Source organism: Muscardinus avellanarius (genome assembly GCF_963383645.1).
Source record: "Muscardinus avellanarius genome assembly, chromosome: 14".
Lineage (NCBI taxonomy): Eukaryota > Metazoa > Chordata > Mammalia > Rodentia > Gliridae > Muscardinus > Muscardinus avellanarius.
In genome coordinates this window covers 63258042-63546399 of record NC_137800.1, presented here as the reverse complement: position 1 = coordinate 63546399, position 288358 = coordinate 63258042, and the positions used below count along the sequence as shown (strand labels likewise).

Sequence of the window (288358 nt, the reverse complement as noted above, 5' to 3'; positions counted from 1 at the left end):
CCTGGCCTCGGAGGCCCCAGTACCGGCCTTGCCTCACGGCAGGCTCCGATGCCGGCCTCGCTGGCCCCAGCACCGGCCTAACCCCTCGGCAGGCTCTTATCCTGGCCTCGAGGCCCCAGTACCGGCCTTGCCTCAAGGCAGGCTCCAATGCCGGCCACGCTGGCCCCAGCACCGGCCTAACCCCTCAACAGGCTCTTATCCTGGCCTCGGAGGCCCCAGTACCGGCCTTGCCTCACGGCAGGCTCCGATGTCGGCCTCGCTGGCCCCAGCACCGGCCTAACCCCTCGGCATGCTCCGATCCCGGCCTCGGAGGCCCCAGCACTGGTCATGCCTCACGGCAGGCTCCGCTGCCGGCCTCGTTGGCCCCAGCACCGGCCTAACCCCTCGGCAAGCTCTTATCCTGGCCTCGGAGGCCCCAGTACCGGCCTTGCCTCACGGCAGGCTCCGATGCCGGCCTCGCTGGCCCCAGCACCGGCCTAACCCCTCGGCAGGCTCTTGTCCTGGCCTCGGAGGCCCCAGTACCGGCCTTGCCTCACGGCAGGCTCCGATGCCGGCCTCACTGGCCCCAGCAGCGGCCTAACCCCTCGGCAGGCTCCGATCCCGGCATCGGAGGCCCCAGCACTGGTCATGCCTCAAGGCAGGCTCCGATGCCGGCCTCGCTGGCCCCAGCACCGGCCTAGCCCCTTGGCAGGCTCTTATCCTGGCCTCGGAGGCCCCAGTACCGGCCTTGCCTCACGGCAAGCTCCGATGCCGGCCTCGCTGGCCCCAGCACCGGCCTAACCCCTCGGCATGCTCCGATCCCGGCCTCGGAGGCCCCAGGACTGGTCATGCCTCACGGCAGGCTCCGCTGCCGGCCTCGTTGGCCCCAGCACCGGCCTAACCTCTCGGCAAGCTCTTATCCTGGCCTCGGAGGCCCCAGTACCGGCCTTGCCTCACGGCAGGCTCCGATGCCAGCCTCGCTGGCCCCAGCACCGGCCTAACCCCTCGGCAGGCTCTTATCCTGGCCTCGAGGCCCCAGTACCGGCCTTGCCTCAAGGCAGGCTCCAATGCCGGCCTCGCTGGCCCCAGCACCTGCCTAACCCCTCAACAGGCTCTTATCCTGGCCTCGGAGGCCCCAGTACCGGCCTTGCCTCACGGCAGGCTCCGATGCCGGCCTCGCTGGCCCCAGCACCGGCCTAACCCCTCGGCATGCTCCGATCCCGGCCTCGGAGGCCCCAGCACTGGTCATGCCTCACGGCAGGCTCCGCTGCCGGCCTCGTTGGCCCCAGCACCGACCTAACCCCTCGGCAAGCTCTTATCCTGGCCTCGGAGGCCCCAGTACCGGCCTTGCCTCACGGCAGGCTCCGATGCCGGCCTCGCTGGCCCCAGCACCGGCCTAACCCCTCGGCAGGCTCTTATCCTGGCCTCGAGGCCCCAGTACCGGCCTTGCCTCAAGGCAGGCTCGGATGCCGGCCTCGCTGGCCCCAGCACCGGCCTAACCCCTCAGCAGGCTCTTATCCTGGCCTCGGAGGCCCCAGTACCGGTCTTGCCTCACGGCAGGCTCCGATGCCGGCCTCACTGGCCCCAGCAGCGGCCTAACCCCTCGGCAGGCTCCGATCCCGGCCTCAGAGGCCCCAGTACCGGCCTTGCCTCAAGGCAGGCTCCGATGCCGGCCTCGCTGGCCCCAGCAGCGGCCTAACCCCTCGGCAGGCTCCGATCCCGGCCTCGGAGGCCCCAGCACTGGTCATGCCTCAAGGCAGGCTCCGATGCCGGCCTCGCTGGCCCCAGCACCGGCCTAACCCCTCGGCAGGCTCTTGTCCTGGCCTCGGAGGCCCCAGTACCGGCCTTGCCTCAAGGCAGGCTCCGATGCCGGCCTCGCTGGCCCCAGCACCGGTCTAACCCCTCAGCAGGCTCTTATCCTGGCCTCGGAGGCCCCAGCACCGGCCTAACCCCTCGGCAGGCTCTTATCCTGGCCTCGGAGGCCCAAGTACCGGCCTTGCCTCATGGCAGGCTCTGATGCCAGCCTCGCTGGCCCCAGCACCGGCCTAACCCCTCAGCAGGCTCCGGTCCCGTCCTCGGGGGCCCCAACACTGGCCTTGCCTCACGGCTGGCTCCGATGCCGGCCTCGCTGACCCCAGCACCGGCCTAACCCCTCAGCAAGTTCCGGACCCGACCTCGGAGGCCCTAGCACAAGCCTTGCATCATGGCAGGCTCCAATGCCGGCCTCGCTGGCCCCAGCATCAGTCTAAACCCTCTGCAGGTTCCAATCCCGGCCACGGAGGCCTCAGTAGTGGCCCTGCCTCACAGCAAGCTCCGATGTCGGCCACTGGCCCCGGCGCCCGCCTAACCCCTCAGCAGGTTCCGATCACTGTCTCTGTGGTTAGTATTTCAAAGGTTCCAGTTGTAATGTATCAGATCTCTGCCTCCCCCAAATATTGGCCACTGGCATTGCCACTGCCTCCACCGTTTCAAATCCTCCCCAGGCTCTTTTTCCACTCTGAATGTTGTCCAGTGTTCCTAAGCATGCGTGATGGTAGCATTCGACATTTGGTGTAATTTCTCCAAAAAAATAAAGTTGGTAAGATCCGGTTTCTGCTTCTCCTGAATACAAGTCTCTACCACCATCGCGAAGAACTCTTTCAACACCGCATTTCTCCTTGGTCTCCGCTAAACTCTCTCCTTATATGTGATGTCTGAGATTCTTAACAATATAGAGAAATAGCAGTCCTCTTTCACGGCGAATTTTTCCATAAGTTCCAGTGCATTTAGATAAGTTTTGTCTGCATCTCCAGTGTCCTGGCATCCATAACGGCTTTCTTACCACCTCTCCGATATTTTTCTTTATCTTTTTCTGTTCTGGGCCCGGTTTCTCCAGGGGTCTGGCGTGCTACTCGCAGTTCGGCCGGGACCCAGAGTCCCGCGATCAGGGCCCCAGCTGGCGTGCCCTGTGCTAGACCCCCGCCCAGAACCCAGCGTCTTACTGGGCCTTGTTTCTCCAGGGGTCTGGCGTGCTACTCGCAGTTCGGCAGGGGCCCAGAGTCCCGAGACCCGGGCCCCATTAGGCGTGCCCCGCCCGCGACCCCCGCCCAGAACCCAGCGTCTTACTGGGCCTGGTTTCTCCAGGGGTCTGGCGTGCTACGCGCAGTTCGGCCCAGGGCCCAGGGTCCCGCGACCCAGGCCCCGGCTTTTGTGCGCCGCGCGCGACCCCTGCCCAGAACCCAGCGTCTTACTGGGCCTGGTTTCTCCAGGGATCTGGCGTGCTACTCGCAGTTCTGCCTGGGGCCCAGAGTCCCGCGACCCGGGCCCCATCTGGCGTGCCCAGCCCGCGACCCCCGCCCAGAACCCAGCGTCTTACTGGGTCCGGTTTCTCCAGGGGTCTGGCGTGCTACGCGCAGTTCGGCAGGGGCCCAGAGTCCCGCGACCTGGGCCCCATTAGGCGTGCCCCGCCCGCGACCCCCGCCCAGAACTCAGCGTCTTACTGGGCCTGGTTTCTCCAGGGGTCTGGCGTGCTACTCGCAGTTCGGCCTGGGGCCCAGAGTCCTGCGACCCGGGCCCCATCTGGCGTGCCCAGCCCGCGACCCCTGCCCAGAACCCAGCGTCTTACTGGGTCTGGTTTCTCCAGGGGTCTGGCCTACTATTGTCATTTTTGAGTCTAAGAAATCTGAAAGAGACTTCCACTTTCTTTCCTCAATGAGCTCTCATTTGCCCTTAAGAACCCTAGTTTTTGCAAGTCTGAAACCTACATCCAAAGGTTAGCCAGTGATTTGTGTGAAAGATTTTCAAGACTGAAATTGTCTTAATTGTTCCAATAATCTTTAGTAGTCTATGACTAGAATTTACATCCATTCATGCTTCTATCAGAACTAAAATAAAGACAAATCCTCCGTATTTGTGTTGCACACTTTATAAGCAAGTAAGGCCAATTTAATTAAGCATCCAAAGACTAATCTAGGAAATGACCACAATTCTGTGTATTTCCATGGTATGGCAAATTTGTTTCAGTATTTTCTCCAGTATTTCATATGGGCTGGGTATTTATTGACATTTAATTTTTCTTTCCAGATGTTTTTATTATTCTAAGTATTGTATTCATTTTTTTTGAGTGTGTGTTTTGTTTGTTGGTTGGTGGTACTGGGGTTCCTAGAAACCCTTCTACCTCTGGGCTACACTCCCAGACACCTATTTTTTTAACAGGGTCTCTTAAGCCAGCAAGGCTGGCTTCGAACCTGAGCCATCCTCCTGTCTCCACCTCCCAAGCACGGGGATTACAAGTGTGCTACACCACAACTGGCTCTAAGCATTGTATTCTAATGCACTTACAAACTCTCTCTTCCCCCCTTCCCAGAAAAGTAACTGGAATAAGATATTAAATGGGTATATTTCCTGTCTCAAATTATCCAGTTAACTTGGAGCTAAGAGTTTTATAATTCTAATCTACAGATTAATATTTCTGACTCCACAGTTAGGATCTCAGCATATAATTTCTATTGGTTACTGAAGGTGAATCAATTGGTAGTACATCAGGTTTCAACAGTTCAGAAGACCAACGTGTCAACTATAATGGCCAGCGGTTCTTTTGGAGGGATCTCCAAACCACCTACATGTTTTCACTTTATGAAGATTAAATTTCTCACTCTTATAAAGGCAGCATAGGTATTTTGTGGGCGTCTTCATTATTCAGCGTATGTTCTCCTTGACTTTCTGTATATCACTTTTCTACCAAAATGAATGTTCCTGTTTCGCTCTACTTCCTAATGTTTTAGGCTTAGAAGGCATGAAGTCTTTATCAGTCACTTTTAGTTTCTAATGCAATAATGGCATAGTTTATAAAATCAAAATGAAGGTCTTGATACCTTAAACTTGTTAAGAATCAATTGTGCTTCCAAAGGACTACTTCATTGTTGAAAAATCAACTTGGTACTTAAGCGCATCCAAACTTGGGTTTCACACCTGCCTCCTACAAATTATGTGTAGCAGCCATGCTAGAAAGTAATAGTATATTTTGCCTCATGGTTTTCCTTCAGTAGGTGTTGGGCAGGAAGTAGATGCATCAAAGGAGGCATAATGGACTGTGGATATCTTCACTTCTGTCATTGAATTAGAGTGAAAAGAAGTCATAAAGAATAACTGAGTTGTTGCTACTTGATAGTTCTTTCAAAGCCTGTGTAAGTGCTGGGCATGGTGGCGCACGCTTGTAATACCCGCGCTTGGGAGGCCGGAGATAGGAGGATCGCACAGGTTCGAAGCCAGCCACACTGGCTTAAGAGACCCTGTTTCCAAGTAAAAATATAAAAATAGGTCTTGGAGTGTAGTCCGGAAGTAGAAGGGCTTTCAGGAACCCAAGTACCACCACCAAAAAAAAAAAAAAAAGCCTGTGTAAAATCGAATGGTCACACGAGTCTTGTTCCTCATGATTATACAAAGCTTGTTTGGACGTCTACAGCAGCCATGGCAGCTACATCAGCAGAGAAGCGCCCCTCCGAGCCTGTGGGAAGATTGCACACTTAGTCTGGACTACATGGTAGATGAACCCACTGGCCTATTTTTTGGAGAAAACATGTGGTCTTCTTTATTTCTCTCATCATGTGATTTGTAAAAAGACAGTTTGCTTTAAAAAGAAAGGAGTGATTTATCTCTGCATTTTATTTACTCAGGTTCTATAAAAATATGAACAGATTTTACAATTAGACCTTACATAGAAGTTGAAAACGGAGCTATTTTTCTCCCTTTTGTTTTGCCACGGAAATAAAAAATATGTCTTGGTGTGCATGTATTTTTTTTCCCAGATAAAACCACCATTAGCCTTAATGACAAGGTCCCCTATGTACCTAAAGAAACATATGATTCAGTAGAACATAGAGAGGGGTGTAAATAAAACATATACACTATAACTAAATAGTCAAATATAAAAAAAGATTCTTTTCTAGATTGGAAATATTGTCCTCAAATATCAAATAATAAGTCCCCAGATAATAAAGCACTCCCAGTCTGCTTCTCAGGATTGTCATGAAACTTAAGTGAGAGTATAAAACAACAACAACAAAAAAAAAACTTTTGAAACACAAAAAATACTTCATAAATCTAAGTTCTGAGACTTAGAATAGATTAAAAGTAAGCAGAGTCCAGAAAAAAAAATCTTACTGAAAATTTTCATACTGAAATCTCTAGGGATAAGTGGGTACAATGAATGGAACGGCCATCCTTTCAAATGAAAAGGTACTTTTAGAAAGCTTATATTTCATAATCTGAACTGCATTTAGGAGATGGTCCTAAGTTATTTGCTTATTTCTAAATTATCTACAAGATTCAGACATTGTTCACATCTAAAATATTTATTGAAAGGAGCTTTATGTACTCAAATTTGGCTTGTTGATGTATATGAATATATTATATAAAACCCATAAAAAGGGGCCGGGATGCAGCTCAGTGGCAAAGCGCCTGCTTTGCAGGTGTGGCGCTCTGGGTTCAATCCCCGGTTCCAAAAAAAGACAAAAAAAAGAACCCCTTTAAAACCCATAAAAATGCATAATAGTGCAGATGCGTGGAAAGCTATTCAGCTAAGTTATATCCCAAACAAATCTACAGTGAGTAAATTCACATGGGACCAAATGGATATACTGATATGAATTTGAAATGCATTACAATTATGAAACAAGACAATCTGAGTGGATTTTTGTCTCTCATTTTTGACAGCTAGATCCAATAATGAGCCCCTTATTCCCATCTCTTATAAACCAATTTGTTCTCACCCATGTTCTACGTCCATGGTTTAAAAGAGGTTCACACCTTCCCAAGCTAATTAAGACATGAAGGCCAAAAACTGAGAAAGTCTAAATCTTAGAATAGTTTTATGTATCTAAAGAGGACCAGATAAATAAAATTGACTAAGTCCAATATCACAACTAACAATAAGAATTTTGTAGGAATTTTTTTGCTAAGTAACAATTTTTAGGGTTGTGTAGGTATGTCTATGATTTACTTTTTTTTTTTTTTTTTTTTTTTTTTTTTTTTTTTTTTGGTGGTGCTGGGGTTCCTGGAAATCTTTCTACCTCCAGGCTACACTCCCAGACCTATTTTATACTTCTTATTTGGAAACAGGGTCTTTTAAGCCAGCACAGCTGGCTTCGAATGTGCACAATCCCCCTGTCTCCGCCTCCCAAGCACAGAGATTACAAGTGTGTGCCACCATGCCCAGCATTATGCTTTAATTTAAAAAAAAATCTTATAATCTCATACTCAGGTAAACTTTGTTGAATTAAAAAATAAATACAGGGGCCTGGGTTGATAGCTTAGCGATATAGCACTTCCCGAACATGCACAAGGCCCTAGATTTGATCCCCAACATTGGAAAAAATAAAACTAAAGATTAAAGAAGACAACCTGCACAAAACACACACACACACACACACACACACACACACGATTCAAACAAGACCCCCTCTTCGATCTCCATCTCAGTCACTTTTTTCACTTACCCTAAAACTGTTTCCAGTGATCCTTTTTGACAGTAAAGAGACCCCTGGCAACATCTATTATCATTATGTATCAGTAAAACATATCCCTTTTGATTCTTGACACACACAGGGTTATGAACCACACCTGGCTTTTCATTCAGTAATAACATGCTTTAGAACCCATTTTTTGACAGCACACACTGGACCTCCTCACTACCAACCACAAATCACAACATCCTTTGAATGTGCCACATTTTATTTACCCAATGCCTCAATGATGTATTCTGGCTGTTAACAGGATTTTGCTCTGAATTAGTGATGAAATAACTTTCCTTTTCAAATATTTTAGCAAAGCCTTTAAGTATAAAGGGTAGGTAACTTTGTAATGGAGATTACCAAAAAAAGTCATATATGTGTTATGGGGGAGGGACTGGCAAACTTCACTAAAGAAAAACTATCCAGCATATTCTACCAAGAACAATATTTTCATTCATTTATTCAAGACATGTTTATTGAGCCCTAACAGCCCTAACATGGTATTTTTAAATACCATTAGATTAAAAAAGAAAAAAGGCTCCTGTATGTGGACTTTATGTTTTGATGAATTTGTTTGCCCTAACATTCATAAACACTTGAAAAAATTTTTTCTCAATCTTGTCAAAAATGATACCTTATTAACTTACCTTCCACTAATTTTCAGTGAGGCTGCACATTTTTAGAGGCTTTTTTTAGAACATTTGTATTTTTTTATATTATTATTATTATTATTATTATTATTATTATTATTATTATTGGTACTGGGGTTCCTGGAAGCCCTTCTACCTCCGGGCTACACTCCCAGACCTATTTTTACATTTTTATTTGGAAACAGGGTCTCCTAAGCCAGTGCACGGCTGGCTTCGAACCTGCACGATCCTCCTGTCTCTGCCTCCCAAGCGCGGGGATTACAAGCGTGCGCCACCACGCCTGGCCAACATTTGTATTTTTTTAAAACTACCAATTCTACACACATACACACACACACACACACACACACACACACACACACACACACACACCAACTGAACTGATTTTACATTACTTATTTCTATGAATTATTTTCAAATTATTACTGGCAGCTCTTTCTTGGTCACATGTACTATAAATACTTGAGACTGTAGTCAATTTTTTGAATAATTCTGTAAGTTTTTCCTTTTTCTCAACCAAACTTAAATTTTATATAATAAAATTTCTCAATCATTACTTTGTGACTTTAGAGGTTTATATCCTGCTTAAAAAAATTCTCTTCACCATTCCAAAATTATAAGTTCACCCATGTTTTCTCAAAGTTTTACTTTTCATGATTTTATGCTTGTCTTTTATCTGCCTAGAATTTAATCAGGTGTAAAAAATGAAATAAAAACAATGCATTATGTTTACTCTTGTTTCCCTAAAGATTTAAATTGAAAAAAAATTGATTTTTCTAGTAGTGACTTGAAAATTGTTATTATCATAATCTAATTTGGGGTTCATTTCAGGTTAATTTCTAAACACTATTTTGTTCCATTGACCTGTTTGCCTATTTCTTCTTCTCTAGCACTAAGTTTAATTTTTCAGTTCCAATGTATAAATTAGTATAGTATCATAATGTGGCTTATATCTAATAAGTCTAGTTGCCACTCATAACTTATTTCTTATAGAATTTCACAGTATTCTCACAATCTTATTCTTCCAGATGAATTTCTATATCATTCTACCAAGCTTCTCCCCACAAAAATAGCATTAAAAATCCTATTGTTCTTTGAATTGAAACTGCATTGGTTTTATAGATTAATTTATATAGAGAAATGGCACCTTTCAATACTGAGCATTCTTGCCGGGCGTGGTGGCGCACACTTGTAATCCCCGCACTTGGGAGGCAGAGACAGGAGGATCGCGCAGGTTCAAAGCTAGCCGCGCGCGCTGGCTTAGGAGACCCTGTTTCCAAATATAAAATGTAAAAATGGGTCTGGGAGTGTAGCCCGGAGGTAGAAGGGCTTCCAGGAACCCCAGTACCACCAAAAAAAAAAAAAAAAAATACTGAGCATTCTTAAATCTCTTCCTTTTTCTGTTTCTTCAACTCTTTTATCAGAAGTTTTAAAGTTTGCATTATATATCATCCACATTTCTTATATTAAGTTTAGCCACAGATATTTTAGCATTTTGACTTTCATAAAAAACTTATTTTAAAACACATTTTGCTGAATAAGTAAAATGTACGGAAAGTACAAAATTCAAAATTCCTTCCTAACTCGTACCTCAGTCACCCAGATATCTTCCCTAGAGGGATTACAAGTGTGCACCCTTTTAAAAAGTGAAAAGAATTCAGCCAGGTATGGTAGTGGACACATGTAATCCCAGTACTCGGGAGACTGGGACAGAAGGATCACAGGTTTATGGCTAGCCTCAACAACTTAGTGAAGCCATCTGCAACTTAGTGAGGCCCTGTTTCAAAAATAAAAGAATATAATAGGTCTAGAGATGTAGCCCAGAGGTAGAACACCCTGTACTCTAGTACCACAAAAAAAAGTTTAAAAAAATTCTCACATATATGCTCCATTGTTTCGTTTTTGATAAGCATAAAAACCTAATACATTGCCTACTCTCATTAGAAACACCTTATAAATTACAAATAGTTACCAGTTTTCACAGAAGCAGTAAACAGTAAGATCAGAAATACACACTTGAGCCTATGAGTCTCATCTGCAACAATAGGAGCACTTGAGGTGCTCACCTGTCCACTCAAGACAAGATCTAGACTCCAGGATGGCCTTGCATGTGAACTCACCTGCCCCAGCCAGATTCTAACAGGTATCACGAGAATTCTAAAGCCAGCAGGAAATAATTCCTAAATCAGGAAACCAAGTAGCTGTTAAATTTAAAACTTTAATGTAATTTTTTGCCTATCAAGTTAAAGTTAATAGCAATAATAGCCAGTGTTACATACCATATTAGGTACTTATTTTGTTGTTATTGTTTGGTATTGAAAATTGAACCCACGGGCATTCTACCTCTGAGCTACACCCCCAATCCTTTCTACTTTTTATTTTAAAAAAGGATCTTGCTAAGTTGCTGAGGCTGTTCTCAAACCTATGAACCTCCTGCCTCAGCCTCCCAAGAACTAGGATTACAGGTGTGGCCTAGAAGTTCATAAATTTAACACTGGTTTTATCAACTTGTAGAAAACAATACATAAAATGTAGCACAACATAAAAATCTTTTTCTGTATATGTGCAAGTAAACTGTCAAAATGTTTGTTTTTGCCAACAATTCTACTTTGGGAAAATACCCTAAAGACCTAATCCTAAATACATACAAAGCTTTATGCCAAAAATAGTTTCACTAGAGAATCGTTTATAATCAGAAAGCACTAAGCTCAGATCAATGCCTCTCGAAGGAAAGAGGAAGGCTGGTCCCTACTGACTGAGGAGACAGCCTCCCCAGCTAGTCACAGTCACTGACAGGTAACACCACTGTCACTGAAGAAAGAGGGCTGAACCTTGAGTCCAGGTGTTGAGAGAACAGGTAAGTATTTTAATAAATGAACCTCAATGAGCAATGAGGCTGCTATAATGAAAACTGTATAACAAAATATATATTAACTTTTAAATATAAAATTTCTAAACAGTCTGATTAAATCCATATAAAACAGTCTGATTAAATCCATTATATATAGAAAAAGAATGAAAAGAAATAAAAAATGTTATAAGTGGTTTGCAAGCAGGAAGTGGTGGCACACACTTATAATCCTAGTACTTGGGAGAACCACAGGTTCTCAACCAGCCTCAGCTACTTAGTGAGGTCGTCCACACTTAGTTGAGACCTTGTTTCAAAATAAAGAATAAAAAATAGCGCTGGGGTACAGCTCGAAGGTAGACTGACCCTGAGTTCAAGCCTCACTACCACAAAAACAGCAACAACATTAATAATAATAATGAGGAGGAGGAGGAGAAGAGGAGAGAGGAGGAGGAGGAGGAGGAGGAGGAGGAGGAGGAGGAGGAGGAGGAGGAGGAGGAGGAGGAGTGGTGGTTTACATCCAGATCAAGGGGACTTAGATTCCATGTTTTCTTTCTTTAATTTTCTACATTTATACTTTTTAAAACAAGTTTATATTTTTAATCATGAAAAACAATTGTTAATGCCTTCAAAATCAAGCAAAGTCAAAAGGTGCCTACCAAACATGCAGCAGCAAAATATTTATCAATAGTAGGATAGTAAGACCACTGTTTAACTTCTTTTTTTTTTTTTTTTTTGGTGGTACTGGGGATGGAACTCAGGAGCATTCTACCTCCGAGCTCTATACCCCCAGCCCTATTTTTATTCTTTATTTTGAAACAGGGTCTCAATGATGTAAAGGGCCTCACTAAGTAGCTGAGGCTGGCCCCAAACCATGATCCTCCTGTCTCAGCCTCCTAAATGCTAGGATTACAAGCATATGCCACCATGCTCGGCTATGTTTAACTTTTTTTTTACTGAATACCTGTTACTGCACAAGACAGTATAGAGCTAGATTTTTAAGGAAGCAGAGAAAAATCATCCATCTGTCCACAAGCAGGATTAACTAGGTCTTCTGTGTGTTTTCCCAAGAAGAAAGTGCTTACATACTGGGACACACTGGAGTGTTTCAGAACTTAGACATTCTAGTAACATGCATAAAGTAAAGCTATCCAATCAAACTAAGGACAAACTTCTCTAATCCAAAGTTACAGAAACATAGTAAAAGCCCCCTGCAATATAAATACCCATAAATTCTAATCCTGATTACCCAGTGGCCATAACTACTACTGACAACTTAGAGTTAACATCAATTTTGAAGGGCCTCAGGCCACCATGGAATGAGCAGATTCCAGCCATCTACAAATCACTGAAATCCCGTGCTAGACATCACATGGGCTGTTAAAAGAGCCAGGAAACAGGTAATTCTCCATCTTGCTTTGTCTCAATTGTTTCATTTGACATTCACCAGGAATACTTCCCTCACTATTAATGTGCTTAGCCTCAGAATTTCCACTATAAAACCAAACGTGCAAGTCATATTGAGGGTGATGGGTGACAGAAAAAAAGGAAAAACCACCACAGAATGGAGGCTATACTGAAGTTAGGATTTCAGTCACAAAAGAGAAATCAAGATGCTCCAAGATAATACTCCCTTGACAACCTTACATCTCTACTCTGGGCACATGGATCAAATGAGAGTTTTATCAGGATGACAACTATGGCAAACACACCCTCAAATCATGAACTACATCTAACACTGCACACTGTCCCTTTAAAATTAAAAAGAAAGACAGTTGCTATTCAAATCCAGAAATAATGCAAAGCTATAATTCCAAATGGAATTAAATTTTGATTCCACACAGTCTCTTGGCACTCAATACTTGGCACTCAATACTTCATGCTATATGGCTCTGGACCCCAGGTGACTAGTAAATTGAAGACACAATCTCTAAACACATTTCTACTCAGCTACGAGAGGACAGTGTGGTCAGAATGTAAAGAAACATCCAAATAATATCTCTAGATATTATTTGGTAGGGAGGCAGAAGCTAAACAAGCACCCCACCTTTTCCCAATACGGCACAGTAGAGAAAGCAACTAGGGATCTGGAGACCCTGCCTCCTTAGTTCCTAGTCACCCGCATCCGTGTGGCCTAGAGGAAGTCACTTTATCCCTAATGAACTCAATTCTTCATCTGTAAAACAGGGATGCTCCATCAGATGGCTTGGGGGCTCCTGCACTATGCAGATGAGTCAGAGGTCTTTTCAGGCATTATCTTCCCTAAATTCCTGTGGGAACAAGTTTGAAATTAGTAGTTCTTAAAAGGTACAGTCCCTCCTTGAAGGCAGTTATTATTTATAATACAAATGAAAATATAATAAACCACAGAAAATTGCAATATCAAAACAAATTGCTAATTAATCATAGTATCTTCTTTCCCACAAAGCCTAGGTGTGACCTCAAAATCCTTGTCAACAAGAGCACTCCATTCACCACTCAGAACACTGTCCTTAACCAGGGGAGTTGAGGTGATCTGTCCAAACCAAATTCCAAGGAAACTGGAAACAACCTGTTTTATGCCATGTCTAGCACACTGCTCTACTAAACACTGAACTGGATAACTATTATATTGACATTTGACATCTAGTATTTCCTGTTAACAAAGACAATACATGTTGGTGTCCTAGCCAACAAGTTTCACACACACACACACACACACACACACACACAGAGTTTCTCCTCCTCTCCTGCTTTAAGAGGCTGCATCCTTAACATCGTTGGCCATCTGGAAAGCAAATGCCTTTGTGATGGCATTGTAAATTGGCTCCACTCTCTGGAAAGCAATCTGGTAATATGTTTGAGAAGCCATAAAAATGTTCATACTCTTTGACCCAATAATGCTACATCTGGGACTTGAGTAGAAAACTAATTCAAAATATAGAAATAGCTACATGCACAAAGATACACTTCATAGTGTAAGAAATAATTGTGAAAGTTGGAAACAATGTACACATCACCAGTATAGTTAAAGCTGGGTGTGGTGGTATATGCCTTGAGAGGATGACACAGGAAGATCACAGGTTCAAAGCCAGCCTCAGAAATTTAGGAAGGCTTTGAACAACTTAGCAAGACTGTTTCCAAGTTAAAAAAAAAAAAAAAATAACATAAAATAGGGCTGAGGGTGTAGCTTGCAGGAAGAATGACCCTAGGTTCAATCCCCAGCATCACATAAAAAAAGTTAAATAAGCAATACTATATTATTACAACAGAATATTATGTATGCCTCTACCATCTTGTACTTCATTAAGAAGTATGACTACAGTGCACCAATAAAAAAGAAGGACATTATGCAACCATTCTGATGGTAACTAAGGAGATTATGTAGCAATTAGGGAAAGCAAAGATAAAAGACACCAGATACAACTACGAAAACTCATTGGAAAAAATGTTAAGAATAGATGATTGTTTTATGGTAGTGAATGTTTTTCCCTACTTCTAAGCACCCTGCAATGTTTTTTTTTTTTTTTTGGGGGGGGGATGTGGTACTGGGGTTCCTGGAAACACTTCTACCTTTAGGCTACACTCCCAGACCTATTTTTTATACTTTTTTATTTGGAAACAGGGTCTCTTAAGCCAGCGCGGCTTACTTTGTTTGAACCTGCACGATCCTTCTGTCTCCGCCCCCAAGCGCAGGGATTACAGGTGTGCGCCACCATGCCCGGATGCAAAGTTGTTTTGATGCTTCTATAAATAAAAATGATTTTCTATAATTAAAGGAAGTGCATGCCTCTGATATCAAGGATAGAAAGCCAAAGTGGTCACATGCAGCCTGCTATCATGCAGGAAGGAAGGAGGACCATCAGCATTCCACAGATGCACAGGACACTGGGGGCTGTAACACACACAGCAGTTTCATGGAAAGCCACCTGGAGGTGTTGCGTATTTGACAGTGATTGCCAAAAAATGAGCAGTGTCCATCTGCTCACCCCAGTCAATTCCCTTTGTTATGAGCAGAGAATTCCCCAGGCGCACCTCACGTGCTGTCAGTGTAGTTATCCATTTAAAAAATGTATAGGGGGTCACAGGGCTATTCAATCATTTCGTTAAAGAAACAAGCCCAGATTTTCACATTTGGAACAAAGATGAATATTGGATGCAAAAAAAAAAAAGCTATAATCACAAAGATGGGCAGAGGAAAGCACAAACCACATATCCCTTCTAGTGAAAGAGAAGACTAGGGCACAAAACAAATTACTAATTAATTGCAGTACCTTCCCCACAAAGCTTAGATGTGACCTCAAAATCCTTGTCAACACAAGCAATCCATTCAGCAAGCTTTACCAGGTGACGTTAGGTGATCTTTCCAAATCCCAAATTCCACAGAAAGGAGACCAGTCTAGCAGAGTGCTTGTGTGTGTGTGTGTGTGTGTGTGTGTGTGTGTGTGTGTGTGTGTGTAAAAACAAAAGTAAAGGGAGAGGACTGATGTCTTCCAGGCTGACATAGAAAAGATACCATGACAGTGAAGACATGTCTTCAATCCTAACAAACATTAACCATCAGAGGGAAATGGACTTCAGCGTGGGACCCTTGAACTCCATATACAGATTCAGTCCCTTGCCCAATCCAGCAGCCCTCCCCTGGGAGATTTTAGGGGAGCTGCAGTCCAGCTTTAACCAATCAGGCCTGGGTGCTACTCCAACGTTCTCACCCACATCCCAGTGCCCAGGACAGTGTCTCCTGTACCTTAACTTCCCCTCTGAGCCCATGCCCAGAGAGATAGCAAAGTAAAGAAAGTTCCAACACGGCTTTTAAAAGCAGGCAGAAATTACCTAAAATTCAAGTTACGTTACACTCCTCTATGTATGGCTTTGGAAAAACTATTTAACCAAATGTGGATTTGTGCCACAGATCATTATAAAGTTTAAATGAAATAAATGTAAATCCTAGTACCTGACCATTTTTAATACTTAGTAAAAGTTCTTCCTTGGTACCTGGCACCCTGCATGTCTTCTTCCAATAGTCCTTCCCACTTAACATGAACAGCACAGCCCCACTCTATCACTAAGCACCCCTTATACCTACTGTACCCCTAAATTAAGCTTCATCCTGGAACCACTGCACTGCTGCTGTCACTTCTGAATTGTGATGCAGCACCATTTTCACATCACACCCAAGAAACACAGCAATTGTTTCAAAGCTTGGGTCCCAGACCATACTGCCTAGGTTCAAAGCCCTGCTGATTCATTAGTCCTTGTGCTCAAGCTGCTTAACCTCTCGGGAACTCAACTCCCCACTTGTAAAATAAAATAGCACTGTATCCCTCCTGAGACTGAGTAAAGATCACTGTGTTGGTAAACTTCTGAGAACTGTAATGGCACACAGGAAGCAGGCATTTTATTTTTTTAACTTCAACCCCCAAGTAAGTATTTATACTACTGGTACTTAGAGAGCCCATGTCATTCTACATCATGAGAAATCCCAAACAGCTATGCTAGTGTCGGACATCAGAATGAGGTAGGCTTTCTAAAGCACAGCCTTGTAATCTACTACACGGTCCACAGACCTGCATCAATACCACCTGAAGCCACATTAGAAATGCAGTCTTGGACCCCATCTAGCCCTACTGATGCAGAGTTTGCATCTGAAAACATTCTGCAGATATGGCCACCTGGAGTTCTAGTTAATCAACAAATGTGTGAGTGGGCAGGAGACCCTGCTGCTCAAAGGACCCCTATTGAGGAGCCAGGCTAGAGAATTACAAAAAGGTAGTGTTCCAACACGGGGGAGTGGGGGACTGTCTCCTGGAGTCTGGTAGTAACAAGGAAGGTTGATAGTTGTTAGGGTTTGGGTCTGGAATGTCACCCAAAAGGCCTGTGTTTTGAAAGCATGCAACAATATTCAGAGGTAAAATAACTGGATGAAGGCTCTAATCTCATCAGTGAACTAATTCATGAAAAGGTTACTAATTGAATGGATTCACTGGGTAATAACTGAGGCAGGTAGCGCCTAGCTGAAGGAGGCAAGTCATTAGCAGTGTGGCCTGGGGACTGTACCTGTCTCTCGTTGTTCCCTTCTCTGCTTTCCAGCTGCCACAAGATGAGGCGCCATCTTCTGCCACCTGTCATACCATCATGAGGTGTGCCTTAGCATTAGCCAACTATGAGCCCAAAGAAATCTTTACCTAAATGTTGTTTGTGGTAGGAATTTTGGTCAAGAAGACAAGAAAAAATGGACTGAAGCATTGAGATATGACTGATAACTAAAAAAGCACCTGGCTAAGTAGATAAATGTCCAGTAGCATAAAGAGCTATATGGTGAATGCTCAGAGTAGGGACCATATCATATTCAAATAGCTTTGTTTTCTACGCTAAATGCCAGACATGGAAGAGACAGTACACATAAATCATCTGACACGTTTTTGTTTTTAATTCTGTGGAGTCCATAAATTTATCCCAAATGAAACTGGAATAAAGTTCATTAGTTTTACAAAGAAAATGAATGTTTCACAAATGTTACCCCTCTGAACTCACTCCTAACACAGGTTGAGTATACAAAATCAGAAATACCAAAAGGTTTCAAAGTCTAAAATGTTTCCAGTGCTAATGTAACATCACAAATGTAAAATTCCCTACCTGATCTCATGCAACAGGTAGCAATATAAAGATGCACTAAAAATGTGCAAAATTACCTTTAGACTATGTGTATACAAAGCAAATAAATTTCATGTTTACACTTGTAAAATCTTGTTTATCAAGATTACTCATTATGTATATGTAAATATTCCAAAGCCCCCCCCCAAAAAAAAAAATTCTGAAACTCTAAAACCCAAACATTTAAAATAAGGGATAGGCAACCTACATGATATCTGACTCTACTTCCTACATGAAGTTGATCCAAACGATTCAAACTATTCTAAATTGTTTCCCTTGAAAGACAGAGGGAAAGGTGGGGTGGGACAGGAAGAGGGTCTGGTAGAACATGCCAACAAAAAATGGGCTGGGTTTTTAAACAGTTGCTGTTGCCCTGCTAACGTTTTCCTTTAAAGCTCCAAAGATGTTAAAAACTAGATTAAGGCATCAGAGAATTATATGCCTCTTTTCTCTAACCCTCAGCCTTTTCTTAGTGGCACATGTAATTAAACCAGGTCCTGGAGGTCAACAACCTGGGAAAAATTACAGACAAAGGCATAGGGGAAATAAATGAGGTTAAAAAAGTCATGCCAATGGATCTAAGAACTCCTTAAACCCCCTCCCATTCCAGAGAGCACAACCTTCATCTTCTGAAATTTAGAAATGACCAGATGCCCCTGCCTGTTAGCAATCTGTCTCTCTCATCCAACAGTCTCCTCCACACACCTGTTACCTTGGTAATTAACCAATGGAAGAAATCTGCACAAAGGTGAAAAGAAAACTATCTTCCAGGTTCCCACAACTGTTAAAACAATTACCTAAATGGGAATGTCGTATTCAACCCAGTGTGCTTCTCTTTAAAAAGACCAAGGAAGATTGGCAGCAGATGTCCCATCTAAGACATTCTTATAAATCAAAGGTAAAAAAGAATTTCCCACAGTGTCACTCTGAACCCAGCAGTTACGTATGAATATGAAAAGGTCTTATGGTTAAATTTGCTTGTAGTTTAGATATATTTATATTTGCACACATATGTGCACACACATGTAATACAGTCTGCCCTCTGTATCTGTGGGTTCTGTATTCAAGGATTCAGTCATCTATGAATAGAAAATATTTACAAAGAAAAAGTTGCTATCAATATCACTAACATTTATTGGGGGGGAATAGGAAGGGAAGCAGGTGGGATGCAGAAGAAAATACACCAAGAGCTGTGTATACATGTTTGTATTACTTTGAGCTTTACTATGATACAAAATTGTGATGCACTAATAAAAGAATAAGAAATTGTTTCACCATAAATTCATTATAGATTAATTAAAGCCTGTTTGTTGACACCTTGAAAAATTGCATATGAACAAAACACATACAGACTTTTTTTTAATCTTGTCATTATTCCTTAAACAATACAGCATAAATACTATTATAAACATTTACACTGTTAGGTATCAATCATTTAGAAATAATTTAAAGTATACTAGGGAATGTGCATAGGTTATATACAACTATGAGACCATTTCATTTAAGGGGCTCTAGCATCTGTGGAATTTGTTATTTGCAGGGATCCCCAAAACAATTTCCTGACAGACAGCAAGGGATGACTGCATTTACCTCTGCTCTAGCTATATCAAAAATAGTTTGGAGCTAGGTGTGGTATGGAATTACACCACTGCAATTCCAGTACTTGGAAGGCCGAGACAGGAGGACTGCAGGTCTATCAGCAACTTAGACCTTCTTTCAAATACCCAGAGGTATTTAAAAAAAAAAAAAAAAGCAAGCAAGCAAGCAAGCAAGAAAAGCCCTGGTTTCAATCCTTGGTACTGTTTAAAAAAAAAAAAGATGTTTGGGAGTGAATAAAGTCAGTGTCCTCCGCTACTAAAGTAACCCAGCCATTTTCTGACATTCAGTGAGTTCTCTAAGATATACACAGCACAAAGGCCACTATTTGCTCAAACTATTAACAGAGCTCTCACATACAAAAAAATATTAATGGGAAATTTTAAAATTTCAAAATCTTGTTTTTATTTTTATTTATTTATTTTTATTTATTTATTTATTTTTTGGTGGTACTGGGGGTGGAACTCAGAGGCTTTTCTACCTCCAGGCTATACTCCCAAACCTGTTTTATATTTTTATTTGGAAACAGGGTCTCACTAAGTTGCTGAGAGCCTCACTAAGTAGCTGAGGTTGGCTTCGAATGTGTGCGATCCTCCCATCTCAACCTCCCAAGCGCGGGGATTACAAGCGTGTGCCACCACGCCCGGCAGTTTTTACTTTTAACATACTTTTACTGGTGCATTATAGTTTCGCATAACTCATGTTGATAGTGACACACCTGTACACAGCACTTGGTGGGATTTCCCCCAGCTCCCCTCATCATCATTTAAAACAGAATCAAACCAAGGAGAAGACTGTTTCTCCCAAATACTAAATCTCATCTCCAGACTTTAATGAACTGTCAAACAAATAACAAAGGCAGAGTCCACCATAGCCACTTCCTTTGGAGAAGGGATACAGTGCCTGCCACATCACTGTCTCTTTAAACACACACTAGGGACCCAGAAGGGGGCTAGACAAGGCACTCCTCAAAACTGAAGGACCCTCAAATAGTGGTAGGACAGAATAAGTAAGAAAGGTGGAAATGAGAAAGAGGAAGGACAAGGAAACGATGACTTTAATCAACAAGCCTTATTTTCAAATAACTTCATTCCATAAGACAGTTTCTCTCCCAGGCCTGTCACTTCCATAAACTCTATAAATTTTAGAGTTACTATAACTCACTCCCTTATGAAAGTAACCTTGTACATGGTTAATTAGCCTAAATAACAAGTCAGGCAGAGAGGTATAATATTTTAAGAAATTTATAATCTGGAGTACTTTCCAGCACTGTCAACTGAATAGATAAGGGAGACCAAGTCAGCCCAAGGATCATGGCAATTGCTTGACCACCATAAAGCCTTGTGATCACCAAACTGATGTCATCCCTACATACCTTCCCATGGCCATCACTCACCAAGTTTCTTTTCAAAAAAGAGCTATGCCTGTATAGCTTTGCAGGTTTTAAGCCAGCCTCAGCAATTTGGCAAGGCCCTTAGCAACTTAGCAAGACCCTGTTTCAAAATTAAAAAAAATAAAATAGAGCTCAGAGTGTAGCTCAGAGGTACAATTTCCCTGAGTTCAATACCCAGTACCAAAAAAAAAAATGTATCTTTCACTCAGGATAGCCAACATTCTCGTTTGAATACATCTGCGCTTTAAGGAATAAATCTCTGTATTTTAACTGAGGCATCCCAAAATTCATTTCTGAGACACCGGTCAAGAACTCCACTATTGCCCCTCTCCAGGAACTCCTTGGGAATCCTTGTAACAAGACTGACTATAGGGTTTACTCAAACATGCACACAGTTTTCTGGTTTAATGATATAGCTAAGTGTTTATATACAAAGGAGAACAGAAAGAAACTAATATGATGACAAGAAGAGCTGAAGATTTAAATGAGCAGCCTTCAAGAAACTATCAGAACCATCACCACAAATGTCATCAGTCTTCAATTTATAAAATGAGCCATCAAAATCCAGAAAACGACCTGGTGCATGCATTAAAATCTTAGGGAACAAATCACTGCCCTTCCTCTGTATTTCGAACATAAGGCTCTGCAGAGTAAACTATATTTTTCATAGCAACAAGCATTAAGTCATATGAATATAAAAAACTCCATAAGATAGAAAAATAATTTTCTAACAAAAATAAATAAAATACAAGACAGTCCTTTCATACATGAGGAATATATTACAGCAACCTTAGCAAATAAGGACGGCCTGAAAAAAGGCAATTTTACAACGTCTGTCATAAAAATCTTAATTAGGGCCTAAAGAACAAAGTATTAAGAAAACAATGAGAGCAATGGTCCTACACCTTGACCTCAGAATCATCTCAGAAGCTTTTTATAAATCCCAGTGGTCCAGGACACATGAGATCAATCCATATGAGCAAAATCCTGGCATCGTTTCTTCTTCTGCTGTTGTTCTGTTTTGCTTTTATAGTGTAAGTACCAAACGCAGACCCTCAGAGCCTGATGCATGCTAGGCAACACTCTACCACTGAACTTCATCCAGCCTGCTAGTATTTTTTTTTTTTTTCTTGTAGTTCTGAGCACTGAACCCAGGGCAATCTTCTTCTGAGTTACACCCCCAGCCCTATTTTGTTTTTTATCTTAAAACAGGGTCTCAGCTGAGCATGGTGGCATATGCCTGTAATCCACTTGGGAGGCTGAGACAGGAGAATCAAGGGTTCACAGCCAGCCTCAGCTACTTAGTGTAGCTCTCTGCAACTTAGTGAGACCCTATTTCAAAATAAATAACAAAAAATAGGGCTGGGGGTATAGCTTGGAGATGGAATGTCCCTAAACTCAATCCCCAGTACTGCAAAAAATAAAATAAAAAATAAAAACTAGAGTCTCACTAAATTGCTAAGGCTGATCTCAAACCTGTCAGCCTCCTGGTCTCAGCCTCCCAAGTACTGGGATTATAGGCAGGTGCCATTAGGCCCAGCTGTGTCATTATTTTTAAAAGCTCCCCAAATGAACTGTGGTGGGCAACCATGACTGGGAACCACTGAATTCAAAATCATTCAGAAGGTATCATCCTGATCAGAGAATTCATCTTACCATGACTATGGATCCTTGACATACTGGGACAAGAAATCTTTGTCTTCCCTCAATCCTGAGACAGGGGTTGAGGACAATGCACAGCTAGGCTCCCCCACTTAAAACGCAGCTCTGATGGGGTAGGAGGGTCCAGGCGTCCCCTCAGACTGTTTTCTCTGGGGGCACTGCCCTGGCAGCAATGTGAGGCAAGCCACAACAGGAACTGACACACAGACCTAGCAAAGCCGGCATCTCCGAGGGATGGGCTGCTTTCAAAACACCCTGCAGCGCCCTTGCACCTCTCTTTTGGAGAAAGCTCTCTCAATATACACAGGGCAAGGATGGGTAAGTTGCTTAGCTGCTGCTGTACTGTTGATAAAACTGGAAAACTCACTTTATATGAACAAAAAGAAGTCATCAATGTTTACCACTGCTATCCTCCAGGCTCCCCAACTTAAATCCAGCTTTAGATACATTTGTTTGGTTTTATTTGAAAATAGACCTCTGATGGGGATGGACAGAACAGAGCTTTATTTGAGAATTCCACTGAAATCAATGTATACTTATTAAAAAATTTAAAACAAAGAAAATTTTACCCAAGAGAGTTAAGAAGAAAATCAAATGTATTAAAGATTTTTTTTAAAGGTAATTTTGTAAATAACAGAAAGGTTTTTTTTTTCACAGTATGAGGGATGGCTCCCAGGGCTTCACACATGCTAAGCAAGCGCTCTATCATTGAGCTGCATTTGTGCCCAACAGCAAGATTTTAAGGTATGAATCTGGAAAGACAGAAAAAAATCCATGCAAAGATATTTTAAATGACAATTTAAGAGTATGTTTATTTAATAACAATAATTTTAAAAACCTAATTCTATTAATGCCCCCCCTACATTACACTCTGAAAGCAGGCTCTGACACTCTTAGGCAGGACGCCCTTAACCATTGTCTTAGCTTTCTGAGCCTCATCTTATCTTTATCTAATAGGAGCTGAGGTTCTAGACTAGGGGTAGGATCTGCACATGTGAGCTCACTTAACCTATGCAAAGCTCATGCAACCTGTCTTTTTGTCTCCCTTTGTGCATCTCTAACACTGAAATATGAACAATACCTACCTCCTGTGTGGAGAAACTGGAACCCTTATGCACTGATAGCAGGGATGAAAAATAACGCAGCCTCTCTTGAGAACAGTATGCAGGCTCCTAAAAAATTAAATATAGAATTAATATATAGTCCAGCATTTCCATATCTAGGTATATATCCACAAGAATTAAAAAGAGAGCTCAAACCCTCTGTTGGGACACGGGCACACCTATACTCATTGCAACATTATCCGCAATAGCCAAAGGGAAAGGAAGCAGCCCAAGAGTTTATTGACAGGAATCAATAAACAAAATGTGGCGCAAACATAGAGGGGAATATTCTTCAGCCTTAATAAGGAAAGAAACCCCAACGGATGAACCTGGAGGATATTACATCACATGAAATAAACCAGTGACAAAGAGACAAATATTGTACTTTTTCACTCATAGAAGGTACTTAGAGTAGCTACATTCATAGAGATAGAAAACAGAATGACGGGAACACATGCCAGGGGTGGAAGAAGGGAAGAATAGGGAGGGAGGGTTTAATGGGTGCATAGTTTCAGTTTAGAAAGATGAAAAAATTCTAGAGATGAAAGGTGGTGATGGATACACGACAATGTGATGTACTTAATGGCAGTAAACTATACACTTACAAGTGGTGAAAATGGTGACTTTTATGTCGTGTATGTTTTACTACAAATAAAAGCATTAAAATTCAAACTAAAAACCAATAAAAAGTAGTACCTACCTCCAAGTCATAAGGATTAACCACATGTGAAGTGTGTAGCACATGCCTGGCACACAGTAACCCCCAAGATATCAGCTCCTGTCTAACTTTCCTGCCTCTTTGGCTCCCTACAGTCCATACTCCAGTGCTTTCCATGAAAAGATCCTCTCCCTTAGAGCCATATGCCTCTGCAAGGCCTGGGTTTCTCTATAGCACCAACGTTCTTTCATTGTAGCCAAGCATTTACTGCAAACAGAAAAGAAGCCATCTCATTTCTGAACTGAACTTTCACACACTACTTAGAGTCAAGATAGTTAAAATGAGAGCATTCTAAATGGTTTACTACTAATCTGGACTCAAAAGTAGGTGCATAGGTTGAAGCTATTATATGAATCTGAGAGTAAAAAGTAGAAAGTGTCCCTGCTATTTATAAATATTCCTTCACTTTTGACTGCAAGACTTCTCTTGATCCTTTTCAAAACATTATAAAATTTTTAAGCACACATAAAAGTAGGGTTCACCTAGATTCACACATAACCAGCTTCACAACAAATTTTAACTCTTAACTCAAATACCTAAGCTCTGAATTTTGAAAATAAAAAGTAGAGCCGGGCGTGGTGGCGCACGCTTGTAATCCCCGCGCTTGGGAGGCGAGACAGGAGGATCGCGCAGGCTCGAAGCCAGGCACTCTGGCTTAAGAGACCCTGTTTCAAAAATATAAAATAGGTCTGGGAGTGTAGCCCAGAGGTAGAAGGGTTTCCAGGAACCCCAGTACTACTAAGTAAATAAATAAATAAAATTTAAGAATAAAAAGTAGAATAAGAACACAAAAAATACACTGAAGCAATCTTCATCACTGACAATATTTGTGATCCTCATCATCCATATCAGCACTACTGTTCTTTAATCTCAACAGTTCTTTTGGTATTTCCTCACCTCCTTTGAGTTCTCCTTCAAAAGTATAAATAATTTCAATATCTACAATATATATGAAAGCTCATAACAAGGCTGTAATATTAGGTTTCTGAGAAATATTTGTTCTCCGTCCGCCACTGACTCACTCCACTCTCCAAAACTGAGTCACACACACACACACACACACACACACACTCTCTCTCTCTCTCTCTCTCTCTCTCTCTCTCTCTCTCTCTCTCCTCTATTCCTTGTCCCTTATTCATTCTTTCCTTTCTTAACATTGGCCATGGCTTCTTTCCTGTTCCATTTACTTCCTCAAAAGGCAATATCCTAAATTCAAATGTCTGACTTCAAAAGAAGATCCCAATTAAGCAGGCAAATATAAAAATTGGCTAAACTGAATTACTTAAGGTACCAGTCTCTAAATTAAAAATTAAAAATCTAATCTACTGCCTATATATTATTTATAAATGTAGTATACATTAGATGATAAAATATCAAACAGGTATTTCTATGCAGGTCATTCCTTCATGCAGGTGTGTGTGTGCGTGTGTGTAAATGTGTGTGTGTTGATCCAGGAAGTTTTATATGTTAATAAGATTCATTTCCTCATAGTACCACTCACCTGTGGCAAACCTGCCACCTCTAATTTGTTTTAAAAGGAATTTTAATCACCCAATCAATCAAACTCTTAACCTTCAGCCTTCACGGCCACTTCACTATGGTCAAAATTGGCACTAAAAATTCATGTTGCAACAGCTCTGCTGTCTTCAAGCTCCAAAATGTCAATGATAGATATAGAATTTCAGCAAACCCTCTAATAAATAAAAAAACAAAAAAATGGCACATGGAGTTTCTAACTTGTTTCTACCATGGCTCCTTAAATAAAAGTGAACATCTAAGATATCATGAATTACTAATTTTTCCTCCACAAAGGAGGTTCACCAAGTGCTGTGTGCATAATTTCCCTATTACTGTAAACTACATCACAATGTCAGACTTGCAATGCACCAATAAATACAAGTTTTGATATAGTGAATCTAGTCTTTACTACAAAAACTCACGTGGTTCAATTTGGAGCTTAAATAACTTATCCTTTATGCAGAGATAAAGAATGGGCAAATAATACACTTCCCAAGCCTCACTTCCTCCCTTCCTAGCACACACAGAGTCAGCTACATCAGCTTCCATCTTTCTTCCTTTGTCCTAGGTCAATGGAAGAGGGGGGCCAGAAATGGTGGCTCACACCTGTAATCCCAGTAGTTGAGAGGCTGATACAGGAGGATTACAAATTTGAAGACAGCCTCAGCAAGTAGTGAGAATCTCAGCAACCTAGCAAGACCCTGTTTCAAAATAAAAAATAAAATTGGGCTGGGGATGAAACTCGAAGGTAAAATGTCCCTGGGTTCAATCCCCAACACAACAACAAAAAAGGAAGGGGAGCTTTCTTCTGGCCAAGGCAAAAGCCTAATGGCTTGGTCAGAGCAGCACATAAACATGCCAAAATTGCTCCCACTAAAATAAAAAGCAACTGCTCTCTTAACAACTCCATCTAATCATAGCATCTTTCATGGCCTTGTCTCTTTCCCAAGAAGGCACTGAGACTGAAACAGATACTTGTTGTCTTCAATTTCTCCTTCATCTACTTCCCAACCCAATGAATGCTAGATTCTGTGTTCCACTGTTCCACTGGAGAGGTTTCCAACTCTGTCAGTAGTGGTCTCGTTTTCTCAATCCAATAGCTACTTTCCAGGGCTCATCTTACTTCAACCTCTACCATTTGACACTATCAGTTGGACCCTTTTAAAACTGTGCCTTCCCTGAGTTATTTAAGAGCCTCTCTTCCTGCCTTCCTCTCCTCTGCAGAGACATGTGGCTCAGTCTCCATTAACAACCCATAGCTTCTAATCACCAATATCGGCTAGTGACCCCAGAGTTCCATCTTTAGCCTCTTGTCTACTACATAAACTTTCTTTTATCTCATCTATTTTCAAATATAATTGGCTTCAATTTCCAAATGCACACCAAGGTCTCTTGATGCCAAGTGTATGCAGGAGTTCTAGCCTACACATGCATCTATCTTCCCAACTGAGTTTTCCTTGGACATATTAAACTCAACACACCCAAAATCTATTGCCATCTCCAGCATATACCATCTGGATGACAAATAGATACCACCACCTAATTAAACCACATAGAAAATGAGGAGGCATCCGTTAGTCTTCTTTCTCTTTTATATCTCATTTCCAACCAGCCACCAGGCCTCATTGCTTTTGATAGCATATTTCTCTGGAATTTGTTCATCCTTCTCTCTCCTCCACTGCCACTAGTTTAGACTTTCATCACTTCTCACCTAGATTACAAAATCATACTACAAATACAATTCTCTGCTGCCATGTATCATGTGCCTCTGACCAACAATCCAGGTTGCTGTCAAAATGATCTAAGTCTCATAAAGTTACTTTTCTGCTTCAAGCTCTTCAAGAAAATCTAAAGTTGTTCACTTTCATAATTTCCTGAGTATCTGACAAAGCTTGGGTCTTGCCATCAACTACCCCTCCCAAGCATCAATCAGCCACATAGAAGAACATGTCCATGCACAATCTGTATATATAACTACCACAAATTTATAAAATTAATAAATGAATATGTAGCTGGGTGTGGTGACACATGCTTGTAATCCCAGTACTTTGGAGTTAAGACAGGAGGATCATGCAAGTTTGAAGCCAGCCTCAGTTGCTTAGTGAGGCTCTCCGCAACTTAGTAAGATCCTATTTCCAAAAAAATATAAAATAGGTCTGGGAGTATAGCCCAGAGATAGCCATTACTAGTACCACAAAAAATGAAAATAAAACAAACAAAAATAAATAAATGCTCACAAGGAAGCCTGATTTCTCAAAAATACTGAATACTTAATTCTAAGGGTAAAATAGAGAGGTAAATCTCTAATCATTAGCAATACCAGAAATAATAAATGCTTATTTTTCATAAAACAGATCCCGAACTTCATTCTCCTAGAAATTATAAAAGTCAAAGGGGATTTTCTTTTCCTCTCAAACTGAATAGTTGAGGAAGTTGGGGTCCTCTTTTTTTTTTTTTAATTCAGTACTGGGGATAAAACCCAGGGACACACTACCTCCAAGCAACACTCCCAGACCTATTTTTTTATTCTTTATTTTTTGAAAGAGTCTCACTAAGTTGCAAAGGACTTCCTGCATATACCATCTGGATGACAAATACCTACCACCACCTAATTAACCCACATAGAAAATGAGGAGGCATTAAGTAGCTGAGACTGTCCACAAACTGCAATCCTCCTGCCTCAGCCTCCCAAATGCTGGGATTACAAGCATGTGCCACCATGCCCAGCATTGGGGTCCTCTTCATTTACCTCTTACCCAACCCTGTAGGACTTTCTCTTCAGAGAAGGGCTTCATGGAGAACTGGATTTTGGAACACAGATTAGAAGATGTTCAATATATTCTAAAGCAGAATCCCATTAAAATCTTAACAAATGAAAGAATCAAGAATGAGACAGTGGCTTCCTAGGCCTGATAAAACCAAGTCTCTTGTATTAGATCATATCAATAAAAATGAAACAATTAAATTAACTTGGCACCTGGCAGGTAAAGACTAATAAAGCCTTGTTCTTAAGAGTGAATGCATACCACACGATGTGAGTTCTTAGACTTATTGTGAAATGTATGATACTGAGAAAGATGAAAGTGGATTCCTATATATGTGCTTTTAGAAGCAGTAACTAGGAATGAATACCAGGGCCTCACAGAGGCTAGGCAAGCATTGTGTAGTGCTGAACTCCATCTCAGCCCTGGTATATGCTTCTAAGCAGACAATTGGAAAGATATTTTTCCTGTAAAATGAACACAGTCTCCATTCTGAACTGTTTCTTTTTCTAATTTTTTATTGGTGCACTGTACAAATACATCTTAATGAAGTATAAGATGGTGGAGACATACATGCACCCATCACCCAATTAGCCCTTTCCCAATTCCCTCCCTCTTCCTCCTGCTCATGTTTGGATTAGTGATTGACCTTGATATGTCTGTAAATGTACATCATGAACATTAGAGAATTTCCTTCTCGGCCCCCCCACTCCCGTCCCCTCAGTTAGGTCACCTATTTGCTCATCTATGTATCTCCCGCTTTGTCTAGAGTTCCTCCTATGACCCATTTTCTCCCTAGCTTCTGCATATTAGAGCATCTGATTTCTTATTTTTTGTGACTGACTAATCTCACTTAGCATAATGTTCTCCAGTTCCATCCATTTCCCTGTAAACGAAATAATTGTGTTTTTCTTTATGGCTGAATAAAATTCCATTGTGTACACATTCCATAGTTTTGTAATCCATTCATCTGTTGATGGACATCTTGGCTGGTTCCATAGATTGGCAATGGTGAATTGTTCGGCTATGAACATATATGCGCATGCATTAGTTCAGTAGTTGGATTTCCATTCTTTTGGGTAGATACCCAGAAGTGGTATTACTGGATCATACAGTAGGTTCGTTCCCATTCTCCAGAGGATCCTTCATACTGTTTTCCAAAGTGGTTGCACTAATTTGCAGTCCCACCAAAAATGTGATAGAGTCCCCATTTCTCCACATCCTCGCCAGCATTTGTTGTTGTTTGTATTTTGAATGATTGCCATTCTAGTTGGAGTTAGGTGAAATCTGAGGGTACTTTTGATTTGCATCTCTGATTGCCAATGATGTTGGGCATTTTTTCATGCATTTATTGGCCATTTAAATTTATTCTTTCGTGAAGTGTCCATTTAGTTCACTTGCCCCTTTTTTTGATTAGGTTATTTGTTTTCTTAGTGTTGAGTTTCTTGAGTTCTCTGTATATTCTAGATATTAGTCCTTTATCAGAAGAGTAGTACTATTTCAACCCACAACCACTCCAGGAGTGTGTCAGCCTAGAGCTTCTGTTCTTCAAGTAAAAAATCTGAGCTACATTCTTTTTCTTTTGTGTTGTGTGTAGGTGTGTGTGTATGTGTGTGTGTGTGTGAGAGAGAGAGAGAGAGAGAGAGAGAGAGAGAGAGAGACAGAGAGAGACAGAGACAGAGAGAGAGAGACAGAGACAGAGACAGAGACAGAAAGAGAGAGAGAAATTTGAGGAATAAGCTCCAGGCTAGTCTACCTGAGCTATAGCCCCAGTCCTATTTTATTTTAGACATTTGTTTAATTTTTTTATTTTTAAAAAAATTTTTTGCAGTACTAGAGATGGAACCCAGGGACATTCTACCTCCAAGCTAAATCTCCAGCCCTAGTTTTTATGTCTTTTTTTTTTTTTTGGTGGTACTAGAGATGGAATCCTTCTACCTCCGGGCTACAGGGTCTCTTAACCCAGTGAGGCTGGCTTCGAAGCTGCATGAGCCTCCTATCTCCGCCTCCCAAGCAGAGATTACAAGCATGTGCCACCACATCCTGCTAGTCTTTTTATTTTTGAAACAGGGTCTTACTGAGTTGCGAAGGACCTCTCTAAGTAGCTGAGGCACTAAAACCGTGAGCCTCTGGTCTCCGCCTTCCTAATGCTGGAATTACAAGCGTACACTACCACGTCAGGCCTTATTTTTTATTTTTAAATATGGTCTAAGTTGCTGAGGGCCTTGCTAACTTGCACAGGCTGACCACAAACCTTTGATGATCCTCCAGTCTCAGTATCTCAAGTTCTGTGATTTTGGGCATGTACACCATGCCCACCTTAAAAACAGAGCTACATTCTTTTTTTTTTTTTTTTTTTACTGACTAAGCTATATTCTGAATGAGCATGTGCTATTTTTTAAAAAAATCCTATCTTATTTTGTCTAGTCTGTCTTTATTTTTAATTTTTTTTATGCACAAAGAGCTAACATAGTCTTTTTCACTGAGAGGATGTCTTGGATAATCCACTTGAAAAGATTAATTCATCCAACATTATAAAAAGACTGCCTTAGTTTTAAATCTTAAAAACTAATATACTATGTGTTTTAAATTGTCCAAAAAATAGGCATCCAAATTACTTTGATGATTTTTTTTTCTTCTGTGGAATCTGCAATCCCAGTGGCAATTTAAGGCAGTCAATGAAGTCCACAAGCCAGAACTTGTCAGCTTTGTGCAGAATTATTCCTACCTAACTAAAGAAACATGTATGAGAAAACATAAGCTGTAGTGTACTACTAACCCTGATCATCTGTCATAACAGTCAATACACAACAGATAAACAGCGATTTAAAAATACCAGGCTCAGTTGGGAGTGGTGCTGCATGTTTGTAATCCCAGTACTTAGGAGGCCGAGACAGATGGATAGCAGGTTGGAGGCCAGCCTCAGCAATTTAGCAAGTTTCTCAGTAACTTTGTGAGAACCTGTTTCAAAATAAAAAATAAATGAGCTGTAGTGAATCTCAGAGGTAGAATGCCCCTGGGTTCATTCCCCACTACCAGAAAAAAAAAAAAGAATAATATATAAACGTTATTATTCATATATGTATGTGTGTATGTATGTATGTACGTATATATACATATACATATATGATGCTCTAAGACTTCTGTTCAAGATTTCAGATTACGAAATTTAAGAAAAGATATACACAAAGTCAACTTACCTGTTGTTTCAAGAAATGTAATATATAGCAATCTATTTCTTGTTATTTTCAACAATTTCACACATAAAATCATCATTTTTTAATATCAAGATTGAAAACTTTATAGTTTCTGACTAGTTTTTTTTGTTGTTTTGTTTTGTTTTGTTTTTTGTTTCGTTTTTTTGGTTTTGGGGGGGGGGTTGGTGGTACTGGGGTTCCTGGAAACCCTTCTACCTCTAGGCTACACTCCCAGACCTATTTTTTGTTTTATACTTTTTATTTGGAAACAGAGTCTCTTAAGCCAGCGCGGCTGGCTCCGAACCTGCGCGATCCTCCTGTCTCTGCCTCACAAGCACGGGGATTACAAGTGTGCACTACCACGCCCAGCTAGTTTCTGACTAGTTTTTAAAAAGGACTCTGAATACAAGAAGTGTTTTCCTGTTTGGTATTTTCTCTGATACAGGAATTCAAACCCATTTTCAATTTAGTAAATATATATGCATTTATTATTTCCCGCCTTTAGGCTGTGGTAGAAACTACAGAATATTAAAAACTTAAGTATGAAAATTCAAATAAAATCCCTTTAATTCTGCCTTTAAATCTGGAATTTGATTCATGTTATCTGTTAAAAAGTGTCAAAATATTTTATTAACATCTTCCTAAATTTATTAGAACACTATAGTTATTACTATTAAATTGAATCAACCCTCAAAATTATCCCACCCCAATGGCAAACTAGTTCAGCCACTATGGAAATCAGTGGGGAGATTCCTCAGAAAGCGGGGAATAGATCCAACATATGATCCAACTATACTCTTGGGTATCTTTCCAAAATGGCCAAAGTTAGAGAACTACAGTAGTATGTGCCTACCTGTGTTCATAGTAGCACAATTCACAACAGCCAAATTATGGAACCAACTAGGTGTCCATCAACAGATGAATGGATTAAAAATTTGGGGGAAATACACACAATGGAATTCTACTCAGCAATAAAATTATGTCATTCGTAAGAAGATGGAAGGACCTGGAGAACATTATGTTAAGTGAGATTTGCTAGTCACAGAAAGTCAAGAGTCATGTGTTTTCTTTAATATGTACAAGCTAGGGAATAATGGAGAAAAGAGAAGGACATCAGACAATGGAGGAGAAACCTAAGAGGAACCAGAGAAGTGTTCTAAGGGAAGGGGAAGGGGAAGACTGAGGTTCATTCATTATAAATAGTACCATCGACAATGTGTGCATAACTGAATATAGCAATGAAATAGCAATGGCAATATCAGTACTCTAGATCAGGAAGAGGGGAAATGGGGAGGTGGAAGGGACGGTGAAGTGCTGTGTGTACGTATGTTACTGTCAACGTGATTATGTGATATACATTATGATGTGAGACTATAATGCACCAATAGAAGCACATTATTAGAAAAAAAAGTTCTCCTACCCCAAGAGCATGTCAATTCTATAAAAAATGTAGCAAATGAGGAAAAAATATTCTTCACAATATTAATGTCAAGAGTTAAACATCTTAGATTAAACCTAGAACAATGTTAGTTATATCTGTTCAAATTATATATAGCTTTCTTTCAAAATCTGTTTTTTTAAATAAAGTACTTATTTTCATTTGTAAAAGTTAATTATAATGTAGGGGAAAGACAGTATTATTAAATATAGGTGCAATGCAGATAAATAAAAGTGTATTACTTTAAAATACTTTCTAAGTTTGAATTACTATGGCAGAGACCAAATGTTTATATTAAAAGCATATTTAAACCATAGTAACTACCTTAAATTCATCTGGAACTACATATATAATATGTATTACATATATGCATACATATATATTACATTACATACACACAAACACACACACACGTAGAGGGAGAGAGTCTTACAACAGGCCTAAAATTAGTACCATTTGTTTTGTTTTGTCTTGCAGTGCTGTGGGATTAAACCCAGAGCTTTGTATAGGCAAGGCAAGTTTTCTACCAATGAGCTACATTCTCCCAGCTTCCCAGCTTTTCTTGTTTTTCGTTTATTTGTTTATCTATGTGCTGGGGATCAAACCTAGAGCTTCACACATGCTACGCTAGTGCTCTACCACTAAATAAAACACTCCAGGATCACATACATGCTAGGCAAGTGTTAACACTAAGTTAAACACTCCAAGCTCACACACGTGGTAGACAAGTGATCTACCACTGAGCTGCATCCACACTCCTAACATCAATTTGATGATGGAGAAAAGAGACTCAGCAATTTTGTTGTTTAAAGTCAGAGTCAGTGAAGTAATGGCATAGACATCACAGTAGCTGATTACTTCTACCTATGTTTTAAAGTCAAAGGAGATTTTTATTTATCTATCTTAAAAGTATGTTAATTCTTTGAAAGAAGACACAAACTGCATGAGATTAGAAACTTTTGTCTGTCCCTACCCCTATTTCCCCATATCACCAGTACCTGGAACAAGTCTATTATAGGACCTGTACATGTTAAACAAATGGGAGAATCCAGCTACAGGTATTCAAAACAGCAGGTCATGGCCATATCTATAACAGTTGTCATCAAATTACATGGTGTCAGGAAACATTTGGTAAGAAAAGTACAGAGCACAAGAAGGATAGACAATCTTGACTTCAAATAAAGCATCAAAAGCTGCTCCAAGCTATTGACTAGAAACACCAAAAGAAGACACCAGCAAAAACTCACAACAGATGGTACAACACACAACAGACAAGCACCCGGCACAACGCAGATGGAAAGCAAGACCCAGAGAAAAACAGCCTCGTCACTCAGTCGTAGTTGTGACACTGCCTATGAGCAACAGGAAGAACTTCCTGTAAACAGGACTCACTAATAAATAAAAGGAATGCTCTAGGAACACAGAGTGGGAGAAAGAAAGAGGACAAGAAGGGACTAGAAAGAGATGCTACAGGGGAACCTGATAAGATATGTACACTTGGTAAACTAGAAATTCTAATAGGCAGAGGGCTGTCCAGTCACTGCTGCTCACTACCTTCTGTAAAATGAAGAGCTCTAAATTTCCCAAAAGTATTACCACAAACATGAATGACCTCTTGAAGGAAAGGACTAGAACCATATAAGGCTGAAGTTAGCTTCAAAAGATCCTCATCCTAAAGATTTCCACATTACTGGACTTCCAGGAAGATGACGACAAAGAAAAGCGACATTTATGAGTCCCGCTAACAATTGATCTCTATCAACACAAAATCAGCTCCTTTCATAGCCATAAAACACCATCAGCAGAGAAATAAAAACTAAATACAACGGACAGAGAAAAAGAAGGCTGGAAGAACAACCAGACACCAGAAAAGAAAGTAGCCCACACTGCCGTGCCTGTGGCACGGCGCCGCAGCGGATCCATCTTCCCTCGCAGCACCAGGCTCCGGAAAGAAGGGAGACTCAGAACTAAGCTCAAAATCAGAGAGGAGATACGCCGGCCTCACGGCCAAGGACATGACAGCAGCGCCATACTGCCGGCGGCAGTGGAGAATTCACCAGACGACTCCAGACCAGCACACTCAACAACCCACCAGGCTCCAGAGAGGAGGGGTAGACAGCGAGCTGAGGCGAGCAGCTGCAGAACAGCCGGGAGTAATTCAGCAGTTTTTTCGGCGCAAGGAGCGACTAAAGCTCCCATGGGCCGGGCCCAGCACACCCTGCAGGGACTCAGAGCGAAGCACAAAATCAGAGAAGAAATACATCAGCCTCACGACCAAGGGCGTAGCACCATATTGCCAGCGGCAGCAGCAGTGAGTTCACCGAGTCCAGTATAGCTCCATCAGCGCACTCAACAACCGTGAGTCAAATTGAAGCGCCTAGAAGAGAAATCCCAGTACTGCACTCCCAGGGACTTGCACAGATAGTCTCCCTGGGTCAGAGATTTTTGCAGTCCAACCCAGTGGGGGAGTGGCGGTGGCAGAGATATCACACCATAGTCGCAGCACCCCATGGGAGAAAACCCAGCCTGGCACCCCCATGGTCTAAAGCAGCCTCTATTGACTCCCTGGGTCTGAGACTTTGCGATACAACCCAGTAAAGGAGTAGTGGTAACTGAGATACCACAGATGTGAGATCCAGAGCATCTTTTTTTTTTTTTTTTTTTTTTTGGTGGTACTGGGGTTCCTGGAAGCCCTTCTTCCTCCGGGCTACACTCCCAGACCTATTTTATATTTTTTTGAAACAGGGTCTCTTACGCCAGCACGGCTGGCTTCGAACCTGTGCGATCCTCCTTTCTCCGCCTCCCAAGCGCAGGGATTACAAGCGTGCGCCACCACGCCCGGCGTGATCCAGAGCATCTTAAGTGAAGTCGTAGTGACCCAGGGAAGAACCCAAGAAGGCACAAACTTCCGAAATCATGGGAAAGAGGAATAACAATGGAGCAATGAATTCCCACAACCACAAAACATCAGAACCTAATGAGACAGAAATTCAGAGATTTCTAGAAGATCAAATCAGGAAAATAACTGTAGATATAATAAAGGACTTTTGAAAAAAATTCAGAGAGAATATAAAAGAGATAAAGGATGCAATCATTGAAGTGAAGACCTCAATTGAAAGTATAACCAACCAATTAGACCACATGGAGAATAGAATATTGCTCCTAGAAGATGATCACTCCAAAAATGAACACATAGTCTCTAATTTAGAAAAAAAAAAATCCGGCAGCAGGAATCTGACATTGAAAAAATATGGGCCCATTTTAAGAAAGCTAACCTAATAATTGGAATAAAGGACAGGAAAGAAGGTGAAACCAAAAGGATCAATAATTTCTTCAAGGAAATGATAGCAGAAAATTTTCCAAACGTAGAGCAAGAGGTCAATACACAGGTCCAGGAAACTTATAGAACTCCCTTTAGACAGGATCAGAGAAGAGGATCCCCACGCCACATAATGATCAAAATGACTAATGTGGAAGCCAAGGAGAGAATCTTAAAGGCAACAAAAACAAAGGGCCACGAGACATTCAGAGGCAAACCAATTAGAATCACTCCAGACTTCCCAAACCAAATCATGAAAGCCAGAAGGGCGTGGAGTAACATATTCCAAACTGAAAGAAAACAACTTCCAGCCAAAAATGTCCTACCCAGCAAAACTTTCTATCAAATTAGATGGGGAAATAAGAAGCTTCCATGATGAACAGAAACTGAAGGAATTTATGTCTTCAAAACGAGCGCTAGAGAAAATACTCAAGGAGATTAACTACAAAGAAGAAATAGGTAATACACACCAGAACCAAAGAAACAAGATTTCCCCTCCAGGGGACAACTAAGCAAAGAAGAAAAAGTATCAAAAACAGAAATAAAATCTTAACATGTTAGGAATTAAAAATTACTTCTCTATAATCACACTGAATGTAAACAGACTCAACTCCCCAATAAAAAGACATAAAATGGAAAAATGGATTAAAAACCAGAATTCATCCATCTGCTGCTTACAAGAAACACACCTTACAAGTAAAGATAGGAACAAACTCAAGGTAAAGGGCTGGAGCAAGGTAATCCATGCTAATGGTACTCGAAGACAAGCAGGAGTAGCAACTATGATATCAGACAAGTTAGACTTCAAACCAAAACTTATTAGAAGAGACAAAGAAGGTAATATTTTACTGGTAAAAGGAATAATCCAGAAAAAGGAAATAACAATAATCATTATCTTTGCCCCAAACACAGGTGCAGCTACTTTCATAAATCAAACTCTTTGTGACATGAAGTCACACATAAATTACCAATACAATAATACTGGGAGACTTCGACACACCTCTCACAACACTAGACCGAACTTCCAGACAAAGGGTCAGTAAAGATGCCTCAGAACTAAAGAACACCATTAAACAATTGGACCTGTTGGACACATATGGAATATTTCACCCAACTACAGCAGAGTTTACATTTATCTCAGCTGCTTATGGAACCTTCTCTAAAATAAATCACATCCTGGGACACAAAATGAGCACTAGCAAATTTTAAAAATGTTACATACTTCCCTGTGTCATTTCAGACCATAATGGAATGAAACTAGAAATCAACTATAAGAAGACTCAAAGAAAAAACATAAACACGCGGAGACTGAACACACTTCTGACTGAAGAATGGATCATAGAAGATGTAAGAGGTGAAATCAAGAAATGTCTAGAAATGAATGAAAATAAAGATACAACATATCAAAACCTCTGGGACACTTTGAAAAGCAGTATTAAGAGGAAAATTTATAGCACTGAGTGCTCACATAAGAAAAACAGAAAATCTTCAAATAAATAACCTAACAACACACCTCACAGCTCGGAAATCAAAGCAGAGACCTTGAAGCTCCTTGAAGAGGGCATAGGTCCAACACTGCAACACATAGGCAGAGATAAACACTTTCTCAACAAGACCCCAAAGGCACAAGAAATTAAAAGGCGAATCAATATGTGGGATTACATGAAACTGAAGAGCTTCTGTTCAGCAAAGGAAGCTATCTAGATCCTCAATCGAGAGCCAACAGAATGGGAGAAGATTTTTGTCACCTACAACACAGATAGAGGACTAATATCTAGAATATACAGAGAACTCAAGAAACTCAACACTAAGAAAACAAAGCATCCAATAACAAAATGGGCAAGCAAACTAAATAGAAACTTCACAAAAAAAGAAATTCAAATGGCCAATAAATGCATGAAAAAATGCTCAACATCACTGGCAATCAGAGAGATGCAAATCAAAACTACCCAGAGATTTCACCTAACTCCAACTAGAATGGCCATCATTCAAAACACAAACAACAACAGATGCTGGCAAGGATGTGGAGAAGTGGGAACTCTAAAACACTGTTGGTGGGATTGCAAATTAGTGCAACCATTTTGGAAAACTGTATGGAGAATACTCAGAAGAATGGGAACAAATCTACCATTTGATCCAGCAATACCACTTCTGAATATCTACCCAAAAGATAGAAAACCAAACTACCAAACTAATGCATGTGTATCTATGTTCATAGCTGCACAATTCACCATAGTCAAACTATGGAACCAGTCAAGATGTCCATCAACAGATGAATGGATTACAAAACTGTGGGATATGTACACAATGGAATTTTACTCAGCCATTTAAAAAAACTCAATTACATCATTTTCAGGGAAATGGATGGAACTGGAGGACATTATGCTAAGTGAGATTAGTCAGTCACAAAAAATAAGAAAGCAGATGCTTTCCTTAATATGTGAGAGTTAGGGAGAAATGGGTCATAGGAGGAACTCTAGATAAAAAAGGAAATCCTATAGAGAAGCAAACAAGGCAACCTAAAGGAGGAAAAAGGAGGGGGGAAGAGGAAAATCTCTAAAACACACAATGTACTTAAACATATCGAAGTCAACCACTAAGCCAAGCAAGGGAAGGAGGGACATGGAGGGAATGGGGCGAGAATTGGGTAGAAGTTAAATCAGTGATGTGTACATATCTGTACACACAAGTTTTGACCCCAGTATGATGTATAAATATAATGCACCAATAAAAATTTTTAAAAAGACATCTTTTTCTGCCGTAATGTCTAAAATAAATTCACCTAAATTGTCCTCTAGGGGAAAAAAAATTTTTTTCCCATTACTACTTATGCTGTTCTTTCAGAAAGATGTTTACATAAACATATAAACAGAGCTGTTTCTGACAGATAATTTATAGCATACTACAAGATCCTCCAAAGAAGGACATGCCATTGGTGCAAAGTAAGCAAAACACTAGAAAACTCTTTATCTGGGAGAGGAGATGATGATGAGATGTAAGACCAGCAGAGGTGCAAAAGACTGAAAGCCTCTTTGAGGAGTTTATACCAGGCAAGGAGGTGGGCTATTTGTGGGGACATGGGGAAAATCAGAGGAAGTAGGCAAAGGTACCATGGCCACTCCTAGTGCCAAGAAGAGGCAGGAAGAATGAGGGCAAGAAGAGGAAATACTGCAGGTGGAATAAACAGGCCTTGGGAAGGATTTAGGACACCTCTGCAAGCAGCTCTGAGGATCAGAGCAGGATGATAAGTAGTAAAACCCCATCATTTCTTATCTTGTCTCCCCCCTTACCAAGATTATCACGACTCTAAAGTCCATGGCAAATGACTACAATCCAAATCTCCACAAACACAGTGGTTGGAGAAGCTGCACCAGGCAAAGAAACAACTTGGGAGTCAATATGCAAAGCGAGACACAATTTATGCTAAAGCACTTCACAAAACCCAGAAAATGTTTTCCTTTGCTTTAGAAAGAACCCATACCAAAACCAAATCTAGCCAAGTAGTAACAAATAATGTCAGGCTCCTCACTTGTAGATAACTCCTTGATAGAGCAAGACCTCTACAAAGACAAGTTGAGGATATCAGCTGTGCTCTGAGCTATGCAGGCAGGGTCAGAGTCAGGGAGCCAGAGGACAACCTTGCTCACTGAGGTGGGTCTCCCGAGTCAGGCTTTTCTGATAAGGGCTCAGAAAGAAAATGGGGCCTATAAGGAGTTCATACTCTGAACAAATCAGAAATAGTACCAAAATTAATATGAAAATAATTTGTGATGTAGAAACTTTTATTTCTCCCTCTCTCACACAAATACTATATACATAACTATACAGTATATATAGTGCATATAATTATGTATATTATACATTATGCACATAACATTTGCTATGTATGGTGTACATATTTGTGTATATATTATACTATATATAAATGCTATATAGTACACACATATACATTTATTGTCTATGTACAGAATGACAGAGCAGGGGCACAGTAAAGGAAAACCACATTAAATTCTGAATAGAAGTAGAAATTTCTTTATACCTTTATGATGAACACTAAGTTACTATAAATAAGGACAGAAAATTAGATTATAATTTTTTCTTTATTTTTGGTGGTACTAGGGGTGGAACCCAGGGGCTTTTCTCAGACTATACTTCCAGACCTATTTTATACTTTATTTGGAAAAAGAGTCTCACTAAGTGCCTGAGAGGCTCACTAAGTTTGCTGAGGCTGTCTTTGAACCTGTACAATCCTCCTGTCTCAGCCTCCCAAGTGCTGAAATTACATACCTGCGCCACCACGCCCTGCTCTTAGATTAAAATTTTAACCAGAGCTGGACTTCAGAGGACTGCACCTGGCCTTATGCACTGAGTAGAAGCCCGTGGTCATCACAGTCATGAACACCATGAAAGAAAACCAGGAATATGGGGAGGCTCAGAAGGTGGAGGAGACCAACATGCCCGTTGTGCAGCAGTCCACAGTCCCTGCCTCCCCCACTCTGGCCACTAGCTCTGGGCATGTGGGGGCTAAGGCTGAAGATAAGAATGCCACCCAAGCAGCTGACAATGAGCCAGAGTATGAGGACAGCCTGGCTTTGGCATTGGGGAGCTGGTGTAGGAGAAACTGTATGGCTTCTCCTGATGGCCAGGCTGCACTGTATCTTGGTGGATGATGGTTTATGTCTTCAAAACCAGCACTAGAGAAAATACTCAAAGAGATTAACTACAAAGAAGAAATAAGTAATATACACCAGAACCAGAGAAACAAGAATGTCCATCCAGCAGACAACTAAACAAAGAAAAACAAGGAGTATTTCAAACAGAAGTAAAATCTCAACATGTTAGGAATTAAAAATCATCTCTGAATAATCACACTGAAGGTAAATGGCCACAACTCTGCAATAAAAAGACATAAAGTGGCAAAGTGGATTGAAAATCAGAACGCATCTATCTGCTGCTTGCAAGAAACATACCTTACAAGTAAAGATAGTAACAAACTTAAGGTAAAGGGATGGAGCAAGGTAATCCATGCCAAGGGAACTCAAAACAAGCAGGAGTAGCAATTATGATATCAGACAAGTTAGACTTTAAGCCCAAGCTTATTAGGAGAGACAAAGAAGGTCATTTATTATTGGTAAAAGGAACAATCCAACAAGAGGAAATAAAAATAATCATCATTTATGTCCCAAACATAGGTGCAGCTACTATCATAAAACAAACTCTTTGTGACATTAAGACACACATAAATCTCAATACAATAATAAATAATACTGGGAGACTTCAACACCCCTCCCATACCATTAGACTGATCATCTAGACAAAAGGTCAGTAAAGATGCCTCAGACCTAAAAAATACCATTAATCAAATGAACCTGTTAGAAATATAGAATATTTCACCCAACTACAGCAGAGTTCACATTTTTCTCAACTGCTCACACAACCTTCTCCAAAATAGATCATATTCTGGGCCACAAAGTGAACACTAGCAAATTAAAAAAATGTGACAAACTTCCCTGTGTCTTTTCAGATCATAATGGAATGAAATTAGAAAAAAAATTGAAGAAGATCTTAGAAGATAAAAGGATCTGCCATGTTCATGGATAGGCAGAATAAATATCACGCATTCAACGCAATACCCATTAAATTACCAAGATCATTCCTTACAGACATAGAAAAATCAGTTCTTAAGTTCATTTGGAACAACAAAAAACCCAGATTAGCCAAAGTAGTTCTCAGCAACAAACACCATGCAGGTGGAATCACAATACCTGACTTTAAACTATATTACAAAGCCATTGTAATAAAAACAGCATGGTACTGACACAAAAACAGATACATAGACCAATGAAGAAGAAGAGAAGACTCAGAAACAAATCCACACACAACCAATATTTTTTTTACAAGGGGACCAAAAACATACACTGGAAAAAAGATAAACTGTTCAGCAAATGGTATTGGCAAAACTGGTTAACCATAAGCAGAAAAATGGAAATAAATCCCACTTTCTCACCCTGCGCAAGAGTCAATTCAAGATGCATCAAAGACTTGGAAATTAGACCAGAGACCTTGAGGCTCCTTAAAGATGGCATAGATCCAACACTGCAATACATAGGCACAGATAAACACTTTCTCAACAAGACCCCAAAGGCACAAGAAACTAAAAGGTGAATCAATACGTGGGATTGAATGAAACTGAAGAGCTTCTGTACAGCAAAGGAAACTGTTAAGAACCTCAGTCAATAATGGAAGAAGATTTTTGCCACCTACTCCTCCGATAGAGGACTAATATCTAGAATATACAGAGAACTCAAGAAACTCAGCATTAAGAAAACAAATAACTCAATCAAAAAGTGGGTAAGTAAAATAGTTCATGAAAGAAGAAATTCAACTGGCCAATAAATGCATGAAAAAATGCCCAACATCATTGGCAATCAGAGAGATGCAAATCAAAACTACCCTCAGATTTCACATAACTCCAACTAGAATGGCCATCATTCAAAACACAAACAACAACAAATGCTGATGAGGATGTGGAGAAGTGGGAACTCTACTACATTGTTGGTGAGATTGTGAATTAGTACAACCACTTTGGAAAACAGTATGAAGGATCCTCGGGAGAATGGGAATGAACTTACCATTTGATACAGTAATACCACTTCTGGGTATCTACCCAAAAGAAAGGAAACCAAACTACCACACTAATATACACGTGTATCTATGTTCTTAGCTGTACAATTCACCATAACAGAATGAATTACAAAACTGTGGGATATGTACACAATGGAATTTTACGCAGCCATAAAGTAAAACACAATTTTATCATTTACAGGGAAATGAATGGAACTCGAGGACATTATACTAAATGAAATTAGTCACAAAAAATAAGAAATCGGATGCTTTCCCTAATATGCGAAATCTAGGAAGAAATGGGAAACAGGAAGAACTCAAAATAAAGGAGGAGACCCTATAGAGGAGCAAATAAGGTGACCTAACTGAGGGGATGGGAGGCGGAAGAGGGAAAATCTCTAAAGCACATGATGTACTTAAACAAACATATCAAAGACAAGCATGGGAAGGAATGATGGGGAGGGAATGGGGTGGGGAATCGGGTAAGGGATAATGGGGTGATGTGTGCAGGTATGTCTCCACAAGTCCTTTATTCCATTTAGATGCATGACTAAAATGCACCAATAATTTTTTTTTTTTTTTTTTTTTTTTTTTTTTTAGCAAGGCTAGCTTCGAACCTGCAAGATCCTCCTGTCTCCGCAATCCAAGCACAGGGATTACAAGCGTGCGCCACCACGCCCGGCTTACCAATAAAATTTTAAAGAGATCATAATTTTATTTTTTATTTGGTATTATGGATTGGACATGGAGTGTTTTGCCACTTAGCTATAAACATCCCCAGCAGTCCCTTTTTTGTGGTACTAGGGATTGATCCCAGGGGCATTCTATCTCTGAGCTATACCCCCATTTCTTTTTATTTTTTAGTTTGAAATAAAGTCTCACTAAAGTATCATGCTGGACTCAAACCTGCCATCTTCCTGTCTCAGCCTCCTAAATACTGAGGTTACAGGTATGAGCCACTACACTTGGCTATACCCCTAGCCATTTTTATATTATTTATATTGAGACAGTCTCACCAAGTTGCCCAGGCTGGCCTTGAACTTACAATCTTCCTGCTGCAGGCTCCCAAACTGCTGGGATTACAGAAATGCAATACCACATCCACCGAGTCAGATTATAATTCTATTATGAACAATGGAAAAGGTAGTGATCCTTCTGCACTAGAAATAATTACTCCAATCTTCCCTTTCAAATGTGCTAAATGCAAGCCTACAGAAATTAGAGCATGTGTCTGGGTATCTACCCAAAAGATAGGAAATCAAACTACCAAACTAATGCATGTGTATCTATGTTCATAGCTGCACAATTCACCATAGCCAAACTATGGAACCAGTCAAGATGTCCATCAACAGATGAATGGATTACAAAACTGTGGGATATGTACACAATGGAATTTTACTCAGCCATTTAAAAAAACTCAACTACATCATTTTCAGGGAAATGGATGGAACTGGAGGACATTATGCTAAGTGAGATTAGTCAGTCACAAAAAATAAGAAAGCAGATGCTTTCCCTAATATGTGAGAGTTAGGGAGAAATGGGTCATAGGAGGAACTCTAGATGAAAAAGGATTTTTCTGAAAAATAAATATATAAATATATGATAGTTTCACCTAAAAAATAGAAAAAAATAGATTCTCTGGTAAGAAAGAAAGCAAAAAGAAATATTGAAATGTTATCTTTAAGTCATCAAAAGCTTGGTATCAGACAAATGAAACTGTTATGAGAGATTATCATTTTTAATTTTGGATAAATTGGTATAATACTAGATGTCAACTACTAAGCCAAGCATAGGAGGGGGGGATAGGGAGAGAACGGGGTGGGGATCGGGTGGGGGCTGACTGGGCAATGTGTGCATGTATGTCTACAAAAGTATGTATCCCACTATGATGTATGAATACAGTGCACCAATTAAAAATAAATATGAAAAAAAAAGAAAAAGGAAACCCTACAGAGCAGCAAACAAGGCAACCTAAAGGAAGAGAAAGGAGGGGGGAATAGGATAATCTCTAAAACACACAATGTATTTAAACATATCGAAGTCAACCACTAAGCCGAGCGAGGGAAGGAGGGAGGTGGAGGGAATGGGGTGGGAATTGGGTAGGGGTTAAATCAGTGATGTGTACATGTATGTACACACAAGTTTTTTTACCCCAATATGATGTATGAATATAATGCACAAATAAAAATTTAAAAAAAAGATATTAGAGCATGTGTAGAGAAGTACCCAGGATGAAGGTGAGCAGGCATGGTGGCACACCCTTGCAGTCCCAGTGCTTGGGAAGCTGAGACGGGATCACAGGTTGGCAGCCAGCCTCAGGTACTTGGGGCGGCACTCCACAACTTAGTGAGACTCTATTTCAAAATAAATATTTTTTTAAAAGTAGGGATGAAGGTGTAGCTTGAAGGTAAAATGCTCCTGGGTTCAATCCCCAGTACCATTAACAAAAAAAAAAAAAAAAAAAAAAAAAAAAACAGAAATCAAGTACTTAGTGGAGAAAGAGCAAAAAATAATTAGGTATAACCTTGAAAAGACATCAGAATAGTATAGCTAGCTATCTTTTTAAAACAATATCATGCAGGAGGAGGGATAGAGGTCTTCTGAGCCAGTAGATGAAACCATGGGTAGAAGGAGAGAGAAAAATAAACAGAAAACTATATGTATACTTTTTTTTTTTTTTTTTTTGCAGTACTGAGGATGAAATCCATGGGCATTCAACCCCTGAGCTACACCCCCAACCCTATTTTCCTATTTTTTTAGTCTTTTTACTTTTGAAACAGGGTCTTACTGAGTTGCAAAGGGCCTCCCTAAGTAGCTAAGGCTGGCCGCAGACCACAACCCTCTGGTTGCAGCCTCCTGAATGCTGGGATTAAAAACCTGTGCCACCACACTCGGCTTTATATATACTTTCTTAACAGAGTAAACAACTGGGGTGAAGGAGACCTGTGAAGACAGGCAGTACCTCAAGACCGCTAGAAACTCAGTGGAATGCCAGGGAGGCCTTTCTAGGATGGGGAGGCTTCTCTTGGGGTATGTGGCTTGTGACATCCAGAAAGATATTCTATAAATAAAAATGCCACTGAAAGCTGGCCTCAACAGCTTAACTGGTATTTTAAGAAATTTTAATTCCCTTTCTACCTGCCCTAACACTCCTGGCATCAAACTGCTAAAGGAGATGCCATAAAAAGCAGTCTTCCCTATAGAGAGAATGCACCTGCTGATGTGGCCTTATATTCAAGGAATAACTGAACACAGACCACATGCTAAGACAGCTTTGAGGTCCTCCAGGCCCTTCTACATGTTCCGGGAACCTCTCAAAAGCAGCTAATCTAACACAGAGAGAGGCAGAACATGTTGAGGAAAGTGTTCACAGGATTAAAATGCCTAGGTCCAGACAGGGCTGCAGCTCAATGGTAGGGTGCTTGCCTAAAATGTCCATCGTCCTCCAGAACCACGCCCTTTTCCTGAGCAAGGGCCTCCTGTTCCTGGGCTTAGAGCTTGCCTTCCTTTTCTTCCTCTAAACGCCTCTGCTTGAGGCCACAAGAATCTCAGGCTTAGCAATTCCCTCAGTTACTTCCTTACGCTGCTCCCTTACCCTTTCTGATCCTTGCATCTCAAACTCCTCACTTCTGACTCCCCCCCCCCAAAACAAATCAGGCATCCCTCACACTTCTACCCCTTTAAAGTAAGACCGTTTCCCCTACCACATCAGGTTGCTTGAAAAAGAAATCTAGGTTTGCTGCTTGCCTTCCTAGTTTCCATGTTCCCTCCTCGCTACCTTGCTTTTCAGAGCCAGGCATATAGCAGGTACTCAATAAATGCTGGAGCCAGGATCATTAGAAAAATGTTAAAGCTTACAATAAATGGGAGCAGGTATGTCAGGTAAAGAAGCTGAGGGGGGGAGAGTAGATTTATTTCAAGCCAGGCCTAACAGTGCATACTTGTAATCTTAATACTTCTGAGGCTCAAACAAGAGAATCTCAGATTAGAGGCCAGCCTCAGCAACTCAGCAAGACCCTCAGCAACTTCAGAAGACTCTGTTTCAAGATTAAAAGAGGTGAGGCTGGGGGTAGAGCTCAAGACAAAATGACCCCAGGTTCAGTCCCCAGTACTAAACACACACACACACACACACACACACACACACACACCACACACACACACACACCACACACACACACACCACACACACACACACCACACACACCACACACACACACCACACACACACACACACACACACCACACACACCACACACACACACACACACACACCACACACACACACACCACACACACACACACACCACACACACCACACACACACACACACACCACACACACACACACACACACCACACACACACACACCACACACACACACACACCACACACACACACACACCACACACACACACACACACACACACACACACATTTATTTCAGGCACATTGTGTTTGAGGTGACAAGAAGAACACACGGATGTGTTAAGCAATTGTTAAGAAGTTCACATTAGAGGTTCACAATAGTGACAATATAATACTGGAACTAGAGAAGACAAGGATGCAGGCTCCAGGGAGATAGAAAGATGTCCTAGGAGGAGGAAGATCACCAAGGAACACAAAGTTCAGCTCACAGCAAAACTGAGACCAAGGAAGGAGAATCCATGAAGAAGATAAAATAAGAGCCCTGGTCAGGATGTAAAACAGCACAGGTGACTTAAATAAGATGAAGACTGTAAATTTAATCATCAGGTTATCAGTGATCTTTGAAAAGTTGGTTCACGGTGGTGTGTGGTGGCCCACACTTGTAATCCCAGTATGGGGGAGGCTGAGACAAGGAAGATCACAGGTTGGAAGACAGCCTCAACAACTTAGCTAGACCCTCAGCAACCCAGTGAGACCCTGATTCCAAATAAGAAATAAAATCAGGTTGGGGGTGTATAGCTTAGAGGCAGAATGCCTCAATCTCCAGTACCAAAAAAAAAAAAAAAAAAAAAAAAAACGGGGGGATTACCTCACCTCACCTCAAGGTTTAGAAGGTTTTAGTCTATGCTAAGTTGGGCCCATTGCTTTTAGGCCTCTGGATGGGAGGAACAGAGCATCATGGTAGGAACGTGTGATGGACAAAACCTTTACCTCCCTGTGGAGAAGTAAAGGAGAGGAAGAACATGGAACTGGAGTACACAATCCAGTTCAAGGGCACACCCGAATGAACCAAGGCCTCCTACTAAGCCCACCTCCTGAAGTTTCCACCACCTCACAACAGTCCCAAGGGCTGGGGACCAAGCCCGGGGCACACTGGCCTTTGGGAGAACATTCCAGATCCAAACTGTAACACTCACTTTTCATCATATATGCATTTATGCTTTTAGATTTTATATCATATGCAGTACGACCTAATAACTTTATAGTCACTCTTGAACATCACCCATTCCTCACCCCCTATGTTGGGACAGCATCTCTGCCTTTACAATTTCTGTCATTTTGGTCCTCCATTCTACTCACACAACTGATAGAATTTGGAGACCCTTAGCATCTTCAAAACTAGGTAAATCATTAACTACTTCCCTTCTAAATAATGACCTTACTGATTCACTTTATGCATCATCCCCAGCCCTACCTTTGGAAAACACAAGTTCATCAAGCTTCCATAGGCCAGAGTGTTTCACACAGTCCCACATCCCCTCTCCAAGGAACTACATCCCATATTCATTGTGGGGCTCTTCTATCGATAAAATAAGCCCCGGTGTTTTCTCCAGCCCCAAGCCTTAACTCCAGTGGTCTCCTCCATCAAGCCTGTGCCATTTCAAGTGAGCCTTCCTCCCCATGTGCACCAGATAAACTGGCCTGTGACCTTCAGCAGCCACTGCAAACACCACCTACCTCAGGAACCTTTCTCTAACGTCCATCGATGATTAACTGCTTCCTCCTATAACACATGAACTGTTTCTACAGCCCTTAGAACAGGCTGTTTTCCAAGCCCACCTCTAGGACCCAAACCAAGGTACGTAAGGCTCTCACTTCAGGGCTGTGTCTCCTGCTCCATTCCTTAGTCTCCTGAGCATAGAGCAATTTAGAGCAAGTCATCTCATGAAGAAAACTCTTAAATTCCGCAAATTCCTATCGCTCATTAAATGACTGAGAGCCTTCTTCAATTCATTGGTTTCAATGTACTTATTTTGCATGGCTGCCCTATATACACAGTGACAGTATACTAAAGAGCTAAGATATATTTAAAAATTTCTTCTCATCAAAGGAAACCATCAACAACTTAAAGAAGAAGCCTACAGAATGGGAAGAGATCTTTACCAGCCACCACTCTGATAGGGGACTAATATCCAGAATATACAAAGAGTTCAAAAGACTCTACACTAGCAAAGCAAACAACCCAATCAAGAAATGAGCAAATGAACTAAATAGACACTTCACAAAAGAAGAGATACAAAGGGCCAATAGATACATGAAAAGATTTTCTACATCATTGGCCATCAGGGAGATGCAAATCAAAACTACACTGAGATTCCATCTAACCCCAGTCAGAGTGGCAAGCATAAAGAAATCAAATAACAACAAATGCTGGCGAGGATGTGGGGAAAGAGGAACTCTTTTACACTGTTGGTGGGAGTACAAACTAGTTCAGCCACTATGGAGATCTGTGTGGAGATTTTTAAGAAAGCTAGGAATAGATCTACCATACGATCCAGCTCTACCACTCTTGGGTATTTTTCCAACAAGATTGAATTCAGAGAACTATAGCAATATATGCATACCTATGTTCATAGCAGCACAATTTGTAATAGCCAAAATATGGAACCAACCCAGGTTCCCATCAACAGATGAATGGATTGCAAAACTCTGGGAAATACACACAATGGAATTCTACTCAGCCATAAAGAAAAACAAAATCATACCTTTTGCAAGAAGATGGAAAGTCCTGGAGAGCATTATGTTAAGTGAGACCAGCCAAGCACAGAAGGAGAAGGTACATATGTTTGTGCTAATATGCCTAAACTAGGGAATCTAGAGGACACCAGTGGTACTCCAGATAATGGAGGGGAAATACCAGCAAAGCTTGAATGGAAAGATAGAGGAGGAGGAAGGCTGAACTTGATTAATGAGGGTCCACATCCGAATATATGTAAAATTATGAATATGGCATGGTTACCCGGGACAATCATTGTTTTATTGCTGGGAGGGGGGAGAGGGCATCAAGTATAGTTTAAATGTATACCATTTATGTTCAATAAAAAAATTTTTTAATGTATATATATATATATTTTTTGAGGTACTAGGGATGGAACCCAGAAGTATTGTACCTCCAAGCTACACCCCCAGTCCAATTTTATAGTCTTTTCTAGTTTTGAAACAGGTTCTCACTGAGATGCAAAGGGCCTCGCTAAGTACCTGAGGCTGTTTGCAAACCGCAATCCTCCAGTCTCCACCTCCCAAATGCTGGGATTACAAGCATGCACCACCAAGCCCAGTTAAAATATTTTTAAACCATTACAAATTCGTTTTGCCTTTCTCAGTGGAGACTGGTAACATATGAAATATCAAGCAGGTATGTAAAAAAAAAAATCAATCTTACTACCAGTCACTTAAAAGTAATTTTCTAGAATTATTGTTTTCTTAAATGTGAGACATGATCAGACTGAGACTGAGCATATAGTGATTGGCCCACGTCTTTAATCCCAGTATTTGAGAGACAAGGACAGTAAGACTGCAGGTTCAAGACCAGCCTCAGCAACTAGCAAGACCCTTGTTCAAAATAAGGAATAAAAAAGGCTAGGGGTATAACTCAGAGGTAGAATGCCTCTAGGTTCAATCCCCAATATAACAGATAGACACACAACAGATAAAGTAAATAAGTAAGTAAGTTAGTGATGACTAGCAGTTGTGACTAAACTGGATGCTTCAGGCAGGTCCTTAACAAGAGGCATCTACCATTTCCCAAAATAAGGCAATTATGCATTTGTCAGATTAACTTTTAAATAGGCAATCCCTGAGGACACACAGATATCAATACTATATATTGGCGTGACCATGGACAGATATCTTAAAATCAACCATCAAATTCACGGAAAAAAAAGTAGAAGAGTGATTCCAAGTGCTGGAGTAGGCGAGAAGGGATTGTTTAATGGGTTAGAGTCTCAATTTGAGATGATGAAAAAGTTCTGGAAGTGGATAGTGGATGATGGTTACACAGTAATAAGAATGAACGTAGTATCACTGAACTGTACACATAAAAATGGCTAAAATGGAAGATTACATATATTTCACAAACAATTTTAAAAAACCCAGCCGGGCATGGTGGCACACGCTTGTAATCCTAACATTTAAGAGGCTGAGACCGGAGGATCGCAGTTCTCAGACAGCCTCAGCTACTTAGTGAAGCCCTCCGCAACTTAGTGAGACCCTGTTTCAAAATAAAGAATAAAAAAAAAAAAATAGGGCAGAAGATGTAGTCGGAAGTCAAATGCCCCTGGGTTCCATCCCAGATCCCCCCCCAAAAAAAAACAATTTTAAAAACCCATCATGAAAAATGTCTCTTATTTTGCAGTACTAGGGTTTGAACTCAGAGGCATTCCATCTCTGAGATATACCTCCAGCCTATTTTTTATTTTGAAACAGGGTCTCACTAAGTTGCAGAGGGCCTCACTAAGTAGCAGAGGCTGGCTGCGAACCTCCAATCCTCCTGTCTCAGCCTCCCAAGTACTGGGATTACAAGCATGTGCCACAAGGCCCGCTTGAAAAATGCCTTTTAAGTTTTTTATTTATTTTTTATTTATTTATTTGTGGTGCTGGGAATGGAACTCAGGGGCATTCTACTTCTGAGCTACACCCTCAGCCCTAGTTTTTTGTTTTTGTTTTTGTTTTTGTTTTTTTGTTGTTGTTTTTTTTTTTTAGCCTTTATTTTGAAATAAGGTCTCACTAAATTGCAGAAGTAGCTGCATCACCACGCCCAGCTAAATTACAAAGTAAAAGGTACAACTAAAGCCAAGTGTGATACACACCTGTAATCCCAGTACTTGGGAGGCAGAGAGAAGAGGATCACAGATTTGAGGCCCACCTAGAAACTCAGTGAGACCCTTTCTCAAAGTAAAAAAATAAAAGGGCCAAGGGGCCAGGCATGATGATGCATGCTTGTAATCCCAGCATTTGGGAGGCTGAGACAGGAGGATCACGATTCGCAGACAGCCTCAACTACTTAGTGAGGCCCTTTGCAACTCGGTGAGACCCTGTTTCAAAATAAAGAATAAAAAAAAAAAAATAGGGCTGGGGGTGTCCCTCGGGGTAGAATGATCCTGGGTCCCAACCCCAGTACTGCAAATAAATAAATAAATAAATAAATAAATAAATAAATAAGGGTCAAGAGGTATAAATCGGAGATAGAACACTCTTGGGTTCAATCCCCAGGACCAAAAACATTAATTTTTAAAAAGGTACAAGTACAGGTTCTTTTTTTATTTCTAATTTCAAAACATAACAAAAAATAAAAATAAAACAGCAGTTTGACATTTCTAATATGCTAATTATTAAAGTTAAAGCTTTGCATGGTTCCAGTGCGCACCTGTAATCCCAGTATTGGGAGGCTGAGACAGAAGGATAAGAGGTTCAAGGCCAGCCTCAGAAACTTAGTGAGACCATTTCAAAATAAAAAATTAAATAGAGCTGAGGATGTAGGGTTCAGTCTCAGGACCACAAAAAAAGTATTAAAGTTTATTCTATTAATTATTAAATCTTATCTTCAATTTGAAAAGTCTAATATATCAGCATTCAGGAAGCTGAGACCAGAGAATCGCGGTTCACAGACAGCCTCAGCTACTTAGCGAGGCCCTTTGCAACTCAGTGAGACCCTTTTTCAAAATTTAGAAAGGACTAAAAAATAGGGCTGGGAGTGTAGTTCAAAGGTACAATGCCCCTGGATTCCATCCCCAGTACCACACACAAAAAAAAGTCTAATATATTATTCAAGGCTAAAACAGGAGGATGGCAAGGTTTGAGGTCAGCCTCAGCTGCTTCATAAGGCCCTCCACAATTTAGTGAAACCCTGTTTCAAAATAACAAATAAAAAATAGGTCTGGGGATGCAGCTCAGAGGTAGAATGCCCCTGGGCTCAATTCCCAGTACCAAAAAAAAAAGGGGGGGGGAGATATTCTTATGCCTACATACCTACAATGTACTATAAAATGAATTATATACACGGTACTACTTATACAGGCTTCCCGGCTATAGAAATTTCATATGTTTAATGGCATACTAGTCAATCATAATACTTTTGTCAGAAATTATAAAACCACATTTTCACAATTTGTTGTGTTTACTATAGTAACCACTTGTCACATGTGGCTACTTAAGTAGAATTTAAAATTCATTCTTCAGTTGCAATAGCCACATTTCAAGTGTCCAAGAAACTCATGTAGATAGTGGCTGCCATACTGGATACCATCAGTATCAAACACCTCCACTGTCACAGATTGTCTATTGGACAGATGTGCCCTAGATACTTAGTGTCTTTTTCACAATAATCACAGCACTGTCACTCATTCAGCAAACATTTGCAGATCTCCTATTTGGTGATAGGCACTCTGCTAGATGCAGGGCATAGGACAGTAAATGAAGCTAACAATTCAAGTAAGAGATCATTAGAAAAAGTGAGGATAGGGAGAGTGTTTTGGATAAAGCAGAATGGCCAGGAGAGCTTGTCTAAAGAACTAACAGTTAAGCCAAGATTAGAAAGATAAGCCAGTCATTCAAAAAAACAGCAAGAGCGTTTTGAAATAAAGGAGCTAAAGTTCGAAGAGTATTCAAATGGGAAGGCATAAGCATATTCTAGAAACTGATTTTATGCCATTTGCAGCTGTCTCATTAAACTTGAAACAGCAAGCAAAGTATTGAACTGACACCCAAATCTATTCCAATGGTAAAATTAGACAACAGCCTATATATTACCCAAGGCATTCTCCTTCTTCCTCTAAATCACCTGCCTTTTTCTGTCATTTCATTTCTTGAAGGCCCAACTTCTGAGTGGGCAGGTACAGAAAGAGCTATTAATTTTTGTTACTTCTTAGCAGAGTAAAGATGGGCTGAAATGAGTTTCTGAGTTATTGTGAATTTTAACTAGCTATGTTCTTCCATGCCATTATTAGCACAAGTAATCAAGATATTCTCATCACAAGTTAAGCAGTTTCCATGTAATGGTATTATCATTATTTTCACTAAGAGCAAACAACCCACACACACTTTGAGCAGCAATATACAGCTGTTGGGATTGGCCACTGCACAATCTTTCCCAGGATCAGTTCATAGCGGTGGACACCGCAGCTTTGTCACCACCCGACAGGTAGGGTAAGATCCCCCTAGCCTTCAAATGATTGGACTGTGGGGAAAACTCCCAACAGTAAACTCTTGTGGTGACTCTGCAACGCAGGCACACTGACTGCCCTTGCTCAGTGTTATGGTTAATTATATCGATTACCTTGACAGAGTCTCAGGGTGATCTGATAATTGGTTAAACATTATTTCTGGTGTTGAGGCAGGAGCCCAGGATGCAGTCAAGCAGTTTCTGCCATGTGGAGGGCAATATAGGAAACCTAGCTCAGGAAGCGGTACCCCTGCCTGTTATTGATCCCATCAAAACCTGTCTCCCTGGAACTGTGTAAGTTGCATGCTGATACTATTTGGGGCTCAGACTGGAAGCTTTGCTCTGTGGGCCTCACCAGGGAGTAGAGAGACCTGCTATATCCTTCTATATCCTGCTAAGCTTTGTTTCTTGTTCTTGGTGGACCAAAAACTCCTGCAACAGTGTTACTGGGAAGATGTTGGGAATGAGATTGGTATTTGAATCAGAGACTGAGTAAATTGTCCTTCCCAAGATCATGTTCTTCAGGCAAATCACTAAGGGTCTAAGTAGAAGAAAAGTCAGAATTCATCATTTCTGCTTGACTATGAACTGAGACATCAAATTTCTTCTGCCTTTGACCCTGCACTTAAACTACAAGTTACACCATCAGCTTACCTGGTTCTCAGGCCTTCAGATTTTATCTGAAACTTATACCATGAGCTCTCTAATTGCTCAGTTTAAGTCTTTGAACTTAAACTGACTTAAACTACTGATCTACTTTTCAGCCTCCATTACTATGTGAACCAATTCCTAATTATACATATATAAATAGCACCAGATAGCATATCCAGCAACACTCACCTATTTGCATATACCTTGGTATCCTATTGTCTTTTAATCTTTTTCTCACTGCCTTTCACTTATGTTGCATTCTGTTTGTTTATTTGTTTGTACTGAACCCAGGGGCATACTATTCCCTACACCCTCAGTACTATTTTATTTTTTCTTTTGAAGCTGGATCTCACTAAATTGCTGAGGGCCTTGCTAAATTGCTGAGACTAGCGGCAAACCCCTGATATCCTCATGTCTCAGCCTCCCAGGTACTGGAATTATAGGCTTGTACCACAGGCCTAGCAACCTAGACTGAATTCATATACCATGTTCACTACAGCACATCATTCTCAGCCTAAGTTTCCCTTCAAAGATCTGCACACAGCACCTGCAGGCCACATCCTTGAGACCTCTGAACAGACTGGAGGCAGGACGGCCACAAACCCATGTGTCCTTTGCGTACACAAGTCTCCTGAGAAAGACTGATAGACACTCTGTCTCTCTCCCTCTCCTTCAAGGAGCCATACCTTAATGCTGCATTTTATTCAAAGAGAGAAAACTAGAAGCTCTGCTGAAAAGAGCTGAAGTGATTACTTTAGATTTGTGTTTGTTTGTTTGTTTGTTTGTTTGTTTGTTTGTTTTGAAAAACTACGGATTGAATCCAAGGACATTCTACCTCTGAGCTACACCCCCCAGCCATATTTTAAATTCTTTATTTTGAAACAGGGCCTCACTAAGTAGATGAGGCTGGCCAACCTGTGATCTTCCTGTCTCAGCCTCCCAGGTGCTGGGATTGCTGGCTGATTATATCTTTTACCCAATCAAATCAAATGTGAAAGTTATGCTACTCATGTGAAGTTTGATTTTTTTTCTTTTTTTTAAACCTTAATAAAGAAAAGACCAATGCTAACTAAAAATAAATTCACTGTTTAAATATTTATGGAACATGATAAGGAATGTATTTTTTTTAAAACAGGGTCTCACTGAGTTGCAAAGGGCCTTGCTAAGTAATTGAGGCTCTCCGCGAACCATGATCCACGACCCGACTAAGAAATGTATTTTAAATCACACATCAGAACATCTATTGGAGCTGGCCACGGAGGCACACGCTTGTAATCTCAGCATTGGGGAGGCTGAGACTGGAGGATTGTGGTTTGTGGACAGCATCAGCTACTTAGTGAAGCACTCCGTAAATTAGTGAGACCCAGTTTCAAAATAAAGAATAAAAAAATAGAGCAGGGGGTATAGCTCGGAGGTCAAATGCCCCTAGGTTACATCCCCAGACCCCCAAAAGAAAAAAAAAAATCCATGGGTAGAGTAATTTCTGCCCAAACATAACTCAGTAATTAAAATGAAGCTTCATTCAAATAAAATAGCATTAACATGGACATGCCAAGTAATATATAAAACAACAGCATTCATGACAACACCACCACCCTTCCCTACACACTCTCTTTATTTCATAAAATCAAAGCAGAATAATGAAAATATGTTCTTAATCTTTACAATGTCCCTAGGGATACGAGAAAACAGATTATTTCAGCTCCATTTTAGACTGAAGAAAATAAAGTAAGAAAAGTAATTTGGTCACAGATCAGACAATCTGGGGAACTCTGACCTTTAAGGGCTACATTCAATCCTTCCACACTTCAGAATCATATTGCAATAACTGAAAACATCAAGAGTCAACTGTTTTGAGGTTATAATTTAGATTAAATACTGTTGCAGCATAATTTTAAGGAAAAATATATTAAAAGATTAGGGCTATAGTCCAAATACTGCAGGATACAATATACCAACTCATAAGTACTCATTCTGCTCAACAGATCCCTCACTTATTAAGTGGGAATATCCAAACTGGCTTGAGCACTATGCTGGTCCTTAAAAGGAGAAGTGTAAAAAATTGACAGTGTGCCCAGGTGTGGTGACACATGCCTATAATCCTAGTACTTGTGGGAGACTGAAACAAAGGATCACAAGTTTGAGGATGGTTTCAGCATGTAGCAAGACTCTCAGCAATCTAGAAAGACCCTGTTCAAAATTTAAAAGGTCTGGGCATGCAGCTCAGAGGTAGAATGTCCTTGAGCTCAATCCCCAGTTCCACAAAAAAAGAAAGAAAATTGATAGTGCAGTATTGGGTGTTTAATGCAACACACACACACACACACACACACACACACACCACCACCACCACCACCACCACCACCACCACCACCACCACCACCACCACCACCACCTAAGAAGGCAATGTTCTTCCATATTAAAGAATAAAAACTCAAAATTTTTTTTCAAATCTACTCATCCAAAATCTATTATTTCTAATAACATGTGATTGCATAAAAAGATTATAAACTCATTATTTCCAGTATTCTTTGTACTCTTCAAAAACAAATGTTTAGAAGTTGATATTCTCTAAGAAATTTTACTATATTTTCTTTACTTCTGAACACGTACCTTTCTTAGATTTTTTATACTGTAGCTTTAAAAAAAAAAGTATAATCACACATCTGGAATTGGTATCCATTTCCTTTTCTTATAAAGGTAATTGAGACATGTAGTCATTCCAAAACTCTTGGGTCAATTTAGTTTGTTTGAAAAGCAAACCATTTTGCAATTCTAAGCTGCCATTTCATTTAATGTTTTGGTTTAAGTCTCTCTAGAAGTCAAATATCTACACATGACAAGCACTAATTAATCTGAAGAAAATACTGTGAACCAGCCTGTCTACAAATGCAAAAGTTTTGAGTAACACTAAACTGCACTTAATACCTGTTCCTTTATCCCTAAGCTCTTCAGTAACCATTTGATCCATGAATGACAGAAAGGTGAATTACAGAGCAGAATCTGGTTGAATTAAGCTTAAGCAGCACAAATGGAAAAAATATTTCACCTTGCAACACAATATCCTGAAGTTGGCTCCATTATGGAGGTATGGGTGGACTTTATTTCAAGGGCTAACAATCACATGTACTTGTCCCTCTGCTGCCTGATGTAGACAGATGGGGACAGAGTGCTTAAGAGGAACCCTTTGGGTCCTCCTCAGCCTGTGAAATGTTGGGACAGTACACCATCCATTCCTCCTGGATACACCTCACCCCCATTTCCACCCTATCCTACCACTCCCATAATGGCCTTCCTGCCCTGCTCCAAATCCCCTAAAAACAGCCTTGTTCAGGGGTCTGTAAGTCTTTGTTTCAGTACTTGTGTACACCACCAGCCTATGCTTATGGGGGGTGGGGGGTTTTAAATAAGCTTAAGCTAGAAAGCAGCTTAAATTATAAAGTACTGCCCCTTGACTCATTATGGGGTTACATACCAATAAACCCATCAAAATTCAAAGCATCATAATTTGAAAATGCATTTGACTCGTCTGACCTACCAACCATCACAGCTAAGCAACAGTCCATTGCAGAGAATGGGCTGTTTCTCCCCATGACCACAGGCTGACTGGGAGCTTCAAGTGGCTGCCTCTGCCCAGCATCACCAGAGAGGATCCCACTGCATATTGCTAGCCCACCAAGAGATCTACATTCAAAACTCAAAGTACATTTTCATTTTCTTTTTTCTTTTTTTATTTTTTATTTTTTGCAAGTAGATTATTTTCTTAATACTTTTATTTCCCTTCATTCCACCACTCTGCTACCCACCCCTCCCAATATATAACAGTAAACATCATTTGTGTAACATCCCAAAGACAGTATCATATGTCAAACCATTATAAGCCAAGGTCTGCCTATACTTTAAAAGAAAGGAAACTTATTTGCAAATACGTACTGTGCACTTAGATGTTGAGGTGTCACCTACTGGGGAAACTGAGAAGAGTAAGAAAAAGTCTTTGCCCTCAAAGATTTAACAAAGCCAGTCTTGTGAGATAGTAAAACTAAGTATAGGAAATTACTGTGATCTTACCAGAGTCTCATATCCTGAGGGCAACACTAGGTCCAATGATTTTCAATGCTGGCTGAACAGAATTACCTGGGAAGGTATTTTAAATATCTCTGTCACAGCACCAACTCCAGAGATTTTTATGTGATTGGGGTCTCTGACATTTGTAATTTTATAAGCACCTAATGATTCAACTCCATGGCCAGAATCAAGAACTACTGCTCTGAACTGTTAATCCACAGATTCCCAACATTGTTAAGGCCCAAGAGTCCTCAAACTGGTTGTAAAACTGTCCAGGGTTATTTAATTCAGCCTTGGATTTCATAATGCCCACAAATTTCTCTTTATTCTGCTTTATGTTCAAAAAATCTATTCCTGTAATTTGAACTTCAACTAGTATATAACTACAACTCAGGAGGCTATCCCCACCTTTAGATAATCACTCCTTAAGTTATCTAATTTTCCAAGAACATCATTTTTATTACAAACATTGCTTCATATAAAAATTTTGTTTTGAATTCATTACTGAGATGAGTCAACATGTTATTTAAAAATAAAAATATTTTCCAAAGAGGTAAGAAAAATATAGATATAGTGGTTATTTTCAGAAAGCTCCTGAAATTATCTCCACACATATACCAAGGTTTGTCTTTCAATAGCAAGATATAAATTCAGGCGGCTATAATATGCAACATTAGATTTGGCCTTATAGATTTGCTATTAAGACAGTTTGAAAGAATGAGGCACATACATTATAAAAAGACAGGTTAAATGGAGTAGCAAGAAATCTTGGGATGATGTTAACTGTCATGTATTTCAAGGTTATGGAAAGGATAAATCCTAAAAACTGGTTAAGGGAGGGAAAGTTCACATATAGAACTTATTTTACCTCACCAGTAGCTCCTGTCTTCTCTCTCATGTCAAGGGCTTACCAAGAGAAACTGAACACACCTAACCACAGTTGCTAGTGTTGTTCCTGGAGCACTTTGGTGTGGAGACAGAAGTGATGATCATTTTCCCTCAAGATACTTACATCGCCTTACTGATTCACATAGACAACCCGTATCAAACACTTTGCAACTGATATGAAAGCTAAGATATTTAATCAATTGACAATTTTAACTGAAAGAAGAAAAAAAAAGCATGTTTTCCAACTGACTTTTATAGCTAGTAAAATGAAGTCAGAGGACTTTATAGAATTATTATTATGGTTAAATAAACATAAGAAATAGAGGTTTGTAAGCAAATAACTTACAAATATTAAGGACTAATTTTTTCAGCAGGAATAACAAGTTTACAAAGATACATGTGCATGGTCTCATCTGAAAACACACAACTAATAATTTAGGGGTACTGAATATCTGACAATGCAACTATGAACTGGTCATATTGGTTCAACTAGCTTACAGACTGCCAGGAGTACAAATACACAGACCCACTAAAACAAAAGACAGTACAAGTAATGGAGGATAACGGAGGAAGTGAACACTCTACATGGAGGAAGAGAGGAAGCAATTGAAAGCACCCACACCATTAGCGATTGTGCATGGACCAAACACTACACATCAGCCTCGCCTCAGTAAAAACCAGTTGTTCCTCTTGATGACTATGTTCTACTCAGTGGAGGCTGCATGTGCAGAAGACTGGACATGGGGTATGAAGAGTCTGAAAAAGCAAGTAGTTTGAGATAAAGTATACAGAACAAATGAAGGCCTGGTGAAGGATATGAAAGAAAAGGCAGTCTGTGGGCACACTCTGAAGAGCTAGAACTTCTTTTTCTTGGTACTAGGAATTGAATTCAGAGGCATTCTATCTCTGAGCTACACCCACATTTTACCTTTTAATTTTTGAAACAGGGTCTCAAAGGCTAACAGCAAACCTGCAATCCTCAGGTCTAAGCCTCACAAGTTCTAGAATTGCAGATATAGACCTCTAAAACCAACTAGTATCCTAATTTTTATCCTATGGAAAAAAGAAGAAAAATATAATTAGAGAAACAATGTAATGATATCTATGTATGCTATAAACATCCCCTGGAACTCATCACCTGGAGCTGAAGAAGGAACAGCAGAGAAATGCCATCTTTAACATCCAGAACCTGTCTTCAGTCACTGCCACTGTGAGGCAGGACTGAGGGGAAAGAAGAAAAAGCAGCAGCAGTCACCTCATTACCACACATAAGCCTTAATATTAGCCACACCAACTGAACATCAAAAACTGAGGAGCGCCTGAGAGTGGGAAATAACCCAACCAGAATGCAAGTTGTACAGAGAAACTCCAATACAAAGAGGAATGATCACCAGAAAAGAACCAAATCAAAGACTATCATAGACACTGGTGGATAAAAACAAAATTAAAAATAAGCAAAGGAACCCGGGCGTGGTGGTACCTGCTTATAATTCCAGCATTCAGGAGGCAGAAACCAGAGAATGGTGGTTCGCGGACAGTCCCAGCTATTTAGCGAGACCCGTCACAACTCAGTGAGACCCTGTTTCAAAAAATAGAAAGACTAAAAAATAGGGCTGGGGATGTATCTCAGAGGCACAATGCCCCTGAGTTCCATCGCCAGTACCACAAAAAAAAAAAAAAAAAAAAAAAAAAGCAAAGGAAAAGATGCTCAAAAGAATTTACTCAGCCAGCCATGGTGAAACAAGCCTGTTAGTCCAGTACTTGGAACGCCAAAACAGGAGGATCACAAGTTCAAAACCGCAGCAACTCAGCAAGACCCTCAGCAACTTAGTGAGACCCTGTTTCAAAATAAAATAAAAAAGGGCTGGGTACATAGCTAAAAGGTAAAATACTCCTGGGTTCAGTCCCCAGTAACACAGCAAAAAACCTAACATTCTCTACAAGCTAAAGAATTAAAGATAAAGTTTAAAAAACACAAAGTCATCTTGGGGAGTAGTATGTAAAGAAATACAAGAGATAAAGAAGAGATTATAGGAGATGAAGGTTAATTTTAGAGAGCTCACCTAGCATATGCAAGGACCTGGGTGCCAGAGCCAGCCAGTAAAAGTATGGGTTCTGAAGAGAGGAGTGAAGATGAAAGAAATTCTAAGAATTTGATTCAGAGAATTTTAATTTACTTTTCTTGAAGCGCAGGAGGGTTGCCAATCTCTACTGGGCCGACACTGGGTTAATTTCTCTTGTATTTATACAGTTTCAGGTCAGTCAATCCCTCTGCCATCACCACCTGAGCGCATACATCACAGGCAGGTCAATCAATACCCTCGTGCCATCACCACCTGATCGTCTCTTAGACCTTTTACTTTGAACTTTCCATGACCCCAAACCTTGTTGACTCTGGGCGAAGGACAGTCAGCTGAGTCAGAAATATTCTTTTAGGGGAAAACCTTAATGGCTCCCCACACCTGGGTTCCATCCCAAACATCTGGGTTTCATATGCAATATCACCAAGTCAAAGGTAAAAATGAACAGGAGACAGCCAGGCACACAGATGCCCACAAGGTTTCTTCCTTACACTACAAATCATTTCTACTGGTAAAAACACATTAACAAAGCACAGTAAGGAAATAACTAGAATTGAGAACTTTATAGTCTGCATCAGCTCTTTAGGGTAAAATATAAAGAGAGAAGTAAAGTTGTGAAAGGAATCTGACAATGCAGAAGAGGAAAGACCAAGAGACTAGTGGAGTCAGCTGAAATGTAGAAAAAAAGAAGTCTCAAATTTGAGATTATCCTAGGAAGCTCAGTCAATAATCCATGCTTGCTTCCAAATCCTAGCCAGGCTACTTATTACTTGCTTCTTCATTATGTAAGATTGTTCTGAGTATTAAACAAATTAACACCTGAAGTTACCCAACACCTACCAAATAATAAGCAAACAGTTGTTCCATTAATGCAGATGGGAGCTGATGAGTGCTTGATTCTGGAACATCAGAGGAGTGAAGCAGAAACCCAGCCCATTATCAGAACAAAACCATACACAGTTCAAAGTCTGCATTACTTAGGTTCAAATACAAGAATTCTGCAGCATGAAAGAAATCCAATTTTAAAAGGAAAAGAAATAAGAAAGCCAAGGCGTATGGGTAAATCATGGCACTACAACACTAGTGCAATATCACCAATATTTCACTGAAATATTGATTAGAAAATGAGCAAATATTTATTGAATCCCATTCAAACAATTACTGAATTCTATGCAAAGCATAGCCAATTAATAAATCATTTCAGCATCTATCTGAATAATAATAATATATTACTATATATTACTAATAATAATAGTAATATATGACTACTATTAGTAGTAATATATAGTAATAAAATCGTAATAATATATTACTATTAATAATAAAGTAATAGCATATTACTATTAGTAGTAGTAATATATTAGTAATATATTATTTAACACATTAACATAACTGGAACTACATTAAAGCCAGGTATGGTGGCACATGTCTGTAATACCAGTGTTTGGGAAGCTAAGAGGATCACAAGTTTGAGACAAGCCTCAGAAACTTAGAGTATCAGCAACCTTGTAAAACCCTGTTTCAAAATAAAAACACAAAAATTTTTAATAAGGACAACGATTGTAGCTCAAAGTTAGACTGTCCTTGGGGTTCAATCCCCAAGATCACCAAAAACTTAAAAAACAAGTAAAATAGATAGAATTAATCTAATACTTGTTCTTACAAAGAGAAGTTGGAGGCAAGGATGACATGAGGAGATCATCTATAGATTAATAAGAGAACATGCTTTGGCTGCGGGTGTTAAGAATAAGCTCTGTAACCATGGAAGAAATGGGAACTATATATGACTATATGGTTATCAAGGAAGAAACATCCTAGCCTGACTATGACCTCACCAGGAGTTCCCAAACTATTTTAGTATGAGAATAAGAAATTATCCAACCTGGTCCCAAGGTCAGAGATATACTTTCAAGGCACTTTGTTATTCAAATTTACTTAAAAGTACTGCTGAATCACCATAGCATCAGTAAAACAAGCTTTAAGATAACACAGCATCTTAGGAGACTAGATCAAGACATGTGAGACAAAGTATTTATTATATCCATTACTCTTCTAAAGCAAACTACATGATGTTTGCTCAGTTAACATACCAAGTAACAGCTGGGCATGGTGGTCCACATTTGTAATCCCAGCTCTTGGGAGGCTGAGACAGGAGGATCACGGAGGTTGGAAGCCAGCCTCAGCTACTTAGTGATGCTCTCAGCAAATTGGTGAGACCCTGTTTCTAAATAAAATATTAAAAAATAGGTCTGGGAGTATAGTCCAGAGGTAGAAAAGCCCCTGGGTTCCATCCCCAGGACCACCAAAAAAAACACATACTAAGTAACGAAGCTATTCCCAACATATATTCTACTGAGGCAAAGAGAACTAAAGTCTAACAGCACCAAATCTAAACATAAACCCTGACTAATAAGGAGCAACGTGACTGAACAAATGTGAACTCATCTACACTGTGGAAAACATCTCATGTCACCTAAAATTATCAGTGGTGAAGGGGCATGAAGGTTAAGATGCACATACCTAAGGATTCCACTCCACAGATTTTTTACCTTAACTCATTCAACAAATGTTTAATGAGAACCTACTAGATATTGAGCCTCTACTGACAAAACAGATATGATCCTGCCCTCATGGAATTCACATGCTTGTGGGAGAAATGAACAATAGACCAATATAAGTTAACAGGCTCTAAATCAAGCTGCTTGCATCAAGCCATAAGAAAAAGTACCAGAAGGTTACAAAGGAGAAACCCTCATGCACTGCACATATGTCTGATGATAAGAATCATCACAAGAGCCTGCTAGAATCACAACCTTACCCAAAAAATACTTCCCCAAAAAGGTCTGTCCAACCTTGGACTAGCACCATCCCTGTTATTGATCCTGAAATACCCTGGCTATTAATCCTTGTGGCCAAGGGTTACTGTTTGAAAAGTACTTAAGCAATCTTCCTCATTTTGCCCTTAAAATTTTCCCTCTGCAGCAGGGCATGGTGGCATACACCTGTAATCCCAGTACTTGGGAGGCTGAGACAAAAGTATCACAGGATCAAAACCAGTCTCAGCAATGTAGTGAGACCTTGGCAATTTAGCAAGACCATGTTTTAAAATAAAAAGTAAATCCGAGTTGGAATATAGCTGGGAAGTAGAATGACCCTGAGCTCAACCACTGGTATAGGGGGAAAAAAATTCCCTTTGCCTCATCCCCTTATAAAATGCTCCTGATTTGTGCAGCACGTGTATTCTGCATTGCAATGCTTCCTTAATTATAAAGTATTTTTGTTCTTTAGAGTCTCTGTTAAAGGTTGACACCAATAACCTATCATAAGACAGATATTTAATTTTTAAATTATAAAAGTTAAGATAACTAACAATCTATTTTAATAAAGTTAGGAGAGTAATTTAAATTGTAGTCAGGGAATACTTTTTTTTTTGGGGGGGGGTGATATGGGGGATGGAACCCAGGGGCTTTCTACCTCCAAGCTACACTCCCAGACCTATTTTTATATTTGATTTGGAAACTGGGTCTCACTAAGTTTCTGAGAGCCTAAGTAGCTGAGGCTGGCTTTGAATTTGTGTGATCCTCCTGGCTCAGCCTCCCAAGTACTGGGATTACAAGCATGCACCACCATGTCCGGCTAGGAAATACCTATTAAAGAAAAGTGACATTTAGCTGAGTATTCATGAACCAGGTAGAGGATGAGAGAATATTAACTATTCAAGAGATGTGTCTTCATCTACAAACAACCTTATATAAAAAAGCTTTGTTTAAACATATAACATACTTTCATAAATACACAAATAGATGAAAATATCCCAAAGCTGCACAAATAGCAGACAACCTTAAATAAAAATGTTGGCAAGGCTGAAGCTTTATTTTACTAGACAGCACCTGTATTGAGATAGATTGAGCCCTTACCCCATGTAAGAGGTGAGGGGTTTGTGGCTAACATGCATCAATCTGGGGCAGTTCATTTGGAGCCTTTAAAACGTAGGGACTGTAGGAGACTCTTTGAGGACTGGGGCTCTGCAATGGAAAACTCTACCACAACCACCATCACCACTAGGTCTCCCAGCATCCAGAAGCCAAGAATGCAAATGAGCTTTAGAACAGACTTACACTTAAAACTGCTCAGGCACAGGCACTTATTTCAGACTTTAAAGATGTGAAATTATAGCCATGTCTATTATGTTTTGCAGATGGACTATTCCCCAGAAAAGCTCCTGTGCTGGCAATGCAGGAATATTCAGAGGTGCAATAACTGCATCAGGGCTCTAACCTAGGTGGAGAACTTGATGGACTCAGAATTCCAGTGAGGACTGAAGGCAGGTGGGGTGCGGCTGAAGGAGGTGGGTCACTGGTGGGCTATGCACCTCCCTTCCTTCCCCCTCTGCTTCCTGGCCTCTGGAGCTAAGCAGCTGTCCTGCACCACAGCCTGCTGCCATGTTTCCTCCAAACCAGCCAACCAGACTAAACCTCTAAAATCATGAGCCAAATAAACCTCTCCTCCTCTAAGTTGTTCTTGTTAGGTATTTTGTTCACAGCAATGAAAATCCTAACTAGTGCAATGTCTGTTACAGTTAATATTTGGAATGTCAACTTAAGTCCCATGGGTTAAAGTCCCTAGCTTCATGCTGTTGAGAGGTGGTGGAACCTTTAAGAGGTAGAAGGTTTAGGTCACCAGTGGTGTGTCTGGAGAAATTTTCTGGAGAAAATTACAGAACCCCAATCTCTTTCCCTTTTTCATATGCCAGTCATGAAGTAAATGGCTTTGTCTACCACATGCTTCTGCCATGAGGTGAAACAACAAGCACAAAGCACTGGGGCCAGTCAGTCCTGGACTGAACCCTCCAAAATACAACTGCCCTCTCTGTCAGTTACTCCAGGCATCTGTTACACTAACGGAAAGCTAACTGACTCAACATCCCTATCTCAAAAAAAAAAAAAAAAATGTCCAAAAGAAGAGTGTGCTGCCTGCTAAGTTTCATCTACTTCATGGTTTCTCTACTTTCCTCTGCACTCCACAATTCCAGAATTGTTATGAAGGTAATTTCCCCCAATAAACTCATCCTCATTAACTGTAGCTAACTCTGTTTTAATGTCTGCTGATATTACTGTAATCCATACAGGCCATGCACTTCAATACTTTTTTTTTTTTTTTTTTTTTTTTTTTTGGTGTTACTGGAGGTGGAAATCAGAGGCTTCTATCTCTGGGCTGTACTCCCAGACCTATTTTATACTTTATTTGGAAACAGGGTCTCACTAAGTTGCTGAAAGCCTCACTGAGTAGCTGAGGCTGGCTTCAAACCTGTGCAATCCTGCTGTCTCAGCCTCCCAAGCGCTGGGATTACAAGCATGCACCACCACGCCCAACTTTAATACTTTTTAAAGTTATTAGTTAACTCAAGCTCATAATTACATACAGATTACAGCATGACCAAGCTAAAGTGCTTCTACTGTGGAAATAAATTCTTAGATTAAAAAGTTATGAGGCTAGGTATGGTGGTGCACACTCATAATCCCAGCATTTGGGAGGCTGAGATAGGAGGATTGCGACTACTACTTAGTACTTGCAACTCAGTGAGATCCTGTTTCCAAATAAAGAATAAAAGAATAAGACTGGGGGGGGGGGGTAGCACGGATGTAGAATGCCCCTGTACCACAAAAAAAAAGAAGTTAAAAATATTAACTCACATAAAAGTAGTCTCTGATATTGCAAAGACATCATTAATTCTATGTATAGCTTCTATTATTAATAAAAGACTCCAGTATAATTTCAAAGATAGATCATTCTTTCAAGAAATCAGTTGTCAGAGAGCTAAATATCACACATCCTAAGACACTAACCTAGTGTTTTTCCAGTGATTAGCAAAAACACAGGCTCTTTTTTTTTTTTTTTTTTTTTTTTTTGTGTGTGTGTGTGTGGTACTGGGGATGGAACCCAGGGGCAGTCTACCTCTACCTCCAGCTACACTCTCAGCCCTATGTTTTTGTCTTTTTATTTTTGAAACAGGGTCTCACTGATTTGCAAACGTCTCACTAAGTAGCTGAGGTTGTCCGCGAACTGCTATCCTCCAGTCTCAGTCTCCTGAATGATGGGATTACAAGCATGCGCCACCACGCCCGGCAGGCTGCTCTTTTCTAAACACAGTCAATGCTCAGAATCCTAATTATTTTCTGTAAACAAGTTATCTGAACAAACAAGAAATGGCAGCTATTAGTCCCCATTCATAGAAGTCAATCAGAACTTCAAATCTGTCTTTAGAAGACTTACTAAAATTAGAAGTTAGTACAAGTTACTGGCAAAGCTCAAAGAAGAAAAAATAAATTCTAAACATTATCACAAGTAGATAAACAAATCATTCTAAAATATATGGACAATATAAAAATAGTTATCTCTCAAAAGCAGTATGAAAAAAGATAATCTATAACAGAGTATCACTGTCAGTGTCAAAGAATTAGCACATTGGGAGCTTATATGAAAGGATGGCTTCTTTCCTTTAAAGGGAAAAGCTTTGCTTTAAAGATAAAAATCCTCTAGAATAAAGTGACATTTGATATATTTTCCCTAAATCAATTGTCAATTTTATTATTGCTATCCAGAAGTAAGGGAACCCAATCAATGGAGCTAGAATGACTAGGCACAATATACCATAGTTTTCTAACTGTCTCAAAACTGAGATGGAATTTCCATAAGTATATTTGAAAAGAACTTTTAAAGAAATGTCTCAGAAAATCCCAAGAGGAAATGTCACATACATATATATACACACACACAAACTAAAAAAGGCATCAAGTCTTTTCAAAGAGATGTTAATATAAAAAAATGTAAATTTATTGTAAAAGATTAAAAAGCTAGTATAAAAGTCAACACTTGGGAGTCACTGAATATTTATAATATTTCCTATACAAACCAGTTAGCTTTACAAATAAGTGAGAATCCAACTAAATTAAAATTCAAATATGACTAAAAATTCACCCACATCCTCCAAGAAAAATCAATAAACTTCAAATTCCTGGCACTGGCACTGAAGACCACAATAGTGTAGCAACAGAGCAAGACACATCAAACCCTGGGCCAGTATCTACCCCAGCCATTTCCTAGCTCTCTGAACCTGGCTAAATAACCAACCCAGCAAGTTCCCGTTCTATAAATATAGTCATCAGCTTTCCCATCAGGCCATGGAAGAAGTCATCAGGTCAAAAAGGTCATCAGGTCATAAAAGTTCATCAAATCCATCACAGCTTATGGGGCATGTCTAAGAAACCTGATGAATTACCTTTCCACTGGATCCCCGACCCTCTGTATACGGTCCTTCCTGGGTGTTCTAATCAGTGAGTATTTATTCCTCAGCCCTTAATTACAGTTTCTCTTCCACTCTTTTTCAAGATAAAGGATCAGTCTTCTGCAGAAACCATCTTACTACCACACCCAGACATCATAATCTTCTAATTGCTCTCAAGGCCAAGCTCAAACCTAAATATTTGCTAACTCAACACTCCTTAAATACTTAATACTATCTCCTCCTTAAAGCTCCCTAATTCCCAAAGACCAATGTTTCTCAACCCCAGCTGTAACCATTCACCCAGAGTATTTCCAACAGCCATGCTGACTGTGGGTCTGAGGTATAGTCCAGACATCAGGGAGGGATGTGACCTCTCCATGTACTGAAACCCTACATTACTTGATTAGTAATCAGCAGCACCCTGCACCTCCCAACCCATTTGCATGTTATTTGCAATTACATACAAATGCTTTTAAACTATAAAGTCCTGAAAAACAAAATCTGTGTTCGATATACAGCCCTCAGGTTGCCACAAGAACAGGGACTTGGATATCCAGGCTGCTCAGCTCTATAGTGAATGCTCAAATAAATAACATTTCTGTGCTCCTGGAACATGGGATTGGAAATCATATTTGAAACAAAAGCTTACAAACACCTGGATAATCAATCTCCATTTCAACTTCATTATGTCTGCCAGAGCATGGGGGTGGGGGGATGACTCCAGAGATGGTACAGGGATAGCCAATTCTATGGTCTGATAAACAGCCTCTGCCTTCTCATCTCCTACCATTCCAAACCACATAAAAGTTGTCTAAACACATCTGTTCCTTAAGCTTCTATGCCTTAAACATACACTGAAATATCTAACACATTCATCATCTGGCTCTTACTAAAACTTTTTTTTTTCACAGAGTAGGAAATTAGTTCAATTATGGGACTGGCCAGTTTAAAAACTCAAAGATTTTATCATATTATTTTTACAGTGTATCACTAGTTTGATCAATTGACATTCACATTTTAGATACTGGATACCAGTATATCCTGGCTTTGATTGTTCCTTTCAAATTCCTTATAATTACTAGGAAAAACCTGTAAGAATTTTAAAAATATTTCTCCAAATGGCTTTGAAATTTTTATTTTAAGCTGCTCTTTTAGACAACACAAAGTATATTACATCCTGATTCACAAACTTGCATAATCCCTCCTGGCTAGTACAGGACAATTCCTAATGATAAAACCCACCCTCTTTATTTGTATTATTGTAAGTAAGTTCCATAATAATAACCACCACTATCTACAATATGTTAAAAACATTTGAGCTTACATTTGTGTAAATACTGTCTAAATAGTCTTATCAACTTAATTTAGCAATTACATAAATTATGAATAATCTCCAAAACCAATCATTAATGCCATTGTGTTTTTATTTATTTATTTTTTCTTGGTACAATGTATTCATACATTATAATGGGATTAAAAAAACTTTTGTAGACATACATGCACACACTGCCCAGTTAGCCCCTACCCAAACCCCACCCTGTTCCCTCCCCATCCCTCCTTCCCATACTTGGCTTAGTGGTTGACATCTAGTATTATAGCAATTTATCCAAAATTAACAATGATAATCTCACATAATAGTTTCATTTGTCTGATACCAAGCTTTTGATAACTTAAAGATAACTTTTCAATATTTCTTTTTGCTTTCTTTCTTACCAGAGAATATTTTTTCTTTTTCTTTTTTTAGGTGAAACTATCATACATTTATTTTTCAGAAAAAATCTATCCTAATATGAAATATGGACTCTAGATACCCAAAACAATCTCGAAAAAGAACAAAACTAGAAGATATATACTTTCTGATTTCAAACCTTAAAAAGCTACAATAATTGAAACAGTGTAGTACTGTTATAAAGGCAGATATATAAACCATTTGGGTTAAATAAAAGCCTTGAGATAAATTCTTCCATATATTGTCAAGTTATTTTTGACAAGGTTTCCACAAACATTTGGTGGTGGAAATATTAATCTTTTAACTAAATATTGTTGAAAAATAATAATTACATGAAAAAGAATTAAATTGGACCCTTACCTAACACCATATACAAATATTAACTCAAAATAGATAGAAGACCTAAATAAAAATCTTAAGACTATAAACTTTTAGAAGAAAATGTGGGTCATAAAACCTCACAACATTGAAATTGGCAGTGATTTCTTGGATATGATTTCAATGGCACAGGCAACAGAAGGGTAAACAAACTCCCTAAAAAAAACAAAAAAAAAATTGTATATCCAAAGACAATGTAAACAGAGTTAAGAGTTACTGATAGAATAGGATAAAATATTTCCAAATGCTATATCTAAAGGTATATTAATATTCCAAATAGAAATCCTAAAAGTTACCAATAATAAAAGCAAACAATACAATTTAGAAATAGGTTAAAGACTAACATAAATAATAAATCTCCAAAGATAACCAATCTTAGTTGTCTATTGGATGGAAAATCTTGTTTCTCTGGTTGTGGTGTGTGTTACCTATTTCTTCTTTGTAGTTAATCTCTTTGAGTATTTTCTCTAGTGCTGGTTTTGAAGACATAAATTCCTTCAGTTTCTGTTTGTCATGGAAGCTTCTTATTTCCCCATCTAATTTGATGAACAGTTTTGCTGGGTAGGACATTTTTGGCTGGAAGTTGTTTTCTTTCAGAGTTTGGAATATGTTACTCCAAGCCCTTCTGGCTCTCATGACTTGGTTTGGGAAGTCTGGAGTGATTCTAATTGGTTTGCCTCTGAATGTCACTTGGCCCTTTGTTTTTGTTGCCTTTAAGATTCTCTGCTTGGCTTCCACATTGGTCATTTTGACAATTATGTGGCGTGGGGATCCTCTTCTCCGATCCTGTCTAAAGGGAGTTCTATAAGTTTCCTGGACCTGTGTATCGACCTCTTGCTCTGTTTGGAAAGTTTTCTGCTATTACTTCCTTGAAGAGATTGTTGATTCCTTTGGTTTCACCTTCTTTTCCCTCCTTTATTCCAGTTATTCTTAGGTTAGCTCTCTTAAAATGGGCCCATATTTCTTTAATGTCAGATTCCTGCTGTAGGATTTTTTTTTTTTAATTAGAAACTATGTGTTCATTTTTGGAATGATCGTCTTCTAGGAGCGAGATTCTATTCTTCATGTGGTCTAATTGGTTGTTTATACTTTGAATTGAGGGCTTTACTTCATTGATTGCATCCTTTATCTCTATTTGGCTCTCTCTGAATTCTTTTAGAAATACCTCTATTATTTCTCCAGTTATTTTCCTGATTTGATCGTCTAGAAATCTCTGAATTTCTGTTTTATCAGGTTCTAATGTTGTGGGGTTGTGGGCATTCACTGCTCCATTGTTATTCCTCTTTCCCAAGATTTCGGAAGTTTGTACATTCCCTGGATTCTTCCCTGAGTTACTATGACTTCACTTAAGGTGCTCCAGATCTCAAGTGTGTGGTATCTCAGTCACCACTACTCCTTTACTGTGTTGTATCGCAAAGTCTCAGACCCTGGGAGTCAATCGAAGCTGCTTTAGACCATGGCGGGTTGCCAGATTGGGCATTCTCCTGCAGGGAGTTGTGACTATGGTGTGATATCTCTGCAACCGCCACTCCCCCACTGGGTCAAGTCCCTGGGAGTGCAGTACTGGGATTTCTCCTCTAGGGGCCGCAATTTGACTCATGTTTGTTGAGTGCGCTGATGGAGCTGATGGAGTGGACTCGGTGAATTCGCTGCTACTGCCGCAGGTGGCAATATGGCACTGCTGCCACACCCTCGGTCATGGGGCTGATGTATTTCTTCTCTGTTTTTGACCTCCACTCTGAGTCCCTGCAGGGTGTGCTGAGCCCAGCCCCTGGGAGCTTTAGACACTTCCTGCGCCGAAAAATCTGCCGAATTCCTCCCAGCTGATCCGCAGCAGCTCACCTCTGCTCGCAGCCTGCCGCTCCTCTCTGGAGCCTGGTGGTTTGTTGAGTGCATTAGTCTGGTGCCGTCTGGTGAGCTCACTGCTGCCGTCGGCAGTATGGCGCTCCTGCCGCGTCCTTGGCCGTGTGGCCGGCATATCTCCTCTCTGGCTCTGAGCTCTGTTCTGAGTTGCCCTCCTCTCTGGGGCCTGGTGCTGCAAGGGAAGATCGTGCCCGTGTGTCTCCACACCACAGCTCCAGCCACAACACTGTAGTCTGGTTTCTTTCTGGTGTCTCGTTTTTCCAGCCCTCTTTTTCTCGGTCCCTTGTACATTTTTTGTTTCTCTGCTTATGGTGTTTTCTGGCTATGAAAGGCGCTGATTTTGTGGTAATAGAGATTGGCTGTTAGCGGGGCTCGTAAGCCCCGCTTTTCTTTGTCACCATCTTCCCGGAAGTCTCATGTTTTATTTTTAATCAAGTATTTTTTAATCCTCAAAATATCCATAATTGACAGCATAAGACATTAAGCATGAAACAAGCATGTAAAACTCATGTCTACAGAAAGACAAATAGCACTTTAGTTTGACTCCTTTTTGTCCTTTACAAACAGTCCCAAGTGTTCAGATTTTTTCGCTTGTAAACAAACATGAGTCAAAATGGACAATGAGATCATTTAAATACTACACAGGTAATTTTAAAATGCTATATAAAACACTGTATTAGAAACATATAGAAATCAGGGTTCATTTTGGTCTCTAGTATGATTAGAGTTGTTAATACCAAAAAAGCATACTGATTAGAGCCAGCATGGTGGCAGGTGCCAGTGGTTAGTGGATATGATTGAAGAGGTAGTCAACACTGTCGAATGTCCATTATGGAAAGAGTTTTCAAACTGGTAAGTCTCTCCTTAAGTCAAAGACCTAGTTGAATATCCCTTTTGTGTACTACGCTAGCATTTGATATTATGATTATCATAGCACCTACCAAAAACAATATTGCTTTATTTACTCAACTGTAGTTTTCTGAGAGAAGGGAACTCTTGTCATTGTACATATATCATCTTACATAACATATGGCACATATGAAATGTTCAACAAATGTTAAAGTAATAAATTAAGAGTTTCATTTTGCTCACCTAAACAAATAAGTGAGTTCATGTTCATGGTCTCTTCCAGTTTCATATTCTATTAGAATGAAGGACCAATAAAAAAACAAATGAAGATATGTATTATAAAGTTTTAGATCCATGTTTGAAGAATTATTTCTAAGTATTGTTTCTTCTAACAAGATGTCCTCTACACAGCATTTTGCTATTTAAATATAAAAAGAGTAAACTGCTTATTGTAGAAAGAGAAATTTCTCTTCATAAAGCAGAAATACTCATTAACAATCCTAATTTTAATTGAGGAATACCTTGTATTAAAACTACAGGTGTTTATAAGTATGGATAAGTACATATTAATAAAATGTTTACATTTTGAAGCCTAAGTGATAGTATGTTGGTGGCCCAAAATTTATAGTTCCTACCTAAGAGAAATCTCAGCCCAGAATAAAATGCATACTAAAGGACATATGAGTAAGGTCCATTCTCAGCTTCTAGCCCACTTCTGCTTATAATCTCAGTTAAAATTATTATTTAAAACATAACTGTCTCTGAAGATGTGCCAAAATGGATATTTAGCTATGGATATTTAGATATTTTTTTTAGTCTTAAAGGCAATGATAAGCCGGGCATGGTGGTAAACGCTTGTAATCCCAGCATTTGGAAGGCTGAGACAGGAGGATCACAGTTCGCAGACACCCTCAGCTACTTAGGCCCTCTGCAACTCAGTGAGATCCTGTTTCAAAATAAAGAATAAAAAATAGGGCTGGGGGTGAGCTCAGAGGTAGGCTGCCCCTGGGTTCCATCCCCAGACCCGCAAAAATAAATAAACAAATAAGAGACAATGATATCCAACACAGTGGTATATCACTGTAAATTTTTAAAAAAGGAATTTTTGTAAGACTTATCTTAATATTAACTAGTGTTTTTAAAAAAAGGAATTCCTTAGACCAATTAAATGTATTAGTTTCTTGAAGCAAAGATAAGCAACAAAAGTGATCTGAAAATCAAGCAACTCCCAGAACCATAGCAGGTTCTAAGAGTGCCAACCAAAAATGTAATTTGACAGCACTTATATAAAAATAGAAGCTGAAGCATAGAAAATTTAACTGACATCAGGGGTGGTGGTATACTGCATGGGAAGCTGAGACAGGAGGATCACAGGTTCGCAGCCAGCATTAGCCACTTAAGTGAGGCAATCCACAACTTAGTGAGACCCTGTTACTAAATAAAAATTAAAAATCAGACTGGGGATGTAGCTCAGAAGTAGAAAGTTCCAGGGTTCAATCCCTAGTACCACCAAGAAAAAAAAAAGAAGACGACTTAATTGGCTACAGCTTAAATCAGTCAACCAGTGAGTGAGCTTAATTAGTTAATTGGCCTCCTGAAGCCAATTAGTGGTCAGTTATTTCAGATTAAACTGTACACTGGTTTTGTCTGTTGTGACCATTGTAGGCAACTAGACAATCCATGGCCTCCCACAAATTTTAACACTTTCCTAGCCTCAATCATTCCTGTACAACACAAGTAGACAACCCAAACAATTTTAACTTTACACATTTCAAAAGTTTGATCTGATCACAACAAAGTTGTTAGCTGGAATACATTAATTATATACATTAAAGACTAAATTTCTTATAATAAAAATTACAATCATATACAGTAATTAATCTAATTAAATTTCCAAAATGAAAGTAAAAGGCAGTAGAAATATAATCCCAACAGTTTTAAACAAAACTTTTCATGTTTATCCTTCTCTGATATGTTTGACTATGTGCAACTTCTGTCAATGTACCTTTCTCAGGTGCCACATATTTTACATCAGCACACAACAGTGCATCATCTTAAGAGTAAATTGCTCTGTATCTTCTTCTATAGCAATGCACAATTTCCTTGGTCTTTGGTCCCTTAAGAAATCCCAAAGAAAAAATTCATACTATTACAAACCTTTTCAATAAACTAGAGACAATGACTTGACCAACCAGTGAGGATAACAGAAATTCGACTGCCCAGTTAAAATAAATAAATAAATGCAATGTGCAGTTGTGCTTTTTCTTTCTCTCCCCCCCCCCTTTTCCCCTTCTGTGTCTCTCTCCCCCTCTCTCCTCATATATGTAGAATACCTTAAAAGAAACAGACTAAATGTTTAAGGAAATTTTTATTAAAGTATTTTCTCTTCAGTACGGTTGTTTAAATGTCATTGCTCCAAGACTAGGAAATGTATTTGATGCCAGAAAGTCCGGTTGGAAGTACTGTAAAGTATGGTCCTTAAAGATCCTAATAATAGGCGAGGCCAGTGGCTCATGCTCATAATTCTAGTACTTTGGGAGGCTGAGAAAAGAGGATCTCAGGTTCGCGACCAGTCTCAAAAATTTTGTGACACCTTTCACAAATTAATGAGATCCTGTTCCAAAACAAAAGATAAAATAGGGGGCAGGGGTGTAGATAAGAGATAGAATGCCCGTGGGCTCAATCTCCAATACCACCGATGATGATGATGATGATGATGATGATGATGATGATGATAATGGTGACAGAAAATTTATAATACAGTGTTTCAATATAAAGCAAATGTTTCGAAACCATATATCAAAACAGAACAGAAAACATGTTGACGCGAATTTTACGTACAAAGTTACTCATCGCTGTTTTGGGACAGAAAAAGTTATGGTTCTTCCCAACGCCCAATATATGAAAATAAAATTCCAAAAATAAATGAAGTGCTTTTAAAATAAAATAACCAGAAGGCTGAAACTCCCCTGCGCCCAGTCCCATCCTCAACGACTAGAAGTTTATCCACCACGTTAACAAAGTGACTCAGAAAAGTTGAAATCTTCTGAGAAAAGCCATAGAAAAGCACTCGATTACCTTTCCTAAGACGTTTCCTAATGACCGGACAGTACCCCCAAATAACACGACCTCTAGAGCCCAGGCATCCCGTCTGTTACGCATTTAGATTGCAAAGCTCAGAGGACGCTTGACTCAAAAGTAAAACAGAACTCAACCTCAAGGAATATTCTGGATATGTGAGGAAATACACAACCAGCTGCAAACTCCCCACTACACCAAGCACCTGCGTCACACGCCCGCAAGGCTTCAAGGCCGGCACTCACCCAGCGCTGGCCTGCGAAACCCAGACCCCAGAAGTTTCAAAACCAGAAGCGCGAACACGCTGGAATGAGGGCATGGGCCGGGAGCTCAATCTACCATTTCATAGGTATCCCGCGCACGCTGGGCGCTGCCATCTTGAGAGGAAGCGGGCCCTTGCCCGAAGGCCCCCGAGGGGGTCGCCCTGAGCGAAGCCGGAACGTCAGGAAGACGCTACCCAGTAACTTCCGCGCCTAGTACGTTTCGTCCTTCATCCAGGAAAACGCTGCAAAACTCCACCCCCGAAATCGGGCTTAGCCAAAGGAAAAGCTCCTTCGTAATCACGCGCGGGCTCTCAGGCAGTGCCGAGGACAGCCGCAGACGGTGAGAACTCGGGGCAGGGGCGGGGCGTCGGCGGACGCGCGCTCTGTAACCCGGGCAACGCGGCCTGGGACAGGTGCAAATGGACTTAGCGCGCGTCGGCACCCCAGCCTCCGCCACGCGCTGAGCGCTCCCCGGGCGCGCTCCGTGACCCGGCTGCACGCTTTCGGCGCTCCGGCCTCCGACCTCCATCCGGGAGGAGCCTGGGTCGCGGGCAGAGGCCACCCCAGACCTCGTCCCAGAACCCAGCCGGACCCTGGAGGCGGGGGTCACCCGAGAGCCCGCAGCCTCCCCTGCGCACCGCCCCCTTAGCTGCCCGCCGCCTGCCTGCGCCCGCCTGCCCAGCGGCGCGGGGGCCTCCGGGCGCTCCCCTAGGCCGAGGCAGCGCAGCCTCGAGTTACAGCACTCGGCGGCCTTTGCAAAGTCTAAAGTTGGAGTTGTGTTAAACCCCCGACCCCCCGCAAAGAGGACCTATTTGAGTTTGTTTGGGGTTTTGTTTTTTGGTGTTTTGTTTTTTTTTTTTCCAAAATGGCAGCCTCCAGCCGCGCACAAGTGTTAGATCTGTACCGGGCGATGCTGAGAGAGAGCAAGCATTTCAGCGCCTACAATTACAGGTGACCTGGCGGGCGGCGGGGCCGGGAGGGCTGGGGACGCGGGCTGCCCCCGCGGGCGGGAGCCCCTCGGCGCCGGCAGCCCATGGCTCTCTTGGGGCTCCCTGCCTAGCGGTGTGGTCCTCAGAGCACGGGACGCGGGACTTGCCCTTCCTGGTACCTAGACTTTCAAATCGTGTGATGATTTCCCCCAAATTGGATACCTTGTTTCTTGCTGTTGTGATTCTGCCGTAAAAGAAAAGAAAAAAAAGAAGAAAGAAAGAAAGCTGGACGTGAAAGCTTCACGTGATAAAGTTAGTACCATTATATAAAACTTTCCTTAAGAATTGGGGGAGAGTGGATGTGGCCAGCCAGTAAGTAGCACATGGCCACAAAACTGAAAGCTCGCTTCAGCGCTCGGGTTCCTCAGGGATCTTGAGCCCTGTTAGGTTGCAAGAGTCAATTCCATTCTTTTGAGGGAATAAGGGACAGGGGTGCATACACAAGTAGTGGTAAAGGGAAGAGGGTTTCAATTCCAAGAGCCGAAACGTTATTTTGACTCACCACGTCGAGATCTGTCGGACCTTTAACAGCAGGGGAATAAAGTCTAATCGCCTACTTTTTAAAAATCTAGTTAAATTTATTTTTAACACATACATAAAAACACAAATTACACATCTTAATGGGGTTTCATTTGAGGTTTTCATAGATGTACTTGTTTAAGTACATGCAATAAAAGTTTACACCTATTTATTCACTCGTTTATGTATTTGTACTACTGGAAATTGAACCCAGGAGCATTCTACCTGTGAGTTACATCCCTAGCCCTATTTATTTATTTCAGGGACTCCCTAAGTTGACAAAGGTCTCCCTAAATTGCTAAGGCTAGTCTCAAACTTGCAATCCTCCTGTCTCAACCTCCCAAGTACTAGGATTATAGATGTGGACCACCTAATCAACTTTTACATTTTTAATACAGCCCACTATTTTCATCCTTGTCCCAGTCCCCTAATTATGGGTCTCTTCTTGATTTTTATATGCCTTGTCTCTACCTCATAGCCTGTGCCTTTTGGTTTCTGTTTCCTTATAATTTGTGACCCATCAATCAGATATATTTATATGTATATGTACACATATATATAAAAATTCATATGCATATATAGTTTATATACATGGATTATACATGTGAATTACATATATGTGTATATATACACGTGTGTATGTGCATACACACATATATGACTATACATCTGGATTCTTTCAGATTTGTTGTCTTTACTACCAAAATCCTCTCTAGTTTTGAGCCATTATTCCCAAGAGCAAAAATCTGACTGCACCAGTTCATCAGACCACACCTCACTTCAAGTGACTGTCTTGGCTATGAATTTTGGTGTTATATGAGCAGAGCCCACTATTTAGGTAGGCCCCATCCACTAGGAGTGTAAGCCAGCATGCTCTGTGCTTATTAGGCCTAGTGCAACCTCAGTCAATGGACAAAAACACTAAGCCAGTCAAGCAGTTTGTGCCAAAACTTTTTAGAAAGTTGCACTGGAAACACCCATCCTGTAAATGGAACCTTATCTTCCAATGGTTAAACATTTCATGTGAGAGCAGGGTTTTACTTAATGGCAGCTTTGAAGTACAGTGAGAAGAGGCACTAGGCAAGTTGGTGGAATTTTGAACACACTCAAAACATGCAAGTAAATAGGAGGAATCCAGTCAGTTTCACCATGTCTAGATTTGTCATTTTGTGTTCACTCAGAATAAACAAGGAGTGGGAAACAGCACACGGTTCGTGTTTGTGACATTGGACAACACAGTCTCTAAGGACTCTTCCATTTCCAAAATTCCATCTGGAAGTGACACGGGAGCCAGTAAGGAAAAGAATTGCCAAATAAATGAATGCAAAGCCAACAAGAGTAAACTACAGAAGCCCGTACAAGGCTATATTTAGCAGGCAGAAAATTGGAGATGAGTTTCAGCATAAGAAACTATAGAATAACATACATTTAGAAAGAAATTGGTCAGATTATATTTGGAGTATCTGCTTTCAAGCTAAATTTATCATCCAAAAACAAATATGTTATCCAAAAGAATCTGGTAGCCATTCTTCACTATTGTCTGAAAGCATGTACTTAAAACATGACATTCCTATACTATCATTTTCCAAGTTAATAGCTTTATAAAATGTGTCAACAGATTATAGATTCCCAAACTTATTGGCTTATCAACCCCTTTTCAGAAAAAAGATTACTCTGGACCCCTCAGGTGCTTCTACTACCCTTTGTTTTTATTCAAGGCCCCCATTTTGCACCCAAGGCTACTATTGCCCCCCTTGAATCAATCAAAAACCCCTACCCCCACTCCCCAGGCATTATCTCTGACTTTGGGAATGTATGTTTTATAGATAAAGATTATATTCTCAGGATTCCAAGGATAGCTCCTTTCCTTCTCTCTAATGGCAAGTCAGTAATAATGACTATTGCTCATATCTATATACTACTATTTTTTTTTTTTTTTGGTATTAGGGATGGAACCTAGGGACATTCTACCACCAAGCTATACCCCAGCCCTGTTTTTTGTTCTTTATTTTTTGAAACAGGGTCTCATTGAGTTGCAAAGGGCCTCACTATATAGCTGAGGCTGGCCATTAACCGTGATCCTCTTGTCTCAGCATCCCAAATGCTGGGGTTCCAAGAATGCACCACCATGCCTGGCTGTTACTTTCTTAACACAAATTTATAAGAACAACTTCTGAAGTGGGTACTAATTTTATAACCTAGTAAGGAAACCAAGGCATACCAAAAATCACAAAGCTCGTGCTAGGTGACCAATCAAAAAAACACTAGTGCACATTGAGCCAAGCCATAGATTGATACCTGAGGCAGTGGCAGTGATCTCTGTATTTTGGAGTCGTCTTGCAAGACCTATGTATAGGCCACTTCTCAATACTGTGGACCTACCTGCTGCTTCAGTCTCCAGCCTATCAAGCCTCACACATGACCCTGGCCTCTTTCACAGTCATCTGTAGTTTCTTGAGTATGCCATGAGCTCTTGAGGCACAGTTTTTTGTTGTTGTTGTTTCTATTGTCCCTATTCCACAGCCTCCATTCCTGTCTGTCCCATCTCCCCAACAGTCCTCATTCCTAGGTATTCTTTTGCCTCAGGGCTTCCAAAAGATTTCTGAAACCGCCTCTTTCCAGTATTGTACCTGGAGTTAGAAAGGTGAGAGCTTTGGGCTCAGCAAGATGCCTGTTGTCAATAGCTTTAGAGCCATTGTGGGAAACAGATATAGAGACCGTTTCTGTAGATTAACACAGTGCTGATAGAAGTAGTGCAGGGTATAGAATCAAGGCTTCCCAGACAATGGCCTTGGATCAAAAGCATGAAGCAGCATTGTGTCCTCAGATAAAAGCAGTAGACTATTGCTGGAGAGTTGAATGTGCAGGAGACTGAGACTGAGGTTGGATACTTTGGTGGTGGTGGGAGACAAGATCTCCTAATTTGCCTAGGGTGATCTTGAACTCAACAGTCCTCCAGTGTCAACCTCAGAGTTGCTGGGATTATAGGTACGTACCGCACCCAACTGAGGTTGATAGGGGCCACATACTTGATGGCTGTTGCCCATGCTAAGGAACCTAGACTTTATTCTTAGCTAACAGACTGTCACTAAAGAGCTTTAAAGCTTAAAGTGACATGCCATATTTGAATTTTAGGTAAGATGTCAGCAATGTCAAAGATAATTCTGAAGGAATGGAACAAGGACACCAAACAGGAATAGATTAGGACAGTGTAGAGGACAAATTAAAACCTTAATAAGGGCAGGAGCCACTAGATGTTGTAGTGCACTCTTGTAATCCCAGTACTTGTGAGGCTGAGACAGGAGGATCACAGTTTCTCAGCCAGCCTCAGCTACTCAGTGAGACCCTCTGCAACTTAGTGAGACCCTGTTTCAAAATAAAGAATAAAAAATACGGATGAGGGTGTAGCTCAGAGATAGAATGCCCCTGAGTTCAACCCCCAGTACCGGAAATAAATAAATAAATAAATAAATAAATAAATAAATAAAGGCAAGAGTCACAAAAGACAGAGAAAACGGACATATTTGAAAAGCAATTAAACTCTAAAGACAATAAGGAAGAAAAAAAAGCATTCTAGAATGCCATCCAAGTAAAGCTGAGTGACAGTGAGGTTAAAGAGAAATTACGCCATTTCATGGCATAGAGAATACAGAAATATTGGTCTTCTAGAGAACATTTGGAGCTGGCATTTAGGGTGTCTCAGTATGAATTGGGCACAGGATGCCCAGCAGGAGCTGTCAGTCACAGGTCTAAAGCTCAGAGGAGTGACAGCATTAGAGTCTTCAGCCTCAGCTGTGCTGGGACCCTGGACAAGTCCACTTCACTCTGTTCTCTGGTTCCATAGTCTATAAATTGGGAATAATCTGCTCCGTATACTCCTTATTGATCAGGAATTACAATGTGGATTATACTAGCCCTAATGTGAAAGCACTAACACCAAGCAACTTTAACTTTGTTTAAAAAGAATAAAAAAGGCAATTACATAGAAGGCATCTGGTTTTCCCCCTTGGAACTAATGAAGGAATGAATGTGTTCCTACACTTCTTGAAAACCCAAAGTGTGTGTATATGCGTACACATGCGCACATGCACACACACATTATTTATAATTACACTAGGGCCTGGAAGTAGTTAGAATGCAGACAAGATGGCCCTGCTGTGAAAGGATTGTGGTATGTTTGGGCATAAGGACAGCTCAAGACATTTAGTGGTAAAAACATGCAAATTGAAATAGCTGCCAAACAGTGGGAAATTGAGGAATGTAGTGTATTTCAGGCTACACTTTTCCTAATGATGTTTTGGCTGTCACCTATTAATATACTATAAAAATATAACATTGTAGCCAGGCATCCCAGCCTTGGGAGGCAGAGACAGGAGGATCATGCAGGTTCGAAGCCAGCCTCACTGGCTTAAGAGACCCTGTTTCCAAATAAAATATAAAATAGGTCTGGGAGTGTAGCCCAGAGATAGAAGGGTTCCATCCCCAGTACCACCCCCAAAAAATATAGTAGTGATTATTTCAATCCTCTAGGCCTACTTTCAATGTAATTCTTTATATCATCCCTCATTTAGAATTTTAAAAGTGTGTGTGTGTGTGTGTGTGTGTGTGTGTGTGTGTGTGTGTTGCTGGTCATTGAACCCCAGGGGCATTTTGCCTCTGAGCTGTTTTGAAACAATCTCACTAAAGTGCCAAGGTCCTCACTAAGTTACTGATGCTGGGCACTAATCTTCAGTCCTCCTGTCTTAGCCTCCTTTCAGCCTCACTGTTCTTACTGCCAAAGCCTCCCATTAACAGAAATTGCTGATGTGTGAGAATTCCATCCTCCTGTTCTTTTTTTTTTTTTAATTGTACTGGGGGTGGAACCCAGGAGATTTCTACCTCTGAGCTACACCCCAGCCTTATTTTTTATTCTTTATTTGGAAACAGGGTCCCACTGGGTTGCAAAGGACCTCAGTAAATAGCTGAGGCTGGATGCTAACCTGGATCCTCTTGTCTCAGCCTCCCAGATGCTGGGATTGCATGTATGTGCCACCACGCCCGGCTCTGTTCTTTTTCACTTTTTGTCTTTTAACTCAATTTAGAGCTGCCCATACACATAGGAGCATTTAACACTTTGCTTGCTGGGTATATAATATACATTCCAGGGCTTGAGTTTGAGACCTGCACATTTTAAGTCTTTTAACAGAAATGCTTTTGGTGTAGGGTATATATTATAAGATATTGAAGAAACCCTGAAATTCTATTTTAAGCAGTCAAATAAGTTTTGCTTACTGTAAAATGTTAAACAAATCACATATCCCCATGAAAACTGACTTTTTTATTTCAGAATATGTAAGGACATAGTAAAGGGGGAGAAAATAAAAGAGAAAAAGACTGCTTTGTTAAATTTCTAAGATCTCCCCAAATTAAGTCTCAACATTTGTTCTGAATTTATGCTCCTGGGCTCATATATAGCCTGTGGCACTTTGTTAGAAAGAACCGTTGTACCTGACCCCTTCAACAATGCCCCACAGGCAACCAGAGGCAATTCATGTATGCCTAAAAGTAGTTTCTTAGACTTTTGAGAGATTATTCATTATCATTAAATATGCTTAGAATTTCTCAGAAAAAAAAGTTTTTACTTTTATGGTTTTAGTTCTGCTGTGTTGAGTGAAAATAAAAATTATGCAGTTAACTTTGAGAAGAAAACATTTAAGATATTCAGATTGAGAAAATCATATTCAACCTAAATTCTGGGTGAAAGGTAACATTTCTACTATAGATAATAAAGGGAAGTATTATAAATGATTAGGTCTATGTGTTGCTTTTTCTTTTCTTTTTTTATTGTTTGGATTAATAATAGGGACACCTGGAATAGGGTTCTTTTAATGGATCTCTACCTCTCATTTTAAAAAGCAGATTAAAAATTGTCAAGGTCACAGCATAATAAGGTATCCCTATGATGTCTTGATCCTCTATAAGTCTTTATAATAACTCATCCTTAGCATTCTCTTTGACAGAGTAATAGGTCTTTTAATCAAGGTATTTTGAGGTCACAGTGAATTTTTATGACAACAAAAATGAGTGCCCCAGTGATTTAATTCTAGAACTTCCCCTATTTTTCATCTCCTCTTAATTCCCTGTGTTATGGTTTGAATGTGTCCCAACAGGTTCGTGCACTGGTACCTTGGGCCCCAGGGTTTCCTGTTTGTTGAGGTAGAACACCTTAGAGGTGAGGCTAATGAAATAATTAGATCACAGAGGTCCAGGCCCAGGAAATCAATACAATAATACAAGCTGGTTAGCCATGGAGTTAGTCTGTGTAAGAGTGAGGTGATATAAAGGGATGATACCCACACCCTTGGCCCCTTATGACTGTTTTCCTCTTCATCTGTGATGTATAATGCAAACAGATGCAGCCACTGGGTCTAGGCTTTCAGCCTCCAAAACTGTAAGCTAAATCTATTTTTAAAGTGCTCAACCTCAGGTATTTTGCCATGGAGACATAAAATTATTCAAGATACCCTGAAAGAAATTCTGATTTATAGCCGGGCGTGGTGGCACACACTTGTAATCCCAGCATTCGGGACGCTGAGCCCGGAGGATCGAGGTTCCCAGACAGCCTCAGCTACTTAGTGAGGCTGCCCGCAACGTAGTGAGACCCGGTTTCAAAATAAAGAATAAAAAATAGGGCAGGAGGGGGTGTAGCTCGGAGGTCGAATGCCCTTGAGTTCCGTCCCCAGACCCGCGAAAAAAAAAAAGAAATTCTGATTTATGAACTAATGTGCCTTATGGATTATTTCCAGTATTATAAAGAAGCATGAAATAATTATTTTCACTCCTGAAAATCAAACCCAGGGCCTCAACATGCTAAGCAAGTGCTCTGCTACTGAGCTACACCTCAGCCTAAGTGAGGCAATCTTGACTTAGGAAGATTCTTGCCTTTAAGCCCAGCGTGGAGTCACACACCTGTAAACCCAGTACTTGGGAGGCTAAGACAGGCTCATCACAGGTTTGAGGCCAGCCTCAGCAACTTAGCAAAATAAAAGATAAGCCGGGCTTGGTGGTGCTTGCTTGTAATCCCAGCATTTGGGAGGCTTGAGACAGGAGGATCATGGTTCGCAAACAGCCTCAACTACTGAGGCCCTCTGCAACTCAGTGAGACCGTTCAAAATAAAAGAATAAAAAATAGGGCTGGGGATGCAGATTACAAGCACACGCACACACACCTCAAACTCGGTTCATATTTTAAGTCAACTAGGTTGGTTTGGGTTTTTTTTTAGGGAGGATAGAGTTGGTTCTTTATTTTTGTATATGTGTATGACCTTGGTATAAATCGTACTCAGCCAGGCACGTGTTGGTGCAAGCTTGTAATCCCAGTACTTTGGGGGCTGTTACTGGAGGATTGCAGTTTCATGGACAACCTCAGCAAGCAGTGAGACTCTCATCAACCTAGCAAGACCCTATTTCAAAATTTAAAAAAGAAGGGCTGGAGGTGTACCTCAGAGGTAGAATGCCCCTGAGTTCAATCCCCAGTACAAATAAATAAATAAATAAATAAATAAAATAAATAAATAAAGTAAAAATAAAAAATCACATACTCTCCTGTAGGTCATCTAACAGCTAGAATATGGTAAACTCATCAGTCAAGTTCATTGAGCCATTGAACTTGTTAGGAGAATACAGGAATTAAAGTTGTTTCAAATGAAACACTAGACATAGAGGACAGAGCCTTGGTGAGGAATTTTTTTGTGAATACCTCTATGTGCTGGGATGCTGTTTTGTAAAAGCACGTCAAGCCAGGTGTAGTGGTGCGTGTCTCTAATCCAGTGTTCAGGAGGATGAGACAGGAGGGTTGCAAGTTTAAATATAGCCTCAGCACCTTAGTGAGCCCCTCAGCAATTTAGTAAGACCCTGTTCCAAAATTTTAAAAGTTCAAAAATAGGCTGGGGTATAGCTCAAAGGTAGAATGCCCCCTGGGTTCAATCCCCAGCACCACACACACACACACACACACACACACACACACAAAAAACGTGGACAGATCAGGCTTCATATTAAAGCATCTGCAGTCATGTTTTGCTTAATGAGTAGGATATGTTCTGAGAAATGTGTCATTAGGCGATTTTTGTGGGAACAGCATGCACTTGGAGGAACCTAGATGGTCTAGGTCAATCACTCTACCTGGCCTGTGGGTGCAGTCAAGACACAGGTGGTTGAGGCTGCTGCCAGCATCACAATCACTAACATAGTCACTTATTATCAAGTAGTATGCACTTACATAATTGCATGTGCTGCGCTTTCCCATGACTGACAGCACGGTAGTTTTGTTTGCACCAGCATCAACAAAAACACTTGAGGAATGCTTGCACCAGCAAGCATTGTGGACATTACCAGAGCTGTGACATCACACAGCTCTGTACGCTTGAGACCCAAGTGTCCTTATACAACAGATGATTGTATTGTGGTTGGATAATCTCAGCTCTCTATATCTGCTTTATTTTCCTTTATTATTCACATTTTATATATTAGTGTTACTATTTGCCTATTATTGTTAATCAGTGCTTAATTGATTGACATATTCTCAGAATAATTGTTTTATTTACTTAATAATTGGCTACTACCCTCATTTGAAGTCAAAATGCATTAGCCTTATATTTGTTCTTTTGTTTCTAAGATAATTTTTGGAGTGGGATTAATACCCTCCCTTTAGCCTAATTAATTCAAAGTTACTTATGTAGTTTATAATAGTTGTGAATATTATTCTGTAACATAATTGTTCAACTTTACACATTTTTTCTGCCCACCCATACAAATATTTTACCTAAATACTTATCTCTCCTCACATCTGATTCCAAAAAAGGATGTTTTAACCAGAAATCACTCCTAGAGGCAGAAGTGTCATAGCTACAATCCTCTTTGCCTTTGACATCTTTTCAAATGAGGAAATAGCTCCTCAGAATCAGTCAGTCATTGATTCTCTATCCCAGTCCAGTTGTCTCTTACTCATTCAACAAATCTTGTGAGCACTCACTGTGCAGTAGAGTCTCCTGTTCCTTCTCAGAGGAACAGAGGATGGAAATAGTTCAACACTGTGCTGTCCCTCAAGACTTAGGACAAGCTTTGGGCGTGGTGGTGCACGCTTGTAATTCCAGCATTCAGGAGGCTGAGACAGGAGGATCACAGTTCGCGGACATCCTCAGCTACTTAGTGAAGCCCTCTGCAACTTAATGAGATCCTGTCTCAAAATAAAGAATAAAAAGTAGGGCAGGGAATGTAGCTCATAGGTCAAATGCCTCTGGGTTCCATCCCCAGACCCGCAAAAAAAAAAAAAAAAAAAGACTTGGGATAGTAAGTACAGGTATGATGGCCACTTAATGCTGTGGCCCCCAGACTTGCAACTCTAAAGGAAGGAAAGCTGCTGGAGTGTGAATCTGGCCATACTTGAGCACACCCTGATCAGGCAGCCCTCTGCAAGGATGCCTTTCACAGGCTCCACCCGCGGTGGCCCCGGAGTCCAGGCTACTGCAGTCAGTTCCTGGGCACCTCTGCTAGGCATTTTTCCCTTCCCCTGTGTGAAAGATTTCTTCCCTTGAGACCCTCAACATCTCAGAGGCACCTCCCCAGGTCTCTGGTTAGTCCTTCATCCTTTCCCTCCCTTGCAATTGCTTCGCCCTGCAAGATTTCAGTTGTCACCACCGTGCTGACACCCAAGTCTCCGTTCCTGGTCCAGACCTCTCTCCCAAGCAGGCACCAAACACATTACTCACGTGTTTCTACAAGCACCCCTCAGAGGTCAGAGGCAGTTCACACTACATAAGTTTAGCATGCACCCAAGGGTCCTTCCTAGCCTCCGCGTCCCCACATTCTGCCTAGACACCTCAGTCCCACTCCTTCCTCTTCATCCTCAGTACCGTAGCATTTAAAGACCTGGTAAAGAGCAGAACAGAGATTTGAACCTGAACCCAAAACTTTTACTCTAGATCTCTCCCCCTCCCTCCCTCCCTCCTTCTCTGTCTTAAATGTATCGGTGGCTCCATGTGGCTTTTGGAATACATTCATAGCTTCACATGCCACTATTCTACTTGCTCCTACTTCTAGCTATTTTTCACATCAGCCAAAACAAAGTCCTCACATCTTCTGATGGTGCCCTGTGCTTTTTTTATCTAAGCCTTCCTATGATCACATATTGATCCCTGTGCTTGAAACATGTTCCTCCCTTCTTATAGCAGTTTCCTGCTCATCCTTCAAAACTGACAAATAGGCCAATTCTGGGGAGGCTGGGTGGAATCTCCCATGCCTCCCTGATCCCTCATTTTAAAATTTTCAAAAGGAAAAAAAAAAAAAAACTGTAGTTGGTTCTCGTTGCTCTTGTTATGAATTTCAAATCCTTAGCTCTGCCAGGTCATGTGTCCCTGCCTCTCTAGCCTTCAGTAGCTTCACCTTCCCACTGGGGATGTTCTCGTCACTCTGGCCTACCTCGCCTCATGCCCAGGCTTCCTGTCTGCCCTGGTCTTCCTTCCCCGTTCAGTTGCCTGGGCCCCGGCAGAGGCACCCTCCATCCCAGTGAGCTCTCAGCCCAGTGCCCTTCTCCATGGTGACACACTGGTTGCCGTTTGACCTTGTGACTAGCTGAGTAATGTTTCCAAAAGAGGTCAAGGACTGTTTGTGTTTTCGACATGACTGTCCCTCAGCATGGATGCCAGACAGCTGGGGGTGGGGAAATAAGTATGTGGCAGTCTTGTAAATCAAATTTGTGGCACCCCCTCCCCATCTTCCCGACACTGCGTGCAACGTCCTGCTCTAATGTTTCCCATCACACTTGCCACTTAATGTCTTTCAGCATGTAGGGACCATGTCTGAGTCATGGGATAGCACACTGTAAAAGCTTAAATACGGGATGAGTGAACATTGTGGTCTGGCAATGTTGAGAGTCTGAACAGTCACACCATTTCATTTTCCTTTCCTGAAGAAAATACATATATTTAGATATGTAATCATCACACATCTGAATACAGAATTTGAAGGTAGGATTCAGTTTTCTCAAACCAAATTTCTGTCCATCTAATTTTTCCTTCATAGAAATTCACTTACTCTATGTAAAAAACGGCCTTCCTACTAAGGAGGTCTGCATGATATCACTGTCATCGGATCAGCACAATGTATTTGTAGGCACGCAGAGAGCCAACACATAGCCGCACAGGAACGGGAGTTTTCAAGCCATTCTCACTGCCCTTGGGGAGGACCGTTAGCAGGACGTGAGCAGCAGAGCAGGGACAGGGTGGCCTTCTGGGCCTGCCTCACCACTGCGGAGTCCATCTGGTCTTCTCAGAGCTGCAGTGTCAGCTCTGTGCTCAGAGCCACGAAAGACCACATGGACTTTTCCTGATACCATGTGTTCTTCAGTCCAGAGACATCAGCACAGTCTTCGGGCTTCATATTTTGAATGTCCTTATGTGTATACTGTGTGTGTGTGTGTGTGTGTGTGTGTGTGTGTGTGTGTGTGTGTGTTGTGTTACTGGGGATTGAAGCCAGAGGCATTCTATCCTCTAAGCTATACCCAAGTCCTATGTTATTTTTTTATTTTGGAAACAGGTTCTTGCTTAGTTGCTGAAGCCACACTAAATTGCTGAGGCTGGCCTCAAACCTGCAATCCTCCTGTCTCAGACTCCCAAATACTAGGATTGCAGGCGGCGTGAACCGCCACACCCGGCCTTTTTTTTTTTTTTTTTTTTAAACTGGGGATGGAACCTAGGGCTTTACACATGCTCTACCACTGAGCTACGTGACCAGCCCTTTTTATTTTGTATTTTGAGACAGGATGTTACTAAACTGCCCAGCTTGGCCTCAAATTTGTGAGCCTCCTGCCTTGGCCTTCTGTATAGCTGGGACTACAGGTGTGTGGCAGCATACCCAGCTCATACTGCAACTTGTGGCCTGCCCATCTCCATTGCCTGTGTTGCTGTGCCCCCTTGGTACCTCATCTACATGTGAATAGAGAGGAATCCATCCCTCAATCCCGAGATGAGGCAAAACTGCCTCTCGCCCCAGAGTGAGGGTCTCTAGTTAGGATCTTTCTCCCTGTATTCTGGCGAAACTCACAGGTCACCTCAGACAGGGTCTTCTTTCTTTCCCAACACTCTCATGCCTTCAGCTCCCCACGCCCTGACCTCTGGCTTCAGATTTGGTCTGTCTCCTAAGTGAGAAGCATGAATGGGAAAGAACACAGATACAGGATGCCATGTCAGTACCTTTTTTTTTTTTTAAGAAAAAGAAGTAGGCTAAATTTAGAACATGTGTTGGAAATATAGTTTCTTTAGAGTTTAGCTGAGTAATGTTCTGGGTTCAATCCCCAACTCCAAAATTTAAAAATAAATTTTTTTTTTCAAAAAAGTGATCTCAGGAGATGAGCAAACTCTGGTTTGGGGAGAAGAAAGGTCCTTGAAAATGTCTGCTACTGCATGATCAGGGGCATGTTTTATTAAGATGTCACCATCTGTTTCACCAGCAATTTCCAAAGGTCAGAAGAACCAGTAGGAAGATAATACATTAAAAATAAGCCTCTTTGTTGTGATTCACTAAAAATAACCAAAATGCAAAAACTCCTTGTTTCATAAGCTCTCCTACTCTCACATACACACCTGGCAATATCATTTTAATAATAATTAATTTTGAGTCACAGTCCTGAAAAGCTTTGTATGCTTCAAGCATGTAATTATCACAGGGAAGTTTCCTGTGTCCTCCTACCCTAGAGAATAAGAGAGTCCAGTGTTTGTTTTTGCTGTGTCCTCCACTTTTTTCATCTTCTAGAGGACACTGGGAATAGTGGCACACCCCTGTGATCCCAGTACTTGGGAGGCTGAGTCAGGAGGGCCACAGGTTGACAGCCAGCCTTAGCAAATTAGTGAGACCCAGTTTCAAAGATTAAAAAAAAAAAAAAACTAGGGCTGGTGGTAGTGTATAGTTCAAAGGTAGAAGGTCCCTGGCATCATCCCAGTGCTGCCAATAAAAATGAACAGAGCAAAAAGTTACTACCTTGCAGTGCAGCCTGTTTTGATTTTGGACTTCCTTTATATTTTCATTTGCCCGCATAAAGAAAAACAGGGTCAGAATATTGGAATCTAAGAGATTTGTTTGATTTACTTTCTAAGAGCCTTTAACCTGTGGAAGAGAGTGGGGATGTGGGCGGCAGGATTTGAAAGCAGTGTGATCTGCACCCTGGTCAGGCGTCTCCGGAGGCCAGCCAGCCGGCTGGCCGCCCTGCCTGCCTGCCTGCCAAGGCATCTTGGTGGCAGCACAGCGTGAATTAAAGGAAGCACAGGGTGTATGTAGAACACCTGGATCAAGTATAGGTAAAGCAGGTAGATGCAGCAGAATTTGCTCTCAAAGAAGCTATTGGTGCCTGCTCTATTTTGAGTTTTTCAGAACTGAAATTCTGTCGTATTCATATTTTTTAATCTTCTACTGGCTTGGCCTGGAGTACAGGCGAGGCTAGCCTTGGCAGAGCCGGGCTGGGCACTCAACAGTGACCTCTCCAAGGCCCACAGTGTTTTGAGTGTCTTTCAGCCCCAATAACCTTAATGGGGTCCAGGCCCGTTTCTACTCGATGGGCAGCGGCAGTGTGAGCGTCATCCCTGCCAGGCGACTAGCTTCCCTCCAGGAGTTTTGCCTGTTCACACACCTATTCTCCCTGTGTCAGGGCACAGTTCCCTATGAGGATAGTGAGAATATTGCAGAGGGCTTGTGCTCAAGGAAACTCAAAGAACAGAAAAGTGGGTTCTACTGGGACACTACTCTGAAAGAACTTGTGACCCTCTAGAGAAAAAGACCACTGTGGGCTGTGCTGTTTGGGAGGTGAATGTGCCTTGATAAGTTTCATGTGGCGGGAATGGTCCGCATGCTGCACCTCTTGGTGTCTGCTTCCTCCTCACCCTGCTGCAGTCTGGCTAATCGATTGCACCTTCCCCTTTTGTTATGTCTTCAGCCCACTTGGGCTGTCTTCAGCTTTTGACCCGGTTCTCCTTCCTGCCTTTCTTGGTGTGCAGGTCCCTTCTCTTGATTCCAATGTCTGCTGACCTTCCTTGGATATTGGAGGCCTCATATATTCTATCCTGACCACCTTGCACCCTTCCCACATGCTCTCACCAATCAGCATGTATGTGCCCATGCTCCCCCTCTCTGTTTATCCTCATCCCCTGGCCACAGTCCCTTCTGTCCAGGGCTTCCTATTCTGGGGGAGCTACTAATACCTCAAATCAGCCAGATCTAAACCATGCTGACCCTTTCAGCAAACTTGGCCTTCCTGCAATCTCTCTCACCATTCGAACTCAGTTGTCTGGACCAGAAATCGCCCCTCTCCATACTTTATGTCCCACAGACACACAAATTCCCCTTATGATGCCTACTTCATATCCCCCACAGCGATTGCCTTTGTTGGCACCTTAGATTTTGTCTGGATTTTATAACAGTTTCCTGCTGTTCTCTCTGCCTTCTGTCCATTTTTATGCCGAACATCCTACTGCCACCAGAATTTATTTCTACATCCCAAACCTGGCCCTACCACTTGCTGCAGCCATGTGTGTATAAAACCAGACAGGGTTAACAGAAACACCATTCTTCCTCCAGATATAGATTCCCAAACTTACTGGCTTACTGCCTCCTTTTCAAAAACAAAGATTACTCAGCATCCCCCTGGGCCATTTCACCTTCCCCTCATTTTTATTCAGTGCCCCCCAGTTATACCAGATGCTACTAGCCCCCTCATTGCCCCATGCCCCTTCCTGCCAGGAGCAGCATCACTGATGTTGGGAATCCATACTTTAGAAGCTAAAATTTGCCAAGAGAACTTAACTAGGTATAATTCAAATGATTAAATACTAAAGGCAAGCCCAATAAATAACCTATGACTATGAATAACTATGGCTAAGACACTGTTATGTTTATCTATATGAAATATGGTGAATTGCTTATAAAATTCAGGTGTTCTAATGGATTGTTTTTTTGCAACAGGGAATATTAAGGATTGATCCCAGGTCAAAATTTCAATTTCTTTCCTATCATGTGGAAACTACGGCAAAATAAATAGGATCATAAAATTAACATACTATTATTCTTCAAAAATCTGTATTCACTTCACTACTCTCACTGAATTAAATTACTTAAGTTACTTGTTTATATAAGGGGAAAAAGAGCAAGTCAACTTGACTGAATAAAATATAGATTATTTACAAGGCCCATGAACTTTCTCTTATTTAGATGCTTATGAATATGTTAGTTGACTTAACTTATGTATCTTGTGTGTGAATTTGGTTAATCAGTGGTGTCTCTTTAAACTCAAATCCTGTAATAGAAAAAGGCTCTTTTTTATAATATATATATATATATATATATATATATATATATATATATATAAAATCACTGCAGAACACATTTTTCTTGAATGACATCAACTTCTCTTAACACTTATCATTTTGCTAGATTGTGGTGAAAGTAAATTTTCTTTCTCTGGTCTGGAAACCTTACCAGCTTTCGGTGCTATATCAAATTTTCAATTAAGAGATTTGGGAGCTGGGAGTGGAATGTATATCAGTGGTTGAGCATTTGTCCAGCATGTGTAAGGTTCTGGCTTCAATCCCCAGAACCACAAAAAAAAAAGAGGGAAGGGGACAGGATTTTGAAACGTCTATATAAGCTGAAATGAAGCTACATTTAATTCTATTATTTAGTTTCATTTTCTTCTTTTTATAAAGTAAATCATCATTGTATTTGAGTATTTTAAGCAGGAAAATAAGGATATGAAAACCAGATTAACCTGGGATAAGGTTTACCAGAAACCTGATGCTGATAAGGCAAAATCACAGCCTCAGGTATAGCTCTGAGCTTCCCAGAGTGCAAAAAAGGAGAACCGTGATTAGTCCTGCTGCAGAGAGGTGCCATGATATGAAAGCAGCCAGTTGCTTAAAAGAATTACAGCTCATTCTGGTACAAAAACCCAGGAAGTTTCTCTTATGGCTCTTTCTATGAAGGTCAGCATCCTCAGCTTATGTATGATCATATGTTGCTTAACAAGAAATGAGTCATTGGACAATTTTGAACTTGTGGGAACATCATAGAATATACTTTAACAAACTAAGATATTACATTAGTAGGCAGTATTCTCCACTGTTGTACATGCGATTCATTATTGACTGAAATGTCACCTTTGGCACATGACCTACAGCACCTTCAAAGGGCATTTCTTTGGCATGCTGTAATATTAGCCAAAGGCATAAGGCAGCAATACTGAAGCAGTTTGCAAGAGACCAAGATTCAGATCCCTGTCACATCCCCCAGGTACAGCCTGGAATAGAGAACGTGCCTTAATTTAGGCAGTACTCCATAAATTGTATTTATTTCAGTCTAAATTTTGAGATGCTTTAAATTACAGTACGTGTGGCGTTAAACTTTCAGACAAGATCTAGACAGAGTCAGTCAGTCCTTTATCTTACCTTTAGGAAGTTACCATGAACCGGCCCAGAGACCTTTTCAGATCCCTCCAGGTCCGTACTTCACAGATTTTTTAAATAGATTATCATGGCAGGCCTAATTTTTAAATCATTTTCATTTGACTCTTTCAAATAAGTTATAAAATGAATCCTTATGTAACTAAGCCTATTGGATTAGTTTCAACTAGAAGCCACTTACCACATACCAAAAAAATAATATTTTGAGCTCAAAGCTATTATCTGCTGAGACACTCTGTTAAAACCTCAGTATTTGCATAAAGAAAATTATTTTCCCTCCGTGCTCAGGTAGAGAGATCCTTGATTTTGTTCTCATCAAGTGGTCATAGTTTTGTTGATACACAGTTCCCTCTCAAATATTGTCAGAAAGGTAAGAGTTTAATATTTCTCGTGGCAGCAACACTTTTTTTCTAAGCCTGTGTGCATATGTATGCATGTACATAATCTCAAAACCAGTGAGACTATATTTTCACATTTTTTCCAGTGTCATTCAGTAAACACATTATTTTCTGGTAAAATTACTTTATAATTAAGGTTAGGTGCACAGCTGAAAGAATAATAGTTCTTAAACTTAAGACAAATGCAATAAGATTCTTTTTCTGCTCAACGATTTTGAAAGTAACTTATATCTAAGTATTTTATGTTCCTGGAGTAAAATTATGATTGTGAGTTTTCATACCTTGTGCCCAGCATAGCAAATGTTGAAATATAATGATCTAAATTGGAGATATATGTAAATTGTTCTAAGAATTCATATCAATAATTTGCAATTATTGCTATTAAATGAATAGTTAAGAAAGAATACAAACATGCAGTTAGTAGGCAAAACAAAAACATTATTCAGAGGTGCTTGCTAGGTAAAAATTGTTGGCTATTAGTTCAATCTATTGATGTATATAATTATTTTAGCCAAATATAACTGAAATTTTATTTCTATTGGACCAGAAGTCTTGCATACACCATCAGGTCACAGATTTTGGTGGGAGTTTTTGTCTTTTAATTAAAATTTTCATTTCAGCAGCAATTATACACCACCTGTGGAATGCACAGTATTTGATGATGGGAGCCAATAATAAATAGGGACTGGCATCCTGGTTATGAGAAGTGTAGAACCTAGTGTGAAGAGACAGACCTGTAGTAGATTCCAGAGAGCTAGGCAGTATAGTGGGGTGAGCAGTGGTATCAGGAGCAGAGTTCACAGGAGTCCAGGGCTCGAGTGGGGCCCAGGGGCTGGATAGTCTCATGGTGGAAACAGTTTGGTTTGCAAACCATAATGCCAAACTCCAACCTGACTGGTATTTTCCTTCTCTCAACCTAGCAATTTTGCTAAGAAACTTCCCATGTTCATATCTACTTTTTTTTTTTTTTTTTTTTGTGGTGGTGGTACTGGGGTACCTGGAAGCCCTTCTACCTCGGGCTACACTCCCATACCTATTTTTATACTTTTTTAATGTGGAAACAGGATCTCTTAAGCCAGATCATCTGGCTTCGAACCTGAGCGATCCTCCTGTCTCTGCCTCCCAAGCGCCGGAATTACAAGTGTGTGCCACCACGCCCGGCTCATATCTACATATTAAAGAAAAATAGTCCTTCTTTTTTCTTTAAGAGACCCTGAGAAGTTGGTCTTAGATTTAGGTCTTAGTAATTAAAATTCATGCTACTCAAAATGAAAGTGTATTGAAGGTGTCTAATCCCTGAGATTTTTAATATGTAAAATTAAAGTATAAGTTAAAATATAAGTGGGGAGTGAGGAGTAAATGCCTTCATGTTTTACCTTATATACCTTAATACTTGTACAGCTGTGGTCAGCACATAAAATAGCAGCTGCTAGGCCCCTGGACCTAGGCACTTAGACTGTCAAATTTAAAAGGAATAATATCTAATGAGGTATATAAATGGATTTTTTTGCAATGAAGCGAACTCCCTCCCTGTACCTCTTTATTCTTCTATAAAGTATACTGGCTCCCTTCACCATAATGACACTCAATTATCTATGTCTTCTATTAGAGCATGCTCTTAAATGGCCATGTGGCACCACCTTTGACAATCATCTATATCCGAGAAAACTTTTAAGAACAGGGCTGTTCAATAAAGCAGGCAATTTGGGCTTGGGAGCTCTACGTAGTGGCCTTAGACTTACGGAAGGTTGCAATGACTTATCTCTGGAATGTTCCTACAGGCACGATGTCCTTTTAAGGAAGAGATGTCAAATTCCCATAGGTAGAGACTCCTTTTGCCATTCCTGTATTGAAATGAGGAAAGTTAGGCCCATATTAATCATCAGAACCTGAGACTGCATTTTTTTAATTTGACCTACCATATACAATTTTCGTGTGTGTGTTTTGGCACATATATACCAAATGTCATTCAGTTTGGAGGCTTGGTTGATTGTTTTAGTACTAGGGATTGAACCTAGGAGTGTTCCACCTCTGCGTTTACACCCCCAGGCCTATTTTATTTTTTATTTTAAAATAGGGTATTACAGCTGGGCATGGTGGCGCACGCTTGTAATCCCCGCGCTTGGGAGGCTGAGACAGGAGGATCGCACGTGTTCAAAGCCAGCCTCAGCTACTTAGTGAGGCTTTTAGCAACTTAGTGAGACCCTGTTTCCAAATAAAAATATAAAAAAGGTCTGGGAGTATAGCCCGGAGGTAGAAAGCCTCTGGGTTTCACCCCCAGTACCACCAAATAAATCAATAAATAAATAAATCCAGTACCACCAAATAAATAAATAATTTTAAAAATTAGTGTATTACTAAGGTGCTGTGGTCCTCGCTAAGATGCTGAGGCTGGCTGAGAAACTGATATTCCTCTTCCTATTTCAGCCTCGCAAGTACTAGGATTACAAGCATGCACCACCACACCCAGATGCCATTAAATATTATTTAATCACTATACTGTTTTTATTCCAAATAAATGTAAGGACTGGTTTTTCTATGTCTGTGAGGAATGATCTTGGTATTTTAATGGGCATTGCATTGAATCTGTAGATCATTTTTGGAAGTATGGCCATTTTGATAATATTTATTCTGCCTATCCAAGAGCATGGAAGATCTTTCCATCTTCTAAGATCTTCTATTTCTTTTTTCAATGTTTTATAATTTTCTTTGTAGAGGTCTTTTGCCTCCTTGGTTAAGTTTATTCCTAATTATTTTATTTTTTGTGGGTGATCCTGAGTGGAAGTGTTTTCTGAATTTCTTTTTCAGTGAGTTTAAGATTAGTGTACAGAAAAGCTTCTGATTTTTTTTAGCTTTTTTTTTTCTTTTTTTTGCAGATCTGGGGATGGAACCCAGGGGCTTTCGTCCTCCAAGCTGCACCCTCTGCCCTATTTTTTCCTTTATTTTGAAACAGAGTCTCACTAAGTTGCAGAGGGCCTCACTAAATAACTGAGGCTGTCCGCAAACCGTGATACTCCAGTCTCAGCCTCCCAAAATGCTGGGATTACAAGCATGCGCCACCACGCCCAGCTTGATTTTTTAAGATTGATTTTGTATCCAGACACATTACGGAATTTGTTGATCAGTTCTATAAGCCTTTTGGTTGAGTTTATTGGGTATTCTAAATATAGTATCATGTCGTCTGCAAATAGTGAAAGTTCGAGTTCTTTCCCTATTTGTACACCTTTTATTTCCTTCTCTTGCCTTATTACTCTGGCTAGAGTCTCAAGTACTGTTTTGAAGAGAAGTGGTAATAATGGGCATCCTTGTCTTGTTCCTGTTTTTAGGGGGAATCTTGAAGTTTATCCCTATTTAGTATGATGTTGGCTGTGGGCTAATTGTAAGTTGCCTTTATGATGTTGAGATATGTTCCTTCTATTCCAATTCTCTGCAGTGCTTTTATCATAAATGGATGTTGGCTTTTATCAAATGCTTTTTAGTGTCTATTGAAATGATCATGTGATTTTTGTCTTTGGTTCTGTTTATATGATGAATTACATGGATTGATTTTCGTATATTGAACCAGCCTTGCGTCCCTGGGATGAACCCTACCTGGTCGTGATGCATGATTTTCTTTATGTATTTTTGAATGCGTGTTGCCAGTATTTTGTGAATACTAATATATAGCCCTGTAGTTCTCCTTCCTTGAACTGTCTTTGTTTGGTTTTGGTATTAATGTGATGTTGGCTTCATAGGATGTATTTGGGAGAATTCTCTTTTTTTTCTATATCATGAAATAGATTGAAGAGTATTGCTATTCGCTCTTCTATAAAGGTTTTATAGAATTCACTTGGAAGACCATCTGGTCCTGGGCTTTTCTTTGATGGTAAGCTCTTTATTGCTGTTTCAATCTCTTTGATTGTTATTGGTTGGTTTAAAGGTTCTATATCTTCTTGACTCAGTTTAGGAAGGTTGTATTTATCTAGGAAGTTGTCAATTTCCTCCAGATTTTCCATTTTGTTGTAGTATAGTTTTTCAAAGTAGTTTCTGATAAAAACCCCTTTTTCATCTCTTACCTTCATAATATGGGTTGATTCTCTCCCTTTTTTTTTTTTTTAGTTAGCTTGGCTAGTGGTTTGTAATCTTGTTAATTTTTTTTGAGAAACCAGCTTTTGATTTTATTGATTTTTCTGTATTTTTTTATTCTCTACTTCATTAATTTCTGATCTGCTTTTAATAATTTCCTGTCTTCTGCTAGCTTTGGGATTAGATTGTTCCTGTTTTGCAAGGGCTTTGAGGTGTGTCATTAGGTTATTTATTTGATGATTTTCTGTTTATCTTATGTGAGCACTCAGTGCTATAAATTTTCGTCTTAATACTGCCTTCAAAGTATCCTAGAGGTTTTGATATGTTGTGTCTTTATTTTCATTTGTTTCTAGAAATTTCTTGATTTCACCTCTTACATCTTTGTGACCCATTCTTCATTCAGATGTGTGGTGTTCAGCCACATTCCACATGTTCATGTGGTTTCTTTGGGCATTTTTATAGTTGATTTCTAATTTCATTCCATTATGGTCTGAAAAGACACAGGGAAGGATGTAACATTTTTTGAATTTTCTAACGCTCACTTTGTGTCCCAGAATGTGATCGATTTGGGAGAAGGTTCCATGAGCAGCTGAGAAAAATGTGTACTCCTCTGTAGTTGGGTGAAATATTCTATATGTGTCCAACAGGTCCATTTGATTAATGATGTTCTTTAGTTCTGAGGCATCTTTACTGACCTTTTGTCTAGATGATCTGTCTAATGGTGTGAGAGGGGTGTTGAAGTCTCCCACTATTATTGTATTGGGATTTATGTGTTGTTCAATGTCACAGAGTGTTTGTTTTATGAAAGTAGCTGCACCGATGTTTAGGGCATAAATGTTGATTATTGTTATTTCCTCTTGTTGGATTGTTTCTTCTAACAGTAAAAAATTACCGTCTTTGTATCTTCTAATTAGCTTGGGCTGGAAGTCTAACTGTCTTTGTATCTTCTAATTAGCTTGGGCTGGAAGTCTAACTTGTCTGATACCATAGTTGCTACTCCTGCTTGCCTTTGAGTTCCATTGGCATGGATTACCTTGCTCCATCCCTTTACCTTAAGTTTGTTTCTGTCTTATAAGGTGTGTTTCTTACAAGCAGCAGATAGATGGGTTCTGTTTTTTAATCCATTTTGCCACTTTATGTCTTTTTATTGGGGAATTTGGGCCATTTACATTTAGTGTGATTATTGAGAGATGATTTTTATTTTTTTATTTATTTATTTATTCATTCATTCATTCATTTATTTATTGCGGGTCTGGGATGGAACCCGGGAGCATTCGACCTCTGAGCTATACCCCCTGCCCTAGTTTTTTTATTCTTTATTTTGAAACTGGGTCTCACTAAGTTGCGGAGGGCCTCACTAAGTAGCCGAGGCTGTCTGCAAACCACAATCCTCAGGTCTCAGCCTCCTGAATGCTGGGATTACAAGCGTGTGCCACCACGCCTGGCTAAAGAGGTGATTTTTAATTCCTAACATGTTAAGATTTTATTTCTGTTTAAAAGACTGTATATTCTTTTTTGCTTAGTTGACTGCTTGATGAAAGTTCTTGTTTCTCTGGTTCTGGCGTGTATACTTATTTCTTTTTTGGACTTAATCTCTTTAAGTTTTTTCTCTAGTGCTGGTTTTGAAGACATAAATTCCTTCAGCTTCTATTTGTCATGGAAGCTTCTTATTTCCCCATCTAATTTGAAAGATAGTTTTACTGGGTAGGAAATTTTTGGCTGGAAGTTGTTTTCTTTCAGAGTTTGGAATATGTTACTCTAAGCCCTTCTGGCTCTCATGACTTGGTTTGGGAAGTCTGGAGTGATTCTAATTGGTTTGCCTCTGAATGTCACTTGGCCTTTTTTTTGTTGTTGTTGTTGCCTTTGAGTTTCTCTTTGGCTTCTACTTTGGTCATTTTGACTATTATGTGGCGTGGGGAACTTTTTCTCAGATCTTGTCTAACGGGAGTTCTATATGTTTCCTGAAACTGTGTATCCACCTCATGCTCTATGTTTGGAAAATTTTTTTGCAATTATTTCTTTGAAGACATTGTTGATCCCTTTGGTTTCACCTTCTTTTCCCTCCTCTATGCTAATAATTCTGAGGTTAGCTCTCTTAAGATAGGCCCATATTTCTGCAATGTCTAATTCCTGTTGATGAATTGTTTTTTCTATGTCCTGAACTATGCGTTCATTCTTGGAATGATCGTCTTTTAGTAGTGAGATTCTATTCTCCATGTGGTCTAATCGATTGTTTATAGTTTGAATTGATGCCTTTACTTCGATGATTGCACCCTTTATTTCTTTCAGACTCTCTCTAAATTCTTTTCTAAAAGCCTGAATTATTTCTACAGTTACATTCTGATTTGGTCTTCTGGAAATCTCTGCATTTCTGTGTCATCAGTTTCTGTTATTGTAGAGTTATGGGAGTTCAGTGCTCCATTGTTGTTCCTCTTTCCCATAATTTGAGAAGTTTTTGCCTGTTGCTTTTGGTAGATTTCTTTCAGCCTCTAGGTGTCAGCTCGTATATTCAAGGGCAAGTTGTGATCAACAGTGAAGGTTGAGTAAGGAGGGAAGAAAGGGAGTAAATGGAAGAATAGGGTGAGGTCAGATAGGGTGGAATAGTATGAGTATATTAGTTTGTTAAAATAGTATACACTAGAGATTAGAGATAGTACCAATGTAGTAGAATTCTAGTAACTACTGTATAAGTTTCTGGTATTGTGAAATGAATTGGATTCAATACAGGACTAGGGAGAGATAAAAAGAAGAAAAAAGATAGATGAGAGAGAGGATAGAGTAGGAAGAAGCTTGGGAGAAGATTTGGTATGAGGGTTAAAAAAACAACAAAAAAAATACAGCAATACAAAATCATAAAAAAAAACCACACAAAAGACTCACAAACCTCTTTCAAAAGTAAAGCAAAAAAAAAAAAAAATCAGATATACACACACCAAAAAAAAAAAAAGAGTGAAAAAACCCAAACAATCCCAGCAATGAATTGATGTGACACTACAAACAAATTCAGCAGTCTCTCTCTATGTAGATACCAATTGCTATGGTGACCTTTCCCTCTTTGAGTCTGGTTCTCTTAGTCTTTTCAATCTATGCAGATGGATGATATCAACGGGGTTAGAATTAATATTGAGTGAAGGTCACCCTCCACACTTTCCACAGACGTGCAGCCTAGGTCTTTCCCTGCCTCTGTTGGCAGTGTATGCCTCTGAAACCAAACTCAATGTAGGGGTCTCCATTCTACACAGCTCGGGCTGTGCTATTCTGACCTCTCCCTGTTGCCCACAATTGGAATGTCTGTGGTATTCCCTGCAATCCTGCTCGTTGGGTTTAGAGTTAAGCGTAAGATTCCCCTTACACTTTCCACTAGTCTGAGCCTGAGTCAGTTTGGGCTTCTGATATGATCAATAGCAGATCCCACTCCCACCTTCTCTGAGTTCTTCTCCAGTTTGCCAGAATTTCACTTATTGTGCTCTTGATCTCTTGGGGGTATGGTTATCTCTGCAGCCACTGCTCCTTCCCTGAGTTGTATCGCAAAGTCTCAGACCAAGGGAGTTTGTCGCAGCTGTGCCAGACTCTGAGGTCGCTGGGCTGGGGCTTTCCTTCAGGGAACTGCAATAAGGGTGTAGCAATTTCTACCACCCCTATTCTTGCATTGCCTTGAACCACAAGAACTCACCCCTATTCTTGCATTGCCTTGAACCACAAGAACTCAGACCCAGAGAGTTTATCAAAGTTGGTTGAGTCCCTGCGGATGCAATGCTGGGATTTCTCCTGTAGGGGCCGCCATTTCACTTATGATTGCATTGGTGCTCCACTGGTGCTTTCGCTGGAGCTTCGTGTGCGTGGTTAACTCACCTGCTTGCTGTCAATATGGTGTCTTTGCCATGCCCTCAGCAGTAAGGCTGGTGTATCTCCCTTCTGGTTTGAGCTTCACTCTGAATCCCTGGAGATGGTGATGGGCTCAGCTGCTGAAAAATTTCACTTGTTTTTGCACTGAAAGAACTGCTGAATTACATCCACCTGGACTGCTTCTGGTCGCTTCAGCTCCTTATCCTCCCTGGGGCCTGATTCTGTGAGTCAGTCGAAGTGGCCTTGGCGGGGCAGCCCCTGCCATGGCGGGCCATTTTTTTTTTTCTGTTTCTCATATTATTCTAGTCTTCCTTTTTTCTGTCTCTTGTATTTATAGCTTATATTTCTCTATTGATAGTAGTTTCTAACTCTTTAGGGCATTATTTTTGCCACTGTGGAGATCGAGTGTCAGCAGTGTTGATAGATGCTGCTTTACTCAGTTGCCATATTTATATCCCTCTATTAAACATTAACATTTTTTAAATATAATGTTTGCTCCATTTTTTCACATCTCCAAGTTTAAAATAAAATTAAATCTGAGTACACAAACACCTACTTAATGATTCACAAGGATATTATTGAAATAAGTTATATACTACATGAAATAGTTTGACCTACTTGCAAGAAAGACATGATGTATTACTTAAAAACAACGACGTAAATAAACTGTATGAAGGCAATAGAGTACCCAGGTCAAAATAACCATTGCTGTGTTACAGTGCATGGTATCACATCTTACACTGCTGTGGCATTCCAACAGATGAAGAGACTGGTCTTGTATTTTAATTCATGGAATTTCAGTCTGGATGGGAATTTAGAAATGCCTCTTCTCTGAGCCATAACAATAAAGCTCTTCAAATGGAAAAGGGGCTACTGGATTTTATTAGTAAATTCAGCGATTAATTTTTGCATTTGCGTAAACCTACATGTAGAGTTTGGAACCCTTTAATGTCAAGTAGGCAAATCAGTGCTGGAGATACTACTGGAGCCTTGAGAACACTAAGCACATGACCTACCATGTGGCTACCCATTCAGCCCCCAAGAGTCAAGGACTGAGGAAACAGAGACCCAGCTTGTCCCCTGCCATCCTTTCAAAACCAGGACACTCAGGAGAAGCTCAGCAAGACTTTGATCCTATTCTCCAGCTTCCATGAATTCAAGACCTGGGAAACTTTTATTTACTTCTTTCTTTAAAGCTATCTTAAAATGAATAAATGAGATTTTTATATATCTGAAATGTTTTATATTTTTTCTGAATAGTACAGTAAATATTTTACTATTTTATGCATGCTAAGAATTGAAAAGTTCTTCTGCACTTTGTTGTGATGTAAATTATTATTGATATATAGAGCACAATATAGATGACTTATATGTCTCCTTTTCACCTCCCTTCCTTGCTCATTTATTGTTGCTTATGACTAATGGCAGTAGGAAACAGTAAAAGGAAAGGTATTTTATTTAAATCTGGCTTAGAAACATTGATATGCAATTTTAATGAATTTTTAATTTTACTGACCAGGAGGAATTTCCACTGTTCATTATTTTTCCTTATAATGTAGAAAAGCCAGAATTCATTGAGTAGTCTACTGTGTCAAAAGTATGTCTTACATTGGCTAGCTCGCACTACAACTTTAAAATAAAATTGAGAATATGGTATTCTATAACATACCATTTAACCCCTATTACCTAATGAAAGTTTGAGTTTGCTTTTGTTATAGTAGGTCAAGCTCTTTTCTGGTAAATGGGGGCAAAATAGGAAACAAAATCTCATACCTACACATGGAGCCATTATGTCATAGTGCTTTTGAAGGAAATATGACCAGTTCCATAAGAAACAGGTACAGATGTGAGGAAAGTTAATAGAGAAAGGTTATCTCTGTTTTTCCTTTAGTTAGATAGTTTGTAGGACTACACAAATGAAATATGTGCCATCTTTTAGTCAGGGGACTGTGGATCTTAGCCACAGCCAATACCTCTAGGATTCTAATTTTTAGGGTACTGCACTATCTAAATAGCCAGCTGTAAAACCAAATAAAAATGGAGTCAGGGCTTTCACCACTTCTTAATCTATATGACTTACTGTAAATGAGCTAAATACCTATAATTGGTGGCCTTTACTTTGATTGGTTGGTTTACATTTTGAAAAATCATGTTGGCAACCAAATGTCAGTGGCTATGAAGATAAATCTGGATAGTAATGAGTTTAATTTTGATGAATTATAAGTGAAAGATTGTAACTTAATGTTTTAAAAGCACTACAAAGGACACCTCAATAGAAAAGCTTCTAAACTCTTCCCCTAGGGACAGATAGGGGGCATCTGCTATAGAATGGTGTGCTTTCATTCTTCCACTATTTTATTAATTTTTAAAGAGAATGTTATTTTAAACAATCCTCATGCAACTTTACCTAAGATCTAGAGTTATATGAAATTGTTATGTCATACTTGTGTGTGTGTGTGTGCGCGCACACACGCGCGCATGTGTGTGTGAGAGAGAGAAAGAGAGACGGTCGGACGGACTGGGGATTAAAACCCGGACTGGGGATTAAAACCAAGGACATTAACTCCAAGCTATACCCTGCCCTAATTTTTATTCTTTATTTTGAAACAGGGTCTCACTAAGGCCTCATTAAGTAGCTGAGGCTAGCCATGAACCTTCAATCCTCCTATCTCAGCCTCCCAAGTACTAGGATCACAAATGTGCACCATTACACGTGGCTGTCATACTTTTTTGAATATGAATTTTTATTTTTCCATAAAATTTGAAAATTTTATTTAGTTTTGTGTTTGAAGTTTTTTTTTTTTTCTTTTTTTTTTTTCTTGGTGCCAGGGATTGAAAACAAGTCCCCTTATATGCTAAGCACATGTTCTATTACTGACCTATACCTCCAGGGCTAATTTATTATAATTCCTTGGACTCCTTTTTATTTATTTATATATTTATTTATTTACTTATTTGTGTATGTGTTGTGGGTGAGGGGAGGGATAAGGGAGGGGAGGGGAGGGGAGGGGAGGGGAGAAGAGAAGAAGATTGGAGATTAAACTCAGGCATTGTACTTCCGAGCTACAATCTCTCTACACTACTGAGCCTCCCATGTCCTGGGATTACAAGCCTTTACCACCACATCTTCCTCTTTAACTGCTTTTTATTGGAAATTTACAATAAGACTTGATTCCTACCAAAGGGGCTGAGATGGAGAGTGGCCTACAGGCCAAGAACTGAGGGTTTGAGAAGTTTTGATTATAGGGGACAAAACTTCTAGCACCATTCAAAGCCCTGGGAAAAGTTCTTTTCTTCTTTGCACTTATGTTAAATCTATCAGAACTGTACTGGTAAATTTATTCCCACATCTCTTTTCCCTGACTACACTTAGGCAGCCATAACAGCTAGAAAAGCAGTACTCATTTTGGTAAATTAGGTCCACTGTGTTGGATGTTACGAACCTCTATTGGCCCTTTCTCATTCTTGGCAAGTTCTAGAGTTCATGCTATTTCTACAAAGATTGTTTTAAACTTTTTGTAAACTTCCAAACTACTTCACTCTTTTTTTCTTGTAATTTTGTTTTCTGATGTATAAGCCAAACACTATAACTTAAAAAGCAAAAACAAAACTTATTTTTCTTAGCTAATTCTCCTGATTTTTTTTCATTTTAATTAGTTTAATAAATATTTTAATTACTTTGTTTTCTATTTTCTCATGAGGACAGTACTATTTTGCTTTTCTAGACTATAAGGAAATACTCTAAAAATAAATTTGTAGAGCCTGTTGCTTTCATCTACCAAATACTTCTCAGTCCATCTCCTCTTTTCACATGGCTTTAGTTTAATTCCTTGTTATATGCCTCACATGTATGTATATTGGTCTAGCTATCTATTCTTTTCCAGACTGTTCTTCCAAAAATTAAGCCTTATCTATTACTAATTTTTATTGCAGTATATTATTTATTATATCTTATCACTAGAATCTTGACAATCATTAAGAAATATGGTTATCGTAATAATTTGGAAAAGAAAAATTCAGTACCCAAAAGTAATTATTGTTAGCATGTTTTCAAATTTTCTTCTGATTTTTCCTATGTCCATATTTCTGTAATTGAGGGCATCCTAAATATAAAATGATACCCTTCACTATGGAGAAACATCATGTAACATTGAAAAGTAAAGTTAGATTCATGCTCAACACTTTTCACCAGAATAAATTCCAGGAAGATCAAATAATTATATATGAAAGTTAAACCATAGATATTCTCAAGAGCATGGGAGGAGGTAAATGGTTTAATTGCCCTGTAGCAGCTTTGAAATGTATGATGTGTAACCCAGAAATTATAACATAAAATTTGATATACTTCATAAAAACTAAACATTTCTACATGAGAAAAGCAAGTAAAAAACATTATAAGCAAAGCCAAATGACAACAAAGAATAATATTGCAATTCCCCAGAGACAAAGGGCTAGCTTCATAGAAACCTTACATAGGTCTTACAAATCAGCCACAAAGACTAGTCACTGCATTTTTAAAAGGCAAAATATATAAAGAAAGCAATACAAATTACATTAAACTTCTTTTTAAAGTTATAGCATTCATAAAAGTTAAATGTAATGAAAAGTAAAATGAGATACCATTCTATTAGATTAGCAAAGATGTGAAAGTTTGATGATGCCTTTTATTGGCAAAGATGTTGCAGAAATTAATATATTGCTGGTAAAAGAATGGATCGGAATAGCCTCTATAGAGAGAACACTGGCAAAAATCTTATCAAAGCTCTGAGTATACATATTCTTTGACCTACCAGTTTCATGTTAAGAATTAATTCCATAGATCTATATGATCATGATGCTACAGTAAACAAAGATGTTGATTATAGCGTTGTTTGTAAGATTCAGATTGGAAACAATATTTTATTAGTAAAGGACTGGCTAAGTGTATTCTCATATACCAATGTAATGATATGTGATACAACAATTTTTAAAAGTGAGTTCTATTTGAGTTGATAGGTGACCAATGTGATATATTTTAATTTGAAAATTAAAAGTATAGCCTGGTGTGGTGGCTCATACCCATAATCATAGTTCATGAGAGGTTGAGACAGGAGGATGGCAAGTTAAAGGCCAGCCTGGGTAAGCTAGTAAGATACTATTTCAGAATAAAAATAAAAACTATTCAGGCATGGTGGTGCTCACCTGTAATCTCAGTACTTGGGAGGCTGAAACAGGAGGATCACAGGTTCAGTACCAGCCTCAGCAACTTAGCAAGACTCTCAGCAACGTAGTGACACCCTGATTCAATAAAGAAAGGACTTGGAGTACAGCTCGAGGGTAGAATTTCACTGGGTTCAACGCCTAGAACCATAAGTAAACAAACAAGTCTGGGAGTATAGCTCAGTAGCAGAGTACTCCCGGTTTCAGTCCACGGTACATCAATTAATTAATTTGAAAGTGTGTGATATGTTCAGAGCACTACCATTTGGGGAGAAATACACATGTTTTAATCTGAATCCAGTTATCTGTGAGAAGCTGCATATAAAATTGCTAATAGATTGCATTTAGAGATCTGAAATTTAGAAATAGAGACAATTTAGAAATAGAGACATTTAGAAATAGAGACATTTTTCACCCTACACTTTCTTTTACTTTGGACTTTGGTACTTATCACTTAAACACTTTGGAAGCATCTTAGAAATCATGTCATAATTGTCCAGTGTTGGAAATGTGGGCAGCATCTCTTTTTAACGCTTATAAATAATATCTATAATTAACTTCATCCTTAATATCGACTAAAAGTGGAGTTAGTAGATCAAAGACTGTGAACATTAATATCAATCACTATGCTATTTGCCAGAGGAAGTACCAGTTCCTGCTCCACCAGCAGGGTATACCTGTCCCTTTGCCTTTTCTCAAAATCCTATCAGCTGGATGGACAAAACATGATACCTTCCTTAAATTTGTACTCTTTGGTAATGGCTGAGGCTGAACATCATTACATCTGTAACTGTCTATCTTTTCTTTTTTTATTTTATTTTTTATTGGTGCACTGTATTCATACATCATAATGGGATAAAAAAAAAAACTTGTGTAGACATATGTGTACACATGGGCCAGTTAGCCCCTACCCCACACGATTCCCTCCCCCTCCCTCCTTCCCATGCTTGGCTTAGTGGTTGATATCTCATTTTATAACAATTTATCCAAAATTAACAATGATAATCTCACATAATAGATTCATTTGTCTGATATCAAATTTTGATCATTTAGAGATAACATTTTAATATTTCTTTTTGCTTTCTTTCTTACAGAGTATTTCTTTTTCTTTTTTTTAAGGTGAAACTATCATACATTTTTTTCCAGAAAAAAATCTATCCTAACATGAAATATGAACTTAACCCAAAACAGTCTCAAAAAAGAACAAAGCTAGAAGATGTACATTTTTCTGATTTCAAACCTTATAAAGCTACATTAATTGAAACAGTGTAGTACTGCTATAAAGGCAGATATATAAACCAGTGGAGTAAAATGAAAAGCCTAGAAATAAATTCTTCCATATATGGTCAAGTTATTTTTTACAAGGTTTCCAAGAACATTTGGTGAAGGAAGTAATGATCCTTTCACTAAATATTGTTGAAAAATAATAATTACATGAAAAAGAACAAAGTTGGACCCTTACCTAACACCATGTACAAATATTAACTCAAAATAGATAAAAGACCTAAATGTAAATCTTAAGACTATAAACTTTTAGAAGAAAACCTGGGTCATAACACTTCACATCATTGAAATTGGCAGTGTTTCTTGGATATGATTTCAAAGGCACAGGCAACAACAGAATAAACAAACTAACTAAAAAATAAAAAAAAATATTGTACATTCAAAGAGAATGTAAACAGAGTTAAAAGCTCCTGATAGGATGGGGTAAAATATTTCCAAATGCTATATCTGAAGGTATCTTAATATTCCAAATAGAAATCCTAAAAATTAGCAACAATAAAGGCAAACAATACAATTTAGAAATAGGTAAAAGACTAAAATAAATAATGAATCTCCAAAGATTTTAACCAATAAACACATGAATATATTCTTCTTTGCTTAGTTGTCTGCTGGATGGAAAATCTTGTTTCTCTGGTTCTGGTGTGTGTTACCTATTTCTTCTTTGTAGTTAATCTCTGAGTATTTTCTGTAGCGCTGGTTTTGAAGACATAAATTCCTTCTGCAGTTTCTATTTGTCATGGAAGCTTCTTAATTTCCCATCTAATTTGATAGATAGTTGTGCTGGGTAGGAAATTTTTGTCTGGAAGTTGTTTTCTTTCAGAGTTTGGAACATGTTACTACAAAACCTTCTGCCTTTCATGACTTGGTTTGGGAAGTCTGGAGTGATTCTAATTGGTTTGCCTCTGAAAGTCACTTGACCTTTTTTGTTGTTGTTGTTGTTGTTGCCTTTAAGATTCACTGCTTGGCTTCCACATTGGTCATTTTGACAATTATGTGGCATGGGGAACCTCTTCTTTGATTCTGTCTAAAGGAGTTCTATAAGTTTCCTGGACCTGTGTATCGATCTTTTGCTGTATGTTTGGAAATTTTTCTACTATTATTTCTTTGATGATATTATTGATCCCTTTGGTTTCACCTTCTTTTCCCTCCTCTATTCCAATTCTTAGGTTAGCTCTCTTAAAATGGGCCCAAATTTCTTCAATGTCAGATTCCTGCTGTCTGATTTTTTTTCTAAGTTATAAATTATGAGTTCGTTTTTGGAGTGATCCTCTTCTAGGAGCGAGATTCTATTCTCCATGTGGTCTAATCGATTGCTTATACTTTGAATTGAGGCTTTGACCTCAATGATTGCATCCTTTATGTCTTTTAAACTCTAAATTCTTTTAGAAGGTCCTGTATTATTTCTACAGTTATATTCCTGATTTGATCTTCTGGAGATCTCTGAATTTCTATGTTATCAGGTTCTGATAATATGAAGTTGTGGGCATCCATTGCTCTATTGTTGTTCCTCTTTCCCTTGTTTTCAAAAGTTTGTGCCTTCCCTGGATCACTACGACTTCACTTAAGGTGCTCTGTATCTCGAGTCTGTGGTAATCTCAGCCACAGCTACTCCTTCACTGGGTTGGACTGCAAAATCTAAGACCCAGGGAGATTATCAAAGTCCCTGGGCTTGCAGTACAGGGATTTCTCCTTTAGGGGCCGCAATTTGACTCATGGTTATTGTGCGTGTTGATCAGGAGCTGTCGAGGGAGCGGTGAACTCGCTGTCTCTGCTGGCAATATGGCGCTGCTGCCACGCCCTCGGCCGTGAGGCTGGCACTGCTGGCAATATGGTGCCACTGCCACTCCCTCAGCTGTGAGGCTGGTGTATTTCTTTTCTGGTTTTGAGCTCTGTTCTGAGTCCCTGGAAGGCGTGATGAGCTTGACCACTGGGAGTTTTAGACATTCTTTGCACTAAAAGAACTGCTGAATTACACCCGAATGATCCGCAGCTGCTCACTTCAGCTCCTTGTTTACCTTTCCTCTCTGGATCCTGGTGCTGTGAGGGAAGATGGGGCCAGCGCGGCTCCGCTGCCGAATTGCAGACTTTATTTCTGGTCTCTGGTTGTTCTTCTAGTCTTTTTTTCTCTGTCCCTTGTGTTTACATTTTTTATTTCTCTGCTGATGGCATTTTCTGGCTATGAAAAGCGCTGATTTTGTGGCAATAGAGATCGAGTTTTAGCAGGGCTCGTAAACACTGCTTTTCTCAGTCGCCATCTTTCCAGAAGTCCTGTCTATCTTTTCAAATGTTATCATGCTTTGCACTCTGATGAATCATTGTTTCAGGCATCTGCTCACTTATTTACCTCGATCTTAATGTCTCTCTACTTGATTTATATGAACTATTTATATGCTAAAAATATTAATCATTTGTCATATTTGTTTCTGACTGGATTAGGTTTTTAATAATGAGAAGATTTAGCAAAAAAAATCCAGCTATAGAAGGATACTCTATGTAGAACTAAGGAAACTACAAGCCTTCCCATGCAGCTGAATACTGGTCAATGCCCGAGGGTGCTAGATGGGGTAGGAGCCACAGAGGATTCCAGAAGCCTAGATCCCATCCATGCTGATGCATTTAATTCTGTCAAAGACAATGAAGCACCATGAGAGAATTTCAAACGGGGAGACATACAATCGTATTTACTTATATCTCCCCCAACACTCAGTGCTTTTGATCTCCAAAGTATTTTTCTTATGATAATATCACCTCACTCCACAACCCTTCACTATCTTCCTTTCTAAAACAATTAACCTTAATTGTCTCACTTGGATTTAGTGTTTATCAATATCTCTTTCCCTCCTAGGGCTTTCAGCCACTTGTATTTCTTAAGACATGCTTGGCACTTGAACTATTTGTAGGAACACTTGAAGCAGTGTTGAGAAAGATGACCTTTTTAAGCTTTGTGATGCCAGGAACAGTTTCCTTAGTGCTTTTTTAAATGAAAACCAAGAACTTATAGAAGATTGGACAGAGTTTATTATCCTCTTAGGGAGGGATACCTTGGGATTGAAAAATCCCATACTCTGCAGTCAAATGGGTTTAGAACACAGCTCTCCCTTTAGACATGTGATCTTGACCTCAATTTTTTTATCTTTTCTAAGACACAATGTGCAAGTATTAAAAGAGATAATGTATATCAAGTACTTAACACAGTACTCTGTGCATGGTATCTGTGTCACAAATTATTGATGTTGTTATCCTATTGGCCACAAAACAGCACATCAAAAAACTAGAAAGCAGCCTTTTCAAGGTTTTAAAAATTCAAATTTAAGGTCATACTTATCTCAATTCTACTCAGTATCATCTGCTTCTTTCTTTGCCCTTCCCTTAAAGTATTTTTTCTTCCACCATGGAGTTGAGGGTTTTTTAATTATCTTGGCATTGTCCTCTGGCTGTTAAATCCAATGAGTGTTTTAATTTTTTTATCATTTCTATGATATTTTTTCCATTACAACTTAAATTGCCCATGTACTTCAGTTTGCTCATATTTATTTTTCATAAGTTTTATACTTTTGCCTTATTCCAAAGCTAATTTTTCTTAGAAATTCAGAAATGCCTTTGCCTTATTCCAAAGCTAATTTTTCTTATATCTGCCAGCTTCATTTTTCTGTGTTTAAATTTGAATTTTGAGTTTGTCTTTTGCTTTCTATAATTTGGTGCTAATTTTTACATTTTTCAGATATGTGCATATTTTCTAGCATTACAGTCTTTGTTTTGTGTTTTATTTTGTGTTTCCTGGAAATGGGCAAATGTAATTTCTATTTTTTAATAAGATAATTTGTATATTCTTCTTAATCAACTTTCTAAATCAACCTCTTGAGCAATTGAAATACAATTAAACACATCCATCTAAAGTACACAGTTCAATGTTTTGACATATATGTTTATGGAAACACCACCCAGTCAAGAGTAGTCTTCTTGGCCCCTTTGTTTTCATCTTGAATGGCTTTCATTTTGTAGTTCATCTCTTTTTTTTTTTTTTTTTTTTTTTTTTACAGGTCTGGGGATGGGACTCAGGGGCATTTGACCTCTGAGCTACAACCCCTGCCCAATTTTTTTATTCTTTAATTCAAAACCGAGTCTCACTGAGTTGCAGAGGGCCTCACTAAGTAGCTGAGGCTGTCCGGGAACCACATTCCTCAGGTCTCAGCCTCCCGAATGCTGGGATTACAAGCGTGCGCCACCAAAACTGGCTTGTAGTTCATCTCCTTATATCAGACCTCATTCCCCACCAGACCCATGTGATTCTCCACTATCACCAGCACCTGGCCTAGTGCTAATATAATGTTATTTTAGAATGTGTTACTTAAATGGAGTCTAATGGTGAATTCTGCAGTCATTGCTGTTTTTTACTGCAACCCATTTTTTTATTTTATTTCTTTTGGTAGTTTCTCATTCTTGTATTTTCTTTATTGATATTTTCCTGAAGGTATTTTTTTGATACTGCCCATGATGTTTTGAAGTTCTTTTTTTTTTTTTCCAGTAAATATTGAGCACTTTCTCAGTGCTAGCCACTTTAGAAATAGTGGTGAACAAGAAAGATTAAGACCCTGTTTTTTGGGGTGTGGGGGGCTTGCATTCTAGTGTGAACTTGCATGTATAAGAAGGAAGCTTTTAGCCGGGCGTGGTGGCACAAGCTTGTAATCCCAACATTTGGGAAGATGAGACAAGAGGATCACAGTTTGCGGACAGTCTCAGGTACTTAATGAGGCTCTTTGCAACTCAGTGAGATTCAATTTAAAATAAAGAATAAAAAATAGAGCTGGGCGTGCAGCTCGGAGGTAGAGTGCCCCTGGGTTCCATCCCCAGTATCACCAAAAAAAAAAAAAAAAAAAAAGAAGAAGGAAGCATTTGCTGCTCTTGGATTTCATATGGGCCCTGAATGCTCTCAATGCTCACTGTATACCAGGTATATAGTCCATTTTGGGGGGGGGGGGTACTGGGGATGGAACCCAGGGGCATTCTACCTTTGAGCTGCACCCCAGCCCTATTTTTTTTTTTTCATTTTGAAACTCGGGCTCACTGAGTTGCAAAGGGCCTAAGTATCTGAAGCTGTCTGTGAACCGTGATCCTCCAGTCTCAGCCTCCCAAATGCTGAGATTACAAGCGTGTGCCACCACACCTGGCTGCTATAGTCCATCTATAATGCACAAACATACACACCATAAGCCTAAGGTTGTTGTATTAGTCTGAGAAACACAAGCCTGAACTGAGTTTAAGGCTGATGGCATAGAGGAAGTTGAAGGTGACTCAGAAAGGATGTAGAAGGTTGAAATATAAGATTTTTGTGATTAGTTGAATATAATAGTGAGTTACAGGAAAGGAAGAAATTTAGGATAAATCTCCCAAGTGTCCAACTTGGGCAGCTGGCTGCATGAAAATAATAGGCATTGGAAGCCAGAGGAAGGAAGGTAGTGGCTCTTGTTTTGAATGTGTTCACTGGAAGAATTTGTAATTTTGTTAAAAGTCTGGAAGGCAAAGGGTGATAGTGGATGTAAATACCAGAAAGGAAGCCTGTCCTAGGGAAATATTGGGATTCAGTGGCATATATATATGATAGTTGATTCCTCAGATATAGACACAATTGTTGGCAATTTTATTTTTAAAAGATCCACACATAGCCCCTTGAGAATAGACATATAAGTGATAGAGAAGATTTGCCCAAAAGGAGACAAGAAAAGAGTGGCCAGTAGGTCAGAATACCAAGAGGAGATCCCAACTCACTGTGGAACCCGCTATCCAACAAATGCAGACACCTAGTAAAAGATTGCAAATAATAGAGCTGAGGGAATAGCTCAGCAGGAGAGCTAACCCTAGCCCATAGCATGCACAAGGCCCTAAATTAAATCCCCAGCACAAGGGGAGGGAGTTTACAAATAATACCTCAGTTAAAAAAAAAAAAAAATTCCAAGTTGTTGGGTTTTTTTATTTTTTCATACTTTAATTAGTGCACTGTAATTATACATCATTGTGAGATTCAAAGTGATAAGACATACATACACACAGCACTTGGTGTCTTTCCCTGTAATTTGTAGTCTGTGTGTTTACTGAGTGCCCCTTAGAGATTGAGACTTGATGAATCTTAAGACTTGAATTTCAGTGTCACAGAGACATGCAACATGACATGTCTCAGCTGGCATGGCCTTAAATATGTCTAAAGGTAGAGATCTAAGAATATACCAGCACTTTCCTCATAGCCCTATAGAATATGGAAACGTGCTAGAATCAAGCAATTTCCTCTTAATGGTTGTGAAGGAAGCACTGTCCTCGAGAGCAAGGCACATTTTATTAAGGCAAGTAGAAGGCTATGTCCTAAGCAGTTGAAGGTGAATGGGAGTTTGCCCCTAAAAGGTAGAGCAGTTTTGCTGCTGGGATACTTGATGAGACTGAGAGGAGCTAGAAACGGCACAGTTGTGTTTAAAGGATAGATAAGCAGAGCAGCCAGTATTTGGAATGCTGATGAAAAATGACAGAAAGTGGAGGCATTACATTAGCTGGTCAGATCACACTTCGAATGCTAAGTACATGCGAGCATCCAAGTGCTAGAGGCCATGACTACAGACAGCATATGGCCCTCAGTGGTTCTGGGAGGGGGAACATGAAGTGAGACCTCAGGCAATAGAGAGCTTTCATTACAGCCTGTCACGTTGCTTTGCTTCTGGGAAATGGGAGTGAGTGGAAGAACCTCTGAAAGGAGTCTGCTTCTTGTAGTGGCAATAGGACTGCCAAACACTTGAGACCTACTGGCAGACCAAAGCAAAGGCTGGAGTGGAGAAGCAAAGCCCTGTGGGAATCTCCAACTCAAAGCAGCACAGAAAGGATCGAGGCCGAGTGGTGTTGGTGTGTGCAGCATCACCTTACTCCTGCATGGATGCAGCCTGCTTCATCCTGTTTGATTCTCTTTGTTTTGTTTTGTTGTTGTTTTTGTTTTATTTTGCAGTGCTGGTAATTTCAACCAGCGCCTCACACATGTACAAATGGATGAATTATAGTGAATAAGCTTTAACACACTGCTGGAATGCATCATATGCATGTACTTAATGTCTTACTTTATCATCCTTGTCTTATTTCAAACAGTATCTGATTTCCATGAGGGTCATCCTGACTCAAGGCATTGCCTAGCAGCTGGCCACCCTTTTCACTACAGCAGCTTAGTGATATAGTCCAGAGGCTGATAGCCAAGAATGCGTTCAAGGATGAGTTGTCTTAATAATCAGCAAAAGAAAAAAATTCAGATAATCATGATTGCTTTAGGCACACTTAATTTCAAGATCTAGAACTGTGTTTCTTTATGTAAGGACTTTGGAAAATTAGAAAACAAGGATATACAGCATAATACTCTGAATGCTGAGCTCAATTGGTATAAATTGTTAAAAGTCTTAAGCAGTTTTCTTAAACTTTGGAAGAACTTTTGCCTTTCCATTCCATGTGACACTCCTTTTCTTTTAACTACTCTGAACCAGTCACCAGCTTCTAGAAAAATGAGTGTAATGATGGCCACCATTGCTCATGTTGTTTTTCCAAAAACACACAAAAAAGCAAAAACAAGTTTGCATGGTTTGCATATGGATCAAGATAATTTTATTTTTTTCTACTCCTATCATCCTCACCATAGTAAAAGAAAATTCTTTGGGGGGATATGTGGGTCCAAGGAAGAACAGAGATAGTGTTATATGAGTAACCACTACACTATGCATGAAAGTGCCCTAGAGATTGCTGGTAGCTTTCTTACCTGGCACTATCAAAGTCTTGTTAGATGAGAAGAATCTGTATCATATATTCTATTAGTAAAGTTTTCCCAAATTCCTTTATAAGTAGATGAGCCCTAGTTGTCTGGCAACTTACATAGATTCCTTTCCATTCATCAGAACCCTAAGATTGATCGTGAACACTCAAGCTCCTCAACAACTTTTCTAGCTTCAGAGCTTGAACAACATCTTCCATTCTGAAAGTACAAATTTCTAAACTCTGTCTTTTTTATGGTTCCTAATGTTACAAGATTATCTTTTACTCTTTTTTTTTTTTATGGTATTGGGGATAGAACCCAGGGCCTTTTCTACCTCCGGGCTATACTCCCAGATCCATTCTATACTTTATTTGGACACAGGGTCTCACTAAGTTGCTGAGAGCCTCACTAAGTAGCTGAGGCTGGCTTCGAACCTGTGTGATCCTCCTCTCTCAGCCTCCCATGTTCTGGGATTACAAGCATGTGCCACCACGCCCGGCCTACTCTGATCTTTATTTCCAAAAAGACCTGCCAAAGCCAGGTGTGGTGGCACAGACCTGTAATCCCAGTATTTAGGAGGCTAAAATAGGATGATTACAGGTTTTAGGCCAACCATGGCAAATTAGTGAGACCCTGTTTCAAAAATAAAAAATACAATTGGGCTGGGAATATAACTCACAGGTAGAATGCTCTTGAGTTTAATACTCAGTGCCACTGGGGGAGAAAAAAATAACTTTTGCAATTTTAATGTAAAATTTTCTTTACTTTTGAAAAATATGTCTAGGACAAAATTTCTAATCTCTAAAATAAGATTTCCCAGTATGCATCTTCCAGACCCCACTCTCAATCCCATGAGAACATTAATATTCCCCCTTTTCATTGTTATTTTGACTCTATTTGCATTCTTCTATTGCTAAATGTTATTAATCATATCATGCGGATTGTTTAGTGTCTAAAGTTAAAAAACAGCTTGATCTGAGATTGCGAAATCAACTAGAGAGAACCGAGTCAGGTGTGTCCAGTTCAGGTGCTTCCCCTTAGCCCCTTGTCTTCCAATCCAGAGCAATTAGGGAGAACATAGGGGTTACGGCCACTGCTGTCTCGGAGTGAAAGTATGTCTGGTTAAGAACTAGATTCATCTGTGTGGCTAACCCTAACCTCTCCATAGGGTGGGTGGGTGGGTGTGTGTGTGTGTGTGTGTGTGTTTGTGTGTGTGTGTGTGCGCGCACGCTGTGTCCCTGGAGATGTGGAACAAAGGTGAGACTATGACAGGAGAAGAGGGGAATACTAATTGCATTAAAGTATAACAAAAGTAGTCTTAAGAATAGCTTTCATGTATTAAGTCTTTTTAAGCACCCGATTTTTTACCAAATCCAGATTCAGATAATGAAGCTAAGCCTCCGGGCCACACTGAGCTGTACTGTGCATCACTGACAGATGAGGAGACATGGCCTTACATTAAAAATCATACTACATACAAACAGTAGGAACTGAAGCAGGCATACAAACCCAAGCCTGTCAAATTAGAACACCTTGCCTGAGAACTGCACTCCTGTACTGCAAGTGCACTTTATCTGCCTGGGGGAATTGGGTGGAGTCTGAGCTGGTGGAAGCACTTTCAAGATGAAGAAAAGCATTTGGGCATAATCCCACAATTTCAACTGTGGTAGGATCCTGAGGTGGACCACAGCCGTACATTTTATGTTGCAGAAAGAAACATGAAAGCCAAAAGATGATACTCATGGAAAAGCTGATCACTTTCTTGGTATCTGCCATGTAACCTCTGAATTCTTGATCTGTCTCTGTACAGTGAAGGTTCAATTATCCATGTTAATGAAGGGAAGCCAGGCATGGATAACTCTAAAGAGGTAATAATCTGAAGAGCATTGCTGTTGTGGTTTGCCATTTGTATGTGACTTGTTTAGGATAGATTTATTTTCCTAGATCTGTTTGCCTAGTTATCCCAGAATAGTAATGGATCAGCCTGTCCCATGAGCAAAGAGCAAAGGGAATTAGCCATAGGGGAATATTCAACAGTTAATTCTAGAGAAAAAGTTTTAAATTCACTTAAAAGCAAAGCCTCAGACATGCTGACACCTTTTTTTTTTCCTTCCCTCTGAATTCATTTAGAACGTATGCTGTCAGGAGGATAAGAGATGCCTTCAGAGAAAATAAAAATGTAAAGGATCCTGTAGAAATTCAAAACCTAGTGAATAAAGCCAAAAGAGACCTTGAAATAATTCGTCGACAGGTAAGATGGTTTGGTGATATATGGTTTTTCATTAAGAGCCTTCTGCTTTGACATTTTTTCCTTGATTGGACATCACTGCTTTTGGTATTTACGATTTACACCGCAGGATCATGAAACTCTGTCTTTTTTTTTCTAATACAGATGTAGAAAGATGAACTATCATATTACCAAATTCAAGGGCAAAGTTAAGAGAAATAATCAGCTTCCCAGAATTTCCAGTGACTACATTCCTTTTGGAAGGCTAATCTCATAGTTTGCTTAAGTAATGTTGATGCTTTATGTGTGAGAAACTGTTTTAAAAATGTCTTTATAGGGTGTACGCACATGTGTATGTGGGTATGTGTTGTGCTATAAATAGCTCCTCCTTTCCCTAGTGTTTTTCATCATAAATCAAGATGAGTAGAATGGACGATAAACCTGAATTATGTTGCCACATGGAAGGTGTGTCTGCAGGTGCAGATGGTACAAAGCGCAGCTGCTTGGGTGCTGACCCCATAAAAGACCCTGGAAGGTCTTTCTGTTTTCATTTTGTACAAGTGCCAGGAATCACCTTAATGTGGGCTTGCTTTGCTCGAAGAGTTCATGAAGGGTGTGGAGCATCTGTGGCAGGCTGGTCTCCTGGGTGGTGTGATATGTCCAGAAGTAATTAGAATGTCAAAGGCTAAAGTAGCCTTCTATCGATGGGTTTTCTCAACCTATAAGAAAATTGCCCTTTTCACTGTCTTCTTTTTTAGTTAGTAACAGTTGCACCATAAGCTCCATCTCTACTTTCATCTACTTTTCTCTATTACTTTCAGTAAATTTGTTTATAAAGTGTGCAGGAGGAACCCTTAACCATTTCTGTAAGCTCTGCTCCAGTGTTTTAGAAAAGGCTTCTTTGGCATCTATGGGGGATGCCTGCTTGGCTGATGCTGTGTCAGACTCCAGCCTTTCTCTGACCCTTCTTCATGCTTGACTTGAAACAATTCAAACAAGCGACATTTAAAATCATAGTTTTCATTTTATGTCAAATTAAGTCTGATTCTGTTGCCAGCATAATAGAACAGTCTCTTCCAGAATGGCATTTTAGGTTCTAATAATTCTTGAGCTCTGCAGTCACATCTAGCAGTAAGCAAAATAGCTTTGCTACATGCAGGCAGGCCTAGGAAATAATGGTTGACTAAAGGGATGAAAAGATAATAGGTAGTCAGAAAAAGACTCATCTTCATATTTGTTTGCACTTTGAGAGTGGCAGATAAATGAATTGCTATTTGGAAAAACTCTAGAAGGAATGTTTTTTTTTTTTTTTTTTTTTTTTTACCAGTCACCAGCAGTTGGATTTCATGGGATCTTTTAGCAGTAAAAATTAGAAAAACAAGCAGCCTGTATTTTACATAGCTCAGAAAGACTCGGTTGTTTGGCATTTTCTCGGTATAGAAGTTGGCAAGCATTTCCAAAACAGGCTGGTTTTATCTTTAGTAATAGGGGAACAGAAATGCTCAGACGAGCTAGGCATGGCAGTACACATCTATAATCCCAGTACTTGGGAATCTCAGACAGGAGGATCACAGGTTCAAGGCGAGACTCAGCAATTTAGCAATACCCTGTTTCAAAATTAAAAATAAAATAGGACTGGGATTACACTCAGAATGCCTCTGGGGTTTTAGGGGTATAAAATATAGTTCAGAATATAAAGCTTATTTATTAAGGAAGCCCTGTAAATAGTCTTTGCCACCATCTCTTATGTTGTCTTATTGTCTGTGTCATTTCTCGGTTTGTAAAGCCAAAACTGCTCTTCCGAAAAACAAAGTCTAGGGCTGGAAATACAGTTCATGGGTAGGAAGCTTGCCTTGCATCCATAAAACCCTGGGTTCCACCTGCAACACTGCAAAAAAAAAAAAAAGAGAGAGAGAGAGAGAGAGACAGACAGACAGACAGACACAGACATAAACACCACTTTGTGGCCATCATCCAACATCCCCACTGAATCTGTACTGAAAACAGATGCTAACCTTGGAGGGACTTGAGCAGGGTGCATGTGCCCTCCCCAGGACAGCCTGGGAACTACACCTCCCTGATGGAAGTATACACACTGCCGACTTCCAGAGTCAGGGCTTCCCAGTAACCTAGAAGCCCTGACAAAGGAGTGTTCTCATTCCATGTGAGAACTGCTTAGCCAGTCATACCTTGGCACCTGGGCAGTTTTCTGCTCACTTCTCTTGCATGTTAAGTTTTCCTGAATCTTAAGATTGATGTTCACCAGATTTGGGAGAGTGAGGTAAGGTGGAGTTCCTCGAACTACTAAGCTACAAGATGATCTAAGAGTCTGTTTTCTTTAACACCCTCTGCTGGCCACTATACTTACCTTCTATCTTGCCTTCTTATATCCATCTTTCTGTCTAGTTGCACTTCAAAGTACCACTTTCAGTAGTTCCTTCTGTCTCCTCTGGTGCTATGAGCCCACCATTAGCCCAGTACAATTTTGTAGTTCTTGTTTTTGAGTCTTTGATACTAGGTACTTGAACCCAGGGATGCTCTACTACCGACCTGTATCCCTAGCCCTTTATTTATTTATTTTTTTTTTTTTATTTAGTGTGTGTGTGTGTGTGTGTGTGTGTGTGTGTCTGGGTATGAAACCCAGGGGCATTCTGCCTCCAAGCTATACCCCCTACCCTATTTTTATTTTATTCTTTATTTTGAAACAGGGTCTCACTAAATTGTGAAGGGCCTCTACAAGTAGCTGAGGCTGTCTGCAAACCACAATTCTCCAGTCTCAGCCTCCCGAATGCCGAGATTACAAGCATGTGCCATCACGCCCGGCTCCTTTTTATTTTTTATTTATTTATTTTCTTATTTTAAGACACGGTCTCTGTGACTTACCCAGTCTAGCCTCATACTTGCAGTCCTCCTGCCGAGCCTTCCCAAGGAGCCAGGATTACAGGCATTGACAACCACACCTGGCAGTTCTGCAGTTTTTAAAGAAGTCTCTTAACGAAAACATGTGTCAGTTTTCTTGGGAAGAAAAACAGGTACAGGAAACCAGATGCCTTGTACAAGGCCACATAGTCAAACATGAGCTCAGATCTGATTCTTTAACGCAACCTCAAAAGTTCAAGGACTCATGCTCCTGAGTCATTAGAAGATATTCTTTAGTCATCCTTCCACTTTGTTTCCCAAGATATTTAAGGACCTCATCAATCTAGCTCAGCCTTTCCTCAGAGGTCATTTATTCTTCCTTTATATCCTTAAAGTGCAAGGCATTTGGTGTTCATTGACAACCCTGAGGGATTCTAGATAGCACCAGTGATTTTTGTTAGCTTTTGCACAGTTCCTAATGATTACTCTGATTTCAAGAAATGGCAGATTGTTTTTGTCTCGTGATGATCAAGCCAGCCTCCTGTTAGTCATTCTTCATGATTACAGATAGACATGCACTTGTTCTGTCCTTGACATTCTTCGGCCAACTCACCCTGAAAAATATATTCTGATCTGTCAGTCTCAAATCTCTTTCCAGCTACATGCATCAGATCTTATCCCAGAATCACTAGAAATGTTATCCTACCTTTTGATAAACCACCATTATGTCTATACAAGATGGTTCTGGACAGAGAGACCTCCCTAGCCGTGTGTATGGGTTCTCCCTTTCTGCTGAAAGCAAGTTCTAGATAGACTAGCCACCACTAAAGCTAGCTTCCGTATCTGTTCCCCAAGTGATAAAAATAGATTGGAGAGGTCTTTTGTGTATGGGTCAGATGGAGTCAGACAGGACACACAGAAACTGGGCTGTGTATAGGATTAAGCAAATACCTCTCAAACAATACTGGCAGCAAAGAAGGATTCCCCACCTCAGACAAGAAACAAGGCTTCTAGGTCTTTCACATTAAAGAGATTAGCAAGAAGGTTAGCCAGATTTTGCCTCTGTTATTGTCCTTTGTTCTGTTCTGCTGTCTAAAGGTAGTCCTTCTGGTTCCTATTTATAAGACATTAGTTAGACTTGCTCTCAGTCACCCACCCCAGTAATGGAGCTCTGCAGTTTGCCATGCTCCTTTGGCTTCTGAACCACCAAAGTGTACCTGGTTTTGTGTCACTACTTCCCTCATCCAAGCACCTTGCTATCCCAGGGGTCTTCTAAGCATCTGCAACAGCAGCACCTGGGAGCCTTCCCTCCCCATGAAGTTTCTAAAAGATTTTGTGTTCATCAAAGATAAAATCTTTCCCAGGCATCTTGAAATATCAAAGATAAAATCTCTCCCAAGCATCTTGAAATAGAGTTGTAATCTGTTCTATATCTAGCCTAATTGTCGCATGTCTGTGGGAAATACAACAGTGAAGTAATCATAAGATCTAGATGTCTACGTTTTGAAAAGATTCTCTTGAACAAGTGTATTAAACCATGGCGTTAGAAATATTCAGCTAAATCCTAAATGCATAGCAACTCTGCTTGAAAATTAGTATCTGTACAGAGATTGGGTGCATTCATAATTATTTGATGCCATATGGGTCATTAGCATGAAGTCACCCTTCAGTTTTTCCAGGTTCTCACACAGCAACGAAGTAAGGTAACAGAAGTTTTGGAGGGTACAAGAGTTAGAGTATACGCCGGGCATGGTGGCGCACGCTTGTAATCCCCGCGCTTGGGAGGCGGAGAAGGAGGATCGCGCTGGTTTGGAGCCAGCATCGCTGGCTTAAGAGACCCTGTTTCCACATAAAAAAAGTTAAAAAATAGGTCTGGGAGTGTATCCCAGAGGTATAAAGGCTTCCAGGAACCCCAGTACCACCAAAAAAAAAAGTATATTTCATAGACCTTTTTTAGAAAATGGTTAACCAGGTTAATCCATGAGTTCTAGAAAGGAGAAACTATTCTGTATTTACAGGTCACTGGCCACTAACAAATAAGCTAGTGGATTAAACACTAAGTTTGCATTCAAATAATAATTTGGTTACCTACCAAGGACTATAGGCTACTAAGATACACCTTTATACAAATAAGGACTGCATACAGTAATATAAGTTTTCTCTCTTCTCCAAGTATCTGGAAGAAGAAATATACTGTTACTGAAGTATTTGATTGTATAATATGAAGATAAATGGGATGTGTTCTAATTCTAGATAATGTTGGGTTTTTGGAGTGATACTGATCTTACCATCAACCCTCTGGTGGTCACTATTTCCTATCCCAGTGGTTCATCTGAAGCTAGTACTTCCTTTAATTAAGCAATTCAAATAGTGGAAGTATTTGATTCAGAAAGATGAACCGGTAGTTGTAAGCAATTAAGAGCAGATAGCATGTCCAGCCAATAAAGATTAAAGGGGCTGGTATTATTACATGTAACATGCACTGTTGTTAATGTGAGTTTATGTATGTGTGAGATGAAGCATTTTCAGTGTTTCTTAGCTTATACTTAATTGTTCTTGTAAATCAATAAAAGTAAACTCATGTATCCAATTTCAGCTACTGAGTGAGGCTCTCAGCAACTTAGTGAGACCCTGTTTCCAAATCAAATATAAAATAGGTCTGGGAGTATAACCCGGAGGTAGAAAAACCTCAGGGTTCCACCCCCAGTACCATACATATTTTTTTTTAAATGCCCTTTTCCCCTCTCCAAAATGAATTATAGTTAGTCATTGATTTTTTTTAATTGGAAAGAATAAAATTAAATGCCTCATATACTAGTATTGAGAAGTAGGAAGCTACAGACATCTGAAGCTTGAACTACTGAATGAATATCTGTAAGCCTTCTGTTTTCTTATTGGGGAAAATCAAAGGATTATATTCTGATTTCTAAATCTACTTCCAGTTCTAAAATTCCTTAGCTTAACATTCTTATAAATATCTGTCCCCTTCTTTATTTACAGAAACTACTGAGTAACTTACTTTGTACCAGTTTTCCTTGATCATATTTTACCAAGAACTTAACTCTACAGAGTTTAGGCTACAGATAAACATAGTTGTATGCCAGTACTTATACCATCATGAATTCCCAATGCTTCTTAGTCCAAAGCTTCTGGTACCTGAAAATTATTTTCCCTTGTTGCTGGCGCCTCCACTGTTTGCCTTCTTCATTACAGATAGACACAACTCCAGTCAGACCATTTTTTTCCCCAGAAAATTAAATAGTTAATGTAGAACAATGATATAACTTGTAGGCAAGATAAAGACTAAAGTGTTTTCCCCAGGCCCCATCTGAATGCTAGTACTGATTTCTTTTTAGTTGGACTTCTTCCTGCTGGCTTCTGAGCTACTTTGAACACAGTCTCACAAATCAAAGGCAAAGTTTATCTTGTAATTCCATATCCACAGTTTCTTCTCCGAGATAGAGTTGCCTTGATAAGCTCTTTGGAGGCATAGTTGGGATGGAATTGTGGGGTCTGTCAGAACCTTGTAAAAGTTCTCATTTGGGCTCTTTTAGATTCTAGATCTCATCTCTTCTCTCATTTAATGAAACAGAGTTGAGAAGTGTATCTGAGCAGCACTCTCCTCTGTACCTAAATTGATCAACCCAGGATTATATCCTTGGACCTATCTACATATTTAATAATTAATACTAAAGTAGTCAGAGACAACAGAGATATAAATACTTTATCTTGGACATCAATAAAAATCTTCAGGAAAGCAACACAAATGTATATGTGATCACTAGAATTGCCCCTTAAGAGAACTCTAACATCTTTTTCTTATATGGAGCTTTTCAATATGAATGAAAAATTCCCCAGCTCCCTGTCAATGTTTAAGGAAACAGGGCAATAGGAAGAATTGTTTAGTTTCATAACTCAGCTTTGTGTATAACATTCATTCTTTCAATCTGTTCCATATATAGTTCCTCTGCAGCTATAAAAAAGACCTCTGTGAAGATAATTTAAACTTACTTCCTCTTTTTTTTTTTTTTTAGAGGTACTGAAAATTGAATTCACGGGCAACCTGCCTCTGAGCCATGCTCCAACCCTATTTGATTTTACATATTGAAAGAGGGTCTCACTGAGTTGCCGAGAGCCTTCCTAAGTTGCTGAGGCTGGCTGGGAACCTGCAGTTCTCCTGTCTCAGCCTCCCAAGTACTGGAATTACAGGCTTTCCCTAGAGATTCCAGGAAGTGCTCAAGTCTAGGGCAGTAGCATTCCCACGGTTGGCATTCCTATAGAAGGGATACTTCTCATTTGTTGGGGATTACCCATGAATTTGTCTTGATTCCTCCAAGTTGGTGTATGTAAGGCAAGATTCAGTTTCCTTTCTGGAAAACATGCATCTGTTGCATCTTTCTCTATAGCAGCAGTTCTTGAATATATTCCTACATTCAGAAGAGCTCATAAAGAAGGTTGTAGTAATTCCATAGATAGAAAACTTTTGCATGAGTTTCACTGGGAAAATTTTGTTGTGATGTTCATCATGCCCCATTTACTCACTATGGCTATTTATGCTGGAACACCTTAAAGAATTATTTTTGTTACTGAAGCATTCTAGAAGAAAATATTAAATGTGGCACCAAAAGCACATTGTTCTCATAGGCCAGGATCTGCAGAAGTGTTGATCTCAGCTCATACAGTCATTTACCTCATAATCTGGGACAAATTGCTTACTAGCCTAATTCCCCACATCCAGAAAGAGACAGTTTTATTGGTGAGGAGGAAGGCGGTGATGGTGGTGGCAGTAATGTATGTCAGCAATACTTTCTTGTACCTCTGTGTATCAGACACTAATACAAGCACTTGGAGACATTGTCTTCGTTTCTGTCATAGCAGTCTAGTGAGAAAGACATTATTTTCTCATTGTGTGCATGCGTGTGTGTGTGTGTGTGTGTGTGTGTGTGTGTGTGAGAATTAGAATTGAACATAGGAGCATTTACCTCCAAGTTAATACCCCTAGCCATTTGTTTGTTTCTGAAACAGGGTCTCACTAAGTTGATGAGACTGTCCTCTACCCTGCAATCCTCCTGTCTCACTCTCCCAAGTACTGAGATGACAAGCGTGGGCCACCACACCTGGCTATTGCTCTCATTTTTTTTTAATTTTTTTATTGGTGCATTATATTCATACATCATACTGAGGTAAAAACTTGTGTGGATATACATGCACACATTGCCCAGTTAGTCTCCACCCAGTCCCCAACCCCTTCCCTCCCCATTCCTCCTTCCCATGCTTGGCTTAGTGATTGACTTCGATATGTTTAAATACATTGTGTGTTTTGGAGAATTCCTTCTCCCCCTTCCTATCCCCTCATTTAGGTTGTCTTGTTTGCTCCTCTATAGGATTTTCTTTTTCATCTAGAGTTCCCCCTATAACCCGTTTCTCCTTAGCTTTCACATATTAGAGAAAGCATCTGCTTTCTTATTTTTGTGAATGACTAATCTCATTTAGCATAATGTCCTCCAGTTCCATCCATTTCCCTGAAAATACCGCAATTGTATTTTTTTTTTATGGCTGAGTAAAATTCCATTGTGTACATATCCCACAGTTTTGTAATCCTTTCATCTGTTGATGGACATCTTGACTGGTTCCATAGTTTGGCTATGGTGAATTGTGCAGCTATGAACATAGATACACATGCATTAGTTTGGTAGTTTGGTTTCCTTTCTTTTGGGTAGATACCCAGAAGTGGTATTGCTGGATCTAATGGTAGATTTGTTCCCATTCTTCTGAGGATTCTTCATACTGTTTTCCAAAGTAGTTGCACTAATTTGCAATCCCACCAACAGTCTTTTAAAGTTCCCACTTCTCCACATCCTCGCCAGCATTTGTTGTTGTTTGTGTTTTGAATGATTGCCATTCTAGTTGGAGTTAGGTGAAATCTCTGGGTAGTTTTGATTTGCATCTCTCTGATTGCCAACGATGTTGAGCATTTTTTCATGCATTTATTGGCCATTTGAATTTCTTCTTTCGTGAAGTGTCTATTTAGTTGGCTTGCCCATTTTGTTATTGGATGATTTGTTTTTTAGTGTTGAGTTTCTTGAGTTCTCTGTATATTCTAGATATTAGTCCTCTATTGGAGGTATAGGTGGCAAAAATCTTCTCCCAGTCTGTTGGCTCTTGGTTGAGGTTCTTGACAGTTTTCTTTGCTGAACAGAAGCTCTTCAGTTTCATGCAATCCCACGTATAGATTGCTCTCATTTTTTTTAAGTTAAGGAATTCACATTGGCGTGTTTGAGGAATTCACCAAGCACACGTGATTTGGAGTGGGGAGCTTGGTAGGCCACTTCCGGTCTTACTAGTGAGGCAGCTTTCAGAAGAGGGTACATACTCTAGGTGGCCTTATCTTGACAGAAGGCAAAGAAGATGTCGAAGACCTGAGAAGGTGGCAAGACCTGGGTTTCCTTTTTCTAAATGTTCAGCTCTCATTAGAAGGTGGCAGCCTACCCTCTGTAGGCTTGTGGGTAGCTTGATTTTTAGTATCCACGCTCCTTTATCTCTCTCTCTCTCAAAAAAAAAAAAAAAACAAAACAAAACTCTTTCTGCCATCAAAAGGGGAAAAAAATACAAAAACCACACTCTGAAAATGTTAAAGTTCAGCCACCTTATTTAAGAAGTGTTTGCTCAGAGTCTCCCCCTAGATCTGAAGGTTGTGGCTCCAATTGTGCTTTTAGCTGTCACTGAGGTAACCTTCAGTGGAAGCGTTTTGATGCCTACGGCTTGGCTTATCCTTTCAAGTAATCAAAGTTGGCTGCAGTCACGTTTGTGCAAGATCTGCTGGTAAGATGACAGGGAAGTGCAAAAAAGGGGCTCCCATTGTTTATGTTAATTTATGTTTCTGTGCCACTTTCTGAGAGGTGGGGGGAAGGTCATGGCCTCTGTAGGCCGGTGTCTCTGAGGAGGTGTCCTCATTCCCTGAGCTCAGGATATCTGCAGTTGAATTTTCTTTTCAGATTGGGTAGATTTTTCCCTTTGTATATATGGTGCTGGTGGGAAGATCTTTCCAACTTATACATCTCTTAGTCTGAAAAACTTGAGTTTTGCTTTGTCTTTTTGTTTTTGTTTTTGTTTTTTTCCCCTTGAGACATAATAGGAATGGTAGGTAAACGAAAAGAGATTTTGAGGAAGGAAAATACACCTCACTTTAAATGGACTCAGTAACTCTGTTCTTGGTCATGATATTTAGTCTCTCTAAAAATATCATCACTTAGTTTTTCTACTAAAGACAAAGGAATGCCTTTCTTAATTTTTTTGAGGTGCTGGGGTTAGAAACCAGAGTCTCATGCATGCTAGGCATTCTACCACTGAGCTGCACCCCCAAGCCTACCATTCTTAAGTTAACGTTAGTTTTGTACTTAGAATGTTTTTGAAATACAAGTGCCAGGTGATGTGTCAAAAATTTTATATCTCCTCCAGTCTGGTAATTAAGGCTGTCATTTCATGGATTGGTCAGTTATGAATAATGGAAAAGCTCTAAAACTTCTCTGCAATATCCTATAATAATCTTGGTCTTATAAAATAATGTCAGTATAGAATTAAATCTGAATTTTAAGTATGTTTCTTTTCTCTAAACATTTTCACTACATACAGCCTAAAAAGTACATTCCTTCTCCACCCTCACCCCGTCTCAGCTGTGAAAATAGCAGCAAGGATTCCCTTTCAAGCTGGGCGTGGTGGTACATGCCTATACTCCCAGTACTTTGGAGGCTGAGACAGGATAATGGCAGGTTCAAAGACAGCCTCAGCAATTTAGCAAGACTCAGCTAAATAAATAGTGGGACCCTATTTAAAAATAAAAAGGGCTGAGGGAGGGTGTATCCCAGAATTAGAATGTTCCTGGGTTCAATCCCCAGTACCACAAAAGGGGAAGAAAAAAAAACTACTACAAGTTAGTAGAAGCAAGGTCATGACCCTCTTGGCCTCACCTCTAAAAATAAGTAATCAGGACGCAAGGTGTGGTGGCATATGCTTGTAATCCCAGCACTTGGGAGGTGAAGACAGGAGGATCACACAGGTTCAAACCAGTATCTCTGGCTTAAGAGACCCTGTTTCCAAATAAAAATATAAAAATAGGTCTGGGAGTGTAGCCCGGAGGTAGAAGGGTTTCCAGGAACCCCTGTACCACCAAAAAATTAAAAATAAATAAGTAATCAGGCACCATGATTTCCAGGATCTCTGATAGTGCAAGGATTTTTTTCATTAATCAGCTGTATCTAACAAGTTGATTACTTTGTTGAGATTAGACTTGGATTTCTTTCCATTGGTATCCCATTTCATGAACAGGTGAGTGTATTCCAGAATTACTTACACAGACTTAAAGGTGTCATAGCGGCTCAAAGAATCCTCACTGCCCAGTGGTGGCCTGGAAACCAGGAAACCTGGCTGCTATTCCTGCCCCCACTGGCTGGTGGCCAGCTTCCTCCTGTGGGTAAGGAGAAGGTTGCTCCATGGACCTCAACCTCAAAGGTACTTTTTATGTCTGATATTTTCTGGTTCTTAAAATAACTAGTAATGCCTCTTAAGTCCCAGAAACGTCCCTGTAAATGTTGAATTGGATGGAAGGTCGGCTGTCAGTGGCTACCTCTATTACTGACTACTCAGTGCTTACAGTGTGTTGTATTGAGCCTGGGGGTGTAACGGGGTTATGTAATGGTGATTGCATAATATAGCTTCTTCACAGTCAGCCACAGCAGCAGGGCCTAGTTGAAAAAAAGCCTTTTGCTACATTTTGTGCAAGCTTTTAACACCTAGCTATGGTGGAAATATTACTAGGATCATGGGGACTGCAGAGGTTCCTGAGCTGTGAAGCAGAAGCTGCCCTTTGCTACAGGTGGTGGAGTGTAGACACCTCATTTGCTAATGAGTCTTCCTTTCCTGAGACTCAGCAGAGCTTCAGAGGATGGGTAGGGAAGAAAGAGCAAATATAAGTTTCCTCTTGCTTTGTTCCAGATTCTGTTAGCAGAAACAACATAGTTTGTTTTTCATAACTCTTGACAATTATTTAAAATATATAGCTACTCGTGTTTTCAAAGTATTAAAATATTTTTCTTTCTAGAAGTAATTTTTTTAACTCAGCCCTTTTTTCCCTACAAGACAGTGACCATACTTTTCCTCCCTGGGCCGTTTACAGAACTACTGGGAACTGTACCATGTGCAGCCTGTCCCATGACAGTCATACTTTATGCCCAGACTTTGTCCATTACTTCATGACCATGATCTTTCTGGAGCTGCCTACAGAACCCTTGCAGACAGGGCGTTCCATATCCTTTGAGCAAGGTACCTGGTGCTCACCCAGCAAACCCCTTTCTGCATTCACAGGCTCCCTTAGAATAGGATTTCAGTGCTCTTCCACCCCTTTTCTTGCTGGTATAATCATCCTCCAGTCCACTAAAGTATTCAAATGTGGCTTCACCATGTTGCATTTATCACATTTTTCCTTGTTTTTTGTTTGGTGCTAAGGGTTGAACCCAGGGGCATTCTATCTCTGAGCTACACTCCCAGCCCTTTTTATTTTTAATTTGAAACAGCATCTCACTAAGTTGCTGAGGCTGACCTTGAACCTTCGATCCTCTTGTCTTAGCCTCCCACATACTGGGCTTTCAAGCATGTGCCAACATGCCCTGCTATGGCATTGTTTTCCAATGGCATTTAGCTAAGTCATCTTGCCCTTCGCCTATCAGCCTTCACAGAGACAGGGCTGTTAATGTGCTTGGTTCTCCCAGTGTGTCCTAGATGGTAAGCATCCCATCACTGCTGATGCAAAGGCAGAGAGAGAATGTTCAGCTGGAGCTCAGGGCTCACTCCACTTGAGGCGCTGACTGGCAGTGTGAGCAGCCCCCAACTTTCTGACCACATTTGCTGAACCAGGAGTAGTGTTAACCTTAAGTAACCAACACCTAATTTTAAAACCTTCCCTTAGCTAGGAAGTAGCCACCTCCTATACCAGAAAGGAAGTTATGGTATCTTTTAGAAATTAGCATATTTACACACACACACACAAACACACACCTACACCTGAATAAGCTGAAAAGCTAAAGTGATACAAGGTATATTCCAACAGGATGGAAGAAGCCTGTTGAGTTCTTCCTTTGTATTTTGTCTTGTACCCCACATGGGGGTTGGGGGGAAACAAAGACACAGGAGTACGGTCAGATAGTAGTTTCCCTGACTGTCACTCTTGTCTTTATTAATTTAAGCAATGACTTCCTGAGGGACTCAACTTTCTGTTCTGTAAAATGGCCATCATTGTTTGTATGTCGCAGAGATGCCAGGGAAACTGAATGGCTGAGTTTGTGAAGCACACGACACAGTGCCTGGCCCAGTAAGCGTTACCTGGGTGAGAGGCAGTCGCAGCTTCGTCCACGCCTCGGATTGTTGTTTTTGAAAACTTATTTTTAAAAACTGAGGTGCTAACCTCAATTTCAGCAGAGATGTTCCTAGTTTGATTCCAGAACTCTTTAAGTATGTGATAGGGACCACTGCCTGCTTATTTTTCAGACAGTTTTGTTCTGTAGTCATATCCCTGCAGCAACACCAGAGGCAGGAGGCCCTGCTAGTCTGCAGGCTTCAGCACAGGGCACTGTTGTAATATGGCTCCAACGCTCCCAAATGCTGTTCAGTACCTGAAGTAGAGCTGTGAAGACTAAATTCCAAGTGACAGTTTCACCATGAAATATTTATCACATGCTGATAGAAGTATATCCACCAAATAGAATTGAGGGCCAAACAGAAATTAGGTCCATATATACTCTTTCTTATTTCAAATGTTCTTCTCACATTACAGACTGCAAGGCAATGAAGTAGGTGGGGGAAGATTACAGGAAACTAATAATAGCAAGTAGGACAAGTTGGTGTTTGGAGGTCAAAGCCGGAGTTGCTTCCGTGGAGTTAATGGAGACATCCTCAAGTTCAGTGATGGGGAGGCAGGATTAGGAGCCATCAATGGTCCTCAGGGCAGCTGTTTTCATCCTTGTTCTGGCTGGTTGTCTTTTCATCCTCATTCATACACAGATGTACCTGATCAACAAGTTATGTCCTATCAGAGCATGGGTAGAATTATGATTAGATTTATAATATTCATCCCAGAGTCTGTATTCTAGGTATCATAGAGTATCCCTGGAATGAGAACAGTGTTCCCTCAGTATCTGTGTGGGGTGGGTTATAGGATATTCTTCCCCCTCATATGTAAAATGATGTAGTGTTGCATATCACCTACTTATATACATTAAATCATCTCTAGATTACTTGTAATACATAATACAATGTAAATGCAATGTCAGTGGTTGCTAGGCTCTTGTCAGTACATAATACTTTTTTTATTATTTTGATCTACAGTTGGTTGAATCCACAAATAGGGAAATGGAACAGAAAGCAAACTCTACAGGGATGGGAGAGAAGAAGCTAATGGTCTGAATTTGAAGAACTTGTTTTCTGCCTCCGTAGAGGTAGACAAGTAAAGAGGGTTGCTCAGGTGACTTTCTGATTTTTTAGGGTTCACATCCTTGTCTCCTTGCGGACAGGCAGCCACATATCACAGTGCCCTACTTACTCATAGTGCTTAAAAAATATTGCCAAGTGGATTGCACACTACAGTTTAAACCAGCTTAGTGTTATTCACTATGTTCGTGGAATAACCTTTATCAGCAAAGCAGAAAGTCTTAAGGTAACATTTTATCCATACCATACTCATGGAACAGTAATCAGCCAGAACTTTTTTTTTTTTTTTTTTTTTTTGGGTGGTACTGGGAATAGAGCCCTTCTACCTCTGGGCTACACTACCAGACCTATTTTATATTTTATTTGGAAAAAGGGTCTCTTAAGTCAGCAAGGCTGGCTTCAAACCTGCACAATCTTCCTGTCTTTGCCTCCCAAGCGTGGGAATTACAAGCGTGCACCACCATGCCCAGCCAGAAATAAATATAATGGTTCTCTCTCTGGAGGCATGGCAGCCATGACATGTGCACAAACTTAGAGCAATATGCTGTAGTTTAGATCTTGAATGAACCCCAGTGGCCCATGTGTTAAAGCTCTAGTGCCCAGCAGTGCTCGTGGGAGATGCTAGAACCTTTAGGAGAGGGGGCTTAGTGGGAAGAAGTTAGGTTAGTGGATTGCGGGCTGTCTCCCTCATGCACATACTCTACACACTCCCCAGTCCTCGTGAGCAGTTTTGCTGTACCACATACTCCTGTTTCCTCACCACAGGCTTAGAAGCAAAGGGCCAACCAGCCATGAACTCAAACCTCCAAAATTGTGAACCAGAGTAAACCTTCCCTCTTTTTAAGTTGATTATCTCAGATATTTGTTAGTGTATCAGAAAACCGACTGTCACATACCTATTTGTATTTCCTTGGGATAATGGGAAAAATAAGGAAGGCACAGTGGCCAAAGCCACTTTGGAAATATCTGTTGAAGCAAGTCATTTTTGCCCAAACATATGAAAGACAGTTTGCTGAGCCAGACTGCATGGTTCTTTGTGTGTGTGTCTGTGTGTACTAGGGATGGAACCCAGGGGCCTTCTACCTCCGGGCTACACTCCCAGACCTATTTTATATTTTATTTGGAAACAGGGTCTCTTAAGCCAGCTGAGGCTGGCTTCGAACCTGCGCGATCCTCCTGTCTCAGCCTCCCAAGCGCAGGGATTACAAGCATGCGCCACCATGCCCAGCCTTACATGGTTCTTCTAGTGCCCACATCATCCTTCAGCAGCCTCTTGAGATGACATAGAAACTTCATATTTCTTCTATTTGTACATGAAGAGGCTAAAAGTTATAAAGTCAACCTGCTGTAATAGGTGGAGCATGCGGAATATGGCTCTCTACACAACAAGCCGGGCTCTCCTTTGCCTCTCTGCTCCTGTCTCAGCTTCATGCAATACAGATGGTATAAATGCAATAGAATTTACTCATCTTTACCTAGAGGAGAACTCTATAGGTAAGTTTTTCAGGGGAAATGCTTGAAAACAAAAGATCCCATGCGACAATGCTCTTGCCTGGATGCTTCATTTATACAAGTTCATGTAAGGGCAGGTGTGGTGCTGTGCATCTCTATGATCCCAGTACTTGGGAGGCTAAGACAGGAGGGTCACAAATACAAAGCTAGGCTTGGCAATTTAGCGATGCTCTCAGCAACCTAGCGAGACCCTGTTTCCAAATAAGAAATAAAAAATCGGGCCAGGGGTGTAGCTCAGAGATAGAATACATCTGGGTTCAATTCCCAGTATCACACACACACACACAAAAAAAAAATCACTTAAAAAAGTCAGGTTTAACAAGAAATGTAATTATATGTTAATTAAAAGTCTGCAAAAATGAATTCTGTTCATGACTCTTCACTGACCATGGAGACAGAAGGGATTAGCTTTTTACTGATTTCCTGCTCTATGCCAGGTGCTGTGGGTTTGGGTCATTTCATATATAGTGACCCTTCAGAGCCTTCTCGTTTTACAGATGAGAAAACAGAGGCTCAGGAATCTTCAGAAGCTACCTCAGAGAGATTAAGCTTGAGACTCCACAGACAGTTAAGGTCAAAGCCAAATTTTAAACTGAGAACTCCATCACTGTACCATGCTACCTCACAGCAGCATCCTTTAATTGCATTTTAGTAGAATAAGTTTTGTATAAACTTGAATTAAGTATACTTGTAGCCTTGGCTTTAAACTGAAAGCCAGAAATTTGCTCAGAGTCAAAGAGTGGCTCTCTGAGGAAGGTGCCACAGCCGGGACTCTTGGCTACCAGGCCTCCATGCCCTGGTCCTCAGGAGCATACAGAGAAGTAAGGTACAGCCACCCTAAGCCCGGAGAGGCCTCAAGGGGGTCAGTGCTAGTGAGATCAAAGAGAGATAGTTCCCTCTGGAGTGGCACAGTTTAAGAGGGAAGTCCAGCAGCCAGCCCCAAACCTTAGGAGAAGACTTCAAAGAAGATTGTGTCTCACCAGGGAAACAACCCACTCAAAGAAAAGTAAGAACATGTGAGCATGAGCAGGTCAACTCCTCATTTATGTCAGTTGGAGATTTAGTTATGGTTCCAGGTTGTCAAGAACCTGAGGTTTGGGGCTAGATAGGAAGAGCACGCATGCCTGCCCACACGCCTACCAGCCAGGACTCCTGTCATGCAGGATCAGGGCTTGTCTGACTGCTGTCCCCCTTCCTTGATGGGAAGAGGGTGCCTGTGTATTCCATGTCAAATACCTGTGTTAAATTTGCTTACTCCCTTCAGATGTTTTGGTTCCTACTCAAGTAGGGTTTTTCATTATCTAAATATTATGGCATTTGGAAAGAAAAACCGTCACCAATCTCCAGGCAACCATGCTACATTTTCACCAAGAGAAGAAAAAGCTTTCAACTTTAAAATGTTTTGTTCCTAGGTGTTATAGTACCTTGACATTTGGTTCACCTTTCTGTTTTTCAGTGTATTTGTGGGAGGACCAAAGGCTACCTAGCCTTTATTGACATCTTTAAAGATAAAACTTTTTTTTTTTTTTACCATAAGCTAGCAGTTTCACCCTTGACTGTACATTAGAACTACCTGAAATGCTTTTACAAATCCCAGTGTCCCAGCCACTCCAGACCAATTGAATTTGAATTTCTGGGGGCGAGACGCAGGCATCAGTATTTCTAAAGCTTCCCAGACCAGTGCAGCCACATTTGAGAGCCAGTAACTTACACAGAGCTGGGAAAGGACCCTGACCAGGTCCACTCAGCCCATCCGGCCAGCACAAAGTACATGCTTTCCAGAAGGTATCCTTGATTGCTGTGATGACTGTCCCTGATCTCTGAATCTCTCAAATCTAAGCCTTTTTTCCAGTGGTTATTTTTATTCTGCTGTACTTTTACAGAAATTCAAACTAAGGTTCTATTATAAAGTAAACAATTAAATTCTGACTGCATCTGAAAATGGCACATGCTTCTTCAACCCAGCAGGATAAAGCACATACTCCTCACAACCCTCTTAGGGATTGAGGGTCCTATTCCAAAACAGTATTTCTTAATGAGCAAGTAGAATAACAACAGCACTTAGTATCAGGAAAACAGCAGAGAAGTTCTCAAGAAGCGAATATTCGTCTCAGAGAGAAATTATTTAAAGTCTTTTGGGGACTTTTTTAGTGCAGCTGTGAGTCTGCTCCCGGTTTACATTGTAATCTGTCCATCTTGTACTTCTGGGAACAGGCTTGTCACAGAAACACTGGCAACATGAATTGCCACAGTGTCCTGGGTCTTCTTAGCAAGAATTCTCCAAATTAGATGCTAAGTATAGGTGAAATGATTAAGGAAATCACACCCTTACCTTTCAGGAGGAATATGTAGGAAGAAAAGAAGATCGATAGTAGCTATACATCAAGAAAAAGACTTGTGGACTTCCGGGAAGATGGCGACCGAGAAAAGCGGGGCTTAAGAGTCCCGCTAACAACCAATCTCCATTATCACAAAAAGAGCGCCTTTCATAGCCAGAAAACACCATCACCAGAAAAACAAAAAAACCACCAGGCTCCAGAGAGAAAGCGAACTGAGAACAGAGCTCAGGGCCATAGAGGAGACACACGCGCCCGAGGACGCGGCAGCAGCGCCATACTGCCGGCGGCAGCGGCGAACTCAGCGGACGGCTACAGCAAGCCGAGGTGAGCCGATGCGGAACAGCCAGGCGGGATCTTTCGGCGCAGACAGCATTTAAAGCTCCCAGTGGCTGAGCTCAGCACACGCTGCAGGGATTCAGCGTGGAATTCAAAACCAGAGAAGAAAAAATACGCCAGCCTCATGGCCGAGGGCGTGGCAGAGGCGCCATATTGCCACCGGCGGCGGCAGCAGCAGTGAATTCACCGAGTACAGTACAGCTACATCTACGTACTCAAGAACAGTGAGTCAAATTGCGGGCCACAGAGGAGAAATCCCAGTATTGTGCCTCCTGGGACTTGACCCAGTGAGGGAGTGGTGGTGGCAGAGATATCACACCATAGGAGAGCGTGCAACCTGGCACCCCCCATAGTTTAAAGCAGCCTCTATCGACTCCCTGGGTCGGAGACTCTGTGATACAACCCAGTAAAGGAGTAGTAGGGTCTGAGATAATACAGACTCGAGATCCAGAGCACCTTAAGTGAAGCCATAGTGACCCAAGGGAAGAACCCAGAGAAGGCACAAACCTCCGAAATCATGGGAAAGAGGAATAACACTGGAGTAATGAATGTGCACAACCCCACAACATCAGAACCTGATAAAACAGAAAATCAGAGATTTCTAGAAGATCAAATCAGGAAAATAACTGTAGAAATAATAGAGGTGCTTCGAAAAGAACTCAGAGAGAGCCAAAAAGAGATAAAGGATGCAATTAATGAAGTAAAGGCCTCAATTCAAAGCACAAACAACCGATTAGACCACATGGAGAACAGAATCTTGCTCTTAGAAGATGAGCAATCCAAAAATGAATGCATAGTTTCTAATCTAGAAAAAGATATCCAACAGCAGGAATCTGACATTGAAGAAATATGGGCCCATCTTAAGAGAGCTAACCTAAGAATAATTGGAATAGAGGAGGGAAAAGAAAGTGATACCAAAGGGATCAACAATCTCTTCAAGGAAGTAATAGCAGAAAATTTTCCAAATATAGAGCAAGAGGTTGATACACAGATCCAGGAAACTTATAGAACTCCCTTTAGACAGGATCCGGGAAGAGGATCCCCACGCCATATAATTGTCAAAATGACCAATGTGGAAGCCAAGCAGAGAATCTTAAAGGCAACAAAAACAAAGGGCCAAGTGACATTCAGAGGCAAACCAATTAGAATCACTCCAGACTTCCCAAACCAAGTCATGAGAGCCAGAAGGGCTTGGAGTAACATATTCCAAACTCTGAAAGAAAACAACTTCCAGCCAAAAATTTCCTATCCAGCAAAACTTTCTATCAAATTAGATGGAGAAATAAGAAGCTTCCATGACAAACAGAAACTGAAGGAATTTATGTCTTCAAAACCAGCGCTAGAGAAAATACTCAAAGAGATTAACTACAAAGAAGAAATAGGTAACACTCACCAGAACCAGAGAAACAAGAGTTTCCATCCAACAGACAACTAAGATTGGTTATCTGTGGAGATTCATTATTTATGTTAGTCTTTTACCTATCTCTAAATTGTATTGTTTGCCTTTATTGTTGTTAATTTTTAGGATTTCTAGTTGGAATATTAATATACCTTCAGATATAGCATTTGGAAATATTTTATCCAATTCTATTAGTAACTTTTAACTCTGTTTACATTGTCTTTGGATATACAATATTTTCTTTTATTTTTTAGGGAGTTTGTATATTCTTCTGTTGCCTGTGCCATTGAAATCATATCCAAGAAATCACTGCCAATTTCAATGTTGTGAGGTTTTATGACCCAGATTTTCTCTTAAAAGTTTATAGTCTTAAGATTTATATTTAGGTCTTTTATCTAGTTTGAGTTAATACTTGTATGTGGGATTAGGTAAGGGTCCAATTTTATTCTTTTCCATGTAATTATTATTTTTCAACAATATTTAGTTAAAAGATTATTATTTCCACCACCAAATCTTCGTGGAAACCTTGTCAAAAATAACTTGACAATATAGGGAAGAAGTTAGCTCTAGGCTTGTATTTAACTCCAATGGTCTATATATCTGCCTTTAGAACAGTACTACACTGTTTCAATTATTGTAGCTTTATATGGTTTGAAATCAGAAAATATACATCTTCTAGCTTTGTTTTTGCTTCGAGATTGTTTTGGGTATCTAGAGTCCATATTCCATATCAGGATAGATTTTTTTCTAAAAAATAAATATATGATAGTTTCACCTAAAAAAAAGAAAAAAATATTCTCTGGTAAGAAAGAAAGCAAAAAGAAATATTGAAATGTTATCTTTAAGTCATCAAAAGCTTGGTATCAGACAAATGAAACTGTTATGTGAGATTATCATTTTTAATTTTGGATAAATTGCTATAATACTAGATGTCAACCACTAAGCCAAGCATGGGAGGGAGGGATGGGGAGAGAATGGGATGGGGATCGGGTGGGGGCTGACTGGGCGATGTGTGCATGTATGTCTACAAAAGTTTGTATCCCACTATGATGTATGAATACAGTGCACCAATAAAATAAAATTAAAAAAAAAAAAAAAAAAAAGAAAAAGACTTGTAAGATTTGTTCAAGATTGTTGTTGTGAGTATGCTGTATAGTGTAGTGTTACTGTGGGACTCTCCACAGTCCTGAGCTGCGCAGCTTGTTCCCAGTATCAAGTCTCAGATCACCTTGGGAGCAGGAGACCTGTAGAGGCAGAACAGGAGTGGCTTCTAGAAGCTAACCCTGTGACAGATACTAATGCACTGGACCAAATGTCCTCGTTCCTTTGGAACTTTAAGTCCAGGGCTTAAACTGGAGTGGGTTGGCCAGACCAGTGCAACAGATTTTTCCCAGGAAATAACTTCATTTTTCTCAGCTTCCAGACTACTCAAGGTCTAGTATGCTAAAAATCTCTGATTCAATTTTAGACTGGGAATAAAAAAAATAATACAATGTGAATTTCAAAGGAGCATGTATTTTACAACATACTAGAACATTTTTATTATCAGCTTTATTGAGACACAATTTACATACCAAAAATTTACCTCACAATTTAGTGGTTTTTAGTATAGTCACAGAGTAATGCACCCTCACCACACTCAATTTTAGAACATTTTCATCACCTCAAAATGAAACACCATCCCAGCCCACCATTGATCTCCTTTCTCTGTGGATTTGCCCATTCCGGACATTGCAATAAGTGAAACTATGTGTGTGACCAGCTTCTTTTACTTGCGCGGTGTTTTCTAGAATTATCCATGTTGTAGTGTATGTCAGTACTTCATTGCTTTTTCTTCTTTTTTTTTTTTCTTTGTGTTTGTTTGTGTTTAGTACTAGGGATTAAACCCAGGGGCATTCTACCTCTGAGCTATACTATACCCCAACCATATTTTATTTTTTTGTTTTGAAACAGGGTCTCAGCAAGTTGAACAGGGCCTCGCTACATTGCTGAGACTGACCAAGAACCTGCGATCCTCCCTTCTCAGCTTCCCAAGTACTGGGATTATAGGCATGCACTACCATGCACATCTCTTCATTCCTTTTTAGCGCCAAGAAATATTCTACTGTAGAAATACATAGTATTTTATGTGCCCATTCATCAGTTGATACGCATTTTGATTGTTCCTACTTTTCTGATCTTATAAATGATGCGGCTATGAACATTCATCTACAAGTTTCTGGACATAAGTTTTCATTTCTTTTGGGCATATACCTAGAGTGGAATTGTCAGGTGATTTGGTGATTCTTTACTTGTGAGAAACTACCAGACCATTTTAGAAAGTGATGTACCATTGTGTATTACCCCCAGCAGTATATAAGGGTTCTAATTTTGTCATGATCTCATAAATTTGCTAATATCTCTAGTTTTAATTATACTCATCCTAGTGGATATGAAGTATTATAATGTATGGTGCAATTATGCCTTTAGTGGATCCAAACAACCAGATTGAAATTAGAAGGCTGACTTTGACCTATACCCTTAGACTAGTCTGAGGAAGGTTAAGATGGGGTATGGGGGAGGCACATGAACCTAGGCCTAGCTCTTTGCAGGTAAACTGAGCTCTGGATTGGGAACCATTTTAACCCCTTGCAGACCTTGCTGTGCTTATGAGAGATGAATGTGATTTGGGTAGCCAGCAAATGATTTAATCATAAACTCTTGATGAGAATCCAAGTAGCCCTCCCCAAGCTTTGTTGAAAGAGACTGACCTTCCGGATGGACAAGGACAGTGTACTTTGCCTTTCATAGCACCCCAGAGGTTTTTCACACAGTAAGGACTGGTTGATTTTTTTTTAAGCTAGTTTGTTCTGTACACAAATGCATCTGCTGTCATATAAAGAGAGACCTCCTTACCACTAAGCCAGTTAGTCTTTTTGAATCCTGATTCTTCTTTACAACTCTCATGTTATTTACCATACCTCCTCTTTGAAACTTTATCTTTGTTTCTTTTCATACAAAACACTAGTCTCTGTGTATAGTGAGTATTTGCACTTAGATGATTTTCTAGCACCAGAAACCCATCATGACCCAAAGTGACTTGTTACCTTCCCTTCAGCTTAAACAGATATTCCTTCCAAATTCCCAGTGATTCATTTTCTCAGTAACCCAGGACCAACTCCTTCCTCTTCCCTCTACATAGGAAGTGAGAACTTGATTAAATTTTCCATGCAACATAAATCCAAGACTTTGTTCAGGTCCTCCAAAATAGACTATTAACGTACATTCTAAGGATTCCCTGAAAGGCTGTCTTTTTCTTTGAGTTCTGGCGTGGCATATGCCTTTTACTTCTGGGGTCAGGCATCAGGCCCACCACCTATCCTTTAACTAGGTCAGTGCACTGCATTCTTAGACTCTTAGACTTTCCTTGCCCACCTTGTCATGAGTCACCAATGAGGAGTCTGTTTATTTGTTTGTTGTGTAGTAGGGCTTTGCTTGAGCTTTTGTCAGGCACTACACTTGACTGCCTTCCCATCTGTTTCAGTAGCCTCACCTTAAATGTGAACGCAGCCTTTGTTGCCTGGCAGCCTAATTTCTCTCGTGTTTACAGCGGTTAGATGTGTATTGATGGGCATTACTCTCTAACTGCTTGTGTCAAAGCACTTTGGGAGGCTCATCAATCTTGTGCTTTTTTAATTGACATCAATAATATGTTTGCATTTATCAATATTTCCTAATTGCCAAGTTATAACAGAGGAACTTGTATAATAAATCATGGCCACAGATAACTTCAGACATTAGGGCTTAAGATTGCTGTCAATATTTTGATATATTGTAAATTGTTTTGAGGATTTTTTTTTTCTATGAGAAAGAAGGAATGGCACAGCAAGAGACAGAGAACTAAGTCAGCATCATCATATAAAATTAAGTCAAAGAGCCAAATCATTGCAATAGAAATAGAAGAAAGCCACTTCCAAAAGCAGTACAATACGTCCTGCGTCACCATCCAGATTAATGCAAATGTGACCCCTGAGAATGTACTATGCCAAGGTGCCTGCTGAGGAAGGGAATGTGGACCAGAGCACAGTGAACACTCTTAGGAGGAAGGGACTGCTACCTCGTTTCAGAAGAGGAAATTTTGCAAGGAAACTTTGTAAATTGATGTAACTTGCCCAGAATCAAAGAGGGACTTTACAGGGCTGGAACTCAAATGTAGGACTGAGTCTATGGTGGACTCCTGACACTTTAGGGACAAACTTAAGCCCAGGTGTCAGGAGAACTGGATCAGCATCATCCGATGTCAGGTGAAGGCTCTAGAGCATTTGGCTCAGTTTTTTTTTTTTCTAATGCAGAATCTATACAAGGATCAAACATTGATTTTATATTCATGTTTCTCTCTTTAGTCTTCTTTTAAACAAGGAAGTTCTCCTGCAGTTTTGTCTTTATTTTCATAACATGGAGTATTTAGTCATGACTGTTCCCCAATCCAGACTTATCAGATTGTTTCTCTGTTGTTAACACTCAGAGTAAATACTTGGCAGGAGAACCTTGGGTGACACAGCGACCTTCCCGTCACATCACATCCAGAGCCCCATGGTATCAGTTGTACCAGTTAATGGTAGATGCTAAGTTTGGCCATTTTTTAGAGTGGAATTGATCAGATATTTCCATGTTAAACATCCTATTTCTCTTTAGAGTTAATAAATAATCTGTTCCCCAATAGCCTTTTATCAGTGGTTTTTTCAGACCCATTAATGTACCTTACCTAAATCAATTCTTACATTTGTGGTTGCAAAATGACAATATTTTTTATTCCCTTCTCAGTTAACTTCTACATAACACTATGGGGCCCAGTTTTAATGAGAATAAATTCTAAATTATAGTCAGGCCTATTTTTCACTAACTAGCATGATCCTATCCCAAGACTCAGTGTTAATACTCCCCCATAACCCATTCTGAAGCCCTATCTTGGAGTTATAGTTTTCTAGAAATGGCACATGGCTCTGTTTTTCCATGCAGAGGCTTACAGTCATTCTGGCATCAGAAGAACTTCAGTTAATTTCCATGAGCTGCTCATAAGAATCATTCAACCCACTTGCACCATTGACATAAACAAAAATAGAGAATATTCTTAGTTTTCCCTTTCTGGTCCCTTTGGAATCATAACCTGCACACTGGGTTTATAACCTGTCTTTACCTAATGTATAGTAAGTATTTCTCATATTACTTAATTCTCTTTTGACTCATTTTTAATGACTTACAATATTTCATCTTATAGCTTTCCATGATTTGTTCATTCTGACCCTGAAATGTTGAATATGTATTTAGTTTCTATTACAGTGTTGCCATAAATACCTTCATGCATGACCCTGATAGATTTCTTAGGGCACATTTGTATCATTAGTGACTGGATCAAGTAATATATGTTCTTAATGTATATGACACAGGTTTTAATACAGTGCCTTATTTCTATTAAAAGCTCTTCACCCCTTCCTCTGAATAGGCATACATGCTCATAGGGGTTCCTGAAACCATGGGCTCAGGTTCAGAAATTCTGGTTTGCAAGACAGAAATCTGAAATTACTTCACACCAAATCCTCTAGGCTTATTCTAATCACTTCATTCTAAAGTTCCAGGCACTAGATTCAATTCTAATAAACACTTGTGAGACTGTTAGGAGATTTTCCACTAGGTGTCAATAAGAAATATTTACAATCAGCATGTGTCAGGTTTTTATTTCTCCAGGGTAGAATTGGAAGATTTCATATTCATAATTGGCTCCTACAGCTTCTATTGTAATCCTGAATATAGTAAATGCCTTACCTCTCATAATCAGTAGTTCACATATTTATGCTCAATCACCAAAAGCACCAGGAACTAAAGGGTTATGGGAGTTTTCAAAATCACTGTTTGGGTTTCAGTTTTTCTTATCAGAATTACATCTAATCAAATGCTCTCATTTAATTTATATATCGTTTGAAAACCAATTATATGCCCTGAGACTGACCAATTCAAGCACTAATATATCCTTTCCATTTGAGATCTTACAGTATACCATGATAGAAGACTGTAGGTTGCAACTCTTGGAACTCTGACCCAGAAACACAATGGGAACAGGAATTGGGCTTTTTTTTTTTTATCTTTCTTTCAACTGGTATAAATTTTCAGCAGCCTCAGTGGAGGAAAAGATCAGGATTTTGAAGTCACTTAAATCAATAGCTGTCCTATCTCTCCAGCAAAATGAGCATTTTAACTTGCATGGTGTGCTTCTTCCTTTCAAACTCCTCGTTTCTGGGCAGCTGAGGAATGGTACAGAGATGTCTAACTGTATTGAGTCTCAGGGAGGAGCCTATACAACCCAAGATGCTTCCAAGGACACCACAGGAAAATAACCTATGTGAAATAACGATTTCTGCAATTAAATCTTTGAGTCACATAAAAGATAGTCATGTTATCCTGTGCATGTGTATGTTTGCATGAATGTATTGGGGGGAAGTTGGTTTCAATTAAATAAGTATCATTTAAGTAATTTTTCAATATCAGAGCCTATTAGAGCCATCATAGTCCATTGATTCCTCATTAAGATAGTTCAGAGTAGATGTAGTGCTACTACAGAATGCCAAACGAATTTCTTCTAAATAGAGTTTTCCAAAGTACAGTTATATTGGGCTAAACTTCATCTACATATCATAAGGAGTCACCGCCATTTTAAAAAATGGCTCATTTTCCTTTTGAGCCAAATTGATATTTAAATAAATAAATAAACCTCAAAGAAATCAATTGCTTTGAGTCTATTAAGGAATTTACTAGACTCCAGTACTATATCCTGTGTGCTTAGTGTAATACTTTATTATTCCAAAGTAAACTCAGAACTGATTCCAGCAAAATCCTATGAAAAATTTAAAATGAGGGAGAGATAATCCCTTTGTGCAGTATTTGAGGCAAAATAGAAAGCATGAGACTGTGAACTCAGATCTGGTTCTGTCATAAAATCACTGAAGAACCTCAGGAAAAGTATGTACATTCTCTTTGCTAAGTGGAGGCACCATATCAATCTACTTTGCTACATCAGTAAAAAAAATTCTTTAGGTCAGATCAACATTTATTATTTAAAGATTTATTGAACACAGTAGTGATTAAATTGATTAATTAAATTGATTAAATTCATAGATTAGTTAGATAAGCATGTGTTGATTTGTTTTAACAGGTGATTTAGTCTTTGTGTTTGTTCTTTTTGATCATCTGTACTATCATCAATAAATTATAGACAAATTTAAAATTTTTCAAAGGAATGTCACAATCATCAACAAAATGGAGTTATAAGTAGTGGTTTGCTTTGCTTGATCCAAGGTAACGTGGAGTAATGTAGAACTCCATGGTCCCTACTGTGTAGGGTTTTAGGATTAACCTAAATATGTGTTAGAATAAGGAAGCTATTGTACTTAACAAGTGCAATAGAAATGCTAGAGAAGGTCCTAAAAATGCTAGAGGAGAAACTTCTGAATTCACAAAATCTACTCTCAAATTCTAAAACTGTGACCAGAGGCTAATCACTTAATTTCTCCAAATACAGTAAAAAATGAGGCTATTGAGAAATAAGATAGGATGATAGTGCCTCTTAATCTAACAACTTTTTTTTTTTTTTTTTTTTTTTTTACGGGTCTGGGGATAGAACCCAGGGGCATTTAACCTCTGAGCTACACCCCCTGCCCTACTTTTTATTCTTTATTTTGAAACCGGGTCTCACTGAGTTGCAAAGGGCCTCACTAAGTAGCCGAGGCTGTCCACGAACCGCCATCCTTCAGGTCTCAGCCTCCTAAATGCTGGGATTACAAGCGTGCGCCACCACGCCCGGCTAACAATATTATTTAATAACAGATAAGTAACAGTTATATCTAATACAACACTGGAAAACAGCAAGACATGGGGGTTCTCTTAATAATGGTAACAGATCACATATGTTGACCATGTAGTGTGTAATGATCGCCTCCTTAATTGTTCGACATGAACTGTCTCAGTGTTCCAGCCAGCACAATGAGATGAGGAAACTCAAGTTTAGGGAAGTTAACTTGCCTGTTTTCATTCCGTAAGTAAAGGAGCTAGAATTTACACTCAGACTGAGACTGTAAACTCGTAATATGTACTCAAAATTATTACTATGATCATCTTTATTACTTGTTAAAAAGATGAATGAAAACATAACAAATGTGTCCCCTGTTTATTCTTTCCTCAACTTACAACTTGGGTAATTTGATTCATCTAAAGTTAATATTATAACAGATAATTTTAACCAAGATAATGATTTCAAAATAAAAATTTTAAAAAACTTCAGAGGCAAAAAAAAATTATTTTTCCTCTTCTAATTTTAAATTTCACTTTCCACAGTAATATTCTTAGTCTTCCAAAAATTACTGTTCATTTATAGAATGTGAGTATACCTTTTTGTTTAACACAGATATGGTTACACTATAAATACAGTAGTCCCTCTTTAACTATGGGGGATATGATCCAGCTCTCCCAGTAGATGCCTGAAACCACAGATAATACTGCACCCTGTATATACAGTGTTTTTACCTATACATATATGCATATCTATAGCAAAGCTTAATTTGTAAATTAGGCATGGTAAGAGATTAGCAAATATGATTTACTATAGATTTTAGCCACCTCAGGATACATTTTTTAAGTTAAATTGATAGCTTTTGCCTTTTAACTTAAAGGAAGCACTTTACATACCAAACTGCCAGCATTACTACTCTTACACTTAGAACCATTCTTAAGTAAGATAGAGATTACTTGAACACAAGCACTGGGGTAGACAACAGTTGATCCGATGAGGGAGACAGCCAGTAAGTGACAGATGGTGAATGGTCTGTCTGTCGGTGTGGATATGCTGGACAAAAGGACAGTTCACAAACTGGGCTGATGGAGTGGAATAGCAGAAGAGTGTATCATGGTGCTCAGGACAGTGCACAGTCTAAAACGTATAAATTGCTTATTTCTAGATTTTTCCATGTAATATTTTCAGAATACAGTATTCAACAGGTCACTGAACCATAGAAAGTAGAACCTCAGCTGGGCTTGGTGACACACCCTTATAACCCCAGTTCCTAGGATGCTGAGACAGGAGGATCACAGCAACTTATGCCCTCTACAACTACCAGCCTCAGCAATTTATGCCCTCTACAACTTAGTGAGACCATGTTTAAAAATAAAAATAAAAATGGGGTTTGGGGGGGTATGCCCCTTGGTTTGATTCTCAGTACCACAAGAAAGATGGGGGATGGGGAAAGAAAGAGGGAAGGAAGGAACAAACGAATGAACGAACTCAGATAAAGAGGGACTACTAAACTTTTTTTCAGCCACTTATTTTTCACGAATACAATATATTGTGTACATTGTTCCCAATATATCTTGTACAATACTTTTTTTTTTTTTTTTAGTGTTCTGAGTATTCCACAATGTGGGTAAGTCTCTTCAGCCCCTTAGTGATGAACGATTACATAGATTTCAGCTTTGCCTTTGTGGATAAGGCTGTAGTGAACATTCTGGTCTGTAGTGAACCTGTGTCTTTATGAAGGATAAAGGCCTAGAGGTAGGAAAGTTGGTATTGGGCATTGCATTGGTCAGCTTCCTGTCACTGTGATAAAATACCTGAGATAACAACTTATAAGGAGGAAAAGTTTAATTGGGCTCATGAAGGTTTCAGTCCATAGTCACTTGGCCTTGTGTTTTGTGCCTGTGGGTGCACAAGTCCATCATGGTGGGGATCTGTGGTAGAAGAACTACTCTCCTCATGGCAACCGGGAAGCAGAGAGAAAAGTGAAAGGGCTGATGTCAGGTACCCCAAGATTACTTCAAGGATACACCCTAGTAGTAATCACACTCCCTTCCAGTAGGCCTCACCCCTGTCAACAGCAGAAGCTGGACACCAGGCCTTTGACACACGGGCCTTTGAGGGACATTCTACATGTTTTGAATGTAGACTAAGCAGTTTACTCTCCATCTTTTTCAATTTAGTGTGTACAAGATAGTAACTCTTCAGTTTTAGGTCACACTAAGCACAAATGTAGATTAGCCATATCTATTTCTTTCCTGTATCATTTATTAACTGTTGTTCCTCATGATATTTTTTACAAACATACTGCCTTTATTTGTTTCTTATCTTTTGGCCTTGTTTAATTGCTTTGTAGATTTTAATTATGTAGCTACACTTTGCCTTTGAATTTAGTGACATGCTAAATTCTCACTCCAAGATTATACTTTTCTAAACATTTTTCCCGATGCTTTTATAGGTTTTTTGTTTGATTTTTGATGTATTGAAATTTTATTTTGTGTAAGTATCAAGGTAGGGTTTCAACTTAAATTTCTCAAAAATGGTAACATTCTGTCCCAGTACTATTCATTGAGTAAGTAAACATTTTATTCCTAGTAAAATATCTAAGACCCCAGGACATAAAACCCATAATCCTTTCCACTCACACACCCTCCCTTTTTTTTTAGGTGGTGATGGTACTGGAAATTGTGTGTGTGTGTGTGTGTGTGTGTGTGTGTGTGTGTGTGTGCGCGCGCGCGCGCGCGCACACACATGATATTGAGGATGGAACCCAAGTGCTTTCTTCCTCCAGTCTAGTCTGCATTCCTAGACCTGTTTTTTTTGGGGGGGGGCTTGGGGAGGGGGTTGGTGGTACTGGGGTTCCTGGAAGCCCTTCTACCTCTGGGCTACACTCCCAGACCTATTTTTACAATTTTATTTGGAAACAGGGTCTCCTAAGCCAGCGCATGCGGCTGGCTTTGAACCTGCGTGATCCTCCTGTCTCCGCCTCCCAAGCGCGGGGATTACAAGCGTGCGCCACCACACCCGGCCTGTTTTTTTTCTTTTTAAATTTGGAAACGGGGTCTCACTAGGTTGCTGAGAGCCTCACAACATAGCTGAGGCTGGCTTCTGAGAGCCTCACAACATAGCTGAGGCTGGCTTCGAATCTGCGCAATCCTCCTGTCTCAGCCTCCCAAGTACTAGGATTACAAACATGCACCACCACATCCAGCTGCCCTTCTTTTTATTTTGAAACAGAGTCTAGCCAAGTTGCCCACACTGATCTCAAACTTGGGACCCTTCTACTTCACCCTCCCCAGTGGCTGGTCCCCAGATTCCAGCTAATTCCCTGCATCTTACTTGAAAAGAAGCATCCATTGTTTTTACCAATGTGTCCAAGCTTTCCTCCTCTTCATCTTCACTAATCCTATTTATTTGTCCAAAACCTCCCCCTCTCTCTCTTTCCAGTCCAGTCCCCCAAATCCAGAAATAGCCCTTGGGCTTCTCAGCTCCCATGTCCAGTGTTTTGGGCCTTCACCTCTTTTTGTGTGGATGTTTGCACTTAAACCCCAGTACACTGTCATTCAAACTGTACCCCAGCTGCTGCACTGAGCCAGCTTCTGCACAGGTAAAAGGTCCTGTTTGCCAGGGACACCATGCCTGCCCTGGTTGAGTCTGACCTGTGAGTGCATCAGATCACCCCCTCCTTGAGACACTCCCAGCCGCTCCTCACTCTGTTTCTTTTCTACCACTTCTATCCATTCTCCTTTGCTGGACCTCCTCAGTCCCTCTAAAACCTTGACAATCCCCCAGCTTCAGTTATTGCTCCACCTCTTTCTCTGTGATCTCATCCACCACTCTTGACAGGTCTGTCCCCTGCAAAGGCAACTCTCTCAAGGCTCTCTCCAGTCATGACATCTCACCAGAGTGGGTGGTTCAGGCACAGATGTTGCATTACCCAGCTTTACACTGCTGTGACCAAAGTACTCGACAGGAACAACAACTCAGAGGAGGGAAGATTTAGCTGGCTCACAGATTCAGAGGTTTCAGTCCAGGTCAGCTGGCTCCAGTGCTTTGGCCTTGAGTGAGGCAGAACATCATGGAAAAAGGCATAACAGAGGAAAGTTGCTCAGCTCTTAGCAGCCAGGAAGGAGAGAAAGAAAGGAAGGGGCCAGGGACAAGATATGGTCCCCAAGAGCATACCCCAGTCACCTACTTCCTCTAACCGTTCTGCACCTACCTAGTTTCCACCACCTGCCAGTAGTCCGTTCAAGTTTCACTGGGTAGTTCACTGCTGGGGGTCAGAGCCCTCATGATCAGCCACTTCCCAGTAACCCCACCTCTGAACCTTGCTGCACAAGGAGCCCAGCTCTCAAAACAGGTGTCTTTGGGAAACACTTTACATCCAAACCCTACAAACGTGGAAACCCATCAAGGCTGTGCTCAGATATCAGCTCTGCCACTGACCAGCTACGTAACTCTTGGGAAGCCATTCACTGTCTCCTGGACTGGACTGTGGGGTTTCCGTGGGCAAAAAGCTAGATAGCATTGTATTTTGTATTAGACTAGCATTTACCATTCAAGTGGCATTGTGTCAGGCATTGTACTGTACACTTGATAGCACTCACCTCTGAGGATTCATGTTGTGTGTTTGCAGTCCCTTTTCATTCCAGCCAGAGCAGTTTGACAGTAGGCTGTCAGCAAGGGTTTGCTGGGTGAATGAGTGGACGTTAGATTACAGGTGTACAAGCAAAAGGATCTCCTTTTCCTCAGCCCAAAAGCATGGATTCAAGACTGTTTTATATAGCAGCCAGTGTGTTTATTTTCTTTAGAACAAGACTCATTTTCTAAACACCAGATGGCTTAATTTATTGAAATGTCAATGGGGTTAATCTGTACAAAATATAAGCAAGTCCTTCCTGTTCTTGTATGGTTTTAACAACATTTCTACAAAGCAAAATCAAACCTTATTAACATGTGCCTGTTGCCACAGGTCTCATTTGAATACCAGGTCATTTAATATCTACTCCTGCCAAAAAAAAATGCAAAATGCAACTTTTCTTTTTTTTAAAGGGACAGCTCTTTGAGGAAGGAAGGGAGACTGTCCGGTTATAATTTTGAACTCCTTTAATTGTGAAATTCCTTCCACTCACCATTTGTTTCTTACTTTAGACTTCTGGGGTATATTTATTTAATGTAGACCTATAATGTGGACATTTTAGGATTATTATCTTTAAGGTTAGATATGAGATGGTAGGATAGATAGATAGATAGATAGATAGATAGATAGATAGATAGATCGATCCAAGGTAGAATGCTTTCCTAGCATGTCCTAGGGACATGGGTTCTATCCCCAGCACAGCAGAGGAAAACAATATATGAACACATATGAAAAACTATTTGCCTTCAATGAAGGCAAGTCTAAAGTTAAGAAAATGGACTAGATTACCCCTTAGTCCCTTATATATACTCTCAGAGGTTTACAAATATATGGTACATTATTGACTGTAGTCACCATCTCACATAATATACCTCCAGTGGTTCTAATTCCTAACAACTCAAACCAAGCTTTAAAATCCAGGGCTTCTTATTTATTCATTATGCTCTTTTCCCCTCACTTTGGTTATTTCTAGTCACACAACCACAAAATGAGAAGTGGGTGGAGCCCAAGGGCATGCTACTTCTGAGCTACACACCAAGCCCTATTTTAGTTTTTCTTTTGAAACAAGATCTCACTCACTAAGTTGCTAAGGCTGGCCAAGAACCTGCAACCCTCCTGTCTTAGCCTCTCAAGTACTGGGATTACAGGGAATTACTGGAATTACATGGCTGGCTCAGGGAATGTTATTAACAGAAGTGGGGAACAACAAAGATCCATGTAAGTTGTCTTGGAGACAGACTGAGTCTAAAATGTTAGAACTGCGTCTTCTGGTTATACCCCACAGGCAGTTGGAAATGCAGAACTAGAGCTCAAAGGGTCCTCAGTCATCTGATAAGAAGCGAAACTGGGCTTGGATGCCCAGAGAGAGTGAGCAGGAAAGGAGGCCAAGAAGAGCAGCAGGAAGAAGAGAGTGGTGAGGTATGGTGTTGGCCACGTTCCCTGCTTACAGGGAGCTCAGCAAGGAGCGTGCATGGGGGACACTCTCCTGCCAGAGGACATCCACAGTGGGCAGAGTCATAGACACCAAAGGAGAAGAGCGTCTGATCAGGGAAGGACATGAGGGGAAGGACAAGCTTTTGAGACTCCAGGGAATGAACAGATGGATTTGTCTGGAAGAGTTTAAGGATGTAAAGGTTTTATGGTGTGTATTGATTAAAATGATGGAACCCATGAAGAAGAAATTATTAAAAACAATATAGAAAACAACATCATGGTCTGCCAGGGGAAAGCATAATTTCCTAAATGAGAGAGAGAGAGAGAGAGAGAGAGAGAGAGAGAGAGAGAGAGAGAGAGTGTGTGTGTGTGTGTGTGTGTGTGTGTGTGTGTGTGTGTGTGTGTGTTTTGCTGGAAATAGAACGGGGGCATTCTACCTTAAGCTACACCCCCAGCCCTATTTTTTAGTTTTTTTTTTATTTTTGAATTTGTCTCACTGAGTTACAAAGGGCCTTGCTAAGTACGTGAGGTTGTCTGCAAACCTTGATCTTCTGGTTTCCGCCTCCTAAGTGCTGGGATTGCAAGTGTACACCACCACACCTAGCTTGCTAAATGAGTCTTAGTAGACAGAAAGACATACAGGACGAGTCTATGGCAAAGTAGTTGAAAATACATTTTCTTCCTCTTGTTTTTATTTTTGCATGATACTAGGGAGAGAACACGGGGGTATTCTATCTCTAACTACACCTCCAGCCCTGTTTTATTTATTATTTTGAAGCAGGGTCTCACTGTGGTGTGGAGGACCTCACTAAATGTCTAAGGCTAGCCTCAAACTTGTGATCTTTCTGTTTCCGCCTCCCAAAGACTAGGATTACAGACATGTTTCGCCACACCCAACTAACACTAATATTTTCTTTATCCTACCTTCTCATTGATGTTTCAACATGGTTTGTAGCTATAAATATTTTTCAAAAACTTGTAAACAACCAAATATATCAAATCATTTTTTATCCTTTTTTTTTTTTTTTTTTTTTTTTTTTTTTTTGCTGTCCTCATGGAACCCAGGAGCATTGTACCTCCAAGCTATACTCCCAGCCCTAATTTTTTAGTCTTTTTTATTTTTTTTATTTTTTTTTTTTTTTAGTCTTTTTTATTTTTGAAATAGGGTCTCGCTGAGGTGCAAAGTGCCTCACTAAGTAGCTGAGACTCTCCACAATCTGAACTGTGATCCTCTGGTCTCCACCTCACAATGCTGCCATTACAAGCTTAAGCCACCACACCCAGCAATGCTGATTCATTGTAAATGGTCCCAAGTCTTTCACAAAGTTAGGTGAGAAAACTGCATAAAGCCTAGGTTGCAGAACTGAAATGTGTTACTTGAGAGTAAAAGGGGTTTTAGCAGTGGATGTTGGGAGAATGCAAAGCTCTCCATTGAGAATGGGTAGGGAGGCCAGGTGTGGTGGCACACACTTGTTATCCCATGTTTGGGAGGCTGAGACAGGAGGATCGTGCAGGTTCAAAGCCAGCCTCGTGGTGGCGCATGCGTGTAATCCCCGTGCTTGGGAGGCTGAGACAGGAGGATCGCAGGGGTTTGAAGCCAGCCTCAGCTACTTAGTGAAGCTTTCAGCAACTTAGACCCTGTTTCCAAATAAAATATAAAAAAGGTCTGGAAGTATAGCCCAGAGGTAGAAAGCCTCTGGATTCCACCCCCAGTACCACCAAAAAAAAAAAAAAACAAAGCCAGCCTCGCTGGCTTAAGAGACACTGCTTCAAAATAAAGGAGGTAGAAGGGTTTCCAGGAACTCCAGTACCACCAAAAAAAAAAAAAAAAAAGAATGGGTAGAGGTGGGAGTGGCATTGCTCAGAGGTGCAGTGCATACTTACCATGTGGGGAGCCCTGGATTTAATCCCCAGCACCAAAAAGGGGTGGGAGTACAATAGCTGTGTAGCAAGCAGCAAAGTTAGAGGCAAATGTACTTCAGTACTAAGGCCAAGCAATCCTGCTTAGCAACCTTCAAAAGCAGGTGGAGAGACAGAGGTCGGTGCCATTCCAGGCTGGGAGAGGTGAAGACAGTGCAGCCATAGGATTCAGGGCAAGCAAGATCTCCTCGAGAACATCACTGCAGCAGCTGGTCACCAGGCCCACATTGTTAGAGCAGCCGGGAAGCTTTTGGGCTGGCAGGATAGAAGAATGAGAGGGAGAGAGGAACCAGAAGTCACACTGAAAAAAAGCAAGCCTTAGGGTGACAGATGGCACAAAGCAGAAGGATGAGAGGTTTTCTCAAGGCCTTGAGCTAGGTCATTAGAGAAGCAATAAGAATCATTAGCTTTCTGCATACTAGTATGTCATGCGTATGAGCCAGGGTAGTGGGAACATCACTAGTGTGGATGCCAAAGAGTCCAAAGTGCAGGTGGAGGAATGAGCGGACAGGAAAACTGAGCTAAGTACTGAATCATCCCAGGAAGGAGTCTCTAGATAACAGCTACACATTTGGCTTCCCAAAGGGAAGTGCCACAGTGAGCACCTGTTCTGCCATACATGGTAGTCCCAGAGAAGGACTGTGGGGCATGGAATAGCAGATGGTATAAACATCAGAAGAATCCAGAGGGTCTATAGACATCTCTAGAGGCGTCTAGGTTTGCCAGCTCTTCAGATTTCCTTGGTAACCAGCTCCTGTGAGATACTAGCATTCTTAGGTTAGCCTAGTCAGCAAATCAGCTTATTTAGCCAAGTCATAATTTGTAGTTCTGGGTTGAGATTTAACTTATTTTTTCCACCTAAAAAAATTGTGGCATGTGGCTGGAAATATAAGAAATTGATTAGGCCAGGCATGGTGGTGCACGCTTGTAATCCCTGCGCTTGGAAGGCAGAGACAGGAGGATTGCGCAGGTTCGAAGCCAGCCACACTGGCTTAATGGACCCTGTTTCCAGATAAAAATATAAAAAATAGGTCTGGGAGTATACCTTGGAGGTAAAAGGGTTTCCAGGAACCCCAGTACTACCAAAAAAAAAAAAAGAAGAAGAAGAAGAAGAAAGAAATTGATTAGACTATGGCTGGCATAATCAGGCTCTATCTGCCATAGTCACATATCCTATGATTAAGCATAGCAAGAAAGTATTGGTAAGCAGAGCCATAGCCTAAAGTGCATTAGAAGTATGATGGAACACAATATTATAAAACCAAATCTTAGGCTGTTTCTCAAAACTCTAAACACAGAATTCCCATATGATCCAGCAGGTCCACCCCTAGATATAGACCCCTAAGAATTGGAAGCAGGGTAATGAATAGAAATGTTCACACCTATGTTCATAGCAGCATGTTTTTGATTATTGACTCAAAAGGATGGGTGAATGGATAAGCAAAGTGTGATAATATATACAATAGAATATTACTCATCCTCAGAAGGAAATTATGATACATGCTACAACATGGGTGAACCTTGAGGACCTTATGCCAGTGATATAAACCAATCACAGAAGAACAAGTACTTTTGTATTCCAATTATATGAGATCCCTAGATTCATCAAATCATATAATCATTAAGTGAAACGGTTGCCAAAGGCTTCAGGGAGAAGGGAATGAGAAGTGAGTACTTAACAAGTATAGTTTCAGTTTGGGATGATGAAAAGGTTTGGGAGATGAATGGTAATATAGTAACAGAACAATATGAATACACTATGGCTGCTGAACTCTACACCTAATTAACAGTTAAAGCAATAAAATTTGTAATCTATATTAACCATAATTTAAGAAAAATACATAGCCAGGCATGGTGGCTCACGCTTGTAATCCCAGTATTTGGGAGGCTGAGACAGAAGGATCACAGTTTATAGCCAGCCTCGGCTACTTACTGAGGCCCTTTGCAACTTAGTGAGACCCTGTTTCAAAATAAAGAATATAAAACAGGGCTGAGTGTGTCACCCAGAGGTAGAATGCTCCTGAGTTCCATCCCCATTACCACTAAAATTAAAGAAAAATACATAAACAGTTTTATTTTTTTAAAAAATAGCATAAATGGTATGTGTATGCTATCACAGTAAAATCAACCAAGTCAGCCCTCTTTTGTGTGTGTGTGTGTGTTTGTTTGTTTGTTTTTGTGGGTCTGGGGATGGAACCCAGGGGCATTCGACCTCTGAGCTACACCCTCTACCCTATTTTTTATTCTTTATTTTGAAACCAGGTCTCATTGAGTTGCAGAGGGCCTCACTAAGTAGCTGAGGCTGTCTGCAAACCGCGATGCTCAGGTCTCAGCCACACGAATGCTGGGATTACAAGCATGAGCCACCACGCCCAGCCAGCCCTAATTTATTGTGGGTTATTTGTTGTTGTTTTTTTTTTTTTTTTTTTCTTTGTAGTTCTACATTTGTTTCTCAGGAAAAAATAATCAGTAAGAGCATGCTATGAGCTGGGCATAGGGGCGCTTTGTAGTTCTACATTTGTTTCTCAGGAAAAAATATTCAGTAAGCATGCTATGAGCCGGGCATAGTGGCACACACTTGTAATCTCCACGCCCGGGAGGCTGAGACAGGAGAATCACACAGGTTCAAAGACAGCCTCAGCAACTTAGTAAGACCCTGTTTCCAAATAAAGTAGAAAATAGGTCTGGGGAGGTAGAAAGCCTCTGGGTTCCACCCCCAGTACCACAAAAAAAAAAAAAAAAAAAAGAGCATGCTATATGTATTGTTTTCTGATCTTAGGGCATGCCATTCATGCAGACAGATAAATATGCACACAGACAGACGTGTGCTGTATTTAGCTAGTTTGGCAAGTTTTGGGGGGTTGTTTGTGGGATTTTTTATGCTTTGGGGTTGGTTGAGTTGGGGTGTGGGTGTGTGGATCCTTTTTTTTTTTTTTTTTTTTACTAGAGTTGAACCCAGAGACATTTTAACTCTCAGAAAATCTCCCAGTTCTTTTATTATTTTATTTTTTTTTTCTTTTTGGTGGTACTGGGGTTCCTGGAAGCCCTTCTACCTCTGGGCTACACTCCCAGACCTATTTTTACATTTTTATTTGGAAACAGGGTCTCCTAAGCCAGCGCGCACGGTTGGCTTCGAACCTGCGCAATCCTCCTGTCTCTGCCTCCCAAGCACGGGGATTAAAAGCGTGCGCCACCACGCCCGGCTCTTTTATTATTTTATTTTGAAACAGGTTCCTGCAAAGTAGCTGAGGCTAGCCTCTAACCTGAGATTCTTTCTCAGACTCCCAAGTACTGGAATTACAGGCATGAGCCACCATGCCCCACTGTTGTTTCAAACAGCAGGTGTTTTTGTTGTTTGTTTTTATTTGTTTTGCGGTACTGAGGATGGAACTCAGGGGCATTCTACCTCTGAGCTACACCTCTAGTCCTATTTTTTTATTCTCTATTTTTTTGAAACAGGGTCTCACTAAGTACCTGAGGCTGTCGGCAAACCGCGATCCTCCGGTCTCAGCCTCCCAGATGCTGGGGTTACAAGCATGTGCCACTATCCCCAGCTAAAATAGCAGGTTTTAAACTGCCAATAACACTCCTTCCTTAAAGTGAACTAACGTTATTTTACCACTTTGTATCAGGGAAGTATAACTGGAGGAAATTCTTTCAACCCCACTCATTGTATTCATTTTTCTTCCTATTTCAGTCTGGATCAGGAAAGGGAAAGTATGTTAAAAAGTCTTTCAAATATGAACCTAAATGGCCATAGCACATTTTCTGGTCAACTGCCAACAAAGCAGTCTTAGGTCCCAGGCAGTCCTTTCTAGTATTCAACAGAAAACATGGAAATTTTTATTTGAAACAGCACTGCAGTGGTTTCAGTCTTGAGTCTTACCCAAAGGCACACTCATTGGGGCTCATTCCCCAGCTTGGCACTATGTGGAAGTGATAGAAACCTCCTCTTCTCTTTGCTTCCTGCCGACGAGTGAACAGCTCTGTTCACCATGTGCCTCTGCCATGATGTACCTACCACCAAACACCCAAAGCAACCGTATCAGCCACTCACAGACTGACGCCTCTTAACACTGTGAGCCAAAATGAACTTTTTCTCTGTATAATAAAGTTAAAGCAAATTACCTTATAATCACTTTGATGAATTTTCTCTTTTCTACTATGTGTTTTTAGCCTTCCTTTACCCTGGGTCAGAACTGCATCCTAAGGTGTAAACCTGTGGATTAAAGTTGGCCTTTAAATACATCGAATATAATACACTAAGTGAAGAATGCTGAATGCAGAGGGAGGCCAAGCCTCAGCCCCAAATCAGGTTACCACATGGGGCCCAGGCTGTCTGCCTCTGGCTCATCCAGAAGGATGCTTACCCTCAGCTCATCTTGCCACCTGATATTGACATTACTCTTTTCTTAACTGGTCTAGATTTTTCTTTTGAAACTGTTCCTATTATTATATTTCTCCACAATTGAGTATATGTTGGGAAAAAGACCATTTACACCAATTCCCATAATTAATGCCACAAAAAAAAGAGTGAGAGAAAGGGGACTAGGTCCCCTCCTGCCCCAACTCCCAGCTCTTTCCTTATTTTAATTTTTGAGACAGTCTCACTAAGTTCCCTAAGCAGGCCATGATCGTCCTGCCTCAGCCTCCTAAGTAGGAATTCAGCACCTGACTGAAGTTTGGTCTTTCTAGTTCTGCGTAGACTTGCTTCAAGCTGAGAGGTAGAGAAACGGGATGGCTATACAGCAGGAAGCCCAGGTAAAGAGGTAGAGAAACGGGGCGGCTGCACGCCACGAAGCCCAGGTGAAGAGGCTAAGTGTTTTTCAGCCCTTTTTTGCTGTCACAGTTGCCAGAATATGCAGTCAATGTGTACTGAAATGTCCACTTAAGAAACATTCTGGTTTTCATTCCCCCACACACACTACTACAGAGAATAGCTTACTTTTGGAAGTTTTATTATATGAAAAAGTTATGATTAGGAATCCCTCAGTAGTTGTTTTTAAGAACCACAGGAGAATTCCTACATCTACTCATTACCCTTCAAATTACTTGCCTTGAAGGGCCTGCCTGTTTACTCCAATAAACCTCTTCTTCAGAATGGCCTTCAGGTTTAGTTTACAATATACATGAGAAAGTCGAATGCTATGAAGGCCTCTTTCTTCACACTTGGCTCTGGATGACTTTTGACCGTTTCTAAAAGGAAAATCAAACCTCAAAGGATGAAAATGCCACCAGAGATACTATGCAAAAGAATATATGAGTTATTCATTCAGTAACTATTGCCAAGTGTTCCACTAGACACCAGGGATATGAGATGAAAAGACAATTTCAGTCTCTACCTGTAAGCAGCTGACAATCTTGGGGGAAGACAAGACATTTTCACAAACAATTAACTACATAGTGAAAAGCAGTAGTGTGTGGGGGTATAGTGGGAGCCTAGGAAGAAGAGTAGTTTTCGGGAATGTTTTGGACAAAGACGCCATCCCTGGAATGCATAAGCGTCTCCCCAAGTGCCAGCCTTATGGAATGTGTGAGGCCTAGTACCTTTTATTTTTTTGGTGGTTTGGTTTGATTTGGTTTGGTTTGCTTTTGGTACTAAAGATTGAACCCAGGGCTATTTTACCTCCCAGCCCAAATGCATATACACATACATGCATGCATGCATGCATTCATTCATTGTGTGTGGGAGTGGTACTAAGGATTGGACCCAGGGGCGTTCTACCTCGGGGTTACACTCTCAGCCCTATTTTTTTGTTTTGTTTTGTTTTGTTTTATTTTGAAACAGGGTCGTACTATGTTACCAAGAATCTCATTAAGTTGCTGAGATTGTCCTCAAACTTAGAATCCTCCTATCTCAGCCTCCCAAGTACTGGGATTATAGGCATGTGCTGCACCTGGCTTATATATTATTTTTGAAACAGGGTCTCAAAAAAAAAAAGGAAAGAAACAGGGTCTCACTAGGTTGCTGAGGGCCTTGCTAAACTTCTGAGGCTGGTTTTGAACCTGTGATTCTCCTGTCTCAGCCTCCCAAGTACTGAGATTGCAGGTATATGCCACCATACCCAGCTCTAGTATGTTTCTTATAAAACACTTTTGTGTTCCTCTCCTAATACTTCTCATTTCTATATAAAGGCATCCAGCCTGATTCAATTTGCAATAATACAAAACAGGCAAGGCACTGCCATGGTGTGATAGCCTGTCCTCTAGCCCCCAAACTCTTTAAAGAAAACACATCAGACCATCTTGTGATTCTCATTGGGTTTTATGTTTTGTTTATTGAAACAACCTGCTGCCCCAGGACACATTTGTTTATTAAAACAACCTACTGCCCGAAGGACATATTTGACATCTGTCCTTCCTAAAAAGGTTAAAAATTTGAGAGTCCTCAAGCCAGAGAAACAGGACAGGAGACTACTACTACAACAGGATAGGTGACTACTAAGAAAACATCTTTCTTCCATCCTTAAGAGCACATTGGCTGTGTCATTTGAGTTAACTTGAGAAGATATTAAATAGCAGCGAAATGTGTAGTTGAGAAATTTCCAGACTCACCTGTGACCTCACAGGAAGGAGAGGGGGAACCCTGGAAGGCCTCCTTCAGGCCTTCATGCGGCAACTTATTAACACTTTCCCACACTTTCCTTCATGTTTCCATTCTCACATTTCACGTACATTTATGACATTTACAAATTAAGGGATTCACTGAGATATTTTAAGAGAACCAATGACCCTAAACAAAATGAGGGCTATTGAAATGTTTAGTGCATTAAAGGAAGTATACATTCCTACGTGCAACACTGCTTCCATGTAATTATGTCATGAGCATCTTTCATAGCAATGTAGGTGAAATTATATTCTCCCACTTTTCGAATTCTGAAATTCACATTCACAAAAAATTTCGCCACTGTGAAGGAATTAGTGATTAATTATCAGCATCCTTGTTTCCATGATGAGGAAAGAAACTTCATTTTCGGGGACAGATGTTTCAGGTCATAACATAAGAGCAATTCCTTTATTGCCTTAGCCCTATAGCACGTAACAGCCAAGAACTAATTGGCTGCTACTTATCATACTGCTCTTTGGGGGTACAGACTATGAACACTGCCCAGGTAACCTCCCTCCCATTGATTCCTGAGGAGGAGAAGAACAGGCTGCATACAGGTGAGTACTCAGTTGAGATATCTAGGGTAAAGCTTGCCCAGCAGAAGCTAACAGCAATCTTTTGGTACCACCATAAAACTTTTTACACTCGTCTGTGGGTCAGGAATCCTTATATTGTACATTAAGAATAGTTTGTCTGTGATTCAGGATGTAGGCTTGGTTTGGGAAGTCTAAATCCCTAGGGATAACTTAGATGGCCTACAATGGGAAGCCCCTGAAGACTTCATACAAGTCTGGGGCCTAAGCTAGAATCAGCTGTGACTATTGAATAGAATGTCTATATTTGGCCTCTCCAAGAGACATGGGCTTCCTCACATCATGGTATCCTCAGAGTAGTCATAAATCTAATGTGGTGATCAGAACTACAGAGAAGAGTGTTAAGAGGACAGGATATCTGGTGGCCTTTTGTGATGTAGCCTGAGAAGTCATATACCATCTGTTTGGGTTTGGGTTTCATCTGTTGCCCAAAAGTTTCATGTGTTGAAAGCATGTTCCCAATGCAGTAATATTCAGTCAAAATAATTGAATCAGGGCCCTACTCTTAGCAGTAGATAAGTCAACTGCAGGGTTAATAATTTGAGCTGATTTACTTGGTGGTAACTGAGACAGGCCAAACACAACTGGAGGAGATAGGCCACTGAGGATGTAGCCTGGGAGACTATCTCACCCTGGTTGCTTGCTTGCTTTCTCTTCCCCTCTCTCTCCCTCTTCCTCCATCTCTCTCTCTCCCCCTCTTTCTGCAACCATTTAATTGAGCTCAGCCTCCCTCCACCATATCATGCTGCCATAATGTGTGCCTTGGAGTTGGCTGACCATGGACTATACCTCTAAAATCATGACCCAAAAAAACTCTTTCTCCTCTGTGTTGTTATTGTCAGGTAATTTCATCACAGCGATGGAAAAGCAGACTAAATTTGGTATCATTCATGCTGTATTCTACTAGTTCAAGCAGTCACAAGCTGAGACTAAAAGAGTCAGGATATATACCGCCCTAATTTATTTTTTCTTTCTTTTTTTTTTTTTTTTTTTTTTTTGTGTGTGTGTGGTACTGGGGGTGGAACCCAGAGGCTTTCTACCTCTGGGCTACACTCCCAGACCTATTTTATACTTTATTTGGAAACAGGGTCTCACTAAGTTGCTGAGAGCCTCACTAAGTAGCTGAGGCTGGCTTTGAAGCTGTGCGATCCTCCTGTCTAAGCCTCCCAAGTGCAGGGATTACAAGCGTGCACCACCACGCCCGGCTAAGACCGCCCTAATTTTCAATGGAAGAAATATCACAAAGTCTGATAATTTTTTAGAACCATCATAGGCCCCTTCTCCTTAGTGTTCTACTGGCCATTTTCTAGAATCCTCAGAAGATGGTTATTTTACTTGTTCCCCTGCCATCCAGTTCAAAGATAAGGGCCTAAGAGTTCCACCTTCATTCCATTACCTCTTGAATCGAAGGATCAGGCAGGAAAGAGAAAGGTGAAGTGGTGTGTGTAAACAATGCAAGTGGTAGGAACTGTAGCCGACTGGAAAGCTTTCATGCATTCTAAAGGAACAACTCTTAGTTCTAACTAAAGGTAAGAATGAAGACTGTTCCTGACCTTCCCATTTTAGTGTGAAATTGGATTTTTAAATGTTGGCTCACATTGTTTTAAAAGTATACCGCAGGCCAAAGACATTGACCATAGGACCATCTTATCAATGAACTGGCTCAGGGCCCCCCTTTAAACGCACAGAACTCATATAATACAGTGTTATTTAAGATCACACATTTATGTTTATTAATAGAAATCTCTATCTGGGGCCTGGATTGCCTTCACTTCAATAAATATTGCTTACTTTAATATTTGCAAAGAAATCCTCTGAGAATCAGGGTTCTCAATAAGAAGGTACTCTTTCTTCGTCTGCACATGAATGACTGCATTGTATGCATTAATTATGTGTATGATGCCTCAAAACTTAGTTGGCTAGGGAGATCTTTAATGACTAATGCATAAAAGTGAAGAGTTTCAATTTGAAGCTGATGCTGACTAATTTGTTTTCTCAATTTTTCTCAGTACTGATTGAATTCAAATTTGTCTCAGGCATGACAACATTTGTTTAAAAGAAAACAAGGACAATAAATATTTATATATTTACTTTAACCTGGTATTTTGGACCTTCCTGTTTCCATATAACTAGAAAGACAAATGGAGAATTCTAGAAAATTAGACAAAATGAATAGTGGCCAAGATTTAAGAAGTCTTTAAGGTTTATTTTTATCCATCCCTTTCTTGAACTAAATCATTGTTTCTAAATAACCCCCTCCTTAGGAGAAGAAATGGCCTACTGACACAAAATTAGATGAAACAGACTGAGTGATTTTCATTTTCATTTTTGAAACTGGAGTCTTTGTTTTTTAAAAAAAAAAAAAAAGTTCCTACCATCATGCATCCCTCCAGTTCTATTCATTATCACCTCTGGGTGAAGCCAGGAGTGGGAAGATGAATAGATCCTTCATTTTAACCTCAGTAATTGATTTTATTTCATTTATTCATGGAACTGGGGATTGAACCCAAGGGCATCCTACCCCTGAGCTACACCCCTAGCCCAATTTTATTTTATATTTTTACACAGGGTCTCGCTAAGTTGCTGCCTTTCTACGACCCTAAAGCTGGTCTCAAACCTGCCATCCCCCTGTCTCAGCTTCCCAGGTAGTGGGATTACAAGTGTGTGCCACCACACCTGGCTATAGTAATTGATTTTAAAGGTGACACTATCCTTCCTAACATGGCTGATGCCCTGCAGGGGGTAAAATTAGTTGTTTTCCTCTGTGAAGTTGAAATTGCAATGGTTTTTTATATCCTTTAGAGCTCTCACTGCCGAATGCATTGTAAGATTTAAACACAGGCAGCTGCTTGTGATGACTCTTTATTCTCCTTTACTCAAACTTGTAAAAAAACAAAATAAGAAGTGTTTCTAGAGAATCTACCAGGGAAAATGTCAGGTCCAGCAACAAAAGAACTGAGAGATCTGAAGAGGAGGCGGCTTTTGCAGTTTGCATGCTGGGTCACAGTTCTCTCCAAACCCTGGAGCTCAGAAGGGATATTGATGGGCATGGGGGCCCTCTTTGGATCCCCATATACCCCAGCCTTGGAAAAGGGTCCTCTGATCTGTAGTTTCCAATATCACTTTCTTGTCTGCTTATTCCAAGCAACCAGTAGTGCTGGAAATTTGCAGTTATCTTCAGGTCAGCTTGTTATTGGAAGCAACTCTGTCTCTAACCTCCCTTAAGCATGTTGCAGCTATAATTTAAAAGCAGGTGCATCGCTTTAAGATAAGTCTTTTTGATAAGTGGATTCATCTTTTGCATACATATTTAAACATGAGCCCTACACTCATGTGAAAAATGACAATAAATGGTGATTAGCACATAATAGCCTCTCAGTAAGTAATAAATTTGTAAATAGAAAAATCTGAAGATTGAAATTACATATCGTTGATCACTGGTATACTCATTAAATATTCTCTTCAGCAGCATAATTTGGTTGAATTTCAATTGTGTTCATTTAGGTTACTGTTCATTTTAAAGAAAAGGATTGTGACTTTACGACTACCTGCTTAAAGTGCAGCATCTCTAATGCTGCTGTTTGCTCTCATCTTGCAAACCGATTCCAACCTCACAGTTCATCAGCCCTGCACATCTTGGGAGCATCCTGGGTGCTCGCTATACAGATTGGCTAGAACCTTGGGCTGGTCTAGGGTAGCCTGACAGAAGGTTCTGGTTCCTTGCACAGTGAGAGCCCAGAGCATGTCTGACAGCATTGAGGCATCTAATTGGTGTGTTAGTGTTAACAGACTTGTAATGGCACAAAGCTCGGGAAATTTCATTGCATCACTGGCAAATTCATATTGAAAGAAAGAAGGACAGATGGTTGAAAGCAGCCATAAACTATTATATTACATGTCTGCAAAAATCATTGGCAGTTAAAGAGATGTTATTAATGGATTGAATTCTCCTGGAGACTCACGTTTCCATAATGCACATTAAAGCAGTGCAACATCTAGTATTTTAATGTAATCATGGCCAAAGACAAACATGTCTTTCAGCACAATTAGAAAATGGATTTATTGACAGTAAAGAAACTTCTCTCTAAGCTGGACTCCAAATTATTTTTGAAAGTTACTGTTTCTATCATGTTACACCAAAGAGTAAAACATAGCTGGGTGCTAGCCCTGTAGGTCACTGAAATAATTCTGTATTGTTTTACGTAGATGGAAAAGGGGTAAAATTACTTTTTCCAAGAATCCATTTTTAAACAGCCATGGATAACTAACCAGTTTGTGAACTATGCAGAAATAATTTTAATTTAGAAGATTTAACATGTCTCCTCAGAAATAATGCAGACGTCAGGGTTTCTCAAAAATGCCTTTCTCAGGACAGGTTTCAGGGATATTACGGAATAAAAAAAACAGAATGGTCTGAGGTGTGGGGAAGGTGATTGGAGGTAAGAGGAAGTGATTGTGGTCTGCACTTGTGTAATCAAGCTTCATGGCTCATCATAGGATGCATGTTCAGAAAATGGCAACCGTAGCACACTCTGAGGGCAGGGTTCAGAGCTTTTTCCCTCTGGTGGCAAAAGGTCATCCATGAGACACCTGTGCAAGTACAAGTAAAGGTTCTTTTGTTTCAACCAATTTGAGCTAGACAAGGCTACCTCCAAACTCTTAAGACAATTTAAACATTTCTTACCACAGTGACCAAACTTCAGTGGTGTTTTCTACATGAAGCTAGTAGGGCTCTGTTACTTAGTGATTTTTTAAATCTGCCATGTTTACCTACAATGACAGTGGTATAAATGGCTTGTAATTTGGGCCACGTGAGTTTTCACTGCAGAAAGACATGCTTTGTTATCACTTTGTTTGTACCTGCGGGATGTGGTGGCACATGCCTGTAATCCCAGTACTTGGGAAGTGAGACAGAAAGAGTGCAGGTTGGCAGCCAGCTGCAGCATCTTAGTGAGTCTCTGTTACAAAATAAAAATATAAAGTGGGCTAGGAAGATAGCCTCTGGGTTCAATCCACACTACCAAAATAAAAATGTTTATACTGTTGGTTAACAGACATCAGCAAAATGATAACTGTTTATTGATTCTTGTATCAGGACTGGAAAGTTTACACTTCTTTTTTATTTATTTACCTCCTGGTCTCTTAGCCCTCATTTCCCCCCAACCCCCAGTTGCTCTGGTTTTGTGTGACACCGGAGTGTCTTTCATAGACAAGAAGCATACGCAGTGGACTGGAATAGACCTTGTAAGTTCTAGATCCGGTGGCTGTAGTGATTCACACAGGTAAACCCAAGAATTGAGGGGTGGAGGACTCTTGTGAAACAGTATTTTAGTGTTTTGCCTGACCGGAAAGGAGAGTTCAGGCAGGAGCTAGAGAGGGCCATAAATGTTGGTGGATGGTGAGGGATTATGTGGGTAGTGGGAGAACTGACTCAAGGCAAGTGTTGCTTATTATTATTATTATACAATAAATCCATAGTTTTTATTTGAGGGTATAAAGAATAATTGTCCCTAATCTCTCTTCATTACCATGAAATAATATTATTGTTTTTCTATTTCATTCCAGAATGTTCCCTCTGCTGTTATGGGAATGTGTATTTTTCACTGAACAGAACCTGCTAATCATTGCTAACTTACCTTTTTGACTTCCTAATTTAAAATTAACATTTTTTAATAAAAACTATACAGTCGGCCAGGCATGGTGGCGCACGCTTGTAATCCCCGCACTTGGGAGGCGGAGACAGGAGGATCGCGCAGGTTCGAAGCCAGCTGCGCTGGCGTAAGAGACATTGTTTCAAAAATATAGCCGGGCGTGGTGGCGCATGCTTGTAATCCCCGCGCTTGGGAGGCGGAGACAGGAGGATCGCGCAGGTTCGAAGCCAGCCGTGCTGGCGTAAGAGACCCTGTTTCAAAAATATAAAATAGGTCTGGGAGTGTAGCCCGGAGGTAGAAGGGCTTCCAGGAACCCCAGTACCACCAAAAAAAAAAAAAAAAAAAAAACTATACAGTCTATATTTCTAGTACTGGGGAGGCTTAGATAGGAAGATCACAGGTTTGAGGCCAGTCTCAGCAAGATAGCAAGATTCTGTTTCAAAATAAAAATCTGGGTGGGAGTGTGACTCTGGAGATAGAATGACTCTGCGTTCAACCCCCTTTACCAAGGAGAAAAAAGAAAGAGAGGACACGGGATGCCACACAGTACACTGACCATCATTTGGTTAGCCAGTTCCCCTGGGATTGAACCATTAGGTCACTTCTCGTTGCTGCTTTAAACAATGCTATGGTGAACATCTTTCTGAGTAATATATCTCTGGCTGCTTATCTGGATGTTTAAGATAGATTGCTGGAAATAGAACTGAAAGGTCAAAATTTATCACCAGTATAAAGAGATTTCATACGTGCCCAATTTGGGAGAAAAAGGTATGTGTGTGTTTTTGACATTCTACTATTGTGTTACTCCTATGGTATGAGATTGAATGAAATTCTGTTATTCTTGTGGACATATTTGAAAGGAATAAAGTAACAAAATCTGTTTTCATACCTAATTATATACTTTGAGTCACAGGCCTTTGGTGAATCTGACTAAGCCTTGATTATTCCCCATGGAAGAGATGTATACATGTATATACACATAGTTGCACCCACAATTTCAAGTGTTCACTAGCTCTTAAACCTAATCCATGGACTCCAGCTAAGTTTCTGAGTAATATCTACTTCCTGATTATTGTTTGATGATTATTATTATTTCTATACCAGTTAAGAATGAAGTTAATTCATTTTGCTGTTCCAATATAGTAGCTATTTTATAGTCCATTGTTTAGAGTCTATATTAGACTCTTATAAAATAGTATATTGATATTGAGAATCAAAACATTCTTTAAAGAGAACCTTTCTTATATTCTAAGCTTAAAATGAGCCATGAAGAGCTAGAGGCATAGCTCAGTGGTAGAATACATGATTATTAGTTTCGTGCTATTTTGTTTGTTTTGGGTACTGGGGGTTAAACCCAGGGGTATTCTGCCTTCAAGCTACACCTCTCCGGCCTGTTTTTTATTTTGAAATAGGGTCTTCCTAAGTTTCTGAGAGTCTCACTTAAGTTTCTGAGGCTGGCTTCGAACCTGCGATCCTTCCATCTCAGCCTTCCAAGTGGAATTACAAATGCCTGCGCCACTCCGCCCAGCTGCTACTGCTGTTTTTCTAATCTCCTTCCTGGAGGACATCACTGTGAATATCCCAGGAACATCACTGTGTTATTTCAGTTAGATTTGCTGGATAAACATAGTAGGAGTTCCTGCTTTCAAACAAAGTAGCATTAACTTATACCTTGCCTTTTTCTTGCCCTTTGGCAGCCACAGATGCCAAGTGGGATCAGGTAATCTCTTCACCCTTTGACTCATAGTGTACATCACAGCCAAGTTAGTTTTTCTCTTACAGTTCTGCTTTTTTAACTATTATCAAATCCCAGAAACTTCAGCCCACTCTGTCTATTCTTTATCTTATGTTTCTGTGACCCTGACTGTAGCCATATTTGTCTCTTGTCCCTAACTACACAGCACCCTTCCTGTCCATCCCATCTCAAAGCTACCTTGGGTTTTCCTAATCTTGGAGCACTCTCCCCAAAACTGGTCATCTCTCCCTCCTCCAAAACTAATAAAGTCACACAGCATGCAGAGTGCAAGATTGTAGGATAACATAGAAGGGCTCCTTTTCCTGTGGTGCTTATAGAACAATAGATAAACAGGCAGCAAATAAATAAATCATTGCACAGTTGCAAACTGTGAATTGCATTCCTAAGCAGGTAGCACAGTCAGGGATTTAATTAACAGAGAAGATAGTGTTATGTGTAGGTATAAAAATATGTATATGTTTTAGATCCAGCCGCCATTAATTTAGATTACATATGTGTGTGTGCATGGTTTGTTCTACTCAACCAAATTTATTTGAAGCCTCCAAATCAATACCCCTGGCACTCTTGCCTTGGATAGTTATATGCTTAGTTTTCACGTATTTATTTTTATTCATGGCTTTGGCACTACAATTCCCATTGTGATTCTTTGTTTTTAAAAGGGATTCTTAAAGCCGAGCATGGTGGTGCATGCTTGTAATCTCACTTCTTGGGAGGCTGAGACAGGAGGATTGATGGTCTTTGGCTAGCCTCAGCAACTTAGTGAGGCTCTACACAACTCGGTGAGACTCTTTCAAAATAAAGAATAAAATAGGGCTGGAAGTGAAGTTCAGAGGTAGAATGCCCCTGGGTTCCATCCCCAGTACCAAAAAGGGGATGGGGATTCTTATTGGAAGATGTGATTGTGTACAAGTTTTTCTCATGGCTTTTGTTGTTTATATAAGAGGCCTTTTTTTTTACTCTGACCAGTTTTGCCTCCCCCATTCAATTCCAAAGTGAATTGTTGTCCTATAAGTGATATGGTGTGGTGGTTAAACAAGAGAGAGACAAAAGCATATTGGTCTGTTTTTTTTCCTAAAATTTTGCATTAAAAATTTTCGGGGGAGGGCCCAGGCTGCCCCCCTCCCATGCCATTTTGGCTTGGGGCTGTAACTATTTTCTGTATTTCTATCTTTTTAATAAACTTCTTTAAATCTTCAAAAAAATTTTTTCAAGACAAGAAAGAAAATAATAATATAATAAAGATCCCCTGTCCCCGTCCTCCTCGTTCACTAGGTGTAGCATTTACCACAGCTGCTCACTCTTCATTCACAGGCACACTGGCTCTGTACCCTCTCTTTCTGTATCACTGTTATTCCCTCGGTTACTTTTTTCTGAACCTTTTTTTTTTTTTTTTTTTTTTTTTGGTGGTACTGGGGTTCCTGGAAGCCCTTATACCTCCGGGCTACACTCCCAGACCTATTTTTACATTTTCATTTGGAAACAGGGTCTCCTAAGCCAGCACGCGCGGCTGGCTTCGAACCTGCGCGATCCTCCTGTCTCTGCCTCCCAAGCGCGGGGATTACAAGCGTGCGCCACCACACCCGGCCTTCTGAACCATTTTTTAAGTAAGTTACACATGTAATGACACGTTACTCCCCTGAATTCTGCGGCACATACCTCATAAGGACAAGCACATTCTCATACATAACCACAACCCTATGTCATACCCAATGTTTGTCAGTGATGCAAAAATACCCTTTGTTGACACAAAATACAATTCAGTACAAGTTCTCTATGCTTCCCACCAGGAGCCAATAAAGGATCAGCCCACTAGCTGTCCTTGACTGCCATGTTTGGGAGGGGGGCGGTCTGGACACCCACCCCCACCTATTTATTTATTTATTTATTTATTTATCAATGTATTCATTTATTAACCCATTTACTCAGTTATTTAATTATACATCTTTCTTGACATTTTAGGGTAGTGTGTGTGTGTGTGTGTGTGTGTGTGTGTGTGTGTGGTACTGAGGGTGGAACCCGGGGGTTTTTCTACCTCCGGGCTATACTCCCATACCATTTTATACTTTATTTGGAAATAGGGTCTCACTCAGGTGCTGAGAGCCTCAGTAAGTAGCTGAGGCTAGCTTTGAACCTGTGTGATTCTCCTGTCTCAGCCTCCCAAGTGCTGGGATTACAAGCCTGCGCGCACGCACGCTTCTGGCTTATTATTTTTTATTCGAGTGTTATATAATACATTACCCTCATATTCCCTTCAATGTTCACATTTTCCCCCTTTTGCCATGGAAATTCTTTCATCCCAGTTCTTGTGTGTCCTTGGCATGGCCCCCCTCAGTATTTGAGGACCCTTTGCTTTATGACACAAAGTTTTATGGTAGGTTTTTGTTGCTTCTTAGGTTTATTCATCACCATCATTGTTGTTGTTTTATGTTTGTTTTGGTTTGGTTTTTGATACTGGGGATTGAACCCAGGGGCATTTTATTCCTAAGCTACACCTCCAGCCCAATTTTTAAAATTTTTTTTTTTAATTTTGAATCAAGGTCTCACTAAGTTGCAGAGGGCCTCACTAAGTTACTGTGTCTGTCTGTGAACCTGTGATCCTCCCATCTCAGCCTCCCAAGTATTGGGATTACAAGCATGTGCCTCCACACCCAGATTGTTGTTGTTGTTGTTGTTGTTGTTGTTGTTGTTGTTGTTGTTGTTGTGGAGAGATAGGGACTTGATGGAAGGGATTTGAACCTTTGAACCCAGGGCCTCATGCATGGTAGGTAAGTGGTTCTACTGAGCTGAACCCCAGCCCCACAAGGTTATATCCCCTGCCCCTTTGTCTCTTCTGAAAAATATGATATATACAATTATATGTTATGCTTTGTCTGGAGCTATATGTTTCAGAAGAGCCAAGTATTTTAAACAAGCAAAGAAAAAAGTATACTTCATTCATAGCTGAAAATAAAATGCAGTGTAGTTTTGCAGAAATGGATTTCTGGATCAGAGCCCAGTTGCTAATAACCCTAATAAGCAGGCCCTTCCTCTCAGTGAAGAAGGCCATTAAGAAGTATCTGACTTGGCATTCTTTGTGTGTGAAATGCCTCTTCCATGACAGTCAAAAAAGGAACATGAATCACACTTTAAATTTAAAAGGTGAAAACATTAATCAGATTGATGTTTTATAATTGATATTGCATATCAACTGTTATCAAGATAAAAGGAGAGGCTGATAAGAAGTAAAAGGAGATGAAACTAGTTGAAAACTAGAAAATAATTTTCAAAGCAAATACGTTAAGAAGTAAAAATTAGTGTTATAGGAATTAAAGTGGCAAGGTGGGGCAGAGGAGAGTGGAAGAATTGGAGCCCAGGCAAACTGCACTGGTGGCTGTTTCTGTGTGTGTGGCACAGAGTAAAACAATATCTGAATAAGAAGCTGTCGATGGTGATCTATGTCGAGGGTGTCTATGCCAGCTCCATAAAAGACCTCAAGCCCCAGCATGGTTTGGGTAGTGAGAATAATTAGATCTCTGTGATAACATGGACTGCTGTAAGCTCGTGATAAAAGTAGGCCTGCATTAAGAAGATGAACTTAGCAGAAAAAATTTCCAAACAATAAATAGTTGCTTTGGAACTATTTATTTATGGAACCCAGGGGCATTCTACCTCCAAGCTACACCCCAGCCCTATTTTTTATTCTTTATTTTGAAACAACGTCTCACAGAGTTGCAAAGGGCCTCACTAAGTAGCTGAGGCTATCGACAAACTGCGATCCTCCTGTCTCAGCCTCCCAAAGCTGTGATTACAGGTGTGTGCCACCAAGCCTGGCTCCTTTTTAGTTTTTATTGATAAAAGGTCTCGCCAAATTGCTAAGGCTGGCCTCAAACTTGCAATCCTCCCATCTCAACCTCTCAAGCACTGTGATTACAAGTGTGTGGCACCATGCTGATCACAACTTACTGAGACTCCGTTTTAAAATAAACTAGGGCTGGAGGTGCAACTCAGAAGTAGAATGTCCTTAAGTTCAATGCCAAGCATTCAAAAAATTAGTGTTTTTGCAAATGTCTTTCAAAAGTCACACACATTCCTGTATAGGATTGCTATTGTAGTATATTTTAAAGCTTCTTTTATACTGTTTTATTTACCCTTTATTGGTACATTACAGCCTCACATCATCACATACTTCATCATGATAGTGGCCTATGTGCACACAGCACTCGGTGAGCTTGCCTCTAAAAAACTTGTTTTTGGTTTTTGGTTTTTGGTGGTGGTACTGGGGTTCCTGGAAACCCTTCTATCTCCAGGCTACATTCCCAGACCTATTTTTATATTTTTATTTGGAAACAGGGTCTCTTAAGCCAGCGCGGCTGGCTTTGAACCTGCACGATCCTCCTGTCTCCGCCTCCCAAGTGCAGGGATTACAAGTGTGCGCCACCATGCCTGGCAAACTTTTTTTTTTTAAAGTATAATTTTGAAAACAGGATTAATACATACACAGAACAAAATATTCCTCAGCACTTCCACAGCATGGGCTATTCTATTCTAGTGTTTGAGAATATATTTATTCCAGTATAGTAGAAGGAATTTGTTATTTTATTGAATCATAATTGTAATATAATTCTTATAAGTTTCTTATATTTTTATTGGTTATTGTAACCATACATCATAGTGAGGTATATCTTTTGTATATGACGTATACAAGCATGCACATGCGTCTTAGTGTGAAATCTGAATCATAATCATAATATAATTTCTTATAACTTTTTCAAGAACACTAAAATTACCCAGCCATTCATTGTGCTTCTGCTAAACAGTCTTAGTTTTTGCCATAATTCTTAATTTCATTCGTTCTTTTAGTGTGCTATGGAAATGTGAAGCCCAATCACAGTTGTATATTTCCTAAAAAGAGACTAAAAGGAAATAAGCGATCATTAGTTACAAGTTTATTGGGTAAGTGGGTTGTGTCATATCTAAAAATATATCTCCTGGAATTTTGTATTTGCATCTACTGATTACTTTTATAGTTATACAAAACTAAAGAAAAATAGAACAGAGGATGTCAGTGTAACCAATCTGCCAAAATATGACTGATTGGACCCTTGATGACATGTATCTGCAGTAATATTGCATTTCTTTGAAAAATAAACAGTTGTATACTTGTATCCATTTTAAAGGTATTTATAAATGAATATAAAAAGTAGGAGTAGTAGTTAATAATTTGACTCAGACATGGTGGCATACACCATTAATACCAGGACTTAGAAGGCAGAGACAGGATCACAGGTTCAAGGTCAGCCTCAGCAGTTTAGCAAAACTTTCAACAGCCTAGCAAGACCCTGTTTCATAATAGAAAATTAAAAGGGCCAAGGGTGTAGCTCAGAGGTAAAATGCCTCTAGATTCAATCCCAAGTACCACAAAAGAGTAATAGGAATAATAATAGTAGTAGTGATCATTAGAATGTGAAAGTAAAGAAAACTCAACAAAATTGACAGTGTCTCAGCTTTTCTTCCTCCATTTATCTCATTTAAATAAAAAGTTTAAAAATGTTTTCAATTAGATGCATATCATAAATTTGACATGCTAGGGTGAAAGATAATACTCAAGTGCTGCTTTAAATGTTTTTAACTGATTTCCACTTGGAAGTCTTCTTTAGACCTGTCTTGGTACTAATTATCTGGTCTTTTTTAAAGAATTGTCTTTAAGCAATTGGTCATGTAAATGCTGTGTAGATCTTCTCCCACTCTGTAGGCTTCCTCTTTAGGTTCTTGATGGTTTCCTTTGATGAGAAGAAACTTTTTAGTTTAATGCAATCCCACTTGTTAATTCTTGCTTTAAATTCCTGTGCTTTGGAAGTCTTGTTGAGAAAGTTACTGCCTGTGCCTATATGTTGGAGTGTTGTGCCTATGCCCTTCTCTAATAACTTCACAGTCTCTGGTCTAATTTCTAAGTCTTTGATCCATCTCAAGTTGATTTCTGTGCACTGTGAGAAATAAGGATTCAGATCCAACTTTCTACAAATGGATAGCCAGTTCTCCCAGCACCATTTGTTGAAAAGGCTGTCTTTTCTCCAGCGTATGAGTTTGGCCCCTTTGTCAAAGTTCAGTTGACTATAGATGTGTGGGTTTGTTTCTGTATCTTCTATTCTGTTCCACTGGCCAGTCTGCTTATTGTTGTGCCAATACCATGCTGTTTTTACTACAATTGCTCTATAGTATAATTTGAAGCCCAGGATTGTGATGCCTCCTGCCTGGTTCTTGTTGCTGAGAATTGCTTTGGCTGTTCTGGGTCTTTTCTTTTTCCACACAAAATTCATAACTGATTTTTCCAGGTCTATGAGAAATGTTGTTGGTATTTTAATGGGAATTGCATTGAATCTATAGATCACTTTTGGCAGAATGGCTATTTTGTTGATATTTATTCTGCCTATCCATGAGCAAGGGAGGACTTTCCATCTTCCAAGGTCTTCTTCAATTTCTTTCTTTAATGTTTTGTAGTTTTCTCTGTAGAGATCTTTTACCAGCCACCACTCTGATAGGGGAATAATATCCAGAATATACAAAGAGTTCAAAAGACTCTACACTAGCAAAACAAACAACCGAGTCAAGAAATGGGCAATTGAATTGAATAGACACTTTACAAAAGAAGAGATACAAATGGCCGATACATGAAAAGATGTTCTTTGCCGGGCGTGGTGGCGCACGCTTGTAATCCCCGCGCTTGGGAGGCGGAGACAGGAGGATCGCGCAGGTTCGAAGCCAGACGCGCTGGCGTAAGAGACCCTGTTTCAAAAATATAAAATAGGTCTGGGAGTGTAGCCCGGAGGTAGAAGGGCTTCCAGGAACCCCAGTACCACCAAAAAAAAAAAAAGAAAAGATGTTCTTCATCATTAGCCATCAGGGAGATGCAAATCAAATAATTTATACTATTACACAAATTTACATTCATATCAGCAATGTATACTCTGATTTTCCCAAATCCTTTCTAGTATTTGCTATTTTCTGGCTTTTCTTTTTATATTAAACATCCTAATAGTCTTGATGGTCTTAATTTCAATTTCCCTAAGGACTCATGAAGATGACCGCCTTTACGTATGTACGTGTGTGTGTGTGTGTGTGTGTTGTGGTACTGGGGCTAGAACCCAAGGGAATTCTACCTTCAAGCTACACCCATAGACCGACTTTTTTTCTTCTTTATTTTGAAACAGAGTTTCACTGAGTTGCAGAGGCCTCACTAAGTAGCTGAGGTTGGCTGTGAAGCCGAATTCTCCTGTCTTCAGCCTCCCAAGTACTGGGATTACAAGTGTACGCGACCATGCCTGGTTTACATGTATTTAAAGATGGAAATAGTCCATGTTTATAGATTAGAAAACCCGTTACTATAAAGCTATCAATGTTCTACAAAATATCGTTTAAATTTAATGCAGACTCTGTGACATTACTAGCAAATTATCTTTTGCAAAAACTGAGGCACTCATTCAAAAATTCACATGAAGCCAGGAGCAGTGGCACATGCCTATAATCCCAGTATTTAAGAGGCCGAGACAGAAGGATCACAGGTTAAAGGCCAGCCTCAGCAACTTAGTAAGACTTTCTCTTTTTCTTTTTTTCTTTTCTCTTTTTCTTTCTTTTTTTTATTTTTTTATTTTGGCAGTACTGAGGATGAAACCCAGAGGCTTTTTACCTCCAGACTATACTCCCAGACCTATTTTATATTTTATTTGGAAATAAGGTCTCACTAAGTTGCTGAGAGCCTCACTAAGTAGCTGAGGCTGGCTTCAAACCTGTGCAATCCTCCTGTCTCAGCCTCACAAGTGCAGGGATTACAAGCAGTGTGTGCCACCACGCCAGGCTAGACTTTTTTTTCAAAGTAAAAATAACTTAAAAAGCCAGGCATGGTGGCATAAGCTTGTAATGCCAGCATTTGGGAAGCTGTAGTTCAAGGACAGCCTCAACGTACTTAGTGAGGCCCTTTGCAACCCAGTGAGACCTTGTTTCAAAATAAAGAATTAAAAAAGAGGGCTGGGGGTGTAGCTTAGAAGTAGAATGCTCCAGAGTTTCATTCCTAGTACTGCCAAAAAAAAAAAAATATATATATAGAGCTGGGGATAGAGCTTTCAGCTCTGTAGAATATTCCTGTGATCACTCCCCATTATGAAAAAAAATAATTTTTTTCCACATAAAAACGTGAAGGGCCAAGAAGAGCCAATGCATTCTTAAAGAAAAAGAAGAGAGTTGTAGTATTCCCACTGTCAAATGTCAAAGCAGTTCTAATGCTCTGTTAACTAGGGTAGTGTGGTGGTGGTGCAGTGTTTGACAAAATCATCAGTGGAACAAAATAAGAGTCCAGAGGGAGGAGCACTTACAAGTTCTACGGCAGCCATGCAGTGCAGTGCAGATAGAAAGGCCTGCCCTTTCAGCAGCTGGGCTGTGCCACCTGGAAAGCGTCTTGACCCCTTCGTGCTATACATCAAATAGACTGTAGACTGTGTGTGTGTGGAAGGAACTTGGGAATGAACCCAGGGTCATTCTCCTTCCAAGCTCCACCCCCAGCTAAATACATTTATATGTTTATTAATTGAAATAGGTTCTTGCTAAATTACTGAGAGTCTTGCTAAATTGCTGAGGCTGGTCTCAAACCGGCAATCCTCGTGTCTCAGCCTCCCATGTACTGGGATTATAGGCATATACCACCCTGCCTGGTTTTAGATGATATATATATATATATATTTTTTTTTTTTTTGTGGTACTGGGGTTCCTGGAAGCCCTTCTACCTCCGGGCTACACTCCCAGACCTATTTTTACATTTTTATTTGGAAACAGGGTCTCTTAAACCAGCGCGCGCGGCTGGCTTCGAACCTGCGCGATCCTCCTGTCTCTGCCTCCCGAGCGCGGGGATTACAAGCGTGCACCACCACGCCCAGCCTAGATGATATATTTAAATGGGAGTGATAAAACATTAGTTTTAGAGGAAAGCAAAAATTATCTTAATTACCTTAGAGCAGGCAAAAATAGAAAAAAATACTTCAAACAGGTTACAAAAAGTATAAACCATGGAAAGTAAAAATTAATAGATTGAACCATATTAAAATTATGATGGTAAACTAGGCATGGTGGCCCATGCCTGTAATCTCAGTACTAAGGAGACTGAGACAGGAGGATCCCAAGTCAGAAGCCAGCCTCAGCAACTTAGCAAGACTCAGCAATTTAGTGAGAACCTGCTTCCCAATAAAACATTAAAAATAAAAACAGGGCTGGGGAGGGAGCTCAGAGGTAGAGTGCCCTTAGGTTCAATCCCCATTAGTAAGAGTACCATCATCAGAAAATCATAAAGCAGAAGAAAATATTTGAAAAGGTATTCATATCCATAATATATAAAGAATGCCTACAAAGCAATTTTTAAAAAACTGGAGTTCACCTTTTAAAGATAGTTTAAAAGGACTCGAACATTATCCAGATGACCAATTAACACAAAAGATCTTTTTTCTTTCTCTCTTTACTTGTAATAAAAGAATATGTATACAATTCAAATATTTCTGTACTACTGACATTCTAAAATAGTAATTTTATGAAGCATCAGTATTATGTATATCTGCGTTAAAATACAGTGTCCTTTAAATATTGCTGTTTGGGCTCACAGTGCTGTGCTGCCAGAGACATAAACATGCAGAATCTGAAGGACGCAACAGTGGGATACACCAGATGGCTTCACACAAACTTATAACCCTAAAAGATGTAGCTCTTCCATTCCTGTGGAAACTGAGTAAACAGATCTCCCCTACCGCTTGCACCCTTCTCCCTGTGCCCCACCCGGCACACGGGCTCCCGGCCTCAGAGCTCTAGCTATGTAATTCTTGACCCAGAACCACACCAAGGTCATACCAGTGTCAGCCTTAGGAAATAGCAAGGGAACACACAAATGTCAGGGGTAGGTGAAATAAGGAGGTCTCTTAAAAGCTGAAAGATACAATGATGTGGGCGGCGGCTGCTGCTGCTAGATAAATAAAAAGTATAAAACTGACACAAAGAACAAGTTAAAACATTCTGCTCTAATATGTACTAATTCGTTGGAATCATATGGAGAGCTGTAGAAAGGCACTCACAGTTGCAGTTTAAATATGAAGACTGTCCCACAGAGCATCCCTGTCCAGCTGCTTAATTTATGTTTGGGCTTGGTTGGGGAGTAGAGGTTCTTGTTCTTTTCCTCTCCAGGGATTATAAATCTTGGAAATGACTAACAGGAAGTGATAAAACTGCCTCTTCAAGAATAGGCTCATAGATTCTCCAAAGAGAAAGATTTCCCTCCTTTCCTAATTTAACCCTATGAGCACCTTAATGAAGATAACAGGCACCCACTGTTGTCACACCCCCTGAAAACCATTCAAACCAGAAAGGCCTGGTGTCCCCGCACCCAGCCCCCTCCCTTGTCCTTGCCTTCTCCTCAGCCCTACTGTGCTAAGCATTCATGCCTAAGTAGAGTACATTAAGACCTACAAATGCACAAAACACTGGCACTTCCTCCAGTGTGGAATGTGGTAATGTAGCTGTCTTTTTTTTAAATGCCATTCAAAGTCAAATATATCATACTGAAAATACATCCCTAAAATTTGTACATACTCCATGTTAACTGCTTTCTTCAGTAATGAAAATCTTACTTTCCTCTTTATATAACCAAACAATTATTTACCATCCCACTTCAGTAGATTTCATAAGTTACCACAAGTACCATTAAAGCTGTTTTTGTTTTGTTTTGTTTTTTGTTGTTTTTTTGGTAGTCCTGGGGATGGAACCCAGGGGCCTTGTACCTCTGGCTATACTCCCAGACCTATTTTATATTTTATTTGGAAACGGGGTCTCTTAAGCCAGATGAGGCTGGCTTCGAACCTGCACAGTCCTCCTGTCTCAGCCTCCCAAGCGCGGGGATTACAAGCATGCACCACCACGCCCAGCTAAAGCTGTTTTTTACCCATGTCATGATAGGTGATAAAGAACTATTTAAAGACAATGCAAGCTGAGCATGGTAGTGCATGCCTGTAATCCCAGAGGCCTAGACAGGAAGATCACAAGTTCAAGGACAGCCTCAGCAACATAGAGAGACTCTCAACAACATAGAAACCCTGTTTCAGAATGAAAAATAAGAAGGTCCAGAGCTGTAGTCAGAGGTAGAATGTCCCATTACCTCCTCCCCGCCCCCCACACACAAAGTCAGTGCAGTATAAAAGCCTAAATAAAAACAAGTAAAGGATAACTTTTCAAGGTAAATCCTACTAATTTTTTTTTCTTTTTTGCGTTATTAGGGTTTGAACCCAGGGTCATTCTACCTCCAAGCTATACCCCTAGCCCTATTTTTTATTCTTTATTTTGAAACAATATCTCACTAAGTTGTGGAGGGCCTCACTAAGGAGCTGAGGCTGTCCACGAATGATCCTTCTGTCTTAGCCTCCCAAGTACTGGGATTACAAGTATGTGCCACCACATTCAGCTCTAATTTGTCATTTAATTTATTGCTTTTTTATATATCTGTTTCTTTACCTGTCTCTTCCACCAAAGAGCAAACAGAAAATAACATTTTAATCTACAACCTCTAACCTAGGTTGTATTCCTAATATAGTTTTTCATTCACTAGATTAGAGTATTTGTTATTTAATGAAACACCTAAATATATATAATAAATATATGTAAATCATAATTTAGGATATTTGGGTAATTATGTAACTTAGCAACTTCCAGTTTAACGTGCATTATTGATGTACATTCTCAAATTTTCAGTAGACTGAGACAATATCAATGGTATCATATTCTTCCTTTTCCTAATGGGGAAAGGAAAACCAAAGTCTAGAGGTAAGGCTGTGACTTCCTGTATTTAAGATTGGCATTGGTAATCTAATATATGTACATAGCATTACTTCAACTGTTACACAGACTTTTTTATTATTCACACAGCCATTCCGGGAATTCCATGTTTGTGATCTAGATCATTTGCTTCCTATCATGATCTTGGAGCAAGTACCATCATTCATTCTCTCTCTTTCACACACACTCTCTCTCGCCCCCCCACCACCACCACCACACACACACACACGAAAGCAAGAGACCCAGATCCACCAGTCGTCAAGTCCTTGTGTAAAATGGAGTAGTGTTTGCATAGAACTAGTCCGTGTACCTGCTCCCTTAAATCTATAAGTCACTCCTAATACCTGATGCAGTGTAAACGCTATGTAGTCATTATGCTGTGTGTTTTAGAACAACTAGAAAAAGTCTGTGTGTGTTTAGTACCAACACAATTTGTGTGTCAGAATATTTTCTGTTGTGGTTGGTTGAATCTGCAGATGAGGCCCCCACAGATACAGAAGGTAAACTTACATGAGCTAATTGACTTGGGAGCAGAGGAAGGAGGGAGCAGAGGGAAGGGAAGTACTCAGTGGTCCAGGAAGTGTCTCAGAACTGGCCCCCAGGGGGGTGACTTTACCTCACCTGGGTTGTGCCCTAAGCATCATCGCCCCGCCCTCCAGTTGTCGGCCAAGCTGATGTAGGTTCACAGAGGCCAATGGGCAAGGGAGTTGAAGCCAGGTCTGCCAGACTCTGAAATCCCTCTAGTCTGCTACTTCAGCAGAAGTTTAGCATCCAGTTAGAAAGGAAGGAATAATACACAGAAAGAGACACTTGAAGAAAAGGGACCTTTACTTTCTGAGTTGCAAAAATAGCACTCCCTAAGCTGGAGGAGTCCAGAGAAATAAGCGATCACTTCAGGGTAGGTCCTCTCCAGAATGCTTGTGCACTGGAAAGATCAGCCATCAGCTGAACTTTGAGAGAGAGAGATTTCAGGAAGAAAAGAAAGCGCAGCAGAAAAGACGGTGGCCTCACACGAAAAAGGCGTAGACCAAGGGAAATGAGAATGTGGAGAAACAGAGCAGATTCCAAGCCAAAGCACCTGTCAGGTATGGCCATGTTGGTATGTGTCATATTAATCATATAAGTACTTCTGGAGGTTAAAGGAAATATCAGAAACTGTGGACTTAGGCCCCTGAAGCTTCCCAGCAGAAGTGTGGCATGAAGTGGGTGCTGGTGACAGGTATGAATTTTAAGGAAAAATCTTGAACAGACTATGGAGATGAGAAGACCAAGACTTGCTCTATGTTTGCTCCATTGCAGTCTAGCAGACAGCTTTTCTTTGAGAGCTTGAGCGGGTTTTGGACAGTAGCCATGGAGGCAGTGTCAAAGCACTGACGTGTGTGCATTCAGTGCTTGCCACACCAAGGTCATCGGTGGGCTCTGCTATAACTACAGTAACAAACTAATCAAGCAATAAACCCTTTCCACCTGTATCTCACATGACCTCTCTCAGCTTTTAGCAACATGTTGACCAGTTCCTCTTGAAACACCTGCTTTTAGCCTCCTTCCCATGGCCCAGTCTCCTCTGTGGACCTTTTCACATAACCCGGTGTCCCAGCATTACTGCCCTAACCCACTCACTTTCATCTTCAGGAACCGTGCAAGTATCCACCTGTATCTAGGGCCAGGACCTTCTGCTGACCATCCTCCCTACCAGATGTCTCCCTGGGAGAGCACAGTGCCGATGGTTTGGCCCTTACAGCCCCACTCTAGCCCAGATGAGATCTGGTCATGCCACTCCCAGTTGAAACCCTTCCATGACTCCTCCGTGCCGTGGCATCTCGGCACCCACCTCCCCAGTGTGGCCTAGCCGAGGCCCGCATTCTGCACCTGCCTGTACCATGCAGGTGCCACGCCCTCCTTCCCATGCTCATAGGTGTCAAATTAGGAACCAATAAAATACTTGTACTCACACTGATGGGCTTGTCATCTTTAGAGATTTCAGTTTCTTCTGGACGTGTCTGTCTTCCAGCGTAGCAGAAGCAATGACGATCACTCCTCGGACTTCCCTTTGATGGGCATGAGTTCAGGGCCGCAGGCCAGAGGCTTACCTCACTGTATGGCACATGCTTTGGAAAAGATTTTGGTTGCTAATAACTGGCTTATGACATTAAATTCAGTGTAATTTTCATTGCTAAGAATATTTGCTCAAGGTTTTTGTTTCATATATGCTTATATATCTTGAAATATTTTGAAACACTGATTAATTACATTTATATCCATGTATACATGCACATAAGTATGTAAATATGTAAGTACACATGCCTGTGCATGCACACATATGTATACATACATAATGTGCACATGTGTGCATACCTTTAGGCACACATTACATATATACATCCATGTATATGAGTTCCTTTTTTCTTTTTTCCTTCTGTTTGATTCTGTCACGGTAACAAAAAGGGTGGGCTGTGCCTTGTGTTACTACCTTGCCGTCCTCCCCACCCCCCATAAGGCTTCTATCCTCTCTCCACCAGACCTGCTGGATGGCGCAGTGGCCGCTGAGAGTGCTGAGTGGTGGCCGCAGCCTGGGGTGTTCACACTGAAGTCTTTGCGTACAAGATTCATTTAAATCCAACTCATGCTACCCTGCTGAGGCTCAGGCACTGTTAAAATTGAGAGATACATTCAATTTTAAGCAAGAACAAATGAAATCTGTCTTCTGAAGAAAAGTAGGAAAGCCTCCTGTGGCATTTCTTTAAGTGGACTAATATGTTGATCTTGGAGAAATTGGGAGCCATCTTTCATGTTTTCATTATTAAGCCAGGTGAAATGAAACCAAATCTCACTTCTAAATGCCACCTCCGGGAATTTTTGCTGTGTTGTTTCTATTTTAAAGTAACCTACACAGTTTCTTCAGTAGTTAAGGCATGCTATTGAAAATACAAAATTCCAGTGGTGACTTTTTTTGTAACTTTTTATCATTTGGTTGGTTTCCTTTCTGCAGACCTCATACAAAGAACATTTTATAATGTTAACTGGCTGCAAATATTCAATTGTATGAGAAATAGATGCTGTGGATCTACAGTCACAAATTAAGAAAATTGCATTCTGAGCCTGGCAATAAAGTACCAATTATCTGAGTACTGCATCTGAGTCCGTAGCAGGTACCCAAGTCTTTACTCATTTAAATAGGAATTTTTATGGGAAACTATTAGTCACAAAATAAAATGTAGGCATTAAATGGTAAATGTTGCCATGCTAAGTGCTTCTTGATAAGAGGAGAAATATTTTTGTGTGTCTGGGACTTTCACTCAATCCATTTATAAATGAGCAAGTGCCTATATGATTTTTTTTTTTTTTTTTTTTTTTTTTTTTTTTTTGGTGGTACTGGGGTTCCTGGAAGCCCTTCTACCTCCGGGCTACACTCCCAGACCTATTTTATATTTTTGAAACAGGGTCTCTTACGCCAGCACGGCTGGCTTCGAACCTGCGCGATCCTCCTGTCTCCGCCTCCCAAGCGCGGGGATTACAAGCATGCGCCACCACGCCCGGCTATATTTTTGAAACAATGTCTCTTACGCCAGCGCAGCTGGCTTCGAACCTGCGCGATCCTCCTGTCTCTGCCTCCCAAGCGCGGGGATTACAAGCTTGCGCCACCACGCCCAGCCTACCTATATGATTTTAAAGCACAGAGCAATGCTTTCCTCTTTTCTTCTGTAAGAGACCTTGTCGCTCAGTTTTGTCTATCTGAGTCTAAGGGGGAAGTTCTTACATGTGGGCTTAGGCTTGCTTTACTCTACTTTACCACACAAAAATCAATGCTGGCAGGAAGGGAGGGGTTGATTTTTTTTCTTTCAAAAAGATAGAACTGGGCTGCAGTGGGAAGTTAGGGTGAGGTGTTTGCACATTCAGGCTGGGATTTGAAATTCCTGCAAGTTCACCAACGACGGCCGAGCTCTTTCTAGAAAGTCAGAGGCCTTGCAGCAGTTGGGATTTCCTCTACACCAACCCCTCCTAAACTGTACTAGTGCCTCTGTGTTAGCATGAGACAGGTAATAGGAGGTTTGGGTTCAGGTTGCATGAAACAAATCTAGGATGGGGTTTTATTCTTTTTATTTTGATTGACACATGATAATTGTGAAGGTATGGGCTAGGGCTTTGGTCTAGACACCTAGAGCATGAGGCAGCTTAGCAGGGAGGCTCAGCAGGTCAGCCTCCGCCCCGGGCCTGGAAGTCCTTCAAGGCATAGCAACAGCTCCAATACACACCTTTCCATCAAGTTACACCTCATCTTGTCTTCTTACTCCTTTTGCTATTGGTGAACAGGCTGCCTCCTTGTTACAAATGACGACTTCAGTTACTTCAGTGTGAGGAGAGCACTGCAAAAACCTGGACCCCTAGCAGGCTCCTTTGGTCCTGGATCTTTCCCAGGCCCTGGTGCACTCCACCTGAAGCCTAGGACTTTAGAAGACACCACCTCTTCTTCATGTACAGAGAATGGGGCCATGAGGTTATAAATCTGCATTATTATTTCTGAAGACCAATGTTTGAGATAAGAACCAAGAACTCTTGTAATCCCCGCACTTGGCAGGCAGAGACAGGAGGATCGCACAAGTTCAAAGCCAGCCGTGCTGGCTTAAGAGACCCTGTTTCCACATAAAAATAGGTATGGGAGTGTAGCCCATGGGAGTGTAGCCGAAGGTACAAGGGCTTCCAAGAACCCCAGTACCACAAAAAAAAAAAAAAAAACATTTCTCAAAACTTTTCTCCCTGACCTCTTTTCTTAGCCAGTGAAATCAAGTGGTATACTAACAAGAATCTGATCATATATGATAGAGTATACACACAGTTCTGGAAGCTATAAAATACCAATTAAGTATTTGCTTTAATGTTTTAAACCTTTCTACGTGTGCTCCTTACATTATCATTTTAACCTTGAAAATGGCTAGAAGAGGCAATTACTACCTTACCACTAAGAAAACAGCCCAACAATATGTAACAAGGTAACAACAGAACCAGTATTAAAATTCAGGACTGAAGATGTGGCCCAACGGTTCAGCACCTACCTGCTGTGCAAGAGACCCTGTTTTTGATCTCCTGCACTTCAAACAGAAAAAAAAAAAAAAACCTCCCATTTTTCTCCTATATTCCCAACATCCTGATACAAATAAATGATGTCTAAATGTTTGCATGACTACCTATCCCTGTACACACAGCCACTAAAGGCCAAAAACTCAGATGCTAAAAATGACAGAATTAACCAACTACAGTAATGTCCATTCTTTAGCTATGATCCTAATAGCTGAGAAGTTAACTCTGAGCCTCGTAAAGACAGAGTCTAAGCACCTGTCCTGTGTTTCTATAGTATTGTTTATTAGTAGTAAGGCTAGCAGTCGGCAGGTTATAGGCATTTGGTGATTCTGTATAGAAGTGAAGCCATGTTTCTGTATGATTCTTCTGTTTCTCACCTCTCTCTCACCTATTCAGCCAATCATTCCATTAGAGTGACACTGTATATAAAGTCCCAGGGCACTTTGGGGTGATGGTACCTGAATTCTGATGTCTCCCTCGGAAACCGTGTAATTTGTCTAGAGTTACTTCATCTTTGTGAATTTTATTTTTTTATCTGTAAAATGAGGTGTTAAGTTTTGTTTTCTGCTATTTTGTCTTTGTTCTGCGTGGTCAGAACTCCTCTATATGTATCATGTTATCCCCCTCTGTAACCTTATTTCTCACCTACCCTGGGGGTGGGGGGCTGGAGTGGAAAGTATTGGCAATATATTAAAAATTCAAGACCAAATTTCCAGGTCTTATATGGTATTCCCTCTGCTGTTTAATTGCACTAAATTACATTTTTATGTTAACCTAATAGGCTAATATTTTATGAACTTTTAAGATTGAACATATGAAATGAAATCAATATTTCTGATAATTACTTATGGAGGTGGGGAGGTTCAGTAGAAAGTCATTTAGAACTACCATACTGATATTGATTAAAAGTAGTGGCTTGAACATTTAGAATATCTAATTTTCAGTGTGGGTCTGGGTTCCTTCTTGTTTTATTCTGTAGCTTGAGTAAAAATTGTTGCCCCAGTTTTTATACTAACATTCAGCAGATAATTTTCTCTACTAGATTTAAAGAACAAGTAATTTAGAATCAGAGCATTCTCTGTGTCCCTGGATAAGGTGTTTTCGGGCTTTATTGCTACAATATAGTATTTTTATCTGTAGTATTCTAAGAGACAAGCTTTCTTTTTTCTCTTTTGTAATTACTAGAATTTGACTTTGTACAATATTCAGAGATGATATGTATCTGTTCAGTTAGTTTCCAGGTGTCTGGCTTGCCTATCAAGCTGTGCAGGCACAGGTCATACCTTGCGTTGTGATGCAGAGTCTTAGTAGTGTTTATCAACAAAATCAAAACTGAAAAGAGCATATTATGCCCATTGTGGAACCACAGAGGCAGAGTTCAGGGAATATCCCTCATTTAAGAACACTTAAAGCCCAGAGATCTTAAGTAGCCTATTAAAAACATACCACTAGTTGTCATGTACAGGCACAGAAATAAATCAAACACTAAATATTTTTATTGTATAATCAGCTCTTTATACCTTTATCCATCTGCCATCAAGCTCACTGTGAGTGCATAGGGAGAGCACCTTCTGACCTCAGAAGCCTACCCAGCCATCAGCAGAGTATCCCCAAAGAAGAGGTCCCCAGAAAGATGCTGTCTTACCACTGAGAACAATTTCTGTTAGCAGGGTAGCTGGGCTTGGATTATGAGATCAGCTGGTTGTCAGCTCAAGCGATGAGGAAGCAGGGCTTTAGTAATTGGGCAGTGGGAGGCTGAGTGGAGACAGGAAGCACATGGCCAGGGCAGGGACCAGCAGCCCGGCAGCATCGGCCAGGGGAGGGTTGCCAGCTGCTGCCTCTAATCTTCATCCACCTCTGCCAGCCATGCATTCTAACTGGACATTTTTACCAAGAAAGATACAATGAGATATACTTTTTTTTAATTAGAAGGGTGACAGATTATTAAAAGCCAGCTTTCATTCCTTGTTTCATCTGGTATCATGCCAGGCTCTAGAGACAGTGCAGGTGTGTCGTCAGATTACAAGTTCTTTATTGCCTGTGGATGCCCCCTTTGTGCCATAAATTATGCAGGAGGTCACATTTCCTAGGAAATGTGCTTGATATCTCCTGCCTGCCAGCAGTGTTCTGTTGATGAGCAAACAACCTGGTAGAGCACAGAGGTGAGTCCCCGCCACTCTTCACTTGTGTACGAACCAAAAGCAAGTCGCCTAACTCTGGGCTGCGTTGCTTCCCCATTTGGATCTTAAGTGCACCACGGAAGCCCATGTATTAACAGTTTGGTTGCTGGCCTGTGCTACTATTAGGAGGTAATAGCCTCCTTTGGAGCTGGGGATAGGAGAAAGGAGGTATGCCCTTGAAGAAGATAATGGAACCATAGCCTGTTTTTCTCTCTCTCTTAGCCTCAGAGACCCCGTAAAGTGAGAAGCCTCCTCTACCACGTACTCCCACCACGATGTGTCGTGCAGCCACAGGCCCAAAGCAACAGGTCCAACTGGTCATGGGCTAAAACCATGAACCAAAATGAACTTCTCTTTTTAAGTCAGTTTTGTCAGGTGTTTTGTCCTAGTGATGAAAAGCTGATCTAACATAGTTACCTATAAAATGAAATGTGCTAGTGATTTGTCTCTGAGGTTCTTCCCCAATTCCCATACTTTTTGGACTAGTCATGCTGGAGATAATATGATAAACTTACATTTCATTCATTAAGTATATGTGTATCACCTTCCACATACACACAGCTATGCCAGGTGTTGTGGGCAGTATAACAATGAATCCATCAAAGATTTGCCTTCCTGGAGCCTAGCATCTAGCCAGGTAGATAAAATAGGAGCACAAATAATTCTTTCCAAAAGTGAGAAACACCAGTGTGGGAAGGACATTGAAAAATAATCTTGTATTTAAATCTCTGTCTTTCTTACCTGGGGACTCTCGAAACTTCATATACATTTAAATTACAATAATTGTGCCAGGTGGGTTTTACTGTCCCACCTTATAAATAAGGAATCAAGGACTCAGACAATGAATATTCTGTGATAATTGTGCAGCTAGTGACTTAAGCCAGGAGTTAGAAAAGCAAGCCTTTCTAATTAGAAAGCCTATGCTTTTTCTATCCGATTGTGGTGTCTTCTATAAAATGTGTGATCAACTAATAACAAGGGCAAAAAAAGCAATTTTTTGGTAGAGGATCCATGTGCACAGGGACCTAACAATGGGCAGTTATTTCCAGCAGGGGATTTGAGGGGTCAGTAGTGGGCAGGTAGTGAGCAACATGTATGTATTTTATCCCTGTGAGCAACACCTGGGTAGGAGTGATGGTATCCCACGCAAAAAGGTCACATGGGCCAGGTGGAGAATTTGAAAGTTATTTCAAAGGCATTTCAGAGCTACTAAGGATTTAGAGTAAGAGGCTGAATAAGTAGAGGTCATATCTAGCCTTGAGGATACTAGCATAGACAGGGCTGACAGGGACTTGCATTTAAGATGGAAAACTGGGAGGGTAAGGAGGAAGCATGGAAGAGAACCATAATGTTATCATAAGGTGGTGTCATCAGACAGACTGAACCCAACCCCAGGAGCGGATCTGGGAAACACAACAAGGACTCCAGTTTTAGTGAATCTGAGTGCAAGAAACCACTTGTGCCGTAATTCCAGAACTCATCCAGTGCCAGCCTGAGCATTCAGGGGGTCACACAGTGAAGGGGAGACCTGGAGGCTGGGAACTGAGATGGTTTAACGAATGCATGGGACTCTTGTGTTCCGAAACACATGCCTATTTGGTATCTCAATAGTTTGTGAAATGGCCAGAAGAAAGTACAAAGAAAGGATGATTATGCTAATAGCTAACAATGAGTGCTGACTGTGAACCAGTCTCTGTGCTCAGGTTTGAGTTGCATCCAGCCTCACATCTCTAGGAACTGTATGTTCCTCTTACTTCCATCTTACATAGGAACGAGCTGCTGCAAAGGTGAGTAACCTAACCAAGGTCACACAACTAGAAAATGGCAAAGCTGGGGCTTCAACCCTGGTCCAACAGCCTTCAGGTTCCCAGGATTGGTTAAACCAAGTGGGAAAGGAGAACCTGCAACAGAGCAAACGCAACCCCAAAGGAGGAAGAATTGCAGAGAGCTGATAGGGCTGATTTGTCTGCTTATGAGTCACCATTCAGAACTTTGAGAATCAGGATTGAGAATGGAGGTGCTTTAGATGATGCATGCCTAGCTCACCAAAATTAATAATCGCCTGCCTTCCACGAAGCTTATGTGTTGAGCTTTTATGGAACAGATGGGCTATGGTGCATCGCTACCTCTTAATACCTCCATATCCCTTTAGCCTGCGAAAGGGCCAGTATCTGGATGTCAGCAAGGACTCAGGAAAGCCAGAGATATGGTGCTCTGCTTCTGCATGTGAAGTATTAACATTCAAAATTGGCCCCACTTTACATTAATCCTAGAGTGAATTGGCATTATTTTATGAAATAAGTGTTTTGCTGGTAGGAAATCCTTTACAGAAGTACTGTGATAAGCTAGTAAGATAGCATGTTCTTGAAATGGCGTCTGCCTATTTTGTGCATGTATATGTATGCATATACATGTGTGCACTTGTATGATTTTAAATGAGATTGTATGATTGATTTATGCATATCTATATAATTTATATGTCCTTCATATAAATTGCTCCAGATTTTCTGTTATCTGATTTTTCTATTGGTCCAATCATATCTGTATTTAAAGTCCTGGACACTGACCCCAAATGATTTTAAGAAACCCCTGAGATAATCCTGATTTCCACAGCAAACAAGGTCTCTAAACCAGTCCTCCCACCTCCAGAAGGCATACCAAGGTTTTTAGATTACGTTTTCCCCAAACTTTAGTGTGATTCAGAAACTCTCCAGAATAAGGACCAATGCTTTGAGCTGTAATTTTAAAAGCAGACATCTAACAAAGTTTGAATTCCAGCTTCACAACATGCTGTCTGACCTTGGTTAACCACTGGAAGTCACCCTCACCTGAGTTTCAGTGTCTGAGATAATGAGTCAGCCGCCATCCTTGATACCTGTGTTCCCAGGACCTGGAAGAATTAATGAGCTGATGCTGTAAATTACCGTGAGCCTTGGCTAAAGGGCCTCTCGTGGGAAGTCTTAACTCTTGCAGAGCTTCTTTGTGAGCAGGCTTTTCCACTTTATCATGGTTTCTTACAGGTCCTTACTTCATGATCATCACCACATTAGTACCTGTTCATTGGTATTTTTGAAAACCTGAAAATATCACACATAACCAGTGGAAGTTTCTTGAATTATTAATGAGCACTCAGAACCATATCTCCAACAGAAAGCTAAATTGGCTAAATATTACCCAATCATTAATCTGAAATAGGTGACATCCTACAGCCCTAAAAATACAATAATTAATAGGAAATTTTAGGTTTAAAGTATGGTTTTAAAATATCAAACAAGCATCATGTCAAAAAATGAAAATTTGTTAAAGGAGCTGTTGTAAAACGATCAAGAAATGAAACTTGAAAAAAATTCAAAACCCACATTTAATTTTATACGTGGAAGTGCATTATAAATGGCAAGGTAGTTACTGCATTCATATTTATAAAGACTTAATTAGCAGTTGTTACATTATGTATCTTTCATATAAATATAAATGTACCTCCCATATAAATTACTTCAAATAAGAGACTATCATCCTCAGTAATTAGTTGCTATGGTTTTAGGAGATTTTGGGGGAAGGGGTACTTTTTTTCTTGAGATGAGGCCTCATTATGATGCTCAGGCTGATCTCAAACTCCTGGGCTCAGTGACCCTCCTGCCTTTGCCTGCCAGGTGCCCCTATACCCAGCCCTGGAAAATTTGATTTCTTAGTTGTCATAAAGCCTTTTTTTTTGGGGGGGGGGTGTCTATGTCTGTATCAGTGTGTCTCCTTCCTGGATAAAGATTATTACCTAATGATCTTTATTTATCACTTTATCAGAAAATCATTTTTTCATTAACATTTTTTATTAATTTATTTTTTAAATTGGTGCATTGTAGTCATATATCAATCACATTGGAGTACAAGACTTGAGAGGATATACAAGCACACATCATCCAATTAGCCCTCCTCCAGCCTCCATCCCATTCCCTCCCCCTCCCTCCATCGCACGCTTCTTTGGTGATTTACTTTGATACATTTGTTTATGTACCTCCTGCGTTTTAAAGAGGCTCCGTCCTCCAGCATTACATACCCTCTGATTGGTCACATTAGTTGCTTCACTATAGGGCCCTTTCTATAGCTCAACCTCTTCCTGTTGCCCTTTTCCTCCTAGTTATTGCTGATTAAGAGAAGCGTCTGATTTATATTTTCTGCGATATTTCTCTGTGCATGCTGTGTTGCAAGTACCGATCCCACTCTTGATGGTCCCAGTAGTGGCCTGGCTACTCAGTGGACTGATCCAGACCTTGCTGGCTCAAGCAGCGGCCTTGCCTCATGGGAGGCCCCAGTTCTGGTCTCGCTGGCCCCTGCACCGGTCTAACCCCTAAGCTGGCTTTGGTCCCGGCCTTGGAGGCCGCAGGAGTGAACTTGCCTCACGCCAGGCTCCGATGCTGGCCATTGGCCCCTGCACCGGCCTAACCCCTTGGCAGGATTCCAATCCCGGCCTCGGAGGCCCCAGCACCGGCCTAGCCTCACGGCAGGCTCCAATGCCAACCTCGTTGGCCCCAGCACCGGCCTAACCCCTCGGCAGGTTCCGTTCCCGGCCTAGGAGGCCCCAGCACTGGCCATGTCTCACGGCAGGCTCCGATGCTGGCCTCGCCTCACGGCAGGCTCCGATGCCGGCCTCGCTGGCCCCAGCACCGGACTAGCCCTTTGGCAGGTTGTTATCCTGGCCTCGGAGGCCCCAGTATCGGCCTTGCCTCACGGCAGGCTCCAATGCCGGACTCGCTGGCCCCAGCATCGGCCTCACCCCTCGGCAGGCTCCAATCCCCGCCTCGGAGGCCGCAGTACCGGCCTTGCCTCATTGCAGGCTCCGGTGCTGGCCTCGCTGGCCCCAGCACCAGCCTAACCCCTCAGCAGGCTCCGATCCTGGCCTCGGAGGCCCCAGCACTGGCCATGCCTAACGGCAGGCTCCGATGCCGGCCTCGCTGGGCCCAGCACCGGCCTAACCCCTCGGCAGGCTCCGATCCCGGCCTTGGAGGCCCCAGCACTGGTCATGCCTCACGGCAGGCTCCAATCCCGGCCTCAGAGGCCCCAGCACCGGCCTTGCCTCACGGCAGGCTCCCATGCCAGCCTCGCTGGCCCCAGCATCGGCCTAACCCTTCGGCAGGCTCTTATCCTGGCCTCGGATGCCCCAGTACCAGACTTGCCTCAAGGCAGGCTCCGATCCCGGCCTAGGAGGCCCCAGTACCGGCCTTGCCTCACGGCAGGCTCCGATGCCAGCCTCGCTGGCCCCAGCACCGGCCTAACCCCTCGGCAGGCTCTTATCCTGGCCTCGGAGGCCCCAGCACCGGCCTTGCCTCAAGGCAGGCTCCGATGCCGGCCTCGCTGGCCCCAGCATCGGTCTAACCCCTCGGCAGGTTCCAAATCTGGCCACGGAGGCCTCAGTAGTGGCCTTGCCTCACAGCAAGCTCCAATGTCGGCCACTGGCCCCGGCGCCCGCCTAACCCCTCAGCAGGTTCCGATCACTGTCTCTGTGGTTATTATTTCAAAGGTTCCAGGTGTAATGTATCAGATCTCTGCCTCCCCTGAGTATTGGCCACTGGCATTGCCACTGCCTCCACCGTTTCAAATCCTTCCCAGGCTCTTTTTCCACTCTGAATGTTGTCCAGTGTTCCTAAGCACGCGTGATGGTAGCATTCGACATTTGGTGTAATTTCTCCAAAAAAATAAAGTTGGTAGGATCCAGTTTCTGCTTCTCCTGAATACAAGTCTCCACCACCATCGCGGAGAACTCTTTCAACACTGCATTTCTCCTTGGTCTCCACTAAACTCTCTCCTTACAGGTGATGTCTGAGATTCTTAACAATATAGAGAAATAGCAGTCCTCTTCACGGCAAATTTTTCCATAAGTTCCAGTGCATTTAGATAAGTTTTGTCTGCATCTCCAGTGTCCTGGCATCCATAACGGCTTTCTTACCTCCTCTCCGATATTTTTCTTTATCTTTTTCTGTTCTGGGCCCGGTTTCTCCAGGGGTCTGGCGTGCTACTCGCAGTTCGGCCCGGGGCCCAGAGTCCCGCGACCCGGGCCCCGGCTGGCGTGCCCCGCGCGCGACCCCTGCCCAGAACCCAGCGTCTTACTGGGCCTGGTTTCTCCAGGGGTCTGGCGTGCTACGCACAGTTCGGCCCAGGGTCCCGTGACCCGGGCCCCAGCTGGTGTGCACCGCGCGAGACCCCCACCCAGAACCCAGCATCTTACTGGGCCCGGTTTCTCCAGGGGTCTGTCGTGCTACTTGCAGTTCGGCCCGGGGCCCAGAGTCCCGTGACCCGGCCCAGGCTGGTGTGCGCCACGCGCGACCCCCGCCCAGAACCCAGCGTCTTACTGGGCCCGGTTTCTCCAGGGGTCTCTTCATTAACATTTTTATAGCTCTTCTCATTTTTTCATCCACCTTTTGCTTCTAAGAACATTTAACATAACCGGGTGCAGTGGCACATGCCTGTAATATCACTATTGCATTGCTGAGACAGGAGGGTTGCAAGTTTGAGATGAGCCTTAGCAGCCTAGCAACATCCTCTAAAATAAAAACAGGTGGTGGTCTACGTCAGTAGTGGAGCACTGCTGGGTTCAATTCCTGGTACCAACAAGAAAAATGTTTTTTCAAACTGTTTGTCCATTGTGTCTGCCCAGCTCAGGCTCTGTCTCTTCTGCTTTGGGAGGCCAAGGTGGCTTTGTCTGTAGCCTCTGCTCCATGAACTCAGGCTATAGAGATTCATAGTCAGGATGCCAAGGACCCCCCAGAAGCTAGGAATTCTCCACTGAGAGGAATTATACTTTGTGGCAGCTATGACCTAGTCCTACTTAATCCTCAGCAGGTAACTTCAACATAAAGAAAACTGTGGATAAGAGCCCCTAGCCAGTGACATGGCCCCACTGAGCACAGATGGGGAGGGTCTGAGCACTCGTTTGTGCACTCTCACTCCCACGATAGAGCAGAGAGAAATAACCAAACCTGTGGACACCACAGCCACAGAGGTGCTCAGCATCAGTTGCTCCCACACTCTGTTAGATCACATACTGGTGACAGAACTGGAGATGAGTGCCACAAGGGGGGCTGCAACCCAGCCACTGCATCTTCTTGTGCAACACCTGGATCTAACCAGTGTCTGATCAGAGGATAGAAACTTTAGGCCTTTTACCATGACAGTAACAGCCATTATCAGAATTGCTTTCAATTCTGTAACTACTATCAATAGTACCTGATTGGGGCTTCTGTTCCCATTGTAAGAGTCGCCACAGAGCATGCCTTCCACTCACTCAGCTGTCTACACCAGTACCTACCTGAGCTAGCAGAGGAGCCACTTTCATGAGACTTAGGAATCAAACTCAGCATTACACAGCAAACCAGTACCCTCAAGACATATATTTGGGAGAAGGCGGCTCACAACGAAGGCCATCACATAAAAATAGAAGGGATATCCATTTTAACAGGCATGGAGATTTCAACATAGAAACACAAGAAATATGAGAAACAAGACAACATGACACCTCTTAAAGTTCATAACTCCATTGTTCTGAAAATGGAATCCAAAAACAAGCAGTACAAACTATACTTATATCTGGCAAAATAGAGGCCAAACCAGAAGAGACAGAGGAAGTCACTTCGTGTTGATCAAGGGAACAATTCAAGGAGATATGCTGAATTAAAATATAAATACACCAAACATTAGGGCACCCAACTTAATAAACTACCTAGATATACAGAGATAATACAGTAATAGTTTATTAAGTACTCACTGTCACCAGTAGATAGATCATCTAAGCAAAAAATCAACAGAGATACATCAGTTTAACCACACTATAGATAGAATGGACTTAACAGACATCTATAGAATATTTCCACCAGCAGTTATAGAAGACACATTCTTATCATCAGCACAGAACTCTTCCAAAAATAGACAATATTTTAAGCCTTAAAGCAAGTCTTAAATTTATTTAATGAAATATTTTTCTTTAAATTTATTTAAAGAAATATTTTTCTTGTATGCTATCAGATCATAATGGAATGAATTATAAATCAAAAGCCAGAGATACTACAAAAATTATACAAATACATTATATAAACCCGGAGACCTCAAATAGAGAACCAAGTTGCATCTTAAGCTCATAGAAAAATAAAAACACCAAACCCAAAACCATAGGAAAAAAAAAGAACAGAAATGAAACAGAGACTAAAAGAACAATACAAAGGATCAATGAAACAAAGAGTTTATTCCTTGAAAAGATAAACCAAATTGACAAGCCTTTGGCTAAATTAACCAAAGAAAAGAGAAGAGACTCAAATAATTAAAATTAAAGGTTAAATGGGAGACATTTCAGCAAGTACCGCTGAAATTCAAAGAATCATTAGGGAATGTTTTGATAAGTAAAATTAGAGTTTAAACAGGAAACCTTATAGCAGGTACCACTGAAATTCAAAAAATCATTGGGGAGTATTTTGAAAAACTGTATGTCAGTGTATTGGGAAATCTAGAAGAAATGGACAAATTTCCAAACATATATGACCTATCAAAATTGAATCAAAAAGATATATTTAAAAAGTAGAGTAAGCCGGGTGTGGTGGCACACACTTGTAATCCCAGCATTCCAGAGGCTGAGACCAGATGATCGTGGTTCGCCGACAGCCTCAGCTACTTAGGCCCTTTGCAACTCAGTGAGACCCTGTTTCAAAATAAAGAATAAAAAATAGTACTTGGTGTGTAGCTTAGAGTTTGAATGCCCCTGGGTTCCATCCCCAGTACTGCACACACAAAAAAAAAGCTAGAGTAAAAAGTAATGAGCTTTAAGCAATAATAAAAGTTTTCCACAAAAGACACAGAACTCGTTCAAAACTGTAGTTCAAATGCAGCCTGGATCATGAATAGGTCCAGAGTTGTAACTCTTCCCCCATGGCACCATCTGGTCATACCTCTGCAAAACTACAGGTATCTGATCATTGCAGGGCATATAAAGACACCTGCATCTCTTCCTGCTTTAATGCTTTCAGTAAATGTTGACATACTGAATGGTCAGCAATGCACTCTGGGTGTCTGCTCCCAGAACCTCACAGTCTGGCTAGCAGATATTAGTGAACCAGCCACATGTAATAAGTGCTGCTAAGGAGGATTGCCTGGGAGGACGGCTGGGGACAACAGGCAAGGATGTCTTCTCTGAACAAGTAACATTTAGTCTGAAACCTGGAAGTGAGCAGAGGTGTGTGAAGGAGAGAAAAGGAAAGAGTAGGTACCATGGGGAGAGGCAGACTATGAAGAGTCCCTGAGTGCTAAAGAGCTCAGTCTGCTCGGGGAACTTAAGCAGGGATTGTTTTCCACAAGGGAGAAAGTCTCTCTACATCCTCAGCTGCTAACTAATTTACAAAAGAAAAGTTGAACAATAATCTCTCATCAGTGCAGCTATTAATGAGACCTGGCACTTGCATGAAAAAAAAATGGGTTTAACAGAGAACCATCCTATTAGTTCTCTGGGAAAATAAAAGAAGAACTGAGACAGAAGGGCCTAATTTGACTCTCAGGTGACAGCACCTGACAGGGCAGTGGGGAGACAAAACAGGCTGGACTTTTGACCATCAGAATATTGTATGACTGGTAATGTTTGTATCTCTGTCTTCCTTAAGAGGAACCAGGTATAGTGGCACATGCCTATAATCCAAGTACTTGGGAGGCTGAGACAGGAAAATCACAGGTTCAAGTCTAGATTCAGCAACTTAGCAATAATGCCAGGCATGGTGGCACACACTTGTATTCCCAGTACTTGGGAGGCTGAGACAGGAGGATTACAGGTTCAGGACCAGCCTTAGCTACTTAGACCCTCAGCAACTTAGTGTAACCCTGTTTCAAAATAAAGAATAAAAAATAAGAGTGGGAGTATATAGCTCAGAAATAGAATGTCCCTGGGTTCATTCCCCAGAACCAAAAAAATAAAATAATAAAATAGAGCTAGGCATGGTGGTACTCACCTATATTCCAAGTACTTGAGAGGCTGAGACAGGAGAATCATAGGTTCAAGGACAGTGTCAAAAAGTAGTGAGACTCATCAACATAGTGAAACACTGTTTCAAAATAAAAATAAAATAGGGCTGAGGGAGTGTAACTTGGAGATAGAAAGCCCCCAGGTTCAATCCCCACTGCCATAAAAAAAAATAATAATAGGTTTGGAGTATAGCTCAGAGGTAGAACACCTGGATTCAGTCCCCAGTTACACCAAAAAAAAAAAAAGAAAAGAAAAAAGGAATCCAATCATAAAATAAGTAGTCATATAAGCATATACAAAGTTTGGTCCAGTAAGTCCCAGGATTCGTTTGTTTTTTGCGTGTTTTTTTCTGAACACTGTTAATCTACTGTTTCAACATAACTTCACACTGGTTCTAAGTGAGAGGGAACACTCATCCACTTATGGTCATAGCATTTTAAATGAAGTTTTGAAGTGCCCATTCATTGGGAGACTAATTATCTGTCCCAAAACCTAGGTTAAAAGGCCGGGCGTGGTGACACATGTTGGTAATCCCAGTGCTTGGGAGGCTGAGACAGGAAGGTCATACAGGTTTGAAGCCGGCTCTCAGCAACTTAGTGAGACCCTGTTTCTAAATAAAGTATAAAATAGGTCTGGGAGTATAGCCCAGAGGTAGAAAAACCCCTGGGTTCCAACTCCAGTATCACCAAAAAAAAAAAAGAACCTAGGTTAAAATGTTGTGGCATAGCAGGGCATGGTGGCGCACACTTGTAATCCCCGCACTTGGGAGGCGGAGACAGGAGGGTCGTGCTGGTTCAAAGCCAGCCTTGCTGGCTTAAGAGACCCTGTCTGTCTCCAAATTAAAAAAAAAAAAAAAATTTTTTTAAATAGGTCTGGGACTGTAACCCGGAGGTAGAAGGGTTTCCAGGAACCCCAGTACGACCAACAAAAATGTGGCACTGATAGCTTCAGCTAGAACATAACTACAGATGTTTTCTTCTGGAGTAGTTAAACTGGTTAAAGAAAATCTCGTCACATCCCTATTTTGTTAAGGTAATAAAATAAGTACATAGTACATAAATATATGTTTAAATTACTAAAAAAAATAACTCAAACACAAATATAATAGTGCTTATCTAATTAGGAGCACCATTAACAGATAAAGTCAGTGGGCCACTGGGGTTTGTCTTCTGACTAGGACAAGTCCCTGCCTCTGAGAAAACAAAGGATGGCCAGAGCATTCCACCAGCCTTGGTGCCGTGCAGCCCCTGCTGCTCTATCAGTTGGCCCAGAATGGCCATCTGAGGTGTCCCCTTTCTCCTTTTCCCCTCCTCAGAATCCCTGACATAAGCAATGTTAGAATTATTTTGTATAACAAATCCTGGGTTGGTCAATTCAGTAGCTCAACTGGCTTCAACTTGACCCTTCAGTAAAAGAAGTAAAGTCCCAGACATTTTCCTAGACGCAGACATTTTCCCTGTTTTCATTAAGGTCTAATCTGCTTTGCTGAAAGGAAAGGGTGTCAATACAGTACCCATCAGCACTTTATACGGTTCTTCTCTTTTATAGACATTTATTTACTAGGACTAACTAGGGGGCAGATGCTACTAAGTGCCACCAAAAATACAGGCTAGAGACAAACATGTGGGTAAGTGAGATGCCCCGTGCTCCAGCAGCCTACAGTCTGACAGGACAGGGAGGTCTAGATAGTGTCAGAACCACAGTATGCATTCAGAGAAGGTTAGATTATGTTAAGCAGTGGAGTGATAAAAATGTGAAATGTATGTTCTGGAAGAATTGCAATAATGAGAAAAAAATACGCAGAGTTAGTAATGGAGGCACAGTGTCCTGGTAGAAGACCTAATTCAAACAAGGGGTGATTTGCATGCTGACAGAGGGAGGGATGGAGATGGGGAGCACGCAGAGCTCTAGAGATTATTTAAGGGCTGGGTTTGCCAGTTTGGGAGTCAAGAGAGAGTTCTGGCCTAATCATACAGATGTAACAGTTAATATTATTATAGCATTGGAATTGAAGCCATGAATAAAATGAGACCACAGGGAGTAGGTATTTATTAAAGACAGATTGGTGGCCTTCCTGATATTTTATAACATTTGCATATGAGGAAGGAATGGTTTAACTGGGAATGGATCCATCATATGATCCAGATATACCACTCCTTAATATCTTTCCAAAGGGACGGAAATCAGAATATTGTAGTAAAACATACATATCCATGTTTATAACATCATAATTTACAAAAACCAAATTATAGAACCAACCGAGGTGTCCATCAACAAATAAATAGGTTACAAAATTAGGGGACCCGCACTTGGGAGGTGGAGACAGGAGGATCGCACTGGTTCGAAGCCAGCCCCACTGGCTTAAGAGACCCTGTTTCCAAAAATAAAATAGGTCTGGGAGTGTAGCCCGGAGGTAGAAGGGCTTCCAGGAACCCCAGTACCACCAAAAGAAAAAAGAAAAAAAGGGAGTATACACACAGTGGAATTCTATTCATCAGTAAAGAACAAAATTATGTTATTTGCAGGAAAATGGATGGACCTGGGCAGCATTATGTTAAGTGAATTTAGCCAGTTACAAAAAGTGAAGGGTTGCATCTCTTCTTTTATATGCGGAAGCTAGGGCCTAATCGGGAGACCCGGGGGGCTTTAGATAATGGAGGAGAAGCCCAGGAGTGAGGGAAGTGGTCTTGGGGAGGGGGAGAGGAGGAAGAATTAATGAAGGACACGCTTCCACTGACATCATGCACGTATGTGAGAACACCGGGGTCAAGCTCAATACCATGTCTGGGGAAGGGGAGGGAGCTGGGGAGCCTGCCAAGTGCTGCGGGCATGTATGTCACTACCACTGCCAACCGCATCATGATGTGAGACGATAACAAACCAATAAAAGTATAAAAGAAAGAAAGGCAGCCACCTCTCCTGTGATTGCACTGCCGCACCTCCAAAATGACTAGAGACCTATTGCTCTCCTTTTTTTTTCTTTTTTTTTTTTTTTGAGTGCTGGGGGGTTGAACCCAGGGTCATTCTACATCCAAGCTACACACCCAGCCCTATTTTGTGTGTGGGGGTGGGGGGGGTACTGGGGTTCCTAGAAGCCCTTCTACCTCCGGGCTACACTCCCAGACCTACTTTTACATTTTTATTTGGAAACAGGGTCTCCTAAGCCAGCGCGTGTAGCTGGCTTCAAACCTGCGCGATCCTCCTGTCTCTGCCTCCCAAGCGTGGGGATTACAAGCGTGCGCCACCACGCCCGGCATTTTATTCTTTATTTTGAAACAGGGTCTCACTAGACGGCTTAGGCTCTCACTAAGTGGTTGAGGCTGGATTCAACTCTACAATCCTCCTGTCTTAACCTCCCAAGTTCTAGGATTTCAAGTGTGTACCATCACATGCCCAGCTTGCTTTCCCTTTAAAAGAAGCTTTTGTTTACTCTACTCTGTGGACAGGAAGGTCATGGCTGTCACAGAGAAACACCACAGCATTACCTTTATTGTCAAGCAGTATAGAGCATTGACTGAGGGGGTAACACAGGTGCTATCTCTAAGCTCTCACTCATTTCAGTTCCCCATCCATAGGATATCAGGCATGTGAAGTTAATTATTATTAAAGATATTAAAGGCCTTCCTGGGTTTTGTTTTGTTTTGTTTTTTCAGGTCTGGGGTTGGAACCCAGGGGCGTTCGATCTCCGGGCTAAAGCCCCTGCCCTATTTTTTATTCTTTTATTTTGAAACTGGGTCTCACGGAGTTGCAGAGGGCCTCACTAAGTAGCTGAGGCTATCCGTGAACCGTGATCCTTGGGTCTCAGCCTCCCGAATGCTGGGATTACAAGTGTGTGCCACCATGCCCAGCTTCTTCCTGCGTATTTTGTTTTTGCTTTTGTTCTGTACTGACAAGTGATCTCAGGGGCACTCTACCAACTAGCTACACCTCCAGCCCTTTTTATTTTTTTTTATTTTGAAACTGGTCTAACTTACCACATGCTGGCCTCGAACCTACAATCCTCCGCTCTCCCCCTCCCAACTACTGGGATTCCAGTGTGTACCACAGTACCCAGCCATGTCTCTTAATCTTTATAAACCTCAGTGTCAGGCCGGGTATGGTGGCGCACGCTTGTAATCCCCAAGCTTGGGAGACTGAGACAGGAGGATCGCACAGCTTCAAAGCCAGCCTCAGCTACTTAGTGAGGCTCTCAGCAACTTAGTGAGTCCCTGTTTCTAAATAAAATATTAAAAAATAGGTCTGGGAGTATAGCCCGGAGGTAGAAGGCCCCCGGGTTCCCCCCCTAATATAACAACAACAATAATAATAATAATAACAATAATAATGATAATAACCTCAGTGTCCTCTCCTACAAAATGAGAAGAATAATAGTGTCTACTTCATAGAACTTTGTAGAACTATTATACCATGTACATAAGATAATGAGCTTAAACTGGTTAGCATTCTACCTGGCCTTGATCAGTAGATGCGAGCTATTATCTCAAAATAGTATAACTGCATTTTCTTCCCTTGTTCAAATGAATATAAATGTGTGTGTGTGTGTGTGTGTGTGTGTGTACATGTATATTATGCAAGAAAGATTTGCCTCATACCTAATATGACAGAACACCAGCATGCTGATTGTGCATTTGAAATAACGGGCTGGTATTTCCCGTGGGGATGTGCCTGTCTCCCCCTGCTTGTTCTCCTTCTCTTTTTTTCTCCCCTTCCCTCTCCCTTCCGCCCTCTCTCTCTAGAAATCATCTTCCTGTTACAGGCTGAATGGTAGGGCCTACCTTTCTGCCTCTCAGACATGTTCTCCATGAGGAATTTCCTTTTCTGAGGAGCCACCTCCACAAGCAAAGTTACGTTACATGTTGGGCTTATGCTAAACATTTCTGTGGCTTGCACAACTTTATATGAAACTTGAAAACACCTGAGCAGCTCACCTAAAAGAGACCCAGGAAGTCATCCAGCACAGCCATACCAAGACAGGGCCAGGATGGGAGACCACAGGGGAGTCCTGAAGGCCTGGTGTCTGGCAGTGAGCCCCACACTCCCCTCCCAGACAGGCGCCTGCTGCTGCTTCCAGATGGTTCTGGAATGTTTTGGAATGCTGAAGAGATTTTCAGCCCCCAGGGTGAAAGGTAGCTGAGATTTTTGGAAAGACAGAAAGTAAAACCCTGTGACTTAATAACCCATAGAAGAGTTCCACTTGATATATTCCTCACAAAACAGCCATTCCTGTTCTTTGGCAAGCTGAGGCAAGCCCCTCTCACCCGAGACTAACATGCAGGTCAGTGTGGCAGCAGTCAGGGCTGGGGGATCCCCGACTCCAGGAAACCATCTGATGGGCATTTGCTTTTCCTCACGCATACTTGGTATGCCATTCTGTGATGTCACAGCAGATCGATTTCTCTCGCCCTCTCCCTCTCCCTCTTTCTCTCTAAGCATTTTCTTTTTCTGGGTACGAAGCAGCTCTTCAGGGAAGAAAGCAATTTGATGTCATGGGGTCCTTTGAGCCTTGAGAATTAGGCCTCAGAATCTTGGAATTGTCGCTTAGCTGCTGGTAGGAAATACACTGTGAACGTTTTATTTAGTAATGCATATATAACATTGAGCAGAATCCAGATACATAAATCACTTATACAATAGCTGCTTAGAGCTACCTTCCAGCATTTCAGAACCTGGCAGCAAGAATCACTTACAAAGTCCTCTACTGCCATCTGCTGATTAATATGCTTGTAAACTCTTAATAGTTCATGTTGTTTGTTACACCCAGCTCTGTGTAGATGTGTGTGCATATGTGTAGATGTGTGTGTGTGCGCCCGCGCACATGCGCGCGCATGCTCTGGAAATTGAACCCAAGGGTGTTCTTCCTCTGAGCTATACCCCTAACCAGCCCAATTTTATTTTTTATTTTGAAACAGAATCTCACTTAAGTTGCTGAGGTTCTCACTAAATTGCTGAGATTGTCCTCAAACCTGCAATCCTCCTTGTCTCAACCACCCAAATACTAAGATTATAGGCATGCGCCACCATGCCCAGCCTCCCCCTCCAGCCTCTTACTAGCTCTTTGGCATTCAGGGTTTTCTGGGATAAAATTTGCCCCCATCAAAGCTGAATTGCCTTGCACTTTTGAGGATTGCAGAGGAGACTTCACATTCCCTAAAATCTTGGCAAGATGGAGAACATAAGATAGAGATGACAAAGCCAGTTTCTACCCCTTGGCTTCGTTTACTTTCTGAGCCCTCTGAATGTTGGTCCCATGCCATCCTGCACCTCAGAGCCAAGGACTCAGTATTCAGTCTGTCTTCATAATGGCCCCTGTTATTGCAGTTGTCAACCTCCCAATGTCTTTGTATTGCAGCCGCCAATATATCATATTAAAGAATAGGAATTATTAATATCACCAGTAGAATCTCCTCCGTGAGTCACTAGAGCCAGCAGACACATTTGGTCATGACACCAAGAGTGACAAGTATTCTGAGAGGCAGCAGGCTCCACCCCAGGCTGCAGGTCTACTTGCAGGTGGTCCTCGCCCTCTCTCTTTTGACCTCAGGCCGAGGAGCACTAACAGTTTTCACTTAAGCCTTCTAAAGTGAAGGGTGAGTGTCATCCTGAGCCATTCTGAACATGAAGTGGCACGGTGAAGTCTCACCAGCTTTGAAATGATGCACATGGCATCCCAGCTCCCTGAAGATCCTGAAAGGCTGGACAGACTCCGATGTGTAGCAATGTGGCGAGGCAGGGTGGGCAAGGATGCAGGAATGCTGAAGAAAACATGGGAAACGGCCCCGTGACGCAGCTTTCTATGAGACCTCAGCAGGACAGCAGACTGGGGCCACAGTAGAGATTGCCAAGCTCTCTTTAGTCAAAGGCATTTCAACAACTGAAGTGAAGTGGCAGACTTGCTAAAGTAGACTGAGCTCTTCAAAGCTGAGCTCCAAAGAGATGTTAAAGCTAACATTTTATTCTAATACAAAAAGTCAGTCATGGGGTGGGGGTCGTGTTTCCAATTTAAAGAGAAAAATTAAAAAGCAGATGGGTTTTCCATTTAACCATGAACTATGAAAGGGTATGTAGAATGATAAGACATGAAAAAACGATAAAAAATGAAAGTCAAGAAATCTAATAGACTGTACACCCAAGGACCATGTGTATGCATTTTTGCCTCCTAGTAAGTCATTTCTGAAAACTTAGTGGGTGAAAGCAACAGTCTTCATTTAGTACCACGTTACTCTTCTGTAGGTCAGGAAATCAGAAGTGCGTGGTGAGGATGCCCTGTGTTGCCCCACAGTAACAGTCTCAGCTAAAAGCTGAGGCCAGAAACATCTCGTTCACATGTCTGCTACTGATGCTGCTGGCTGCCAGAACTTGCCCAGAGGCCTCTCTGTGGAGCCTGGGCTTCCTAGACAAGGTCACGGAACTCCCCCCCCCCACAGCTCACGGAGAGTGAGCCTAAACTCTCCTCGGTGGGAAAGGGTCAGGGCATTGTAAGATGAGCATGAGGAGTGCAGGGCTGTCATTGATGACATCCGCTGCCATACCTGTTCCATTCATTATTCTGCTTCTCATCCCCATGTATATTCAGCCACAGGGAGCATGTCAAAGGCCTTCTGTAGCCACCAGATGGGTCCATAACAGATGCCTAGACATACAGAGGAGTGGCTTAAATTCTAGTTCTTCCCTTAATTTCAAAATTAAGAATAAAAAATAGAGCTGGGGGTGTCGTTCAGAGATAGAATGCCCCCTGGGTTCCATCCCCAGTACCGCAAATAATAATAATAATAATATAAAATAAAATAAAGCTGGGGATCTAGCTCAGAGGTAAAATGTCCCTGAGTTCAATCCTCAGTACCAAAAGAAAAGAGTCTACATTTTGGTTTCAGTTTATGTTACTTTTCAAATTTTTATTGTAATAAAACACACATAACATAAAATCTGCTACCCTAGCCATCTTGTCATGTATATTATACTGTTACCATGCTTTTGTTGAATGGATATGAATCTACGGTGTGACCAACGAGGAAATAATAGGCTTGAATGTACACAGGCCAAATCAAACTGAAGCCCACAGTGGCTTCTGTGAATCCATACTCCAGATACAGGGCTACCGGCCACTCGCCGTCAATACTTGAAACATTACAAGATACTTTGGATTTTTGAAATTCTTAGACCATATCCTACTTCATCTAAACCTATATGTTTCATTCAATGTCAAAGCCTATATAATTTTGATTTATTCATTATGTACATATAAATTCCTCTGCCTTCAAATATGTTTTATAAATCTTACCAAATTTTAATTGAGCTTTAGAACCTTGTTTAATATTAGATACAGTTATAGCAAAAGTGTTGGTCAGGGTTAAAGTTTTAAAATCAACTAGACATTTCCTTTTAGCTATTACTCCTTAGTCTCCTATTTCAATTTGTATTTTTTGTAAATACACTATAACATATGTCAGCCAAAAGTGGAACCTGAGACTCTGTTGCCTAACACTGAATTATACTCTATTGTTGATCAGCTCATATATGATACATTAACCATGTTTCCAGAATCGCTGAGGATAACATGGTTTGAACTTTGACTCTGCTTCTCCACTAAATGAGGAGAAAGTTCATTGTTGTTCCTGGAGAGGTCATGGGCACTGGCTGCCAGGTCTCACTGAGCCAGATCACTTAGGACTGGCTGCTTACCCTTTCTAGGCCTTGTCTTCTCGTCCCTCCAACAGAACATTTTTTTCTATTTTTTTACAGTTTGAATAAACACATAATTGTACATATTTATGGAATATAATGTAATGCTTTGATATATATGCATTTTATAATAATTGGGGGTAATTCATATTTCAAATTCTTCTCCTAGTTATTTTTAAATTCCATAGTATATTGTAAACTTTAGTTACCCTAGTGAGCTATAGAGCTATAGAACTCATTCCTCCTGTCCATCCGCATCTTAGCCCTTGTCCAGCCATCCCCACCATTCCCACCTTCTAGTGACAGCCACTCTACTCTCCACTGCTGCCAGATCACCATTTTGAGCTTACACAGATGAGCGTATTTGTCTTTCTGTTCCTTGCTTATTTCACTTAACATAAAGCCCTCCAATTCCATCCATGTTGCCAAAAGTGACAGGATTTCATTCTTTTATAACTGAAAAATATAGTCTATATACATTTGTCTAACAAGTACATAAGAAAATACTCAATATCACTAAACACTGGTGAAATACAAATCAAAACCACAGCCGGGCGTGGTGGCGCACGCTTGTAATCCCCGCGCTTGGGAGGCAGAGACAGGAGCATCGCGCAGGTTCGAAGCCAGCCACGCGCGCTGGCTTAGGAGACTCTGTTTACAAATAAAAATGTAAAAATAGGTCTGGGAGTGTAGCCCAGAGGTAGAAGGGCTTCCAGGAACCCCAGTACCACCAAAAAAAAAAAAAAAAAAAATCAAAACCACAGTGAGATATTACCTCCAACCTAAAGGCCTTTATCAAAAAAGACAAAAAATAGCAAATGCCACCAAGGTTGTAAAGAAAGGAGAACTCTAATTTCTACTCTGTTGATAAGATTGCAAATTAAGACAGCTATGATAGGAAACAGTGTGGAGGTTCCTCAAAAAACAAGAGTAGATCCACCATACAGTCCAGCAATCCCACTACTGAACATATCCCAAATAAATCAAGTCAGTATTTCAAAGAGGAACCAGCATTCCCTCAACAGATGGATGGATAAGACATAGTATACATACACCAGATATAGATATAGATATAGATAGATAGATAGTGATACTGGGAATTGGGCCTATGAGCATTTTACCTTCAATCTCTGCGCTACATCCCCAGACCTATTTTTACTCTTTATTTTGAAACAGGGCCTCAACTAAGCTGCAAAGGGCTTCATTAAGTAGCTAAGGCTGGCCACAAACCTGCAATCCTCCTGTCTCAGCCTCCCAAATCTGGGATTACTCACTGCGCCACCACACCTGGCTACACCAGAGATTTTATTACCTATTTACTGAGAATGTTAACAGGGACAAGTTCCTTATTCACAGCACCCAGCATTAAGTGCCTGGGACATAGTAAGAACTAAATGAACATCAGTCATGTTCTTCTTCTGAGATTAAGCTCTCTCAGAATGTCTGTGTAGTACTTTGAAGTCCTTCTCTGATTGCTCAAAAGCCTATTTCTTTAAGACTTTAAAGCACTAACATGACTGTAGAGTGCAAAATTTCTGTGTTTAAAGGATTAATCTCATTTTCAGCTTTCGAAACTATCCTCGAACATCTCTAGTACTCGCCCCTAGTTGAGATCTCTAAGAGCTCTTCCTTTCTGTTACTCTCTTTCTCTTCTTACCCCAGTCATGAAGCATGGCGTGTGTGGCACCAGGTTCATTTTCTGTTGCATCTTGGTGTTTCCTTTGCTTTTCAGTGGGGAACATATTAGGGTTTCTTATGTAATGTACTGTAATGTCACATACACAGTATTCCATATAAGGCTTGCCGTGACAGTTGGGACATTGTTACATTTTAAAGCCCCATTATTCTTACTGGCTACTGTTTTTTTGTGTTTTTTTGTTTGTTTGTTTGTTTGTTTTTGGTGGTACTGGGGTTCCTGGAAACCCTTCTACCTCCAGGCTACACTCCCAGACACCTAATTTTTTTATATATATTTTTATTTGGAAACAGGGCCTCTTAAGCCAGAGAGGCTGACTTTAAACCTGTCTCCGCCTCCCAAAGGCGGGGAATAAAAGCATGTGCCACCATGCCCAGCTTGATTTTAATTCTTTAAGTGAGGAAAACTATTTAGTATTATTTTTCTATATGTGAATACAGAGAAACATTATTTGGTGATTAAAAAGAAAGTACTAATATTTGCTGCAGTATAGATAGACCTTGAAAGCACAGCATTACATGAAAGAAATGAGGTACAGGGAACCATAAATTGTATAATCTCATTTTTATGAGCAGAATAAGCACATCCATAGAGTCAAAAAGCAGGTGAGTAGTTGCCAATGGCTAGGAGAGATGGGAGGTCTAAGGAGTCAGCTTCTCCTCACTATAACCAAATACCTGAGGCAGGCTACTTTACTTGAAAAAAGGAGGTTAATTTTGGCTTATGGTTCTAAAAGTACAATGTCCCAACAGCATGGCACAGGCTCTGTGCCCCTTCATCTATTTGGTGTGTCTCTCTCCCCTTAGAAAAATACCAGGATTCAATTATGGGGCCTCCAACCCTAATGACCTAGCTAGTCACTTCCTAAAGGGCCTGCATCAGAGTAGGTTTTCACCCTCCTAATCCTATTAACATAAACCTTTGGGGATTAAACTCTTGCATGAGTTTGGAGGGACAAACCTTATGATAGCAGATGACACCTGATTAGTGTGATAATTCTTTTGGAGGTAATGAAAGCCTCTAAAGACGATGTGGTAATTCATGCACAGCTGTAAACATGCTCAAAGCCACTGGTTGTACATTTTATTTTTTTTTATTTTTTTTTTCTTGGTGGTACTGGGGTTCCTGGAAGCCCTTCTACCTCCGGGCTACACTCCCAGACCTCTTTTTACATTTTTATATTTGGAAACAGGGTCTCCTAAGCCAGCGCGCGCGGCTGGCTTCGAACCTGCGCGATCCTCCTGTCTCTGCCTCCCAAGCGCGGGGATTACAAGCGTGCGCCACCACGCCCGGCCGAGTTGTACATTTTAAACGGGTAGAAACACACTAGGAAGAGATGACAGCTCCATCTATACAGAGCCCTCTACAGTGAGAAACGGTCCAAGTCGGCCAGTCCTCCCAGGGTCACAGTTCCTCGGGGCGATCAAGCATGCCATTGGGAGAACTGTAGTTATGACCTGTGGGACACCTGCAAGTGCCATTGTCCTGGCTAGCACCTGGTCCTGTTGAAAGGACAAGAATCTATAAAGTGGAAGCCACTCAGTGACCGTGTGTCAGGTGCTATACTAGGATGTTATAAAAACACTGCTTAATTTATAAGGTTGATATCCCATTCTGTATGTAAATAAACTGAGGATTCAGGATTAGGTGATAAGCCATGGTTTCAGGGCCAGTGATTGGTAGAGAAAGCATTGAAACCAGGTTTGTCTTAAAGCCCAGGTTCTTGACTACTTAACCTACCTTTCTCTATCCCCAAGTCAGCCCCATTCTAGTAGGCAGCAGAAAAATGTCAGGGCAAGTTATCATTCATAGAATACTCACTTTGTTTATAAGAGTGGGTTGGGATTGCCATATGATCCAGCAATTCTGATTTTAGACATATGCCTCAGAAAATTGTAAGCAGGCACACAAACAGTTTGCATACCAGTATTCATAGCAGCATTATTCACGATAGCCAAAAGGTGCCCATCAGCAGATGGGTGGTAGAACAACATGTAGTCTGTACACACAGTGGAATACAAATCAGCCTATAAAAGGAAGAAAGTTCTCACACATGCTACCACATGGATGAACCTCGAAGACATTCTGCCAAGTGAAATAAGCCAGGCACAGAAAAATAAATACTGTGTGACTCCACCTATATACAGTATCTAGAGTAGCCAAAATCAAAGAGGAAACAGGGTGGCAGATGCCAGGGGTTGGGGAGGAAGGAATGGGAAGTTTGCAAAGGAATGGGCACAGCTTAAACTGGAAGATGAAATGTTGCAGAGACTTGATGGTACTGAACTGTGCTCTAAGGATGCATGTTGTGCACAACTATAATCCCAGGACTCAGGAGACTGAGACAGGATCTCAGGTTCAAGGAGAGCCTCTGCAGCACAGTGTGGCCCTGTTTCAAAACAAAAAATTAAAAAGGGCTGGGGATATAGTTTGGAGGAAGAATGCCCCTGGGTTCAATCCCCAGTAACACTCACACACACAGATACACACACCAAAAAAAATTATTAAGATGGTAAATGTTATATGTATTTTAACAGAGAGAGAATAGAATTGGGTTTATTTCAAATTCTAGAGCTAGAATGCTTTTTGAGTGAATTCAGTAGGAAAACTTAAAAGAAATTCTTGTCTTTGAAGGAGACTAAGCCTAAGGCATCCATAGGTAACCCCACTTAGGGATATAATTCTGTTACCATAAAAACCATACCTGGTTTGAATCTATACTTTGTTCAGAGTCCTGGGGAATATAGTTACTGAGGAAGAGGAGGGAGGATGAATAGGAATGAGTCTTCTTAAATAAACATTTGGTTATGTTTTCTCCTGTTTGTGAGTTTGCAATGGCTGAATTTAAAAAACTTATTGAAAATTTGAACATACACAGAAGTAGACAGAATGGTATAATGAACCTCAGGTATCCATCCTTTAACAATTATATGCTAATAGCCACAATATTTTTTAAATTTTGTATCTATACACCCACCTACACCTTCTGTATTATTTTGAGGAAGTGTATATAAGTTAATGTCAAATTATTTTCATACATATGTGAAACTATGAAGGTGATTTTATAAATATAACTGTAAAACCATTAACATAACTAATATCACCAAACCAACTACACAGTGTTTATTTTGTTTATAAATTTATTTATTTTGCAGTACTGGCGATTGAACCCAGGGGCATTCCACCTCTGAACCACACTTCCAGCCTTACTTTTTATTTTTTATTTTTTTTTATAAATTTTTTTTTAATTTTTAATTGGTGCACTGTATTCATACATCATAGTGGGATACATACTTTTGTAGACATTCATGCACACATTGCCCAGTCAGCCCCCACCCGATCCCCACCACATTCTCTCCCTATTCCTCCCTCCCATGCTTGGCTTAGTGGTTGACATCTAGTATTATAGCAATTTATCAAAAATTAAAAATGATAATCTCACATAACAGTTTCATTTGTCTGATACCAAGCTTTTGATGACTTAAAGATAACATTTCAATATTTCTTTTTGCTTTCTTTCTTACCAGAGAATCTATTTTTTCTATTTTTAGGTGAGACTATCATATATTTATATATTTATTTTTCAGAAAAAAAATCTATCCTAATATGGAATATGGACTCTAGGTACCCACAATGATCTTGAAAAAGAACAAAGCTAGAAGATGTATATTTTCTGCTTTCAAACCATATAAAGCTACAATAATTGAAACAGTGTAGTACTATTCTAAAGGCAGATATATAAACCATTGGAGTTAAATAAAAGCCTAGAGCTAAATTCTTCCCTATATTGTCAAGTTATTTTTGACAAGGTTTCCACGAACATTTGGTGGTGGGAATAATAATCTTTTAACTAAATATTGTTGAAAAATAATAATTACATGGAAAAGAATAAAATTGGACCCTTACCTAATCCCATATACAAGTATTAACTCAAAATAGATAATAGACCTAAATATAAATCTTAAGACTATAAACTTTTAGGAGAAAATCTGGGTCATAAAACCTCACAACATTGAAATTGGCAGTGATTTCTTGGTTATGATTTCAATGGCACAGGCAACAGAAGAGTATACAAACTCCCTAAAAAATAAAAAACATATTGTATATCCAAAGACAATGTAAATAGAGTTAACAGTTACTAATAGAATGGGATAAAATATTTCCAAATGCTATATCTGAAGGTATATTAATATTCCAACTAGAAATCCTAAAAATTAACAACAATAAAGGTAAACAATACCATTTAGAGATAGGTAAAAGACTAACATAAATAATGAATCTCCACAGATAACCAATCTTAGTTGTCTGTTGGATGGAAAATCTTATTTCTCTAGTTCTGATGTGTGTTACCTATTTCTTCTTTGTAGTTAATCTCTGTGAGTATTTTCTCTAGTGCTGGTTTTGAAGACATAATTCCTTCAGTTTCTGTTTGTCATGGAAGCTTCTTATTTCTCCATCTAATTTGATAGAAAGTTTTGCTGGGTAGGAAATTTTTGGCTGGAAGTTGTTTTCTTTCAGAATTGGGAATATGTTACTCCAAGCCCTTCTGGCTCTCATAACTTGGTTTGGGAAGTCTGGAGTGATTCTAATTGGTTTGCCTCTGAATGTCACTTGGCCCTTTGCTTTTGTTGCCTTTAAGATTCTCTGCTTGGCTTCCACATTGGTCATTTTGACAATTATGTGGTGTGGGGATCCTCTTCTCCGATCCTGTCTAAAGGGATTTCTATACGTTTCCTGGACCTGCGTATCGACCTCTTGCTCTATGTTTGGAAAATTTTCTGCTATTACTTCCTTGAAGAGATTGTTGATCCCTTTGGTTTCACTTTCTTTTCCCTCCTCTATTCCAATTATTCTTAGGTTAGCTCTCTTAAAATGGGCCCATATTTCTTCAATGTCAGATTCCTGCTGTCGGATATTTTTTTCTAGATTAGAAACTATGCGTTCATTTTTGGAATGATCATCTTCTAAGAGCGAGATGCTGCTCTCCATGTGTTCTAATCGGTTGTTTGTGCTTTGAATTGAGGCCTTTACTTCATTAATTGCATCCTTTATCTCTTTTTGGCTCTCTCTGAGTTCTTTTCGAAGCACCTCTATTATTTCTAAAGTTATTTTCCTGATTTGCTCTTCTAGAAATCTCTGATTTTTTGTTTTATCGGGTTCTGATGTTGTGGGGTTGTGGGCATTCATTGCTCCAGTATTATTCCTCTTTCCCATGATTTTGGAAGTTTGTGCTTTCTCTGGGTTCTTCCCTTGGGTCACTATGACTTCCCTTAAGGTGCTCTGGATCTCGAGTCAGTAGTATCTCAGACCCCACTACTCCTTTACTGGGTTGTATCACAGAGTCTCTGACCCAGAGAGTCGATAGAGGCTGCTTTAGACTGTGGGGGGTGCCAGGTTGCACGTTCTCCTATGGTGTTATATCACTGCCACCACCCCTCTCCCACTGGGTCAAGTCCCAGTGAGTACAGTACTGGGATTTCTCCGTTGTGGCCCGCAATTTGACTCACTGTTCTTGAGTACGCATATGTAGCTGTACTGAATTCGGTGAATTCGGTGCTGCTGCCGCCGGTGGCAATATGGCGCCGCTGCTACGCCCTCGGCTATGGGGCTGGCGTTTTTTTTCTTGGTTTTGATTTCCACTCTGAATCCCTGCAGCATGTGCTGAGCTCAGCCACTGGGAGCTTTAGATGCCCTCTGCGCCGAGAAATCTCGCCTGGCTGTTCCGCAGCGGCTCCCCTCGGCTTGCTGTGGCCGTCCCGTGAATTCGCTGGCAGTATGGCGCTGCTGCCGCATCTGCCGCGTCCTCGGGCGTGAGGATCTCCTCTGTGGCTTTTTTCTCAGTCCGCTTTCTCTCTGGAGCCTGGTGATTTTTTTTGTTTCTCTGGTGATGTTGTTTTCTGGCTTTGAAAGGTGCTGATTTTGTGGTAATGGAGATTTGTTGTTAGCGGGGCTCTTAAGCCCCGCTTTTCTTGGTCGCCATCTTCCCGGAAGTTACTACTTTTTATTTTTTATTTTGAAACAGGGTCTCACTAAGTTGTGGAGGGCTTCAATAAGTAGCTGAGGCTGGTCATGAACCTGTGATCCTCCTGTCTCAGCCTCCCAAGTACTAGGATTACAAGCATGGGCAGCCACACCTGGTTTCACAGTGTTTACATTTTTAATTGTCTAACAAATATAATTTTTCTAAGTGTGTCTGTATGTGTATTAGCATTCAATAAGATTCCGGATGATATGTATTAAATGTCTCTAAAAGAAACCCATAAATTCCATATCTTTTTTTTCTTCCTCTTTTTTGTAATTCGTTTAATGAAAAAGTCAGTTCTTGACTTTGGATTTTTCTGTTTTTACCTTTCTTTTGTCACTTCTGCTGTATAAAAATTTCTAGTTGGATCTTTACCAACCTGGTTTTTTTAACCTTGGCTGGACATAACACTCACCTGGGAGCTTTTAAAATCCTAATGTGTGAGCCAGGCGTGGTGCACACGCTTGTAATCCCCGCGCCTGGGAGGCAGAGACAGGAGGATCGCACAGGCTCGAAGCCAGCCGTGCTGGCTTAAGAGACCCTGTTTCCACATAAAAAAGTATTAAAAAAATAGGTCTGGGAGTGTAGCCCGTGGGAGTGTAGCCAGAGGTAGAAGGGCTTCCAGGAACCCCAGTACCACCAAAAAAAAAAAAAAACCTAATGTGTGGAAAATCAGCGTGTTGCTTTCTAAATAAGTGCAACATAAAATTACTCTGTGACCCAGCAGTCTCACTCCAGAAGAACTTAAACATGTGTTCAAACAAAAACTTTACACAAATGTTCATAGCACTGTTTACAAGGACCTGACCTACAGGTGTGGGCCACAACCCAGGTGAGCTTTGAGAACATCAGTTCAAGTGAAGACAGAGGATACATGTCGGATGATTCCATTTATATGAAATATCCAGAACAGGGAAATCCAGAGACAGAAAGTAGAACCAACAATCATTGCTTATTATGTGTATGTTACCATATTGTTAAAAATTCTAATGTGTAAGCAACATCCCAAACCAAACAAATCCTAATCTCTTTAGTGTGACCCAAGTGTCAGAATGTACCAGCGCCTCCCAGGGATGCCAGGGTTTGGAATGACTAGAGACGGATCCCTTTCCAGCCTTCCTCACAGGTGGTAGTGATGTATGTACAATATTTAAGCCTGTGCCAATCTGTTCACTTATTCTAGAGGATAGCCACATCTTTACAGCTCCAATCAGATGGCAGATGCTATCAGAAATCTGCCCAGAGTCACACAAAATGTTCTTTCTCTTTTTTCAAATGAAATTTTGAAAAACCTGAGAAGAAAATTATGAATCATCATATACTGCCCGGATTGGTTTTAATATGAGAGGAAAGGGTCTCCCTGTTTCCCAGCTACCATGTAGACGTGCATAACAGAGCCACCACATAGCACAACTCATGAAATGGCAACATCCAGGCAAGGGGCCCTCGGGCTTCCCAGCACGCAGACCTGCACACACTCTGCCAGGTGCAGACCCCAGTTCACTCCTGGCCACTTGTGGAAACCGAGAAGCAAGAGGCAAAGGAACCACTGCTCACTCCTCGGGGAGAGAGTTCAACTTTCTCTGGGCATCTTGCTAATCTAATCTAGTGGCACTTAGTCTCTGACTTGGCCTTTGGTGGGCTGGTGTGTGTGTCCTTATTTCCGCTGCATTGTGGTTTTGTAGAGTAAGGATGGTCCAGAGCTATAGTTTCACGTTTCCTAAAGCAAGGTATGTTAACTTTTTTAATAACTGTGGTTTCAACAAAACTACAAAGTAAGGGGTGGTAAACTAAAGAGTGGCTCCCAAAGCGGGGCCCCTCCTAATCCCTGGAACCTGTGAGTATTGCCTGACAAAAAGAACTCTGCAGATTGAAATCAAGTAAAGAACCTTGAGATGGGCAGGTGACCCTGGATTGTCCAGGTGAGCCCTCCCTGTAATTGCAGGCGTCCTTACAAAAGGAGGCAGAGGCCAGAGTGGTGGTATATGCCTATTGCTCCAGTTCTTGGATGCTGAGGTGGGAGGATCACAGGTTTCAGGCCAGCCGCAGCAACTTAGCAAGACCCTGTTTCAAAATAAAAAACAAAAGAGGGGTATATCTAAGGTGGAACATCCCTTAGTTCAATCCCCAGTACAAAAAAAAAAAAAAAAAAAAAAAAAAAAAGCAGAGAGAGAGAAGGCAGAGGGAAATTTGGCTACAGGGGAAGAGGTGACGAGATAACAGAAGCAGAGATTGGAGTGAGGTGCTCTGAACATGGGAGGAAGGGCCACAAGAGCCTAGAAAAGACAAGAAACATTCTCCCCTGGCCTCCAGAAGGAGCTGATCCTACCAACACTTTGAGTCTTTTCCCCCTGTGAAACAGATTTTTGACTATTGGCCTCCAGAACTCTAAAAGAATTAATTTATGGGGTTTTGGGGGTTTTCTGTTTGTTTTTGTTTGGGGGGGTGGTTGGTGGTACTGGGGGTGGAACCCAGGGGCTTTTCTACCTCCGAGCTATACTCCCAGACCTATTTTATACTTTATTTGGAACCAGGGTCTCACTAAGTTGCTGAGAGCCTCACTCAGAAGCTGAGGCTGGCTTCAAACCTGTGCGATCCTCCTATCTCAGCCTCCCAAGTGTGGGGATTACAAGCTTGCACCACCACGTCCAGCTAAATTTATGGTTTTAAGGCATCCATCATGAAGGAATTTGTCACCAGTGCAATAGGAAATAATACACAGACTTAAGTCTGAAACCCTGAGGCAGCCCATGAGTCCTGAGTTCCAAGGCCCCAACAGGGAATGGAGTGGACAGTCCTGAGACCACACCACACATACATGCGATGACCCTTGGTGACGTGGCAGCACGGCTCAGGGATGGACAGGCTTGTAGCTGGATAGGCTTGTAGCTGCCTGTCCCTCATCAGACAGTGCTCACATGGAAGGCATCTCTGTGAGTGGTGGAGAAAAGTCCTTTGTTAAAATTGAGAGGTGTTTTCTTTTCCAGCAAGTTTGTATGTGAGCAGCACATCAGAGGTTCTGGGGCAGCAAAGCCAAGCCTTGAAGGCAGGGCCCAGTGTCCACTATGTTGGAGAATCCCCAGGCCCTTTCTGGTAGAGTGTCTGCTCCTACCATGGTGCTCAAAAACATGTCACACAGTTGAGATGGGGCCTCCCCAAAACATGGAGAGCTAGGAATGATGGACGTGGTAATCTCCCACATTATACCTAAGGCCATCTGAGAACATAAAGAGTGTGGACTAAGAGGTGCCAGATGTGATGGCACATGCCTGTAATCCCATTACTTGGGAGGCTGAAAATAGGGCTAGGGGAATAGCTAAGAGGTAGAACGCCCCTGGGTTCAATCTCTAGTAAAACACAGACACACACATGCGTATGCACACGGTGGCTCTGTTTTATCTCTGTCGATCAGCTCTGAAACCTAGTCATTTTGTTTTGTTTTGTTTTTCATTTTTTTGCAGGTCTGGGGGATGGAACCCAGGGGCATTCGACCTCCAAGCCACACCCCCTGCCCTGTTTTTTATTCTTTAACTTGAAACAGGGTCTCACTAAGTTGCAGAGGGCCTCACTAAGTAGCTGAGGTTGTCCTCGAACCACGATCCTCCGGTCTCAGCCTCCTGAATGCTGGGATTACAAGCGTGCACCACCAAGCCCGGCTAAACCTAGTCATTTTGATTTTCCCCAAGGGAAATACACATGGCCGCTGTATAGCCTGACAGCTTCATTTGGTCCTTAACGACCGGTGAGCTAGAGACGTGGATCATATCTACAGAGCCACAGAGCATCCTTATTTTGCATCTCCGTGACACCCCACTTTGAGCTAGGAGCAGGGCAGAGTGGTGTTAGATGTCCTTCTTCCAGGGTGTAAATGTGATCGCTGCAGTTCTCTGCACATTGACAGGTTCCATAAAACGCTTCTTTACAGATAGTGAGAAACCTATATTTGGATTTCCACTTAATTTTTATCATTCCAAGAGGAGCGGTATTTATTTTATAGAGGATCAACAACTTTAAGCTACCATTTCGCATTACATCCCCAGATTCTTCTTCACCAGAGCTTGATTAGTGTCCCATCAAAAAGTTTTAAAGGTTGGTGTAAATGTCAATTTCCTGGTCTTAATACTGTACTATAGTTCTGCAGGATATAACCATTGGGGGGAAATGGTTAAAGGATACATGGGCCCCTCTGTACTGCCTTATACAGCTTCTGCTTTGCAGCTTCCTGTGAACTTCAAAAGCAGAGGCTGAAATGGAATTTTTAACATAAAATAATATAAATTTTATCCCAGTCTTTAAAACCTAACAATAGGCTGGGGGGGGGGGGGGAAGCAAGCCTGTAATCCCAGTACTTAGAAGATTAAGGCAAGAGGATCAGAGTTTCAAGAACAACCTCAGCAAGAAGTGAGACTCTTATCAACCTAGTGAGACCCTGTTTCAAAATAAAAATAGGGCTGGCTCAGAGGTAGAATGCTCCTGGGTTCAAGCTCTAGTACCACCAAAGAGAATGAAAGCTAAAATAAATAAATAAAAATAAAAACTTAAAGCAACAGGATAAAATAGATTAGCACCACTCATCAGAAATGTAATACAAAGCTATGGATGCAATACAGTCATGTAATCTTAAACTGCCTAGTAGTCATGCTGTAAAAAGTAAAAGGCAGACAAATTTAGTTCTAATACTATATTTTCTTTAACCTGGTATGTTTAAAATGTATAATCAGTACCAAAATATTAAAAAGCTATTTTGTATTCTTAAGTTTTGAAGCCTCCTATGTATGTTATGCTTACAGAACATTTCATTTTGGATTAGTAATATTTCAAGTGCTATAAGTCACTACATATCCCGTAGTACAAGTATGGACCTGGACAAGAGAATTGCAAAATCTTTTTAACATCTTTATTGAGACTCACTACCATAAAATGTACCCACTTATTACTCAGTGTATTTTAGTGTATTCAGAGGCTTTTAAAACTATGGTACATGTACAGAATTACTTGGGTTTAGTATAAAGACTAAAATATTTGAGTGAAGAAATTTGCTTCAAGTCAGACTAGTGAATATCAACCCTGTGAAGCTGGGTAAATAATTTTACCTCTTAGACCATAGATTTATAATTAAAATATAGAGATGATGATGATGGTGATGGTGATACCATCTCTACAACCCTTACAAAGGTCAGATGCACCAAAAAGTATATAAATACTATATAAACTGCAAAGTGCTGGACAGATACCAGTTGTTATTGTGATCATTTACTGAAGTATGAAGTCGTAGGCTTAATAAAATGACAATACTGTAATTTCATTGAGGCAAGTGGGATTGAAGGAAAGGTCTAGTCACAGGCTTCTTTTAAAATCAGCAAAATGTTGTGTGGGCAGGAAGATTAATCTCCTCTCACTTTCCCTTGGCAGTTAAAGATGAACACATTTAAGGGGATGGCCCATATCCTCAGAGAAGAAATTATTGGCAAAATGCCTCCTCCGCTGTGGCCTGCACCCAAGTGTGCAGCGCGAGGTGGCCGTGGGGATGAAGTGGGGGCTGCCCTAGGCTGCCTCTGTCCTGAGGGAGCCAGGGGTCATGTCCATGAGGCAGGTGGCGGGAGAGCTCAGACCACTTGCTCCTGCTTCCCAGCACCCATCAAGGCTGGCCCGGCACCATGTCCCCGGCCTGCCCTGCTCTGGGCCAGTGAAAGCAAGACCCCAGCAGGAGAACCCCAGGTCCCCGGCCACTGCAGACCCTGGCACAGTGTGTGCAGCCATGGTGGGCTGATGCTGCTGCGGACTGGCTCTTTCCCTCATCAGCAAGCTACAATTCTTAAATGCCAGTCCCCTAGCACACTGAGGGAACCCGCTATTTCATCCACAGAGGTCACATCAGCTTGTGGCAGGTCTCCGCAGCCTGCTGTTGGTCACACAATGGAGCCCAGTAGTGGCCCAGCAGCAGGATAGAGGGGAATGTGCTGATGGTTTCCTAGAGGGTCTGGTGCTTCTCTGTGGAATCTGATTCTTCTCTCTGGGTATTTCATTGACAGGTAGGCTAAGTAATGGCTTCCAGGATAACACTAAGGCTGTGGGACCAACTGTGAGTTCCCTGAGTCCCAAGCCAGGTCCAGGGGCCCAGGGGCCAGCTTGGCAGGAGAGAATGTTTCTTTGCTCCTCACTGTGGGAGAGCTGAGGAACAACAAGGAACCGCCACAACTGGGCTGAAAAGGGAGGCTTACCTGCAGGGCTCATCGGACCCTGCTTGTCACCTCAGCCTCCAAATTCTCTTTCCCCTTCATCCAGAATAATTTCCCAGAGCACAGTAGGGGCCACTTGGTTTGGCTGTTTTGCGCCTCCCCTGCATTATTTCCCCTAAAAATAGACTTAACAAAATGAGCATTGTGGTCAGCAGCCCATCCCTACAAACTGTGGATGCCTTTTCAGAAATAGCCTAAGCTACTCCATAGTCCCTCCCTGCCCCGTGAGTGATGTGAACCCCCTGGGTCCAGACCTGGAACACTTAGAACAAAAGCTGGCCGGCTGGAGCAGGATGCTGAGGGCTCCACTAAGTTAGACAAGTTCTCTGAAGTGTGAGGCCTGGGGCATCTGGGCTGAGGGTGGAGTGGGGTGAGGGGAGGGTTCTGGGGAGCAGATGTCTAACAAGTCAGGCACAAATGGCCCCGCCCTATCCCCTGGCCTGACATTTCTGTGAATCCCCAAAAGAACTCACACATGTACTGAAACATCTCTAAGACCCTGCAATTTGGGGGTCCCAGGGAAACATGCAGGAGCAGGATGTGCTGAACCAGGGCCCATCCAACCACTGCCACTGCCCCTGCTGATGCCCTGGGCCCCAGCTCTGCTCCTCACACCACCAGCTGGCTGCAGGCTCCTGGGAGCAGAGCTGTTGTCCTCTGTGACTGGAGCAGCCAGGCGTGGCTTCCTCGCACTCCCTCTTGAGGCTCTGGCAAGCAATCAGGTTTTTTTTCTCTCAGTGACCATTTTAGTGAGCATTTCATCCTGACTGCTGAGGGGGAAGCAGTGGGAGCCAGTTACTGAGATGCCTTGGTCCATGTGTGACCCCTATATTGTTTGAAGTACAGTATCATTCCCACAAGGCTCCCTGGCCCTGGGGGAGTGAGAGAGTGTTGGTGACCACTGTACAAGCAAAGGAATGTAGAGCAGCTTTTGGAAAGAAAAGCAGGCCTGAGCATCTTCTGCTCTGGTGCTCAGCAGGAAAAAGAGCAAGTTGTACAGAGCTACAGATGGTGATCTCCTGCTTGTTTTCTCATTTTCCACCATTTCCTGCTTGTGCCTGACTGACATCAGCCCACGAGGGCAGAGGTAGGACAGCTGCCACCAATCGTGGCATCTATTCAGAAACAGTTGGGTGTGGAACTACCCAAAAGAAACTTCTTGAGAGGCCGTGTGCACAACCAGGGAAAGGAGCATCTGTTGTCTCTTATAGAGACAACTGCAGAAAGCATCAAACTCAACCTGGCTTTTTTGTTGTTGTTTTATTTGTTTTGTTTTGGTTTGTTTTTTGGTGGTACTGGGGATGGAACCCAGGGGACTTCTACCTCTGGGCTATACTCCCAGACCTATTTTTTATATATATTTTTAATTTGGAAACAGGGTCTCTTAAGCCAGCACGGCTGGCTTCGAACCTGTGCGATCCTCCTGTCTCCGCCTTCCAAGGGCGGGGATTACAAGCGTGCGCCACCACGCCCAGCTAACCTGGCATATTTTTAAAGAGTCATATTTTAAAATCAGCACATCTCACAAGCCTGAATTAAAAAAAAAAAAAGGCACATTCTCCAGTTCCTACTTGAGAAGCTCTTCACAGCCTAGACTGTCACTTCCATGGGGAAGGAGACTTGACTAGGTAGGGCTCTGCCGTGCGTGGTCAGTGCTCTGAAACTGTGACTGTCACGGTGATAGTGCCTCCAGTGGCGCTTTGTAGAAGCCCAAGTCAGGAGTGTGTAGAATCACACAGTGATGTGTGGGTGACGAGTCTGTGCACTGTCTAACCAAGCAAAACCAACCAAAGTCTCCAGAATGTTCTGGAGTGGCAGGTAAACCAGCTCAAAGGGTTCTGCCAAGCTTGCCTACACATTTATTTATCTGAAACAAGTATTAAAACCACAGAAGGAAGTACATCAAGTGATATATTTGTGTATCCGCTTACTACTTGGTTGGGGGTGTGAGGGTTTGGTTGGTTGTTTTGGTACTGGAGATTGAACCTAGGGACATTCTACCTACTAGCCATACCCAGACCTTTTTTTTTTTTTAAACAGTCTCATCAAGGTGCTAAGAGTCTCAGTTGAGTTTGGCCTCAAACCTGCAATCTTCCTGTCTCCGCCTCCAAGTGCTGGGTTACAGGAGCACATTACTATGCCCAGCTCTTTGTATCACTTTAAACCCATGATGTATAATTACAGTGCACCAATAAAAGTATTAAAAAAAAAACCCATGGGTGATTGACCTTGGAAGAGGTATTCCTTATAAAATAGCAAGAGACAGCCTAGCTGTCAAAAATATTCCCCAGAGCAGGGAAACAACATATAATCAGGAACCTGCTCATTCAGGCACACATCCCAGGAAGGATCTGCCCAAGCTTTTGCATCACCTTGTCACTGATTATGACGGGGCCAGCACTCTGGCCTTGCTGCTCCGGTCTTGGTGACCTGAAGCGCTGAGTTCAGGGCCTGACGTACAGAGGAGCCTGGGTCTCTGCCCGGTCAGGAGCGTGACCTCTGATGGGACGTTATCTCTGGCTGTGTGCCTGGGGCTCTCTTGTCTCTGTGAGGGGGGAGCTCTAGGTTTTACTCACATGTGATGTTTGGGTCCTGAGCTCTGCCAGTCCCAGGAGGGTCAGGTGAATGGCTTTCTGCTGGGATCCTTTCATCTCACCGAGCCTTATGCAATGTTTCCACGGGGCTCCAGGGGACTCCTGGCCAGTGGCTGACACTGTTTATGTACATTATCCCCACGTGGCCCACTCTGCCCTGCCCCACCAGAGTGGGGGAGTGTGCTGGAGAGCTGCCTGTCTCGTTTTATGACTGCCTCCCACCCTGAGCAGTGGTCTAGACCAGCAACAGAAACACCCACAAGCACCCAGGTCCTCTAGAGAGCAGGTACGTGCATGGCAGACAGGGAGATTGTGGGGGTGGGGGACCCATGGGAAGATAACAAGAGTGTGTATATATTTTTCTAACACTCTGTACCCCAATATGATGTAAAATTACAGTGCGCCCAATTAAAAAGACAGTAGTGGCCTCAGGCATCACTGGCACCTCTCTCCAGTTGGGGCTGGGGGGTAATTAGTGCAGACTCACAGGCTAAAGGGTGAGGGGCTGTTGAGATTCTTAAGGTCAGTGTCTGGAACCCCCCGACCCCCAACTTGACAGAGATAGGCCACGCACAGTGCTGTGCTTGTAACATTTAACGAGCCCTGGCTGTATGGCTGGCACTGATCTTACTTGATCCTCCCAGCAGACACTTCGCATGTGTGGGCCCTGTGTAGCTGGGGGTGCTGGTAAGTGTGCTTCATGTCTACTAGCTCATTTGATTTTTATCACCACCCTGAAATGAGCAGGAAACAGCAGCAGGATTCAGATCCCTGCCCAGAGCTGGGTCCGTTCCCTTCCCAGGCCTCTCCACCACCCCGTCCCCAGCTGCTCTATGTCTCAGGCCATGGAGATATGTAGGACAGGTGAGTACGTATTGCTTCCCAAGAGTTGAAATGAAGATCTGAAACAACGGGCTCAATTTTATTTTCTTGAATCCTCCTTCTTCCCAGCATGTTCTTTGTCTAATGAATCACAGAACTCATAAAGGTTTCTAGGCCATCCAGTCAGCCCATCGACTTACAGTTGAATAATCTGAGTATTTTCCTAATGAACTCAAATGCCAGCTTGTAAAGTTTATAGAATAAAAGTGTGATCAGCTTTAACAACCAATTTATGCACAGTAATAGTCTGACATGGCTGTGAAGTTCATCTGGGATTCTGGAGGGGCTGCAGCTTGGAGCTGTTAATTGCACCTCCTCACTTCCCTCCTAGCCCCTCTCACCTGCAGCTCGGAGCAGCCTGCCCTGTCATTAGCCCTGCAGCATCGATCCCTGCTGGCCTCCCAGTGTGTGCTGACAAACTTTACAAGCCAAATAAATGCAACAGGGCTATTACACAAAAATGTACAGCCTGGACTCTAGCCTTCATTGAGATAACTTTTAGTATTGCCTCCTTGTATGAACTGATTATTTCCCTTACCTCTTCTCTAATTGCTCTGGGTAAATCTCTTATAGCCCTGGATTATGGCCTAAACCCTCTGCCCAGCCAACTTTAAATCATTTGATTCTATTTAGTAGTCAATGGACATTGTTGTTCAGTAAGTGGTCATATTGCTATTTTTATGGACTTGAATTCATCAGTTCCACATTTCCAGTAGCAGCTCCCCAGCAAGGCATTCTGTGGACACTCACAGGTCTGGGTTTAGAATTAGTGGGTATAGAAGCCAGGTGTGGTGGCACATGCCTATAATCCCAGTACTGAGGGGCTGACACAGGAGGATTGTAGGCTTGAGGACAGCCTCAGGAACTTAGTGAGACCCTCAGCAAGTTTTAGTAAGACCTTGTTTCAAAATAAAAAATAAAGGCTGGGAGTATATCTCGGAGCAGAATGCTCTTGAGTTCAATCTTCAATACCAAAATTAAAAAGAAAAAAGAGTGAGCATAAAGCCTATGGTCACGAAATAAAAGACACTGATATTTTTAGCTATCGAGCATAATCATACATCACTCGACTAGGGATACATATATCCCAAGAAATATGTCATTAGCCAGTATCATCACTGTGAGAACATCATAGACTGTATTTATGCAAACTAAAACAGCTACAAAGTCACTGGGCAATATAGTCTTATGGGACTAAGGTCACATTTGCAGTCTGTCATGAACCAAAACATCATTCAGCTCTTGACTGTACCACTGTTGTAAACCACACTGTAAGGCAGCTGTGTCAAGTAATGCATCCCCTCCTGCCTCCTCTCAGCATCCCTGATACTTATGCAGGGGAAATGAGACAGGGTTACCTAAGGGTATAGTACAGGGGCCATGTGAACATCACCTATATGGTCCCTATATGCAAAAAGTGTTCCCAGGAGGAAAGAGCCCCTTCTACAGAGGGGACCAGAGAAGCGTCAATCACTGGTGGGTGAGTTTTCATGGAGTGGACATACAGCCAGCCTTTCTTGGTAGCCTAGGCAGACACAGAAGTTGGAAGACCGCAGGACTCAAGGCAGTCCGGAAGAGCCCATGGGCTCATAGAAGACAGAATAGTAAAGGGTCCTGGAAAGATAGACATTCATTTGTATGTCCTCTTAATGCCACTAACTTTATTAAGATCTGATCACATTCATTTTTCTCCAGAAGTGATAGAATTGTTGTATCTGAATGGATATTTTAGGGGCTGAGAGTGTAGCTCAATGGTGAAGCACTTGCCTGGCTTTTTGTAAGGCTCTAGAGTCTGTCCACAGTCCTGCAAAAGAATGACAGTGAGCGTGAGCTAAAAATTTAAAAATTAAATTTAAAAATTTAAAAATTAAATTCATACTTCAGACCAAGTAGGCTCTAAAGTGGTTGGTGTGTTTTAATTTCAAGTTTCCTGAAGCTTGGCTCTTTGGATTGCTCCCTAGCCCTTCATTCCGAGTGATTTTCCTTGGAGGCTTTTACATGGGCATCAACTCCCTCAGCCCCCACCTCCCCACACACACACAGAGCTGTATCTTGCACCCCTTCCACAGAGGTTCCATCCTCTAGGTGAGTGGACTTTGAGAAGGGGGCTTTTGTTAGGAACTCAGTAGATGACCACACAGCAGAAGCATCCCATATTTTTGCTGTAACCAGTGCACACCCAGGCACATTGTGGGGACATACACATTTGTCCTATTGCAGGACACATGCTACTGAAGCCTTCAGACAGGCCACCAGAGGGAGCAGCAGCTGGACAAACAGATTGTGAAAGTAATTTTGTAAGATCCTTCGGGAACCCTAAAAATCTTCATACCTGTGTGCCTAATGGCTCCACTTCTAGAAACCTAATAAACAACAAAAATCAGATGCACTCGAAGAGTTATGTATGAGGGGTAATCCTAGAATTTAGCAGAAATAGTCCAAGAGTTCATCATATAGAGATGATTAAAGAAATTATGATGCATCTACGATAAATATTATAGTTATTTTAAATATTCCTTTAATAAAATAAATATAAGTATAATATGAAGCAAGTGAAAATATAATTTCAAATGCAAATATTATGTGTTTGTGTATACACATACATTTAAACTCATGGATGAATTAACAGACTAGATGGAAAAATACTAAAATATTAATAGCCACATTCCATAAAGCAGTTAAATATTTAGGGAGAAAAAGACAATTTTCATAAAGTTCATATGTACTTTTTTAAGCTTTGGAAACATCAACATGATCTGCTAATGTGCATTCAAGTAAATTAATAGTTGGTTTAGCCGAGCGTGGTGGCACACGCTTGTAATCTCTGTGCTTGGGAGGCAGAGACAGGAGGATCGCACAGGTTCGAAGCCAGCCATGCTGGCTTAAGAGACCCTGTTTCCAAATAAAAAACTATAAAAATAGGGTTGGGAGTGTACCCCGGAGGTTGAAGGGTTTCCAGAAACTCCATTACCACCAAAAAAAAAAAAAAAAAAGAGTTGGTTTAGCTGTGTAACAAGAAACTCAAATAACAGTAGCTTTAAAAAAAAAAATGGAGACTTATCTCCTGCATAAAAGAAAGCTGGCAGTTAGGTGCCCAGAGCTAGTGTGGCAACTCCACGTTTCTCATGATTTAATTACCATCTTCCTGTTCTCCAACCTTAGGGTGACTCCCATATCAAACTTATTTCTCAGTGGTACAGGTTGCCATCCATTTCATATTCCAGGAAGAAAGGAGGCAGGTGGGGGTGGGGGGAGTGGTGTGAATTTAAAGTACTGTAAGCTTAAAGAACTTTCCCAGATCCACCAACCTTGATGTTATCTGGTACCTCATTGTAACCCTCTAGCTGCGAGAGGGCTGGACACTGTAACTGTAGACTTCTACTTTTTTTTTTTTTTTTTTTTTTTTTTTTTTGGTGGTGGTACTGGGGTTCCTGGAAGCCCTTCTATCACCGGGCTACACTCCCAGACGTATTTTATATTTTTGAAACAGGGTCTCTTAAGCCAGTGATCCTCCTGTCTCCGCCTCCCAAGTGCGGGGATTACAAGCGTGCGCCACCACACCCGGCCACTGTAGACTTCTAGATGACCCCAGTAAAGAAAAAGGAGAGCCTGGCATGGTGGTGCACACCAGTAATCCTAGTACTTGGGAGGCTGAGACAGAAGGGCCTCAGGTTCATGGGCAGCCTCAGCAACTTAGTGAGACCTTGTTTCAAAATAAAAAATTACAATATAGGACTAGGGATATAGTTCAGAGATGAAATGCTGGTGTTCCACCCCAGATGAAGCCTTTTTGAGATACTAATGCCTGGGTTCTACTCCCAGTGGAACCTTTTTGGGGGTACTAAAGGGGGAAAAAGGAGAAATAAGTACTAGGCCACAATTATCTAGTATGATTATCTCATCATAATAATATAGTCTCATTACTTTTGCAGTTACTTCAGCTGTTAAAGTGGGGTTTAATTCATGTTACAAAGAATTGTTTGGGCAACTAGCAGAGGAGCCATATTTTTGGAAGAGCACTAGACAGACATCAGAAGATAGAGGATTCAGACCTTTTTCCTCCATGTGCTGACCTCCGGGCCTCTATTGCTCATCAAAAAATGAGGGCAGTGATTCTTGGAGCATCTGTACTGTGGGTCTTGATCTTGCTAGTGTCGGTTCGTCCTTTTATGCTTGTCTACACCCGCTGCCCTACCCCAGTTCAAACTGGAATCCTCTCTCCCCTACACTCTTACTGGGCCCCTGGCTACGTCCTCTTCCCCACCTGCCGTCCTGGACCAGTGGTCTTTGAGTCAGTCATTCCTCTAACACTTGAGTGACCTCACATCCCTCAGATGAGTTTGGTGTCCAGGATCTATCCCTCCCCCCACCCACCCTGACTCTCTCCTTTCTGCTTCCTCTACCCGACACTCATGGTCTGTCACTATCTCTGACAGCCTCAGAGGTCCAAACCCACCCATCACATGCTTCCCCACCGGCCACCCTCATAAGGGCCTTTTTTTCCATTCCTAGAAGGTGCTTCTCACCCCAGCTCCAGCTTCTCAGCCCCCAAACTTGCTGCCCTGAGGCCTCACCCGAGAGCCGCCTCCTCCAAGAAGCCCTCCCTAACTAACCCCCTCGGCTGACTGGTGCTTCTCTATCCTCCAACCCTGTGTTCCACCCTCAGCCAGCAGCATCTTGTTTCTTGCCTGTCCACCCTCCTAAACACTGAGCTTCCTGCAGGCAGCAATCACAGTGTAAGGGGTGTGCAGGCCGCTGGGTAGCTGGAGCTGAGGCTGCCCCCCCAGGCTTTGCTGGGGCTCTTGCTCAGCAAACTCCTATATGTTGTGTGCTGAGGGTGACCAGCCTTTCACCTGCAAGAAAGAGCTGTATTACACAGAGGTGCACATGCATCAGCTCTGCCTCAGAGGGGCTCCCAAAGCGGGGATGGGGGGATGGAGCACAGACATGAGCTTGAACACTTCCCTCAGCAGGCTGTAGGACCGACTCGCGTGTGCGTGGAGGGTCTCGCTGGGCTGCAGAGTTGGGAGAGCCGGCTTTGCTCCCTGACTTGCTGGCCTGTGGTTAGGAGCTGATGGTTAGAAGGGAGAAAGCCGCCCTTTCTGAGGGGGAAGGAAGCCAGTCACACCTTCAGTTGTCTCAGCATTTACTCTCTCCTCCATGTCTGCAGTAACTGACCCTTGGCTGGGTTCCCACCAGCTGCTTAGGGATCTCACACCATGGAGGCCCCATACTGGCTCAGGGACCTCAGATCTTCCTCTTGACATCCATCAACTTCATTGAGAGACCAAAGACTCTTGGGAACAGCAGGGGAAGATAAAGATCACCTGGGAGCTTGGCATGGTGGCACACACCTGCAATCCCAGATGAAGCTGAGTCAGGAGGATGGCAGGTTCAGGCCAGTTTCAGCAATTTAGCTACACCCTCAGCAACTTAGAACTTATTTTACAATAAAAATTAAAAGGGCCAGGAGTATAGCTGAGAGATACAGGGCCCCTGGGTTAAATCTTCAGTACCAAAAAAAAAAAATCATTCAGGAGTGGCCAGGCCCCTCATTTTACAAAATATGGATGCTCTAGAGAGGAGGACATGAAGAATGTCACCGTGCAAATGGTAGAGCCAGGACCACAGCCAGTGTTCCAGCCCCTTTGCCCAGTGTCTTTCTGGCTGGATCAACACTGGGACATTCAGAAGCCACATGACTGTTACTAGAGGCATCCAAGATGGACCCCAGAGACTTGGACGATGCCTTTACTCACAGAGGCTGAGAGTTGGAAGGCCCCCAGCTGGTTCAAACCCTGCCTGGCATATAAATTCCTTCTTCATCTGTACTTTCTGCTCTCTAGAAGTACAGAAAATTTGCTGCTTCCGAAAGCAACCCACTTTTTTTGTTGCTGTTTGCTTGTTTGTTTTGTATGTTTGTTTTTTATAGCTGGGGATTGAATTCAGAGGCCTGCGCATGGGAGGCAAGTGTTCTGCCACTGAGCTACATCCCCAGCCTTGTTTTCCCATTCCTTCCTTTCTGTTTTGTTGTTGTATTTACTGGGGATTGAACCCAGGGGCATTCTACCTCTGAGCTACACACCTAGCCCTGTTTTTCCCTTCCTTCTCCCCTCCCCAGCCCTATTTTTATTCTTTATTTTGAAACAGGGTCTCACTAAGTAGCTGAGGCTGTCCTTGAACCACGATCCTCCTGTCTCAGCCTCTCAATTGCTGGGATTACAAGCGTACGCCACCATGCCCAGCTCCCATTCCATTTTAGAACAACTCTAATAGAGTCCCTCCTAGCCAAGCGTGGTGACACAAACTTGTAATCCCAGTACTTGGGAAGCTGAGATGGGAGAATCACAAGTTCATGGCTAGCCTCAGCAACTCAGTGAGGTACTCCACAACTTAGCGAGACACTGTTTCAAAAATAAAAATAGGGCTAAGGTTGCCTCTGTGTTCCAACACCAGTACCACACAAAAAAAGAATAAAGTAGAGCTGGAGGTGTAGGTTCATTCCCTAGTAGTGCGCGTGCGTACACACACACACACACACACACACACACTTCCTAATGTCGTCTCCCGGCTTCTGCCTGCTACTGGAGCCTTGTCAAGCCCTCGAGGGGTGTGCAATTGTAGACAGTTTCAGGAAGGGCTCCTCTTGAACCCTCTGAGATCGCCTAATGTAAAACAGACTCCCAGGAACCAAACCATTTGTGTTGTTAAAACAAAATCATTTGTATTTAATCTAGTTTAACTATGGTCACATTTCCCCCAAAATAGTAACCCTGGGTTTGTTTAAAGAATCATTGGGATTTTAGCCTTTCTTTTCTAAAAATATTTTGATAGTGTACCCATACATCTGCTGAGGTTAATATATGAAATAAAGCCATATATAACATTCAGTGTGAGGAAGATCACTGTTCTTCCTCTTTTTTGTTGTAGGGGTCATCCGGCTCCAGTGCACCCAGCACCTCTTCCCGGTTGTCAGGAGGGAGGCCCAAGCTAGTCCCTGCCCTCACTGATAGGATTGTACGATCCCTTAGAAGCCCAGCCAATAAATAAATAACAAAAAAAAAGGAAAAGAAAAGAAACCCTGTCCAACTAATCTCAAGCCTCACCATGGTTTTTGACCTTGCTGTTCAAAGTGTGTCCATATGCCAGCAGCATCAGCATTGCCTGCAGCTCAGGAGAAGCGCAGCAGCCCAGGCCTACAGCATCCACCTATACCGAAAGTAGTCTCTAAGCAGCACAGTGGTGCATGCCTGTCATCACAGCTACTCGGGAGGCTGAGGCAGGAGGATCTCAGGTTCAAGACCAGCCTGGCAACTGCCTCAAAATCAAAAGAGCTGAGTGTGGCTCAGTGGTAGAGCACTTGCCCTGTGCACTCAAGGCCGTGGATGCAGTCCCCAAGAGAGCAAAATATATATATATATATTAATATATATGTGTGTGTGTGTGTGTGTGTGTGTGTGTGTGTGTAATATATATTCTCTCTGTTTACACAAGGGCAAGCTCATTGTGTGGGTATTTTGAATTGTGCTAGGATCCTCTGCCCACCATCACCACCACAGGTCTTTTTTCTTAATTAAGGAATTCACTTGCAAGTAGAAAATAAAAGCAGATCTCCGTTCTACTTTTGCCTCCTTTGCAGATGGTGTGACGGCTCTCGCCTCTTCCTTGGCTCCTCTTAGCACCACAGTAATACTTACTAGTACTAATTATCCTCAGGATGCCCTCTTCCTTGGCTCCTCTTAGTACCACAGTAATACTTACTAGTACTAATCATCCTCAGGATGCCCTCTTCCTTGGCTCCTCTTAGTACCACAGTAATACTTACTAGTACTAATCATCCTCAGGATGCCCTCTTCCTTGGCTCCTCTTAGTACCACAGTAATACTTACTAGTACTAATTATCCTCAGGATGCCCTCTTCCTTGGCTCCTCTTAGTACCACAGTAATACTTACTAGTACTAATTATCCTCAGGATGCCCTCTTCCTTGGCTCCTCTTAGTACCACAGTAATACTTACTAGTACTAATTATCCTCAGGATGCCCTCTTCCTTGGCTCCTCTTAGTACCACAGTAATACTTACTAGTACTAATCATCCTCAGGATGCCCTCTTCCTTGGCTCCTCTTAGTACCACAGTAATACTTACTAGTACTAATTATCCTCAGGATGCCCTCTTCCTTGGCTCCTCTTAGTACCACAGTAATACTTACTAGTACTAATTATCCTCAGGATGCCCTCTTCCTTGGCTCCTCTTAGCACCACAGTAATACTTACTAGTACTAATTATCCTCAGGATGCCCTCTTCCTTGGCTCCTCTTAGTACCACAGTAATACTTACTAGTACTAATTATCCTCAGGATGCCCTCTTCCTTGGCTCCTCTTAGTACCACAGTAATACTTACTAGTACTAATCATCCTCAGGATGCCCTCTTCCTTGGCTCCTCTTAGTACCACAGTAATACTTACTAGTACTAATTATCCTCAGGATGCCCTCTTCCTTGGCTCCTCTTAGTACCACAGTAATACTTACTAGTACTAATTATCCTCAGGATGCCCTCTTCCTTGGCTCCTCTTAGTACCACAGTAATACTTACTAGTACTAATTATCCTCAGGATGCCCTATGCAGATGCAGGCAGAAGGTTGAGCAAATGGCCTGGGGAAGTGCAAAGCTCCAGTGGTCACTGGGGCCACACCTGTTGGAAGAGCGCCACTATCTAACAGGGACCTCTGTAAAGACACCCTCTCCCCTGGTCCAGGGCCTTTATTTTAAACTAGAGCATTCAGACAGGAGGTTTTTAATTCTGACCCCTGGCCACTCTGGATGGCAGCGCCGACCCTGGGAGTTTTCTCTCATTTGCTTTTGTGAAGAGCAGCTACTCGCCCCAGATCGCCCACAGAGTGGCCAGTGCTCTCAAGTCCAGGCAGATTGCCCAATGCTCCAATTATTCATCAGTTCTTCTTGTTCCTAAGAAAAAAGTACCACCCAGGGGTCTCTCTCACTGTGGAGAAATAAATCTCTTTATCTCAAAAAATATAAAAAGTATCACTCAGGAACCACCTTTAGAGAAAAATTGTGACAAAGACCCTTGGTTCCAGAGAGAAGGACAGGCAGTATCCCCGGGTTATGGCTCCAGCATCCATCTGAAACAATGAGAACATTTATTTAACAGAGACACTTAATTGAAAAGGACACTTGAAACAGGAAAGAGGAGGGAAGGCGGGAGGTGCATGAACACAGGCGCCTGCCCTCAGCCTCACTGAGGTCACAGCTGAGCGTTGTGTGAATATCCCCTAACGCAACACCTTTCTACTGCAGCATGGACGAAGCACATGTGGGCTTTGTGCCAAGAGCCTCTCCTGGGCAAAAAAGCCCTTCTAAAGGAAGTGAATCCCTACCGGTGGGGCTCTGTGCAAGTGTTTGGATGGCTCTGCCTCCAGCTGGCAGCCAGGAAGCCTGGTGAATGGCTTCGCTGGCTCTGAACAACCCGGGAAACTAAGGCTGGCCACCGGCTGCTTCAGGGAAAAGTGATGACTGTGGATCTCTAACTCTTCCCAGCAAGGGTATTGGGAAGTGGATGGTGCAAGGAACTAGTAAAAGCACATCTGGTTATGAGTTTGGCCCCCAGTGTGGTTTCCAAAAAGGAGCAGCCCTGTCATTTAATGCAAATGCAAATACAGGTGCATTTAAATGTTACAGATGGCCCTTCTGCTCAATCACAGGCCATAGAGTCCCATGGTTCTTGACTTGTGTCTTTTCTTTGCTTTCAGGTCCATATTGGCCAACTCTATTCAACCGACAAGCTTGTTATTGAGAATCAAGAGGAGCCCAGGACCTAGGGAGCCGGGAACCAGCCACCAGCAAGCCGTGGACCACCTGTAGCATCTATTCTGTATGCTGACCAGAGGCTCCCAACATCCTCTCAAAATAGCCTCTTGCTCTTCTGCCTTGTAGGAGCTGATAGACTGAGTCACATTTCCTTTCCATTGCAGCCTTAGAGGAAAGCGGTGGCTGTGTCTCATTGGTTCAAGTATTAGAATGAGGAGCTGGAGGCCACTTAAAATAATGCTATGTATTATTGTGTCTCCTCTCCACCCACCACACCCCACCAGGTAGCTCTCTCACCATGTGTATAGAGCATTTGCAGACTTTGTTTCTTGACAATAAACTGTCTCCCTTTCCTTTTGCACAAATAAACCCATTACCATGAAGCACGTGCACTTACTGCTGAGGTGGGGGCTGAGGAGAAGGCCCTGGGGAGGGCCCGTCTCAAGATGAGAACTCCCTCTATGAGGGCAGGTCCAGGCACCAGGGGAGATTCGGGGGGAAGTAAGGTAAAGGTGTATGTGATGAGGTAGTAAGCCAGGGTCAAGTTGTTGCTGGGCAGCAGTTTTCCTTGTTTTTTTTTTTTTTTTTTTTTTTTCCTTCCTGAAGGAAAGACTTCAGATGGGAAACACTGAAAAGATAAGCATAAAGCATTTATTTAGCAAAGTGAGCAGATAATTTTAAGGAGGATGCCCTATTAGAAGAGTGAGGTTTTACTCCAGGGAGAGTGTCACGGAGCAGGTCATTTCCAAGAGTGGAAACAGTATGGTGTGTTGCACATGGAGAACCTGAAAGCCTTCCCCTGGTGTACAGGGCGTCTGCAAGCAGTTCCTCCTGGTTCATGCTGCAGCTTAACGTGCCAGCCTGTGCTGTTTTTGGCATTGTGGAAAGTTTCCTATCACAGCACCTAAGCAAAACCCACAGGCTTAGTGATCTGCCCATAGGCTGGCTACTCCTGCTTCCTTTTAGATAGTAGTAGCTAGCCATGAAGGAGGCCATTGAGATAGAGTGACTTTTTGTAACTTCCAGTGGATAGAGACTTAGCCACACCCCTGCTCATTTCTGCTTAACTACCTGACAAAGGGGTACAGGGTACACCCTGAAATCTATACATGGGCCCAATACAACAAGGGTGGCAGGCCCTGATCATGGGAGAATGAGAGGTCACAGGTTAGAGGTCAGCATCAGCAACTTAATGAGGCCCTCAACTACTTAGCAAGACCCTGTTTCAAAATTAAAAAAAAAAAAACGGTAGAACACTCATAGGTTCAACCCCCCCATATAAAAAAATAATATATTATGAAAAAATCAAAAGTGTCAGGCAGCTGGGTGTGGTGGCACACGCTTGTAATCCCCGCACTTGGGAGGTGGAGACAGGAGGATCGTGCAGGTTCGAAGCCAGCCGCACTGGCTTAAGAGACCCTGTTTCCAAATAAAAATATAAAATAGGTCTGGGAGTGTAACCCGGAGGTAGAAGGGTTCCAGGAACCCCAGTACCACCAAAAAAAAAAAAAAAAGTGGCAGGCATGCATATATACCCAGAAATGGAGTATGTTGCCACTCTCCACTAGGAGTGTGGCATGAGGATGGACAGCATCACCCCACACAGACACTCCAACATCAGAGTCTGTTTCACAGTCCCCACCATGTTATACAGTCTGAACAGTCTTGGAAACTCTCCCAGTATTTCCTGAGTTTAGCTAGTTTGGGAAGTCACTGCTCCAGGAGTATGTTACAGATAGTAAAATAATCATTTCTATACCTTTTATCCTTGGAAACACTCTCCAAACATACAAAAAGAACATATTAAATAGCTTCTGTGGAGAGACCCAGACCCTGTTGGAGTGGTTTCTCATTTTCCTTTGTGTCTGGTACTAAGTGGATTCAGGGTTCATGTGTTACCGTTTGAACAGACTCACATATATACTGCAGCTCAGCTGGGCACAGCAGTGCATACCTGTAATCGTAGTACCTGAGGGGCTAAGACACGGGATCACAGGTTCAAGGCCAATGGCAGCAACTTAGCAAGACTCTGTTTCAAAATTTTTAAAAAGTACTCAAAGTACAGCTTTGAGGTAAAAAGCCTCTGAGTTCAGTCCCTAGTACCATCACACACACACACAGTTGTTCCTCCAGTGTCTGTGACAGTCTCATTCTTTTTAAAATCCTCACTGTCTGGCATGAGCAGTCTAGGCCAAACCCTCGTCAGCCTCACTTAAGTCACAGGTAGGCCAGGCGTGGTGGCCCAAGCTTGGAATCACTGCATTCAGGAGGTGGAGACTGGAGGATCGTAGTATGAGGACAGCCTCAGCTACTTGGTGAAGCCCTTTGCAACTCAGTGAGACCCTGTTTCAAAAATAAAGAGACTAAAAACTAGGGCTGGGAGTGTAGCTCAGAGGTACAATACCTCTGGGTTCCATCCCCAGCACTGCAAAAAAAAAAAAAAAAAAAAAACTCACATTTACCCGTGGCTTTCGTACAGCAGAGAATGGCACATGTTGTGATGGATGGCACATTTAAAATAGGTGAGTTGCACAACCATTCTATTTGGCAGTACAACTTTTGGTTTCAGGATAGTCTCTGGTGCACCTGTGAGATTAAGGAAGGTCATACTAGGTCACAGATCTGTGACCCTCTGAGTGGCCCACTCCTGGCAGCTACAATGGAGTGGGCCTGCAGTGTTAGAATAGCCAGGGGTGAGCGGGTATGTGGGAAATGTAACTCTCCCTTCAGCTGTCATGGGGCAGTCACCCAGCCCAGGTAAAGGTGTCTCTGGTGCACTTTTCCACTCTGCATCAGTAAACAGCCATTCACCAACAACCCAGTCCAACAACCCACCAACAACCCAGTGGTGTTGATAGATGGCACCTCTGACTTATACTTATTCCAAGCTGACTGCTGCTTGGAAGCCTAAGTCCAGAGTTGAGCCTCATCCCTGAAAATACCAAATTGCAAGCAGAATAACAACTTCATTGGAGACTTCTCAGGTTTCGTCCCCACAGAGCAAACTTAACTTATTCTTTTTTATTTATTTTTAACAGGTCTTTGACAACAGGTTGCTTTTGTGTGTGGTTTTTTTATTTGGGGGGTGGGGTGGGGAGATTGGAGATTGAACCAAGGGGCATTCTACCTCTGAACTACATCCTCATCCCTCTTTTATTATTTTTATTTTTGAAACAGGGTCTCACTAGGTTGATGAGTGTCTCACTACTTGCTGAGACTGTCCTCAATTCTACGATTCTCCTGTCTCAGCCTCCAAAGTACTAGGATTACAGATGTGCGCTGCCATACCATGTAAATGGGCCTGAACATGCCCATGGGCTTTACAATACAGACCTAATTTTTGTAACCTTGATAAGAGTAACTGCATTTGGAATCCGCAGGAAGATAGGAAGGAGAATTCTGTGTCAGAAAAGGCCACAGACCAGAATCTTGACCCTTTCAACACTGGATGGTCTGCCAGGCAGACCCTCACAGTAGACATTCCCTGAATCTAGAGTACTCCAGCTTGATTCTAGAACTCTGGGTGAAGCAGCTTGCCTGTGGGGATGTGCAGGGAAGCATCCCACCTGCCTGCCTCCAGCTGCGCAGTGTGGGGTGGGGAGCCCAGTGGGGGGCTCTGTGATCCATCACAGCCAGACCCAGAACTCTGCAGTGTGGGCGTCACTCCAAAGGTGGGATTCAGCCTGGGATTTAGAGATTCACTTTCAGTGTCAGCAGTTAACAAATGAAAAATACCACCAGAAGTTCACGTTTCCTGAGGCAAAAACCATGGGTCAGGCAGAGCCATTTTCTAGACCAGCCCAGCCATAAAACTCTGGTATCCAGGAAACCTCGTATGGCCCAGGGCATGGCTACGATGTTTCTTGTTCTCTGGATTGAGGAACTGAAAAGATCAACATTGGTTGACATGGATGCTGTACGTATCTGCTGTCCAGAAGCAGTCCCCTCTATCCATAGCCTCACCTGACATCTCAAGCCTTTTAAGATAGTTTTAATTTTCAAAGGTTGGAATGGAAACATTTATTTTGATTTTCTTTTTCTTTTTTTCTCTTTCTTTTTTTTTTTTTTTTTTTTTTTTTTGGAGGAGGGGTGCTGGCAGTTGAACCCCAGGGCCTGACACAAGCTAGGCAGGCACTCTACTACTGAGCTATACTTCAATTATTTTGGGGGGGAGTGAGGGGATTGGGGATTGAACTCAGAAGCAGTCTACCTCCAAGCTACATCCCCAGCCTTTTTCAAATACTTATTTATTTGTTTTGAAATAGGATATTGCTAATTTGCTGAAGCTAGCCTCAAACATAATCCTTTATCTCAGCCTCCTAATTACTGGAATTGCAGGCATTACAAGTCCAACTCTTAACGTTTTATCATTTAAAATACCATCTAGAATAGATTTCAGAGATCCTTGTAAAGATATTTTACTTGTAGGTCCCAGCAGAAACAACCTATAGATAAAGCCTTTTCTATGGAATAGTATTGATTAGGGGTGAGGTGCAAATATTTTTCTATAACAAAAGGGGGCATGAGATTTCTTTTTTGTAAAGGCTGAGGAAGGTTGGTCTGCATGTTGGCCTTTTGGATCTAAGAATGAAAATCAAATGCACAGAAGTTCACAGAAAGCAATGGTTGAAGATAGAGAAAACTTTTTTTCTGAGCCTTTACAAAGAACTTACGTGGACAGTGCCTTGCTTCACCTCTGAAAACAGTAAGATCTCCACTTATTTTTTCTGTAGCCCTTGTTAGTGCTTCACGGAGCCATCTGGAAATTGCTTCTCATGCTGATAACCATGAGGGGAGTCAGATGATGTTGCTTTTGCTCAAAGGCACGGTTTCAAGTTCACAAACACCAATGAAAGGACCAAAGGAAACTCGGCCATGAATCTGACTATTCTTTACCTAGGGGGACCATTGTCACCACAGCAGGGTGGCAAAGTCAGTGTCTTGTCTTGAAATAAAATCACAAGGATTACCGACACTAAGAGAACTGGGATGGCACACAGCATCGGAGTCTTTGTGACCAGCTGGCCTCCGATGGTGTCTGTGCTGACCACAGCATGGTGTGTGCCTACCATCCTGCACTGGGAAGTGAGGCTTCATGAGGAGCTGACTCCATAGGAAAACGGCTTTCCATAGACAATCTGCATCCTCTTTCAACCAGCAGGATAAGCTTTCTTAGAAACATCAGTAGTACTAAATAGAAACCTCCCATCAGCCAGAAAATTTTCTTCGTTTGGGAATACCTCTCAAATATTTGGCCAAGACATACTTTTTTTTACCAAACTGTAAATTCTTTTATTAACAAGTATTATAAACAGATAATGCTAATCTTATTTAAAAACCATGAGCGCCACGCCAGTGAATATAGAGCTCATGAATAACTTAAGAAGTATTTCCTATCTTAAAAGGCATACAGCATACAAAAACATACTCAACAAAGAAGCTATATAATATGGATACATGATTTATATGTCTAAAATGATATGTACAGTACTTGTAATTAACGTTAGTTATGTGATCAGTACATTTTCTGTATGATTCCTTCATGCTTTATTTTCCCCAGAAACTGAATTCTGGACTTCTTCTAAAATTGGCAAAATCAGGTTATCCTTGGACATCAAATTATATTTCATCACAAATTTAGTAATCCAATGAAATAAAAATGTTTCATTTTCATATTTATCAAATATCTGTCGGTGATGAAAATAAGCATGTGAAGCTGGGCGTGGTGGCGCACGCTTGTAATCCCCGCGCTTGGGAGGCGGAGACAGGAGGATAGCACAGGTTCAAAGCCAGCCACACTGGCTTAAGAGACCCTGTTTCCAAATAAAAATATTTTAAAATATAGGTCTGAGAGTGTAGCCTGGAGGCAGAAGGGCTTCCAGGAACCCCAAATAATAAAAAAATAAAAAAATAATTTAAAAAGTAAGCATGTGAAAATATTCTGTAAATCCTACAGCATACTGATTCTGATTTTGCTACAGATGATTCTTTTATACTAACCCTGCTGGGAAAATATTTATTGCAACTGCCCTTATGTTCTGTTGATACTGCTGAACCGCAAGTGTACTGTCCATTTCATCAAACGATTCATCAGGCCAGTTAGAAATCCTGCACCTTGGTTCCAGGTCTGTTCCAACTCAGAACTCTGGCTATTACCTATTGTTAAAGCATTTCACTAGAACTTCCTACCGATTACCTAGTAAATTCACATGACTTATCTGTCTTAAACAGAGACAGTTTAATAACAATATAATTGATTCTGTATTTTATTTTATTTTATTAAGACAAGGTCTTCCTATGTTGCCCTGGCTGGTCTCAAATTCCTGGGGTCAAATGCTTTTCTGCCTCAGCTTCCCAAGGGCTCACCACCAAGCCAGACTGCTGATTTTTTTCTCTTATGTAAATATGGTACTGGGGGTTGAAAGGGGTATTCTCCCTCTGAACTACACCCCCAGCCCTTTTAAAATTTTTGTTTTTGTTTGTTTTGAAACAAGGTCTTGCTAGATTGCAGAAAATATCGCTAAATTGTGGATGCCGGTCTTGATTCTGTCATCCTCCTGTCTCAGCCTCCCAAATACTGGGATCACAGGCATCTACCACCACACCTAGCTGGTTCATTATTTATTAAAATAGCATTTCATTTATGTGAAACATACAGCATATAAAAGATATGCGATCAAGGATTTTAATGCTAAACTTAAGAGTCTGGTCAAGTGTTGCTACATACTTCAGACAATATATTTAAGATTTTAGTTTTGCAAGTTTTAGCATGCATTAAGTATTTAAAACATAACTTGACATTTCCTTGGTAGTCTATAAATAGAAGCTTGTCCAAAGTGAAAAAGTACTTCTCAGTATTAGACTACTAAAAATAAAACATTCCTTAAGAAAATAAATCAATATCAGATGCAATGGCATGGTGGATGGCCTGGGAGTCATTCATTCCTTCATCTCCAGCCCTGCCTTTTCCTGGCAGTGAGGGCCTAGGTAAGTGAGTATAAACCTGTTTCCTCGCCCATAAACTAGATCTGAATCCACATCTACCTTAGAGTTGCCATAAAGGTTTTAAATGCAAAGTTCTACTAGATTTGATAGAGCAAGTAAGCAATAACTGCAAACTGCTTTGTGTCGATCAGTCTAGAAACTAAACACTTTAAGGGATATAGACTGGAGCTATGGATAAAGCTCAGTGCTTGCCTCGTTTGCAGAGGGCCTTGGGTTCAGCACCACGAGTGCTGCAGAGCAACTGGGAAGAGATGAGCAATGAGGTTGAGAGAGCCAGCCGGAAAATGGTTGCTGAAGATTGGGGACTATGACCTGATAGGGCAGTGGCAGTATGAATTGGATGTAAAGAAAAAATTCAAGCAGCATTTCCAAATGATAGACCTGATGAGAGCTTAATACACACACACAAAAAAAAATGAGGATAAAGCTGGGCTATATAGAACCTGCTATAATCCCAGTACTTGGGAAGCTGAGACAGGAAAATCCTCGATTCAAGGCCAGCCTCAGCAACCCGGTGAGACCATCAGAAACTTAGCAAGACACTGTTTCAAAATAAAAAGGGCTGGCATAGTTTGGAGGTATTGTGCCCTGGTTCAGTCCCCAGTACAAAAAAAAAAAAAAAAAAAAAGACAATGCAGCAAAAATAACTATTGCTTTGATCCTGAAAGGGGCATCAACATCCTCCTGAACCAAATGCAGGTCTACACACACACACACACACACACACACACACACACACACACCTTAATATATTTCTTTATTTCTGTATTTTGCAGTGTTTTATTGATGGTAGAGATGGGGTATTAGCCCATCTCATGAGAGCCCCCCATTTCCCCTTGCCAACATGAGTTGGTGCTCTTGTCAAGCATTTTGCATCAACCTCAGCAACTTAGCAAGACTCTCAACAACTTAATGAGACTCTTTCAAATAAAACACACACACAAAACCATGAGTGGAGAAACAGTATTGCCTGGCCCAACCAAAATCCAACAATTAGGACTGGGTGAAGTCATCCAGGTAAGTGGCATCAGCTGCTGATGCCTTGCTGCAATCAGCCATTCCCCTCAGCGAGAAACAGGATTCATTGTGACACCAGGGTTTCTGCCCGCCATCGCTCGGATGGGCGCATGCCTTGGGGATGTGAAATAGGATGCATGTATTGATACCTCCCTCACAATGTTCCACCCACCCCCTCAGAAAGGTGTGAACACCTGCTGGCTGTGGCTGCAGTCTGCATGGTTTCTAGCTTTTTCCTATTACAAGCAACACTGCCAAGAAATTTCCATACATGATTCTTGGTGTACAGATGCATACCTCTATTCCCAGCTACTCAGAAGGCTGAGGCAGGAAGATGGCAAATTCAAGCACATTCTTGGCAGCTTAATAAGACCCTTTCTCAAAATAAAATAGGAATGGGGATGTAGCTAAGTGGGCAATCACTTTCCCAGCTTGGATAAGACCCTAGGTTTAACACCCTCCCTTCCCCCAGGTTTAACCACCTAGTCTAGCTAAATTACATTTTCAGACACTGAAGAAATTATTTGGACATTTCAGTGATGTCAACATTCTCAGATGTGTCAACATTCTCACTGATATAACCCAATACAATTGATCACACAACTTAAGGAAGATTTACTTGCAATTTTTGGAAGTTTAGTGGTCAGTCCATGTCATGCTGGGCCTAAGAACTTGGCATGACAGAAGGAAGTGGAAAGTGTGTTCAAAGTTCTGCTTTCACATTGTGGAGACTGAAAGCAAGGGGAGGAGACAACCTTACACAGTCCCCAAGGAACCCCTTCTTAGCCACCAAACCCCACTTCCAACATTGCTGTCTTGTTTCCAATAGAGCTAGGAGGACATGCTAAATCCAAACCATTACACTCCACCTCTGACCCCACAGACCTCATGACCACCTTACAATGCCAAATGCATTTAGTCCATCTCCAAGAATTCCCATGGTCTTAACAGTTCCAGCATCACTCAGAAGTCCAAAGTCTCTGAAACTCTTGGCTAGGAGTTCCTATAAAAACAAAAGGCAAGTTATATACATCCAATGTACAGCAGCACACAGTAAATATTTGCAATCCAAAAGGGAGAAATAGGAACATAAAAAGAAAAAATGGGACCAAACAAGTATCAAAATTCAGTAAGGCAAGCATTTGATCCTGCAGCTCCACTTCTAGAATATAGGACACATGGTAGGTAGTAAGATGTGATCTCTAAGGGGCCTTGGCAGCTCCACTCTTGCAGCCTGGTTGATTGCAGCAGGCAACATACTTGCTCCTCTTACATGTCTCCGTGGCTCATAGCATGCAGCTTTTCCTCAAAATTGTTTCACGTTTTTGGCATCTCTAAATCTTTTCCTTGCAATCTTGTCTTCACCTTCACAACTTCACAAATTTCCCCATATTGGGCCTTCTTGCAGGGATTCTGAGCCTCACATACATTGCCTGGCTTTTCCAGGCCAGCCTCTGAAATCTAGGGGGAAGACTCCAATACCTCTTTTCTCCAGCAAAGCCAGCTTTATGAGCACTGAGATCTACTGCGAGCAGGAAAGGTAGTCACGCCTCTAGTCATCGCTGCTGGACCCTTTTCAATCACAGCTACAGCGCCCACCTTCCTCCAGGCTACTGCTGGCCTCACCTCCATTTGGACAGCCACTGGCTCCACCTCCATGATGGCCATTGCCAGCCCCATCTCCATCATGCCCACTGCTTCCTCCTTCCTTTCATTCATCCTACTTTCATCTACAGCATCATCTCTCTGGGCCCTAATTTTACACATGCCTTTCTGGGGGGGAAAATGCAACTCTATAAATTCTCTCTGCTTTACTTTCCACTCTCAAAATTCAGTTTGCAATTTGCTAAACATGGACATCAATACCTATAATGCAGTTTGAATCATTTACTGTTTTGAGACTTCCTCCGTCAGTTTCATCAGCTCATTATCTTTAAATTCAGCCTCACACAAAGTTTCAGTACAGGGGGAGAATGCTGATAAGTTCTTTGCCTAAATGTAACACATGTGGACTCTATTTCATTTTCCTATGGAATCCTCTTTGCCCTCCAAAATCTGCTGAGAACAGTCTCTACCATATACTTTTCTGGCTATATTCTGATCCTTCCAACTTCCTCTCACAATTTCCAAAGACTTAAAAAACATACGGTCAGACTTAGATATAGTAGTGACCCCGCTTCTCTGATATTGCTATAGTCCAAGACAACTGTCCACACACAACTTAGAGGAAGGATGGTTTATTTGTGCAGTTTTTGGAGATTTCGAGATCAGTCCACGTTAGGCTGGGCTTACATAGCTCAGGCATGACAGCAGGAAGCAGAGTGTGCAAAGCTCTGCTCTCTCATTGTGGAGGCCCTAAGGAGAGAGGAGAGAGTGCACACAGGTATCTGCTCTCTCATTGTGGAGGCCTAAGGGGAGAGAGAGAGAGAGAGAGAGAGAGAGAGAGAGAGAGAGAGAGAGAGAGAGAGAGAGAGAGAAAGAGAAAGAAGAAGGAGGAGGAGGAGGAGGAGGAGGAGGAGGAGGAGGAGGAGGAGAAGGAAGGGGAGGGGAGGGGAGGAGAGGAGAGAAGAGAAGAGAAGAGAAGAGAAGAGAAGAGAAGAGAAGAGAAGAGAAGAGAAGAGAAGAGAAGAGAAGAGGAGAGGAGAGAAGAGAGAGGTACAGAGATACAGAGATACACAGGTATCTGCTCTCTCATTGTAGAGGCATAAGGAGAGAGGAGAGAGAGTGCACACAGGTATCTGCTCTCACACTGTGGAGGCCAAAAACAGAGAGAAAGCAGGGGGAGGAGAGAACCGTATATAATAACCAAGGCCACTTCCCCAGGAACCCCTTCTTAGCAACCAAGCTCCACGGTCAACATTGCTACCTCGTTTCCATGATGGATAGGGGGACATTCTAAATCCACACATTACAAATGATACAACAGTGGCAGCCAATCTTAATGACATCAGCTCTGGGCTAACATACCTAAGTCAAGTTTATTTATTTATTTTTATAGTGCTGGGAATCAAAACCAGGGGCATTCTACTTCTGAGCTACACTCCTGTAACGGGGTCTAGTACATTGCGAGAGCCTTGCTAAGTTGCTGAAGCTGGCTTCGAACCTGTGACCCTCCTGTCTCAGCCACCCAAGTACTGGAATCAGACAAGTGCCACCATGCACAGCTAGAAAGTCAGATTTAGACTATTTCAGAGGCCATTGCACGTCCAATGGGTCTCTCCCTTGCCCTAGAGTCCCAAGCTTCTGCTATCACACAACAGATAACTGTTCCCAGTAGTTCCCCAGGGCCTCTCACGCTTCTGTCAACAAAGAAGGGGATGACTGTTACAGAAACTCTTAGCTCTAACAAGTTTATCCAAATGGCAAAGACTGCTTTTTGGTTTTTTTTATAGTAAATGAACAAATTGTAGTTCATCAAACTCCTTGTATAAGATCTTCTGAACTCACTGGATGTGGACTAGTGCTTGCCAAACATGCATGAGGACCCAGATTCCATCCCTAATACTGGGTGTGGGGGGGGGTTGCAATTAATCTACACAGAAAAATTGACACTTTTTAAATAAACTTAAAAACATTGCCAATGCTATTATTTTGAAAGGCTATAAGCATCTGCAGAAAGAATGTGCTACTCAAAATAGTTTTCCAAATTCTGAACTCTTTTTATGTGTGTGGTCCTGGAGATTTAACATAGGGGTGTTCAACCGCTGAGCTACAACCCCATCCCTACTTTTTTTCTTTTCTTTTGAAATAGGGTCTCACAACAAGACATGGTGACACACACCTATCATTCAAGTACTCGGTAGGCTGAGACAGGAGTATCACAGTTTCAAGTTCAGCCTCAGCAATTTAGGTGCTGTTACTTGGGGAAACTCTCAGCAACCTAGTGAGATCCTGTTTCAAAAAAATAAAAAATAAAAAAAGGGCCGGAGGTGTAGCTCAGAGGTAATATGCCTCTAGGTTCGATCCCCAGTACCATGGAAGGAAGGAAGGATGGACGGAAGGTAGGTTGGTTGGTTATACCCTATGCAAGACTAACTGGACATTACACGAAAGGCTTTCATTGTTATTGTATTTAATTACGGAAAAATGATGTCACAGTAATACTTGGTTCTTTTATTGTTATAAAATATTTTATAAAGCATACATAAATTAAATATTAATTATTTCATTAAAAGAAAACATTTTAAAGTATTTCAACTATAAATTACAACTCTTTTTGCAATGTTGGGGATGGAATCGAGGGAGATTCTACCTCTGAGCTACACACCCAGCCCTATTTTTATTCTTTATTTTGAAACAGGGTCTCACTGAGTTGCAAAGAACCTCGCTAAGTAGCTGAGGCTGTCAACAAACCGAGATCCTTCTGTCCCACCCTACCTCCCAAATGCTGGGGTTATAAGCATGTACCACACGCCCAATCTCAATTCATTAACTTCTGATGGCTTTCTGTCAATGTTACTATAAAATTCTCCAGTGACTACTTATCTTGGGAAACTCTCTTATAGTCAAAATAAGTGTCCAACCCAAAGTTCAAACTAAATATTTTATAGCTAAATATTTTTAAAGGCAAAGCGAGCTAGGGTATAGCTCTGTAGATATGTGCTTACATGAGTAAGACCCTTGGTTTAGTCCCCAGAATCAAAAATAAAATAATAAAGGCAAGAAAATACCTGGTAGATTTTTTTTTAGTTTGATGCTAATTCTGAGGTGTTCTGTATTTCAGTTACACTGATTTGTTGTTGTTGTTACTATTTTGGTACTGGGGATTGAACCCAGGGGCATTCTTTTTCTGTTTTTTATTTTGAAACAGGGCATCACTAAATTTGCTGAGTATTTTTTTTTAGATGAAAAAAGGTAGCAGGTGTGTTCTCTCTCCAGGATGTATCTGCTTTCTCTGGTGTCTTATTGTTTTTCTAGCCAAGATTTTTAAGAGTAGTGTAAATAGTTTTACCTTTGCCCAAAAGAGGTTTATCTATTTCTTTTTTTTTTTGGTGGTACTGGGGTTCCTGGAAGCCCTTCTACCACCGGGCTACACTCCCAGACCTATTTTTACATTTTTATTTGGAAACAGGGTCTCCTAAACCAGCACAGGGCTGACTTCGAACCTGCGCGATCCTCCTGTCTGCCTCCCAAGCGCGGGGATTACAAGCGTGCGCCACCACGCCCAGCTAGGTTTATCTATTTCAAGGGGCAAAATTCACTAAAAGGTTAACTCCCGCTTTAGCTATAATTCTTAGCACACAGTATTTAAGAATACAGAGCCGGGTTGGGGAGCTTCCTATACAGGGACAAACAGTACATATTTCACACACTGTTGTATCTACCAGATTTTGAAGTGGCAGCAACCATAGAGAAAACATAAGTGAATGTGTGCGGCCGTATCCCCAGAAATAACTAAGTTTCATGTACTTGTCATGTGCCACAAAGTAGTGTTCTTCTTTTGGAGTTTTTCAATTATTCTAAAAGGTCAATACCATTCTTAGATCTCAGGCTCTACAGAAACAGACTCAACCTAGGGTCTGTAGTAAGCTCCAGGTTGTTGGTTTGTTTTTGTTTTTTTTTTAGCACAACAATGAAAAGCTCCCTTCTTAAAGACCCCCCTCCAAACTAATTAAGCTAGACTTGTGCTAGAAAATAGGACATCTTTTTTTTAAAATGTAAACTGCCAACGAAGAGATCACCAAGTGAAAGAAGGAGGGCCTGTCGGGGATGCCCCACCTGCGGCTCCCATCGCCCTAGCATCCTCAGCAAGAGGAGGGTCAGGAAGGTGGTCGGACCCAGGCCTGGCCCTGCGCCTCGGGTGGCCCGCCAAGCGGCCCTCTGGTTCTGAGCAGCATCCACTTGCTGGGCAGTGCTTCACCGTCCATCCAGTGGCCGCTCCTCCCTGTGGCTCTGAGAGGAACAAAAAGCCACCTCCCCACCCCCTGCACTTGGAGTCCAGCCTCCAAGAGCAGCCTCTCTGACTGCTAATGGCCAGCATGAGTGTGGCGGCTGTTACGTGTTCTGCCTGCACAAAGTGGGCCTGACAGGTCCTTGTAGCTCACAGCCAACGCCCACTGTACTGTACCACTACCGAGTATCTTACTACAGTGGGACATAGAAGGCTTTCTACAAAACTTTCAGTTTTATTTTATTTTGGTATGGGGGACTGAGAGGAGCATTTTACCTACCTCCAAACTATGTCCTCAACCCTATTTAATTTTTCTATTTTGAAACAGGGTCTCACTAATTTGCTGAGTCTGTCCTCCAATCTGAAATTCTCCTGTCTCAGCCTCCCAAGTACTGGGATTACAGGTTCTACAAAACATTCTGAAGAACATTTATTTTACTCAGTGGGGAAATCTGGGCCCTTCCACACCGGAGAGGAAGGACCGAAAGAGGGAAGTTTGTAAATACTGTTTAACGATTGTTAGTGCCATCAGCTGCCAAGGCCTTCCCAAAACACTGAGCTAAAATGTAAAGTACAGCATAAAAGGGTGTGCAAGTGACCTTTACTTTTTTTTAAAAGGACATCTGTACACAATCGCACAAGTAAATAAACGTCAAGTCTGGGCAAAACATTTCCCAGATCCCAGTTAAAAGACAAGCACAGACTGACCCAGCCCCCATCCAATTTTCTCAGAGAAGCAGGCAGCGGGGTGTGAAGGTCCCAGGCTTGCAGGTTCCCTTGGCGCAGGGTGGTAGGGCGCTCTGTCCGTTTCCTCCAGGTCCCCAACAAGCGGCAAGGGTGGAAATAACCATTTCGAATTAAAAACAAAATTCAAAATCTCAGAGCCGCTCTCAGGAGTCCAGAGCCTCTTCCTTGCAGAAAGTTTCGGTTTGGGACCCTGGCTGAGAATTCTGAAGGCCGACCAGGAAGGTCCAAGAAAGCAAAACCGAGAGCAGAGAGGTTCAGAGCCTGACCCCGGCCCCCTGTGCTCCTTCGTGGATCGGCCAGGGCTGCGAGCTTACGGTCCAGTAGGTCCCTCCTTGGGCTCACACGAGGTCTGCTGTGCTCGGCCACGCATCCTGGCAGGACCTGGGGAGCGGCTCCCTGAGCTGAGCGCGGGCCCTCCTCGGCCCAGGAACAGCTCGGCTCAGAGCGGATCCGCGGCGCGCGAGTAGCACAGCGTGTAGTTGGCGCCCGCGTTGTTGTCCCAGTATTCGCCCTGCTCGCAGCTGTAGCGGACAGCGAAGTGGACAGTGACGTCGTCCGCATCTGCATCCTCCCCTTCTTTGGGCTCAAGGCCCGGGGGGAGGTGCAAGGAGAAGTGGAAGCGCTCCGCGCCGGGTTCCAGCTGGGCATCCTCACTTCCAGGTCCGCGGACCCTGGACGGCGCCTCTGCAGGCTCCGGCCCGGGCGGCTCGGGCTGCAGCTCGGCGAGCACGTCCAGGAAGGTGCGCCACCCGGTAAAGGTGTAGCGCACGGTCACGGCCCGCGGCCCGGGGCAGCCGAGCACCCGGCCAGAGCCCGTCACCGCGCCCGAGGGTGCGGAGCAGTCCACGCGCTCCAGGCACACGCGCTGCCGCCGCAGGCGCTCGGCCGCCGCGCGGGGCCCGGGGAGCTGGAACAGGGGCCGGAGCCGGGGAGGCCGCCCCGGGCAGGGCGCGGGCGCCCGGGCCCTGGCCAACAGCCCCCCGAGCTGCTCCAGGTCCTCGGCGCTCATCGGGAAGCTGCGGAGGCGCGAGAGCACGGCGGGCGGCACCTGCGGCTCCTCGGCCTCGCTGAAGTGCTTCACGCTGGCCAGGCTCAGCCCCAGCGAGTCGGCGAACTGCACCCTCTTCTTGCACTTGGCGCAGCAGTCTTCGGGGCGCAGCAGCGCGTCCCCGGCTCGCGCGCCGCCCTGCTGCTGCTGCAGGAGCCTGGCCGCCTGCGGGATGGGGTCCGCGGGCACGGAGCGGGAGCGCGCGCGGGGCCGGCGGCCTTCCAGCGGCTCCTCCCGCCCGGGGACGGCGGCCTCTTCCTTGGGTGATGGGCGCAGGCCCCGGGGCTGCGCGTCGGGGCTCGGGACCTCCACGCGCAGGTCCTCCGCGGGCGGGGCGTCTTCCAGGGACCCCCGCCTGGGCGCCTCGGAGCCGGGCCGCTGCGCCCCGGGGGGCTCCATGGCACCCCCCGGGCCCGGGACGCCCGCGGAAACTTATCTCCTTAGGCACCGGCGGCCCGTGAGCCCGGCTGGAGGCGAGCACGCGGGTCCACTCGGCGCCTCCCGCTTTTAGCCGCGCGGCCGGGGCGGTGGGAGGAGGCCCGGGGCGGGCCGGGGGCGGGGAGCGGCCGGAGCACCTGGAGGAGTCCCGCGAGCTCCCCGGCCCCGGGAGCCCCGGGGTGGAGAACTTAGCGCAACTTCCAGACGCCAGCAAGTGGAGTGGGCCTGGGGCTCCGCCTCCTGAGCCGGGTCGTGGCCCAGCGGTGCCGGTGCAGGTGTGCAATGGAGGGGAAAGCTGGAAAGCGGCCTGGACGCTCAGGATGCATCCCTTTCCGTCTATCTTTTCCTTCCCCAGACTTCAGGGGCCCGCGCGCTCCAGTTCTTCAGTGGCTGCGGCGCCCCCTATGTGCGGGGCGCGGGGCGCAGGGCGGCCGGGGCTGCCGGAGGCCATTCGCGCGCGCCTGGCCAGCACGTCCCGCCGCCCGGTCCCGCCCGCAGGAAGCCGGGGGGCCCTGGAGGCGCTGGCGCCCGCGGCGCACCCCGGCGCGCACGCCTCCCCTCGCCCTCCTCGCCGCCGACTGCGCTCGCAGCCCCCGGATCCGAGGCCCCTCCAGGGGGGCAAGGGCGAAAGAGGGCGGCGGCGGAGCGCCTCGTGGTGTCTGGGGATTTCGCGACTTCCAAAAGTGGTATTTCTTTCCTTTTGTTTTTTGTTCTAAGGGCCACTTTTCCTTGATTAAACTTGAGCCCAACAGCATCGCTGGGCGGGTTGCTGGGAAAGGTATCTGCTCCCCACTTTAGGGCTGATTCAGTAGCCCGGGAGTGGGTCTGAAAGTTTTTTGTTTGTTTGTTTGTTTGTTTTGGCGGTACTGAGGGTGGAACCCAGGGGCTTTTCTACCTCCGGGCTATACTCCCAGACCTATTTTATACTTTTTGGAAACAGGGTCTCACTAAGTTCCTGAGAGCCTCACTTAGTAGCTGAGGCTGGCTTCGAACCTGTCTCACCCTCCCAAGCGCTGGGATTACAAGCGAGCGCCACCATGCCCGGCCTGAAAGTATTTCTAACACAGAGATGCCACTGCTGGGCTCTGGGAACCACATTATTAACCCATGTGTATGACAAAAAGTTGGTATTTGAAGCGCGCGGGAGGGGGACTCTCCACCGCACACCTGTAACCTCAGTACTTGGGAGCCTGGAACTGGAGGACCTCAATTTCCAGATCAGCTTTAGCAATTTAAAGAGACCCTGAACAAATAGAAGATCCTTTAAAAAAAAAAATAAATAAAAAGGGTTCGAGGTATAGCTCGGAGGCAGAATACCCCTGGATTCAATTATGGTAACACCCCCCAAAAAAATTGACATTGGCTAGGCATGGGGCGCATGCCAGTACTCCCAGTACTTAGGAAGCTGAGACAGGCAGTTCCCACATTCGAGGCCAACCTCAGCAACTTAGTAAGGCCTGCAACAACTAAGTGAAACCCTGTATCTTAATAAAAAAAATAGGTTGCCGGGCGTGGTGGCGCACACTTGTAATCCCTGCGCTTGGGAGGCAGAGACAGGAGGATCGCGCAGGTTTGAAGCCAGCCAGGCGCGCTGGCTTAGGAGACCCTGTTTCCAAATTTTAAAAAGTATAAAAAAAAATAGGTCTGGGAGTGTAGCCCGGAGGTAGAAGGGCTTCCAGGAACCCCAGTACCACCAATAAAATAAAATAAAATAAAATAAAATAAAATAAAATAAAATAGGTTGAGGGGGGTTGTGGCTTAGAGGTAGACTTCCCCTGGGTTTAATCCACAGCAAAACACACGCACACAGAGTTGGAATTAGGAAAACACTGATGCACTAATCCAGAAAAGTAGAAAAGCAGAGCTAGTATACCCAGGTTATTTAACTGAGGTGTAACTGCAATACGTTATGGTTAGGCCGAATGTTAAAAGGCCAGGGTTTTAGGCATGCGGATGAGAGGGGGTGGGTAAAAGAGACGGTGAGTGGAGGTTATTCTTGCTCCAAGTTGGGGCAGTTTCAGCTCTGGGCCGCAGGTGAGGCAGGACACCGTGGTGGAAGGTCTATACAGAGGAGAGCTTCAGCCCAGAGTGAAGGGGAGGAAGGGGCTGGGAGAAGATAAACTCAAGACACTCACTCCACCAGTGACCTGCATCCTCCAGCCAGGTTCTACCTCTCAGTAATCCACTCAGCATGCGTGCATTAATCCATTCGATTAAGCCCTCATGATCCAATCACTTCCCAACATCCCAGATCCAGACCACAAAGGGAGGGAAGGGTCATTCTGGTGCCTAGTATTTATTGAGCATCTGCTGGGTACCCCATCAGTGGTAAGGGTTCTTCCTGTGTGATCTTATCTTCAGAATGACCCTGTGAAATAGGAATTGTAAGCCAGGTCTGGTGGCACATGCTTGTAATCCCCGCGCTTGGGAGGCTGAGACAGGAGGATCGCACAGGTTCGAAGCCAGCCTCAGCTACTTAGTGAGGCTCTCAGCAACTTAGTGAGACTGTTTCCAAATAAAATATTTTTAAAAATAGGTCTGGGGGAGCCAGGCGTGGTAGCGCACGCTTGTAATCCCTGCGCTTGGGAGGCGGAGACAGTAGGATCACGCAGGTTTGAAGCCAGCCACACTGGCTTAAGAGACCCTGTTTCCAAATAAAAAGTATAAAATAGGTCTGGGAATGTAGCCCCAAGGTAGAAGAGCTTCCAGGAACCCCAGTACCACCAAAAGAAAAAAAAAATAGGTCTGGAAATATAGTCTGGAGGTAGAAAGCCTCTGGGTTCCACCCCCCAGTACCACCAAAGAAAATAAATAAAGTAGGAATCACATTATCCTATTCTGCATATTGAGTGTAAAGACCTAGAAAAAGCCAGGCGTAGTGGCACATGCTTGTAATCCCAGTATTTGGGAGGCTGAGACAGGATCATGATTCATGGACAGCCTCAGCTACTTTGTGAGGCCCTGTGCAACTCAGTGAGACCCTGTTTCAAAATAAAGAATAAAAAGAGTGTTGGGGTGTAGCTTGGAGGTAGAATGCCCCTGGGTTCCATCCACAGTACCAAAAAAAAGAAAAAAAACCTAGAAAGATTTTTCATTGGCCCAGACCTTGCTCTCTCTGGCTTGGTTATGTTGGGATCTGAATCCTGCAGTTAAAGGGAATTTACCATTGCTAATAAGCCTGAGCTGGGGATGGTGTCCTGAGGAAGGGCCCTTCTGGGTTCTTGCTGGTCATTATGTACCCAGAATGGAACTCCATAATTGTATTGTATCCCAACTTCCCAACTTCTGCAAAGAGTTTACAAAAAGTTCCAGATATACCCAGTGTGTCTTCCTGAAACAACTTCAAAAATTTTTAAAGAAGACATTGGCCGGGCGTGATGGCGCACGCTTGTAATCCCCGCGCTTGGGAGACGGAGACAGGAGGATTGCGCAGGTTCGAAGCCTTAAGAGACCCTGTTTCCAAATTTTAAAAAAGTATAAAAAATAGGCCTGGGAGTGTATCCCAGAGGTAGAAGGGTTTCCAGGAACCCAGTACCACCAAAAAAATAAAAAGGCATTGTTTTTACATTTAAATAAACATTGAAGGCGGATGTGGTGGTACATGTCTGTAATCCCAGTACTTGGGAGGCTGACACAGGAGGATCACAAGCTCAAGGCTACCCTCAGCAATTTAGCAAGACCCTTAGCAACTTAATGATACCATGTTTCAAAATAAAAATAGAAAATAGGCTGGGGCTGTAGCTTGGCGTAGAATGTTCTTGGGTTCAAGCCCCAGAACCAAAAAGTAAATAAATAAATACTGATGTATTATGAAGTTAAATATAAAATTCACAAACTAGTGAAAAATAAAATAGGACTTCGAAGACATTTTTGAGGTTGGGATGACCCTCTGAACTACCACCACAATTGGGAACATGTCCATCCCACTCCAGGGCCAGGACTAGGGGAGGAAAGTGAGGTACCTAGAACACAGAATTTAATGCATCCAACTCAGGGGTGCAATTACAAGTGCCTCAGACCCAGCCCGTCTTCTTTTCTCTGGTGGAAAAGTCAGAGGTCTTCGTTCATGGAGTTAGCGCTATACTGGAAAATACCAACATTAATACGAACTCAGCCCCTCTGGCAAATGCTAAGAAGGTGGGCTCTTGAGAGCTGACAGATGGAAGTGGCGAGAAGAACATAAAGGCTCCATATTGGAGACCACAAGAAGGGGAAGAACTGAAAGAAAGCCCACGCACCCACGGCAGATAGCAAGGCAGAGTCAGCTAATGCTGCCCTGGGCAGAGAGGGCCAGCCGCTCATCTTTGAGCAGGGAGACGCCATTGAAGGCTGTAGAATCAGAGGTCTTTTTTTTTTTTTTTTTTTTTTTTTGAGACAGGGTCTCTTAAGCCAGCGCGGCTGGCTTCGAATCTGCGCGATCCTCCGGTCTCTGCCTCCCAAGCAGAGGATTACAAGTGTGCGCCACCATGCCTGGCAGAATCAGAGGTCTTAAGGATCAGATCTAAGTTTTGGAAATATCAGTCTGGATCCAAAATGAAGAGTAGATTGCTGCCGGCAGAGACGATGTGGGTGAACCTGAGAGGAAGCTATTGAAATCACTGTTGTGAAGGGTGGTCATGCCAAGGTTGAGAGATGGTGAGATGGATAGATAGATTTGAGAATTTTTAGGAAGGGAAAACCAACATGGCCTACTGTGGACCCGTGTGGGGTTAGGCAAAGGGGAGGAGCCCTTGGGATTGGGATGTGAACTCTTGGGTAGAGACAGTAGCAGTCTTTGGGTGTAGGCCCACCAGAAAGAATTGAAAGAGGGCACGGACAGAATTCCCTCCCGAGACAGGCCTCTGTTACCACATCATGTTTGCCTAACATCGTCAGTTCTTTGATTCTGCAAATGAGTGTCCATCAATTCAATTCCGATATTATCTACTGGAGTTCCTGTCAGATTCCACAAATTAAAGACCCACAAGTCTCTCTCCACTTTCCATGTCAGATGCAAATAAAGCAACCCACATTTCTACCTGGCCAACTGCAAATTTGGGGCTTCTCACCCCTCAGGTGTGATAACTTACTAAAACAACTCACAGAACTCAGGAAAATACTGTATTCAAGTTTGCCAATTTGTTCTAAAACATACAACTAAAGAACAGTCCTGTGAAAGAGACCCACATCAAAGTACAGGGATAGCCAATGTGGTGGCTCATGCTGTCATCCCAGTACTTGGGAGGCTGAGACAGGAGGATTGCAGGTCCAAAGCCAGCCTCAGCAACCTAATTTAGGTTGTCAGCAACTTAGCAACATTTGTTTTCAATTTAAAAAAAAAAATGGGGCTCAGGGTGTAGCTCAGAGGCAGAATGCCCTTTTGTTCAATCTCCAGCACCACAAAAATAAAAACCATAGTACAAAAATGGGTGTGGACCTTCTGAGGCTCCTCCAGGAGCATGACTCTTGCAGGAACTTTGCCTGTTCTCCAACCAGAGAGATCTGCAAACGTTGGTGTTCAAGAGATGAGGAACTCAACTTCCAGCTCTGTCTCCTTCCTGGAAATCAGGGGGTGGGATGAAAGTCCCAATCTTTTTTTTCCCCCCAGTACTAGGGATAGAACCCAGGGGCATTCTACCTTCCAAAGTACACCCCCAGCCCTATTTTTTATTCTTTATTTTGAAACAGTGTCTCACTGAGTTGCAAGGGGCCTCACTAATCCTGTAATCCTCCTGTGTCAGCCCCCCAAATGCTGGGATTGCAAGTGTGCGCCATCATTCCTGGCTGAAAGTTCCAGTCTTATTTATTTATTTTATTTTATTTTATTTTAATTTTAATTTTTTTTGGTGGTACTAGGGTTCCTGGAAGCCCTTCTACCTCCGGGCCACACTCCCAGACCTATTTTTACATTTTTTTATTTGGAAACAGAGTCTCCTAAGCCAGCGCGCGCGGCTGACTTCGAACCTGCGCGATCCTCCTGTCTCTGCCTCCCAAGTGCGGGGATTACAAGCGTGCGCCACCACGCCCGGCACAAGTTCCAGTCTTATAATCACTTGCTCTTTCAGGTTAACAGGTCATATTGAGGCTATGCATGGGCCCCAGTGTAAATGACCTCATTACAATAAAAGGAGCTCACAATATCACTACAATATCACAACAAGCCTGATATAGTGACACACACCTATAATTCCAATACTTGGGAGGCTGAGACAAGAGGATCGCAGATTCAAAGCCGCCCGCGGGCCTTAATGAGACCTTCTTTCAAATGAAAAGCAAAATAGGACTTGGGAAAATAAAATAGCTCAGAGAACGAATGTCCTTGGGTTTGATCCACAGTACCACCACTACCACCACCACTACAACAAAATAACATCTTTTCTCTTCCTGAGTTTGCATGTTGAGCCAGACCCACCTGGGGACAGCTTGTCCCTTCTATTTGCATAGGAAAAGGCTGGAGCTTCAACGATCTGATCGCTAGATCTGAGGCCTGGCCTGGGAAACGTCAATCAGCACAGTTTTCATTGAAAAGAAACCTTCGCTTTGCATTGAAAACAGAACTGGAAGTCCGAGCATGCTGGATCATACCTGTAATCCTGGTACTTGGGAGGCTGAGACAGGAGGATTGCAGGTTCAAAGCCAGCTTCAGCAACTTAGCAAGACTCTGTTTAAAAAAATTTTTTTTTAAATTAAAGGGCTGAAGCTGGGCGTGGTGGCACACGCTTGTAATCCCCGCACTTGGGAGGCTGAGACAGGAGGATCGTACAGGTTTGAAGCAAGCCTCCGCTGGCTTAAGAGACCCTGTTTCCAAATAAAAAAATATAAAATAGGTCTGGGAGTGTAGCCCGGAGGTAGAAGGCCCCTGGGTTCCATCCCCAGTACCATCAAAAATAAAATTAATTAATTAATTAATTAAAGGGCTGGGATATATCTTGTAGGTAGACTGTCTTAGGTTCAATCCCAGTCCAAATCAAACAAACAAACAAATAAAAACCAGAAATCAGGCCGCACTCTTTCTAGGCAATAGTATCATATCAAATGCCATGGCCTGAGTCCATAGGGGACACCCTCAACCCCTTCCGGAAGTCAAAAGTAGCTCTAGCACGCACATTTGCCAAATCACCACATGTAATTGTGCCAGCTGGGTCACAGGCCACCCTTGTGCCGCCTGAGATGGGTCAGTTGTTCTTCCGATTAGGTCTCCCAGGGTGAACAATTAGAACGGAGTAGAAAGAAAATCTGGACAAACTTGGTCAGATGACACAACAAGCTTTGTAGCCGCCAAGCCAGACCACAGGCCTATTATATCAGATGTTTCACAACCTGCTCTGCTCCTGCAAACTGGCAGGGAACATGGATTTCCCTGTGTGTGCACAAGTCAGTGTGACTAATGACAAAGGTCTTGAAACAACCCAGACCTGGAGAACTGCAGGTTCCACTCTGACCTTGTCCATAAGTGGCCCCGGCTTTTTAATTCTGTGTATCAACCAGGTATATAAAGAGTTTGACCTAAGTAGTGAGGATCTTGAGAACTTGGTTGTAATGTATAAAATATATACAATACATATAATTTATAATCTATGTACAGATATGTCAAAGTATTTGTAAAATACTTAAAATTTTAAGTATTTTATTTAACTATTTATTTTGTGGTATTGAGGATTGAACCCAGAGGCATTGTATCTCCGAGCTATACCCAAGGTCTATTTTTTTATTCTTTTATTTCAAAACAGTTTCTCACTAAGTAGCTAAGACTGAACTCAACCTGTGATCCTCCTATCTCAGCCTTCCAAGTACTGGGATTACAGAGATTTTTGTCATGCACTACCACACCCAGCTTCCCCACTAGATTTAAATGCCATTTTATTCTATGTTCTTATTTTTCTTTCTTTCTTGGTACTGAAATTGAAACTGGGGTCATTCTCTCTCAGCCCTATTTATTTATTTGTTTATTTATTTATTTATGCAGTACTGGGGATGAAACCCAGGGACATTCTACCTCCGAGCTATCCCTGTAGGCCTATTTTTTATTCTTTTTATTTTGAAACAGGGTCTCACTGAGTTGCAAAAGGCCTCACTATATAGCTGGAGGCTGGTCACAAACTGCAATCCTCCTGTCTCAGCCTCCCAAATGCTGGGATTACAAGCGTGCGCCACCATGCCCGGCTATTCTTTTTAATTTTGAAACAGGGTCTCATTAACTTGTGAAAGGCCTCACTAAGTTGCTGAGGCTGGCTGCGAAACTGCGATCCTCCTGTCTCAGCCTCTCAAGTACTGGCATCCAAGCGTGTGCCACAACGCCTAGCTCATTCTGTGTGCTTTTAGGTGATCAGTCAGGTGCGGCCATAAAAGGAGCTACTAGAGAAGCTCAGCACAATAAATAATAAGAAAACAGCTGGGCACAGTGGCACATGCCTGTAATCCTAGGGCTCAGGTGGCTGAGACAGGAGGATCGCAGGTTTGATGTCAGCCTCAGCAACTTAGGGAGACCTTGTTTCAAAAAAAAAAAAAAAAAAAAGGACTGGGGATGTAGCTCAATGGTAGAATGCCCTTGGGTTCAATCCCCAGTACTACTACAAATAATAATGCTGGTGATGAACCCTCACAGGTCAAAGAGACAGGAGGCATGGTACCCCACTTAGGGGCACATATTGAGGCCTTAGGGTGGTCAGAGGCAGAGGGACAGCAGCGAGGGTAGAGGAGGCCTGAGCTTGCCTGGGCGGGGTGAACAGCCTAGGACTGGCTGGTGTGACTGACTGGGGGCCCTGGGCTGGAGAGGTGGTATCTATTGCCTGGCCTCTGGCCCGGGATGACCAAGGCAGAGGTGCATGGACCAGACAGAGGAGGATGGCTCTGGACTGGTCAGTTTCGTATCAAAGGTATGCTCTCAGCTGAGCACTTGCTGTCTTCAAGAGGTTGGCCCTAGGAGAGGCAGTGTTATGGTGTAGAAATGTACGCCCGACAAACCCATGGGTTGAAAGTTTAGTCCCCAGCCTGTGGAGCTGTTAAGGAATGGTAGTGGGGGGAAATTAGGTCACAGGAGTGTGTGTGCCCTTGAAGGGGATGTTGGAATCCTAGCGTCCTCTCTTTCCTTCCTGGCTCCCCTGAGGTGAGTGTCAGGTGAGTGTCTTTGTTTGACCTTGCATTCACTACAACAAATTGTACACTAAAATTTTCAAAACTTTAACCCAAAAACCTTTTTATATGACTATTATTTCAGGTATTTGCTACAGTAATGGAAAACTAACACCAGTTATCTCAAGCCAGAGTGTGTGTGTGTGTGTGTGTGTGTGTGTGTGTGTGTGTGTGTGTTTGGGGATGGAACTCAGGGGCATTTGACCTCTGAGCTACACCCCCTGCCCTATTTTTTATTCTTTATTTTGAAACAGGGTTTCACTAGATACAGAAACAGAGGGCCTCACTAGATAGCTGAGGCTGTCCGCGAACTGTGATCCTCCGGTCTCAGCCTCCTGAATGCTTGGATTACAAGCGTGCGTCACCACACCTGGCTTGCCAGAAAAATATTTTAAGATGTCAAAACACTATAATATACAAAAATAAATGTGTAATGCCCATAGAACTTTATGGTTATTTCTATATTCTCTATTCTGTTCCATTGGTCTATGTGTTTATTCAGATGTCAGGGCCAATTTATGTTAAGGGAATAGTTTACAAGTATTTTAGTAGCCAGGCATGGTGGCAAACGCTTATAATCCCAGTACTTGGGAGACTGAGACAGGAGGATCACAGGTTCAAAGCCAGCCTCAACAATTTAGCAAGGCCCTCCACAACTTAGTGAGACCCTGTTTCCAAATAAGAAATAAAATTGAGGATTTAGCTCAGAGTTAGGATGCCTCTGAATTCAATCTTCAGTGCCACACACACAAAAAGTACTTTAACATGAGCCGGAAGTGGTGGTGCATGCCTGTAATCCTAGTACTTGAGTGGTTGAGACAGGAGGATCACAAGTTAGAAGCCAGCTTCAGCAACTTAGTGAGACACTGTTTCGTTAATTAAAAATAAAAATGAGGTTTGAGGTATATCTCAGAGGTAGAATGTCCCCGTATTCAATCCCTAGTACCACAAAAAAAAAAGGAAAGAAATTACCTTCAGGCTATGTATATAAGGTACATAGGAAACTTAAATGAATTTTGTATTTGGGCTTGGGTTGCATCCCCAAGATAGCTCATTGTGTGTAAGCAGCTGTTCTAAAACCTGAAACAATCTGAAGTCTGAGTTGCTTCTGGTTCCAAGCATTTGCAATAAAGGCTACTCAACCTGTGTCATTGCATATCAGACCTTATCTGGCCCCTCTCTGTGACTGCTCCCGGCGCTCTTCTGACAATGAGTCCACACCTTCAGGATGCCCGCCTTCCCAATCTGGGCGGCCCTCCTCATCTCTGTTCACACCCGGATGTCAGTATCCTGACCCAGACAGCGCACATTTCCCAAAACCAGGATGTGGTGATCAAACCTGACTTGGAGCAGCGGCAGTGGCAGCGGCAGCGGCAGCGGCAGCGGCAGCGGCAGCGGCAGGCAGAAGCCGCCTCTCTGGTGGTCTCAAGCTCTGTGGTGAGGCCTGTGGTTGCACTTGCCCCTGATCTGAGAACTCATGAGCCCTGAGCCCAGAGCATCCTGGAACACCTGTGAGTCCATTTTCAACCTGTGTTTGGACTTGGGGGGCACTTTGTTTTGGGCGGGCTTTGGGGTACTAAAGGTTAAACCCAGGCAGATTCTACCTCTGCACTACACCCCCAGCCCTATTTTGTTTTGTTAAGTTACCAAGACTGGTTTTGAACCTGTGATCCTCCTGTCTCAGCCTCCCAAGTACTGGGATAACAGGCATGCACCACCATGCAGGGCTTGGGGACATGTTTTTAACAATACATACCTGTACGGGACCTAAGTTTCAGAATATTCCTCATTCCAGAGTTAAGGTTTCTGAACTTTTATCCCATATGATGACTACAAAAAAATTGTCAGAAATAAAGCTTGCAAATGGACCTTTCCACCTTGCTCAGAGTGAGTGCTGTACCTGGCCCTGATTTGGTTCCCTGGAATAGTAGACGTGATATCTGTGCGTGCATACTTGTCTTTATGTATCTTTTAAATTTTATTTTGTTTTAGCTGGATATGGTAGCACACACCTATGATCCCAGCACTTGGGAGGCTGAGATAGGAGAATCACAGGTTTGAGGCCAGCTTCAGCAACTTAGCAAGACCTTGTAAATAAATAAATAAACAAACAAATAAATAAAAAAGGGCCGGGGTGTAGCTCAGGTTTTGTTTGTTTGTTTGTTTGTTTGTTTGTTTGTTTTTTGTGGTACTGGGGTTCCTGGAAACCCTTCTACCTCCGGGTTACACTCCCAGACCTATTTTTATATTTTTATTTGGAAACAGGGTCTCTTAAGCCAGCGCTGCTGGCTTCGAAACTGCGCAATCCTCCTGTCTCCGCCTCCCAAGCGCGGGGATTACAAGCGTGCGCCACCACGCCCGGCGTAGCTCAGAGGTTGAATGCCCCTAAGTTCAAACCCCAATATCAAAAAAGTTTTTTATTTTGTTTTAGATAAAACTAATAGACATTTTTAGAGTTTTAGATTTATAGGCAAACTCAGTGGCTATGACAGTCCTGCACATCCCAGCACCTGTCACCCCACCCACACTGCTTCTTCTAGTGACACCTTGTGTTGATGTGACCATTTGTTGTAATTGGTGAACCTTCATCAACACATTATTATCACTCAGAGCCCATAGTTCACGTGAGGATTCTCTCTTGCTGAACAGTCTGGGTTTGGACTAAAATATAAGGACATGTATCTACCACTGATGGTTTCCCTGCCCTAAAAGTCTTTCGTACTTTGCTTATTCATCTCTTACTCTCTCCAGCCCCTTGGCAACCACTGACCTGTCTGCTGCCTCCAGAGTTTTGCCTTTTCCAGAATGTCATAGAATTGGAACCATATAGTACACAGGCTTTCAGATTGCTTTCTTTCACTCAGTAATACACATTGGTGTTTCCTCCATTTTTTTCATGACTTGCTAACTCGTTTTTTTCTTTTGGTGGTACTGGGGTTCCTGGAAGCCCGTTTACCTCCGGCTACACTTCCAGACCTGGGCAATCCTCCTGTCTCCATCTCCCAAGCGTAATTACAAACACCCAGTGATAGCTTGTTTCTTTTCCTTGCTGAGTAATATTCTATTGTTGGAGGTTTACCACAGTTTATATATTCATTTACCTATTGAGTGGCATCTTGGTTCATTATAAGTTTAGTCTTAATTTTAAGACTATCATTTAACTATATATATCATTTAACTATATATACATATGTATTTATCATTCAAACATGCATACATATGTCTATGCATTTGAAAGAAAAAATAAAGCAATACAGATAAACTTACTAATTTCTCTTTAACTACTCAGCCTCTTCCGAGTTCACCATATTCCTCATTTGCATCTCTCTAGACCTTTCCTAAGTATCTATAGACTTTAGTGTACAGAACACGTTACCTATCTATTGCTGTAAAATGAATTAGCTCAAATTTAGTGGCTTAAAATGACAGTAAACAGTTACTACTTTACAGTTTCTGAGAGCTAGGGATTTTGGAAGTGTTTTACTAGGGTGGCCAGCCTCAGTTTCTCATGAGGTTGCAGCGGTGATGTTGGTCAGAGCTCCGGTCATCTGAAGGCTCCCATCCACTTCCCAGTAGCATTTCCGCTGTGCTGGCCTGTGGTTGGTGCTTATGCGGGCGGCTCCACAGGCTGCTCAAGTGTTCTCACAACAAGCAGGGGAGGGTGGGGTGAACCCTCAGTGTCTCTCTGTCCCATCTGCAACCTCCTCTCAGTTACATGGGTCATGGAAGGGTGTGGACATCAGGAGGTAAGAAACAGTGCAGACTGCCTTGGACACAGTGCAGACTGCGCTTGTTTATGGAGAACTTCATATTTGGATGAAAGAAAAATGACAAATCTTAAGCATTTTAAGCTTTACTGCTACTCACAGTTTGTATCCGTCTATGCAGTCTATGCTGAGGAACGTTAAATCACATGATCATTTAATAAAACGATCTAATATTAACATACAGTGTGAGAACTAACCTGTCTATGCTGGGGTATAGGAAAATTGTATTATTGCATCTCAGTACTTGGTCTAATTTAAATAGTTGGGATAAGCCTTTGGGAAGAAGGAAAAAGAAATGTGCTGGTTTGCTAGCAGATCAGAGAAACCAGCGAACTTAAGCATTTGGGAACAAGCCCTGCATTCTCCTCAAACCGTAAGTCCCTTTTGAGAGTTTGCTCTCAAGGCCATGCTGGTGTCTTATCAGAAGGGATACAGTTCGTGTTCAAGTCTTCCTTGAGTCAGTTCTTCTACAGGAAGGAAACAGAGAAGAAAAAGGAAGGAAAATGTCAACTTTAAAACAGGTCTCTGGGCCACTCTTCAAATGGAAAGAAACCTGACTCCACCAGAAGAGACTCCCAAGTCCCCAGCTTCCCCCTCCCAACCCCAGGGACACCTTATAGACAGTGCCAAAAAACAGCTCCAACCCCCAGCACCTGGCGGACAGAGCCAGAGGCTGGCCTTCCTCAACATCCTGAGCCGCGTCCCAAGCCCACCAATGCTGTGGAGCCCCTTCCTGCTCAGGCCGGTTTCCTATGAGGGTCCTGCAGTCGTGGGCCCTGGGGACCCCCAGGGAAAGGCCTTCAGGAGGAAAGGGACCAGGGCACCCTTGGGCCAGCTGTCTGCCTCTTCCTTCTTCTCCTCTTTTCTCTCTGCTCACAGCTCCTTCCCAGGATGGTTGGGTGCTAGGACGACCGCAGTCCAATTCACCAGCTCTCCCTGCCCCCGTGTCTTATTTCGGACATGAGCGTAACTGTACAGTGTAAACTTACAGAGTGTTTTTAATGGTTGTAGATTGGAAATAAAGTATGTCATATGAGCAAAACAAACAAACAAACAAAAAAAAAACAGGTCATCTGTTAGCTTCCAAGGTCAGAAGCAAGTCCCCTTTACAATTGCAGGAATAACTAACTTTTGGATATTTAAAATCTTCAGTACTTGGAAGGCTGAGACAGGAAGGCAAGCTTCCTACAATGTAGCGAGGCTCTCAGCAACCTAGTGAGACCCTATTTAAAAAAATAAAGGGCTGAGTTGCACTGCATTAAGATGTATGACTACAATGCACCAATAAAAAAAAATAATTAAATGAATTAATAAATAAAGTGCTGGGGTTTTAACCCAGAGGTAGAATGCCCCTGAGTTCAATATCTATTAACACAAAATAAATACAATAAAATCTCACAAGAATGCCCGACATTTATCCCCATGTTGGATATGTGATGAAAAACACACTTTTAGAAAAGTGGTCACATTTTTATTTTTCCTTTGAAACAACATCCCCCTTGCCCACACTTTGATTCATTTAGACTTGGTCTCACACATTGTGACTCGGAGCCTTTGGGCTTCTGCTTATTTACAAATAGATCCCTATAATATTGTGGTGTCATCACTCACACACCACAGGAGGTCAAAGTTGAGGTTCCAGTCTGTTTTGAAATGTGATGAAAAACATAGTTTTTCAGCAGAGAAAGGTAAATGCGGTGAAAGGTTCCCATAGCCACAGAAGCCAGGAACTTCTGGCACCCAAACCCCCTGGGTTGGTAAACATCCCTCCCAAGGGCGAGAGCCACTGTTGACTGTCCTGTCTTCACAGGGCCACAGCTATTGATCACCTATGAGTGTAAACTTTAGAGTACAGCGGCACAATCATCTGGAAGAAAACTCACGTCAAAACACCTGCTGGTGTCTCTTGACGTCACAGGCACAAGTGTCCCAGGACTTCTGGGCTTTGGTCTTTTGCACTGTGGCCTTGTCTGCTCACACACCCACGATCCTCAGCATGATGTCTACACTGCTGATCCTGAGAGTTTAGATCCTGTGGTCATTATTTAATCACATATGAAAGGGAGCCTCAGGACAGAGAGGAGGTGTGGGAGAGAGAGGGGGTAATTATTTCATCAACACCTGGCTCATGAGTATTTATGCATGAAAAGCTTTGCATTTCCCATGACAAGTATCATATCAGCTATGTATTCTAGGTATTTATACTTATATTATTTGTCTCCCATTCCCAGACACTAGGTGGTAAGCTCCCCCAAGGCAAGGTGCCTATTTTGTTGATAGCTCTGTCCCCAGCACCTAGGGTACCTGGTGCACAGTAAGCATGCAATAAATATGTGTTGAGTCAATGAATGAAGGAACTATGCTAAGGGGTAATAGCAATGATTTCTGTGCAACAGCACCTTCTAGGCTCTGTGAAAAGCAATTTGCACAGAATTTCCTGTTTTAATGTTCACAGCAATTACAAATTATCCCAATTTGCAGATGAGGAAACCATAGGTCAAGTAGGTCATATAACTTGTAAAATGACTGGCACTGGTGTATAAACTCAGCTATTTCTTCTTCCAAGTCTTTAGTTCAGACCAAGTCCCTCTTATTATTTTCTGGGAAAAAAACAGTTTAGAAAGTGTTGATGATGTTGGTGATAATGATAATGGTGTTGATGATGATGTCAATGATGGTGATATTGTTTTGTTATGGGGTTTCTTGCTTAAACAAAATTCTAGGGAACTCTAACATGTTAAATGGGTAAAATATCAGTTTCTCAAAAAGACTTGGAGAAGAAAGCTTAGGGTCCTGTTGTCTGAGCTCATACCAATTCAGGTGCTGCTGGGAGCTTTGCAGAAAACAGTGTGTGTGTGTGTGTGTGTGTGTGTGGTACTGGGGATGGAACCCAGGGGCATTCTACTTCTGAGCTACACCCCCACCCTATTTTTTATTCTTTATTTTGAAACAGGGTCTGCTGTCCGCGAACCATAATCCTCCTGTCTCAGTCTCCCAAATGTTGGGATTATAAGCGTGCACCACCACACGCTTGTAATATCTTGAGTTAAAAATATCTTGAGTTAAAAATATGCTACTTAATGGTTGTATGATATTGGCAAGTTATTTAACCTTTCTGTGGAGTTTCCCAGTATGTGAAATGGGAAATGGTAAAACTGTTGTGAAGATAAAATAATCTTTAAAGCATAGCTAGCAAATTATAAGTATAGTAAATGTAACAATTATTATAAGTAAAATATGAGATTAATAAATAACAAAATAAAAGTATGTAAACTAATAAATTTGGTTTAAAAAAAAGCAATGGCAGAGCCAGGCGTGGTGACACACACCTGTAATCCCAGTGACTCAGAAGGAGGATCACAAGCTGTATTTATTTATTTATTTATTTATTTATTTATTTATTTACTTATTTATTTATACTAGGGATTGAACCCAGGGACATTCTACCTCCAAGCTACACCCCCAATCCTATTTTTTATTCTTTATTTGAAACAGGGTCTCACTAAGTTGCGGAGGGCCTCACTAAGTAGCTAAGGCTGGCTGTGAAACTGCGATCCTCCTGTTTCAGCCTCCCAAGTACTGAGATTACAAGTATGCGCCACCATCCTTGGCTAGGATCACAAGTTTGAAGCCAGCCTCCTGCAAGACTCTGTCTCAAAATACAATTACAAGATTGCTGGTACTTGAGAGGCTGAGACAGGTTGGGGCCAACCTTGGCTACTTAGTGAGGCCCTCCTCAACTTGGTGAGACACTGTTTCAAAATAAAGAATAAAGAAAATATAGGGCTGGGGATATAGCTTGGAGGTACAGTGCCCTGGGTGCAACCTTCAGTACCCCCCAAAATAAATAAATAAAAAGGCTGAAGATGAGCTGGGCGTGGTGGCACAGGCTTGTAATCCCAGCATTTAGGAGGCTAAGACGGGAGGATCGCGGTTCCCGGACAGCCTCAGCTACTTAGTGAGGCCCTCTGCAGCTTAGTGAGACCCTGTTTCAAAATAAAGAATAAAAAATAGAGCAGGGGGTGTAGCTCAGAGGTCAAATGCCCCTGGGTTCCATCCCCAGACCCACAAAAAAAAAAAAAAAAAAAAAGAGGCTGGAGATGTAGCTCAGCGTAGAATGTAGCTCAGCGGTAGTGCATATGGGCCTAATCCTGGGTGCCATTATTGTTGTTGTTAAATGGCCAATGGCTGTCTCCATGGGAGGCATCTATGTAGCCGCTCAATCACATGATCACACCAAGGACTCCCTTTTTCTACTCTGTTCCCCTCGCTTAGCAATTGCCTTACCTCTGACAGTAACAAAGTGGCTACCACCATGCATTCTACATTCTAGCTACCTCCCCAGCCTTTTTATTTTAAAACAGGTTCTCACTGAATTGTTATGTGCTGGCCTTGAACCTGCGATCCCCCTGTCTCAGACTCCCAAATTCTGGGATTATAGATGTGTTCCACTGCACTTCTGTTCTTTTAAAATACTTAAGCTGGCCGTGGATAATACCAGTACCTGGAAGGCTGAGACAGGAGGATCAAAGGTTCGGAGCCAGCCTCAGCAACATGGTGAGACTTTCAGCAACTTAACAAGACTCTGTTTCAAAACAAAACAATAAAATAGGGCTGAGACTGTAGTTTGGAAGTAGAACACCCTTGGGTTCAATCCCCAATATATATAAAAAAAAATCAGTGGGAAACATAAATAGAATTAGTTGGTTATCTGAGTGAGGGAAAGTAAGGGTCTCTCCTTTGATTCTAGTTGTCAAAATATATTCCAGATAGATTAAAAAATTTAACGCAAAAACTGAAACCCAAAGGAACTAGAAGAAAATACAGGAAAGAAAAAAGATCTTTCACTGGAAACGAATTATCTTAAGCAAGAAACAAAAAACAAACATGAATTTATCTACAAAGCTTAATGATGCATTTACCCACATAAAAGTTGAACATGTCTTCATAGCAAAATTTATAATAAAACTAAAGAACAATCAATATACAGGGAACAATAGTCTCAACACCTAGGTAAAAGCATGTCCTCTATGAAGAGTAAGGCACCAATATTTGCCAACATTTCCGTTTTTCTTTTTCTTTTTCAGTGCTGGGATGTAACCCAGTACCCGCACACAGTAGGCAAGCGCTACATCCCCAACCTGTCTACATTTTCAGAGTGAATAGCTTTGACCTAACAACTCTGCTCTTACAACTTGATCCCATACTTCCACATTACATTTGTATTTCACTAGCACACGCTTGGTAATAGGAGACCAGAAACACTTAGATGTTCTATAAAAAGGGCACAGGCCAGCCGGGCGTGGTGGTGCACGCTTGTAATCCCTGCGCTTGGGAGGCAGAGACAGGAGGATTGCGCAGGTTCGAAGCCAGCCACCCACGCTGGCTTAGGAGACCCTGTTTCCAAATAAAAATGTAAAAATAGGCCTGGGAGTGTAGCACAGAGGTAGAAGGGCTTCCAGGAACCCCAGTACCACCAAAAAAAAAAAAAAAAAAAAAAAAAAGGGCACAGGCCCAATATATTATGCCACATACGCAATTTATGTTGCAGTGCAGTTCTTACAAATACTGGGATAGCTCTCCGTGTGCTGAAATGAAACAATCCCCCGAGACACGGGGCTCACAAGAAAACAATAAACCAGGATGTTGGTCCACATCTGTAATCCCAGTTCTCAGAAGGCTGACTGGAGGATCAAAGTTTCAAGGACGGCCTCGGCAGTGTAGGGAGACTCAGCAACCTAGAGACCTTGTTTCAAAGCAAAAAATAAAAAGAGCTTGAGGGAGTATCTTGGAGGTAGAATGCCTCTGGGTTCAACCCCCAGTATCACACACAAAACAAAACAAAAACAAGAAGAAGAGAATAAAGTCCAGAAATGTTCGAATAACAAGTTTCTATTGGTGCAATAAGGTGAGAGGTTGCTTGTTTTGAAGAGAACTTCTGGAGGGGAACACAAGAAGCCACTATCTCTGTTGCCTCTGGAGGCAGAGATTAGGGCACCAGAGGCCTTGCTTGCCTTTCACTGTATGCACCTTTTATCGTCCTCAAGTTTTATCATGTGCTTTATTACTTTTTTTTTTTTTTGTTTGTTTGTTTGGTGGTACTGGGGTTCCTGGAAGCCCTTCTACCTCCGGGCTACACTCTCAGACCTATTTTTACATTTTTATTTGGAAACAGGGTCTCCTAAACCACCGTGCATGTCTGGCTTCGAACCTGCGCTATCCTCCTGTCTCTGCCTCCCAAGCGCGGGGATTACAAGCGTGTGCCACCACGCCCGGCAATTTTCCCTTGATTTTTAAAGCTGGTTTTAGTTCAAAAAGTAATAAAGCACAGCCGGGCGTGGTGAGGTCTGAAGGAAGATGGCTGAGCTCGGCAGTGAAGTTTAAGCTGCACCCTTGGCACATCCTGCTCCGTGGACAGGAGACAGAGTGGGTCTGGGCAGAGCTCTGGCAGCGTCCAGGGTGGGCAGCGGCTCCGGTTGAGCACCCAGGCTGCACTGGGTGGGAGTCCCGCTCTGTGGGGACACTGGGTGGGAAAGGGGAGCAGTGGTCTCATCGGACTCACGTCTCCTCATTCCAGAGAACCCCATTTGGATGCTTTAGATGGTAGAACCTGAAGAAGGAGACAGATCTTGGGTAGATGGAACAATAAAGGAAATTTAGACATTAATTAGAAATTCTATTAATTAGAAGTTCTATTAGGAACCTAATGTAGAAGGACAGGCATACAAATGGCTGAATAAACAAAAGTTTATGGGTCTCAGGTGCAAGGGCAGTTTGACCTCCCAAACTAAGGAGTTTTGGGGTCTTACCTACTAGTCTCTTTTTACCCACTTTGGGGAATGGAGGGCAGGGAGGAAGAGGACGAAAAGGGGGAGAGGCGGTCTGGAGCGCCCTCTTCAGGCTAAAGTGTGTGCAGTTCAGTAATCATTACGGATGGCATAGCAGTCCCCACCGACTCCCAAAGATTCTAGAGACCCTTGAGGGAAGGAGGAGAAGTTCTTAAGGTTGCTATTTTTATAACAGTTCTAATTCACTATTTGCCTTGCTCATTGCAGACATTAGCACTGATGTACAGAAGCAATGGAGCCTGCAATCCCAGAGCCTGAGGAGGCTGAGGCAGGAAGATCCCAAGTTTGAGGCCAACCTGAGCAATCCAGTGAGAAAATGTCTCAAAATAAGAAATAAAAAAGGGCTGGGTGCATAGCTCTGGGGTAGAGTGTCCCTGGGTTCAATCCCTAGTGCCTCAAAAAAAAAAAAGTGAAAGGGCATATAAAAACTATGTTAGTGTTACTTAAAATTATCCCAGATAAAACAATACCAATTAGTAGTCTCATCAAATATTACCCCTTGAGTGTACATGTTTTTACTATGTGTGACAAAATAGGAAGTACATAAAAGCCCTTTTTATTTTCTATTGGGAACTGAACCAGGAGTGGTCTAGGTCTACCTCTCAGCTACATCCCCCAGCCCTTTTTATTTTTTGTTTTGAAACAAGGTCTGGCTATGTTGCTGAGAGGCTTGCTAAGTTGCTGAGGCTGGCCTCGAACCTGCGATCCTCCTGTCTCACCCTCCCAAGTACCAGGAAGAGACACACCTGACCACAGAAAACACTTCTACTACCACACTCTGGTGGTTGCCTATGGAAAAGCACATGGGTGATTGAGTTGTGAGTTGAACCAGCTGCTTTTTCATGAAACACATTTCCACTTGCAAGAATGACAGATTAGCTATGATTATTCCAAGTTGGGCATTCGGTTGACATTTTCTTGAAAATAATCCAAGTGGAGCTTCTGGCTTCAATGGTAACAGCAGAGAGAATGTGTTGCTGGTGTTAAAATATGAACTTTGAAGGAAGAGTGGGAATTTTGGAATACTGTGTGCACCCCAGCTCGATAGCTCCCCACTATTCAAAGACTCCTTGTGATGACATTAACAGTAAAGAGATGTCATTTTTGATATTGTGGAATGAATGGTGTTAATGTGTGGAAGATTTACATTTTTCAACGAGTCATCTTTTCTCAGTAATCAGTGCATAATATCACAAAATCATGCACGGTGAGAAACCCACGTAAAATACAAGATCAACAAACTGTAACGGACAGAGTAAGAGAAGTCCGCTGATAAGAGTCTACCTGTGACTATTCAGAAACTGGATCCAGCCGAGTGTGGTGGTGCACACCGGTAACCCCAGTACTTGGGAGGCTGAGACAGGAATACTGCAGGCTCTGAGCCACCTTAGCAACTTTGTGAGACTCCGCACCAAAATAAAAAATAAAAATAAAAGAGGGCGCCGGGCGTGGTGGCGCACGCTTGTAATCCCCGCACTTGGGAGGCAGAGACAGGAGGATCGCGCAGGTTCGAAGCTAGCCGCGCGCGCTGGCTTAGGAGACCCTGTTTCCAAATAAAAATGTAAAAATAGGTCTGGGAGTGTAGCCAGGAGGTAGAAGGGCTTCCAGGAACCCCAGTACCACCACCAAAATAAATAAATAAATAAATAAATAAATAAATAAATAAATAAAAGCGGGCTGGGGGTGTAGTTCAAAGGTAGAACCCCCCCCCACACACACACACACACAAAGACCCTGCAAAACTAGTGAAGTTTTGATGTTGTATTAAAGAACAATGTCTGTAGTCATCTGAACATTTTATTAAAATACTCTTCCAACTGTGTATCCTTGTGAGGCTGAGTTTCCCCCATATCATTTAAGCAGAATGCATATCATAACTGATTGAAGTAGATATGAAACTCCAGCCATCTTTTTAAAAGCCTGTCATTAGATTTGAAGAAAAAAAGTGAAGCATTACTTTTTGTTTTAGAAAATACAGTTTTTAAAGGTGAGCGTGGTGGCACACACTTGTAATCCCAGTACTTAGAAGACTGAGACAGGAGGATTGCAGGTTCTCAGCCAGCCTCAGCTACTTAGTGAAATTCTCTACAACTTAGTGAGACCCTGTTTCAAAATAAGAAAAATAGAGCTGGGCGTGGTGGCACACCCTTGTAATCCCCATGCTTGGGAGGCTGAGGTAGAAGGTCCCTGGGTTCCATCCCCAGTACCACCACCAAATAAATAAATGAATGAATAAACAAAATAAGAAAATAAAAAATGGGGCTGGGAATATAGCCCGGATGTACAATGCCAGGTTCAATCCAGCATAAAAAAAAAAAAAGACTAAAAAACAGGGGGCTGGGAGTGTAAATCAGAAGTAGAATGTCCCTGGGTTTAAACTCCAGTAAAACACACACACACACACACACACACACACACACACACAAATAAGAGAGAGAAATTTATTTATTTATTTATTTATTTATTTATTTATTTATTTTAGTGGTACTGGGGTTCCTGGAAACCCTTCTACCTCCAGGCTACACTCCCAGACTTATTTTATATTTTATTTGGAAACAGGGTCTCTTATGCCAGCGCAGCTGGCTTCAAAACTGCGCGATCCTCCTGTCTCTGCCTCCCAAGCGTGGGGATTACAAGCATACACCACTATACCCGGCAAAATGCAGTTTTTATTAAAGAAGTGCTTCAATATAACACCTAATGCTGATATTTTTACATGAATTAATAAATACATATTTAAGTTTTTTTGCAGTACTGGGGATGAAACCCAGGGGCATTTTACCTCCGAGCTACACCTCCAGCTCTACTTTTTATTCCTTATTTTGACCTCACAAGGTAGCTGAGGCTGTCCGTGAACAACGATTCTCCTGTCTCAGCCTCCCAAATGTTGGGATTACAAGCGTGCACCACCATGCCCAACTAAATATATACTTAAAATAATTTGTATTTTCTAATATGGTAAATATCAATAATATAACCACACAGTGGGGTCTTCAATGGTAGCAGCAGCAACAATAATGAAAGGTGCTTAAGGCTGAAAATTTCCGGAGCCACTGGTTCGAGAGAGTACAGCTGGCGGGTGTATCTGGCAGGGTGTGCATTTCCAGCTCCCGTGGTGCCCGTGGTGGGCCCCCTTGGCCCTGTTCCTCAGGTCCCCTGCAGTGAAGTCCCACACTGCCCCCTGAGCAGCTGCTGGCACGGTGCCTAGAGGCCTGCGTGGCTCAGAATAGTTTCTCTGGACCTGGCTGGATTCGCGGTGGACGGATATATGTTCGGCGGAGTGTGAGGCGAATCTCAGCCCATTTTCTGTTGCTACAACAGAATACCCGACTGGTACTTCAGAAAGAAAGACATTTGGAGATTCTGTTTTCTGTGCCCAATGTCTTAATGAATATTTGTCAGGGCACTTGTTGCTTTTTGCAGGAAGCTCCTTTCTCTGCTCTATAACTGCCCCAAATTTAAAAGGCGTCCTCACCTGTAGGGTTGTAGAGAAATCTGCTTCTAATATTTCTGCCAAAGATTTGTTGCTACTTATTTCACAGGGAATGGCCGGTCTCTTTTGTCTTCATCTGTTTGGGCAACTGTAACAAAACACCATAGACTGGGTGGCTTATAAATCTATTTATAGCCAACAATAGACTTTTGGCTAACAAAAATCTATTGCTCACAATTCTGAGAACTGGAAAGTCTAAAATCAATGCACCAACAGATTTAGTGTCCACCAAGGTCTGGATTCCTAGGTCATAGACAGTGTCTTCTCACAGGGTCCTCACATGGCAGAGGGATGGGACGGTTCTCTGGGGTCCCTTTCATAAGGAATCCTCTTCATAGGGCTCCATCCTGTGACCTAATCACCTTCCAAGGGTCCCACCTCGAAAGACTGGCACAGTACCAGTTAGTTTCAATATATGAATTTGCGGGGAAAAATGGGGGCACCCCCCACACACCACAGCACCTTCTGTATGTCTCCCCCTCCCCCTTCCCTCTGTTCCGTCACCCCTCCCTCCTCTCCTTGCCCTCCTCCTGTGCTCAGGCCCTGAGGCTGAGTCAGAGACTTTGCCCTGTCGCCTGCCATTCCTGTTTTCTGGATTCTGTCCTCTGCAAAACAGTTCGTGGCCTGCGGTGAAAGGGTTTATATCACTCTTAGTAGGAAAAAGCACTTCCTGATCTGGAGTTGAAGAGGACCATGGGAAACCTTTCTTACAGAAACAGGTCATCATGACATTTCCTGTTCAGGACCATTAGAAAGTTCTCCGTCCCCACACCTGCAGAGGATCCAGGAGGAGACTCCTTAACCATTTCATACCCAAACAGTGTGCTTCACAAGCACCAAAGCAGGGGGGAATATCTTGCCTGTTACTATACATAACCATAACCCGGCTTTTGGTCTGCAGGGCTCCCTAAGATCTAGAGGCAGAGGCTGGTGGTGTGTTATGTCTTCACTAAATGAGAGGGGGAGGGGAGAGAGAGAAAGAGAGAGGGGAAGAAGGAAGAGAAGGAGGAAAAGACGAGGGAGAAAGAGAGACCGTGTGAGGGACGGAGAGATAGAAGGAGAAATAGAAGAGAAAAAGACAGAGAAAGGAGAGAGAGAAAGAGACAGAGAGAGACAGAGATACAGGAAAAAGAGAGGGAATGCAGGGCGCGATAGCGCGCACTTATAATCCCAGCATTTGGGAGGCCGAGACAAGAGGATCGTGGTTCAGGCTGGAGGTGTAGCTTGGAGGTAGAATCCCCCTGTTTCCATCCCTGGTACCACAAGAAAGAAGAAAGAAAGAAAGAAAGAAAGAAAGAAAGAAAGAAGGAAAGAAAGAAAGAAAGAAAGAAAGAAGAAAGAAGGAAGGAAGGAAGGAAGGAAGGAGGGAGAGAGAAGAGAGAGGGACAGAGAGGAGAGAGAGAGGAAGAGAAGAAGATGGAGGAGGAAAAGGAGGAGGGGAGGGAGGGAGGGAGGAAGATAGAGGAGACTGAGAGGGAGAGAGAAAGAGAGGAGAAAGGAGGAGAGACAGAGACAGGCACAAAGAGAGGAGAGAGAGAAGGAGGGAGAGAGACATTCTTTTTTAAAATATGTATGTATGTATGTATGTATTTCTGGCACTCAAGGTTGAACCAGGGCCATCCTACCTCTGAGCTACACCCCTAGTCCTTATTTTATTTTTTATTTGGAAACAGAGTCTTGCTAAGGTGCTGAGGCTGGTCTCAAACCTGTGATCTTCCTGTCTCCGTCTCCTAAGCACTGGGATTACATGTGTGCACCACCGCACCTTGTTTTTACATTGCCCTTTAGTAAAAAAGGAAGACACTACTGGAGCAAGTCTAAAAACTGAATGTCCACTCTCCTCTGAAGCGGGAGGCAGGAGTGAAGCCCGGAGTAGGTGGGTAGGAAGAGGGTCTTTGCACAGCCCAGGGCAGCTCTTTTTTTTTCTTTCTTTCTTTTTTTCTTGCAGTAGTGGGGATAGAACCCAGGGGCATTCTACCTCCCAGCTACACCCCAGCCCTATTTTTTATTCTTTATTTTGAAACAGGGTCTCACTGAGTTGCAGAGGCCTCACTAAATAGTAGCTGAGGCTGTCTGCGAACCGCGATCCTCCTGTTTCAGCCTCCCAAATGCTGGGATTACAAGCATGCCACTATGCCTGGCTAGGGTGGCTCTTTTTAAAAAATCATTTATTTTTGAAAATTGTGGCTAAATATACGTAACATAAACTTCACTACTGTACAAGAGGATTGCGGGCTGGGGGCCAGCTTCAGCAGCATAGTGAGACCCTCTGCACCTTAGTGTTTCAAAAAACAAAAACCCTGTTTCAAAAAACAAAATGGAGCTGGGGTGGAGCTCAGAGGTAGAATACCCCTGGGTTCAAGTCCCAGTAACCCCCGAAAAAGGAAAAAAATAACTATTTTAACCATTTTAAGTGTACGGATGAGTGGTGTTAAGTACATTGTAGTGCAATCATCACCACCGCCCGTCCCTAGACCTTTGTTCATTGTGTAAAACCGAACATCCTGACATCGACGCTGCAGTTTCAATCTGTGGGAGCTTGACTTTAATAGCACACACGTATTCTCTCCTGGGAGATTGACTTTAATAGCACACACGCATTCTGCTCCTATGCACCTTTGTCACAAGTACCTTTCAGTTATTGGTGTCATAGAATTTTATCCTTCTATATTATGTGACCAGAAACATAGACTAATGATTGTTTGTCTTAAAAAAATTTAAATCCTATAGAAAACAAAAATTCTAATTATAAGACAAATTTATAATAATAATATAATTATATAATTTTTAATTCTGTGGTACTGGGGATTGAACCCAGTAATGTTCTAAGATCCACACTACCCTTTTTTATTTTTTAATTTCTCTTTCTTTCCTTCCTTCCTTCTTTCTCTCTCTCTTTCTTTCTCTCCCTCTCTTTCTTTCTCTCCTCTCCCTTCCTTCCCTCCCTCCCTCCCTTCCTCCCTTCCTTCCTTCCTTCCTTCCTTCCTTCCTTCCTTCCTTCCTTCCTTCCTTCCTTCCTTCTTTCTTGTGGTGCTGAAGATTGAACCCAGCGGCATTCTACCTCTGAGCTACGCCTCAGCCCTATATTTTTTTAATTTTTATTTGAAAACAGGACCTTGCTAAGTTGATACAAGCCTCACTGAGTTGCTGAGGCTGACTTCAAACCTGCAATCTTCCTGTCTCAGCCTCTCAAGTACTGGGATTACAGGCGTGTACCACCACATCAGGCTTTTATTTATTTTTTTAAATTTTGAAGCAGGATCTCATTTAGTAACTGAGGGTCTTGCTTAATTCCTGGAGAGAGAGGAGGGGGCTAGGGATTGAACTCAGAAGCATTTTATCTCTGAGCTATTCCCCCAGACCTTTTTTTTTTTTTTTTAACTTTTTTTGTTGTTGTTGTTTTGAGACAGGGTTTTGCTGGGTGACTGAAAGTCTCACTAAGTTGCTGTGGCTGGTCTTGAATTTGTGATCCTCCTGTCTCAGCCTCCCAAGAACTGGGATTACAGGTGTGTGACACTATGCCCAGATCTGGCCTGTATGATTTTATCATTATCTATGTATGTCCTTTTACCATGAATGTTTGAGTTACTGTCTAGTGCTTTTTTTCTTTCCACCTAAAGGACTCTCTTCTTTGAAGTATCAGATTTCCTCAGCTATTGTTCATCTGATAATGTCCTAATTTCTCCTTCTGTTTTGAAAAACAGTCTTGCCAGATATTGAAGTCTTGGTTGACAGTTGTTTCCTTTAGCATTCTGAATGTACCAACCCACTGTCTTCTGCCCACCAAGTTTTCTGATAAGGAAACTGCTTATTGCCAGGTATAGTGGAGCACACCAGTAATTCCAGTACTTGGGAGGCTGAGACAGGAGGATCACAGGTTTGAGGCCAGCCTCAGCAATTTAGCAAGACCTTGTTTTAAAAATAAAAAAAAAAAAAGGCACCGGGCATAGTGGTGCACGCTTGTAATCCCCATGCTTGGGAGGCGGAAACAGGATGATTTTGCAGGTTTAAAGCCAGCCTCTCTGGCTTAAGAGACCCTGTTTCCAAATAAAAATATAAAAAATATAGGTCTGGGAGTGTAGCCCAGGGATAGAAGGGTTTTCAGGAACCCCAGTACCACCAAAAAATAAAAATAAAAAATAATAAAAAATAAAAAAGGAGTGGGCGTGGTGGTGCACGCTTATAATCCCAGCATTCAGGAGACAGAGACTGGAGGATCACAGTTTGCTGAGGGCCTCAGCTACTTAGCGAGGCCCTTTTGCAACTCAGTAAGGCGCTGTTGAGAGAGAGAGAGACTAAAAAATAGGGCTGTGGTGTAGCCTGGAGGTACAATGCCCCTGGATTCTATCTCTAGTACCACTAATAATAATAATAATAATAATAATAATAATTATTATTATTATTATTATTATTATTATTATTATTATAATAAAGAGGTGGGGGTATAGCTTAGAGTTAGAGAGCCCCTGTGTTCAATCCCTAGCCTCCCCCATCTCTCTCTCTCCCTCTCTCTTTCTTCTCTCTCTCTCTCTTTCTCTCATACACACACACACACACACACACACACACACACACACACGGAGCAAGTAATCTTACCACCTTATCAGAGATCCCTTGTATGTAACAAGATGATTCTATTGCTTTCAAGATTCTTTTCTGTTGTCGTTGTTGTTTTTTCTCTTTTTTGGAGGGGAGGTAACTTGGGATTGGACCCAGGCACATTCTACCTCTGAGGTACACCCCAGCTCTATTTTATTTTTTATTTTGAAGCAAGGTCTCACTAAGTTGCTGAGGCTGGCCTCAAGTTTGTGATCCTCCTGTCTCAGTCTCCCAAGTACTAGGATTACAGGCCTGTGGCTGCTGTCTTTATCTTTTGACAGCTTGATTATAATGTGTCTCGGTGTATGCCTGTTGAGTTTTTCTTACTAGGAATTTATTAAGCTTCTTGACTATTTACGTTTTGTTTGTTTTGTGGTGCTAGGGATTGAATCCAGGCACATTCTACCTCTGAGCTATACCCCTACCCCCAGACTTTTTTTTTTTTTGAACAGAGTATCACTAAATTCCTAAAGCTGGGCTTAAACCTGTGATATTCCTGTTTTAGACTACCAAGCACTTGAATTACAGGAGCGTGCCAAAAATTTGTGTGTTTAGTTCCACAATTTAACGTGGGAATTCACCAGCAACACCCAGCAAATTCAACAGACTGCAGTTGTGGTCCCAGCTCAAGTGCTTGCCAGCAGGTGGCACTGTCTCCCCGGGCTGCCTTTACCACCTGGTAGAACTAGCCAAGGGCTGATTAGGGGCAGGTCATGCTACCCTGAGCTAAGACACCCGGCTCTGCTACAATTGTTCTAAAATATTATGTGCTGAGCCAAGTATGATGACACACACCTGTAATCCCAGTACTTGGGAGGCTAAGACAGGAGAATCGCAAATTTGCAGCTAGTGCAGTAATACAGGGAGACCCCATTTAAGAAGAAAAATAAAAGGGCTGGGGTGTAGCTCAGTGGGAGAGCACCTATGGGTTCAACTTTCTTGTACCACAATAAAATAATAAAATGTACTGCTAGAAAATGTGAGATTCAGGAAGGACAACAGATCTGGAGACAATGGCAACTGACAGCTTGTTGCTCACTGGAGGGGCTGCGTAGGGAAGCACTGGGTCACAGGAGGGGGCTGTGGACGAGCCTTACTGTGGCTCTGATGGAAGGTTTAGGGCAGGCCCTGGGAATTTTCAGCAGGCTCTGAAGGGCCTAGGGCTGTCCCTGCTGGTTTGGTATCCTGGTGTAGAGGGTGGTGGATAGCAGCTCAGAGGGTGAGAGCCCATAAAGGGGGTGGTTTGTACTTGAAAAGCACACCCCTTAGGAAGGGGGGTGGTCCTGAGAAGAGAGGGTTAAGTGAGACAGGAGGCCAAGGCTGGGTGACTTGGGTATAAGACTGGGTTGTCCAGACCTAAGTGTATCCAGCATATGCTTGTAACTTACATGCAAACGCAATACGTTTATAGGCATTAGAAACATGTGCAAAGCTGGGCTCAGTGGCACACGCCTGTAATCCTAGGATTTGGGAGACTGAGATGGGAGTATTGTAGGTGGGAGGCCAGCCCCTGCAACTTAGGGAACCCTCAGCAATGTAGCAAGACTCTGTTTCAAAATAAAATAAAAAGGGCTAAGGGTATAGCGCAGAGGTAAAATGTGCCTGGGTTTACTCCAAGAAAGAAAAAGAAAGAAGAAAGAAAGAAAGAGAGAAAGAAAGAAAGGGAGGGAGGGAAAGAGAGAAAGGGGGGAGGGAAACACAGCCAATACACCAGCCCAAGGAAGGGCCCCTCTGCCCCTGCGCCAGTCTGGGGTGCAGACTGGAGATTCCACACCCTAGTCCACTTCCAGTGGGCGATGGGGCACTGGAATTGCTTTGATCCCTTAGCCGCTTCTCTGACCTCTCACGGGCCGGTGCGGGTGGCACCAATCCAGGGGCGCCCGGCTCCCCGCCGGCTCAGATTCCATGCTGCAGCTGTCCCGGGCTGGCTAGTGCCTGAAGGACCCTGTGAAGGGCAGAATGTAGTGACGGCCGCATTCCCCCAGCTCAGTGCACACCTGCGGGCTGGAGGGCAGGAGAGGTCCCTAAGCAGAATCTCTGCTTCCAGGACTGGGAAGAAATGTTGTTGGCCCTCGAAGGACCCTGATCCACCTGAGGGAGAAAGGGCAGAGAGGGGCATGGGGCTGGGGCAAAGCCCTGCCAGGAGGTACCGTAAACATGCGACCCTCTTGGCAGAGGCCCACAAGATCAAACAAAGGAGGAATGAAAACTGTATACACACATGTTACACACATATGTGCACGCACACATGTGCACACACACGTGCACACATGTGTACACACAAGCACATGCACATCGTATGCAAACACTCACATACATGAACCATTTTCCTCCTCCTGCCTGTTCCTTCTGCCCGCTCTCATTTTCTTGCTCCATCATTTTCTGGTCCCTGGGATTTGTGGTTTGTGCAGAATGCAGATGCTAAGGAAATAAAAGAACAGATATGGCATCTAGAAAGGCTAAATGATGAGTAAAATAAAGATATAAGGAGAGAAAGGAGGAGAAGACGGGAGCCCAGTTGGCTGAGTCTCAGCTGAGTGAGGGTGTCAGAGGCAGGGTCTTTAGGAAGCTCTAATGGGGAAGAGATCAAGAAGTGTGTGTATATATATATATATATATATATATATATATATATATATTTTTTTTTTTTTTTTTTTTTTTTTTCCGTGGCTCTGGGGATGGAACCCAGGGGCGTTCAACCTTCAAGCCACACCCCCTGCCGTATTTTTTATTCTTTATTTTGAAACAGGGTCTCACTAAGTTGCGGAAGGCCTCACGAAGTAGCTGAGGCTTTCGGTGAAACGCGCTCCTCTGGTCTCCCAAATGCTGGGATTATAAGCGTGTGCCACCACACCCAACTCAGGAAGTACACTTTTTAAACTAATTTTTTTTTTTCTGTTTTGTTTTGCAGTGCTAGGGATTGAACCTAGGGCTTGTGCACTCTAGGCAAACACTCTAACCACCGAGTTACACCCCAGAACCTATTCATTTGTGTGGTGTTGGGAACTGAACCCAGAGATGTTCTCCCTCCGAGCTACACCCCCAGCCCTATTTTATTTTGAAACTGGGTTGTGGTATTTACCACACGTCAGTCTTCAACCTCTGATCCTCCTGTCTCAGCCTCCCAAGTACTGGGGTTACAGGCTTGTGCCGCTGAACCTGGCTTTTTCATTCTATTTTGAGACAGGGTTTCACTAAATTGCCCAGGCTAGGCTTGAACTTGCATCCTTCTGCCTCAGCCTGCTGCATAGCTGGGATTATAAATGTGTCACGTTGACACTGGCTTGTTGTATCCTAAGAACAAATGCTCTTTAGAGTTCCTGCAAGGGGCTAAATACAGATCTGGGCTGCTCTCAGTCCTCCTTCGTGTCAGCCTGTAATTCCTTGGAGGCTGACTCCCTACAGTGACTGGGCTGTCTCGGGGTCCCGAGTTTGTTGGGTTCCATTGCATTAAGCCTCATGCTTTCATAAACATATAAGTAATGCCTATGCTGTTACCCGGTTTTTATAGAAAAGCCGAAGAATTGCTCCTGCTTTTACATTTTGGAAGAGAGAGAGAAACTGTGTGTGGCTGCTGAAGACAGAAATACTCACCTCCCATCTCCCCAACCCCCGCCCCCCCCCCCCCCCGGGGGCCACCAGAAGCTGATCTCAAGCTCATAAGTAAATCTGGAGCTTTTTACTGAGAAAACATCTACACAAAGCCAAACAAACCGGGGGGAAAAGTTAACAGCAAAGAGCCCTTTGGTCTACGGGCTCTCAGAATGACTGAAAAGAGGCTGGACTCATGTCCTCCTTTTCTTCACCGGCTTTCTTTTCCCAAGATTGTTGTAACTGAGTGTTGGAGGTGGAGATAGCACAGGAAGTCTTTGTGACTTTGCGCAACCAGAGAAAGTCGGGCTTCTTTGTCATCCAGAAGGGAACTGGCTTCCTCCAGGCCCTGCAGGAGGCTGCCTCCTGGAGGGGAAACCAGGAGTGCCAACCCTTAAGGTGGCAGGGAAGCTGCCCACTATGCTGGAAACCGCTCTGCAGAGAGCGCCTTCAGCAGTTTAACTTCAGAAGATGAGCTGCTTGCTATGTTTGATTGTTTTTCTGGGAGGGGATCAATTAGAGCAGCCCTCGGCTGGATCCCCAAAGTCCCAGCCTCTGCTCGCTGACTCAGGCGGAGCTCCCTCCTGGGACCTCTGCACTTCTCCTTAATTGGTTTGAAAAATTACAGCTGGATGCTAACAGCTGCTGCTCCCAGGCTAGGTCAGGAGCAGGAGGGACAGGGGACAGGGACGAGGATGACTGCTCTGCCCCGGCCTTCCAGAGCCTCCCCCACAGCTTTGCTTTCTTCTTCTGCCTCCCTATGATTGTTTCTGGATCCCCTGCCCCACACTCTCTTTAATGCCTGTCACATGACACAGCTTCCTCATCAAGGTCTCCTCCTGTTGGGGGCCTCTCTGGAGGCAGCGCTTCCTAGGGGTCTTGAAGGTTCCAGCTGCCCTCAGGCCTGGGCTGGCCGCTTCTGCCGCTCTCCCTGGTGATCTGAAGCTGGATGTTTTCTTTCTAACATTCACGGTTCTGTGGCCTTCGTGCCCCTTCACTGTGCAGACAGTGTACCCCGAACTTCACAGACATCTCAGAACTTGACTCCTGGCTGTCGAAGGAAGGGCCGAGCCTGTTTTAGCCTGTTCCTTCCTCTCAGTCCTTGGTGTGTTGGCAGGCGATGAATACAACTAGAAGATAAAAGACCGGAGAGAGAGCCGGGCAGGGTGGAACACACTGTAATCCTAGTGCTTGGGAGGCTGAGACAGGAGTCAAAGGTTTGAGGCAGTGTATGGAAAATTAGGAACATCCCGTTTTATTTATTTAACCATCACAATAGTTTATTTATATAATTTGCTTTACAAATAACTGAAATAAATGTTTTAATTTGACACCTAAATAGTTTATTAGGTCTTTAAGGTGTTAGGACTTAAGGCATTTTTTCAGACTTTAAAAAATCTCACCTGCATGTGTAATGCTTTTTATGATAACCTCAAAGAACTAATTCCTATACTGAGGACTTTATTTGGAGCCTTAGATATAATTCTTGAATACAATTAAATAAGCTTTCTGTTTAGGGAGATTCTGCCTAAGCATTTCCCAGTGTTGGATGCTGGGAAATGCAGTATGCACACACACAGAGAAGTAGGAGTCCCTGAATTTTAAATGTATGCCACCCCTCCAAAATAGGAATGGGTCGGTCCTATCCTGGTCATATAAATACTATGAGGTTTAATTTTATGCTTAATGTAAATAATGGATTTTCAAGTTTTATTTTTATATGATTTTTTAAAAAATTACTTTGAATCCTGGCTTATAAAAAATTTTAGCTTGGCCGGGCATGGTGGCACACGCTTGTAGTCCCTGTGCTTGGGAGGCTGAGACAGGAGGAGCGTGCAGGTTTGAAGCCAGCCTTATCTGGCTTAAGAGACCCTGTTTCCAAATAAAATATAAAATAGGTCTGGGAGTGTAGCCTGGAGGTAGGAACATCCTATTTTATATTTAAAAAAAAAAGCAGGGCTGGGAATATAGCTCAGTGCTAGAGTGCCCCTGGGTTCAATTTCCAGTATCACATATTAAAAAATGGTGCTACAACATAGATGAAGCTTAAAAATATTATGCTGAGTCAAATAAGCTAGATACAAAAGAACATATCTTATATGATTCCATTTATATAAAATGCTCAGAATAAAGAAATATATCAAAATAGAAAATATATCAAGACTAGTGATTGCTAGGGAGAGGGAAAGGAGGAGAAGGGTGTTTTTCTGGCTTTGGGGGGAGGTAATGAAAATGTTATGGGATAAGAATGATGATATTTGTACAAGTTTGTGAATATACTAAAATCTACTGAATGATGCCATTTGAAAGAAGGTAACTTATATCTCAATTAAAACAAAGCAAGCCGGGCGTGGTGGTGCATACTTGTAATCCCAGCATTTGGGAGGCTGAGACCGGAAGATCGTGGTTCGCGTACAGCCTCAGCTACTTAGGCCTTTTGCAACTCAGTGAGATCCTGTTTAAAAATAAAAAAATAAAAAATAGGGCAGGGGGTGTAGCTCAGAGGTCAAATGCCCCTGGGTTCCATCCCCAAACCCGCAAAAAAAAAAAGAAAGAAAGAAAGAAGAGAGAGAGAGAGAGAGAGAGAGAGAGAGAGAGAGAGAGCAAGTTCTGAACTTTCAGGGAACAGGAATAGAGTTATGTGACAGACTGGATATAGGACATGAGAAAAAGGAATCCAGACTAGTGCTTGGGCCCCAGATGTATAAGTCTTTGTAGATGGAAAAAATATATATGCAAAGAAAATAGCACACCACATCTCAGGACACGGAAAGTTGAACGGTTTTTCTGACGCATCAATAAAATCTCACTAGTATTATCAAATTCAGAGAAAATCCTGTGTCACTAAGAAGGAGCAATTTTGAATTTTAGAATATTTGTCAAAGAAATATAATTTGGTGACTCACTGTGAACTGGGGCCTCCAGTGTGCCACTGCAGTGCTGCGAACACCCCACACACCTCGTATGAACGTGCGAGCTCCATCTCTTCATTAGGATGGAGAAGAAGAGCTCTTGGGTCCCTCTCAGCTCCAGTTCTGTGACTCAGTTTATATGTCAAGCACTGACCCTGACGCTTCCCTCCCGCATCCCCACCTTCCATCACTCTTTGCCCCCTGCGGTTTCTCTTGACGCTGCTGCTCTTTCCTGATCTCTTTCCTGGTCTGTTAAATGTTGGAATCCCCGGGCTTTTTCCTTGGTCCTCCCAACCTGGTGTTACCCATCTTCACAGCTGTGACAGCCACCAGCCTGCTGCTGGCTTCTAAGCCATGTCCCCTCCTGGCCTCCCAGGAGCATATTAAGTGCACACAGGACATTTGTACATGGGTGTCCATGGGCATGTCTAACATGTTACGTCAAAATGAATGCCTCGCCTTCCCCTCCTCCCCTGAATACTGCTTCACATTTCCTGTTTTTCCTGATTTAGGTGAAAAGCCTCAGCACTCATTTAAATCTCAAAATAGCTCTCTGGGGTCTGTCACTCCTATTATATGGACTCTATATATTTCCATGCTGTACTTTGCATCTGGCATGTCCCCAAAGGCTCATGTGTTGAGGCGTGGTCCCCAGTACAGCCCTGTTCAGCAGAGGGGCTTTTGGGGAAGGGATTGAATCATGAGGGCCTTGGGTTAATCCACTGATGGACTCATGGCTGATGGTGTTAATGGGAGCTGGTGGAGACTGTAGGAGGTGGAACCTGGTTGACGGAGGTGCACCCTTGAGGGTGGGGATAGACACCCCCCCTCTCTGCTTCATGGCTACCCCAAGGTGAGCAGGTTTTCTGGAGCACACCCTCCCACCATGACTCACCTGACACCCAGAATCTGCAGAGCCAAGTGACCATGATCTGAAACCTATAGAACCATGAACCAAAATAAATCTTCCCTCCTCTAAGTTAATTTTCTCACAGTGATGAAAAACTGACTACCACAACTAGAGGTGAAAAATCAAAAACAGATACAGAACACATCTGAGGCCGCACAGATCATCAGTGGTAGAGCTTGGATTTAGAGCCAAGTCTCTGACTCCAAGAATAAGGCTCTTCTCCACAGCCTAGGCCTGCCTGTGTGCACCGGTGGGGACCTGGTGTTGGTTGTCCTCTGTCCTGCCCTCTCACCCTCATGGCTGTCCCTGTGCCAGGACCTGAGGATTCCAGCTCTGCCTCAGAACTCTGGCCAGCTTAGCTCATCTGGCCCACCCTCACCTGGACCCAACAACCACCTAACCAGCCTTCCATCTCCTCTCTTTAGCACACAGCGAGAACAGGTGCTTTACCACACAGGCCAGACCACCCTAGCCTAAAACACATCCGTGGCACCCCAGCGCCCTCAGGACAGAGGTGAACCTCATCCCTCTCCTCGTGCCTCCACCTGCTTCTCCAGCCTTATTAGTCACAGATGCAGTATTTTCAAATTCCTGCTAAAATGTATTTGTACTCCCGATCAGCACTCACAGGGATGTCACAGGCATGCACAGACATGCGTGGAGCAGGGGGAAGAATCCTGAGTCACATGATGTGTGGGTTCCCAGCTGAGTGCCCTTTTTATGGTCAACCCAGTGCCACATTTTTTATTTTTATTTTTTCGCATTTTTGTGGTTTTGTTGATTTTGCTGTTTGAAATACCCCCACCTCCGCAGTGTAGTGCTGAAGTCCTGTCTGGTGTCCCTAAGCACAAGGGGCTGTGATATGCCTGTGGAGGACACACATGTCTTCCATAAGCTTCCTCCAGGCACGAGTGTGGGGAGCCATTAAGGTCTTCCCCTTATTGTTACTAAAATCATACTTCTGACTGTCCTTCTGTCCTTCCACCCAGAGTCAAGAAGGTTTGGGGTTATGGAGGTTTCAAAGTAATTAAGACTCTCTCAGAACTAATGATGCTATTGTTCTGTCTGAGCTAAGACTAGGTTTGTGTTGTTTGTGTTGCTCCAGGGTATTGTTTAATCTGCTTGGACCTTTGACTTGTCTTTCTCATCCGGGGTAACCTAAAGCTAAAAACTATAAATACGACAAGAGAATAAACCCCAACATTGGCCAGTAGAGATATCGACCCAGGAGTGGACTGGCGATCCTTCCATGTTTAGGAATAAATAATATTTGGAATTTAATTCTTAAGAGTTATATTATTTCATCCTCACTCCTCTCTTTGGAACCCGTACTTTTGCCGGCTGGTTCTGGCACACGAGGTTACAGGCTGTTGGTGAATGTGATGCTAATAAATCAATAAAACAGTACATTCAGAAAAAGGACTAGGA

At 41.8% G+C, this 288358-nt stretch overlaps 2 protein-coding genes across 2 annotated transcripts; one reads left to right on the top strand and one right to left on the bottom strand.

Annotated features, from left to right (window-relative positions):
- Positions 1-78293: 78293 nt before the first annotated feature.
- LYRM4 (LYR motif containing 4) lies at positions 78294-235565 on the top strand (the record flags this gene model as incomplete). Its single annotated transcript, XM_080710718.1, has 3 exons — positions 78294-78379; positions 120108-120228; positions 235497-235565. 3 exons carry the CDS (start codon positions 78294-78296, stop codon positions 235563-235565), a joined length of 276 nt encoding a protein of 91 aa, XP_080566844.1.
- Positions 235566-250652: 15087 nt separating this feature from the next.
- Positions 250653-251660, bottom strand: PPP1R3G (protein phosphatase 1 regulatory subunit 3G; the record flags this gene model as incomplete). The annotated part of the gene is made up of 1 exon (XM_080710269.1): positions 250653-251660. One exon carries the CDS (start codon positions 251658-251660, stop codon positions 250653-250655), a length of 1008 nt encoding a protein of 335 aa, XP_080566395.1.
- Positions 251661-288358: the final 36698 nt, after the last annotated feature.